At 37.8% G+C, this 288,358-nt stretch overlaps 10 protein-coding genes and 1 pseudogene across 18 annotated transcripts; 8 read left to right on the forward strand and 3 right to left on the reverse strand.

The window, feature by feature from the left end:
* Nucleotides 1–5,109: 5,109 nt before the first annotated feature.
* On the forward strand, nt 5,110–8,646 carry LOC306880591 (uncharacterized protein). 3 transcript variants are annotated; one of them, XR_013785091.1, is made up of 7 exons: nt 5,110–5,443; nt 5,862–5,978; nt 6,148–6,179; nt 6,346–6,393; nt 6,494–6,561; nt 7,821–7,953; nt 8,298–8,646. XR_013785091.1 is itself a non-coding variant. In XM_079434206.1 (6 exons), the coding sequence occupies exons 3-6, from the start codon at nt 6,280–6,282 to the stop codon at nt 8,319–8,321; spliced, it is 339 nt and encodes a 112-aa protein (XP_079290332.1). In that variant the 5' UTR covers nt 5,110–5,443; nt 5,862–5,978; nt 6,148–6,279; the 3' UTR covers nt 8,322–8,646. The 3 variants fall into 3 exon arrangements, 2 of the variants coding, with proteins under 2 accessions (XP_079290332.1, XP_079290331.1); XM_079434206.1 differs by having other exon boundaries at nt 6,148–6,393; XM_079434205.1 differs by lacking the exons at nt 5,110–5,443; nt 5,862–5,978 and having other exon boundaries at nt 6,134–6,393; nt 8,298–8,406.
* A 467-nt stretch (nt 8,647–9,113) lies between these two features.
* Nucleotides 9,114–14,597, reverse strand: LOC306880707 (inosine triphosphate pyrophosphatase-like). Its single transcript, XM_079434431.1, has 8 exons — nt 14,405–14,597; nt 12,580–12,637; nt 12,422–12,486; nt 12,271–12,344; nt 12,136–12,167; nt 11,671–11,783; nt 10,498–10,574; nt 9,114–10,149 (listed from the first exon to the last, which is right to left on the reverse strand). Exons 1-8 carry the CDS (start codon nt 14,468–14,470, stop codon nt 10,020–10,022), a joined length of 615 nt encoding a protein of 204 aa, XP_079290557.1. The 5' UTR covers nt 14,471–14,597; the 3' UTR covers nt 9,114–10,019.
* Nucleotides 14,598–14,678: 81 nt separating this feature from the next.
* LOC306880026 (eEF1A lysine and N-terminal methyltransferase-like) lies at nt 14,679–20,164 on the forward strand (annotated as a pseudogene). Its single transcript has 8 exons — nt 14,679–15,009; nt 15,318–15,573; nt 16,751–16,950; nt 17,049–17,238; nt 17,323–17,496; nt 18,007–18,217; nt 18,869–19,000; nt 19,114–20,164. The product of its transcript is annotated as an eEF1A lysine and N-terminal methyltransferase-like (transcript).
* Nucleotides 20,165–21,036: 872 nt separating this feature from the next.
* Nucleotides 21,037–73,153, forward strand: LOC306880701 (dynamin-2-like). Of its 3 annotated transcripts, none has more exons than XR_013785097.1 (22): nt 21,037–21,309; nt 21,442–21,648; nt 33,365–33,438; nt 34,287–34,436; nt 34,873–35,076; nt 35,202–35,300; nt 37,084–37,244; nt 37,375–37,517; nt 37,734–37,869; nt 37,976–38,043; nt 38,276–38,414; nt 39,511–39,597; nt 39,748–39,818; nt 39,914–39,965; nt 41,528–41,574; nt 42,874–42,987; nt 48,321–48,430; nt 57,799–57,910; nt 60,840–61,004; nt 62,091–62,326; nt 62,825–62,980; nt 72,157–72,480. XR_013785097.1 is itself a non-coding variant. In XM_079434421.1 (22 exons), the coding sequence occupies exons 2-22, from the start codon at nt 21,488–21,490 to the stop codon at nt 72,194–72,196; spliced, it is 2,508 nt and encodes an 835-aa protein (XP_079290547.1). In that variant the 5' UTR covers nt 21,037–21,309; nt 21,442–21,487; the 3' UTR covers nt 72,197–73,116. The 3 variants fall into 3 exon arrangements, 2 of the variants coding, with proteins under 2 accessions (XP_079290547.1, XP_079290548.1); XM_079434421.1 differs by having other exon boundaries at nt 41,528–41,557; nt 72,157–73,116; XM_079434422.1 differs by lacking the exon at nt 41,528–41,574 and having other exon boundaries at nt 72,157–73,153.
* A 159-nt stretch (nt 73,154–73,312) lies between these two features.
* Nucleotides 73,313–75,683, reverse strand: LOC306880309 (phosphatidylinositol N-acetylglucosaminyltransferase subunit C-like). The gene is made up of 2 exons (XM_079433766.1): nt 75,625–75,683; nt 73,313–74,907 (listed from the first exon to the last, which is right to left on the reverse strand). Exon 2 carries the CDS (start codon nt 74,893–74,895, stop codon nt 74,014–74,016), a length of 882 nt encoding a protein of 293 aa, XP_079289892.1. The 5' UTR covers nt 74,896–74,907; nt 75,625–75,683; the 3' UTR covers nt 73,313–74,013.
* Nucleotides 75,684–76,388: 705 nt separating this feature from the next.
* Nucleotides 76,389–81,608, reverse strand: LOC306880043 (transmembrane emp24 domain-containing protein 5-like). The gene is made up of 4 exons (XM_079433314.1): nt 81,132–81,608; nt 80,407–80,504; nt 80,131–80,311; nt 76,389–78,442 (listed from the first exon to the last, which is right to left on the reverse strand). Exons 1-4 carry the CDS (start codon nt 81,315–81,317, stop codon nt 78,224–78,226), a joined length of 684 nt encoding a protein of 227 aa, XP_079289440.1. The 5' UTR covers nt 81,318–81,608; the 3' UTR covers nt 76,389–78,223.
* A 746-nt stretch (nt 81,609–82,354) lies between these two features.
* On the forward strand, nt 82,355–151,395 carry LOC306879990 (SUN domain-containing ossification factor-like). 2 transcript variants are annotated; one of them, XM_079433237.1, is made up of 24 exons: nt 82,355–82,647; nt 115,123–115,231; nt 118,190–118,315; nt 119,574–119,947; nt 120,893–121,003; nt 121,363–121,531; nt 124,443–124,548; nt 125,284–125,411; nt 125,591–125,658; nt 127,973–128,080; nt 128,421–128,526; nt 132,303–132,323; nt 132,574–132,629; nt 136,783–136,874; nt 137,077–137,142; nt 138,414–138,497; nt 139,731–139,815; nt 141,116–142,357; nt 142,444–142,531; nt 144,509–144,613; nt 144,719–144,867; nt 145,599–145,690; nt 147,100–147,155; nt 148,825–151,395. In XM_079433237.1, exons 1-24 carry the CDS (start codon nt 82,595–82,597, stop codon nt 149,308–149,310), a joined length of 4,080 nt encoding a protein of 1,359 aa, XP_079289363.1. In that variant the 5' UTR covers nt 82,355–82,594; the 3' UTR covers nt 149,311–151,395. The 2 variants fall into 2 exon arrangements, with proteins under 2 accessions (XP_079289363.1, XP_079289364.1); XM_079433238.1 differs by lacking the exon at nt 132,303–132,323.
* Nucleotides 90,800–92,839, forward strand: LOC306879991 (uncharacterized protein). The gene is made up of 2 exons (XM_079433239.1): nt 90,800–91,005; nt 91,297–92,839. The coding sequence occupies exons 1-2, from the start codon at nt 90,828–90,830 to the stop codon at nt 92,592–92,594; spliced, it is 1,476 nt and encodes a 491-aa protein (XP_079289365.1). The 5' UTR covers nt 90,800–90,827; the 3' UTR covers nt 92,595–92,839.
* A 1,332-nt stretch (nt 151,396–152,727) lies between the features above and the next one.
* Nucleotides 152,728–164,467, forward strand: LOC306879992 (secernin-2-like). 2 transcript variants are annotated; one of them, XM_079433240.1, is made up of 9 exons: nt 152,728–153,041; nt 154,253–154,415; nt 154,588–154,769; nt 159,495–159,694; nt 160,734–160,949; nt 162,707–162,872; nt 162,947–163,115; nt 163,827–163,989; nt 164,078–164,467. In XM_079433240.1, exons 2-8 carry the CDS (start codon nt 154,254–154,256, stop codon nt 163,977–163,979), a joined length of 1,248 nt encoding a protein of 415 aa, XP_079289366.1. In that variant the 5' UTR covers nt 152,728–153,041; nt 154,253; the 3' UTR covers nt 163,980–163,989; nt 164,078–164,467. The 2 variants fall into 2 exon arrangements, with proteins under 2 accessions (XP_079289366.1, XP_079289367.1); XM_079433241.1 differs by having other exon boundaries at nt 152,986–153,309.
* Nucleotides 164,468–167,771: 3,304 nt separating this feature from the next.
* LOC306879752 (histone H2A deubiquitinase MYSM1-like) lies at nt 167,772–177,464 on the forward strand. 2 transcript variants are annotated; one of them, XM_079432927.1, is made up of 20 exons: nt 167,772–167,891; nt 168,436–168,508; nt 168,626–168,696; nt 168,827–168,892; nt 169,286–169,358; nt 169,442–169,540; nt 170,375–170,825; nt 170,915–171,128; nt 172,309–172,439; nt 172,532–172,635; nt 172,763–172,840; nt 173,117–173,202; nt 173,336–173,393; nt 174,661–174,711; nt 174,800–174,874; nt 174,988–175,176; nt 175,260–175,392; nt 175,483–175,588; nt 176,445–176,502; nt 176,877–177,464. In XM_079432927.1, the coding sequence occupies exons 1-20, from the start codon at nt 167,833–167,835 to the stop codon at nt 177,180–177,182; spliced, it is 2,481 nt and encodes an 826-aa protein (XP_079289053.1). In that variant the 5' UTR covers nt 167,772–167,832; the 3' UTR covers nt 177,183–177,464. The 2 variants fall into 2 exon arrangements, with proteins under 2 accessions (XP_079289053.1, XP_079289054.1); XM_079432928.1 differs by having other exon boundaries at nt 168,842–168,892.
* Nucleotides 177,465–177,748: 284 nt separating this feature from the next.
* Nucleotides 177,749–195,696, forward strand: LOC306879969 (metalloendopeptidase OMA1, mitochondrial-like). Its single transcript, XM_079433200.1, has 8 exons — nt 177,749–178,406; nt 180,654–180,882; nt 181,167–181,340; nt 183,972–184,079; nt 185,894–186,022; nt 187,354–187,428; nt 188,699–188,848; nt 194,797–195,696. The coding sequence occupies exons 1-8, from the start codon at nt 178,093–178,095 to the stop codon at nt 195,058–195,060; spliced, it is 1,443 nt and encodes a 480-aa protein (XP_079289326.1). The 5' UTR covers nt 177,749–178,092; the 3' UTR covers nt 195,061–195,696.
* Nucleotides 195,697–288,358: the final 92,662 nt, after the last annotated feature.

Below are 288,358 nucleotides of genomic sequence, written 5' to 3' on the forward strand. Positions count from 1 at the left end.
TAAGAAAAAACATAAAGAATTGTTAGAACTGAATTCTTTTACTGAGGCTTTTTTCTTCATTATGAACGTTGTTGCATATTATTAACAACAATATTTGATATAACAAATATTATAACAATATTGCAAATTATTAACAAGTATTTTATCTCCCTAATAATTGTCCAGGGTAATGGGATGTGATTAGGCCACACAGAACTTTAAATCTTTGTCCAAGATGGTTTTCATGACATGAAGCCCTGAGGATGAGAAGGTCAAAACATGCCCTGTTTTCACTCTCTCCCTCCACAGTTTCCTTTACTCCCGGTGCAGTTGATCAATCTCAAACTGACCTTGACTGCAGAACAGACCTCAATCAAGCATCCATGTCTCCGGATGCATTAGTCATTGCTGTGCTGTTGAATGCGATGGAGCAGGAAGCATCCATCTTTCCCAGTGAGGTGTTTACCTACTGTCATGAAGACTTTAAACACCATGACAGAGGTCACAACTGCCATGTGTCCTGAAGATTAGAGTTCACCAGAGGTCAAATTTACTTCCGAATGGTGTCCACAGAGGATGCTGCCATTTTACTTAGTATTACATGTGTTTTCAAGACCATAAGTGCAACAGGATGAGTTTTAGTTTAGTGTTCTGTACAATTAAAGGAGTAGTTCACCCAAAAATGAAAATGTACTCCCCCTCAGCCCATTCAAGATGTAATGAGTTTGTTTCTTCACCAGAACAGATTTGAAGAAATTTAGCATTAACATTTTAATTTAGCAAATGATACTAAATTATAAATTTAGCATCATTTGCTCACCAATGGATCCTCTGCAGTGAATGGGTGCCGTCAGAATGAGAGTCCAAACAGCTGATAAAAACATCACAATAATCCACAAGTAATCCACACCACTGCAGTCCATCAGTTCATGTCTTGTGAAGCAAAGATCTGTGTGTTTGCAAGAAACAAATGCATCATTAAAATATTTTTCAACTTTAAACAGTTGTTAAAATATGAGTCCTCTATTGCTTCCTCCAATGAAAAAGTCATCTTTTCTGAATCAGGAGAGAATTATGCACAGATCAAGCATTTACAAGTGTACAAGTGAAACAATCCAAAAAAGCTCTAAACAAATGTTTTTTATCAGCTGTTTGGACTCTCATTCTGACGGCACCCATTCACTGCAGAGGATACATTGGTGAGATAGTGATGTAATGCTAAATTTCTCCAAATCTGTTCTGATGAAAAATCAAACTCATCTACATGCTGGATGGCCTGAGCAAATTTTTTAGCAAATTTACATTTTGGGTAAACTATTCTCTTAACTTACACATATCTTATTCATCAGGGTGTGAAAACATATCTTCATTGTCCAAAAATCTGAGACCGTTGGTGAAATTGTTTCTACTTTGCATTTTGCAATTTAAATATATTTGATCAGAATAATAAATTTAGTACAAAGTTTAATTAAAAAATGAAATTTAATTTCAATATTTATTACATCATCCTTTTGCATTCATGACAGCAGAACTTGAACTGCATGAACTTTGATGTCTGTAAAAAAAGAAAAAAAGAAAAATTGACCTTTTCAGATTCCTAACTCTTAAAAAACATTGTGTTTCACTTTGGACTCCACTGAATATGGCAAAATTATATGAAAAACAGAGCTTTCTCATGTATCTTTGTTCTGTCATTTGTTAACTCTGGCACAAGCCTCTCTTTTCACTTCACCCTTTAAAGCGCCTTAAACAATGTTCGTGAAACATTGGATCACCTGCTGCTGTCTAGTCAACAAGGCAATAAACACGTTTTCCCTAAACAGGAACTGTCCAATCATTCCACCAGATCCGTAGGCGCTACGCCACAAAAATGTCCCGCTGAAGATGAGGAGGAGAATGCCAGGTGTTCGTGAAGGCCTCCTGATGGGTCACTGCAAAGATGCTGTGGTCGATTATGACCTTTTAAACTGGATTCCTGCACTTTATGGGACATCTTGCAGAGTAAGAGTGCAGTTTATGGCCTCATTCACCCGCATGATTAGTGATCACTTTCTCACGTGTGAAGTTAAAGGTCCATTAGAGCATGAGAGACTCTGTAGTCTTGATTGAATGGACAGTTATATTTATATCTATATATGCTATGTTCAAAGGTTTGTGGTCAGTAAGATTTGTTTTTGTGCAAGAAATTAATACTTTCCTACAAAGATGAATTAAATTGATCAAAAGTGAATAAAGACATTTATAAGGTTACAAAGATTTCTATTTCCAGTAAATGCTCTTTCTGTTCATCAGATAATCCTGAAAAAAGTGTCACAGTTTCCACAAAATATTAAGCAGCAAATCAGCATATTAGAATGATTTCTGAAGGATCATGTGACACTAAAGTCTGGAGTAATGATGCTAATAAATTCAGCTTTGCATCACAGGAATAAATTACATTTGAAAATAAATTAAAAAGGAAAACAGCTATTTTAAATTGTGATATAATTTCACAATATCACAGTTTTTACTGTATTTTTGATCAAATGAATTCAGCCTGGTGAGCAGAAGACACTGCTTTGAAAACATGAAAAAATCTTACCAACCCCAAACTTAATTATTTAATAATATTTTACTTTGGCAAAACAAAACTGTTAATGTGCATCAACCAAATTTGCACATATAATTTTTTGAAAAATACCCAAAGGCCATTTAGAAAATAGTTGTGAAGTTCTCCAGACAGCTCATGGTTTTGGTTGTATAACAGGATGTTTTGACCTTAAACCCTTGTTTTAACCACTAGACAGACATCCGACAACATGTTTACACATTGTGAACTCGAAAAGCGTTAGACAAAAGCATTTCCACACGATTAGGAGTTGAGGAATGTTGTTGTGTATAATTGAGGGTCATAAGGTGCCTATTTCTCACCGTCTCTCTTTGTTTTCCATAGATGCCACTCCTTGATCTTTATGGGCTCACTCCCATAAGCCCAGCAGGAGCTGAGACAGGGACGCGGCCCGTGTTTTGATGTGGTTTGGACATAGACAGTTTGCACAGGCTCCTGAATACTGGAGATATTTTCCCTAGCCATTTGCTCTCAGTTCTCTCAGCAGTTGTTTGCATCCCAATCATCCCGTGCAACCATGAGGAATTCAAACCTCAGGTGCTTTTAAAAATTCTTTCCCTCCACAGCGCTCCAAACAAAATTTGGGTGCATATCCATTGTAAAAGGCCTCTGAATGAGCAAAAAGCAACTATTTTTTGGTTTGAAATTTGAGCCTAGAAAATAGTCATGATCCAGGGTAATAAATTTAAAATATTTGCTTTATAGTCCTATAAATGGTTTGTAGCTTAGTGATTATATTCTTCTTTCTGATGAATTTAACATAAGGTACTTGATGTTGCACCCATTAAAAAAACTGAATGGATCAAGTCAGAGATCTTTAACTTGAGGTTATGCAGACCAAAAGCAGTTTATTGCTCCTATTCTTATACAAGCATTTATGGTACTACAGGTGCATCTCAGAAAATTAGAATATGGTGAAAAAGTTTTTTTTTTCTTGTAACTTATTTCAAAAAGTGAAACTTTCATATATTCTAGATTCATTACAGGTAAAGTAAAACACTTCAAAAGTTTTTTTATTTTTTTTATTTCGATGATTAGAGCTTAGAGCTAATGAAAGTCAAAAATCAGTATCTCAAAATATTAGAATATTTACATTTGAGCTTCCATAAATGACCAGCCATACAGTATAAATTCTGGGTATCTCTTGTTCTTTTAAAATCACAATAATGGGGAAGACTGCTGACTTGGCAATGCTCCAGAAGACGATCATTTACACCCTCCACAAAGAGGGTAAGTCACAGAGGGTCATTACTGAAAGCTGTGGCTGTTTACAGAGTGCTGTATCAAAGCATATTAAATGCAAAGTTGACTGGAAGGAAGAAATTGGGTAGGAAAAGGTGCACAAGCAACAGGGATGACCGCAAGCTTGAGAAAACTGTCAAGCAAAGCTGATTCAAACACTTGGGAGAGCTTCACAAGGAGTGGACTGAAGCTGTAGTCAGTGCATCAAGAGTCACCACGCTCAGACGTCTTCAGGAAAAGGGCTACCAAGCCACTTCTGAAACAGAGACAACGTCAGAAGCATCTTACCTGGGCTGTGGAGAAAAATAATGGATTGTTGCTCAGTGGTCCAAAGTCCTCTTTTCAGATAGAAGTAAATTTTGCTTTTCATTTGAAAATCAATGTCTGGAGTCTGGAGGAAGGCTGGAGAGGCACAGAATCCAAGCTGCTTGAAGTCAAGTGTGAAGTTTCTGAAGTCAGTGATGATTTGGGGTGATGTGACGTCTGCTGGTGTTGGTCCATTGTGTTTTATCAAGTCCAAAGTCAATACAGCCGTCTGCCAGGAGATTTTGGAGCACTTTATGCTTCCATCTGCTGACAAGCTTCATGGAGATACTGATTTCCTTTTCCAGCAGGACTTTAGCACCTGCCCACACTGCCAAAACCACTTCCAAGTGGTTTGCTGACCATGATATCACTGTGCTTGATTGGCCAGCCAACATGCCTGACCTGAACCCCATATCTTCTTCTTCTTCTTCTTCTTCTTCTTCTTCTTCTATTTTTACGGCGGTTGGCAACCAACTGAACCCCATATGGAATCTATGGGATATTTTCAAGAGAAAGATGAGAAACAGTCGATCCAACAATACAGACGAGCTGAAGGCTCAATAGTGCCTCAGCAGAGCCACGGGCTGATCGCTTCCATGCCATTCCTCACTGATGCTGGAGTTTGTTCTATACGAGCCCCGACCAAGTATTGAGTGCATAAATGAACATACTTTACATAACTTGAACTTTTCTGTTTTACAAATCCTTTTTTTGATTGATCTTAGGAAATATTCTAATATTTTGATAGTGATTTTTGACTTTCATGAGCTGTAAGCTCACTGTAAAACTTTACTGTAAATTTACAGGTATTTTCTAACAGTATTATACTGTATTTTTATAAAACAGTAGCATTCTGTATATTTTACAGAATGTCTGTAAATATACAGAAGTGTTCTGTTTTCAGCCCGCTAAATTTGTAATACAGTACCATACTGTAAACGCATTGCATTGTGGGATATATTTATTTCGCGCTCAATTCAAATGTGATGTGATCTCCAAAGAAGAAGAAATGTGAACAGTGTATTACAGGCAAACTAGATTCGTCAGCGGGAATTAATTGAACAAAATAATTATTCGCGTTATTAAGATAAGCCAGTGGTTTGTGAATCTGTGCGTAGATAAGCTTTGTGAGCTTCGTTTCGCGTTTCAAGCGTTAGTTAGTGCCTGTGACGCAGCAAACAATGGACGACGCTGCCTGAGCAGACGCGGAGATAATTTGTCATCTGAATCATCTAACCTGTGCCTGAGATGATGCTAATCGACTGGAGCATGAGAAGATGGATTAATGTTCGACTAAGTATCGATACGGTATGATTGTCTTTTTTTCATTCACATTTCTACATTGTTTCCACGCATGGTTTGATTTTGGGAACGTTAAACTTAACTTAAATCCCGAGTTAGCAATTCACTTGGGTAAAATTGGTTTTATATTCGCACATTCACAACATTCACATATTTCCGCGTTCAATAACTTTCTAATTATTTGTGCAATAAAGTTATTTTTGCGGACTAAGCCAGAGCGCGCACACACACGTCACACACCGGATGCGTGCGCGCACTCAGATCACTTGGACATGGTTGTGTACAAGAGGTAAAAAACTGTATAAATACTGTTCATTTTCTCACACAAACCGCTCGTTTCGTGTCTTAGGCCATCAATGTGTAGTTACGATGGGGAATTGTTTAATTTGGATTTCTCTGTGCATGTTCTTTTTCCCTCTTATAGAGACAGTGACCTATACCTGCCATTATATGACTGACAAGCTAGAACGATTTGACCTAAACATATCAAAATTGGATCTACTGAAGAAAAAAAGACACCTACATCTTGGATGCCCTTGGGGTAAGCTGATAGATACCAAATTTTAATTTCAAAGTGAACTATCCCTTTTAAGATGTTTATGCACACCTTCCTTTAATCCAACAATCAAAAACAACTTAAATAGCAAATAAGACACACATTCACATGACCTGCTTCTGATTATTATTTTTTTATTATTATTATTTTTCAGGCTGAACAATCTGATGAAGATCCGGTGCTAATGTAAGTGCTTCCCATTTGTAGTCCATGTTAAAAAATGTCAGTTCTATGATCGTGCTTTTTAATGTGTTATAATTTTGCCAGCACATGAAAATCCATAGTCATGTTCCTAATGCTTATTTCAAAAGTAGTATTCCTGATTGCTTCCATGTCTTCCATGGTCCTACAGCTGCTCCCACACTTGCAGAAATTAGATGGTCTTACCCTTCAAGCAGATGTAAGTAGAGATTACTTAAAGCATGTTGCAAATAAATGTGATTTGTTATGTCTTGGTTCTGTTAGTGATGGTTGTGCTGTCTTCTTAAAAATTGTTTCAGGTATTCACCACTCAATCTGATGTCCAGCAGTGTCTACATTTGCCAGAGAACACAACCTATAATTCTTGGTAAGTAAACAGTAAAGGTTTAGTACACCCTAAAATGAACATTAAGTCATCATTAACGCTATGGAAGCATATGGGTAGCAAAATTCAGTTTGAAATAATTTCAAATTCAGTTAGTAATATGCAAAATGGCAATGCATTTCTGTATTTTAATTGACATTTTACCCTAAATATGTGCAAAGTTTAGTGCAAAATGAAAATGGAAATTCAGTTATATAATTTACATATGATATTTTCTACAATTGTGCATCCTGTTGCCAAGCCCAGCCTTGATGTAGCCTAAAGATTGACAGGTCGGGGGTGTGTTGCATTTTCAAATACATTTCGAATGCATTTTCAAATCCACATTGACTTTATATTCATCATGGGGTATTAAATGAAAATGCAATTGAAACGTCTTTTAAGTGTCAATGCATTTAAGAAAAATAAAAGATATTTTAAATGACAATTTTTCTACCTTTTTACTGCACCTTTGGATCAGAATGCATTCTGAAATTACAATTATCATGTGGTATTATGATGTAAAAACAGTTTTTGCTTGGACATGTTAAACATCTAATCAATTTGGGTAATACATTTTAATTTCCATTTTGCAACTTATAAAGCATTAAAATATGTTTTTAATTTGTGTATTAAAACTAGTGTAGGAAATGGCAAATGTAAATTTTATAATTTAAATAAAATTTATGTGATATACAATAAAATACATATGTGCACTAAATATTGCACATATGTATAAGAAAATGTAAATTGAATTATATCACCATTTTACGTATTGCATTTCAATTGAATTTTGCTACCCATATGCTTCCATGCACCCTGGTGTTGTTCTAATGCCCTATGACCTTCTTTGTTTTTTGGACCACTAAAGGAGAATAATACAAATTAAAAAAAAAAAAGCCTGCTCACGCTTGTCCATATAATGGCAGTGATAGTGACCAGCATCAAGATACAATAGTATCACAGAATGTTCACATGCAACATGTCATGTATTCCAAGTGTTCCGAGGGAATGCAATATTGTTTAATGAAAATCCTGACACTGACATTGGTCTTTTGTGCTCGACTGTGCATTCATGAGATACTATTATTATGCAGTTCACAGCTATAGTTGTGAACCCTGTAAATGGGATTTCCCTGCACATATTTCAGATTTAGTTTAATAGTTATGTTGAGTTGAACTATGTATAGACAACTAAACAGAACTGCAATGGAACCCACAATAGTTTATTTGAAGTATTTTCTTTCTTTTTTTATTTTCAGGTCAATCTCTAAGCAACCAGCGGTAAATGTTGAGCAGCCCAACTTTGTCTCTGGCCTTGCAGTGCTGTTTGTATTATTGTATGATTTCAACCTCCAGTATCAGGAAGAGGTGGCATGCACCCTTGCGACTGAGGTTAGCATATTTGCCATTGATATATATATATATGATAGAGTGAATTGTCACTAACTTGTTTTGACAGTATTTGTAAAGTACTTAAGTATATTTTAACAAATATTTTATACAGTTGATTAAAGAGCTGAATGACATATTGCATATTTAACATTATCATGTAGTCATGTAATCACATCGTAAGTGTTGCAATTCTCTGTGCTGTCTCACAGAACTCACTTCTGTGAGATGCTGTGTGTGTATGTGTGTGTATATATATATATATATATATATATATATATATATATATATATATATATATATAGACATATACATAATGTTCACTTTTTTTCTTTTCTGTCTTTTAGATGCTTTCTCAACATCAACCCTGAATGTGCATCAAAAACCAAGAAAGGAAAAGTGACTTACAAGAAGACTGGACATGTTGTGTAAAAAAAGAACAGCACTGTAAACCCACAGGTTTCCTCTCTTCTGAAAGACTTTTAAAAAATATATTTCTGAAAAACCTTTCCATTCTTTAAAAGTAAATAAGATTACTGTATTTTGAATTTTTGCTAATTGTTAATTGCATTTTACATGTTTTATATTTAAAAGAAAAAGGAAAAAAAAAAACTACAGCTGGCATTTCAGCCAGTAAATTCATATAAGGCAATTGCCTGGTCTTTTCTTCAAAATAAATAAAATGTTTTAAAACTCAGAAAATATTATTTTCTCTATTTTTTTGTGAATACTGTTATGAAAAAGTAGATTTTTAATTTTGTAAATCCAAGAGTACTGAAATAAAAGCAGGATTTACAGTATTCCCTGTAAAGAGCACAGTGTAATACTGTAAAAAAAGTTATATAACAGTAATACTGTATTTCGTAAATACAGTACAGAACTGTAAATGTTGTGTACAGTAGTAGTACTGTAAAAATACAGTATGTGGCTGGCAACCCAGCTGCCAGTATTTTACTGTAAATTTACAACGAAAAGTTCATCGAAATTAAAACAAAAACGTTTGAAGTGTTTTACTTTACATGTAATGAATCTAAAATATATGAAAGTTTCACTTTTTGAAATGTTACAAGAAAAAATGAAAACTTTTTCACCTGTATGAGTGAGTCTGAGTTATGGCTGTCAGTAACAAGCATATCACATGCAAATATTATCACGAATACGCTACAGTTCAAAAGATTTTTTTAATGCTTTAAAAGAAGTTTCTTAAAGCTGCATTTAAAAACAGAAATACTGAGAAATATTATTACAATTTAAAATGAACTGTTTTCTATTTTAAATAATTTAAAAATGCAATTTTTCCCTGTAATGCAATGTTGAATTTTCAGTGATTTGAATAGACCTCCCTAACAAATATGAACAACAGCAAGGATAATACGTCTTTTTCCCCTACTAAAATATACTTTAGAACCTTCTTTGAGAGTATTGGGAGGCTGCTTTCTGGATCAGATGCAACCATATGCACGTGGTACCAATAAAGATTTCTTTGTCACGAGGGAAAGAGGGAGAGGAAGAGAAAGTGAGCGAGTGAGTGAATGAATGAGAGCGAGAATGCAAGAAACAGCAGTGCAAACACTGCCTGCGTGCCATTAATAATGAGAAACACAAACAGTAGATGATATAACTGTAATACAGAGTCACATCCCGCCTGCGCAGAGGGCAGATGAACAAACAGGAGGTGTCACAGGAACATTCTGAAGATTTATGACTCTGAATTCCCCACGTATCAATCCTCAAACCTGCTCTGTGTTCTCTCTCGCTCTCTCTCTCACACACACGTTTACGAAGAAAACCAAATGGGGACACACCATAAACTGTTTCTATATGAAACCAATTGTAATTACTATGGCTAATGATAACTTAGAGTCATTACTAATTTAAATTAATTGTGAAAATGAAAGATGCAGATGTACTGTGATTTTTATAAACAAAGCATTTATTTAAAAGACAATAAGGATGGAATAAATTTGAAACAGTTTAGGAGCAGCACATTAGCGCTTTGATTCAAGCCAAAGCCTAATGAGCAAAACTAAGCTCCGATTGGCTGAATCTGCTTGGAAAGAGAACAGTACTCAGTCTTGGTGTTTTGCGCGCTTGGTCTCTGGTGCGTCGTTAAGCTTGGAGAAGTGTTCCGACAAGGCTGCCAGGGCACGGTACCGATGGGAGATGCTGTTCTTCACTTCTTTAGGGAGCTCAGCATAACTGCCCACAGAAACACAGCACAGAGGAATGAGAAAAACAACATCACTATCAAAATAAAAAGTGCTTTAAGTGATCATTTTATCTGACAAATTTATTTTGTTGCCAGAAATTTGCTCAATGTTTTTGATTCCTTGTCAATGTTTCATTGTCTAAGGAGGAGTAAACTATTTATTTTTTATTAAGCATTTTACAGCATGTATTCCTTATCATTTGATCACATGGACTGTAGGAAAAGCCTTTCATAAATATTTGTAGATTTGGTCTTTTCAGAGGACTTACTTTGTCCAATACTGTCACCTACTGGTATACCTGAGAAACGAAACTGCAAAGTTATGAAAAGACACTCACGTTTTTTCATAGCCATCAGGCTGAAAACAAGGATCCCAGCCAAAATCCCTTGGGCCCCTGGGCTCAACAATACGGCCCTGAAAAAATGATTAGAAACGTTGGAGGTAGGAATCAAAACCTGCATGGTACAATGTAACACATTAATATACACATACACAATCTGTTTCAGGTCAGTTTGATTTTTTATTTTTTTTGAAAGAAATGAATGCTTTTATTTAGCAAGGATGCAATAAACTGATCAAAAGTGATGTTAAAGGCATTTATAATGTTAAAATAGATTTCTATTTCAAATAAACACTTTTCTATTAATCAAGCACAACTGTTTTCAACATTGATAATAAGAAATGTTTTTTAGCACCAAATCGACATATTAGAATGATTTCTGAAGCATCATGTGCCACTGAAGACTGGAGAAATGATACTGAAAATTCAGCTTTGCCACACAGGAATAAATTGCATTTTAAAATATATTCAAATAGAAGAAGTTACTTAAAACAGTAATACTGTTTTTACTATTTTGTTTTATCAAATAAATGCAGCCTTCTTGAGCATAAACTTTTTCAAAAACTTTTTCTCTGACCCTAAAGTTTTAAGCAGTAACGTACATTATAAATTTGTGGAGCTTATATATAGAACATCTGTCAATGGAGTTTTTTTTTTTTTTTTTTTTTTTAAGTCGTGACGTATTGTCAAGTATGGTGACCCATACTCGAAATTGGTGCTCTGCGTTTAACCCATCCAAGTGCACACACACAGCAGTGAGTAGTGAACAAATGCGCACACACACACACACCCGGAGCAGTGGGCAGCCATTTATGCTGCGGCGCCCGGGGAGCAGTTGTGGGTTCGGTGCCTTGCTCAAGGGCACCTCAGTCGTGGTATTGAGGGTGGAGAGAGCGCTGGACATTCACTCCCCCCACCTACAATTCCTGCCGGCCGGGGACTCGAACCCGCAACCTTTCGATTACGAGTCCGACTCTCTAACCATTAGGCCACGACTTCCCACTCACCAGTTTATTCATTGATGATGATGGTGGAAACAGAAAATGATGGGGAAAAGAGAGGTGAAACAAGATGAGAGTATCAATCTTGCATTGCCTGTATGAACACCAAAGATCAATGTAAAAACCACTTCACAATGGCCCTGATGAGACAGTAAATAAACATGCTCACCTCGGTTCTTCCTCTGAACAGCTGAACTGGCTCATCTTTTCCAGCACAGAAAGCAAATGTGCACAGAGCCCAGGCTGATTTATCCTCAAAACCTGCTAGCAATTTATACAATCCTACAAACATAAAGAAAACAGCTCAGTGTGCATATTACTAATTTTGCCGTTGCAATAAATATGACATCTTAAGAAATAAAGCTGAAATAAAAATGACATAAAATAATAATATTAAGTGTTAAACATACTGTAGACTAAATGAAAATCAGAAATGTTGATTTAGCAACTAACTGAATTTTTTTTTTTTATTTAGTTAAAATTTTGTTTAAGCACTATGATTACCAACACAGAAAGAATAACAACTAAAACTGAACTAAAGCTAAAAAAAAAAAAAACCTCTTACAAATGACTGATAATTAACCTAAAATAACAGTATTTATTAGTAACCTAAATCTTTATTAAAGTGTCTTACCCTCTGGCTTCAGTTTATCCAAGAACCATTTTCTGTGAAGAGTGAAAAATATTAAATAATTTAATGCACTGTGAAACATACTTCCACATCATATCACGGTTTTATATTTACAGAATTTAAAGGAGCCAGACTCGCATGTAAGGTCCTGGTAGTCCTCCTAGTGCCCTGAAGCACAGACAGGTGTCCTCTACTAGCACTGGCCCATCCACCTTCACACAAAACACATAACATCATGTTTGAGGCATCAACCAAGGAATCAGAGTAAAACGGTGTGCAATATACAAACCTGCCTTGCAGCTTCTTCACACTTCTGTATAGAAATATCATCTGGTTCCCCTTGATATTCAGGCACTGCAAGAGAAGACATAATCACATACAAATACAGCAACAGCATGCTTGATATTGTAAGTCAACAAAGCAGAAGAATAATAGCCAAGTACTTACAGTCAATCTTCTTAGAAATCAGTTTGTAGGGAAATTTGTCACCAAGGATCTGAACTACCTGTTTGAACAAGACATTATTTATTACGCATTTAGACAAGTCCCAAATTTGATTAGCAGGATTGCAAAAATTGCAAAGCTCATTGAAAATGATTTCTGAAAGTTAAGCACCACACTGAAGAAAAAAAAAATTTGAATATCGTGAAAAAGTTAATTTTTCATATATTTTAGATTCGATTAATTTAAAGTAAAACATTTAAAATTTTGATGATTAGAGCTTTCTGCTCATGAAAGTCAAAAATCCATTCTCTCAAAATATTAGAATATTTACATTTGAGTTTCATTAAATGACCATCTCTACAGTATAAATTAAATTCCGGGTATCTCTTGTTCCTTGAAACCACAATAATGGAGAAGACTGCTGGCTTGGCAATGATCCAGAAGACGAACATTGACGCCCTCCACAAAGAGGGTAAGTCACAGAGGGTCATTACTGAAAGGTGTGGCTGTTTACAGAGTGCTGTATCAAAGCATATTAAATGCAAAGTTGACTGAAAGGAAGAAATTGGGTAGGAAAAGGTGCACAAGCAACAGGGATGACCGCAAGCTTGAGAATACTGTCAAGCAAAGCTGATTCAAACACTTGGGAGAGCTTCACAAGGAGTGGACTGAAGCTGGAGTCAGTGCATCAAGAGTCACCACGCTGAGACGTCTTCAGGAAAAGGGCTACCAAGCCACTTCTGAAACAGAGACAACGTCAGAAGCATCTTACCCGGGCTGTGGAGAAAAAGAACTAGACTGTTGCTCAGTGGTCCAAAGTCCTCTTTTCAGATGAAAGTAAATTTAGCTTTTCATTTGGAAATCAAGGTCTGGAGTCTGGAGGAAGACTGGAGAGGCACAGAATCCAAGCTGCTTGAAGTCAAGTGTGAAGTTTCTGAAGTCAGTGATGATTTGGGGTGCCGTGACGTCTGCTGCTGTTGGTCCATTGTGTTTTATCAAGTCCAAAGTCAATGCAGCCGTCTACCAGGAGATTTTAAAGCACTTCATGCTTCCATCTGCTGACAAGCTTCATGGAGATACTGATTTCCTTTTCCAGCAGGACTTTAGCACCTGCCCACAGTGACAAAACCACTTCCAAGTGGTTTGCTGACCATGATATTACTGTGCTTGATTGGCCAGCCAACATGCCTGACCTGAACCCCATAAGGAATCTATGGGATATTTTCAAGAGAAAGATGAGAAACAGTCGATCCAACAATACAGACGAGCTGAAGGCTCAATAGTGCCTCAACAGAGCCACAGGCTGATCGCTTCCATGCCATTCCTCACTGATGCTGGAGTTTGTGCTAAAGGAGCCCCGACCAAGTATTGAGTGCATAAATTAACATACTTTACATAACTTGAACTTTTCTGTTTTACAAATCCTTTTTTTGATTGATCTTAGGAAATATTCTAATATTTTGAGATAGTGATTTTTGACTTTCATGAGCTGTAAGCTCTAATCATCAAAATTAAAACAAAAAAACTTTTGAAGTGTTTTACTTTACATATAATGAATCTAGAATATATGAAAGCTTTTGAAATAAGTTACTTTTGAAATAAGTTACTATTATTTTCTAATTTTTTGAGATGCACCTGTATATATACATACATGCAATTTTTAGGCCGTGTTTTGAATCCCATTTATGCAACTAGCTCAAACATGCATTATGTGAACTTGAATCAAGAAATGATCTTTAAGACTATATAAACCACTAACCAACTACATTGTGTTTAAATTGGATAGTTTGTGGCTGAATCGATATTTTTAAACACGCCGCACTCCCACCTCTTCCAGTTTTTTCGCGTTCCCGGTAACGAACACCACAGCTCTGCCGTCGGTCGGTACTGCCATGCTTCAGCCTGTTTCGGTCATTCAACAACTCACTGTCGGAACTGTAAAACACTCGGCTCGGTCACACAATAAACCAATCGTATTCATTCATCTTAAACTTCCACCAATCAGGAAACGTTTTCGCTACACTATAGACACGCCCCCCTCACACACTGACCAATCGCTGGATGCTCAATGCCGTCCTTCTGTCAAATCACTCCGGGTGGAAAGTGCAAAACACGTGGGAGAGCGTCATTACATGTCAACGACTGCAGAATAGAAATAATTTCACCGGTATTTGCCCATTAAAGTACTTAGTAAAGTAGTTTTATCATCATGGGGAAAAGGTTATAATTCATCTGAAAGATCTGAATTGAGATCATTTGAGACGGATCAGATCCATAAGCATGAGTTTACTGCCTCGCACCGCTGAGGAGTTCAGCTCTGTGGACTACTGGGAGCGCTTTTTCTGTAATAGAGGAGAGAAGGCTTTCGAGTGGTACGGAGACTACAACTCCCTCTGCGGTGTACTGCATAAATACATTAAACCTCGTGATAAGGTAACTAGTGTTTCTTCGGCATATTAGAATAATTTCTGAAGGATCATGTGACACTGACTGAAGTAATTCATTTAAAATCTGATTCTACAGAATGATTCTGTAATTCCTTCATGAGCATGTTAAGAAGAGCTTGGCTGTCAGGAATATTTTCAGTAAATAATGACTGACCTATTTTTTAATAGCCAATAAAGAAACCAAAATAAAAATGTATTTTTTTCCTGATACATACAAATAATAAACATCTTGTAGATTGTACAAGAGTTATGTAGACTTGTAATTAGAATTGTAACTCTTGTTCTCTGCTGCAGGTGTTGGTGGTGGGCCGTGGTAACTCCGAGCTCAGTGAACAGCTCCATGATGTTGGCTACCATCAGTTAACCAACATTGACATCAGTGAGACGGTGGTGTCGCACATGAACCAGCGGAACGCAGAGCGCCGTTCTGACCTGACCTTCCAGCAGCTGGATGCCACCCAGACAGGCTTTGAGAGCGGGAGCTTTCAGGCGCCTCTGGATAAGGGCACGCTCGATGCCATGGCTTCAGAAGAGGACGGTGCACTTGCAGGTAGGATGCTGGGGGAAGTTGGTAGAGTTTTGGCTGTGGGGGGCCGGTATGTCTGCGTAACTTTAGCCCAGGAGCACGTCATAAAGCTGGCTGTGGAACATTTCGCCCAGGGCTGGGCTGTACGAATTCATTGTCTTAGCGGACAGCAGAAGGAAGAGTCTGATTCCTCCTTTGCCCTCCCTGTATTCGTTCTGGTCTGCACCAAATTACGCCAAGCGCCTCCATTTTAGTCATTTGCAAGGCTTCATCAGATTGTAGCTTTCCCTGATTTAAGTAGCCAGTTTTGGCTTTGCCTTTTTGACCAGTTATCAAATACTTCTTTGCTTCACTTCAACTAATCAATTTGTAATATTGTGATTCACCTTTGTAGCTGGTTGGTTTGGTTCATGCTGTTGACTCTAAAATTAAGAATGGGGGCAGGCACTGTTACAAATTTGCATGGAATCTGAATTTGAATTCTTGAATCTGATTGGTTAAATGCAGAATTAAAGGGTTAGTTCACCCAAAAATGAAATGTTGTTCCCTCATGTTGTTCCAAACCCGTAAGACCTTCGTTCATCTTCAGAACACAAATTAAGATATTTTTGATGAAATCCAAGAGATTTCTGACCCTGCTTAGACAGAAACTTTTGTTTTCTAAAGTATTCATAAAGTATTCTCGTAGCTTCATAAAATTAAAGTTGAACCATTGATGACTATTTTTACAAAGTCCTTACTACCTTTCTGGGCCTTGAAAGTATCAGTTGTGTTTCTGTCTTCATTAAAATTATCCTATTTTGTGTTCCGAAGAAGAACGAAGGTCTTATGGGTTTGGAACAACATGAGGGAGAGTAATTAATGACAGAATTTTAGTTTTTGGGTGAACTACCCCTTTAAGCAATTATATATATATATATATATATATATATATATATATATATATAACCATGTGGTATAACCATAAAGTAAAAAGTAATAACATATTTTTGTTACACCTTGAATAGATATGCATGTACACATACTAATAACGCACTTTAAATGTATTTTTCAAGGTGAATTTATTTATTTATTTTGCTTGATTTTGTTGGTTGACTTTGATTTGGCTTAGTTTTTCAAGTATGGATTGCATATTAATATATATAAAGAAAATATATTTGTATACAAAATTTTACTTTCATTAATATATTTTTATTTTTAGTTCCTCAGGGCCGTGAGTCTGATTGGTTATATGGCTCGGCTGAAGGCTGGACTCAATTAGCGTCCAGTGCAAAATTTAGACACCTGGTCATTGTGGCGATGCATAGAGATCAGGAGTATGAGGACATGCAGGCTGTCCAATCAGAGCTCTCTCCAATGGTGATGGAACTGGCGCCTCCTGGGATGCCAGCCAATCAGCAGGTGCACAGGAACAACATGCATTGCTCTGTATTTGCTCTTGATCTTGTTCGCATTCCTCGCTCATGCATGCACTCTCTTTCACAATTCCTTTGGTATAGGTGCCGTTCCTGTCTGTGGGAGGAGATCTGGGGTGGAGGGAAGTCGTCGGGCGAGGGGTCAGTGCTTTGACTGGAGAGTATTCTGTGGAGGATGTGAGAGGAGAGGATGGTCATCTCTATCACAGGCTGATCTTCATGAACAATTCCCAGCTGGTGCAGTCAGAGAGCAGACTCAGGTCTGCCGCCACAGGTGTGGTACTGCTGTGCTTGAATTCTGAAATGTTTATAGAACAGCTGGAGATTTATTTCAGTGTTGTTCGGTCTCTTTTGCTAGCTTCTGCTCACAAAAAGAACAAGAAGAAAAAATCCAAACCATCTGTTACTGAAGCCCCTGCTTTAACGGGTGTTAAAGATCGCATTGTGGACAGAGGTTTTCTCTGCTGTACACACCATGAAGTTATGGTGGCGGGTTTAGCCATGTTAGGAATGGATCCAATCAATAATAAAGGTAAGTGTGCTAGCATTAATCAGCCTAGTGAAAGTTTAAAGCGTTTACATTCAAAAGGGATGTATCGTTTAACATTAAGATGGAGTGTGTACTTCGTATCCTGGCGAAATATGTATTCAACAAAATAAGTCTTGAAGGACACATTGCCATTCAAAAGTTTGAAGTCGATAAGATTTTTTTAAATGTTTCCTAAGGCTGCATTTATTTAACCAAAAATACATGAAAAAAAACAGAAATATTGTGTGCTGCTACGCCAATTAAAAATAACTGTTTTCTATTTTGAATATATTTTAAAATGGATTTTATTTATTGCCTGGAAGGGTAAAGTGCTGCTTAAAAATTTTTTGTGGAAGCCATGATACATCTTTGTTGTTTTGAAAATTAAAAAGCACAGCATTTATTTGAAATAGAGCTATTTTGTGACATTATGAATGTTCAGTCAAGGATTTGTTAAAAAAAATATTTTAATAATAATTCACAAAAAATCTAGTCTGTCACGTTTTCCAACAGATCACCGGGTGTCCGTGTTATTGGTGGGACTGGGTGGTGGTGGTTTACCCCAGTTTGTGCATGACTGTGCCATGTGCACGGGTGGAGGTGGTTGAACTGGACCCTGCTGTGCTGGAAGTGGCTCAGACCTGGTTTGGATTTCAGACCGATGAGAGACTAAATGTTACACTGGGAGATGGACTGGAGCACATCAAAACACTGGAGAGTGAGGGTGAGAGAACGTCTAGATTTAGTAATTCTAAACCTTTTTGACTCCAAGGCCCCCTATTATCCACAACAATAGTCGAAGGCCTCATGTTTTTCCAGTTTTCATGATTTACCGGATAAGGATAAAGTTTCTTAAAAATATTTTACTCTCAATTTTGACGATTAACTTATTAATTTACAGGTTTGAAAACTAATTTTAAAATTAGACTACCTCATATATCTAGATTGACCAAGACCGTGGAGAAAAGAAAAAAAAAGTTATTGAGGAAGGTAATTACATTAAGATTTTTGGGGTTGTTTTTAGGTCATTGTGTCTCAGTTTAAGTGGTTTTAAGTCATCTTGAGGCCCCCTTTAAAGTTTTGAAAAAAAAAGCTGACGAGTACTTTATTGTCTCAGAAATGTGTCAACCTCCTTTATCTGTGTATATACAGTATAATGTATAGATTTTGATCAAAATATAAATAATCTGCATTCATCTATCTGAACTCCTGTATTAATTATGTTTCTTAATGCGTGGGAGAATCATGATATCTATTGATCATCTGTTTTATGTGGAAGAGATAGAGGGATTTATGTGTTTGGCTGCATAACCTATTCTTTCGCTACCAAAGTATCTACTAAGTTACTGTATTATTTTTTTCTGCACTTATATAGGGGGACATTCTTTTGATGTCATCATGTTTGACGTTGATAGCAAAGACACCACCCTGGGCATGAGCTGCCCTCCACCTGCCTTTGTAGAAACATCACTTCTGAAGAAAGTTTACAGCTTATTAACCCCTCGAGGTAAGCACTTAAAGTTGTATGATCAGTTTTGATACTTTTATAGAGAGATTTTGTAATTTGTGCATTTGTCTTTTTTTCCCTAATGATCGTTCTTCTTTTGTTTCCCCCCACAGGACTGTTCATGTTGAACCTAGTATGTCGTGACTCGGCTCTCAGGAAGTCAGTTCTTGAACGTGTTCAAGCCGTGTTCCCGTGTGTGTTCTCTCGTGGAATCAAGGGTGAAGTCAATGAGGTGCTGCTGTGCTGCAGAAGTTCAGGAGAGGGGCACAAACCTCACACCATTCCACAAACATTACAGCAAACAGCAAGAGACCTACAGAAGACACTATGTTCCAACACCCAGACTGCACCATGCGTGCCTCAAATAGACATTACTGCAATGCTGAGTGACCTGAAAGTCATCTAAAGATTGAGAAAATTTGGCGCTAAAATCAAAAATGATAAAATAAACATCTGGTTTCACTTGAAAAAATGTGCATCATTTTCAAGGTTAAGAAATGAACTCTAGGCTGTAGTCTTATGACACAAAACCTTTGACAAAATGGCATACAGCCTGCACCATACCGCATCTTATTCCAGAAAAAAACAAAAACAAAATGTCTTGCGTTGAAAGGAAGAGACTGTCTTACTGATATTTAAAGCAACCATCACAGTTTGTTTAGACATTGTGTAGCATTTAGGACAAATTCCATCTGAAATAAATGAAACCCTTCTTTTCCTGCCCTTTGAAAGAACACCGCAAAATCATGTCAAGTGTTTAAGCATATATTGTATATATATGAAACTATAACAATCTTTAGCATTGATGATCTATATCTAAATGGAAAGAACCATCATCACCGTTGCACTGTTTGGGACAAATGATGGCCTTTTAGGGACTACGCTTTATGTTCATATAAAATTAAGCTTCCAGGGTCAGTACACTGAAAAGGATTTGGAGGTGAACATTTTCATTCAGAAATTGCTGATACATTTGACAAATAATTACAAATAAATAACTGCAAATAATTTGAGGTAGAAAGACTGAAATACTATTCTCTTGTAAAATAATATTAATGATTGTTTACAGTTTACATAATATCTTGCTGGACTGTTTTAAGTTTAAACAACCTTAAAAACTCAATTTAAAAGAAAATACTGTTGTCTTAAAGTCATTCTTTCATCAAACAATAAGAGGGAATCAGGGTAATGGTCCATAAATTCATTGACATTAAATATATATTTTTTTATTTGATCAGTTTTTTATTTCTGTTTTTTTTTCATATATACATTTGAGGAATTCTTCACTCACTGACACAATAAACGAAATGTAGTACTGCTGTAAAGTGAAATGCACTGTTGAATTCATACAGAAGCAAACTATCTGGCAACCCTGTAATATCTGCGCAGTGTTATTTTTACTGGATGAGCCTATTGCACTGAAATGAGGGTGGATGTACCTTACAGTGTCATGCATAAAAACAAATTAAATACTGAACATATAGTAGCTAGCTACTACCTAGATGTACATAACTATCCTAATATATATGCTTTAATTTAGCTTTGTTATACAACTTCTGGTGTTCCATGTCACTGTATTTATTCTTAACTTAAAAGCTCTATAGAAAACTAATTTCACTTATATTATATTGATGTAATTTCATAACAATAATATGTTTTTCGTTATTTTTTATCTCGTACACGCGCTTTGTTTACACTACAATAACAGCAGAGTGAGTAGGCTAAGTAATCACTTTTTTTAAAGTTTTGCCTTTTGCTGAATTGACGTTAGAGTAACCCGTTGCATTTGATCTTTGCGTTTGTACATATTTTTAATATACAGATCTGATCTACCTGCCGCTATGGTTGAAATCGTTCAGATTGTGGAAGGACGTGCCACTAGTAGACTAACCTACGTCACTTTTTACTTTTTCAAATGACTTGGGATATTTTTTTATTTTATTTTTGTACCTCATACATCTGCGTGCATTACATAATAGTCAAAAAAGTATTTTTTTAGAGAACCAAATCTGTAACGTTACTTCCAGATTCTGATCAGAGGAGTGGCGTCTGCGTGAGCACGCGCACGCACGCTCCACGAGCGGACAGTTGCTGTCAGGCTTCGACCATAAGTTGAGTTCAGGACAAACGAGCGGATAAAACAGACGACTTCCACTAGAGATAGTTCATTTGGTTTATTTATATGTCGCCTTATAGTTTCCTTGGGTTCGTCGTGTATAGAAAGTGTGTGTGCTTTTAAGTTCAGTCGCTGCTGCTCACGAGCGCCGTCTCGTCTCTCAGAACCAAACGCTCGGAAAAACTCATTTCAGGTAATTAATTATTTCTGTGCTTTACAATCGAAACTGGTTAGTATGTTCAATACGTTTACTTTGTAAAGCAAAAAAAAAAAAAAAATAATAATAAAAAAAAACTTTTATTTTTTTTTAAATATTTTAATATAGCGAAGGAGAATTGTCTGCTGAGCCGCATCCTCGCGGCTCCGTAACCATGGGCAACCGGGGGATGGAGGAGCTGATCCCGCTGGTGAACCGGCTGCAGGACGCCTTCAGTGCCATCGGACAGACCTGCGACCTGGACCTGCCGCAGATCGCGGTGGTCGGGGGTCAGAGCGCAGGCAAAAGCTCTGTCCTGGAAAATTTTGTGGGCAGGTAACGTTATGACACCATCATAACTGGGCACTGCAGTTGTTGATTATAATCAATAGTTCAGTTCAACATACCGGAGATATTATTAATGTCATGACTATGGGTCAAACCATGTGTTTTTTAATAACAAGACCATGTCAATAGCCCACCTAAATAAGATATCAGGGTGACTGAAGGTTGATTACAGACCTATCAAGATTCTATCAAAAGAGGAAAAAATATTACATGGCCATGTGGACAGAGTCATTGTCCGTTGGCGATAAACTCAAAATGGACTGATTAATCAGCTAGTGATGTTGAATTGAGTCACTTTTCTGCAGAGGCACTGAACTGTATCACTGAAGCAGGTGCAGATGGTCTCATCTGTAGTCGGGAGCAGTCACTACCTCTTCCTCCATCTGTCTAATGGTCAGCCAAGCCAATGTCTGTGAGCCATGCAGAATCTGAAGACTGACTTCATTTTCTCTCGACAATACGGATCATTAAAACAAGCTGGCAACTTATTTTTCTTTTTTTTTAAGAATATTTTTTCTTAATCTGGTTGGTCACTTAGTAGGTGTGACAGATTTCTCCATCATTTATATTTGTTAAGGGAAGCAATTTGAAAAATGTCCATTTTCTTCGATCTCTTGAGAGATTTTCGGAACTCAAAACATGTGGACAAATAAAAAAGTGACTTTTTGGCAAACAAACTTTATACTAATAGTAAACTTTATTCTAACTTTCTAACTAACAGTGTCTAAAGTGCTCAAAGTAAGTGTAAAATTAAAATACACACACACACACACACACACATATGTTCCCACTTTATATTAGGTGTTTTTAACTGCTGTGTAGATACGTTGAAAAATAATTATAAAATAAAAAATTAATTGTTAGGTATTTGTTTGGTGTTTTGCGTTAAGGTGTAGGGGTAGGGTCAATAGTGTAATTATATATAATATACACACACTCACCGGCCACTTTATTTGGTACACCTGTTCAATTGCTTGGTAACACAAATTGCTAATCAGCCAATCACATGGCAGCAACTCAATGCATTTCGGCATCTAGATGTGGTGAAGACGACCTGCTGAAGTTCAAACCGAGCATCAGAATGGGGAAGAAAGGGGATTTAAGTGACTTTGAACGTGGAATGGTTGTTGGTGCCAGACGGGCTGGTCTGAGTATTTCAAAAACTGCTGATCTACTGGGATTTTCACGCACAACCATCTCTAGGGTTTACAGAGAATGATCCGAAAAAGAGAAAATATCCAGTGAGCTGCAGTTGTGTGGAACGAAAATGCCTTGTTGATGTCAGAGATCAGGATCCATCCTGCCTTGTCTCAACGGTTCAGGCTGGTGGTGGTGGTGTAATGGTGTGGGGGATATTTTCTTGGCACACTTTGTGCCCCTTAGTACCAATTGAGCATCGTTTAACCGCCACAGCCTACCTGAGTATTGTTGCTGTCCATCCCTTTATGACTACAGTGTACCCATCTTCTGATGGCTACTTCCAGCAGGATAATGCACCATGACACAAAGCTCAAATCATCTCAGACTGGTTTCTTGAACATGACAATGAGTTCACTTTACTCAAATGGCCTCCACCAGATCTCAATCCAATAGAGCACCTTTGGGATGTGGTGGAACGGGAGATTCACATCATAGATGTGCAGCCGACAAATCTGCAGCAACTGCGTGATGCTATCATGTCAATATGGACCAAAATCTCTGAGGAATGTTTCTAACACCTTGTTGAATCTATGCCACAAAGAATTTAAGCAGTTCTGAAGGCAAAAGGGGGTCCAACCCGGTATTAGCAAGGTGTACCTAATAAAGTGGCCAGTGAGTGTATATATATATCCGATTGCATTTTTTCAGTTAAAAATTGGTTTAAATGCATAAAAAAGATGCCATATATAAGAAGTACCTCTCCCACATATGTACCAACTTTAATTATTTTTAAAAACATTAGTTATTTGTAATTTTTCTGTTATTCAAAGTGTCAAATCATCATGTCTGATGTCTGGCCATAACTGTTGTTTTGGAAACATCTTTGAAATTACCCTAAATTTATTGAGATTAATTTTCTGCACTATTTGGCACGTTTTCCAAAGTGTTTTGTAATCCTGTATAAAATTGCAAAGCATTTGTATTTATATTTCTATCACAATATTCAAACAAACTTTGTCCGATAATCTCCATTTTATGAAATATCATGTGGTGCGACCATCAAGAAACTACCATTTTGGTACTTTTATGTTGAAATCCATTCAAAGATAGGACATTGCATCATATAACAATAGGTTGTTTGCGAACACGTGATTCTGATGACGCGCAAAATGCAGCTGGAGGGCAGGAAGTAATTTTTTCTCCATAGGAATTAGTAGCACAAACTCAATTAACCATTTGCACACACAAGCATTATTCGATCAGCTCCTCCCGACCGCAGACGTAGGTTTACAAGCCACATTTTCCTGCATTTTTCAGTCAATTTCTTGACTTTTGCCTCCTTATGAACAACACATTTTCGTACACGATAAAGGCTCCTTGTGTTTTCTTGGTTTGACCGATTTGAGCATTCATAAACAACGCAAAACACAGGCATCTTGAGTTTCTGCTACTGATTCCTATGGAGAAAAAATTACTTCCTGCCCTCCAGCTGCATTTCGCGCCACAGCAATGACGTCATGTGCAAACAACCTATTTGCCAAGGATCCATAGAAGCATCAAGCAGGTTTGTAACTCTCTTCATGTGGTATGACCTCAAAAAAACAATGAATATTAAGTTATTTCTGCAAGCATTTATTTTTATTATAAATTTCATAGTGACCTTTCATGGGAAGCTAGCTTGTTTTGTTTAGGTGGCTAATTCTGTGCTTGTAAATTTTGACAGAATTTGAAAATTTCATGTGGTGTAACCAAATATCATGTGGTCATGTGTTTTCCATTATAGATATATGTCCTAGATTTGCATTTAATATTCAATTAATGGTTTATATACACAAAATACTTTATTTTAATATCATTTGGAATAGATTTTTATGCAGTTTGGGTCATTTCGAGCGGTTTATGTGTAATCTTTGTACAATATGAGAAAAAATGCAAAAAATAGGAATTTAGAGCATCTAATTTTAGTTTGGTAAATATGCATTTATTAGTCATTTATTATATATTTATTAATAGCTATTTTAATCTATTTTACCAGATTCCACTGCCAAGCAAAATAAAATAAACGCTCACCATAGGCAGCGTGTTAATTCTCACCCTGCTGTCAAGCACAAACTCCAGATGTAATTTTCTGCTGTAAGAAAGATGTTTTTGATTTCATCTCAGAACCTGAGCCAGCAACTCAAAATTGACCCTTAGCAAAGACCCGCCCTTAGGTACTGTTGCTACGTCAGACAAACCATCCGACAAACCATGGCAATTTTATGCCGCACATCATGTTCTCATTCAGTGAAAAATACATTACGGAGCAAAGAAGACACTGGCAACACGCTGACATACAAGAGAGAGCAGGTTACTTTGGGTATTAAACAAAGTCACAGAGTTCAAATTTGGTCATTTTTTAAAGAAATTCAAATACTGTTTTGTTGCACTTTAATGGGTCGTGACAGTTCGCTGTAGCACCTCAGTTCAAGCGGCATGTTCATGATCAACTCTTACTTAGTTATAGCACAAAATAAACCTGAATGAACATCGGAAGGTATCTTGTTTCAACTGTGAAAAGATGTCAATAAACACTTTATTTCAAGTTCAAGTCCACCAACGTTAATCTACTCTCCTGTCTGGTTTGTTTGCCAGACAAAATGGCAGATTTGGCATTATGATTGCTCAGATTGCCTGTTAATCAAACTCCTGGCAAAGGGTTAATTGAGCAGCCAAGTTTGGGCAAAGTTTAGAAATAACTGGGTTTAAAAAAATGACTGCAGTTAATGCCATATGATGAACTTTTCATACGTTTCTTTAAATAGATTTTTAAAGATGTAAGGTCTTTGTGTCATTTGGAGCGACCACTCGTCATGTGGTGCGACCAATAATAGCAATAACTGTATTAAATTAAAAATAAATTATACTAATTTCTGTGGCTGAAATATGAATCACTGCTATAGTATGCTTAAGTGAATGAGTGAAAAAATATTTTTCTCAGTTTTATGCAATTTACAGAAAAAATAAGTCTACTAACTACATTTAAGAAAGCAACTCTGAAAGTATAGAACAAAAATAGGAGATCATTATGTACAAAAACTCAAAAGAAATGCAAATTTCAAGTAATGCAAGTTTCTAAACACTTCAATTACTGAGAACATCTAAAAAAAAAATATTAAGCATGTTAAAGAAATTAATTAATTTTAATATAAATCATGGTCGCACCACATGACATTTAAAAAAAAATGAGGAGTGGGGGGATTTTTATTATTGTTGGGTGGTTGTGTTCACACACTGCCAACACACATTTATGTCCAAACACCATGTAAAAATGGATTTTGCATAATAGGTGCCCTTTAAAATAGAAAACAATTTAAATTGTAATAACAATTACAGTGTTACTATTTTACTGTATTTTTAATCAAATAAATGTAGCTTTAGTGAGCATAAGAGCTTTCAAAAACATGACAAAAATCTTCATGATGCCAAACTTTTAAAGTTTTTTTATTGTGTGACCCCTTTAAGAATTCCTGTAAGGCACACAGTTTCAAGTCTTTAATAATCTTTTATTTTCTTTGCACAAGAGGAGCCCACAGGATCTTCTCTTTACATGCTGAAAAATGACATTTTCTCTTCCGCATGGAAAGACTGGGCCTGTCCAACAGGAAGCTGTGTTTGTTAGTGAAAGCTATTGTTTGCTCAGTGCATATCAGTTTGGTGAGCTGAAGTGAAGTGGATATCGCCTGCTTAAGATAAGTGTGTCAGACTGAGAACAAGCTGCTTGATTATCTGAGAGGGAGGCACTCAAGCGCTCTGACCATCATCCTAAAATCTCGGTCAGTGCATTGAGGCAACATGCTCTCAGGCAGTTATTGAAGACCCAGTTTACTTTTTTTGATAGACAGGTTGTTATTTTTTAATGATTCTCTTAAATTCTTTATAGCTTATTATATAGAACATGTCATGTTGACCAAAGATTTTAAGTTCTCTTGGAGCAATTACACATACTGTATATCAAAATTCAGTCATCTCTGAAACATCTTAAGTCTTGCACATGCAGCAGTATTTATCTCTGAAACTGTACTAAATCATAATGATGATGATGACTACACACTTGATGACACATGATGACAGCTATAACCCGTGTGTCATTGCATTACAACTAATTACTGTCACGTTCCCTCTCGGGATACAAGGAGGTGCAGAGACGTGGAAGTTCCAAATAGGGTTCTTTATTGGAATCCAGACAGACAGGGAGCATGGGGAGAGACGAACATCTATGACGATTCTGACGATAGACCGGACACAGGGGCTAGGAAACACAGGGCTTATAAACACAGGGAAATAAGGAACAGGTGTGGACTAATCAAAACACAGGGCTAGGGACTAATTAAACTAATGAAGACAAACGAGGACAGGAACATGAAGGCCAAATATGGGCACGGGAGGAGGGGAAACACAAGACAAGGACTGACATTACGCCCCCCTCCGGAAGGCGTGTCCTCACGCCTAACACCATCCAATGGGGAGGGGGGGTGGGCGCTCTGGAGGCCTCCAGGGCGGTGCCCGTTCCAGGGGCCATGGCGGGTCAGGAGACTCGGGAGGCCATGGCGGGTCAGGAGACTCGGGAGGCCAGGGCGGGTCAGGAGACTCGGGAGGCCAGGGCGGGTCAGGAGACTCGGGAGGCCAGGGCGGATCTGGAGACTCGGGAAGCCACGGCCTATTTTTTTCGGGTCGTGTGGCCTTGGCCCTTGGCCCGGCCACACAGGCTGTGACCCTCTTACCCCCCCCCAAAATTTTCTTGGGGAAGCTCCCCCCTGGGAGCCACAGAGGAGCGGACTCTGTCGGGCGCTCTTGCAGCGCGGACTCTGTCGGGCGCTCTTGCAGCGCGGACTCTGTCGGGCGCTCTTGCAGCGCGGACTCTGTCGGGCGCTCTTGCAGCGCGGACTCTGTCGGGCGCTCTTGCAGCGCGGACTCTGTCGGGCGCTCTTGCAGCGCGGACTCTGTCGGGCGCTCTTGCAGCGCGGACTCTGTCGGGCGCTCTTGCAGCGCGGACTCTGTCGGGCGCTCTTGCAGCGCGGACTCTGTCGGGCGCTCTTGCAGCGCGGACTCTGTCGGGCGCTCTTGCAGCGCGGACTCTGTCGGGCGCTCTTGCAGCGCGGACTCTGTCGGGCGCTCTTGCAGCGCGGACTCTGTCGGGCGCTCTTGCAGCGCGGACTCTGTCGGGCGCTCTTGCAGCGCGGACTCTGTCGGGCGCTCTTGCAGCGCGGACTCTGTCGGGCGCTCTTGCAGCGCGGACTCTGTCGGGCGCTCTTGCAGCGCGGGGCTGGATGGAACCAGCGGAAACGCAGGAGGGCACGTGCGTGGAGCCGGCACGGGAGGGCACGTGCGAGGAGCCGGCACGGGAGGGCACGTGCGAGGAGCCGGCACTGGAGGGCACGTGCGAGGAGCCGGCACTGGGGGGCGCTCGGGAAGCGCGGACACTTGGGGGCGCTCTGGAAGCGCGGGGCTGGATGGAACCAGCGGAAACGCAGGAGGGCACGTGCGTGGAGCCGGCACGGGAGGGCACGTGCGAGGAGCCGGCACGGGAGGGCACGTGCGAGGAGCCGGCACTGGAGGGCACGTGCGTGGAGCCGGCACTGGGGGGCGCTCGGGAAGCGCGGACACTTGGGGGCGCTCTGGAAGCGCGGGGCTGGACGGAACCAGCGGGAACTCAGGAGGGCTGGACGGAACCAGCGGGAACTCAGGAGGGCTGGACGGAACCAGCGGGAACTCAGGAGGGCTGGACGGAACCAGCGGGAACTCAGGAGGGCTGGACGGAACCAGCGGGAACTCAGGAGGGCTGGACGGAACCAGCGGGAACTCAGGAGGGCGCTCTTGAAGCGCCGGGTTGCGCGGGTGCTCTGGGCTGAGGACAGCAGCAGTGCTGGGAAGAGTTGGGTGGCCGGAACATTTGGCAGGGCATGTGGAGGGTCCTGGCGAGCGGTGAGCTGGTGAGGCCGGGTTGTTCTCGGGTTGGGTTGGACGAAGATCAGTTTGACATTCTTCGACTTCGAAATCAATGCCATGTACATTGAGGACATAATTTATCAGCCCGATAAGAGAAAAACTGGACGTGGGGATATCGCAGCTGATGACATCCTTGTCCAACCCAAACCGAAAACACACACCGAGTGAGGCGTCAATCCAGCTCACCTCGTTGGAAAGCTCAAGGAACTCCTCAACATACTCTACCAACTCCCGACCATCCTGCCGCAGACACCAAAGCCTGTCTTCAGCCATAGTGTTGTTGTCGGTCCGGTCTTCTGTCACGTTCCCTCTCGGGATACAAGGAGGTGCAGAGACGTGGAAGTTCCAAATAGGGTTCTTTATTGGAATCCAGACAGACAGGGCGCATGGGGAGAGACGAACATCTATGACGATTCTGACAATAGACCAGACACAGGGGCTAGGAAACACAGGGCTTATAAACACAGGGAAATAAGGAACAGGTGTGGACTAATCAAAACACAGGGCTAGGGACTAATTAAACTAATGAAGACAAACGAGGACAGGAACAGGAAGGCCAAATATGGGCACGGGAGGAGGGGAAACACAAGACAAGGACTGACAATTACAGTTGGTAATGTAAATAGCCATAAATATGTGGAATTATACAAATGTCAAAACAGATTGAACCTATAGCACTTTGCAGGGAAAAGCAAGTTGTCAGCACAGATTTAGAGTGTGTTCACACTTAGATTCTCCTAGTTTGGTTCTCTTAGTTTTTTTTTTTTTTAGAATCTACCAAACATTTAAAACAATGCTGTGTACATAGCTAAATGTGCTCACTGTATGTTGTTTGTACATATGGTGGTATTTTTTACCAGTTGAGTACTCACAAAGAGCTTAAAAAATGCATAAAGGAGTTAAAACAGCACCAGGAATTCCTCAGTTGCACACACAAATGTTTCGATGCCTATAGTGCTGAACTGTAATGGGCAACATAGCTCCTATGAGGAGAATGTTTTTGGTTCATTTAGATGTCTTTGGTCTGAGTTGCATTCGTATTTTAGTCGAACTGCAGTAAAGGTAGACTCTCATAATTCAGTACGAGTAATTCAATTTAATACTAAATTTCCTTAATGAAGTGATATGCGGAGAACGAAAATTCTCAGCTTATCCTCATTTTACTCAAAATGTATGTTTTCTTCCATAAAACACAAAAGGAGTTAGCTAGCTGAATGTCTTGGTTGCTCCTTCCTGTTTTTATATGTTTATATATTATGATTAAAGTGACTTAAATTGCATTGAAGATATACATTTTTCAGGTCATGCATTGTCCAATGACCTTGGCATTTCTAGTTTTTGAGCTACAGAAATGCTATAAAATCACAATTGACATTTATGAATTTGGCAGACATTTAAAAAATATATATATTTCAATCAGTTCTTGCATTCCTTGGGAAGCAAACCCATGACCTTTGCTAGTGTCATGTGCTATATTTGAGCAATGCATGAACAGTGCTATTTTGTCTTCTCAAGCCATACAATAGGTTTGTTTCCTTTGAATGAAATAATGTTGGAATGAAGTGGAATCATTTATGTACCAGAATGAATTTCTTTGGTGCAGTCGTATGATGGCCTAATTAGAGCTCATGCCCAGGAAATAATGAGTACACATAGCAATGAGTTATATATGAATGGAGGAGAGCAGTGCACCCTCAGCCATCTGTTATCTCAGTATCACTGCCAGTCAGTGGAACACCAGAGATGCCCGGAGAAATGGGTTAGTGAAATTAGATCTCACTGATAGAGGGAGCATAGTGCTTGGGTTTAGTAGAGTAAGTAGTTGATTTTTTACATGACCAGTAGAAGACATCTTCTATAGAACTGAGCTAAGATAAAATTTAGCTGATGGGTTTGGAAACTTTCTTTTGAGGAACTTCCCAGATTCTCACATTTGCATTTATAAATTTAGCAGACACTTTTATTCAAAGTGACTTACAAATGAGGAACACTACAACACAAACGATTCACCCCAAGGAGAACATATACGAGTAATGTAAGAAGTGGAGCAATTGAAGTTTAGAATAGCTGTAGAAAATACCAAAAGTACTGAAGGGATAGTTCACCCCAAAATGAATATTCTGTCATTTCTTACTTGCCTTCATATCTTTCAGACACAAATTAAGACATTTTGAGTGAAACCTGAGTTTTTTGTCCCTCCGTTCAAAGTTCATTCCACCAAAACTTTGACACTTCAAAAAGGTTTTGAAAGAAATTGTAAAAGTAATCCACGAGTCAAGCAGTTTAATCCAAGTCTTCTGACGAGACATGATCACTTTATATGATGAACAGATTTCATTTAGGCCTTTATTCATATAAAGAGTGACCAATGCACATAGAACAAATCAAATATGGTAAATGACAGCTCAACCGTATTTGCCTGTTTTGCAAAAACAAACCTCGCTGATTTTTGCAGGAGCTTAAACGTGCTTATTATGTTGGTTCAAGCACGTTTCATCTTATGTTTTGAGCATCAAGTTTTGGTGAAATGGACTTTCAGTGGAGGCACAGAACTCTCTCAGTGTGATTAAAAATATTTGTGTTTGAAAGGTTTGGAATGACATGAGGGTGTATGGTAACAGAATTTAAATTTTTGATTTAATGTGTCACAGTATGCTTTCATATTATGGAAAAGAGCTGGGTAAGCTTTCTTCTAAACATCAACAAAATGATTTATGAGGGGGAGAAAATGATGACTGAATGTTATGTTTTGCTTAAACTATACTCCATTAATCTTGCAATTATTTCTTAAAATGTTTATTTTAATCTGAAAAAGCTCAGTTAAACACCCGCTGAAGTGTGTACACATTCATACTATGTTACACACAGGCATTGCACAATTCTGCATTATTGTACATATCTGTTTACTACAGTAATGCAAGCTGGGTACTGGGGAAGGGACAGGATGAAATAAGTGGATAGTGATGAAGAAAGTAAAGAGAAGGAGGAGAAGATGAGGCTGGATAATTTGAGGCAAGAGGGGCTTTGTTGAGGGGGTTAGAAAAGGGTAAGTATTGGGAATGACTGGGAATGTAAAGGACATTGTTGAAGAAGAGTGAGCCATGTGTCAAACACACAGATGGTTTCTTGGCTAATATACAGATGAGTTACCCACTCAAGTTCAATACTTAGTGATTTGTTCAAATCTGTAACCCTACTGTAACTATGAGGAATACTAATAGTCATACTTGATTTAGCAAACACCTCAAACAATTTGTAGTAGCCTATTAGCAATAGTGCTGACATATTTTTGGAGGCCAAAACCCAAAAATGAATTAGCATTTTAACACTTGTCCTGAAGTCACTGGGTTTTTTTTGAATGGGGTTTTGGTTAAATGTCTGAAATAAGGTCTGTGGTTTACAAAAGCTCAAGACATTTTCACATTTATTTTACAGCATAAAATACATCAGTAATGACCTCTTTGTGATTTTTTTAATTTTTTAAAGCTGTTACCAGTCTTCAAAAAGACTGGAAAAAGCTTTAGGTTTATAATTGCGCTCTTGCAAACTATTCTGACTCAGACTTTAAGGGAAGATGTTTTTAAAGGTTTTAATACAAATTTAATATTGTATTGGGTTTTGCTACTTCCGGTTTGGCCTACAAAGTACATCATCACTGCAGCACTTTATACCGCGGTTGGTTTTACCTGCATTTTGGCCCTGTCCCTGGATGCCTTTAACTAGGTCTAATCCAGTGGGACTTCCCCTCTATTTTGGGCAATAGTTCTGTTTTAGATCTGCGCACACCCTATTTCCACTATCATCTTCATCATCCATAGTGACTTCATCTCAAGCCTGGGATTTATCAGACCAAATAGAAACCACAATTTTCCATGGAAAAGGCTAACTTTTCCCATCATTGTATTGTTGCCTCTTTCAAAATATTTTGGATAAAGAAGAAAAATCACAGACAAATGGGTCCACACCTTGAATCAACCAGAAGCTAACAAATAGAGCTATAATGGTGTTTAAACTTTCTGGTGTAATCAAACTATGATTGGTTTATTTAGAGATATCTCTGAACTTTAAACAGGGGTAGGTTTTTTTTTAACATCGCCCATAAAGAATATCAGTGATCCAGCTGCAGTTCCTCTACTGGACGGTTTTATTTATAGACAGCACTCATATCCTCTGTACATAGATGGTGAAAATGAACTGGTTCTGGATTATCAATTCACTACTTTCTGATTATTTAAAGCTAGATTGTCTCACAACTAGGTACATGTAAATGTACAGGCCAGTACAAGTTGTGTGTAAACTTGCCATAAATATCAGAGTATGAGGGTCAAGGGTGGGACAAGGTTTATGGTTTCACTGTAAGACTGGACTAGTCCAAGTATGCGGTGACAGAGTCTCTGGCGCTGTGCCTCAGACAGGGACTATGTCAGTGTATTATGTGAAGGAAGTTTTATGTGTAGGGTTTTTTTTTTTTGGAAGGATAGTTTTACTTTGGTTTGTATGAGGATTTGTTTGCCTATTGTATGTGTTTTCTTATGTGTGAGCTTTTTTGACATAATGGTCAATACTACCTTTTCAGAGATTTCCTGCCTAGAGGCTCAGGAATTGTTACAAGAAGACCACTTTTCCTTCAGCTCATCAGTTCAACTTCAGGTACACATACTACTTTTTGGTTATACTTTTACTGCGACCCTAACTAACAACTAACAACCAATCCAAAATGTATAACACTCAAAACACACACACACACACACTTCCAACAAATAACCAATTATGTATACCCTATATAAAATGATCACAAAGCCAGTTAAAGCTGCATTATTGTTTTTCAGTTTCAGTCTTTTAAATTCTGTTGTTAAATCTTTCCATAACACCTTTCTCTGAAAATGATGACTGCTCTATAGCTGGTCTACATTTTAGTACATTTTTACACTCCCCTGACTATGATAATCAATACTTTTTTATTTTGGATAAATGTTTTTTACTATAATACCATGTCATTGACTTCTATCTGTTACACTCAAAACCTGTTTATATAAACACTATTGGTGTAGTAACAGATTGAGGTGTCTGACATACATAGACATCTTGTCTTTTTAATGCCTAAATAAAATCTAATCATATAAAAAGTTACAATTAGTTTGGTTAACAGTTATACACTACACAATTTTTTTTTAATTACACCTACCAATTTAAAATCTTTTGACCTTTTACCAATCAAGTACCTTTTTGTTAATAATATTCTATACAGGCTAGTTTTTATAAACATCCTAGTCAGAGTCTCTAGTTTCCATCTGTTAATAGCCAATGTCATGTGGCCTATATAGAATATGTCCACTGAACACTAGAGGGCAGTGTCTTCCGTGTTAAGATTAGAATCAGTCAGTGTTTGGAGAGTGGAGAATTGAATTAATGAATTACAAATTGTTGAGCTGTCACTTCTCTTAAGGCACTATCATCTTCTGCTTTCTCTAATTCATACTCTCCATTCTCCACCGCAGAGCATGGCGAGTTTCTGCACTGTAAAGGAAAGAAGTTTACAGACTTCGATGATGTCCGACAGGAGATCGAAGCAGAGACAGACAGAGTCACAGGAACAAATAAGGGCATATCCTCCATTCCCATCAACCTTCGTGTCTACTCTCCAAATGGTATTACTGTCAGAAAACAAGTGATTCATTGATGTACATTAATGCCCTCATGCTCTCAAAGACTGCATTTATTGTCATCATTTTACAATGTAATTTATTCCTGTGATGTCAAAGCTGAATTTTCAGCAGCTGATTTGATGCTCAAGAATCATGTCTTATTAATGATAATATTGTTTTTGCTAAATATTTTTGTTTAAACCATGATCTTTTTTTTTAGGATTCTTTGATAAAAAAGAAAGTTCTTTACTATAACTTTTGCTCAATTTAATGTGTTCTTACTGATTTTTTGTTGTTGTTGCAAAAAGCTAAAAACAAAACAAAATAAATGATACTGAAGGCTCTCCTTTTAATGGTGTTTATGCCTCTCATTTAGATTTTTTGTATCTCTGACCAAATATTTGTGTCTGTCTTTGTTTTTCTCTGTTTCTTTCTGTAGTTTTGAACCTCACTCTGATAGATCTTCCAGGCATAACTAAAGTACCAGTGGGAGATCAGCCCCCTGATATTGAATACCAGATTAGAGACATGATCATGCAGTTCATCTGCAGAGAGAATTGTCTCATCCTGGCTGTCACACCCGCTAACATGGATCTGGCTAACTCTGATGCTCTTAAACTGGCCAAAGACGTGGATCCACAGGGTGAGTGGGAAAGAGCGGTTAGAGCTCATGTCTGTCCTCAATTATATCCCCTCTTGGCAAACTCACATCTTCATAGTGTCGTTCCTTCTTGTTTTTCTTCCGGTTTTACTTAATCTTTCTTTCAGGCCATCGCACCATCGGTGTGATCACTAAGCTGGATCTGGTGGACAAGGGCACAGATGTCAGGGACGTGCTGGAGAACAGGTTACTGCCACTACGCAGAGGTACAGCGCACATGTAGAAATGTGCTGTCAGCAGAGGCCCAGTGTAGTTTGGTCTAAGATCTGGGCCACTGCCAAGCAAGTCTGCTGCAGGCTATAGTGGCTAAAACAGGGCCAGGTGCAGAGTCTTCATGCTTCCTGCTGCTGCCTTAATGCATTAGACACACAGAAGTCCAGCCATGGAAAAGGTTTAAGACACCCTGGAAATCCTATTCCTCAATCATTTATGCAGAACGCATACAGACTTGCTTCTAGCTGTAGAACATTGACTTTTTCTTTTTTTGTTGTGAAGGGGTCACAACACTGCTGAACTTTCAAGAAATCACATTTCCCCACCTAAAGTCTAAAGTTCTAGAGAAGTATTTTTTGCCATAAGTTGAGCTCATGCTTTGGCTAGGCCAGCGATTCTCAAGCTTTTTGACTCCTACAACAATATTTAAATAACTCCACAATTTTTAAAATTACGAATACAGATTAAATATTCAATACCACGATTGAGGTGCCCTTGAGCAAGGCACCGAACCCCCAACTGCTCCCCGGGCGCCGCAGCATAAATGGCTGCCCACTGCTCTGGGTGTGTGTTCACGGTGTGTGTGTGTGTGTGTTCACTGCTGTGTGTGTGTGCACTTAGGATGGGTTAAATGCAGAGCACAAATTCTGAGTATGGGTAACCATACTTGGCCACACGTCACGTCACTTTCTTTTTCACTTTCTTAAATTCAGAATTCATATAATTTAAATAAATTTCACAGTTTGCTGAATGTCCTTTAGGCATCTTATTCTTTTTAACCAATTAATTTACATGACTTTTCCAGTTGATTATGATTTACTGGAGAAGGTTATAAGGAACAATAAAGGAATTAAGGAAAAAATTAAGGGGTAATATCTCTTGTTTTGTCTAAATCTTCTTGTTAAATAATCTTGAGTCATCTTGAGGACAACTTTGAAGTTTGCTTAGGCTCCCGAGTAGACCCCAGCCCCCTGGTCGAGAACCACTGCATCTAGTTTAAATGAAATGCAATACTGATAAAAACTGTGACTTAAACAAACCATTAGGTTTAAAAGAAAAAAAATCACAATATAATAGGATTCAAAAAAACTGAAGGAAGTGAAGGGACAATTATTATTATTTTTTTAATCATTACAAGATGATAAATGCGTGATGTTTTAGTTACATTAAAGCAACAATGATTATTTTGTCATTAATTACTCTTCCTCTTGTCGTTCCAAACCCGTAAAACCTTCGTTCATCTTCAGAACACAAATTAAGATATCTATGATAAAATCCCAGAGCTTTCTTGACCCTTCATAGACAGCAATGTAAATGAAATGTTCCCAGGCCCAGAAACGTAGTAAGGACATCGATAAAATAGTCCATGTGATATCAGTAGTTCACATGCGTTGTGGTACTCTCATGAATGGTGCTGATAGGAGAAAAACTGTTGAAGGAGAAAAATCGTTGAATAAAATTTTTATTTTTGTTTTCTTTGCGCACAAAAATTATTCATATAGCTTCATAAAATTACACTTGAACCACAGATATCACATGGGCTATTTTAACAATGTCCTTACAACCTTTCTGTTGTAAGGACAACAGACAAAATATGTTCATTTGTGTTCTGCAGATGAACGAAGATCTTACGGGTTTTTTAGGTTTACTATCCCTTTAAATATTTTTTATTCTGTGCATACTAGTTAAATGTCACGGTACTGGTAGATTTACTTTTAAAGAAGATAACTTTTCCCCTCTACTTTATTTATTTCTGTCTCCCTGTTGTGACTACAGGTTATGTTGGTGTGGTCAACCGTAGTCAGAAAGACATTGAGGGAAAAAAGGACATCAGTGCAGCTCTGGCTGCAGAAAGACGGTTCTTCAAGTCACATCCTGCCTATAGACACATGGCAGACTGCATGGGCACTCCGTACTTACAGAGGCTCCTCAATCAGGTAACAAGAGAATGATGCTATCCAGAATATGTCTGAAATACATAGTAGTGCCCAGATTAAAAAGGTAAATTATACTTTGAATTGTATTTCTTCCCTTTTTTTACTCCGAAACCCTTCTCCATCTCTCCAGCAACTTACCAACCACATTCGTGACACATTACCAGCATTACGCAGTCGACTGCAGGGCCAGGTTCTGTCACTGGATAAAGAGGCAGAGGAGTACAAGTGCTTGAACCCAGATGACCCCTCGCGCAAGACCAAGGCCTTAATGCAGTGGGTTCACACACACACACATAAACTCGCACTAATTCAGAGAATAAATACACATGCGCAGATAAACACAAACAAACATGGACACATACACGCTAGTCTTTACCTAATGCAATAAACAAGACCTTTGTTTACAGCCTAAAGAACAAACAGATTGCAGATAAGATCAGAACTGAAGATGCCAAACACACAAACACATACTGTTTCTTTGTTGTCCAGGCTGATACAGCACTTTGGTCTGGATTTTGAGAAGCGGATCGAAGGATCTGGGGATCAGGTGGACACAGTAGAGCTTTCAGGAGGAGCCAAGATCAATCGCATCTTTCATGAGCGTTTTCCTTTTGAGCTGGTTAAGGTGATTTTTTTAAAGATTAATTGATTATTATTAATTACTTGAATGCCATTCAGAGCTCCGAAATCAGAGCAAATGCTGATTTCCTGTTCACATTCCACTACATCAGATGGAGTTTGATGAGAAAGAATTACGAAGGGAGATCAGTTACGCCATTAAAAACATCCATGGCATCAGGTACATGTCACGAACATTTATCAAATGATTTAAAAGGGCACGCAGTCATTTTCTGTTTTTATTATGCTTACCATTATGGCAGTCATCTTAAACTGTATGCCAAAATATTTTCATACATAGAGCCTTTCTGAAAGTTTTTCTCTACCTCTCCTTCTATTTTTGTTTTAATAACAAAATATATTCAGATGTTATCTCCCTATACTGCTTTTTTTCTCTTCTCTTGCTGGTTCAGGACAGGCCTGTTCACACCCGATATGGCCTTTGAAGCTATAGTGAAGAAGCAGATTGTGAAGCTTAAAGGGCCGTGTCTTAAGTGTGTAGACATGGTGATCCAGGAGCTCATCAACACAGTACAACAGTGTACCAACAAGGTACAACATCCTCTTATATATCCTTTTGTGAGAGAATGGATGTACAAAGACATGTGTAAGTCAAAGACAATTATATAATGCTACAGAAGTGTATGTTTCCAGTAAATTCAGCGTGATCTTATTTTACATTACAAGTTTGCTAAAAAAATCTTTAAATAGTGCTTTGCATGACCCAAGTGATCAGTGATCAGCAGAAAAGAAAAGTTATTACATGTTGATGAAAGATTAATAAGACAAACTAATTTTTTAATTGGAATAACATGGATAACATTAATGGTTCGTTCACCCCTTGTAAACATTTTTACACATGGACTTTTAAAAGAGTACATATTACATAAATCATATACTTAAGTACGATCTGAATGTAACATGTTTGGACACATAATTCCATGTTATTCCATGTTAAATGGAAATATATTATATTTTAAATTTATATTAAATGTAGTTAGCTCAACTGTAGAGTGATATTTTGACCAATTTAAGTTAGACTAAAATACATCTTATATTTAGTTTCATTATTCTGCTTTATTTGAAATATATTTGAAATATTGTGTATTGCTTATATTGTGTATTGCTGCATTTATGGCATGTACCGCATTTATGGTAAGCTAAAATATGCTTACACTTATTTCTATTGAAACTTACTTGTCATGTGTTTAAATGTAATGATGAAGTTGCAATTTAGTAAATTTCAAGTATATTAACTTTAAGTTTAGGTATATTAGTCAATGCATCTAAATAAGTGTACTTTATAGCACGACAAAAGATTATTCAAATGATTTAAAATGTACTTTAAAGTAAGTGTACTTAAGTGTGATAAAAAACAACTCTGTTATGTATATACAAGTGGCCTTTTATTTAATTAATTTTACATTATCTGCAAATACAGTTTTAAACATAAATACTCAAAGTACTTTAGATACATCAAGATTTGAAGTACACTTCAAGTGCACATTCAAAACAATTAGGCACACTGCTTTTTCGAGGTACAGAAGGGACAAAAATAGACAAGGAACTTAAGTTATGAATGTAAATGGTGGTGGTAATGTTTTTAGATTTTTTTTCTATTTTAACTTGTTTTTTTTTCTGTCCACAGTTAGAGTCCTTTCCAAAACTGCGAGAGGAGACGGAGAGGATAGTGACCACACATATTCGGGAACGAGAGAGTCAAGCCAAAGACCAGGTCAGACCGATACCTACACACAACCTTTCTAATTAATCTCTCTTTTTAGTGAGGGTGTAGTTGTGGTCTATTTAGCAGTTTACTAACAAATTACTGTTTTATGTATGTCATATCTTGTTTTGCATATTCATGCCTTTGTTCATTGAACAGGTTTTACTCTCACTAGAGATTCAACTCTCTTACATCAACACAAACCATGAAGATTTTATCGGGTTCGCAAAGTAAGTCTTTAAAAAATATGTATATATAAAAAAAAAAAACATGTTTAAGAACATGGCATGAAAGATTTTTGCTCCATTTACACATCTCCTTTCAGCGCTCAACAGAAAACCAATCAAACGAGTAAGAAGCCTTCAGCTGGGAACCAGGTGAGTCACAGTGTTTTATGAGCTGATAATATGAACTTGGTATAAATCAGAAAGCATCAGCTAGCAGGGTTTGGACAATCCTTTTCTGGAAGGAAGTCTCTTTTCTGCTCAAGCTCTGCTGCTCTTTTGGTCATCTGTCTCACATCAGATAATATGTGGCTTATGTGTATGTCTAACATTTTTTTCATATTAATCTTGCTCTCGATGGCTTGTGTTTCTATTTCAAGTGCTGTAAATTAATGATCATTTTTTCTCTTTCTCTCTGATGGCTGTTTTTTGCCCCCTATTCTATCAACTTTCAATGTTTAACATTGGAGTTTCATCATTGTAACTGAATTACAAATTATTTAAAGCCCTAAGCCTAGTAGAGCTCAAAAATGGCTGCCCACTTTTTAGTGGCCTGTATTTCTTATTCTTTATCTACATTTGATTGAGCAGTTTTTGAATGGCAAGCAAGAAGAGTGCTTGTAAGGAGAAGAAGTTATTGAAGGTGGTTATGTAGCATGCCCCTCTCTTCAGATCCACTCCATCTCACTCAGTGGCCCTTTCAGGGAAGTGTTGTGGAGCTGGCTGGAGCTAAACTCTGCAGGACAGTGGCCTTCCTGGAGCAGGATTGGACACACCTGGTTTATATTACAATGGGTCTGAGGACAAATATTACAGTCCATTCTGTGTGAGTTGCTCCTTCCCATCTTCAGTGTCCCATTTAAAGGAATTTTCCAGGTTCAATCATTTGAAGAATTAAAGCCTAATTTTAATAAATCTCTAGGTACACTACCATTGAAATGTTTGGGATGAGTAATTCTGAACGAAATTGATCATTTTATTTAGCAAGGATGCGTTAAATTGATCAAAAGTGATCTTTTTTAACATTGATAATAATAAATGTTTATTGAGCACCAAATCAGCATATTAGAATGATTTCTGAAGGACCATGTGACACTGAAGTAATAATTACTGGAGTAATGATGCTGAAAATTCAGCTTTGCTATCACAGGAAGACATTATTAAAAAATATATTATTATTATGAATGCTACTGTTTTCCCGAATTTTAAAAACATTCACTAACCAAAACTTTTGAACTGTAGTGTATGTCAAAAAATGTATGTACTGTATTAACTGCAGTCTATTAAGCAACTGGAATAAATGTTAAAAAACTGTTTCAGAAGTATAGCTACAAAGCATTAACTTTGTACAAATGTTTTCCCTATGTTTTTAAACATTCAGGGTGTGAAAATTATTTTTGTGGTAATAGAGTTGGACTAGTATTGAACCTGGAGCATTCCTATAATGTCATAAGGACACTGAATGCTGATCTATGTTCATATCTCCTCCACTGTCTACTGTGCTACATATATGCTGTTTGCTGCACATGTCTAATCTTTACTAATTTAATCCTTCCATTGCTTAGAAAATGATTTTGTATTTTTGGGTTGGTGATATAGTACCATTTCACAAAGTTGAAGGAATAAATGTGGAGTGGCAGCGTGCCAGGAGAGATGCCCATGCTCACTGGTGCGACCTTAATGCTTTTATTCTCTCCTCTCTGCTGATGTTTTAGGGTGCTGCCCCTCCTCCATCCAGTCAAATTGTACGAGTCCAGTGTCTGTAAGCCTTACCTACTGTCTACCAGCGTCACATAGTCTCATTTGTGTTTGTGGCTATGTATGTATGTCAGAAAGCCTGTGTGCCTCTGAACACGGCAAAATCACATCTTCCTCTTTATTTTCCACCCTTTGTCTGGTGCTGCTTTCACATAAATCAAAGACATTCTGAGACTCAGAAATTCAGATTTTTATGACTCCTGCTAAAACACTCCCCAAACGTTGTTGTACAGTGTTTTTCATGCACTACACTTCCCTAAAGACTCCTCAATCAGTGTATATACACAACAGTCCAAAACATGACTCATTTGACCTTTGAACTCTTATTCTGAATCCTGATTTGCCCGGCGGTGTATTTTAAATCCTAAACTACATTCTAAAACCTAATTCTACTAATAACCTGCTTTTTTATCCTCCTGTTCATCATTTTAATGTCTCTGAATCACTGTATTGTATAATGCACTGTCTGTGAATGAACCTCCATACAGTTTGCAGCCCTGTAACTCTGTAAGTACATTAGTAAACAGTACATGAGTTGTGTGTATGTGGGCGCTAATGTTAAAAACAGGTTGGAATCTCAAACTTCTCTTTGATCTCAGTTGGCCTGTGTGTGTGTATGTGTTTGCGTGTGTGTGTTGCAATTTCCCTCATGCAATATGGTGGTCTCCAGTTTCTTTTAGTGTATCTTTTTTTTTTACTTTTTCAAGGTGAAATCAGTATATTCTGCAATTTTGAGAAGAATAGTTCATACCAACTACTAAACAACAACTGTTCATAATGTTGTTAAACTGAATGAATGACGTACAAGATGTCTGTTTTTAAAGTCATTATCAGCTTAAATCAGCCAGAAAATGACTCATATTTCCTACGGTATGTTTTGGACCTTTCCCCCTCCTCTCTTTGCCACCCCGACCTTCTGTTTTCTTGTCTTTCTTCACCCCCACCCTTTCATCCCTCCATTTATCCAATGCCCACTAGCTTTTATTGTTATTGCTTTAGTTTCTATCTATCTATCTATCTATCTATCTATCTATCTATCTATCTATCTATCTATCTATCTATCTATCTATCTATCGTTCTATCTATCGTTCTATCTATCTATCGTTCTATCTATCTATCTATCGTTCTATCTATCGTTCTATCGTGGTAATATAAATGCCAAGTTAATTTTAGTACCTGGTTACAGATTTGACTACTTCTTTAATTTCACCTTCATCTTTTTATTTCTTAGGGGACCAGAGAATTTCATCCTCTGCCTGTGTTTTTGAACCCAGACCTTTCACCTCTGACTTTTGCCCCTCAGGTGATTCGCAAGGGCTGGTTAACCATCAACAACATCAGTCTGATCAAAGGAGGGGCCAAGGAGTACTGGTTCATGCTCACCGCAGAGAGTCTGTCCTGGTTTAAAGATGATGAGGTGAGTAACTGAATTACAAAGTTAAATTCATTCATTTAATGAAGATCATGGGAAAATAAATTTTTCAGTGGTCTGCTTAAAGTTCCCTGTCAGCTTGTGGTGGAACTCATTGGCCGGTCTCTGTGTCAGTCACACTGTGTGGCCTGTCAGGCGGGCTGCCATCTATCTGCCTGTCTGTGCCTGCTGTACAGGTGCAGGAAGTTCTGCACAGCAAGTGTAGACAGGCAGACAGACAACGCTCTCAGTCAATGGCAGCACAGCCTGCTTCTCCCGACCGGAAGCCAGAAGCAATGCGGCAAGTGAGAGGACAAAAATAATGTGTTACTAATGTACAAACACGCATGCCTCTAAATGTTTCTATTCACATAATTGCATTTAACATACATTTTCATGCTTGTCTTATTCCATTTATCATTTTTTAAAGATAAATCAATAATTGTCTGTTGAGATTTTAAAATGACAGAAAATTCACAGTACTCTTAACGAAGACAGTAATGTAAATGCAGCAGCTCATTGCTAGATTATAAAATGTTTTCACTTATATTTCACTCTTTCATTACTCATTTTGTTGAATCCCTCTTTTCCTCCTTTGCTTCTTATTTTACTTGCTCCCTTTTCCTGGTATACCCCCACCATCTCTCTGTCCACTGGGAATTAAGGCATTTGGTCTGGATCACCCTGACATAGCTGGAAGCCCCCCAAGTCAAACTAACACACACACTCAGACACACATGGATATTGATATACACAGAATCTTAAACACACACAGATGCAGACACACTTATGCTTACCAGTCGTCCTGACTGCCAAATGCATGTGACTATATAAGCAAACGCTAATTTTAATGAATTCTGAAACTCAAAACCCGCTCAGTACTTCAAACGGAGGAATTCGTATAAACACTGGTATATTTTTCTGAAACTCACACACTTTCAGGCTCAAAATATTCAAATGCAAACACATCTAAACTGTGAATGATAAACTCTGTTGGTATTTAGATTAAAATGATGGCTTCTTTTAAAATTAGCATTGAATTTAAGTGTTTAAGTATTAGAGGACTTCAGAAGTTGGCTGGCTTTACAGTTCCTGAATCCAGCTGAATCCATTATTTCTTTTGAATATGAGCATGTGCATGATTTTTCCAGGACTTTTCAAGAATTCAAGAATTACATTTAAATTTGAAATTCAATTAAAAATATGAATATTTGACACTCTTTTCAATATATCCATCTCTTTTCCTGTCTATCTTCTTTACTTTCTCTTCATTTCATTCTGTCTCTGTGGTGGACAGTCTCGCTGGGACCATACACATTCCTGGGTGGAAAATTGTAAGACTTTGTCCAAACACCATCCAGCCTCCTAGAGCCTGCCGAAAGAGAGAGAGAGAAGAGAGGAGAGAGGAAGAGATACAGCCCCTCACCCCTTTGCAGCAGATCACATTGCAATTCTCACACATTATATGTGCACATACACATTCTCACATTAAGTGAATCACTTCTTTACCCTTAAAAGCTTCAGTTGTACTTCGGTACAAACTGGCATCAGATGTTCCCTTCCTTTCTTTAAATCTGTCCCAGTTCTGATGGCGTTCATAGGCAGAGACTGCTGGTTTGGGTTAATCAGCACCCAACACTAAACAGACACGCATTCCTGCAGTCTTCCCTCTCTCTCTTTCTGAGCCGAGCTGCATGAGGGAAAACAGATGACTTGTGCACCACTCCACTTCTGTTAGCATTCGGCATAATCACTGTCTTTTCACCTCTTGTCTGTGTCATGCAAGTTAGCATGCATACATGCGACGATTATGCAGAGATCTGGAAAATCACTAATCGAAACCTACGAAGGGCCTTCTGCACATCTCAAGATAGTTCAACGGAGAACTAGCCAGACACCTGGAGCTTTGATATAAACAATATGTGTGCACGGCTAAGCCTAAATACATACGTGTTTACGGTAATGACTACTAGAACAGTTTTTGCCAGTTTTAACCAGGTTTAGCTACACATAATGTGGCTAATGTGATGTATATGCCGCCTATTCGGTGGAAGATCATCTAAATTCAAGCTGTCAATCATCAAGGAACCTCTTCTGTGTCATTACCGCCAACTTTGAGTCCACAGAGACATACAGTACCAACACTGGTGTAGATAACAAACCAAACTTAGCAGAGTCTGACTTTTCACCTGCAGTCGTTGAGTTTGTGTTTTTTTTGCTGGAGTTTGAGAGTTTGCGTCGGTTCTCCAGCGATGTGAGTCCATGCACAGTCTAACCAATGTGCAGACTACTGTACACCAGTATGATCCTGAACAGGTAGTCTGAACACTGGGATGACGGAGCAGGAGATAGTTCCAACCCTCTCTCTCACTCTCTTTCTCTCTCTCTCTCTCTCTCTCTCTCTCGCTCTCTTTTCACCTCTTTTTCTTTATCTACTTCAATCACTCAGTCCAACCCTGCTGGCCTTGACCTTCACAGGAGGCGGTAGAAGATGCAAAATAAACAGGACAGAAATAGACTCCATTGCTTCTATCTCATTCTCAGTTGGGATGACGCCGATGTAGAGGACGGAGAGAGACGCTCCAGATGTCCGTTTACCCATTTTCGACTTTGTTGGTTCCGTCTTGTCCCCGGCTGCCGTTTTCCCGCGTCGGTTTGCAGTATCCAGCCTTGACGTGGCACATTCGCTCCCACAGCCGCCTATCTGGCAGGACGTTCATGGAAGGCATAGCAAAAAAGAGGGAATGAGGAGTCAGAGAAGGAAGGAGAGAGAGAGAGAGAAGAGAGGGAGGGACCCCACTGGCCATATAAGGGTTGATGGGACCTTTGGGGAATAAACTTTTGGAGTGGTCCGTTGTTTCTCAATTCCTCTCTTCCTACCAAACTTTTGGTCCGACTCGCTCCTATCCACTCCTGTCTTTCTCCCTCCGTCCTCTCTCGGTACTCCCAGCCATCCTCCGGACTTCCCTGCCCCATCTCTCCCTCTAATTCTCACTTGCTCTCTCTCACTAAAGCGGTACCAGATGTTGTATTCTTAACGCCAGCCTGTCATTTCCAACTTTTTTTTCAGCCTCTAAAAACTCAGGCAGGAAGTGGGCCCCTCTGGAATGAAAAAAGAGAGAAAGTTTTTGAGGGGAGCAAAAAAGGAGGGGTGCAAGGAGTCAAGGAGGACAACGAGAGATAGTGTAGTAGTAGTTTAAAGGAATAGTTTCCCAAAAAGTTAAAATTCTGTCATATGCCCATATGCTGTTTTTCTTTTTTTTTGATGAATTATTGCACAACTCATTGATAATTCATAGTGATCAGGGCCTGTCAAGCGCCACAAAGGAAAGTAAAAGTGCTCCATAAAAGTGTGCAATATTCAAAGTCTTATAAAAACAGTTAATAGATTTTTGTGAGAAGACGTATACTGTAAAAAAGTAATAATGTTAATTAAATATATTAACATTTAAAATAACTGTTTTCTATTTTAATAGATTTTTTTTCTATTAAATACAAAGCTAAATTTTCAGCGTCATTACTCCAACCTTCAGATGATCAGAAATCATTCTGATATGCTGATTTAATGCTCAACTAACATTTCTTATCATACTTATGTAGGAAACAGCAATTATTTGAAATAGAAATATTTTGTAACATAATAAGCATCTTTCACTTTTGATCAGTTGCATTATTGCTAAATAAAAGTATGCATTTCTTAAAATAAATCTATCAATTGTGAATTGTACAGGGACTGTTGGCAATTGTACTGTATGGTTTCAGAAGACTTAAAATGTAGTGCACTAAATGTATGGACCTCTTTGAGTGTTTTTGTTGCTTTTGATGCTTGTTAACTTCTACATGACGATTTTTTTGGTTGTGCTGTTCTTTAAATTCAGAAAACAATCAGGTTTTTGAACATTGTTAGATGGCCTAGTTGATTTGCAGAAAATACTCCCCTCCAAGAAAATTCTTACGCAGGCGCTCCGTCAGACTTAATCACTGATAGCGGTATCATTCTGCTCTTTTCCCCCTTCTGTTTTTCATTTTTACTCTTTTTAGAGTGTTTCCCCTCACACTTTCTTCCCTTGTTCTTCTCTTTCTCTCCCACATCTCCGTTCCGTTATTTGCAATGTAATCCAAGCCGTTTCCTGAGACCCCAGCCCCTCCTGTACAGACAGAGGGAGGAGAGAGGGGGAGCTCTTTTTCTTTTCTTTTTTTTCAGACGAAATGTGTTTTAGAGCCTTGGTCCGAATAATGACTTCCACATGTGGGCTCTCAATTTCTATCTCTCAATTCCTCATTCTTTTTCCTTCTTTATTTCTCAATACTTTACTCAAAGAGTAAAAACTTGTGGCTTCTCTTATGTGCATGTTTTTTTTTTGTCCTGGGCCTGAAGCCACCGTGAGGATGATCACATGGATCTACAGTAGATTCTTTTTTTTGTTTCTACTCTCTTGGCTTTCTTCCTCATAGTCATCTTCCCTAATTCACACCATTTTAGAATTTCAGTTAAAGAGATAGTTCAGCCAAAAATGAAAATTAATGTCATTATTTAGTCACCCTTGATGTTGTTCCAAGCCTGTATAATTTTCTTTTTTCTGTGGAACACAAAGGAGGAATGTGCTTGTCACTGTTTTCCATGCAATTGCAATGATCAGGGGTTGAAGCTTTCAAGTTTCAAAAAGGATGCAAAACACTTTCATAATAGTGGTCCATACAACTTTTGTGCTATATTCCAAGTCTTCTGGAGCTACAGTGAAATCTTAAACATGCAAACTTGTTCTCCTTTCCTCTTAAAAATAAAGGTTCTAAAAGGGGTTTTTGCATTAATGCCACAGAAAAAAAATTTTGTGCAATGAAAATGTTCCATGGATGTTAAAGGTTCTTCATGGAACCATCAAAGCCATCGATGTGAAGAACATGTCATGTAATTTTAAGACCATCTGATGAATGAACCATCATTCATTGGTTTACAGATCACTAGATGGGAAGATTATCCGTAAATAATGACTGTGACAGTTTTAAAGATGGAGATCTCCAGTCCCCATTCATTGTAATTAGATGAAAAAGAGCAACCAGTACAGTCTAATAATTTCTTCTTTTGTGTCCCACGAAAGACAATGTCGCACAGGTTTAGACCAACAGGGTAAATTATAACAAAACTTTCCTACTTGGGACACCAATTTTTAAAAACTCCTAATACAGTTTGTTAACACTGTACTAAATCTTATTAGGATCTTTATAGGCTGTTTTTCAAAACTTTACCATGTTTGAATGCTAAAAAGGAGCCTAGGCATGCTGTCTAAGTAGGAAGCTCAGTAAGACTTAAGATGTCCATTTTCTGTCTCATTGTCTAGGAAAAAGAGAAGAAATACATGCTTCCTCTGGACAACCTGAAGGTGCGAGACATAGAAAAGGGCTTCATGTCCAGCAAGCATGTCTTTGCCATCTTTAACACAGAGCAGAGGTCAGTTATAGCACTTCAAAAGAGAAAATTTATTTTCAGAGAATGTTTTTTCAACTTTAAAATGATGTAAAGATCAAACACTCAGAGTACATTCCATATGAAGTAGATTTATATTGTAGACACAGTTAAAGAAGAATTCAACTCCTCTGAGTGACCGGTGTGTGTGTGTGCATGTGTGTGAGAGTGTGTGTTCAGTCATTAGCAGACAAGCAATAAACAATCCAGTAAACGGTCTGCACATATTACAGCCAAATTTCATGGCTTTATTGTCCCACTGGGTATTAAAAGGTTGGACAAATTGTAAAGAACCAAACATCACTATTAAAGGGTTAGTTCACCCAAAAATGAAAATGATCCCATGCTGTACTCACCCTCAAGGCATCCTAGGTGTATATGACTTTCTTCTTTCAGGCGAATTCAATCGGAGTAAAAAAAAAAAAATCGGAGTAAAATTGTCCTGGCTCTTCCAAACTTTATAATGGCATTGGGTGGGAGTTTCTGTTCAACAGTCTAAAAGAAGTGCAATGAAGCGCATCCATCCATAATAAAACTTGCCTCAAAAGGCTCCGGGGGGTGAATAAAGTACAATAATACAGTAATTTTAGCGGAAATGAGATGCTTTCTATTGAAAAATCTGAATCTGAAAAGTGTTTATAATATTTTAAATATGGATATTTTTATTACAAAAACGCATCAATTCACTACAGGAGTCCTTTATTCACCCCCCGGAGCCATGTGAGGCACATTTTATTATGGATGGATGCGCTTTATTTGACTACTTTCGGACTGTTGAAAAAAACACTGCCCACTGCCTTTATAAAGCTTGGAAGAGCCAGGATAATATAACTTCAATTGAATTTGTCTGAAAGAAGAAAGTCATATACACCTAGGTTGCCTTGAGGGTAAGTAAAGCATGGGCTAATTTTAATTTCTGGGTGAACTAACCCTTTAATATTGTTCATAGGATTAGTAATTGTTGGCGAAAAGTCATTGTCTAGTGCAGGGGTGCCCACACTTTTTTGTGTGGAGATCTACTTTTCAAATGAGAAACTCACAGAGATCTGCCAAGTGAAAAATATATAAATAAATAAACTACATATAAAATAAATAATAGTGCTGGGCAAGTTAACGCGTTTTTATCGCGTTAACGCATTAATTAATTAACGCCGACAATTAGTTTATCGCGCGTTAACTTACTGGGTCACAGCTGGGGTGGGATGTTTATCAGTATGCTACTGGCTGCTTGGAATGAGCGTCATCACGCGTCTCAACCAATGAAATCATTTGTTGTGTGCCTAAGAGAGCTACAGCGCGAAACAGAAAATATCAGGTGCGGACAGAAAAATGGAAAAAGGTACCGAAATCTTAAAGGGACATTTTTATTTTAAACCTCTAACACACGGTGGAGTTGATAGAACTAAAGCTATTTGTAACCACTGCAAAGCTGAATTTTCTTATCATCGGAGTACTTCGAGTCTGAAGTATCACTTAAATGTAATGCACACCGTTGATGCCAGCAAATCACCCACCCAAACAAACACTGAAGGAAGGCTTCGGCAGGCTACATTGGATGCAGCATGTGGGAGAACTATAGATTATTTTTTTACAAACTAAAAACTTTGTTTTAATGTTTTATTTATACGTTAATGTTATATTTAATTTGATTACATTAATGTTAAAGTTAAGATTTACAAGAAATGTTAACTGTTAACTTTTAACTGCTGTAAAAAAGCCCTTTATCTGTTTAAAGTTTTGACAAACCAAATGTTATTGCACTTTTGTTCATACAGCAGAACTTTGAAAGAATAAAGTTACACAATACTCTACTTTTGATTTCATTATTGAATTTGGCGCATGCTGCGATTAATCGTGATTAATCGCAGAAGATCATGCGATTAATCGCGATTAAAATATTTAATCGTTGCCCAGCACTAATAAATAAATAAATAAAAAGCTTTTGGGTATTGATCTTTATATTGCATTCATTTAACTATACAAGTTAATTTCTTAGTAGCCCCATAGAACGGGGTCTGCATTTACCTAAAGCAGTGCTTCTCAACCTTTTTTTACTCCAAGACCCCCTCCTCTCCAAATCAGTAATGCAAGCCCCCCCAACATTTTCTATTGACTAAAACCTTTGTATTCTAATACTTTTCAATTCCATGTAATTATTTTTAAATAAAAACAAATTCAAGAATGATTTAAACATTCCGTGTTCTTTTTTGCAAACATACTTTGCAAAAATGTCACTGCAGATATTCTATACAACTTAAAACTACATAAAGCTCAATTATACAGTAATTAAAAAATAAAATAAGCACAATTCAACCTGCCATACCAAACACGACCACAGGGAAATGCCAAAGGACTGCATATAAACTACTACGGATCCATTCAGAATCACTACACACTAGGGATGTGCATCTCCATAAGTGAGGCCGATGCGATACGCATCTCGATGCATAATACATATGAAGCAGCTAGCGATGCGATCCGATACGATTGACCCCTATTACGATACAGTGCGATTCGATTTCGATTCGATTCAACACAATGCGATTCGACGCAATACGATCCAATGGAAAAAATATGATCGCTTTTATTTCTTTGGTTCAGACAGACAGCAAAACATAAATTAACTTATGTGTCTCGAGGCCTGTTTCATAAAACAAGTTTACCAAATAGGCCAGGCTTATTTCAGTTAGTCTGACTCACTGTCAAATGATTTGGTTCCATAAAGCAAAATTTAACAAAGATCAACCTCAGTCACTGTGGCTTCTTAAGCTGGAAAGCTAACCTGGTTCAGGGCAGGCAAACTGTCAGGCTAAGCTGAGCTCACTGACCAATAGGAATGCAATGATATTAACACTGACTCTCTCACATACTATCATAGCCATGCAGCCTTTCTCTCTGGTTTTATAACAGCTGTACCTTTTATAGTTAGAACAGATAGCATTAGAACATTACAATCTAACATTGCTCTTTAAAGCATTAACAATCATTAAACTAAAGTTAAAATCACTAAATTAAAACTACATTTTAACTGCTATAAGAAACACACATTAACTCATCTGAGCTTAGTAATTAGGATTGTATTAGCTTACATTTTATTTACCAGTTACAATAGTCCCTTTACAGTTACTGCTATCATAAAATGCATATGACTCAGAATTATTGCGCTCCATCTGTTTAGCGCGCATGTGCTTAGCAGTGCTCGTCCACTCACGTAAGCCCACTCCTGATAGCAAAATGGATATATTTCATGACTTTCTAACATTTACCTATGTTACAGATGTAAAATATACTCGTGATATGTCATTATGCACTGCGGAAAATAAAACATCTCAAATGCATTAAACAGCACAAATATATTCGCTGTTTGCTATGGTGGATCGATTTAATCCATGATCGACATTAAGGGCTGCTGAAGAATAAGCGTGCACAAATTAGTTAGATTGTGTGAATTTACATTGACGTTTATAAGCGCTTTAGCCCGATTGATTTGTTAGGTTATTTCAAGTCAGGTTTTGGACTTTAATCCCCGCTTTTCCTCGGGTCTCCGTAGTGTTGTGATGCGTCATATTCACGTGCAGCGGTGATGAGAGAACATGCTTGAGAAACAGTTTCGAGAGGAGAAAACAATCTACAGATAAAATATTGGTCACAGATTATTGGTCACTTTCTAAATAAAGTGTAGCGCATCATCCACTAGTAATTATATATAAATAAATCATTTTTTACTGATGCAAATATGTTAGAAACGATGCATCGCGATAAAAATGCCAACTTGTATCCGATGCACACTTTTTAAACCGATGCATCGCATCGTTTTTTGCCAATGCACCGAGCGAATCGGGGAATCTTCCCATTCCTACTACACACCAAAATACTAATGAAAAATAAAAACATTTTTAATGTGTGGAAACTCGATCTGAAGGCGGCTTGATGACATCAGTGAATAGTTCTTCTGTTAGAACCATTGATCTATTATAGAACATGCAATTGTGTCTATCTTTGGAGTGTCTGGTGCCCATATGAACATAAACACCATGATCCTAACAAACTTCTCCAAAACACACAAGCATCTGTTATAAAAGATTTGCTGTATACGACTATGTGAATAAACTGAACAGTGTTTATGCAGAAATATGATGTTATAGTGATCAGTGTGTCTTGGTTCATTTTTTGTGCAACAATAATAACGGACACACGTGCCTAATGTACAACTCCTGTATGTCACTATAATCATCTTTATCTTGATTATAATCGTCAGCCAACAGAACTTTACTAACGTGATACTGGCTTGATTTATCCAGCCGGGAGCTGTAGTTTGCATATCACATGCTCATACAGCGGTTTTGAGCCACTGTTCAGTCTGTATTTCACACAGCGCGATGTGAAACTTGAGCTGCTCTGAAACACAGAATGTCACAGAATACATAGAGAGGTGGTGCTGTTATATATTTAATTTTAAAATATATACACTCACTGGCCACTTTATTAGGTACACCTTGCTAGTACCGGGTTGGACCCCCTTTTGCCTTCAGAACTGCCTTAATTCTTTGTGGCATACATTCAACAAGGTGTTGGAAACATTCCTCAGAGATTTTGGTCCATATTGACATGATAGCATCACGCAGTTGCTGCAGATTTGTCGGCTGCACATCCATGATGCAAATCTCCCGTTCCACCACATCCCAAAGGTGCTCTATTGGATTGAGATCTGGTGGAGGACATTTGAGTAAAGTGAACTCATTGTCATGTTCAAGAAACCAGTCTGAGATGATTTGAGCTTTGTGACATGGTGCATTATCCTGCTGGAAGTAGCCATCAGAAGATGGGTACACTGTAGTCATAAAGGGATGGACATGGTCAGCAACAATACTCAGGTATGCTGTGGCATTTAAACGATGCTCAATTGGTACTAAGGGGCACAAAGTGTGCCAAGAAAATATCCCCCACACCATCACCACCAGCCTGAACCGTTGAGACAAGGCAGAATGGATCCATGCTTTCATATTCTGTACGCCAAATTCTGACCCTACCATCTGAATTTCGCAGCAGAAATCGAGACTCATCAGACCAGGCAATGTTTTTCCAATCTTCTATTGTACAATTTTGGTGAGCCTGTGCAAATTGTAGCCTCCGTTTCCTGTTCTTAACTGACAGGAGCGGCTGAGTATTTTGAAATACTCAGACCAACCCGTCTGGTACCAACAAACATTACACGTTCAAAGTCACTTAAATCCCCTTTCTTCCCCATTCTGATGCTCGGTTTGAACTTCAGCAGGTCATCTTCACCACATCCTAAATACATTGAGTTGCTGCCATGTGATTGGCTGATTAGCAATTTGTGTTACCAAGCAATTGAACAGGTGTACCAAATAAAGTGGCCGGTGAGTGTATATTTATCATATTAATCATAAAATTAGTGAATGTATTATATTTTAGTTTTAAGTTATCTTGCGCCCACTAGTTGAAAACCACTGACCTAAAGCATATTTAAATGATGTGCCCCCCTGGTCTAGTGGATGATGAAATGAGTGAAAAATCCAATAGACTAGGAGAAACAACATCCCAGCATCATGGAAATAGGAAATGTAGAAAAGTTATTATTTTAGAGTTATTCTATTAAAGGTATTATAGAGTAGAATTTGATATTTACTATCTCTCTCTTTCACTCTCTCTCACACACACACACACATTCCATTCTACAACATCTGGACTATTAATCAGGTTGGATCTTTCTTCTCCTCTTTTAATATGTTTCTCTGTGCCACAACCAGACTTTCTTCCTCTGTGTATTTTTATTTTCTGGTGCAATTTGTTCTCTGAGCTACTTGCTAATGGAGGGTTTTTCAGAAATGCAGGAGTTTTGATAAATGTTTGATAAAAAGTCTTGATGTCTTCATAAGAAGACTTGATGCTCTATTCAGCTGCGATGAGTGATAGGCCATTTTGTCAGTAACTTGGATGCTATTTCTGGATAGCTCGGCCCATGGTGAAATCTAATTGGTCGCTGATTTGGTGCTCAAGAAACATTTCTTATTATCAATTTTTAAAAGAACAGTTGTGCTGCTTATTTATTTAAAGAAAGCAATACTTTTTAGGATTCTTTAAAAAAAACAGCATTTCTTTTTTTAAAGATAGTTCACACAAAAATGTAATTGTTTTCATCATGTACTCACCCTCATGTTGTCAAAAAAATCTATATGATTTTCTTTCTTGTGTTAAACATGAAAGAAGATATTTTGAAGAATGCTGGTAATCAAGCATTTAACAGTCCCCATTTTACTTCCGTAGTATTTTTTTCCCTACTATGGAAGTCAATGGGGACCAACAACCGTTTGGTTCTTCAAAATTCTTCAAAATATCTTTTTTGTGTTTAACATAAGAAAGAAACTCATACAAGTTCGGAACTAAATGACAAAATTTTCATTTTTGGGTGAACTATTCCTTTAATGTTATTATGATCACTTTTGATCAATTTAATGCATCCTCGCTGAATAAAGGTATTTGTTTATTATTAAATCTTTTTTTTTTACTGACTCCAAACTTTTAAACAGTAGTCAAGATCATTTTATTCTTTATGGTAATTGTGTTTGACACTGTCAGAAGGCTAAGATTCACTGCAAAGGCAATTAATGGGCCATCACAGTGAGCATGTCACACAATCAATCCAAGACTGTTGATTTTGTCTTGCAATGAAAGAAATCTTGTCTCAGAGGGCAAAATCATAGCCAAAATTGTCTCAAGGATAGTGCAGTGGAGTCACATCTGGTGGTCACAGCGCACACACACTTACTCACACATCCACATGCCCTTCTACAGGGACATATAACCCCATTTCACATGCACTCCTTTATATTTTCTAACATAAACACATTCTACCTTCACAGTAATACTTCACAGAGAGCGCGACAGGAACAGGGGGCGCAGTAGAACACACTTCTGGCACATTCCTGGCCAGTCTCTACTTCAGTGTCCCTCCCTGCTCTCTTTTTCTCTCTGTCTCTAACATTCTGTCTCTAGAAATGCAGCCTCACTCGTTTTCAAGTGCGGGTGTGTCTGGGATTGATTAGCTGCTTAATTGGAGAGATGTTGGTATGCTGAACACACACACACACACACACACAGCTTTGACAGTGAGAGAGGCATGGCAGACTATTGTAAACACACCCAAGGCTGCACCACAATCAATCAGATGCTCTCACACACTCCACACACACACATGCATCTATCATTTCTAGCACTCTGTATAAAGATATTCAAACTCTCATAAACTCCACACTCATTCCCACTCACCAACAGAAACATACCACCCAGCACTCTGAAAAATCCCCTTTTTTCTCTCTTGCTCTCTTACACACACACACACACATACACTTTAATGATCTAGTGATTCATACTTTGCCCTTCACACCCACCAACTCCCTCGTGTCAGAGCGACCGGTGATGTCAGGAGGTAGATGTCGTTTTGTCACAGCTGTGAAAAATGCTCATGAAAAAAGCAGAGAGCATTTTTATCCACTTTTTTTGTCTGTGTTTGCATCAGCGTGCATTACAACCAGGTTCATATATGATGGCGAGTAGTTATGTGCGGTTCTGAACTCACTCAGTCAAGACTGTGATTAAAGGAATGTTTTGGATTTAACATAAGCCATGACATCTGAAACGTTGTAACGATTACTGCAGACAATAATTACGACCCGCTCATCAGTTTGTAAAAACAAACAAAAGAAGTTTTTACAGTAATGCATTTATAAAGGAAACCTCTTCCCATATACACTTGTATTGCATTACAGTATTGCGATGATTGTTGTTTTCACAAACAGTATTTAACCCATAACATTCATTTGAAATTGCATTCAGTGTTGTGATAGCTAACTAAAATAGAATTTAAAAAATATTAAAAACAAAGATAAAAAATAAAACTTATACTAAAAAGCTAAAAATACTAAAAAAAAACTGACTTGGCAACTAGCTGAAGTAAAAGTTTGAAGTATTTAAATTACTACAACTAAAACTATATCAATATAAATAATGACTAAAATTAAATAGAAATATTAATATGAATAAAAATCCGAAAAGCACATGGCCAAATTCCTTAAACTAAAAAAAAAAAAAAAAAAAAAAAAGTAGACGTGACAAAAAGAGTCTAAATTACTAAAGCTTAAACTAAATTTAAAATGAAAACTAAAAATATAAAAATAAAAGCTAATTAAAAAAGACTATAATAGTAAATTATTAATACTGAGATTGCATGCATCTAAGATTTTGGTACAAGATCTAAGCTTCAGTTTGAAAAAAATTAATTAAAATCCATAATAAGCCAAATATTATTTTTGGATGCGCACAGATTGTTTTGTTGATTTTGGACATACTCCGTTTTTGAGTCTAAATCCTTTAAAAAGTCAGAGCCGTACTTTGTGGTTTTGGAATGCCAAATAAAGTTCATTACATTCACAAGCACCGCAGTTATCCTGTCATAAATATCATGAACTACCAATGAATTATGAGTCGTTTAACCGCAAAACAATATTCCACACATTACACCGTAATAGGAGGGTCTGCAAAGCAAATGATGTTTGGACGCTTGGATCAGTGTATCGCTTGACGTGCAGTCGTATACGTAAACTTTTGGACTAAGTCCTTACGCAAGCGACTACAAGAAATTATTTCTCAGTTATAGCAATTAGTAGCACTGAGTCATATCTGCACTTGTAAAAAGCTGAGTTTGTAGCTGAGTTTTATGAGATCGAAGCATGTGAGAATGTGGTTGCTTTGGTGTGTGGTTCGTTTCAGTGTGTGCGTGTGTCCGACTTGACCCCGGTCTCAGGTCTCGTTCCTGTAGCCGTGTTCTTATCAGCCGTAGACTAAATCAAAAACACGTTGTACATTATACTTTAAGCCTCTTACCCCACAGGCACAACAAAGAGAAACAATAGCCACAAAAAGAGAGAGAAATGAGAGGGAAACAAAAGGAGGAGAGGAACAACAGAATAATTAGGGGGAATGTGGAACAGATGGAGAGAGACGGGCTCCAGATTCCTGCCTCTCTCTGAGCGAAAAAAAAAAAAAGAGGGAGATAGAGACTGGGTTACAAGATATGAGACAATAGATGGGAATGGGAACGATGGATAAAAAAGGTGAGGTAGGACAAAATCTGGAAAAAAAAAGAATGAGATTAGAATCAGATCGGAGAGTGAATGGATATTCACGTCAGGCTGGGCTGAAAGGGTGGTCTGGGTTTTGTGGTTTTGGACAGATGATATGTACGAGCGAGAAAGGGTTTTGCCGTACTTGTTTGTGCGAGAGTGTATGTGCTGCCATGGGAACTGACTAACGACAGATTATTTTCGCTTTAGGAACGTGTATAAGGACTACAGACATCTGGAGTTGGCCTGCGACACTCATGACGAGGTGGACAGCTGGAAGGCCTCTCTGCTGCGAGCTGGGGTTTACCCAGAGAAAACCACAGTAAGCACAGGAACCCACTGACTTCTGTACCTGTACGCTAAACCCTGCGGCCTAAAATTTCAAAATAAAGGTTACAGTTTAAACCAAAAAGGGCTTTACAGCCGGATGCCATGAGGATCTTTATAAGCTCCACTCAGAACTCTTATTCCCTACTTCTTTACAAAACCAACAACATGTGCTGGTGCTGGAAAAGAATAGTTTAAAAATGCCCCATTTTTATCAACCCTTGAGTTCCTTTCTTTCGTGGAACACAAAAGGAGACATTCTGAAGAAAGTTCACGCTGCTCTTCTTCATACAATGAAGGCAGACCAGACCAAAAACAAAACATAAAATACAAAATACAAAAAAAGCACCATAGAAGTAGTCCATATGACATAATTTTCCAACTCTGAGTCCAAATATGCCTACTTCCCTACTATATAGATGAAAAAAAGTATGTGAAGTGAGTAATATGTACAAATTTGTGGTATTTATAACAGTAGGTGAATAGTACCTGGCTGGTCTACTGCTTTTGGTGAGTGTCAGACTTGTCCCTGTGTCCTGTGTTTTTCCTCATGCCCTTATTTGGTCTTCCTGTTCCTGTCCTTGTTTGGTGTCATCATTAGTTCATTAGTCTCCTTCTGTGTTTGATTACTCCTCACCTGTTTCAGTTTTTCCTCGTTTGATTTCCCAGTGTTCTTAAGCTTTGTGTTTCCCCGTGTCTTATGTCCGGTATTGTTTGTCTTAACCCCCGTGCTCTGTGTACTTCTGTGATCATGTCAATAAAGGGAAGGTTTTGATTGTGCTCCTCGCTCACCGAACACTGTGACCGTGAGATTCTGAATTACACATCTGATGGACACCTTACTATCAATGGTATATTCAATGAAATTCGTTCCAATTAGACAGTATCTGAAATTTCTGGTGCAGCTCTTGACTTTTTTTTTTTTGGCACCATAACTCTCAAACATAATTAGCATTTCCACATATTCAAATTTCAAAATGACTGTTTACAAGACATGAATATGAGATTCTAGCAAATGATAATGATTTTAGTTTGTTCCTCGCACAAGTCTTATGGTTTCTTAAACCTTGAACTATAGCACACAACTTATAATGCTTTTCTTGTTCTTTTTTGCACATGTTCTCATTCATTTTTATTGCATGTAAAAGAGCATCATGAACATTATGCCTAAAGTCTTCTTTTATGTTGTATAGAAGAAAGAAAACCACAGTGGTTTGGAACAACATGAGGATCTAAATGATGACAGAATGTTCATTTTTGAGTGAACTATTAAATCCAGAAAGCAAATACGCTGATCTGAAGAACCTATAAAAAAAGTATCAGCTTTTGCTCCAAAGAAACCAAATAACCAACTTTACTGAAACTTAAAGGGATAGTTCACCCAGAAAGGAAAATTCTGTCATCATTTACTCACCCTCATGTCATTCCAAACCAATGACATTTTCATTAATCTTCAAAACATAAAGATATTTTTAATGAAACCTGACAGATTTCTGTCCTTTCGTTGAAAATCTGTTCTACCAAAACTTTGCTGATTCAGAAAGTTCATTGCAAAAGGAATCCATATGAGTTTAGTGGTTTAATCCACATAAAATATGGTAAAGTAGCTGTACTTGCATGTCTGAGCTTTCATTGCTCATATTTGATGTCCTTTATTTATGTGTGTTGATGAAAGTTTGTGTGAAAAAAAATCTGTTCATCACACTGTATAAAGCGATCATGTCTATTGGATTAAAACGCTCGAATCATATGAATTACTTTCACGATGTCTTTATGAACTTTCTGAAGCATCAGTTGTGGTCAGGGCAGTCCTTAGGGCGGTGCAACTGGTGCGGTTGCACCGGGCCTCGTGCTTTCAGTGGGCCCTGCGGTGAACGGACAACACCCTCCCACCACCACACACACGGAACGCAATTGCGAATGGACCGAGGGGGGCCCCGGTCCCTAACTCGCACCGGGCCCCGCGTCTGCTAAGGACGGCCCTGATTGTGGTGGAATGAATTTTCAGGGTAGGAAAAAAAATATCTTCATTTGTGTTTCGAAGATGAACCCAAAAGTACGGGTTTTGAACGTGATGAGTAAATGATGACAGAATTTTCATTTTTGGGTGAACATTCTCTTTAAGCACTTCAAAGAACCATTGAAGAACCTTTATTTTTAATGTGCACCAGTCTTCACAAGCTGCAGTGTTCTAAGAAACATAAAGATATTATACATTCACATAATAACGTGGTCCACATGGAATCTATGCACAGGGCGCTTTGCAGAAACCTCCACTGATTCCTGCAGAACTGGAGAACCTCGTGCTCATAAATGTTTAACACATTTCATATTTTATTGCACATGATTCTACAGCTTTTTTGCCCCAAAATAAGTGCATAAAAAGTCCACCGATTCCATCTATACCTTCTAATAACTATGCACTGTAGTTTGGATAACTCTTGCTCCTGTAGCATTTCTATGTGTGTGTTTAACACTGCGGCTTCATGGTGGCTGTGCTCTGGGGTCAGGAGCTCTGCTGCATTCCTCAGCTCTTGTGTCACACCATGGAGGTTCAGGGAAGGAGGGGGCTTTGAGCTCTGTTTCTAATCAGTTCCCTTGCCTTTATTTCTTCACCGCCTTCCATCCCCTTCTTTCTGACTTTATGTATGCTTTGGAGCAACATGTTGAGTGATGTCACAGTTCTGTCAGGGTTCCCCATAATTCGCTCTGACAGAAGTCTACCACACCCCCTTCGACACTCACTGAAGTAAAACTCGTTTTTTCCTTGCCCCCCCCCCCCAAACATCTCTTTTCCAGCTTGGTTCTCTTTATGTAGGTGCACTCATTGCCCTCTGAAGCATCTTTGTCATCCCTCAATATTGACAGTACATTTCCTATCCAGTTTTGCCCACATCTTCCTCTGTCTTTTTTCTGATTGTCAGGTGGATGGAGAGGGTTCAGGCCAGGCGGAGAGCTTCTCCATGGACCCTCAGCTAGAGCGTCAGGTCGAAACCATCCGCAACCTGGTTGACTCGTACATGAGCATCGTCTACAAAAGCATCCGAGACCTGATGCCCAAGACCATCATGCACCTCGTCATCAACAATGTAATAAAAAATATAAAATCAAACCAGTAAAACTTTTTTATGTAAGATGCAGATATGTATTCATTCATCCATTTGTATTATATAAAAATAACCCATATCATGTTAACATTAGGTCTCCCCAGCAGGGACATTTGTTTTACATTAGAATTTTATTTACAGTATTTATTACATTATTATATCATTTATTAATCTTAGCAACCAATTTACTGTACAATTTTAAAGCTTTATAGTAAGTATACCTCAAGGTGTATTAAAAATATTATACTTCCATACACAATAAATTAAATTATTCAAATATCTAAGTATAGTAATCTATACATTTAAAGTATATACTTCTATAAAATATATAAATATTTGAGAACTGGCTTGTACACAAATTGTAAAAGAAATAGTATTTCAAATCTAGGTTGGGTTAGTATGAAAATGTGTAATTCCCAGACTTTTGCTCAGCAAGAAAATCATGTTTTAAGGCAGTATTGTGCAAATATATTGGCATATTTCAAAATATTTTTTGAACTTGACAGAGTTTTAACACCATGGAACACTACCTGGTCAGTTTTCAATGTAATTCATTTTGCCATCTTTTTGGCCTACTTCATTTATGTTTCAAAATCAATTCCAGAGTAGTTTCACTGTGGTTTTATACTGACTTAAGGACTTTATACATTATTTATACATTTTAATAACACAATGGAACAAGCTGCAACACAACAGAAACAAGCCACAACAGAACGAAATTAGCACGAAACAACGAAATTAGTCCTATGCGTTGTATTGTGGCGATTTCGTTGTGTTGTGGAGATTCCTTTGTATTTTGCACTACTGTCCCACCGTAGTTATTGGTATAGCTATCGATAAAGTTAACATTCTTGGTTTACACATATTTGTGTGGATGATGTGTGAGTAGTTCACTATTCGGCTAGTCATGTGATCTTAACATTGCGGCCACATTGAAAGAGGGACAGACCATCTAATGCAGAGTAAAATAGCATTTTAGGCCACGAATATGACTGTGCCATCATCTAACTGTATATAACTTTAAGTCCTGTTCCTTTTTTATGTGAAAACTATGTTCTCTACCCATAGGTTGAGGAGTTTATCCACTCTGAGTTGCTGGCTCAGTTGTACTCTTCAGGAGATCAGTACTCTCTGATGGATGAGTCTCGTGAACAGGCCCTGCGCAGAGAGGAGGTGCTGCGCACCCACGCCGCCCTGAAGGAGGCACTAAACATAATCACTGACATCTCCACCTCTACCATCTCCACCCCGTTGCCACCACCAGTAGATAACTCTTGGCTCCATGGTGGCTCGCTACACCGAAGGTACCTCACATATCCACTTTCTGTTCAAGGTGTCTCCATCATCACTCCACCTCATCCAGCAGTGCTGTTCTTTACTTGACCCTTAGAATTGAATCTGTACTCCAGCACATAATTTATGGTGGGCCGTTGGCACTCAGATGGACTGAATCACAAGGATTTCTGGAAATATAATGGAATTTTCATGGTGTTTTCCAGGCTTAGGAAAAACTGATTGAGATTAATAATAAATTAAAAGTCATGGAAAATTGCTTCATACTCTTGTGTAGAGTGTTATCAGATGCGAGCGAGTCATTTTTTGGGGGGCGGTTCTTTTCAATGAATCGTTGAACCAGTTCATATCAGTCTGAATAATTTCTTAGTGAATCATTCTGAATTAAAATGATTCTTTCAAATCCTTGTCCGGTAACTACAAGTGACTGCAAATAAAATTAACTGGTAATGGAAATGTTATGGCCCACCCAAACAGCTAATGCATCCCTCATTCTCGTTCTCTCTCAGGTCTTCTCCAGGTTATAGTGTGCCTAAGAAGCATCCTGCTCCGCCTGCTCCTTCGTTAACAGTTCGCTTGGACACTCCTGCCCCACCTTTCTCCAACAGCACGGACACCACCAACACTACCAGCCGCCCCAAACGTGTCCCTCCTAGTGTTCCCAGGTAAAAATTAACCCATTTGTCCTGAAGGCACACTAGCAGCATCAGACCATGGCTAGTTCAATTTCAACAAACATAATTTCTGCACAGCATGATTCATCAAACGATGTTTATCTACTGTAGGAAAGGGAATTCACGTGTGATCCTCCATCAACAACACAGCTGAATAAACTTTAGATTAATAAAGTACCCAGTGACTAGAGGGCTTGAATCAGGTGTGTCAGCACTGAAATAGGCTGAATATTTTAAACGAACCCAGTGACCTGTAACTTCACCGTATTTGAACAGTTTTCCTAGCTTGAAAGCTGTGGTGGACTTGTGGTTTCCCCTTTCCCAGGTTCCATCTTCCGTGAATCCATGGTGTTGCAAACTACTTATGAACCAAGGAGGTCTATAAAGGTGTGGTCACCTTAGTGTTATTGGTGACACTTTAGTTTATGGACCAATTTTCACTGTTAACTTGTTGCTTACTAGCATATTGGCTGTTTATTAGTACTTATGAAGCTTATATTAATGCCTTATTCTGCTTGACCATATTTTAGATCCCTTAATCCCTTAGATCCCTTTGGGGGAAGTTGTGGCCTAATGGTTAGAGAGTCAGACTCGTAATCCAAAGGTTGCGTGTTCGAGTCTCGGGCCGGCAGGGATTGTAGGTGGGGGGAGTGAATGTCCAGCGCTCTCTCTCCACCCTCAATACCACGACTGAGGTGCCCTTGAGCAAGGCACCGAACCCCCAACTGCTCCCCGGGCGCCGCAGCATAAATGGCTGCCCACTGCTCCGGGTGTGTGTTCACGGTGTGTGTGTGTTCACTGCTGTGTGTGCACTTTGGATGGGTTAAATGCAGAGCACGAATTCCGAGTATGGGTCACCATACTTGGCCGTATGTAACTTCACTTCACTTCACTTAATTCTAACGCATACCTAAACATAACAACTACTTTATTAACTATTAATAAGCAGGAAATTGAGGCAAAAATCATAGTTAATAATTACTTAATACTGAGAAATGGTCCCCAAACTATAGTGTGGGTGCAAAATTTTGTGTGCATAAAAGGTCCATTGTGTGGTGTACAGTATTGCTGCTTTTCCACTGCATGGTACGGCAAGGTACGGTTCGGTACGGTTCACTTTTGGGGGGTTTTCCACTGGGTACAGTACTGGTACCTGGTACTTTTTTCAGTACCACCTCGGTTGAGGTTCTAAGCGAACCGTACCATTACCAAAACGTGACGTGTAAACTCTGCTGATCACTGATTGGCCAGAGAAAATCGTCACTGTCTGCGTCATTGAACTTGCAACACGAGACACAACAGACCCGCTAGATTTAAATCAGTACAGCCAGCGAAGAATCGAACGCAACTGTTTTGAATGAGCGCAACTTTTTTTAACAACCAAAAAATGTATGTTTCGTTGTTTGTTGAGGAAGTACATACGTTCCTCTCGTTGATAGCCGAGGAGCGGATCCAGCGAGAGCTTGATGGAGCGACGCGGAATAAAAACGTTTTTCAGGAGTCACGGCAGTAGAGGTGCCGCAACTATAATGACGTGAATAATCCCGCCCACTCTAAAGCGGTAGTAAACTGCAGTGGAAACTAGGGGTGGCACGGTACATTTATTCGGTGCATGAGACCTTACAACGAATACAGGCAATTCACCCCCAATCCAGAAGGGGGCGCCCGCAGCAATGCAACGCTGTTTGATAACCGCCAGCAGAAGAACAGCGAATGCCGTGAGTTGCGCGCTTGAAAACAAAGCCCACTAAACAGTGGCCATGTGCTGATTCTGATTCTCTCATATAGACTGACAAAGGAGTATACTTTACAGGTGCCTTAGAATGCATTGATACAATATTTTAAATTGTTCTCTGATATCTACATAGAAGGTATGTGGCTTAGGTAAGGGCAAAAATTCTCCAGAAATAGTTTTACATGTTGATTTACAACCCTAAGCTTTCTCCCCAGAAACCGAGCATAGTAGATTTGTTGTTTTGTACCTGCTGTACTGAAATCGTATCGAACCGTGACCCCCGAACCGAGGTACGTACCGAACCGTGATATCTGTGTACCTTGCCACCCCTAGTGGAAAAGCAAACCGAGCCGTACTGAGCCGTGCCGAGTAGTGATGGGAAGTTCGGATCATTTTACTGACTCGGACCTTTGAGTCTCGTTCAGCAAAATTAACGAATCTTTTTTCGAGTCCTTTAGTTAATTTCGTTCATTTTAGCAAAATATAATTTAAATTTTACGTGCTACTTCCCTAACACATCTACTACTTATGCAAACGTTGATCACACTACAAACAATACAAAACTATAATGGTATATGAAACAGAAAAACATTTTTTTATTGTTTACCTGGGTCTTTAGTCTATGATTAGCTCACCTCACCTCTTCTCTTATCTGAAAAGTCTTCGGGTTTGAGTTGTTCGTTCATCACGTTACAACCCCATAAACTTAACCAATGCAGTCAGAGCCGGAAATAGAATTGATTAGTTCATCTCCCGAGTCTTCGGGTTTGAATCGTTCGTTCATCACGTGAAAGCCTCATAAACTAAACCTATGCAGTCAGAGCCGGAAAGAGAATTGATTAGTTGATCTTTCGAGTCGTTCGTTCGTCGTCCCACAAGGCTCAATTCTTGCACTGCTCTTCTTTAGCCTGTATATGCTCCCACTAATTCAGATAATGAGGAAGAACCAAATTGCCTATCACAGCTATGCTGATGATACCCAAATTTACCTAGCCTTATCTCCAAATGACTATAGCCCCATTGACTCCCTCTGCCAATGCATTGATGAAATTAACAGCTGGATGTGCCAGAACTTTCTTCAGTTAAACAAGGAGAAAACTGAAGTCATTGCATTTGGAAACAAAGATGAAGTTCTCAAGGTGAATGCATACCTTGATTCTAGGGGTCAAACAACTAAAAATCAAGTCAAAAATCTTGGGGTGATTCTGGAGACAGACCTTAGTTTTAGTAGTCATGTCAAAGCAGTAACTAAATCAGCATACTATCATCTCAAAAACATTGCAAGAATTAGATGTTTTGTTTCCAGTCAAGACTTGGAGAAACTTGTTCATGCCTTTATCACCAGCAGGGTGGATTACTGTAATGGTCTCCTCACCGGCCTTCCAAAGAAGACCATTAGACAACTGCAGCTCATCCAGAACGCTGCTGCCAGGATTCTGACTAGAACCAGAAAATCTGAGCATATCACACCAGTCCTCAGGTCCTTACACTGGCTTCCAGTTACATTTAGGATTGATTTTAAAGTACTTTTACTCGTTTATAAATCTCTCAATGGCCCAGGACCTAAATACATTGCTGATATGCTCACTGAATATAAACCGAATAGACCACTCAGATCATTAGGATCGAGTCAGTTAGAAATACCAAGGGTTCACACAAAACAAGGGGAGTCCGCTTTTAGCTATTATGCCTCCCGCAGTTGGAACCAGCTTCCAGAAGAGATCAGATGTGCTAAAACATTAGCCATATTTAAATCCTGACTCAAACTCATCTGTTTAACTGTGCATTTGTTGAATGAGCACTGTGCTATATGTCCGAACTGACTGCACGGAAATTTATGTATAATCATTTTCTATTCTTAACTGTTTTAAATTAATTTTAAATCAATTTCTATATCATTTTAAAATGACTTGTTTTTATTATTATTTTTAATTCCTTGTTTTTATTGCTGTGATTATTATTTTTAATGACTATTATTTCACTTTCTTTTATGTAAAGCACTTTGAATTACCACTGTGTATGAAATGTGCTATATAAATAAACTTGCCTTGCCTAATTACTCACCCTCATGTCGTTCCAAACCTGTAAGACCTTTGTTCAACTTTGGAACACAAATTAAGATATTTTTTGTTGAAATCCGAGACCTTTCTGACCCTGCATAGACAGCAATGCAACTACCACGTTCAAGGCCAAGAAAGGTAGTAAGGACTTTGTTAAAAATAGTCCATGTGACATCAGTGGTTCAACCGCAATTTTATGAAGCTACGAGAATACTTTTTGTATGCAAAGAAAACAAAAATAACGACTTTATTCAACAATTTAATCTCTTCCGTGTCAGTCTTCGCCATGCGTTCAGGAGAATACCACGACGCATGCACTACGCCTTGTTTGGCATCAGAGGAATGCATATGCATGCGTTGTGGAACTGTCATGAACGTGCGTCAAAGACTGATCATGGAAGAGAAGAAATTGTTGAATAATTTATTTATTTTTTCGCACAAATAGTGTTCTTGTAGCTTCATAAAAATACGTTGAACCACTGATGTCACAGTCTATTTTAACGATGTCTTTACTACCTTTCTGGGCCTTGAATGTTTCAGTTGCGTTGCTGTCTATGAAGGGTCAGAAAGCTCTCAGATTTCTTTTTTTGTTAACAACTGTTTATTGAAATTTTATTCTGTGGAACAGTAGTACAAAACAAAAAGCAGCTATACAAATTTTTAACCCATCCCACCCCTTGGTAGACTTATAATAAAAATATATATAATAAAAATATATTAATTAATATTAATAGATAAACAAATAACAATAAAATTAAAAATCTTAAAAAGATTTTAGAAAAGAAGTCACAACATTAAAAGCTGAACGAATTAACAGTTTACACGTTAGATCCATGTATACGAGAAGTAGAGAGTTCCATCGAGATAATGTCACAGACAAATACACAGTCCAGGTTCGTCTGTCCGTTGTGTGAGGAGGATTCCAACGGTTGACCTTGCTGTGAGAGCAGTTAACAGTAAAGATCTTTGTTGGACGGACAAGGTGAGGTCCCACAAGTCATTCGTGAAAAAAGGGTGCAGAGTCAAAAAGCTCTCAGATTTCATCAAAAATATCTTAATTTGTGTTCTGAAGATAAATGAAGGTTGTACGTGTTTGGAACAACATGAGGGTGAGTAAATAATGACAAAGTATTCATTTTTGGATGAACTATCCCTTTAATAGTATGAACAAACACAGGTGCTCGACACAAACACACTAAGACGTTTGATCCTTTGTAGAGAAGTTACTAGCAATTAAAAAGGTCTGTACTAGTTTAAACCAGAGTTGTGAGTATCTCTGAACTCCCTCCCCTCCCACAAGCACTCATCAACACGCCATATATTGTTCTTGCCATCTCCAGCAGTTCGTTGTAATTCTCTGTCACCTATATCTTTTTTGTCTGTTAAATCTGACTGTGTGCAAACAGTATGTGCATACTCTGCTGATGATGAAATTTACATCATGCATACACATAAAAACTGAAGTATACTTTGTGTTTAACTAATTTAGTTTGGTTGCACAAGCCTGTCATCTCATAATCGGACTGAATGTACAAAATATTTCCTGGCAAAGCTTTATTTCTGTTCATCAGAATGTATTTAAATTAAATTGTACATTTACAATTATAACTTATGATCAATATTACATTTTTATTCACACACCCCCAAATCAGAATGTCAGAAAGTGCACAGTTGCAAGAAACCCCTTAAGTTAAGAAAGCCCTTAGTTATGATTATAAGTTATTATCACTAAGGGTTTTTCTTGCAACCAGCTGCACGGTTTCCCACTGGTAATTATGGCATTGTGGTGGCGTTCATGTGCATTCGTCTCATAAATATGATCATTCCAGCATGACTTTATGACAGCATATGATTGTTAAAAAAATATTTAAGATCCGCTAGTTCTGCTATCCTTCCCAAATGTTGGGATTTATGCTCATAGTGAACACGACTAATAGGACTTTCCGTGTCCAGAGAGCAAGGCTTGTTCTTGGATCCATGTTTAGGATTAGTCTCAAAGCAGTGCACTCAGAGACCAGAACTCTTTGTGAAATATATGCATACCTACCTTCACATGCATGATAGATGAGACCACGTGCTCACTGGTCCCAAAACTACAGCACTAGATCACAGACACTGCTGTCTCCACGCTGTATGGTCTTGAGTGTAAAGGAAAAAGAAACTTTAACCTGAACAGATCTCATTGCTCATTGCATTTTTACATTTGAAGGCTTTTAAAAAGCATGCTAATTTTCAAGGAGCAGTGAAAGTATTCACTGCAGGCAAATCTCACACAAATGGTCAAGAAATGTCAAAATCATATATATTTCACACAGCAAGATTTAGTACATTTACACATCATGCTAGTGATTGTGTACTTTTTGTACTGCCTTTGATTTGATTTTTAATACACAAAAATCATGTTGTCTGGATGAGTTCAGTTGTATTACAGCTAAGAGATTTTGTTTCTTTTTTTCATTTGCATAATATTGTTTAAAAATGAAATACATAAATTAAATATTGATATTACATTTCTATTAGTAGAATATATATTTCTAATAAATTGTATTATAGTATATATTTTATTGCAATATTTTTCAATTAGAATTATATTTTTTATAATTGTTTATAAATGTATAATTTTGTTTGTGTATTATAAGATATGATTTCAATATTTTACATACTCTCTTTATAGTAATGATAATTAGTTGTAATAATTCATCCAAATCTTGATGCTAAAAATAGGGTTTTGCTTAGTCTAAAAGTCATTTTGGTGGGGAATATGATCTGGACGTTTATTAGCGAGTCTCACACATGACTTGAGTTGGGTGGAGGTCTTGTTGAAAATGTGTTTTTCATATTTGATTCCCCAGTTTGAGTGCAGACAGTCCCTATTCTCTTCCTCTCTTTCTGGCTCTTGTCTTGTTTGAATATCAAGAGTCCAATCACATGAAGGCTTCTCATATTTCTTACAGCTCTTTGATTATTGTGTTTTATGGATATCTGTGTTTCATATTTCATATGAACAAGAATAAACCAAACCAGAAGCATGTCTTCATTAAAGGAGCGCTGAGGGTTAGGATCAACTTCCTGTTCAAACCGTCTTATCAGTATTCACAAACTGACCGTATCTTTTTCTTTCTCACCATTCCAGTGGCGTTCGCTTCTTTCAACACTCTCTTCGGTTTTTCCCCCGTGACCGTTCCTTTTCTCGCTCTCTCATTCCTTACCTTCACTTTTTGGCCCATTTTCCCTTTCTTTTCTGCCTCATTTCCTTTGTGTTTAGAAACGGGGCTGTTTGGACCTCCACCCTTTTTCTCCTGCTTTTTCTGTCTCTCACTTTCTCCCCCCGTCGCCCCTTTCTCCCACTCACTTTTTCACATTTCCTCTCACCATCACTCATCCCGACTCTCCAACTTTCCCTCTCTTTCCTTCCACCCCCATTCCCCTTGTCTTTTTTCTCCTTCACTTTTTGCAGAACTCATTTGAACCTTTTCACAGTCCTGCAGTTGTCTTCAGCGTGACCCCGACCAGAGCGGGCCTGACTGAATCTGAAGACCTAGGCAGCATTTCTGGGCACTAAAATGGCAGTTCTGAGACACCGCCAGCATCTCATCAAGCAACGTTCCTCTCTCGCACCTCATCCACTCCTCCAATTACACATTCTTGTACTTTTAACTTTCTTTCTGTCTTCCAGTAAACCCCTGGCATTTCCAGGCTGCTAGATCTCGCATGTTTCCTCAAGCGTTGTTTTGCTTTTTTTCCGTCGTCTCCGTCCTTTCTTTTTCTTTCTGTGAAACCACAGTCCTGGACTCACCACAGCACAGGAAAAATAAAAGCCACTCTCTTCTCTTTCCCATCCCAGAGAGCTGCTCCCTCTGCCAGCTCCATTAGAGAGTGAGATTCCTGCGTCTCCACAGGGATCTTTCCAGGACCAACTCTGCAGGAATGCTGGACTCATATTCCCCTTACACACACTCACACACAAATTCAAGATGTTCCGACACCGTAGCTTGCGATTGTAACATGGTCAGAGCACAATAATGAGCTCTTTTGGGCCTAATTAAAGGTGATGTGTCACTTTTTCAATGTTACAATACTTCTATTCGAGCGTAAGATGTGGAGACGTAGATTTCCCTAAAACATTGTCACAGTGGCGCTGTCAAAATTTTGCTCTGTTCGTTTGAGCAACCTGACCAGAACAGCACAGAATCATTAGCTTAACCAATTACTTGTGTTTGTGGCGGGACTTTTCTGAAATCACAAACTTTAGTTTTAAGAACTGCTAGTAATTACTGCTATTAAAGTTTGGAAAATTCTTAAAAAAGACACTCTTACAGAAAAACTGTAAAACTTTACGGTAAGGTCAAAACTAGTTAATGCAGTAGGTATCACAACTAAACAAACAACAATTACTCTTCTAGGTTAATGTTAATTTATAAATATACTATCGTATATAATGTATACACCACATTTCAAACGTCTGGGGTCAGTAAGATTTTTTCAAATATTTTTTTAGTAAGCCTCTTATGCCCACCAAGGCTGCAGTTATTTGATTACGAATATTGTATAAACAGTAATATTGTGAAATTTTCTATTTTAATATATTTTAAAATGTAATTTATTCTTGTGATGCAAAGCTGAATTTTTAGCATCATTACTTTAGGCTTCAGTGTCACATGATCCTTCAGAAATCATTCTAATATGCTGATTTGCTTCTCAAAAAACGTTTATTGTTTATTATTATCAGTGTTGAAAACAGTTGCGCTGTTTAATGTATTTCTGGAAATGTAGATAACTATGTTTTAGATTCAAGAGAACAGTCAATCTTTTGTGACATTATAAATGTATTTTCTGTCACTTTCGTTCAACTTATTGCATCCTTGATGAATAATAGTAATAATTTCTTTCTGACCCCAAACTTTTAAATGGTAGCGAATGCAAAACTACCCTAAATTAATAAATGCTGTAAATGTATTGTGAATTCATGATTACTATACATTAAGAAATGTAAACAAATTGAACCTTAATGCAAAGAATCACTGAAAAACAAACTAGTAAGCACGTATGCAATAAAAAGTCTGGATATTTTCACAATTATGGGTTTACATTGTGTTCTTTTGTTTTTTGTTGTTCAGATTTTTGTGTATGACTCGCAGCAAATCAGCAGGGTTTAGTATTTATTTGTAGCCCATCTAAAGAAAAATAATTTTTGTGATGTTCTCAGTCCATTTGTGTTCATTTTGCTTTAATTTTCCCAAAACTCGCAGGCAATTGTAAACACATGCAGACATCTAAAGCAGAGCAGTTTATGGGAGATTGTTGTTATTTCCATTAGCAGTGACCTATGGCAGTCTGTTCTGACAGCTCAGTTTATGTGTAATGTGTTGCAGGAGACAGCCACCGGCGGTGCCCACTCAACAGCCACACTGAGACACGAATGCCCACCTGTGAGAGAATAAGCACCAACGACAAGAACTGCTTGAATTTTCATTAAGACTACTGCAAAGATTCTTACACACAGTGAAAAACTATCAAAACAGATTTTGGTGTAGCAAAGCTGATCTCCAGATGGTCTTTTTGCTCACAGATTCTGCTTTTGGTGGTGAGTTTGAGCCCTGTGCTGAGGTTTGTTACTGTTTTGTACATATGTTCATGTTTGCAATGCGAGTTCAGCTCTTTATCAGGCTTAAATAAAAAGCATTTTGGGATTTTGTAAATACTGTGTGCTTTAGTCCAACATTTTCCTGTAGTTAGTGGGGTTTACTACATCAAGCATCACTGTTATAATTGCTCACGGTTAGTGATTGCTATCTGAACCAACCCCTAATCCTGAGTTTAAAACTTAAGCGTGTAATTTCTCACACTGGTTGTGCTACAGGATTTATATCTCAAATCGTGCAGCTTGTAAAGGAACCACCCACAATAACCTTGCATTTCCAGCAATTTCAAGTGAGAATTTCCAGCAGCACTCTCGTTTTCTGAAAATGTGGGAAAAAAACATTGTTAATCTTATTTTGCCAAACATAACTTCATTAATTTATAAAAAGTTTACCATTTACAAGATGCTCTTTTTGCACAGAATGCTTTAATTTGGCAACTTTTTTGCAGTGTCACACAGACTGTTTATATAAGCTGTTATTCTGTTAGTTATAAATGATACTACAGAAACAAGCCAACAAAGGCTTATTATATTCTATCAATTGAACACTGGCAAAAATGTCCTGCTGCTATGCCGTTCCACATGAACAACAATTAAAGCTGCAGAAATACCTGGGACCGACTGACATCTTGTGGGCAACAGCTTGTCCAGAACAGTTTCGTCCCTTGCAAATTTTCTATCACCTCCATTGAAATAAAAAAAGGCAATTTATAGAAATTCAGCTACTGAAAAAAAAAAAAAAAATTACTATTTTATATATATATATATATATATGTGTACATATTTTTAACTGTGTGAGTATATATATATTTACATATATATAGAAATAAATACATATACAATGCAGTGAGCATGTTAAAATATTAGCATTAAAAACAATTAAAACCATTCAAACTTTTATTCAAGCAAGTCCAGAATATGTACATTTATATAGAAACACTGTTAAAAAGAATTCCCTACTTCCATATCAATTATTTTAAAATCACAAAACATGTATCGATCATACCCCAAAATCTAAATTATATTATTTGCCCAAAAAGTCTATTTTTAGGGGTTTGTTTTCTTTAAGCAAAAGAACAAAAATCTCACTTTATAATTTTTTAATTTAACACTTTATTACCTTTTTAATTTGTGTTAAATGTGGCCTAGACATCTTTTCTTGAGGCTCACCCATTTAATAATTTAGTTTTATTTTATACTGGCAAAATTAAATGAACTTTCGCAGTAACTGTTCCTATTCTTCCCTGAGCTTAAAGGCACAGCTTATCCAAAAATAAAAATCATTTCCTCACTTTTTCAACCTGTTTGACTTTCTTCAATGGAACACTAAAGAATGTGTCTGTGCAATGGAAGTCAAAGGTAAACAAAACTGTTACCAATATTCCCCAAAACATTTTCTTTCATGTTCCACAGAAAAAAGCAAACCGCACAAGGTTTGTAATGACATGAAGATAAGAAAATGACGACAGATGATTAATTTTTAGTTGAACTATCTCTTTAAGAAAAGTGCAAAAGACTCTCAAAATCATCCCTCCAAAGGGAGTATCAAAAAAAGCATAAATTAAAATCGTCTTAAAACCCTGCATTTTCAATTCAAGAAGTGGGACAGGTCCTCTCTAATCTCTGCCTCGTCCCAAGGACCGTGGATGTTGTCCTTGTGCCTCTGCAGGTGGACCAGTAACAGTGGACAGACTAAAGTTAATGTTAACAGAGCCAGTGAGAGGAGAAGAGCCCCCTCAGGCCACAGGCTCCCCAGACCCCCGACTCCAGCCAGACACACCAGCACCGCTGCGCATGGGAAGCTCCACTCTGCCTTCTCCCGCATGCGGTGCAGCAGGCAGGGCCACAGAGCGAACACCAGGAGGGCACAGCTCAGCATGGTGAAGGTATGCAGGGCGCCAGGCAGCCGGGACGCCAGGCACACCGACCCGAAAAGAGCCGCATTGAGGGAAAGACTCCCTGGCGGACTGGGCTGAGCATACGGGAAGGACACCAAGTGAGCCAAGAGCATCACGGCTGACATGGCGTACACAGTATCTGTACTAACCGACTCGGTTAGAGTCTTTAAAACAGGTGAAAACCCGAAGGTAAACGCCAGAAAGATGGTTACACTCTGCAGGTCTGCAAGGCGTGTTTGCTCCCGATCACAAGAGCCTCCCAGGGTCTCGTAGAGTCTGTATCCCAGCAGAGCACAGCCTAGACAGACCCAGAGCACCGCGGATGGCACCAGGTCTCCCTGCTCCATATAAGACCATAATGCGAGGAAGACGGCCACGCAGGACACCTGCTGTGCAATGAGCCCCGTCTCGCGCACCACCGCCCAGTAACGGTACTGACGCACTCGGATGTTGCGCCGCAGCTCCTCCAGAAAGCGTCGGTCCACATAATTGTCCGGGAAAGGCTGGCGTTCATATAGGACTTTACGCCACGGGATGGCTGCAGGAGCTCCCGGACCACTGTCTGCCCCCATCACCTGTCAAAACTGACAATACACAAACCAGCATCACTACATACATACATCTTTTTATAGGATGTAAAACTGTCTTCTGATCACCAATGAAACCATATGTAAATTCATTAATAAAAAAAACATCATACATAAAAAGAGAAATAAAATTCTTTTTTAAATGCCACAAATCTTTGAGCAACAAATCTACATTATTACCTATAATCAATATATTATTACGCAAATATTCAACCTTTTTGTTCAGCTTTACTTATTAACCTTTATTAAACACAAACAATAAATCCAAGCAGCATGAATATTTATGTAAGTGATTTTTAATAAATTAAATGGTGTAGAAACAATTTTCACACAGAATCTGTTAGTAAATTTCACAAGTAATTACAAAGAAACGGCAAGTAACACTGAATTAAACATGATGTTTTAAAAAGACTAATAACGTTAGGATTTTCTTGTAAAATGTACTTCAATAATCTGTTTGATTTTACGGTTTTAATTTTTACGGTGCATAAATAAACTGTTCAAATCATTTTTAAATGCCACAGAAATATTCATTTTGTGCAAGTTAACCTACTGATAATCAAAATATTATTGCATGAAAATTCAGCCTTTGTTGGGCTCTAGACTGAGCTTCTCGCGCAGGAGATTCGACCGATAAGTGTGTGTGGAGACAAACTATGTTCATTCATATTGAATACATTAAGGGTTTAACCCCATATAAATGTAATGTCTTACCGAAACAGCAGGGGCTTCTCTCTTTACCCACTGCTGTCATGCCATCACACGCCGGAAGTGACGAACCGATTGTAGCGTTTGGTGAAGAGCGCCACCTGCAGGCTTTCTCTCACAACCTCCTGTGAATGAAGAGTGGGGCAGTACCACAAGATTATTCTCTCATATAATCTCATGATTTTAAGTGGGTCTATCTGAAAATATGAACGTAAAAAATAATGTTAAACATTTCATAAAATGTAATTATTTTATTATGCTTTCTAAATACTGGTCAGAAATCATGCAATTATATATATATATATATTTATTTATATTTTGTTTTTAACAATCTTTGACTTGTTTGCCACACATAGCTATGGATTTTTAAAAACGTAATTACAATATAAAATTGTACTTAAACGTGTGACAGATGCATTTACTCCAGAACACACACAATGTGAACAATATCACTTAAACAGAACAGAGAACATTCAATTCATGAAGTTTTCCTTCAGATTGTAAAATAGCAAATGAAGGATCACTTCACATATTATAATTTTTATCGTCCAAAAAGTGTGTGGAGATACAACATTAAACAGTAAGTCTTAAAACACCCAGAGAGAGAGAGAACAGTATCACATTCCTTCACTGAAAGGAAAACTAGTTGAAAATAGGCAGTGCTAAAAGTCTCCAGAAGGTGGCGACATGAGATTAGAAATGCAATAAGAAAACCAATTCAAGATTTCTGTGGAACAATTCAAATCAAGCACATTTCAGAAAATCCACATGATTCATAATGAAGCTTTATTCAACTAAAACGTAACAAAAAATGTTAAACTGGCTCTTAGTAGATAAACTGAAAAGCAGTGCAACTATGATATACTGAAATTGAAATCTCAAGCACAAAAGAGAGTGATTTGATCAAAAAAGAGCAGTAAACTTCATTCATCAGCACTGAGAGAGCAGCTTCCCACAGGACCAGAGACTCTCAGTGGAAGATGGTTGTCGTAGTAACAACACAGAAATAGCTCAAGCGTCACTAGATAGAGAGAGCAACTGCACACGGCAAATGTTCCTGCACTGCAACAACACAACAGCCATTAAAATACTGCAGCACATTCACCAGGGAAGAGGAGTCCGGCCTCTGAATGAGTTCTCAAGCACACTGAAGCCCAGGCTGCTGTCAGTGACAGATGAAGGATTGAGCTACTGCTGTTATTACTAGTGCTGCTGAAGCCTCCAGAGATTTATAGAGCTCAGTCATATTCAGCTTGGCACTGTCCGGGCCTTCTAAGAAGACTGCTATTAAGTTGGCATACCTCATGTGTGAATACAAGGTTAGGATCATTTAAAAAAAAAAAAAAAAAAAAAAAATCTTTTGAAAGTCTAATTCAAAGCAAATGTCAATTTCTCTTTGTATTCATACCATTTAAAAAAAAAAAAATGTCATGTGGTCTAATCAAGAAAAAAAAAAAATTCTTAAAACCTTGAATACATGCGTGTAAGTTATGCTTTAAAATGTGGTTTTCAAGGTGAAAAAAAAGGTATTCTTTTTTAAACGAATATCATGAATTATTCATTAATATCATTACGTTTTTAAGGACTCATGACATTTTACAATCTGAACTAACCTTGTCTTGTAATAAAAAGGTCAAATGAACTCATGCTTGAAAAGACTTTAAAGATCATCTCCCTTTGATCATAGTTTTTTTCCCCAGCAAATTGGTGACATTACATAACTCTGATTTGGTGGATAATAGTTTTTGAATAATTATTAGTGAAATAAATGTTAAGTTAAAATGTTAAATCAGTTAAAATAAAAAATATAATTAAATAAAATTTTTATATTCATTATGATATCATGTCAACATTTTTTACTTCATGTCCAACCCCCCCCCACCCCCCACCAACCAAAAACATCTAAATAAATTTTAATTCAGAAATTAGAAGTGAATTCATGTCACAGTAGGTATGAATTGCATTTTTAATGTATGTTGTAATAAATTAATAGACCCAGACAAAAAAAATGAGCACCATGAACTCTTAAAAATTGTTAATACGAAAAGAGTCACAGCATCTGAGTATTGGGTGCGTCTCTTCGTAAAATTATCAGTAACAGACAAGTAAAGCAAACTGAAAATGGGCGTGGGTGTGGTTAATGTATGAAAAAGCATTCAATATTTTAGACATCATACAGTATGGCTCATAAACTTTAAACTGGAAAAATTTCAAAATACTTTTGCTTGTTACAAAAACAGGAAACTTGCTGCATATCAGTGTATTCTTATCGATTCCTGGAAGATATCAGTAACTGCACGTCACACAAAACTCTTCGTTCACTGATAGTCTATATAGATTTAAAACTAAAAACATCATGCTCCTGGTTAGATCTGTCACATAGCAGCAGCTTAGAGATCAACTTCAATCTCTCATTTTATCAGCTTAGTCAAGTAGAAAATGATTGTCTTGAGACATAAAAAAGTGTGGAGGAGGACAGACTCCAGCTGTTATCAGTCCAAGGACACTTGATGGGCGCAAACGGAGGATGGAGCTGAATATGTAAGGAAAGAGAGACGGACAGAGGTGTGTGTTTGTGTTTTTCAATCAGCAGCAGTAGAGGCAGCTATGTGCGCGTTTTCCTCTTGTCATCGAAGAGGCTGCGCAGCAAGTACACCTGGACCCCGGATACGATCACCATGACGACAAGGTTGGTACACGACCACAGGTTGACCCGCTCGTAGTTGCTCTCTTGCAGGTTGCGGTCGCGGGCTTCGAAGGCTCTCAGCAACGTCTGGATCTGAAGACTCTTTCCCAGTCGAGACTTCACGCTGTTGATGGTGTCCTGCAAAGAAACACGCACTCTGAATGTGAATATTACTTGCATACACTAACACTGAATATTATTTTGAAAGAAGTCTAATATGCTCATCAACGCTGCATTTATTTGATCGAAAAATACAGTAAAAATCTTGAAATATTATTACAATCTAAAACAACTGTTTTCTATTTGAATATATTTTAAAATATAATTTATTCCTGTGATGAAAACTGAATTTTCAGCATCATTACTTCATTAAATCACTCTATGCCGATTTGCTGCTCAAGAACATTATAAGTGTCTGTACAGTCACTTTTGATCAATTTAATGCATCCTTGCTGAATAGAAGTATCAAGTTGTTTAAAAAAAAGAATCAATATTTGACTCTCAGTTCCAGAGGATAAGAGAGGAAAATGTGTTTTTAATCAGTATTCTCAACAAATAAACCTGAAATAACTTTACGTCTTCAGGATTAAAGGAAAAATAACCAACTGCCGAGACATAAGCAGTCCCACACAAAGTCTAAGAAATCGATAATATCTCCACTCTGAAACAATGGCAGGTAAACAAAGTCAACATCAGAACTTTGACCCAACAGGAACACACAATTTCCTGCACAGATGTGATTTTAATTGGAAAACTTCCTTTTGCTTCCTGAAATAGCTTGTTAACGTAGAATCAGTTTATATACACTTCTTTTAAGAACAACAGTCAAGTATTTGGCTAGCGGTCCCCGGTCCTTTACTATCAGACTATTTCACAAGCACTCAGGGTCACACTGACACCACCTGTGCTGCACTGCATGCTGGTAGTTGGCATGCCTTGTCAGGTTATCTATACTGCTTCGGTTCAAACAAATGTCACCTTAACGGACAGAGCGGCCGACTGCTGCCATATGCTCAGTGAAACCTGAGTGTTTAAGCCCAAACACTGACATCTGTGAATAGGAAGTTAATTATTGCACTTACTTGGAATCAAAAAGTGGATTTAACCACAATGTAAGTGCATTTCAATAGTGTCAGTGACATATTCATTTACTGAACAATAGTCTTGCTTGTCCACATTCCATAACAATAGTTTGGGGCTACCACACCTTCTGACCAGTGAATTCCCAATATATACATTTCCTGATTACTGCTTACAAGTTCTTAAATATCATTTACTAAACAAAGAGCCATTTTAGCTAAATGTTGTAGCGCTGAGTATGACTAGTAAAATGTAGATTGAATATAGACTATTTTATTATATTATTTTTCATATGGAAAAACTCCTTGATGTCTCTTATGCTTACCAAATCTGCATTTATTTGATTAAAAATACAGTAAAAACAATAATATTTAAAAAAATAAAAAAGCTAACAGTTTTCTATTTTAATATTTAAAATGTAATTTAGCCTTGTGATGAATTTCAGAAGTCATTACTCCAGAATATTTCTTTCTATTATCAGTGTTGAAAACAGCTGTGCTGCCAAACATTTTTGTGGAAACTGATGAATATTTGTTTCAGTAGTTTTTGATGCATAGAACGTCTTTGTAAATGTCTTTACTCTCACTTTTGATCAATTTAATGCATCCTTACTGACTAAAAGTATTAATAATGTCTTTCTTTAATTCGTTCAAAAACAAACAAACTACCAACCCCAAACTGTTGAACGGTACTATACATCACGCGCTGACTGAGACACTCGTTTCTTTGGCACGTGTTTTCCATACCATGATATCCTCCAGCTTCATGTCCAGAAGGTCTGCTCCCTGCACGTACGCTTTCCAGTCCTCCGATTCCTCGCCTTCTCCCATATTGTCCAAAATCAACTCAAAGAAGATGACTTTCTCAGAAACCGCACTGAATGTATTATCAAAACAGAACATGTAGTCTCCATCTTCTGTTTCCACTCTGAAGTAAAAAAAAGTAACAAAAAATGAAGAAGGGTCAAGCACAGATAATCAGTAAGTAATTGGCTCAGTGTGTATGATTAAACTGATACGTACGTATGAACCCCATCAGACTTTCTGTAGTCAGTGGCTATAATGTGACTGCTGGGCGACTGCAAGTAGAAGTCCACATCTAGACTCGCTCCATCCAGAACCTGCACACAGACACAGATTTCCATTAATGAGGAGTCACCAGAAGGATCTGCTGATTCTGCCCTCACGCCCCCACTGCTGTGGGCAAGATACAGAATCACAGTCCTTTTGGTACTTTTCCTTCTCCGAAAATGACCTTTAGCTCCATTGTGTCACTTCTCCAACTTCAGTGTTGTGTCACAACTTCAAGTTTCCTTTTTATAATGCAGCATACTGTGTTGCATTAGATCATGTTTAAAAGAGAATTATTGTTTGTTTTGCAACCAGCTAATTGGCAAAAAACATGTTAAATGTTAATTAAGAAAAACTTTTTACAAGAATAAATACAAAAATATTAATATAATTAAATGTGATCTATTTTTTTTAAACCTATATTTTACTACATTGTTCTTGCTATACAGAAAAAAAGTATAGTCACTCACTTTCACTTAAAATGTTTACATAAACAAAAAAATTATTAATTTTTCATTCATGTCATATGTTTTAATCCATGTATATGTTGTAACTTTAATTAATACTACAACACGAATGTAGGCAGTATCCAATAAAATGATGAAGTTATAACGTCTTGCTGTATATCCAGTATCACCAACAAGCAGGCTGGATCAGAGTGAAACCTCCAGATGTACCTGGTACTCGATCTCCAGCGAAGCGTCTTTCTTCATCGTCTGGAAGAAGCACTCCTTGCGTCCGGCGGGTAGAGTGAAGGTAAAGTCACTGTCCAGAGACTGAGAGAAAGCGCTGATCACAGAAACACACAACGATAAACACGCCACACACACTCTCAACACCTTCATACTCCACCGCATCTTCATAGATTTCAAAAACTTTATCAACAACCGATGAAAGTTGTTCTTATGTAAACTTCAGCAGCTTCTCGGGACAGCTCACCAAACGAGTTGGGAGTGCTGTGACTTCAGGACCCCGCCTCACAAACGTAGAAATGTTATTAAGGTTTCTAAATCTGCCAGCACAGGTACTTCCTATTTTTATAAGAAATTAATAAAAAATTGTTTAAAATTAGCGAACACGTGTTTTACGAGAACGTATTAAATATTTATGTGCACGTATAACGTACACTGGCATATAACGCGACGTCCTTGACTGTTGCATTATGGGAAATGTAGTGTCTTCTGCAGAATGTAGTTCTGTACGAAAGTACAGCAGTGATGAGAAAGTCGGACTCATTTCAGCGAATTGAAAAGAACCGGTTCTTTTCTCATTTTTTATTTCGAAAATAATCATTTTCCTTATGCATAATAATACAATAATTGATATCCCCAGGGGAAATATAAAACATGCAGAAAAATTCAAAATTAGGCATATAATAGCTTCACCCAGTTCATTTAAACACACACACACACACACACATATATATATATATATATATATAATTCTGATAAAGGGCCAAAAGTATTGCGACTGAAACTTTCTATGGGTGGCACACAATCCAGTAAACGTTTTTCTCAAAACCTAAAATGAAGTTATTAAAAACAAAGCTTATATTTTTTAATAAAAAGGAGTTAGGCTAGTAATTTAACTGTTAAACCGATATTGAAGTGTTTATAATGTCGAAGAATTGATCTGCCTATGAGAGATCATTCTCATGTTTTAAACCCCACAAGAATTAAACACGAAAGGGGTTAAATATAACAAAGTATCTGAATTATGCTCCCATATGAATGTTCTAGCAATATTTCAAATCTCTTAAATTTTTTTAATCTTAAAAGCTTTGAGGTGACGCGTCTGATGACAAAACTTCCAACTCATCTAGACCTCGAGGAGTGGGCGGGGTTAAAGTAATACTCGATTCCTATTGGCCGAGGCTAGGGCAGCAGGAGCCGTAAGCGCCGGGCAGCCGAAGCAACAGCAGCAGAAGAGAAGCAGTCAGGCAGCCAGCGCTTCTCAACCGGGGGGGGGGCGGGGGTTAAAAGAGAAACTAGCCCAACTGTTTGTTTTGGACCGCCAAACACACCCCCTTACCTTAATACAGTTGTAAACAATTAGCATTATTAGCTAGTCTTGGCCACTGCCGTCAGTATTAGAGGTGAATAGATAAAAAAGCGAGGATGTTGGTCCCCGCGGGAAGATAATGAAGAAGCTGCACGTGTTGTTGCTGTGCGCCGTTTTAGCTCTCCTGTGCTGGTGAGTCAAAATATTTTGGATGTTGAAATGCTATTATAATGTCTCTACCTGTCAAGCTGCGCTATAAAAACACTGATATTTTGACAACGACATCATTTGTGTTTCTAATGATAGGTTCACGCTAGATGCTAACGTTAGTTCACTAGCCTCAGAGATGGGATGTATTTTTAAACTTCTTGACAGAAGACGTCCAATAATATGAGCCAAATACTTTTTTATATCATTTATTATTGTGGAATTGCTTGCATCTTGTAAAGAAATGTACTGACAGCCTGTTGAAGGTAGTAACGTTACTGGACCACCAGCTGTCCACTATGAATGTAAATTGTGGATAGAGGGTACACAATGTGCAGAAAACAGACAGCCCACCATGTGTTGTTAGGCTTCCCAAATCTGTATGTGAGCATTTAACGATTTTAGTAGTATTTTATGTGTGTTTTTCATTTTTTGAAGGCTTTGTTGAACTTTAGCATCAGCTTATATATATGTTAATTTTGTGACAGCACTTTTTATGGCCATTATCATGAACTATGGTCAGTTTTTGTTTTTCAAGTTTAGTGTATAGGTAAAGCCTCATAGAAACTCTTTCAGACCATGAATCGCTTAAAAGTAACAGGCTGAAATTTCGAGCCTAAATTTGCCCTGATCACTGTAGCAAACTCTGTTACTTTGAGAATGTTTAATGCAATCAAATATGTGCATGATGTCAATGATAAACTGAGCTTGCGCTCTGTGCCAGGCTGATGTGGCATCCACCGTGGACAGGTGGTGGATTAGGGTTGGTCATATGTTGACTAAGCACACCGGGTGCTGATGCTTGTACCTGTGTGAGACGAGAACACAATTACACCCCGTGTCTGCCGTCGGACATCCTATCAGACTGATGGTTTTAATAACGGGCTGATATGCGAACTCGCTACTATTTTTATAATGGCTGATTACAGAGCTTGTATTACTGTGCTTTTACACAATAATTGATATGCTAGAAATGTGAGACAGAAAGATGTCTGCATTTGGTTCTAGCAATGTAACCTTGTAAGTAAAGGTAAATGGAAAAAATTAGATTTTTAAAATTTTGAGGAGAAAAAAAAATGGTGAGTTGCATAAGAATCGCATCATATGTACAAACTCACAGCTCATAAATACCTGTTGTTATTTGGCATACTTTGCTAGCTTTTATTACGTAATTGTTGTTGTTTTTTTCCCATGTTTGCAAGACTTTCAGAAAAGAGCCACCAAAGAATCTAAAATCAACATAAAGCAACACGTAAACATTTTATTTTTAACGGGGAAGTCGTGGCCTAATGGTTAGAGAGTCGGACTCGTGATCCAAAGGTTGTGAGTTCGAGTCTCGGGCTGGCAGGGATTGTAGGTGGGGGGAGGGAATGTCCAGCGCTCTCTCCACCCTCAATACCACGACTGAGGTGCCCTTGAGCAAGGCACTGAACCCCCAACTGCTCCCCGGGCGCCGCAGCTTAAATGGCTGCCCACTGCTCCGGGTGTGTGTTCACGGTGTGTGTGTGTTCACTGCTGTGTGTGTGCACGTTGGATGGGTTAAATGCAGAGCACGAATTCCGAGTATGGGTCACCATACTTGGCAGTATGTCACTTCACTTAATCCCTTATTTCCATAATTTGCATTACATACCAGAACAGCAAGTGTTTCACAGCATCATCTAAAAAGTAAAGTCGCTTCAATTACATGAATGTAGTTTTCTTTGGAATAACATGCACAGATGGAGCGTGCATGGGACCAGAGACTTGTATTTAGAAGGTAAAATTAATGTTTTCTGTTTCAAATATAAAATAGGTGTGGAAGGCCATATATTTCTGAATTGAGTTGTCATGTTTTTTAGTCTTTAAAACTATCTCAGATTGCAAAAAAGTTTAAAAGGTCACACTAAAGAATAGATGTATTTCTTTTTCTTTGAGACAGTAAATATCCAGATAATTTGCAAGGTGTAGAGGGGGCAAGTAACAGAGAACCTGCATGTATTGTTACCATCTTCTTTCAGCATTTGGGGCTTTGCAGAATGGTCCTTTATTTAGTTGCAAAATTACAAAAATAGTCAGAATATTCAGTTTTTTAAATCTAGTTTTAAAAAAGCAGGATATTTGAGTTATGTGAGAAACGATTACTCTAAGTATATCAGATTTTTAAGGAAAGCTTGCAGTACTTATAGAAGACAGATGGGTTAAGTTTAATCAGATTTGCTGTGTTCAAACTGCATGTCATGTGATCTCTAATTTCTTTTAAAATGGAACAAAATGGTGCAGAACCGACTCTGCTAACAAATACTTGTAAGTTCACTCTGTTTTAGTGGTTGATCTTGATCTACAGTTTGACTTCAGAAAGGAGATTAGTAAGAGCACTCCTCACATGTGTCTCCTGTCCTGCTCTCTTTAGTCTGCTTCTATCTTTATGTTGCCACATGAGTGATTGTTTTCAATGAGCAGTGAGGGTAAAAAAAAAAAAAAAAAGAGTTTAGAGGGAATAAAGTTAAAATAGTGAGAGAAACACACAGCCTGCAGTTATGGGCAGGACATGGCGCTGCTTTGGCACACAATCAGACCCACAGCCAGAGGCTCTTCTCCTCTCTCTTTCTTATTCTTTCTTTTCCTCCTCCTGTCCATTTCCTTCTTCTGTACTTATAATAGCTAAGAATGTTACATATTTCTGTGACATCTTCCTCCACGCCTCCAGCAACAAAATGCACAGGCTCATATGCAAGCCTTGAATTCTTTGTGAGGCATAAACAACTGTCCCCTTTAACAGAATTATTATGAATGCTTATTAAATTAAGTTTAACTTTGTGACTTTAAATGCTCAACATTGTTCATGTCCATGTAAGCTGCAGTGATTTAAATGGGGATGAATTTAAAATCTCAGCTTCTCAGAGTTTTTTTTTGCTTAGAATGATTAGCTGTACTAATTGGCTTGTTCATGACTAGTCATGACCCATCATCCCTAGAGACGGTAAAAAAATTGACCTGCTAAGCATGTCCCACTCTAAACTCCCCATCACCCACTTTGGGTCTTGGAGTGGGCTTCAGGTTGCCTTGGAAACACCACCCCTTGGTCATTGAGTCCATTTTCTCACTTGGCATTGAAACCATACAAAGAATAACTGTTATGCTATCCGTCTGGATAAAACAAACCCTCCTTGGCCCCTTTTGTGGGCAACATAGCATGGCCATAAGGGGAGGGGCCCCATGTTCCCTATATGACTGAGTACACAGTCTGCAGTGATGTAAAAACTGGGGAAAAACCCTCCATTACAACCTCAGCTTTCTGAGTTTGCATTGTTTTCAGTTTCATTGATTAATGAACAGTGAACCGATCATTCAGCTGCTGTTTAAAACATGGGAATGTCCTCTGTTGGGAACCTTTGTGTTCACTCCTCTCAGCATGTAAGTGTGGGTTGACATTTCAACTCGCACTGTGTTGACTGTAATGGAGCGCTGCATTGATGACATGTTTTTGATGACATGTTTTGTTAGCATCAGCTTGCTTCCCTCGACAAAAAAAACAAAAACAGCAGAATTTTTCCATTGGCTTTTGGGATATTTGTAGAAAAAATAAGCTCTGTGACTATTAAGTTTATGCTTAAATACAATCAGCATAAGTAAAAAGCTAAATGTAGGCTATAAACAAACATAATCATGGTCGCATGATTTCAACGTCAGCATCATTTAGTTTCTGACAAATCTTTCAGTCTTTATTTAAAAAAAGAACAATTTCCCTGAAATTTCGAAATGGAATAATTTGCAAAAGTGTGATTACCCCAATGAGGCTTTCTCGGTTTGATGATGACAACCTCTAATCCTATTTAGGCAAACACCTTTGTCAAGACAAGTTTAAAATAATCACATGGTTTTTACTTATCTATTTAATGTTTTAGAATAAAACATTAAATTATCTTGAGGTTGTTTACAACAGACCTTATTTTAGGCATTTCCGTTTTAAAAGCCATTGACTTCAGGACAATGGAACCAAAAACTCTAAAACACTAACTCGATTCTTGGTTTTAGCCAACAAAAATACATCATCCATGCACCACACTATTTGTTTTAATCAAAATTGAATATTTATTTGCATCATGATCATTTCTTCTATTTTTACTTTTACATTGGCCATCATAATGTTCACTTAAAGGTAGTCTTTATTATAGTAATTATTAGCAGCCAGAAAAGTTTCATATTGTTGCATCCATAAGATATTGTCATAGTATTCTTATACTTCTAATAAAAATAATGCATTTGCTCACTAAAGTAAACCCACATAAGGTGATGTTTAGTGTTTTATGTTTAACATCTCCGCTCTGCATGTTGCAGGTAATGTAGAGAAAGGAAACGCACCAAGCATATGTAGGTGTTTGGTGTTAATCTTACTCCTCATATCACAGATTGTGTGATGATATCATTCTTATGCGCCATGTGCCATGCATGCCCTCCCTAATAACTTTGAAGCTTATGTGATTGTTTAGCTTATACCTTCAAAACGTTTCCCATTGTTGCAGCTGGATCTGTGTGGCACATATAGCAGGATGAGGCTGATAATGATTTAGCAGGATAATACTTTCAGTCTGAGCTCTGAGTAGTAAGCAATGACGTTATATAATCGAGTGTTGGATAAGAAGGATTGAATTAGGAAGGCAGCTGGTCTGCCAGCCTCTGTGCTTTGTTTGCTGGTTTGTCATGGTATCGTGTCTGCTGTTGTATGAAGCTGTACCTTTATTGATTAATGCTAGTAACATTGTATAATCATAGAGTATTGGTAGAATGTGAAATCACTGATCCATGCTTATCAGATGTTTGCTTTTATCACATATGGATTGATGTTTTTAAAGTAAAATGACTCTGGCTTGGTCCTCATCTGACCGGTTCTATGTAGCCTGCTCTCATAAGAACTGCAGCACTGCATGTTGTTACAATTGTTTAGTGATGAGTTGTTTTTAGTTTATATTTTCAGTTTTCAGTTCATGTGACTGTTTCATAATTTCACTATAAGTCAGAAACATAAAAATGATTGGTGTCCTGCTGCTGCATACATCACCAGAGAGAAGTCTGACATTTCATTGGAAGAACACGTTGACATTTTATCTAGTTGAAATAAGTGACTGCATAATTCATGAGTGAGCCTTAATTTTGGGCTAATGTGGTTTGTCTACAATATTCAGCATTTGGAGTGTCCTAAAAGAGTGACCGTGTGCTCCATCTCCATATAAGCGCTTTCTGCACAACCTTTCCTTTACATCCTTTCGTCACTCTCAGCAAACATATGAGGCTCTTTCGTCTGAGAGACTCGCAACAAGATCCACAAGCAATGGCAAGTTTGTCATCTTCAAAACCAGTTCAAACACAATAAACACCTTAAATACAGACCCAGATTACACTCATCTCTTTAGCCAGCCGTGCACACGCATATCTGCGTTGTTATTCAGAGAAAGCTCAAGCTATAAGGCAGCTTTTTTAAATCTTTCACTGTATACGATGTAAATTTAGAATGAAATATCCATGTAAAAATTCATCTTAAAGGGGTCATCGGTTGCAAACAAGTTGTTTGAACATAAATGTGTGTTGGAAGTGTGTGTACTGTACACATCCATCCTATAATGATAAAAATCCTCCCAGTGTAGGGATGGCTCGATACCATAATTTTGGCTTCGGTACGATACCAGAATGTAATACCTTAGTATCGATACTAAACCGATACCATAGGTGACAAATAACCAGCCTCAAAATATAAGTGAATTTAGAACAGTTTTATTAAATATAATAAGAATAATAATAATAAAAACAGATTCATATCTTAATAACTTTTATCAAACTAACAAAAAACCTACAGGGAACATTTACATAAGGTTACATTTTGATGTTGGAGGAAAAAAAAATAAAAAATAGGCTAACTGAAGTAATAAGATGAAAATGTATTCAAATCTTCTTATCTTTTCAGTGCAAACAAAATGCCCGGGAACATAGGTTACATTTTGACTGAGTTTGAAGAAAAAAAATGCAACTAAGGTTGCGCAATTAAGGCAATAAATATTGCTTTATTGTAAAGTGTTATTCTAACAGTCAAAGTAATATTCAAAATCATCTTCATATTAGCGTATTAGAAATATTGCCTTCATATCATTGATACTAAAATGAATATAGCAAAATTATTGCTCAATTCAAATCCAATTAATATTCGATTGTATGAAATGCAAGTGTATATTACGTGACCAAAACTTCACTGGTTCTAGCGTGTCTCACATGCACGTTTGATCTTACTGTATCACACCTGTATGTGCTTTGATCAGTTGTAAATAAAAGTTCAAATAAAATCTGAATTTATGAATGATGCACTCACCTGAAAAGATCAGGATGAACAAGCGACAAGTGCTTAAAAAGGTTTGATGTGTTGTCTCTGTGGAAGCACATGATTTATAGCAACGCTTGCATACAGGTGCAGTAAGGTCAGTTCGTTCACCTTTGTCATCTGTTTTGTATCCAAAGTAATGCCATATTTCACTTCTACTGTTCTCTTTGTTTATTAATTTCAGGTGCGTTGATAGAGTTTAATCTGTTTGATCCATCGCATTGTTCTGTTGTCGCATTTTACCGGTTGCGCAGCAATTTGGGAAGCACTTCGTAACTGCAGCGTATGAAATACCGAATTGAGCAAAATTATGATATCGTACCATTTGAAAAATAATATATACCGGTATTTTTCCAGGACCGGTATATCGCGCATCCCTAACCCAGTGTTTAAATCCCTATTTTAAAATCCCCTTTCTCAAATCAGGCTGTTCTGAGAGCCCTGTCAGTATGACGTAGTTTTGCACAGGCCACTCCCACGAGAGTTGATTGACAAGGTTGTCTTACCTTAGACCCGCCCTGAGTGAGCTGAGAGCTGTCCGCCAGTGTGTCGACTCTGGTGCAGGGGAAGACTAGATGTCTCTGATTAAGCGATTGAGGTGTTTTGTTGCTGGATGTAATAATGAACATAGCAGTCGTCATTTGCTCCCGTCATCTGAGCCGATGAAGACGCAGAGGATTAACTTTACTTTTGTTTTTGAAGGGAATGCGACGATCCCGATCTGCCTAATTGCATCTATGTTTGCGCAAATCATTTGTGATCCAGCTTCATCTACAGAAGTGAGCATAAGGGTTTTTCATGAATCTTTGCAAATCGCCTTTCCTAATAATGTGCGGTATAATAATGTAAGACGGTCTTGTCAATCAACTATTGTGGGAGCGACCTATACAGAACTACGTCATTCTGATAGGGCTCTCAGAACAGCCTGAGTTGAGAATGGGGATTTTAAAATAGGGATTTAAAAAAAACACTGGGTGGATTTTTATCCATTTTTATCATTATAGGATGGAAGTGTGTGTACACATCCAACACACATTTGTTCAAACTAGGGCTGTCGCGATAACCGCAATATCTCAATTGACATGCATAACCCACAGAGGAATGCAGCAACCGCGATATTTGCGCGTTTTCTTTTTTCGTAAGGTTATGCCCTTCTCGTTTTACACTTCGTGCATGTGTACTGAATATTAACCTGTTAACATTTACCAGAGCGACGGCGCACTAGTTTAATGTTTATGAATGAATTTAACGTGAAAGAATATCATTAATCTTGGCAAACTATATATCATTCTTAAGGTCTAAGCCTCAAGCATCGGCGACAGATCGCTGTTTTCTGATGAAAAGCTTATAAGGAATGTATTTGCTACATTTGTGTAAGCAGTACACATCAAAACAGGCAGAATAAAAAAGCCGTACGTACCTTTATCATTGTAATAACGAGCCACAAACGCGTCCACTGCTGAAATCCCAGTTTAGTTAGAGAGGTAAGGGTCCACAGAACAACATCCCAGCGAGCACTTTTAGTCCAGCGAAGCAATAACGTTGTAATAAGGATGAATATTCCTTTGTTTACGTTTCATTTCTTCGGGAGAGTTATTGTTCGCGTCCGTTATGGAATAAATTGCGCTCAAAAACAGCGTCTTGGTGGTAATAAAACAACACGGTGTTGTAGCATACAGTTTTACAAACAGAATGATACCGTCCACGGAAAAAAAAGTCTCAGAAAAGCGGAATATACATGGATATCTTGTGACGTCACACATTAAAGACGGCGCCATCTTTAGGACCGCCCAGGGACCGGAAGTAAACAGCAAATATGCCTTCTATCTGCTGTGCCGTGGGCTGTGATAACAGCAAGTCAAAAAAAACGGGACATACGTTTTATAATATTCCTAAAAACACTGACAGGAGACATAAATGGTTAGCTGCCATTAAAAGGGATCAGTGGACTCCCACAGAACACTCCAGACTGTGCAATGAACACTTTATTTCGGGTAAGTTAGCTAGCTAGCTATGTTAGCAACCCTACGATAAAATAAGATGTAAAGTTACAGGGAGGCTACACCAGGCACGTAACTGAAGTGTTCGTTCACGTTGCGTCTGCTGTAACCGTCTGCTATGATCAGTGAACTGACTACTACCGTAAGTAATAAAAAAACAACTAGTTTTCTAAAACTTTTTTTTGCGCGTCGCGAACGGAGCTTTTCACTTACCCGGTGTAGCCTTCCTGTTAGTGTCAGACACTGTTCATTAATGTATCACTATATCTCAATCTACCCCTGTAGGTCAGAAGAGCGAGAATCCATTAAACCCCGACTATGTGCCAAGTTTGTTTGCTTATCTCACACCTGAGCAACGCAAAAGAAAAATAAATAGTTACAGCAAATTTGAGCAAGTGCAAGCTGTCAAAAGAAAGAGAAGGACGCATGATGTTGGACCGGTGGCATCCTGTGACAACAGCAGCCATATGCAGATTGATGACTGTGGGTACACCTCAGCTCAGGAGGGTAACGTTAGAGGTCAGATAGCTGATCACAGCTACTGTAATTCTGCAGTCTATGCTGAGAGCAGTGTACCATGCTCCAATGAAGCCTGCCATGAAACTGTGAGGAGACTGACAGAGGAGTGTACTGCACTGAGGTCAGAGGTTTATCAGCTCAGGGAAAAGGTTAGCAAGTTATCCTTCAGCCAGGAAACCTTCAAGGACAATGATGACATGGTGCAGGACTTAACTGGCCTTCCATCCTTTGCCAAGCTGATGGTTGTCTTCACTTTTGTGTCAGAGTTCCTTAAGGTGGGACCTGGATTGAATCCCTTTCAAAGCTTTTTAATGACTCTAATGAGAATGAGACTGAATTTACCACTGCACTTCTTTTCATATATATTTCATGTGTCAAAGCCTACTGCAGGCCGAATTTTTAACAGTACGTTAAATGTCTTGCATGATAGGATGTCTGGATTCATAATGTGGCCCAGTAAGGAACAGATTCAAATTAGTTTACCCATGTGTTTCAAAAATAGTAGTTACAGAAATTGTACATCCATAATAGACTGCTTTGAAATTTTCATCGAGAGACCTAAAAACTTGAGAGCCCGAGCACAAACATACTCACAATATAAGCACCACAATACTGCCAAGTACTTGATATCAATAACTCCACAGGGAGTCATATCGTTTGTGTCTCGTGGCTGGGGAGGGCGAGCAAGTGACAGGCACATTACAGAGAACTGTGGCTACCTGGAAAATCTGTTACCTGGTGATTTGGTCCTAGCAGATCGAGGGTTCACAGTAGGAGATGCTGTGGGATTGTACAGTGCTCATCTCAAAATACCTGCCTTTACTAGAGGGAAAAAGCAACTGCATCCAAGTGAACTTGAGTATTCAAGGGGGCTAGCAGCTGTTCGAATTCATGTTGAACGAGTGATTGGTCTTGTGAGGAATAAGTACACAATTTTACAAAGCACAATACCCATTTCTCTCTGCCTGACTGCAACTCCAGGAGAGCTTACATCTCTTGACAAGATGGTCAGAGTGTGCTGTGCTCTGTGCAACATTTGCCAATCTGTTGTGCCCTCACAATAGCATGGGTGTCAGTAACATTGTTTTCCTTAGTGTCACAATGCTAAACAATTGTGTATAAATGTAATATATATTTGGATCTTTGTATTTTATACAAGTCTGTTACTTAGTTACTTAAGAGTTTCATGTAAAATTGTTTTGTGTTTGTCTTGTTTACTTGTTTCTAAAACAAGTAGACTATCACAAATGTGTATATATTGATATTGGCTGAAATTACTTTTGAAATAAATTGTTATTCATTCAGTTACAACACTTTAGTGATGTTTATTGTACATGGTCACATTGCAGTAACAATACATGTGCAATTTATACATTTTCCATCACATTCTATTAGGCAGTGTTGTAATGTAACAAAATACAAATACTCATATATATATATACACATACACACACACACACACAAACATAAATATATACATATACACATTACATATATATTATACATACACACACACACTTCTAATATTTAAGACTGGTAATACTAAACTTGTTTTCTGCACTCCACACATTTCCATGTCTTAGGCACCCTGGTCAGCTTAAGGCAGGTCTTGTGAAAGTGCTTTCGCCTACAATTTGCAGATGTGCAAATGACGACATCTGTGCCTGCAGGTTGACCACAGTAGCATCCCACTTCAGGCTGTTTTGTGGCTGTGATGTATATGGGAGTAAGGCGTGGTGCTGTATACCATTTCCCCAGCAGCTCAGGGAGCACTCCAGTCTTGATGAAATTCACCACTTTGCCATAAGCATCATGGAAGAAGACAGGATCATATAGAATTCGCTGGGTGAAAACTTCCTGTGGTGTCCACACCATGAAGTCACAGTAACACACCTCTGCAATGTGCATTTGTGCCTGCACTTGATACATGTACTTGTGGAAATGTCTCAGTGCCATGACCCCATCCTCTCCTATGCCAAGACAGAATGAGGAATCCTTGCAGCTTTCAGTGAGGGAGCAGTTCCTGGTTTTGAAGGGGCATTTTATCTCTAAAACGCCATCTCCATGGCAAGTGCAGGCTACCACACCATCAGGTGATGCTCCAATCCAGGGGAGTTCTGGGTTGATGATGAACCCTGATGCCCTCACCTGGAAGTCTTCATGGTGGTCTTGCATCATAGCAACATAGCTTTCCCTTCCTCTGTCCTCATTTTGTTGACCCCATCTAACAAAGATTGGAATGTAAGCATGCAGGTTAATACAGTATGGTGCAAAATGTAAGAGCTTGTAGAATACGATGTGAGAACTTGCAGAACAAAAAAATCTGTACTTGTAACTTGAAAATTTGCACTTGTAGAAATGTTTACACACCTGTCACAGGAAAAAAAATATTGACAAATGTGTAGATTGATATGTACATAAACATGACAGCTGCAAACATGTAATGCAAAAGCCGAGGCGCACAGATTTGCCACTTTGTGATGCAAGCTCTCTTGACAGTGTTTTTTTTTTCTTTGTGTGAATTCAAATTCAGATCACGTGTGTGAATATTTTTTACAAGTGCAAATTTTAACATACAAGTTCAGATTTTTGTTCTGCAAGTTCTCACATTGTATTCTACAAGCTCTCACATTCAAATGTGAACATGTCTATCATTTACCAGGTGTTGCATTATGACAATAAAAAAAAAAAAAAAAGCATTGATTTACTGGCTTATAAACAGCGGCTTCACAAACTTGCAAGCACTATTGTACACAAGCTGTAAGCCTTAGAACAAACTAGACCAATTAATCTTGCTTTATGCATGGTTGTCTTGCACAGTAGGTCTAAGAATAGCTCTCCTATGAAACTGTTCTGTTATCGATGTACCTTGTTGCCTCAGTGGAGAACCGAGAAGCACGGGGATAGCAAATTCTTTTGATCAAGGACGCAGGTGTGCCTGCTCTGGCTGCCTCACTGAAAACTGACGCTGTGACTCTTCCTGCCCTCTGATCAAACCATACTCTAGATTTACTTTGCTCCCTGGTCTCCTCCTCAACTATCAAACACTGGGCAAAAAGTTAGTGACACATGACTATTTAGAGATTAACTACCACTGAAGTGTATAGATTGACTAAAACTGATTACATTCAAGAAAATCATCCATAGGAATACTTTCAAAATGGAAAGGCTTATCATTTATTTCACCTGAACTGATACATTGAAATATTAAGAGTTGTACCAAAACAGCCTGATCATTATGGATATTACACTCCAATACAAATGAAGTAGGTCAAACTAAAAGGAGAATGTTTATAATGTTTACCTGTTGCTTCGTTAGATGTAGATCATCAAAGACCTTGGTACTCTCAATCAGCAGCAAGGAAAAGTCCATCTCCAGCCAGGTGCTTGAGTACAATGTGGAAAGAGGAGCTGGCAAGTCCAGTTGCATCACCTTTGGGATGTACCTGTGATAGAGAAACAGAAACAAGACATTTTAAGTGACAATATATAGTGTCCAGACTATTTAAAGTGACAAAAGATCAAATGTACAGTTAAATATTCTAGTCCTGTAGTAATTACTCATTATAATTAGCCCATGTTTTTGTTTTCCCCTGTCATAACTGAGATGAGTTGTAAAGTATTATGTGCAAGCCACAAAAGAGCTTTTCAGTCTCTCTGTGGAGCAGAGCATCTTACCTGTGGGAGTGGCCCTCAATGACAGAGAGGATGGCACTCTTCTTTGGTTTGGACTCCTGCAATTCACTATTATGAAGCGCCTCAAAGAATGCTTGGCAGTCTTTATCTGATGGTCTGATATCAGGACAACCAGGACCTTGATCTTCACGGCTTGAACATGGCTCTTGTTTATGAGAGAAACTGATGTTGCAGATCTCTTCATATGGGACCCCTCTGACAGAGTTCATACTTGTCTGAGCCCAAGCACAAGGCTTCTCGGTGCAAGCCTGCCCGTTTTTAATATCAGCAGCAGCCAACACCGAGTACAGAAGAGCTGCTGCATGAGAGCAGACCTCTCCTAGGCCTGCCTTACAGGTGCAATGAGCCATAAGCACTGTCCCGTCCTCTTGGACTGTGATCCAGGGATGTGTTGGGGTCACAGAAAGGTTTTGTGAATGCTTAACCTTAAGTATGAAACACAAATTGAGAATTAAAAAATTTGCAATATAGCCAGATTAACAATGAAGTTCAACATATAACATTATCTAAGACTCATAGCTATTTTCTACATTATGTTTTCGATTGGCAATTGTTAATTATTATCCTAGCATTGACCTAGCTTTGCCACCTAGCTAGCACCACATAGCAAGTTAGTAGAGTAGCTAGTAGGGGTGTAACAATATATTGTGTATCGTGAGTTTAGTATTCTGATATGTATCGAATCGTGAAATTAGGGTATTGTTACACCACTAGCTAGTTAAGTTAAGTAAACAAATATCTTACCTTTCCTGTAAATAAGAAAAGTTTCTTCATCTCCAGATGATAAACTCGAGGATCATTCACCCATCCTGATTTAAAATACATGTACGCTTCAGTGCTCTTGTATGCCTTGAGGGACTCCCCGCTGTATGGAGAAGGATTGTGGACGAGGTAGATGTAAATGTCGCCAAAAGACATGTTTGGCAAGTTAACAACAGATTTCAGCGGGGTCAGAAGTTGATTCGGAAGTAAATACGGATCAAAACCCAAAATATCAATTTTCTTGTAATAGCGTTGCTTTTCTTTATCAGAGAGATGAGCGATTTTAACGTTAGCACAGCCCGTTTCTGCCATTTCCCCTGGAATCATAGACGTTCGTGGCGCGGGCGCTACGGTCCTAAAGATGGCGGCCACAACAAAAAGGTGACGTCATTGATACCCGTGTATAGATTATTTGAATTTGGCGCTCCCTCCTGCCAGCGTGTGACGCGGGCTATGACGCTGTCATCTGAGCGGGGCGTAACTTAGCGATCTGCTTTTTACATAAAAAAAAACGTTTTTTTTTTTTTTCTTCTACATTTTTTTTATATGTGTGTGTATTGTGTGGGGAATGTGGCCGTGTCTGCATGATTATAATATGTATGTTATTATATAATATGGATTGCATAGCTTGTATGCAATCCATTTGGTGGTTATTTTTCCTCAAACAGGGGGGTGGGGGGGACAATAAATAGTTTCAGAAAAAATATTGCAGGAATCTCATTTTTCATGGTATCTTCTTCAAATTTGAAATGCGACTTACAAATGAGAAGAATAGAAACAATCAAAACCAACAAAAGAGCAATAATATGCAAGTGCTATATATTAGTATATTATTATACTATAGTGTTATTTCAATTTCACAAAGAAACATGCTGCATTTTGTCCAAGCAATAATAAAAGGACACATTTAATTTATAATTTGTCTTAAATCTCATTGTGTCATTGTTTTTTTTTAATTGAACCGTGAACTCAAAATCGTGAATAGAATCGTGAGTTGAGTGAATCGTTACATCCCTACCGAGCAGTCATGCTTTCAGTGATGCGTGTGTTTATATGCATGTGCAAGTTAAAAAGCCATTTGTGCTGCCTCTTACATAAGTCCATTACATGAGTGCTGTAAAAGTGGTCTTGTCTTTGGGCCCTAGTTGTCATATAAGCCTAACTGTTTTTAGCATGTGGATGGGTAAGAAATATCTGTGTGCTGACAGCCTGACTCAAGGGGAGAAAGGATGACTCTGAACATACCTCAGGCTGATAGGATGGGGGTTGGTGGGTACGTGAGATATGCAAGGACAAAGATCCCTTCCTGTGTCAGAAGTGTTTTTTCAGGAAAAAAAAGAAGGTTGTCCTTTTGGATTTGGATTTCTTATCTTCATTCAAGAAGGCACCTCTTTGTCTTGCTTGCCTGGTATTTTCACTGGAACGTTTTGTGGTTCCTCGGAATTTCTCAGTCCTAGAATTTCAAGAGAAATGTACCGTGTCACAGCATGTGTCAATCCCTAGTGTTCAACTGCTCTGAGGAACTAGCTTCCTTTTTGAATTGTGCCATAGGTTCTGCTTGCTTAATGATGAAGGAACCATTCATAATGAATTGCGACAGCATAAGCTGTATGTTGATTCAGCACATCGCTAATTTAAACAGTAGAATTTGTTGTTAAACCTAATTTGTTATTAATATGAATCAATGAACTGTGTGCCCAGTATTTTTGAATGATAATTCACCCTTTCTATTTCTATTCTATGCTCGCACAATTTCAAAATCCCTGGTAGCCCTTCGGGCAGCTATACTCTTCAGATTTTGGTAGCCCAAAAATTGAACTAGCCCAAATAAAAAATACCTTTTTTTAAAATTTTTTTTTTTATAAATATAGAAAACCAGATAAGTCTAAATGTCAATCAAAAACATTTTCAATACACAAATATCAACAAATATTAAATTTACATTACATTTATGCATTTAGCAGACGCTTTTATCCAAAGCGACTTACATTGCCTTCAAGTTACAGTTTTTACATTTTATCAGCTCTTGCTTTCCCTGGGAATCGAACCCATGACCTTGGCATTGCTAGCGCCATGCTCTACCATTTGAGCTACAGGAAAGCCTTCCTGTAAAGGCTTATATTTTACTATTTACAGGGTATCTGCAGAATTTTAAAAAATCAATTTAAGGCAATTTATGAACCTTTTTGAGAGCTGCACAAGTAAAATGAACGCTGTGTGAGTGGGGTTGGACTATGTCTATGGTAACATTTTAAGCCATAAAATGACATGATTTACAGTTTAGATACAAGTTTTCTCACACACAAAAAAAAATCTTATAAAAAGGCATTTCAGCTTTTAAACCATTTTTATGAAAAGGGACAAGTCAAACATAATATATTAATTGAAAACCTAAATATTACTGTCTTAATTGTTTAGATTTTTAGAATTCACACTCACTCATATATGCTGCTTTATCAGGCATTTTATAGGCAAGATGAAATGAAAATGAAATGACACATTTTTGAGGACACACGGTTCCCTTCAGACACACATTCACATATAGGCCTGTCGCAATAATCAATATATCGACTTATCTCGCAATATATGTACATGACCTCAATAATTTTTGGTGACTCAATATATCGTAAATGTCACCATGTTTTGTACATTCCACTTGCGCCTGTGTTTTTTGCAGCTTCTCGTACATTACGTGGTGTAGTCATGAGGTGCTAGTTCAAATTTAAAAAATGTTTCTACAAAAAAAGTTTCATCTGCAGATATGGTCTTGTTTAGGGTCTTGGTCTTGTCTTTGAGCATACTGCTAAGTAGGGATTGTGTTTTTCAGCAATAGTGTGCACCCTTAATTTACAGAGAAAAGGTCAGGGAAAATCTGTAGATGGAAAAATCTCCATACAAGTTCTTTGTGCATTTGTCTTTTTTTCACTTTTTGTTAGAAAATGTTTATTTACTATTTATTCAAATTTTTTAAGGTCTCTAATATTTTGATACTTAAATTCCATGATCTAAATATTCTTAATTTTAATTTGTTGTCATTTGGAAGTGTGTAGGCCTTCTTGCATTATTATGCTGTTACATTATGATTATATATTCAGTGGCATAAAATGGTCTTTAAAATGACTATCGCTTATCGCAATTATTTCTGGGGCAATATATCGCACAACAAAAAGTTGTTTTCGTGTCAGGCCTATTCACACAAAGACATCTGCGCTGTGTTTTGCCTTTGAAATGTTCAGCGCTCATATTTATTCAACGACATCATTGCCTTTTGAAGTTTAATCCAGCTGTATCGCGATTCTTGTCTTCCCGTCCCCAATTGTAAGACCTCTTGATATTAGAATTAAGGACTGGTTATAGAACTTTTCTTATACCATTTAACGTATTTAAAACTTTTTATGGCCTTAAATCTTATACAGCTAAATTGAGAGTTTTAAGGACCCGCGGGAGCCCTGTAGGCCTATTTAAGGTAGTCCGTCAGGCAGGGCAGTGATGCATTTTGGTAGCCCGACTGGAAAACGCAATAGCCCCAGGATGTCGGGCTAGCGATTTTGTGAGCCCTGATTATTATTATTATTATTATTACTGCACACTGGTTATTACACAGATTGCTAGGTTATATATGTTATATCAAGTTCAGCATTGAGCGACACATAATGTGACCGAACTTTCATTTACTTTGTTTCAGCAATGCTGGATGAGGTTTTGTGAATATGTTTACTTAATATTCCTAAGTTAAACAGCCCTGTTTGCTGTTGTAAACATGCCATTTTTCCTCATGGTGTCACGTACACTTATTTTCCATTTACAGATTCTCACTTCCTTGTCTTGTTGATGCCCACGCCATGGGTGATTGTTTTTTTTGTTTGTTTTGTTTTTTTAACTACGAGTTGTCTTTTCTTCAAAGTTCTTAATGTCTTATCCAGGGAATTAACACAATCTGTAATGTTTATATCTTTTGTACTAGCTAATTGTAAATAACACATTTTTGTATTGTAATACAGCTGGAAAAGAAGACACTGTGCATTGTGTGAAATGTGTGTAATTTAAAGGTGCCATAGAATGAAAAACTGTCTTTACTTTGGCATAGTTAAATAATAAGAGTTCTGTACATGGAAAGGACATACCGTGAGCCTCAAACACCATTGTTTCCTCCTTATGTAAATCTCGTTAAGTAAAAATAAGACCACTGAAAAACAGGCGAATCAGAACATAACACCGACTGTGACGCAACAGTTGGGATCACTACGCCCCCGACATTTGCATAAACCCGCCCTTGTTCTAGGCCAGCCTCCAGCCGAACCATCAGAAGTTCTGCAGGTATTGTAAATAAACGAGCAAGGACAACAGCGACAATGGCAGATCATGGAAATAAAGGTTATGTTCCAGGCTGTGCAGGGATGTGAAGTGCAGGGATGGGTTGGTGTCTTTATTCAGAAAGGCACGGAAAGCAAATAACGCGTTCTACTAAAATAACACGAGCCACTAAAGGGACATGGTTAGTTGCTAGCTTTAGCCTGTCACATTACAGTACATAAGATTTCACTTACCACATAAACAGAGTAAGGAGAGATGACTGAGGGTGATGCTGAATGATTTACAGATCCTGAGCACCACTGACAAGCATCTAATCTTGTAAAATGTTTGGTAAGTACTGCCGCTCCATAGTATAAACATAGTTTGTGCGATCGCGTATCTTGAATGTGAAACTATAACGTGATCGACCGATTGTTCAAAAGCAGTTTCAATGCCTAGCATATTAATAACGGCTCCCTGATGCCCGCATTTTATATACAGTATAATTACCCGACGATATAACTGCGAGAGAAAGTATTTAAATATATATATTTTCCTCCCTGTGTTTCCTTCTTGCTGCGAGTTACTGAAATGAGCCGCACTGTGAAACAGCGAATAAGAGCATAGAGCTCAACATTATTATTCATGACCCTGCCAGATAAGCCAATAACAGACCGTTTTATTCTAGGGAGAAAGCTTAGGGTTGTAAATGGACATGTAAAACTGTTTCTTGAGATTTTTTGCCCTTACCTAAGCCACATACCTTCTATGTAGATATCAGAGAACAATTAAAATACTGTATCAATGCATTCTAAGGCACCTTGGCTTTAATACAGATTTTAGGGATTCATTGGTGAAAAATGTGAGGACAAACACTTAATTAGAATGAAATAAACTAATCCTGTATCGAATGCATTAATTTGCTTTAAATCTTTGGCTCAAGAGGCGGGGAAGGAAAATTGGGTTATGTTTAATTAAACTGTGTTTTCATGGACGTGGACAAACACATTTTGCTGGCACTCAGACTGGCTCTCTTTTATTTTGCCTTCACTCATTTGGTTTTCTTTTCCAGAGCCAGACAGGTCCATTATTGTATCTTCTCTCGCAGTCTTTGTATCTCTCTTTCTGTCTCACTGCCTGTGTAAGCAGTTAGGTTAGATCCTGTCAAGCGTAGGAACACGTCTGAACTCGTCGCTTGGGAAACAAGCGGATGAGTGGACCGAGCCAGACAGAGGCTGTCCCTAAATCTTCCCTGGAGCCATGTCAACTTTAATACCAATGTTTCCTTCTCTTCTCTGAATTAAAACCCAGCACCTGCTCTGTAATCAAATGATAGGAAGAGAGAACAGAACAGGGTATTTTTGGTAAGCATAAGCAATGAAACAAAAGTTTCAGTTTAGTTTTCCATATTCGAGAGAGATTTGTGGGATACTTTAGTGTTTTGGTATTTTGAAGAGTGATATTTTGCAGACTTGCAGTCCACTGTGTGGGAAAAAACAGCAACATAGTTCTGGCAAACCAAACATTATATGTAATATAAAATGGCACATCGACCATAGTCGGTGGAACTGGACAATGGATTTATTTTTCCGTGGGGCTAAAATTTTGCACCTTTTTAATATACAGTCAGGTCCATAAATATTGGGACATCGACACAATTCTAACATTTTTGGCTCTATACACCACCACAATGGATTTCAAATGAAACAAACAAGATGTGCTTTAACTGCAGACTGTCAGCTTTAATTTGAGGGTATTTACATCCAAATCAGGTGAACGGTGTAGGAATTACAACAGTTTGCATATGTGCCTCCCACTTGTTAAGGGACCAAAAGTAATGGGACAATTGGCTTCTCTGCTGTTCCATGGCCAGGTGTGTGTTATTCCCTCATTATCCCAATTACAATGAGCAGATAAAAGGTCCAGAGTTCATTTCAAGTGTGCTATTTGCATTTGGAATCTGTTGCTGTCAACTGTCAAGATGAGATCCAAAGAGCTGTCACTATCAGTGAAGCAAGCCATCATTAGGCTGAAAAAACAAAACAAACCCATCAGAGAGATAGCAAAAACATTAGGCGTGGCCAAAACAACTGTTTGGAACATTCTTAAAAAGAAGGAACGCACCGGTGAGCTCAACAACACCAAAAGACCCGGAAGACCACGGAAAACAACTGTGGTGGATGACCGAAGAATTCTTTCCCTGCTGAAGAAAACACCTTTCACAACAGTTAGCCAGATCAAGAACACTCTCCAGGAGGTAGGTGTATGTGTGTCAAAGTCAACAATCAAGAGAAGACTTCACCAGAGTGAATACAGAGGGTTCACCACAAGATGTAGGAAGGCCAGATTAGAGTTTGCCAAACGACATCTAAAAAAGCCTTCACAGTTCTGGAACAACATCCTATGGACAGATGAGACCAAGATCAACTTGTACCAGAGTGATGGGAAGAGAAGAGTATGGAGAAGGAAAGGAACTGCTCATGATCCGAAGCATACCACCTCATCAGTGAAGCATGGTGGTGGTAGTGTCATGGCGTGGGCATGTATGGCTGCCAGTGGAACTGGTTCTCTTGTATTTATTGATGATGTGACTGCTGACAAAAGCAGCAGGATGAATTCTGAAGTGTTTCGGGCAATATTATCTGCTCATATTCAGCCAAATGCTTCAGAACTCACTGGACGGCGCTTCACAGTCCAGATGGACAATGACCCAAAGCATACTGCAAAAGCAACCAAAGAGTTTTTGAAGGGAAAGAAGTGGACTGTTATGCAATGGCCAAGTAAATCACCTGACCTGAATCCGATTGAGCATGCATTTCACTTGCTGAAGACAAAACTGAAGGGAAAATGCCCCAAGAACAAGCAGGAACTGAAGACGGTTGCAGTAGAGGCCTAGCAGAGCATCACCAGGGATGAAACCCAGCGTCTGGTGATGTCTATGCGTTCCAGACTTCAGGTTGTAATTAACTGCAAAGGATTTGCAACCAGGTATTAAAAAGTGAAAGTTTGATTTATGATTATTATTCTGTCCCATTACTTTTGGTCCCTTAACAAGTGGGAGGCACATATGCAAACTGTTGTAATTCCTACACCGTTCACCTGATTTGGATGTAAATACCCTCAAATTAAAGCTGACAGTCTGCAGTTAAAGCACATCTTGTTCGTTTCATTTGAAATCCATTGTGGTGGTGTATAGAGCCAAAAACGTTAGAATTGTGTCGATGTCCCAATATTTATGGACCTGACTGTATATACAACACAAGCTAGGTATAAAGCAGTATAATATTTTGGATGGACTCAATGGACTGACCTTCTATCTGTCATAGCCTTGTTGTTTTTTATCAGTCTAGCTACTTCTAGGTTTATGATAGTTGTGGTAGTCTTCGTCAAGCACATGGCACATTGTCTGTTTCTTTCTATCCTACACATACAGGCATTCTCCACCCTCTCCTCAGATTGTGTACTAGGACATTTTGCACTAATCGTAAAGAAAGCAGAATAACCAACCCATGATGATTTGCAGGCGTTAAACACACGTTTACATTTATACACCCGCTACAATTCAATAAGCAAATAGGCATCAAAAATATAAATTATAGAGACCTGCTGAAAGGTCATAAAAAGTTAAAGTGAGTGGCTAGCTTTATGAGTCCATTAAAGAATACATGCGCAGTGGACCAGTGGTAGTTCAGGCTTTAAGTGATCTAAATGTTTAATGCCTGTATATTGGTTTGCCAAGCTGTAAAGTTGTCTCATTAACTCACACACTTTTCCTCTGACTGATCGTCTTCCTGCAGATTAACTGCATTCCCAATTCCAACATTCCCTAAAGCCACTGATCCTGCTTTCAGCCTTCTGTTTTCTTTCCTAATATTTGTTCCTTAATCCTGCAGCTAATACTTATTGCTCTTTGGAGTCTTTCCAAGTCATTTATTTTAATGTTTTTAAATCAATTGCCTTGGAGAGTTGTAACATTCATACTTTGAATAAAATTGTTGGTCTGCTTAATTAAGTTTGTTTAATTGTATTTGTTTCCATTGTAAACGTTTAGACCTTATACTCTGCTCTCAGTAGGTTGCTTACAGTGTGCAGAATATGTTCAGTGAGCTTCTGTCAATACCTGGTGGCATTAAAACCAGGATATAGATTACAGTTTACAAGCAAATGACTAAGTGCATCCTCAGTGACCATCAATTTTACTTGCTCTTTGTGAAAGTGTATGAAAAAATTATACAATACTGTATTTCTGTACATGTTATAAACAATAGTAAGTGTAATGACTTTTTAAAATCAGTTCATTTTAAAATGCACTAAAATCTGCTTGTTTGTGGCATCATGTTAAATATTTTTTTGGCTTGTAAGTCCACTGCACTGCAAGTGTCCCATTTGGGACAGGGCCATATTGCCTGCTCACAAGGTCACATTTATGGTCTGTATGCCTATTGTAAGTCTTATGTCAACATGTTGAGCTGTGGTGTTGAGTTTCCTGTAGCTGAGTTATGAAACGCTGATCAGATCCTGTGTGCTGATCAAGGATGTGGCAGGACAAAAATAGATATTTGATATTTGAGAGAAAGAAGGACAATGGTTAAATGACATTGGTGATATATTGTCTTCTGTTTAATGTCAAAGTGCATTGTGAATATGGTTGATGGTTTCTTTTTTTTTTTTTTTAGTTTGTTTGTTTCTAACAATTTTTTTTTTTTAATAAGCAAAAAAGGGACAGAATAACTCTTCACCTAAACGCGGAAAGGCATATGATGATCAGGTTTATTTTTTATGGTCATGCCATTATTGTTGGGCTTATCCTGAATCTCATTTTGAGATGGGATTTAGATACTGTGCTCTTGTGTTGTCACACCATACTTCTTGCATCAACTAAGGGTTCATCTTATTGGAAACAAGGCTAGCATGAAAACCTATATGCTTTGCAACAAAGCACAGAAACCCTGCCCAATCTTGGATAAACATAGTTCACCAATTCTGCTGTGCTGACTCAGCTGCCGTCATGCGAGTGGAAGACGTGATGCTGCAGTGACTCTACATGCATGATGAGATCCAGTGCTAGTGTTTTTATTCGGGCCTGAATAAGCCTGTGCTCTGTGACGTGTCTGCTGCAACGGTCAGGTTGCATTAACTGCTTGAATGCCTAAAACTTATGATTCACTCTGGCTTCTTGAAACTTCAGCCTTTATTTCACTTAGTGTGCTTCTCAGTTTAATGAATGGCACCCCCTTAGGTTCCCACAATCCTTAGCACTCTCCCACAACAGTCCGCAGGTGGTCATTATTTGCGACTAACATGTCTCTTTCTTTATAGGGATGAGTATTTTCTGTTTCCAATGTGACTTCTCAAGGGACAGAAAATACATCATATGGGTTATTGTCAGATAATTACAGCCATTTTTCAGTGTATGGTAGATATATATTTAGTTCTCCATGTTCATAATATTGCACATTCACTTTTAGCATTTAAAGCAGTGGTTCTCGACCTTTTTGATCCCATTGTTCACAACAGTATTTAAGGTGGCCATGACTTTTGCAGTTGTTACTGAAAGAACTCATTTCTCATTTCTACCCAGTAAAATATTCTAGAGCAGCATAACTAGAAAAATCAATATGCATATTCAAATATAATAAAATGCCCATGAACTTTGTTTTTATTAACTTTTTTTTATATGAACTTTTCTAGGTCAGCCTTATTGGATTCTTAGTTGATTTAGCTTAATATATTTCATTAATAGTTTTAATAATATTATTATCTGAATATCGACCATTTATTTAGCGCCCATAACATAAAAATAATTGCCTTACCATATCAAGCAGAATTTATATATCTGTGCATCTCTAGTCCTCATCTGTTAAGCTGTTCAACTAGAATAGATGACACCTCTTACACTGATTCCCGCACATACATCAAACAGCACGTCAGTCATTTCAGTGAAGTTTATCATCACCTCCGAAGCCTCTGGGATTTTAATAGCAGCATATGTGTCAGCGCCTGTGGATTGATAGCCTGATTCATGACTTCATTACATTCAGATTCATTCTATTCTCGAGATGTTGGGTGAGAAGGGGAGAGATGCAGGGGTATAAATCCTCAGACTTTCAATGACTTCGTTTCCAGCCCTGTCAGCTCAAGAGGGCTCAGGTATCTTCTGCTCTGGCGTTTGCTCTGTGGCAGAATGCTTTATTCTAGCCACAGCATTGGCCTACTTTTTGGGAGAGCTCTGGCTGCGTGCTCTGCAAGCCTGTTCATCTGTTCCTCCCCCAGCCACGTCGCTCTGTGCACATCTGAAGCTGTTGAATCTCCGATTTCCCTCCCATCATTTAACTTATTATTTATAATTTCACCATTTACCATCATTCAGACCATCCCCCCTCGTTTATAAGAGACTGTTCATACTGTTTGAAGAAATCTCTGGCTGTGATCATCACATTCATGTTATTGTCCTGCTGGCTCATCCTGCCTGAGATTATTAGTCTCCTTGCATTCTGAGTTTAGGAGTATGTGCTTGTGTATTTTATGTGGCAGGGCACACTGCAAAAATTAGCATTTGTATTGACATTTAGTGTCCAGTCACCCTGTTTTCACTGTGAACCAGATGCTGTTTTTTTTTTTCCTTTTAATGTGCCAGATGCTCCGTTCCTGTGCCACATAGGCATGTCAAAGTCCACTCAACGAATGCAAAACAAACTGATATGGATTTCTCTTCGTCATCAAGCATTTGCCCATTCAGAATGCAGTCATTTGGTTGTGTATCATTTTAAATATAACGTTGCATGAAAAATAACCTTTGAAACTCACCTGGTGATGTGATTGGATGAGGTCACCGGTCATATATCGGTCAAATAGCTATGATATCATATATATATCTTAAATTTAATCTTTATACAAACACTTAAATGTAATTGTAAGCAAATCTCTAAAAATATTTTTTTCATATTGTACATTATAGTGATGTGGTTCCTTAATTGTAGCGTTTAAAGCTATTGAGTTTTGAATGCTTTATTTTTTATTTATTTAGAAAAAATGGTATAAGATGTCTAATGTTAGTCATCTATCGGGCATCAGCACATGAAAATAATAGTCTTATTGGTATCATCCCGAAATCTAATGTGTGTGTGTGTGTGTGCGCATCCCTAGTCAATTGTAGTGTCTTTGTGGAGGTATTCATATGGGTGCTAAATTGGTTTACTGGTGTGTGACACCAGAGGATGATTAAAAATTTTACTTTAAAACACTTTTGGATTCTACATCTCATTTATCAGCCAATATTCCCTTTTTCAACCAGACCAAGATCACAAGATGTGTCTTGAGACTTTCTCTTGTTGCCTAATTTTAGACCCATTCAAAAGAGTTTGGCCTGAAGGCACAATGTTATATAAAGAAAGCCCTGTTCACACGGTAGCCACAGTTTAGAGCAGCGACCATTCGCAGCCACTCCGGTGAGAACTGTGACAAATGCCCGACAGCACACAGGAGGTTTTTTCATTTAAAAACTCACTTAATGATTTCTGCCTTTGTTCATGTAGGATCATGTATATCCCTTTAACGATTTCTTCACTTGATGTGTCATTGGGATTTCAGGGTTTTGTACAGAGGCGACACACCTGAATAGCCAAAAAATATTTTTCACAATCGCTTATTTGCCTTATTTCACCACAGATTCTGCCAGCTCTCTGCTGTTTACTCTAGTGTGCACGAAGTGTGCTGCTGAAAATGATTGCTAATGCCTTTGCCAGGAGAAGGCATTGCACTGCATTGATGCTATTGATGAAACTGATATATTTATATCTTGATATTAAGGAAGTGTAAAGGAAGCAACAGTCTGGGTTCAAGCATCAATTTAGAGCAAATGCCAATTTTTTCCTCTTACCTAATTTACCTAATTAAAGTTTTATAACCATGTTAGACGGATATATGAACACTTTTATCTTTGGTAAATAGTGGCTGCATAAACAACGTGCCACTTCCATCAGCCATAAAAAGCAACCACAGTATTTGCATGAGCATTCATCAGTAATTATTTATGTACACTTTGCACAAGACCAGGTGCTCTCTGTTTCTCTTGTATTTGCCCTAGTCAGTTTTGACTATAGCATGAATTAAATGTTTGCTTTAGCTCATTTAATGACATTCCCTGGTAGATGATGTGAAGTTTAATGGCATTGTTGTTTAGGATTGTTGTACAGTTGTGGTTCCTGGTCTGTTCTGGTATGCAGAATAGGGCTAAATCTAACAGGAAATGTTTGGGGGATTTTGCTGGGCGCCTGGCTTTCCTAAATCTACTCATCCAGATAGGCTGAGAGAATAAGCACCTCCACAAAACGAAAAGATCTGTCCCGTCTGTCCTGCGTTGCTATTTCCCTCACTTGTTTGGACAAACCTTCATGTAGTGCTGAGATGGTCCACAATGACTGCTGGGTTGTGATTATTGATTGTTTGCATTGCATCTCAGATTGAGTGTTTCTTTTTATGTTTTGGCTTCTTATTTGGATAGTGAAGTGAGGTGATTGGGAGTCTACGGCCATGAACTGGTTCAGATAAACATGAATGGCACTGAAACCATCAACATAATAAGGCAAGGCAAGATTATTTATATAGCACATTTCAAACACAATGGTAATTCAAAGTGCTTTACATAAAAGGAAGTAAAATAATCATAAAGTAATCACAACAATAAAAACACAGAAGTTTGGCCACACCCTCCCTTGGCAAGACGGGCCGTCCCTGGGACAGGCCCGTGGGGGTGCGACTTTCCGAGTTTTAAGGCAGCTCGTCTTCCATACTAACACGCATATAGATGCTTGAGAGTCTCAAGCGCCTAAATGCTATGACTACAACTAAGTAGTATTTAGGTCCGATACCTTTTTCGCACTATAGCGCCATCGATAGTATATTGCGCATGATGAGTGGCCAGCGTGGTGGCATCATCTCTCCCTGTTGAGGTGCCATCTGGTGAGCGGCGGGAATTTAATCATTACAAGTTCCTGCACCATCCTTTCCTGCCATCCTTCAAGGACGCCGGCCCTGGGTTGTTCCTAAACCCACCACAGCAACCTGCCTGAACTTATCGTTGGGAACCGAGAACCGGGCGAGGCCAATCGGCTTCGGGGATCTTCGTATCTTCCAGGTCTTCTTTCTTGCACTTGGTTGTAGAAATTTCCGTCGTTAACTTCTTCCAATCAGACTGACTACAGCAGCCTTTCCATCGATATCTTGCTCCGATCACCACAATCCATCAAAGCACATCCCAATCCAAATTTAAAAATGTTTAAAATACTTATAAAAAAATAATTTAGAATAGTTAGAAATCAAAATGATTATACATAAAATACAGTTCAGTCAGTTCAGACGTAGCACAGTGCTCATTCAACAAATGCACAGCTAAACAGAAGCTAAATACGTTGATGGTACCCACTGAGACTGTTTATGTGAATCTGTAGCAGTTTCAGCTGATTTCTGAGAAGGGTATAAAACCGATCTTTTGGTTCAACAAAAGAAAAATGTGTTTGTACATGAACTAGTTTGGTATATTTTCCCATATCTTGTCCTAAGGGTGACAATGAAATGTTTGATGTACATGTGATATTTGTTTGATGTAATGGGAAATTAAGCAAGAAGTCAGCCACCAAAATGGCTGATTTGTCAATGATTCTTCTGTGAGGACAAAAACTAGCCTAACCTAGTATTAAAAACAGGCACAATTCTGTTCAGAAGTTTAAATGTGGTAAGATTATTTTATTTGTTAAAATGTTTTCTGAAGGCTGCATCAAGGCTGCATTTTTTTTTATCAACAATGTGAATTATTATTATTACAAAGTAAAAAATATTTTCTGTTTTAATGTATTTTAAAATGTCATTTATTCCTGTGATGCAAAGCTGAATTTTCAGCATCATTACTGCAGTCTTCAGTGTCACATGATCCTTCAGAAATCATTCTAACATGCTGATTTGTTGCTCAAGAAATGTTGTTTATTATTATTATTATTATTATCATTAATGTCGAAACCGTTACACATCTTCAGGATTTTTTGATGAATAGAACAGTGCCCTAGTCCTGCTGTTGTCATCAACATCAGCTCTTATGTCTGCTCGATCCCCGCTGCTGTGCTTCCCTGTAAGTGCTCTTATAAATAAGAGCTAAATGTGAGATGATATTCTCCCACTGAGTTCCCATAAGCTTCCTGTCCAATGGAAGAGCAACAGTAGCTCTGATGTGCTTGTGGGCCACACGGCCTCCTGTGTCATGCTGCTTCTCAACAACGGAAATATCTAAATATGCACATTTATTTCCCCCCATAGCCGCTCTGCTCTTTGTTTGTGGTTATTTAACGCACTCAGCATCACTTGAGACTCGGAAGGCTGTTATTAACATCAGAAAAGGACAATATTTTAAACTGGAGAGGGCCAAAAGCCAACATGCATGAGCTCAATGACCCTTTTTGGGAAGCTAATATAAACATCTTTTTCTCCCTCTCTTTTTACTGTAAGGGTTTGACCTGTTTTCTTGTCATGACATGTCTGATGTTTTTTGCTGTGGTGTGGTAAAACGATAATTGACTACTAGCACTTGATTCAAAATTGGCATCATATCGTATGTGTCTAAGTTTTAAATGTTAGTAGGTTTTGATCTCATTCATCTGTTTGTGATGTTATTTTTGACACAATTCCACCCTGATGAATCATTCCGTTTGACCTACATTCAAGTTTTTTTTACTACCAGTACATATGAGAAAAGTGGAAAGAATCAAGGCGAGACACAATAAGCACTGGACGTTGTGCTTTGGGCTTAACAGCAGCTGATGACATCTGATGCTTCTGCTCATGTCATCTACAGATGAGCTGGAATGGACATTTAATTCTTGCTGCGTCTAAGTTGTATTTTAAATACGGTTCAACTTTTCGATAAATATTTATTACATGACTCTCTGAATACCTTATTTTGGTAAATTTTAGTTTTTGTGCTCCCACACAGATGTAATATTAACATGCGATTTCTTTCCCAGCTGTTTACCTTCACAGACATAACCGTTTAAACTAATTCGGTTTAAAACTCTTGATTTCAGTGTGTTGGATAATCAAAACCAAACAGATGTTTTTAGCAGAGTATCTGAGGAACAAGCTGTAAAGGCACAGCCCTATTCTGGAAAAGGGGGCGGCGAGCAGCAGCTTATTTGCATTTAAAGAGACATACACGAAAACAGCCCGTTTCTGCTTCCACTCAAAATAGACATTTTAAAAATGGTATAATAAATGTACTGTGGGGTATTTTGAGCTGAAACTTCAGACGCATTCTGGGGACACTTGAGACTTATTACATACTGCAAAAAAGTATTTTGAAACGGATAATTCCAGTGTAAATGTGCATTTTTCTTTCTCTCTGTCTAGATTTCTTTTGCCATCCTCACTAAGCTGCTGCCCTAGGCAAATGTCTAGTTTATCAATATGTATGTGACGTCCCTGACATTATTGTTTTGAGGCATTTGACCCCCAGGCATATACATTGTTGCTCAATAACTCACCACTGACACCTATATGGATGCTATATCTTTGTGGGTTTGTGTGTGTTCAAGGTTTGACCCATTAATCATTAGCTCAGATCCATATGCATCAGTCATAACATATAGAATCCATTTCCTCTGTTGTCTTATAATTTTACAATAGGTAATTTATGGCTCTTTTTGCAATTTTTCTTTATTGTAAACTTGTTTTATTATGTCTTAAAGTGGGTGTGTCTTTACTGCTGTGATTTGCCCATTGCTTTCCTCAAGTAAACCCCTAATTACAAGGCCTGATAATAAGAAGCGTCCCATCAGAGGAATCACTTGACAGTGGTTAATGCCCAACGTTGAATGAGGTGCTGACAGTGTGCTAACATGAGCCTGCATGTGTACAGGTTCTCCTGACTCCTAAATCTAGTCAAGGTGACGCTCTCAATTTACTCTGTTACCATCTGAAACGAGAGTGAGACAGAGAGTGTGTATAATGACAAGCCCCAGCTGTTGTTCATTCTCCAAGTCATCTGACAGCTTTCTTTGGAGGGCAGATGCATAGGACATAGGATCTGCGCTGGTGGATAAAATTAAACTGGTAGGATTAGGAGGAGATGACTATTGAATATATGATTAATTGATCAGTTTGGTGCAGAGTGTCAGTTAATATTCATTTTAGATACTGCTGTCAGTGCAGTGTGCATTCATTTCCAAACATGGCATGTTTTCGGGACTGAACAGACTGTGTAAGTGTTGCAAGGTGGCATAAACTTCGCTAAATGCAGCTGAAAGCTAAACGCAGAATAGAAATGCTATGTAGGGCAATGTAAATTTAATTGATCAAATTCTGCTTTCAAATTTTTTTTCTTTATTTTTTTTAATGGTTACATTTTAATTCAAGTTCAATAGGCTACATAAACCAAAATCAATCTAATGTCTAATTAAATTTATACAACTTTAGCAGTGTAATAATTTATTAAAATTTTAACAATAATAGGGCCCTGTGCAATCTTTTATTTCATCCAAATAACTTTTTTGCCCCCAATTCCTGTATAATTTTTTCTGGTTTCTGTGTTTTATGATTTTAATACAAATTTGTATCATCAAACTATGGCAATCAAATTCATAAAACATCAATAATTTTAAAAATATAATCAAACTAAATAAAACAAGTTTTTGAGGATTACAGTATAAATTAAAACATGAAAAAATATTTTGATTGTGTGATATTCCTTTTTTTATTAAGTTGTACTACTGTTATTTTTATTACTCTGAGAATACATTTAACAATAGTAATATATTTCTGTCAATTTTTTGTTTGGAATTTAACAAAATTCTGTGACATTTCATGTTGTACAGGAAATGTTGTGTTTTCCACTTCACAGAATAGGCCTTCATAGGCCTTTTTTTATGTGTCTCTACAATTGTGTTTTGCCACATGAAATCTGTGTAATGATTAACTGGCCGTTTCATTCATGCAGTTAATTTCTCAACCTAGTGAAGAGTGAGGAAATAGTTAGCCAAGCACAAATGAATTAAATTCTTGAACACATGCTCTGATGCATTGAGCCTTAGTGCTTATGTAGGCCATGCAAGTTTGAATCCTGCTCAGTATTTTCCAGTCACAATTTCCTTATGGCCAAAAAATACATTGAATAAATTATGACTCATAATTGCTAGTACAATTAAGGATGATGTTTTTATAAAAGTATTGTACAAAGGCCTGAGTTGTTAGACTGTCAGCACACTACCTTATCATTGAAATCAACGTTATAGAATTACAATGGTCTGCAATCCTGACACTTCTTTAAAAAGTATTGTGTGGACCCTAAAGCAGTCAAATTCATCAGAGAACCCCCCCAAATAGTCTGAAAATCTGTGGTTTTGCACATCACTAATCCGAACATAAATTCCTCACCTCTGTTGTTGACCTGACTGACATGAAATCCTTGCCAATCAGACATTATTTCTCAACTAAGCTTGCACAGCATTAGACTGTAAAACCGTGAGTGATTGGAACATGCCAATATGTTTGGGTGAAACTATTTCCACGAGAGCTCTGATGTAGGGATGCACGATAATATCGGACTGATATCGGAATCGGCCGATAATGGCTTTAAATGTAAATATCGCATCGGCCTGATATGAAAAATTATGCCGATATGTCTTGCCGATAACAGGGAATGGGTTAACTCACATGTGCTCAGGGTGTGCTAGTGATTAGATCACGTCAACAGTGTGACTCATTTAAGCAAAGTTTTGTCTGAATGATGATTAGATTCACTGATTTAGATCAGTGAATCTAATCATCTAGATCAGTGAATCTAATCATCGCTGCATTTAATCTGTTAAAGCGCCTACAGAATGAAGCGTTCTGTGTGTGATAGAGTAAACAGTAATAGCACGTGCAGTGACAGTAGCGGCAGCCTCCCCCAGGTCCTAATGCCCTTTTGGTAAGGAGTTTTAATCTGTAGGGGGACGCTGTTGGCCTACTTCTATTTAAATGTAAAATAGCCTACACAGATAACATTTAGACTGTTACTGATTAAATAAAGCAGTAATTTAAAGGTCAGAAGCTATAGCTTACATAACAAAAAAAATCCCAAACATGACCCTTATAAATTAAATAATTTTATATATACTGATTTATTCATTAATGTGTAATATGTTTTATTTTTTAAACAAATCATGAGCTCTAAAAGATTTTCAGAATTTTTACAACTCTTTCGTTTTAGACCATCTACAAATGTTAAATCTTAAAATAAAATGTTAGGGTTAACTCTGCATCTTTCTGGGAGGGAAATGCAGCGATTGATTTATATAGTTTATTTATAGTTATTTTTAAAGCTTCAATGTACTTCAATGTAAAAAACCTTCATTATTTTTTATTTAATTCTAATAAATAAGTTCTTGTTAAAAACTAACCAAAATGAAAAATATTTTACTTATTTCTGCACAGGAGAGACTTGGTGTTGTTTCTAAACAAAAGGAAATATATCGGCATCGATATCGGCCAAAATGACTTGAAAAATATCATATTGGCAAAAATCCAATATTGTGCATCTCTACTCTGATGTAAATGGCTTTAGTCAGAATAAATTTCACCATGCTGGAGGATTTACTGTTAACAGAGTACACAACAGAAAAAGGCATAATCTTGCATCTCAGCCGTGCATATTTGCTATGGTGGAGCGTGTATGTGAGAGCAGTGTCATCATGAGCTCTTACCATTTCACAAGAGCGTTAAGAGTTTTTATATCACATGGTATATTTGGTACATTTCCAAATATACATGACTCATTTTCATGTTCGGGAATCTTATGTTTGTCTCTGTGTGTTGCAGGCTCTCTTGTCATCATGTTTATTGTTCAGAAGAGATCTCCTCTAGCCCAGGACTCCCTGCACAGGATGACAGCAGTTATACAACGCAGCAACCAGGGGCCGACGACAAGGTAAGGAAAAACAATAGCTGCTTTTCCACTGTCAGGCCAGTGCTTTAAACAGGCCGGAAGAGATCATCTGATAGCCTCTGACCTGTAGCACCGAGCCCAAAATCACGATGCGTTTCCACCGTCGGGCCAGAAGCTCCGCTGTGCTTTACTAAAACCCACCCTTTACATGCCTGTCTGGAACAACGTCACGCAACCCCATCATTTCACCAACAAAGAGAAGTTATCAGAAAACAAATAGGAAATAAGTCACTGGAACTAGAGTGATCACAAAACGAACATAATAAAAGCGGCTGTTTGTTCGCATGTTTTGTTAAAGATTTCATTCCAAAAGCATCGATGTTTTGCAATAATAATTGATACATTGATCATGATGAATTAATCAGGATTGAAAATTAGTCACACAGAAATAAAGCGGTATGAACCGTTATTTCACAAATACCTTTTTTTTCCCAACAAAAATACGACCCGAGTAGAAGAGGGAGCTCCCGAACAAAAAACATTATTATATTTTTTATGACATACGCAGAGCTAAAGTCTGGAGGCGACACTTATGACAGATAAAAATGTTACTAAATAAATAAATACACAATTGTGATAGCCTGATTGAGCTTTATTTCTTCAAGCGGTCGTTTTTACCATGTTTACTATGGTAATGGATAGCGTGCGTAGTCTTTTGCATTGCTTGTTTCTGCCTTGTACTGTGATCATAATCCACATCGGATCTCAAACAGAAGTTTTCAAGCACTCGCTGCTGTTTGAACGTGAGTTTTAAGCTAAAATTATTTTAAAAGTCTTTAATGCTGGTGTTATAGCTGTTAACTTTGACGCACTCCAGACGCGGAGAAACTCCGCCTTTGTTCATAACCACTCCTCTAGCCCCAGTTGGCCCGCTTTGGCCCAAGGTTTACGTCGGGCCAAAAAACCTGGCCGTTGGCCCCGAGGAAGCACCGACGAGGCGCGATCAAGTCCCGGAAGTGACAGTGTAAACGCGACGGCACGCACTAACACGCCCGCTTTTGGCCCAACAGTGGAAACAGTGGAAACGCATGGACTCCACGCAGTTACTAACTAAATGCATCACTGACTTGCTAGCAGTTGAACTCTTCTTCTTTTAGGTCAGTGAGCGTGAGTCCTTTACACCAGTGAGATTTAACTCTCAGGGTTCCTACTGGGTTTGGAAAAGTATGGAATTTGATTTAATTATTTTCCAGGAAAATTATGGAAAAATGAAAGAAGAGTATGGAAAAAATTTTGTGTTTCCAGACTTTAGACCCTATTTAGGGTTTTATAATAGAAAATTAAGAATTTAATGAAAATAAATTTATCGTACAAGAAGTGAGGTTTCATGGCAGCTCTTTAGTGATTGCCAAATATGACTGAATGAATTCAAGCTGCGCTTTTTTTATTATGCAAAATGCAGGTTATACGCATTTTGGGTTTCTTCACACTATATTCTTAGCACCGTATTACATAACTTCAAGGACCTTTGCAAAAATAAAAAATATACAGACTTTTATATAGGACAATGCACACTGAGCCACCTGTTGTGGCATCAGCCCTTTTCGCGATGTGGTTTCTTGGCCACCACAGAGTATGCGTTACCTAAGGTCTTGAAATATGGCATACTGCCCCAATGAAAGCCAAATCTTAAACACTTTTTTACAGTACCAGTCTTTTTATAGACCCTTGAACTTGGCAAATTTTATGCCATCAGCCCATTTTGTGTCATGGTTTCTCCGCCGCCACAGAGGATGTGTTAAATTAGACATCAGGCCTTGATATTAGAGGTACTACCATAAGAAAAGCAACATTTTGAGCAGGTAGATCTCTGTTAATTCATGTGCATCCATGCTCTCGTTTTATTCATAGTAAGATGGCAGTGATGCACAAAGGAAATAGGTTTTATAAAACTAGAAATTGTAATGTGTAAGCATGCAAAACATTACTATGCACATGTGAATAGTTTCTTGAGGGCTCAAAAAAGTTTCTTGTGTGCATGTAAAAGTCTGTATTTTTTTATTTATTTTATTTTTTTAGGGACTCTGTATGTTATTACTTTGAGAAAATCAATGAAAAAAACCCTGAGAAAATAAAATATTTACAGATGACTGTACTATATACCAAACATAAAGCTGAAAGTAATGCTCTAAGAACCATTTATGTTAAATATGGCCTGAAAATCTACTGAGAGGTTTGGAAATTTGAGTCTGGAAAAGTATGGAATTTTGTGAAATGAGAATTTGACTTTTAGAGAAGAGAGATTCTTTGGCTGTTGTGTAGGTTTGAGTAGCCCCTAAAGTTGTGCAATAGTTCCTCATTCAAAGTGCAGGCTGTTGTTGACACTGTCTTTCAGCAGGCTAAAGGGACTTGAAGACAGGGGCCCCAACAAAGACCCTCCTCCTCTTGTGTAACCTATAGATTTAAGGCTGTATGGGGTGTGGATTCTTCTGGTTGTCCAATATTTCTTAGTGGCTGACTGATTAATCCCAGTTTAGCTTGTGTTAACATGCTATCTTTAAAGTTACAGAAGCATTCGAATGTTCAGCTGAAGCGAGAGTCTGTAAACTTACACTTTTTGCACTTCAGCACATTTTTTCCCCCTCCGGCAGTCACAAAAGTGTTTTCTCTTTGCTCCTGCCAAAGTGGAACGATAGCTGTTTGCCCTTGAAAAACGTCTCTTCCACCCTCATAGAAACAAAGCCAGTTCTTTCAACTTATCTGTTGTTAAAAGAATCACTCCTCAATCATGTCATTCCAAACCCCTCTGAGGAGCACAAACGGATTTTCTGTACAATGATCACGTTGCTCTCAATGAAATGGCATATGTACATGTGACCAGGGGCTGTCAAGCTCCAAAAAGGACAAGACAAAAAATGATTTGAGAAACTGTCCTTGAAACCCTATCTTGCTCTTTATTTAGATGTTTTACTCATAGGTAACATTGTTTTTTTCTTTTAGGTTGAAGAGGAAAGGGCGACACGCACTCAGTCATCGTACGACGTGGGTCTGGAGACAGAAAGAGCTGCAATAAAGGATACATCATTGCACTCACAAGACGCCCTGCAAGAAGAGAAGCACAAACAGGTGCCACTGCAATCCAACAATCGTTTATCCGTTTTCTTTTATTACATATCTCAACCTTGGATGTGACGTACACATTTGACATCTTATGTTTATTTCAGTTGACTAGCTTTTCTTTGCCTTTAAAACTCTTTGCATAAAAGTAATAAACCTTTGGTTCATTATGAACAACATCATAGAGTATCCAGTGCCTGCCTGCTTTTGGTTCCAGAACTATTTTTCTGTAGAGATTTAGAAAATATGCATGTTATACAAATATTGAAGTAGATTGAAAACTTGGGGAGACCGACTCCTTCGCAGTGCTTCACGGGAGTAGGTGGGCACTGAAAAGCTCTTTTGATGCTATTTGCTTAATACAATTCACTGATTCAAGGAGATTTTTTTGCATAATCATGGGTTATGTAACTTTTCACCATGTACTCTGTTAAACATGATTATTTAAAAGGAAATTTCAATAAAAAAATGGAAATTCTGTCATTAATAGCTCACCTTCATATCGTTCAAAACCATAAGACCTTCGTTCATCTTCGGAACAAAAATTTAGATTTTTTTTACAAAATCCGAGAGCTTTCTGACCCTCCCTAGACAGCAACATAACTGAAACGTTGAAGGCCCAGAAACGTAGTAAGGACATTGTTAAAATAGTCCATGCGACATCAGTGATTCAAACTTAATTTTATAAAGCTACGAGAATACTTTTTGTGCACAAAGAAATCAAGAAAGACCTTATTCAACTATTTCTCTTCCGTGTCAGTCTTCGACACACGTTTACTATTTTAATGATGTTCTTACTATGTTTCTTTGGCCTTGAACATGGTAGTTGCGTTGCTGTCTATGCAGGGTCTGAAAGCTCTCAGATTTCGTCAAAAATATCTTAATTTTTGTTCCGAAGATGAACGAAGGTCTTACGGGTTTGGAACGACACGAGGGTGAGTAATTAATGACAGATTGTTAATTTTTGGGTGAACTATCCCTTTAAAAAATACGTTGAAATAATGCAGGCTGATGACTTCAACAAGAGCATGTACCGTCGATTAACAACCTCGTAGCTCACAGTGGGTCTGTCTTTAACTTTTTTTCAGTTTAAAATCAACTCCCTTATGGAGAAAATTAATAGGATTGACTGCCATAATTAGACTCTATTGCTGTGATCTTCCAGCTCAAGTCTGCAACCAAATCATAGTCAAGATTTTTTTAATAGCAAACCCTTCTTCTGTTGCTTAACTGTTAATTATCTTTATCTGTGTTTCTGTCATTGTAGACTGTGAATTTGGAAGAAGTGTTGGAGGAGCCACAGATTCCGCTTGAGTCGGCTCTCCCTGAGCTAGAACAACAACAACAGGAGCAGCAGCAACCAGAACCCCAAAGCTCCCAACAATCAGACCAACAACAGTCAGCTCAACCACCAACACTTACACAGCCCCAAATAGCACCGTCACTCTCCCAGCCCCAGCTAGACCCTGAAACTCCACAGACCACTGCCACAGAGGACCAGGCTGCCCACCCCTCCGCTGCTTTAACCCCCCCACAGACTGACCCACACGGAGAAGACCCATCTGCATCTCCAGCTGAACTCCAGAAGAGCCCAGAGTCAGCCTCACCTACCTCAGTCACCTCCTCTGAGAGCTCTTCCAGGTGAGTACAAGCGCAGCCGTTTGGGAGAGAAGAGGGTGGGAACTTTAAATGTTTGTCATATCATTCTTTTTGTTTGATTTGTTTTTTTTTTTTTTTTTTCATTTAATTTTATTTTCGGTCACACTTTATATTAGGTGGCCTTAACTACATGTACTTACATCAGAAAATAAGTACAATGTACTTATTGTGGTCATATTGTATTTTAAAACACTTTTGCTGCTGTTGAGGTGGGATACGGGTAAGGTTAAGGACAGGTTTGGTGGTATGGGTAGGTTTAAGGGTGGGTTAAGGTGTAAGGGATGGGTCAACAGAGTAATTAGAAATGTAATTACAGAAATTAATTACAGATGTAATTACAAATAGGTATTTTTAAAAATATAAGTACAATGTAAAAACATGTATGTACACAATAAGTGCATTGTATCAAATGATTAATTTAAATGTAAGTACACAGTAGTTAAGGCCACCTAATATAAAGTGGGACCTTATTTTCTTATTGAGTCATTTCTGTGATCCATTTCTGCATCCAAACTTTTAAACTGAATCATTAAAGCATACAGTCATCACTTCATGGACTTCAGAAGGCACCTACTTTGGACGTTTTTTTCAACTGCATCACAGTGGATCTCACGTTCTTTAGTAGTCCGCTATGACTTGTTTTCACCTGACTTGGAGCATTTACGAATCTTCCATTTCAACAAGGATCGAAAAAGACATTATCACTTTGCGATTTAAAATGTAATAAACCAGTACTTCAAGAACCTTCTATAGAACCCTGGACAAATGTTCAGTACGTGGAGCCAGATTACTTTCTTTCTTTCTCTCTTTCTCTCTCTTGCTCTCTTATCCTTTCTATCCCCCTCCCTCTCTCCATTAGTATTCCTCTCCCATTCCTCTCTATTTCCTTTCTCTTGGTGTAAACCCTATTTGATTTCTTTCCTTCAGTGGACTAGACGTTCCGCGTCCTGATTCCCCTGTAGAGAACTCTAGTGCCAGTCAGTGTGAGGTGGGCTCTGTGCCCCCCTTCAGCCAGTCCCTTGGCACCACACTCACCAGGTGAGTACCGAGCAACAGGTAAACGGCAGGTTACATGATTACGGTAAACTCCAGTACTTGCGTTGCATCAGGTGACTTGGTAACCAATGGTTAACCAAGTAACGGAGCTGCTTCAGGCACATCAAGCTACGTCTTCTCTTGCTCTTTTTTTTTTTTTTTTTTTTTTTTCATTTCTCATTTCATTTTTGGCAGTTTGGTTTGCCATTAAATTTTTTTCCCAAATGCTATGCATGATGCACCATTTTTAATGCTTGTTTTGCTTGTCACTTGCATTACTTTTGTTTTTTATGTGTAGCCAATATACTAAGGTCACTTTCTTTCCCCACCTTCTCTCTCCACTGTTTTCTTGCTCTTAATAGTGTTGTGGAGGAGCATGCGGAGAAGCAAGCAGAGAACCAGTCTGCCACATTGGGAGTACAGAGTACAGAGACCATTGCTGACCCGACTGCCACTCTGCTCCCGAGTGAGCTGGACCTCACAGAGCTGGGGCAGACAGCCAGTATCCCTCCATCTACAAAAAGCCAGCAGGTACACACACGCTATTTGTCAGACTAAGCTAACATGGCTAATTAATTCTAAGAGTGAGAGAGAAAGCAAATACCCACAAGAGGCTTTGCATTACTTAAACCCCATTAAACATGGTAATATCAAAGCAACCTGGGCTTCCATTACACCTGAGCAGTGCCACAGGCTGATTGCCTCCATGCCTCACCGCATTGATGCAGTAATTCATGCAAAAGGAGGCCCAACCAAGTATTGAGTACATAGAAATGAACATACTTTTCAGAAGCCTGACATTTCGGTTTAAAATATCCTTTTTTTTATTGATCTTATGTAATATTCTAATTTTCTGAGACACTGAATTTTGTGTTTTCATCTGTAAGCCATAATCATCAAAATTTCAAGAAATAAAGGCTTGAAATATTTCACTCTGTGTAATGAATCTATATAATATATGGGTTTCCCTTTCTGAAATGAATGACAAAAAATATTGACCTTTTTCACGATATTCAAATTGTTTTAAGATGTACCTGTATAGAACATTATATGTGCTGAAAAATACAATGAAGTGATCAAATATAAATAATTAAATAGTTTAAAAGGTAAATGATTAAATCACCTGACAAATACATAGATTAATATATAATATACAGTCTTAACATATTAGACATTAACTTCCAAAAAGCTTAGATTTTTTTATGCTCCCCAAGACTGCACAGTAATATTACAGTAATTATATTTTTATATATTTTAAAGTGTAGTTTATTCTTGTGATTGCATACTAATATGTATCAGTTCGATGCATCTTTGCTAAATAAAAAAATAAAAAAAAAATCTTGTAACGATTCCAAATTTTATAATAATGACATATAATCGGATAGACTTCAGGCAGGAAGCTAAAAGCTATAATGTCTGTATTTCTAACCCGTTTCAAGCCCTGAAACATTTTATAGTTTTTTTCCTTGGCGTACACCACCTAAAAGAGCATGATGACAATAATCGCTACATTTTGCACCTCATAGTGTTCCTTCCTTACCCTTTTCACCTATTATATAGAGAGTGAAAGGGTTTGTATTCGATTACCACTGAGCCTCTCCACACCCTGCTGTTAGAGATCTGCAGAGCTAAAACATCCCCTCCTCTCTCGTAAAGCTGCTGACACATACACCCTAAATGTAGATGAAAGTGGAAGAGAGAGCATAAGAGTGGAGGAGAGGAAGAAGAGAGAGTTAGGCTGAGAGAGTACATCAGCATGTTTGTTTTCCACAGGACTGCCTTGTAAATGTTTAATCAACCAAATGCTCACTCAGCGCTACTATTTAGGTACTGACAGACACAAAGAGAGGGATAGAGATAACGGAGACAGGAAAAATGGAAAGTGATGGGGAAAAGACCACCCTTTTGTCAAGTCAATATTATTTGTATAGTGCTTTTAACAATGCAAATTGTGTCAAAGCAGCTGTACATCGGCTTGATATAAAGCTGGGTGGCTTTATATCAGCTTTACAGTATTTAGATGGGGAAATAGTGTGTCGAAATAGTGTCATTCTCCTGTGGCCAGACAAAATCAGCAGTTTAAATCTAGGCTAAAGCAGAATCAGATTGTGCAAAGACTCATCTGGTTCCTGTGGTCTTGTCTTGGAGACAGGGTCTTCACTGGAGATCAGTCTCTGGGGCTCATCTAGGTGTCCTGGCTGTAGAGGTCATCTCTAGGTGCTGATCCACCATCTGATCTGGATACAGTCTGGATCTGGGTGGCTACGGTGACCTCGGAATAAGAAAGAAACAGACTAATATTAGCGTAGATGCCATTCTTCTAACAATGTAACAAGTACATCAGGTATTTTGGGAAGTGTTCCCGGTTCCGGTTGACCTAATTAATGCAGCCTAACAATCCTTTAACGGATTTGAATTATAAAAATGCGATAGTGTATTATGTGTAAGCCAGGTTAAAGAGATGGGTCTTTAATCTAGATTTAAACTGACAGAGTGTGTTTGCTTCCCGAACAGTGTTAGGTAGATTGTTCCAGAGTTTGGGCGCTAAATAGGAAAACGATCTCCTGCCCGCAGTTGATTTTGATATTCTAGGTATTATCAAATGGCCAGAGTTTTGAGATCGCAGCGGATGTGACGGACTATAATGCGATAAGAGCTCACTCAAGTACTGAGGTGCCAAACCATTCAGGGCCTTCTAGGTAATTAGCAAGATCTTAAAATGTATACAGTGTTTAATAGGGAGCCAGTTCAGTGTTGACAGAACCGGGCTAATGTGGTCATTCTTCCTGGTTCTAGTAAGAACTCTAGCTGCTGCATTTTGAACCGGCTGGAGTTTTTTTATTAAACGTGCTGAGCAACCACCCAATAAAGCATTACAATAATCACAAATTTTTACGTTTGTGTAAAATATATAATGCCAAAGTGCACAAGTCTCTTATGTTTACCAGAGCTGTATTTATTTGATCAAAAATACAGTTAAAAACAGTAATATTGTGAAATATTATTGCAAATTAAAGCTACTTTTTTTATTATTATATTTTAAAATGAAATGTATTCCTTTGATACAAAGCTGAATTTTCAGCATCGTTACTCCAGTCTTCAGTGTCACATGATCTTTCAGAAATCATTCTAATATGATGCTCAAGAAAAATTTCTTATCAAAATTTAAAAGTTGTGCTGTTTAATATTTTGTGGAAACAGTGATGGATTAAATTTTTTCAGCATTCAAACAGTTCAAAAGATTAAAACAGTCCATAATTGTATTATATTATTAGAATAATATAATATTTGATGTTTCAATTACAGTCATGTAGATTCTGAACCAATACCAATTCACGTTTACTGCTGAAATAGAAAACACAAAATTTCCAAAATGGCATTTCACAGTTTTAGGCCCAAGGAAGGTTTTGTTGAGTGTAATAAAAATGTTGCTTTTTTTCAGGTGGTGGACCATGAGGGAGCAACAGACCCTCCTGTACCCAGTAAAGAGGACATCCCCACTTTTGATGAGTGGAAGAAGAAAGTGATGGAAGTAGAGGAGAAGAAAAGTAAGAGATGGCTTTGAGTCACATGCACACTCACAGAGCTGCGTGTTCATCAGTGAATGATCGTATGCCAGGCTGCCCCCATGCTGCTTCTGCATCAGTACACTCTCACACGCACTTCCTTTAGGACACTTCTGCTAGATTTCACAGAGCTGTCCCTTTCTTTTTATCTCTTTCTATCATGAATTTCTGTTTCCCTCTCTTGCTTTTTCTTGCTTATAATAATAGTTGTTGTTTTTTTTTTGCTCACATTTGTCGGTTCAGTGGTGAGCACAGTGACTGTTACATAACCCAGTATCTACACGTGTAAGCTGCTCTAATGGATTGCTTCAGTATACTGCAACAAAAGTGACTAGACTCTTAGCTCATACTCCAGGCCAGCTAAACAATTAGACACTTGCTTTAGTGCATCGGGGTTTTTCACATCTCTGTGTGTGTTTGTGTGCACATTCAAATCAAAAAGTCAACTAATTAACAACCACTGGCTAACAGTATGTTAATTGACCCTTGTCGTTATTAATTAGCGGGTGCAGTACACACAATAAATCTAGAGAGCTCTCAAAGAGCAACTCTTCAAGTACATTTTTAGTTTTTAGTGCTGTAATTGACAGGTAAACATCCCAACCTGCACTTTGCATGACACACTCGTACTCGCATACTAGGCCAAACTTGATCCATCATCCGAGGTGTATAAGAGGTGACTGGTGATCTATATGTAACCTGTTTTGTTGGTTTCAGGTCAGTCTCTGCACACTTCATCAAATGGCAGCCCTCATCCAGTCAAAAAGGTCCAAAAGAATTTCAAGAATAACTACGCTTCTGTCGAATGTGGGGCCAAAATCCTCTCGGCCAACAACGAGGCCAAGGTACAGCGAAAACAGCATATGGGGCAGATAGATAGATTGGATGGATTTTCACCATGGGCATAAATAGGACAATCATTTAATTACTTGTTATTGTTCCTGCATCTGCAATGTTATTGATTAGTTTGAAATCAGCAATTGTCTAACATATGTGTGTTTTTCTGTGTGCTTTGTGTTTTCAGAGCACATCTGCCATCCTGATGGAGAACATGGATCTGTACATGCTGAACCCCTGCAGTACCAAGATCTGGTGAGTCACTGCAGATAAAGAGGAAAAAAAAGACTGCAGAAGCTGCTCCGAGACAATGAAGAAATGCATTTTACACTCTCTATTCTCCTATTTGTGTAAATGATAGTTGACAAAGTACTATTAGTATGTTGAGATGTCCTGTGGTGTGAGATGCTAAACCCATCTATTTTAAACAGTATTTTGTTAATTATTTTATATTTATTTAGCCTCTTATTAACTGGGGGAATTATAGTTGGGGCTGCATGATTAATTGTATTTTGATCATGATTTATGCTTCTCTCAATTAATTGTCTGTGATATTGGCCCACTGGTTATCTCTACTGAGATATTTTAAACAAATAAATGTCATACAGCCAGTCTGTGGTCATTCACAAGGACGTTTCAGTGACAAATTGTAATAAATCCAAACGTGAATCTCAATTATATTTATAGCAATTGTGGCTCCTGAATAAATGCCTAATAAAGAGTTTAATAAAATAGGTTACCTATGCAACCTCTGTGCTACAATAGTTTTTTGTTTTAATAGAAAATCATTAACATAATTTACTGTTTTAGCTCTTTTAGAGAAGATTCTTAGTTTTAACAGTTTTCATTATTTAGAGTGTATTCATATATATACACTCACCTAAAGGATTATTAGGAACACCTGTTCAATTTCTCATTAATGCAATTATCTAATCAACCAATCACATGGCAGTTGCTTCAATGCATTTAGGGGTGTGGTCCTGGTCAAGACAATCTCCTGAACTCCAAACTGAATGTCAGAATGGGAAAGAAAGGTGATTTAAGCAATTTTGAGCGTGGCATGGTTGTTGGTGCCAGACGGGCCGGTCTGCGTATTTCACAATCTGCTCAGTTACTGGGATTTTCACGCACAACCATTTCTAGGGTTTACAAAGAATGGTGTGAAAAGGGAAAAACATCCAGTATGCGGCAGTCCTGTGGGCGAAAATCCCTTGTTGATGCTAGAGGTCAGAGGAGAATGGGCCGACTGATTCAAGCTGATAGAAGAGCAACTTTGACTGAAATAACCACTCGTTACAACCGAGGTATGCAGCAAAGCATTTGTGAAGCCACAACACGCACAACCTTGAGGCGGATGGGCTACAACAGCAGAAGACCCCACCGGGTACCACTCATCTCCACTACAAATAGAAAAAAGAGGCTACAATTTGCACGAGCTCACCAAAATTGGACGGTTGAAGACTGGAAAAAATGTTGCCTGGTCTGATGAGTCTCGATTTCTGTTGAGACATTCAGATGGTAGAGTCAGAATTTGGCGTAAACAGAATGAGAACATGGATCCATTGTGCCTTGTTACCACTGTGCAGGCTGGTGGTGGTGGTGTAATGGTGTGGGGGATGTTTTCTTGGCACACTTTAGGCCCCTTAGTGCCAATTGGGCATCGTTTAAATGCCACGGCCTACCTGAGCATTGTTTCTGACCATGTCCATCCCTTTATGACCACCATGTACCCATCCTCTGATGGCTACTTCCAGCAGGATAATGCACCATGTCACAAAGCTCGAATCATTTCAAATTGGTTTCTTGAACATGACAATGAGTTCACTGTACTAAAATGGCCCCCACAGTCACCAGATCTCAACCCAATAGAGCATCTTTGGGATGTGGTGGAACGAGAGCTTCGTGCCCTGGATGTGCATCCCACAAATCTCCATCAACTGCAAGATGATATCCTATCAATATGGGCCAACATTTCTAAAGAATGCTTTCAGCACCTTGTTGAATCAATGCCACGTAGAATTAAGGCAGTTCTGAAGGCGAAAGGGGGTCAAACACAGTATTAGTATGGTGTTCCTAATAATCCTTTAAATCATAAATGAAACAAAACGGGGGAAACTAGATTAAGTAAAATCAACCCTGTGTATGAGTTGAGATTGTCTTAATTTGTGTTTATGTGAAAGCGCAATTCTTCTGATTTCTAAAAAGAAATTTCTCAAATAAGATCAATTGTGATAAATTTTTATTTTTGAGAAAATCTTGATTATAACTATAATTGTGCACCACTAATAACATGTAATATTAATATTATTGTACTGTAAGACCATCTAAAATGAACTAGCTTAGGCAAAAGAAGTGGTTTCAAAACCTTACAAGAGAAATGGTGATGAGTCATGACATCTAGAATATAAATAAAAACACAACATAAAATATAAAAATTTGCCTTGCATTCATATAAATTAATTAAATTGCCTTTTGTTTCAGTGTTATTAGTTTTTGTGTTAGCATGTTACTTAATGTTCCATTAATTTCCCATTTGTTTCCTCTATCTCTATCTAATCTTCAAATACAGGTTTGTTATTGAGCTCTGTGAGCCAATCCAGGTGAAACAGCTGGATATTGCAAATTTTGAGTTGTTCTCCTCTACACCAAAAGATTTCCTTGTGTCTATAATTGACAGGTAACATCACTCACATAGATGTACATAGTATTCCAACTCCTAACCAGGCACAATGAGATATGTTGACTGATCTCCAATGCAGATGTGAGTTTTTGTCCTGGCCAACCACAGTATATTTCACTGGTTGCAGTGAAATCTAATTCATCCAAAATCCTGCCTCACATTAAATATAGAATATGTTGTGGTTGGTTTTGATTGTCATTCCACATTTTCACAATATGTGTGAACAGACAAATTGCATGTTGTTGAAATCTTATCACTTCGTGCCTGGTTGGGAGACTGCGTTATATAAATACCAACTTAACCTTTTTTTTATTTTTTTATTGTCCTTCAAATTCAGGTATCCGACCAATAAATGGATCAAGCTGGGCACCTTTCACGCTCGTGATGAACGCACAGTACAGAGCTTCCCTCTGGATGAGCAACTCTATGCCAAATATGTCAAGGTAAAAGGGACGCCAGTCGCTATAGTTTGCTAAAATGAATTGTTCTTCCCAAAGCTACTTGATACTTGAAATTTCCTTGAGAGTGGAAATTTTAGAAGGGCGTGTTTCATTATTGTTTTTGCTCGCTTTGTTGCAAGGCTGTGCACAGTACAGTATGATGTTTTGTCATAGTGCCCCACTAAGAAAAGCTAGTTTTGTGATAGTAGCGGGGTAGACAAATTAAATATGTTAATTAATTAGCAAATTTAAGATGAAAATATATATTTTTTAAAAATGAAATTGTTTATTTACTACCCAAATTCTGGAAATGTTGGAACGTTTTTTAAATTTGAATAAAATGAAAACTAAAAGACTTTCAAATCATATGAGCCAGTATTTTATTCACAATAGAACATAGAGAACATAAATGTTTAAACAGAGAAATTTGACACTTTTATCCACTAAATGAGCTCATTTCAAATTTGATGACTGCTACAGGTCACAAAAAAGTTGGCACAGGGGCAACAAAGGGCTGAAAAAGCAAGAAATTTTGAAAAGATTCAGCTGGGAGAACATCTAGCAACTAATTAAGTTAATTGACATCAGGTCTGTAACATGATTAGCTATAAAAGGGATGTCTTAGAGAAGCAGAGTCTTTTAGAAGTAAAGATGGCCAGAGACTCTCCAATCTGTGAAAGAGCGTAAAAACAACGTTCCTCAACGTCAAATTGCAAAGGCTTTGCAAAGCTTATCATCTACAGTGCATAACATAAAGATTCATAGAAACTGGAGAAATCTCTGTGCATAAGGGACAAGGCCAAAGACCTTTGTTGGATGCCTGTGGTCTTCGGGCCCTCAGACGACACTGCATCACTCATCGGCATGATTCTGTCATTGACATTTCTAAATGGGCCCAGGAATACTTCCAGAAACCATTGTCTGTAAACACAATCTGCCGTGCCATCTGCAGATGCCAACTAAAGCTCTATCATGCAAAAAGGAAGCCATATGTGAACATGGTCCAGAAGTGCCGTCGTGTCCTGTAGGGGTGAGAGAAAAAATAGTTTCTCCGATGCATCGTAATTCTCTCTTCAACGATTCTGAGCTTTTTTTTTTTTTCTGCATATGGGACGTGTGCACGCTAGAGACGCGGCGGGCTTCATTGCACCGAATTTGCGCTGTGAGACCCGTGCAAATTGCTTGACAGTGTGTGCTTCCACCCGCCGTGTTTTACTTTAGATATGCTTTCATTTATACCGTTTGGAATGCAGTACTATTAGATGCACGGAACTCGCGCACTGACAGACTTTCACGTGTGCTTTGTGTTTGTTTGTTGAAGCTCTATTGCGGCTGCGGTTAAATGCACTTGCATTTTCGAATACTTTTATACGAAATTGATGAACACACAGTCATTTGTTATGTTTTTAGACAAAACATCTGATATATCGAAATAGATCTGTGCATTAGTCTGAATGCAGCCTGTTAAAGCTGCCACTGTCTACGATCTCATCAGTAATAATCAAACGGCAATAATGCTGAGGGAAAAAAGTAAAACCCATAACTACGGTCTCTTTAAGTAATTGTTTTAAAAAGTAGACTGCTTTACATGATAAAATAAAGTAAATTTTGCACAAAATAAATTTGATTTAAAATCTATTGAAAATGTAGCCATGTGCAGTAATATTAAAAACGTGACATCATATTCTAACTTTGAATGATCTGTAACTAGTCTATTTTTTTTAATGCTTCTGTCATATTTTGTATATCTGTTTGTATTGATATCATTTTCTGTCTTTCAATACTCTGTAGTCAGTCAATGGCATCTGTAAAAGTATTCGAAAATGCAAGTGCATTTAACTGCAGCCGCAATCGAACTTCAACAAACAAACACAAAGCACACGTGAAAGACTGTCATTACACTTGTAATGTAGTCAATACAATGGCATCGTGATATTGAGTTGAAAATGATAATCGTAATTGAATTGTGAAACCAAGATTCACACCCCTACATTTAAGATGGCAGTACTGCCACACAGAGATTCCAACTATAAACAAAAAGCATAGAAACTCAAATTTTGGTTAAAATGTAAGTTGTAAAGATGTATTTGCACAGCAGAAGAATTAATTGGGTAAAAAATGTAGATCAAGAATCGACAATGCAAAACCGCATACTGCAGCTATTACAACAGCATGGCTTCATAGTAGAAGAGTCTGGGTGCTGAATTGGCCTGCCTGCAGTCCAGATCTTTCACCTATAGAGAACATTTTGCGCATCATTCAACAAAAAATACATCAAAGACGACCACAAACTCTTCAGCAGCTGGAAACCTATATCAGCAAATTCCAACACCAAAACTCCAGAAACTCAAAATCTCGATGCCCAGATGTGTTCAAACTGTTTTTTTTAAAGAAGAGGAGGTGCTACACCATGGTAAACATGCCCCCGTCCCAACTATTTTGAGACCTGTAGCAGGCATCAAATTTGAAATGAGCTAATTTTGTGCATACAATTGAAAAATTTCTCAGTTTAAACATTTGTTATATTATCTATGTTCTGTTGTGAATAAAATATTGGTTCATGTGATTTGAAATTCTTTTAGTTTTCATTTTATTCAAATAAAAAAAAAAACGTCCCAACATTTCCGGAATTCGGGTTGTAATAAACTGAAAAAAAAAAGAATACTAGGGACAGAACGCACCACAGTATTAAGTATTAAATACTTAATAGTATCAAAGTATTAAACACAAGAGCATGATGTCACTGATCTGTGCTCTGACATTAGTGCATTTATCTATAAACTGTAACATCTGAAACATGAGCATCTTAAAAAGGGTCACACATACACGATTGTTCTGTCACCTATGATGTAAATAACATTGAATTGCATTAACAAAGTATTTTTTAGGTGACTAAATAAGAGGCAGAGAAAAGGGGGGACAGTTAAAACACATGAGGAAAGCCGTGCCTTTCCCTCAGGCCTGAGAGTCTCATGACTGTATTGTTCAGTTCAGATCTCACACTGTAGATTTGCATATAAAGTTGGTGTCTCTATATATGTCAGTGTATTAAGAGATAAGTGCTAGGGTAGAAACCCATGGAGTAGAATAGCTCCTCGGCTATCAACGAGAGGACAGTCTGTACTTCCTCAACAGACAACGGAAAAGCCATTTTTTGGTTGTTAAAAGAAAGATGCGCTCATTCAAAACAGTTGCGTTCCATCCTTCGCTGGCTGTGCTGATTTAAATCTAGCGGGTCTGTTGTGTCTCGTGCCGCAAGTTCAATGACGCAGACAGTGATGATTTTTTTCCGGCCAACCAGTGATCAGCAGAGTTTACACGTCACGTTTTGGTAACGGTACGGCTCGCTTGGAACCTCGGACGAGGTGGTACTAAAAAAGTACCAGATACCAGGTACTGTACCCAGTGGAAAACCCCCCAAAAGTGTGCCGTACTATGGAGTGGAAAAGCGCCATTAGATGATTATATAATTACCCATAACATATGTCAGGAGGCCATTGATCTAATTGAGGAGTCCCACAATACTTTGCCATTACTGAGCTGCCCTAAACCTTTGTTTGCTTGTTTTCCCCTGCTGTATTTCCCACTTTGTGCTCCTAATTACAGCCTTTGCTTCAGCTGGCTTTCTCCAGAATTGGTACTGCTGCTGAAGTCATGAAAGCAGAGCAAACAAGTTCGAAATGCTTGACTTGCTACAGCATGAATCGAGTCTTTTATACTGATCTTCCTCTCTGTTTTTCTTTGTTTCCGCTTTCTCCTGTCTTCTCCTCCTGCATCAGATGTTCATCAAATATATAAAGGTTAGCGCTCTTCTCTCTTAGACCTTGTCAGTGCTGCTTTGGGTGGCAGGCTCACATACTGTAAAACAGTGACACTTTCTTGAAAAACATAAAACAAATATGCATATTTTCTCACACTCACATGGGAAACATAATGCTTTGCAAATACTTCAGCACTTATTTTGTTAAATTTTGTAAGAAGGTAAAATAAGCATTGGTTTTGTTGTATGACCATGTTTGAGTGTGATCATTTTTGACATTTATTTTGTAGGTTGAGCTACTCTCCCACTTTGGCTCTGAACACTTCTGTCCACTCAGCCTGATCAGGTGTGTTTAAGTAATGTTACTTGAAACAATTCCAATACTGTATATAACATGACTAAAACCTACTTTGCACAAGTATGTGAATGCCCTTATGCACATAACCTTGATGTTATTGCATTCAAAGTGCAGTGCAGCAGGTATGTGTTGCATACTCAGTATGACACAAAGAGCTCTATAATGTATATTAGAACAAAAGGTCGTCTTCTGTTGTCAACATTTATATTGCTCACAAGTTGATGAACACTGTATGTGTAATAGCACAGATATTTAAAGGATACATTAATACTCAGTTGAGTTTTTACAGTATGTACAATACACTACTATTCCAAAAGTGTGGGGACAATACATTTATTTTGAGTTTTTTAATGATTTTGAAGTCTCTTACACTCACCGTTAGCTCTTATACTCTGCATTTATTTGATCAAAAATACAGTAAAAACAGTAATATTGTGAAACATTTTTTTGAATTTAAAGGGATATGATGCTATTTTAAAGATCATTATTTGGTGTAACAGAATATGTTGACATGCTTTAATGTTCAAAAAACAAATTTTTCAAATACTGTACATTATTGTAGTTCCTCTATGCTCCGCCTCTCTCAAACGCGTCATTTTCTACAAAGCCCCTTCTTCCAACAAATGCAGTCTGCTCTGATTGGCCAACTGGCACAGTGCATTGTGATTTGCCGAACACCACAAGCACGCGTCGGAAATGTAACGCCCCTTACCATAATCGTGAGCTTCAGTTTTCAATCAAGTTAGTTTTATCAGTTCAAGCCCAAAAGGGGAACAGAGTCGCGTGACCGACACTGGGATGATGCTCGTATGAATTTGCAGTACACAAGCCGCGGTTAAGACTATTTCTGACAGGCTGTACACTCCTCTGTGATGTGACCCTGTTCCCCTCACACTAGGGATGTAACGGTATGAAAATTTCTCATCACGATTATAGTGACCAAAATTATCACGGTTATCAGTATTATCACGGTATTGTTAAAATGTGCTGGAGATGTTCAAAAAGTACCGATACATAAATCACTTCACCAAATTTTATACTTAAAAATCAACAAACAGCAAATAAAATGACTTTTTGTTTGCATAATCACTAAAACAATAACATTACCAATGAGGTCTGGATTTTAAATGACAACTTGACTGACACCAGTTTAATAGCATGTTCAAATAAATAATGTAAATGTTCAAATAAAGCTTTGAAAAAGTTTCATATAAAGGTAAACTGAATTGTTTAAATGTGTAGAATCCACACAAGCTTGTTTTTCATCAACCGGTTAAAATTTACAGCAGGGCATGCAAATTTGGTCCGTTTTTTGGCCAGACAGAAACTGCACACAGGCTGGATGTAAATAAGTGTCTGTAAATCCAGTCTCTGACAGCAGGTGGCGCTTTATATGGAAAAGCTGAATTACAGCTGATTCACGTGAAGTCCGCGAACAAAGCAGTATTGTGTTTAAGAACACTTCCTTTAGGTCTTATATGGAGCTAAGATGAAAACAAAATGCCATCGAATCGTTTCAGAAGACAGTCAGATCCTTCAGAGGTACATTCATATAATTAATTCACTGATATATTCATTTGTATAATTCCCTCAGCACTCTTTTAAAACCTCCCATCTTTTCCGCCGTTTTCTCTCAGAATGAAACTCTGCTGCTGTGCGCTCGTGACACTGTTAACACTCTGCTTTATGCCGGACAGTATTTATTTATCGTGAGTTGTTCAAATCGTGGTAATCGAATACGGTTTTAATGATAATTAAAATATGAAACGGTAATACTAACCGTGGGGAATTTTATCATGATTTATCGTCAAACCGGTAATCGTTACATCCCTACCTCACACACACACACACACACACACACACACACAGACACACACACTCACACACACTCACACAGACACACACACACACACACACACTCACTCACACAGACACACACACTCACACACACTCACACACACACACACTCTCACACACACACACACACACACTCACACAGACACACACACTCACACACACTCACACACACACACACACACACACTCACACAGACACACACACTCACACACACTCACACACACTCTCACACACACACACACACACGACGCAAAACTCCGCAGTTGAACAGTCAATAGCAAATACTTGAACTAATAACAAAACATACTTACAGTCGCTGATTCAGAAGCACCAGATTGTCATAGCAAAGTCGGAATCGACGCTTATTTTTTTTAGAAATAGCCTTCGTACATACCCAGCCTTGTATTCTACTAGGTTCACGAAACTGTCGTCCATAAAATGCGTTGCACAAATTCGAACATTTGCGTTGTGCTGTAAGCAAAACTTAACCAATGATTCCTAATTGCATCTAATTTGGAAGGACAAATAAAGTGCTTTTGCTTTCGCATAGAAACACACAGTCTCCCTGACATGGCTGCATCAACACTACTGAGGTTACTGAAACCACGCCCACTTTCATTGCGTGAACATTTGGGTGGCAAATATTTCCACATCGTGACGTAGACATGTAGGGGCGTGTTTGAATGAGCCGTTTTAGGAGGGCGTGGACAAGTCTTAACTTAAGAATATCTCTTTGGTTTTGAGACTTTAGTCTTTGCAACTTTAGAGATCTCATCTATGCGCAAACAGCTTGTAACACTCCAAAGAGAAAGGAAAACTTGAAATCACATCATATGACCTCTTTAAAATAACTAAATTTCAATATATTTGAAAATATAATTTATTATTGTGATGGTAAAGCTGAATTGATCAGCAGTCATTACTCCACTCTTCAGTGTCACATGATCCTTCAGAAATCATTCTAATATGCTGATTTGCTGCTTAAGAAACATTTTAATATTATCAGTGTTGAAAATGGTTTGCTGCATATAATAGTTTTGTGTAAACCATGACACTTTTTTTTGATGCATTGAAAGTTTAACGAACATTTATTTACAGTTGAAATTTGTAATGTCATAAAGGTCTTTACTATCACTTTTCATCAATTTAATGCGCCTTTGCTGAATAAAAGTATTTCTTTCTTTCAAAAAAAAAAGTTGTAATGACCCCAAACATTTAAATGGTAGTATCATTTTTTGGTATGCGTCATGATATGAAGTATTATTTCCTTAATTTTGAGAGAAAAATATATTTAAAAACATGGTTATACAGAGATATGCAAAAAATGTTTTCATTACCTTTCAGAAAGTGACTGAAAAGCATTTTTTTAAAACCGAAGCATACTGTACAGCAGCATTATGCTATAATGAGAAACAGGTCGCTTCTGATTTTACTATCCTGTACTTGCATTGCCCCTTAAATTTCATTGATTGTGAGAAAGGACACATGGCTTTATTAAAGTTTCAAAAGGCAAAGTTCTTGAATTGATTTGATCTCTATCCTGCCTCAGGCCCGTTTGCATTGGCAGATTTAATATTGTTTGGAGGCCCATAAAGGGGCTAGTCTGGCTGCACTCTATGAGAGACATATTGTCCCACTGTAAGAATATTACTGTATATACTGTGAGAGGCAAGCAAAACACTGCAGCCATATATAGAGATGAAAAATACAAAATGTTTAGTACAAGTGTGGAAGGGATTTTTAAGTTCTTTTCAGTTCTGACATTGACAATCACAAGAAGCTACTTTCTGGTCATTGTGTTATTTATTTTACAAGCCACATGATACAAATTGTATAATAAGGCATCCTGTGGCAACCCTTGTGAATGCGTACAAATCTACAGAGTAGCAATTATTCCAAATTCCTACTTCCCTCTGATCTCTGAGACTGCTCATTTCACTGGATATCTCGTTATTTTTCTTCCACTGCTGTTACCTCCTCCGTACATGGCCCTTGAGGATTAAACAGGGGCTATAAAACAAGTTTTTTAAAGATCCCCACTAACCTGGGCAAAGGGCAGAGTGATTATAGTTGTTTTGTAGAAGGCAGAGTTAAGTTATGCTGATGATCAAAGTGGGCTTTGTTAATATTTCAGGGACTGTTTGTTCTTACGATAATTCTAATGAAAAACACTTTTTTTTTTTTTTTTTTTTTAATCCTTATCCTCTTTCTACATTTTTTCCTACTCTTATACTTGCTAGTACCTGATCTTTGTTTTGCTCATGTGTATCTTTGTGTATATCAGGGTGTTTGGCACCAGTATGGTGGAGGAGTATGATGAGATAGCTGACTCTCAGTACACGTCAGAGAGAGCCGAGTATCTGGATGAAGACTATGGTGAGATCATCTCTCTAAATGATTGCTCACAGAAAGCTTAAAAAGTACAGTATGAATAGATAGATATTTACAATACTATATGACATAATTTAATCATTTAATTTAGACACAAGATTGTATTTGTTTGTTTTCTGTTTGGCAGTTGTTGTGTGTGTCCATTTGGCTAATGCTGTTGTCTTAAATCCAGACGTCTTTTTTACAGATTACCCACCCGGCTACCTGCCCTCAGAGGACAAGACGTCAAAGAATCTGCTGGGCTCTGCTACAAGTATGTGCTGTTCTTCCATATTCTGTTTGTGCTTTTGATTTCATGAATATTTATCTGTAGATGTCTGCAGGTAACCATTTCAATCTACTGGTTAAACTAGCTAAACCATGAACTGAAGTGGTTAACAACATTGGCACTTAATGATTGGGGTGAAACTTTGATTCGCTTTGCTCACGGCAATCCCTGGTGAATATATTCCAGTTTGCTCAAAGCTACAGTGGCAAAAAATGTAATGACTGTAGAATTCAAGGAAGTGGTGTGCCCTCTGCCTCAGTTCCAAGTTTTCTTTTAAAACGTGTTTTGAATATCCATTATAAAGTTTGTGAACACACGTTCTGCCGAGCACACACACTCTTGATAAATCTGTTTCCTACTTGATTGGCCTAAGCTTGGAGCAGTATGTAAATGGAACATGTTTAAATGTAAATTTGATAGGACAATAACACGCCTGTGTTTTTATTGTTAACTAAAACAATTACAAATTGTTTGCGTTAAATGAAATAAAGCCATAATAAAATACAAATTTTAGATAAACTTTGTATTTCAGTTAGTTGACAATGCACCATTTATAATTTTCATATTTATTTAATTACAAAAACTAAAATAAAAATAAATTGTAGCTAAATAGAAATATTAAACTAATAAAAATGTCAAAAGCACATAACAAAATTGCAAAAAAAATAATAATAATTAAAACTAAGTATAAAATAAAAGCTATTCAAAAACTATAGTAATATATAAATAATACTAAAATAACTTTGTAACGAATGCAGTTAAATGTTTAACGCAGTTAATCATCACCAAAGCACACAAAATACGTGGAATATTACATGATAATGTACAGTATATGCAAGTTATTTAAATGATTGCAGATTTGCAATACATTAACTATGGAGAATTTATGAGGTTAATAATGAACAATCCTTGTACACATGTATTTCTGTTGCCAGTAGAATGCTAATTAATGCCAGTATACATAACAGGATTTCATTATGATAATAAGACAAAATTGGAAGAGCTAACCAAATGACATTTACCAAAGATTAAATTGTTCTACTAGTTCTACCACGCATATAGTATACTGGTGGATTGACTTCAGTAATTCATAATTCATGAAAAGTTCATAATCTTTGGCCAGTGATCATATTTGAATGAAATATGTGAAGTGCAGAAAACAATTCAGCCTGTGTGTTGTGGCACTGTGTGACATTTACCCCAGTTCCATGCATATAAATGTTAGATTTTTAAAATTTTCCTCTGGCTTCTTTTAGACGCCATCCTGAACATGGTAAACAACATTGCAGCAAACGTGCTAGGAGGGAAACCGGAACTAGAGGACGGAGCTGAAATGGAAGGTACGGACCTGATCTCTGCCTTGAGCTTGGATAATAAAATCACCCTGTCCTGAGTCAGTACTAAGAAATGACTTCACTTATTTGCTTGGCAGCTGTTTGTGACTAGTGAGGGCTGTCACCATGCCAACAGTGTTGGGACTATGAAGCCTGGCAGTGAAAGCACGTCTTTGATGGGTTCTGTAGCTGTGCTTGCCAGCATCAAACTCTCCCAGGGTGTGTTTGTGTGTGTGCGCAGGCCCAGAGAGAGCTGCTACAAAATGCTGTTCAAACACGCATGTGGCTTTCCCAAAAGCAGAAGTGAAGTTTAAAAACACCCTGCTTCTCTATCATGACCATAAACAGTCTGACTAGGAGGCTGTTAAGATATTTTTACTGTGGCCCTTGAGAGACGTGTCGAGTGGATGGCTGAAAGTTTAAGGTTGGAAAAGGAAAGCACGCTATGGACTATAATACCAATTAATACTACAGTTTATTGATATAAAATAACACAAAATTAAATCACCTGATCAAATTATACCAATAAAATTAATGAACGATTCTTCCCACTGTGAGTGAACACACTGGCAGTTTTAGTCTTTTCAGACTAACATCCTCCTGTACGCTTTGGCAATTTAAAAGTCACTTTTTTAGCCAGTAATCATTATATTTTAATAGCTTTTAAAAGGTTGTTCGGTTGTTCAATTGAAGAAATGCACAGTTGGTAATCATAATATGATACCTGCCTTTCAGAAAACTAGGTGGGTGAAAATGATGTCCCCTGTTTAACATTCACGAAACAGACTAATAAGGTTAAGAAGTGTCCCCCTAATCTTTTAGATGATTTCTACTCCACTCATGGCTTATAGTTTTACAAACTCTCATATTGGAGAGTAACTTCCCATTTTTGATGAACATTTTTCGAGATAATGTAATCTTCACTGTCGTAAAGACTGACTCAGTATGTGACAAGAATTCAGAAAATGTCATTGTGGCACAATGACTGATATTCCAAAGCGGTGTTTCTTCGATGTCCTTGTCTGGATAAATTTAAACCATTCCAAGCATTATATAATTTCAGGCTCTCGAGATCATCGCCTGTTGCTAGTTAAGAGCACATTTGTGTTTGTGTGTTTAATCTTGGGTGCTTCTCTCTGAACAATAGCCCTCTTTGTGTTGTGAAAGGGCAGTATGGAAACCGATGTTCATATTCTCCTTTTCCTTTTCTCGATGTCAAAATTTTCTCATCTTGCTCAGGAAACATTTCCTCTGGGACAGAAAACGTCACCCAGGCGTCAACAGAAACCACACTCACACCAGAACCTCCTGAACAGCCCTCTACGTGAGTCTCATTCGTATACACACACCCTACTCATCCAGCATATTAAAACCCCAAATGCTTGCTCAATACTGAGCCCCGAGCTAGCCAGCGTATTCCAGTGCAGACTGGTTTAAACTGTTTGCTTACATACCAAATCAACCACTGAATCCTTTTTCTAATACAGTACGAGCTTATAAAACTTGAATTAATTGTAGCTGCCACATAACCAGGCTCAGAGTCAGACTCATTCTGCTGAATTATGCAGAGCGCATTTAAACATGGTAAAAATACTCTTGTTGGTAGCTAAAATCTTGATCAAATTAGCCAAAAATATTTAGTTCAGAGAGGAGTATTTAGTTCTCTCATTTAATGAACCTTAAACCTTTTTAACAAATTCAACTTTTTTTGTTTGATTGAAAAGTTTAAATTAATATTCATTGCAAAATTTTGCCCTACTTGGCATTGTTTATGAGAGAAATAGCTTTGATTTATGAACAAATGGTTCTTTTGAGTAAAATCTTTTTAGTGAATTGGTTGGTCTGCTTTATAAAATTGGTTTTGACTGATCTGGTCACAGCAGCTAACAGCTCACTTAAATGAATATCAATTGTATATTAAGAGTACTTTATTATTATTTATAGTAATTCTGTTATCAGTTAATATTTCATTTTAATTAGCCTTATTGTTTAGTTTTATTTTTAGTTATGTTTCAATAATTTTATTTGCTCATTTTTATTTCTTTTGAAATATTTCTGTATAGCTTTAATTTATTTTTCCATTAGTTTTAGTTTTTGCAATTTTACTACTTCAACTTGAACTTATTCCAGTTAGTCGTCAAGGCAACATTTATAATACAGTGGTGGCCAAAATTATTAGAACATTAGTATTTACTAGTGCTCTAATAATTTTGGCCTGTTTTTTTTATCAGGTTTTATCTAGTTATCCATATTTTATTCCAGCTTTAATGAAAATGATTTTTAATAGTTTTTGTTTAAAATGTCTTTTGCATATTTAGTTTTTTGCACACATTCATTGATATTCCTTGTCATGGTTATAGAATTAATTATTTTCTTGTTCTTATAAGTCATATGGAATTGGAATTAAATAACCAAGCAAATTACAGAATTTTTCATCTTTGAATGAACTGTATCTTTAAAAAATTGATATGCAAGTAGTTAAGTTGTGATAGGCATTTCAGTTCTGCAGTAAACTCCCATTCTGTGTGGTCGTGCTCATGACTAAGTAGCAAACATTGTGCAATCTTGGTTGAAAATGAAATGTGAGATTTGAGAACTAATATTCTTGCTCTTCATATATCCAGGCTGGATGTTCTTGAGCTGGATCCCACTCTAGTGAAGGAGGACTTGGAGGTTCCTGTTCCTGAGGCTCCTTCAGAACCTCCCCCTGAGGATAGCCGTATCGTCATCCTCATCGAGGAAGACGAAGAGGCCACCCAGCCAACGGTGACCCTGCTAGAGGAGGAGCGAGAGGAGGAGAAAAGACTAGAGGAGATGTGGGAGCGGGAGAGCGCCACATACTGCGGCCACCTCTCCACTTTGTCCTGTTTGGCGTCTTTGCACGAACACTTCTACTGCTACTGTTCAGCAGCATTAGCACTACAGCGCCAGCGTAGAGACCGCCGCCACAAAGCACAGCACACACACACAGACACTCAAACCGCCCCTCAGCAGTCTCTGCCTGATACCACCCCAATCCAAGAGCCCCCTGCGCCCTCTGAGAAACTTCCAGAAACAGAGTGGCCCTCTCAGGCACAAGCCGAGAGGATTTCCCCTACTGAAACGGTGGCTTCTCCGCCTCCATCCTCCAGTGGGGAATCTGCAGTCACAGAGCAGGAACTCCCACCTGAGACCATTCTGTTAGAGCCCAGCCGTACCTCCACCCTTCCCCCACACAGCTTCTCCGACACCCCCACCCAAAACATCCCAGAGTCCCTACCCACGGGAGAGCCCGTGGACCAGAGTCCGCAGTACCTGGTGGACATCCCAGAAACCCGTACGCCTGTCAGCAGCTACAGCAGTACCAGCAGCCTCCTCTCTGCCAGTGCCGTCTCCTCTCCGCTCTCCTCCACCACCAACACTGAACCCCACAGCCCAGAGACGGACCCTCCCAAACTGGAGCTCCCTGTCGGCACCAAAGAGCAGGCGGTTCAGCCGTTGCCCACCCACACTCGCCCCGCTGATATCCCACCTCCTACTGAACTTCCCATCCCGCTTCCAGAGGCCTCGGATATCAGCAGGACTGCAGGGGTTGAAGATCCTCACCACAGTGCTGTGGCCTCTCAGCCAGAGTTTTCTGAAGCCCCTCTGTCTCAACAAGAGGAGACTGTTGACGACATTCTGCTACCACACCGCACCGCCGGAGAGTTTTACGCAGAACAGCAGCATTCGGCAGAAATGGGCCATGGGAATGGAAACGGCAACGGGAATCAGGTGCACGGATCCAACCAGAAGGAATCAGTGTTCATGAGATTGAATAACAGGATTAAAGCACTAGAAATGAACATGTCCCTCAGCAGCAGATACCTGGAGGAGCTCAGCCAGAGGTACAAACACACAGATACACACTACCAAGCCTAAAATGATCATAGTGGGCCACATTGTCTGATTGATCCGTTCTGCTGTCACTCAGGTATCGTAAACAGATGGAGGAGATGCAACGGGCTTTCAACAAGACCATCATCAAACTGCAGAACACCTCCAGAATCGCCGAAGAGCAGGTTATTATCAGTCACTCAGAACATTAGTAATTTGAGCTGGGCTTTTTTATAAACTTTGATACTGGCAAACTGCAACATGCATGGACCCCAAAATGTGTTTGGACACTTAAATACATTTGAGAAAGTGTGAATGGCACTGTATTACATAAAATATCATATTTCAATAGAAAAATACTCTACCATTCAATGTTTTGTTTTTGAAAGACGTCAAAAATAGTCACACACACTATATATATATATATATATATATATATATATATATATATATATATATATATATATATATATATATATATATATATATATATATATATATATATATATATATATTTCCCTCCTGTTTTTAACTGTATTTTGAGTAAAATGTATTCCTTTAATATTAAACCTTCATTTTCAGCATTCATTGGGTCAGTCGTCACTGTCACATGATCCTTGAGAATTCGTTGTAATAATGCTAATTTGCTAAAGGAACATTTATTATTATACATATTAGTGGTATAATTTACACATCCAAAATCTTACACATCCCAAACATTTGAATAGCAGTGTGTCATCATTGAAAAGAAAACTGTCAAGTAATTTTATGAATATACAAGGTTTATCATCAAAACGAAGACAAAATATGATTATTACCTTATTTATTGGATTATTGTTCTTTTCTGTTTTTTTTTTTTTATCCATCAAATATAGCAAAAATTCGCATTTTTCAAATATCTGCATCGGCCGATAATTTTTCCTGTTTGACCGATGCGCTCAAGGCGGGACATTTATTTTGACGGCACGCTGCTGAACATTCTCCCTCTTGTTCGCCTTCATCGTTAACAGTTCTGTCTAATATGGATATAAGTATGTCTAATAATCAGATAGATCTGAACAAAGGAGTTCAAATGTATACAAAAAGTATTATAACGATTGCTTTTATATTATTAGTAATTGAAAAGCAAACATTATAATACTTTCTCGTTCGCTGTCAGCATTCAGCAAATACACATTTATATCATTTAAACAAATCTTTGAATGACTAATGAACATTTAATTTCAGAAGCGTTGCAGACTTAACGTTTGTCGAATTCAGCTGTGAGATCTTTTGAAGTGTACATTTGTATCCTGCATGATCGCATGTGGTCTGCGTGATGGGCGATCCATGTGAATTGAATGCTTTAAACTTTAAACTCGTGATTTCAAATTATGCTGCGCTTTATGCATTTGCCCACTGTCAAATTCATGTCATTTTCACCGTGAGCTGTATGTAAAATGAGTGTCACCTTGGCTTTATTTGAAAAAATATGATTCCCAATGCACACAAACTTCCCAGAATACAGAGTGCCCTGTTGATTACAGCGTTTACTTCCTTTTTCATTATATTAAATATTTATTTATTTGTGAAAAATACTTTGTCATCTAAAGTGTAAGTATGTTTATTTTACAAATTAATTTTTTAATTAATTTTCAAATGATTTCAAATTTCTTAAATATTACTTAAAATAAATAAAATGATATCGTCTTTATATCGGCCATCGACCACCCTGCTTTCCAAGATATCAGCATCGGCTGTCAAAAAATCTAAATCGGTCAACCACTAGCATTCTATATTCTTTTTCTATTCCTTCAAATAGTTTTCTTTGTTTATTTAAATGACCCTATAACCGTTCTCTGTTCTATGTTATTATTTAAAAAACCCTTGCTACATTAGACTGAGCCTTGTCATAGCACTTACATATTTTTGCTCTTTTGTTGGTTTTGAATGTTTCTATTGTCCTCATTTGTAAGTCGCTTTGGATAAAAGCATCTGCTAAATGACTAAATGTAGATGACAATTAAAAGACTTATTGAAGACATACTGTTTAAAATCAAAATAAAATGTTCTTGGACACTTTCTGGCTAAGAAAACTGACAACTGTAGCATGGACAGTGTTTTTTTTGCACGCATAACTTGGATAACTGTTTGCATCTCTGTGTGTGTGTGTGTGTGTTTAGGACCAGAAACAGACAGAGTCTATACAGATGTTACAGAGCCAGTTGGAGAATGTCACCAGGATCATGCTGAATCTGTCTGCCACAGTTGCTGAGCTACAGCGAGAGGTCTACAAACATGCATTTCTCATCTCACTCCTAACCCATCTAATGTTTGGCCCACCTAGTAATGTGTATTCATATTTAAAGCCTGTTGTTTACTGTGTGTTGTAGGTGTCTGACAGACAGAGTTACCTGGTGCTGTCTCTGATCCTGTGTCTGACACTGGGTCTGCTGCTCTGTATGCAGTGCTGCAGGAGCTCGCCCAGTCACAACACCAGCTCAACCATTCCCATGAGCAACCACTACCCCAGCCCTAAGAGGTATAACGCACACACACACACGCCAAATGTGCAGAATTCATAACACAATACAAGAACACAATGCATTCTCAGGGTTGCAGCAAGGAGTTCTCTAGAGGCCCTGCAGTCAGTTTTCTGACTCAACTGAAAATACATGGGCTTTTTGATGAGCAGAGCAATCTTGTTGAGCAAGCTAGTTAAAGTTATGTAAACTGTTGACATGTTTATAGCTGGCAACACGTATCCGATTTAATAGCACAGAAGTTTGAAGTTAACCCTTTGTGACAAGAATGTAACAGCACACACTACCATTCAAAAATGTATCATTTTTTGTTACAAAAGAGTTTTATTTTAAATAATTACTGATATTTTGAGCTTTCTATTCATCAATCAGGAATTCTGAAAAAAGGTATCCACAAACGTTAAGCAGCACAACTATTCAACACTGATAATAAAATGTTTCTTCAGCAGCAAATCAGCATATTAGAATGGTTTCTGAAGAATCATGTGACACTGATGACTTGGAGTAACGATGCTGTAAAATTCACATCTTAAAGCATATTAAAATAGAAAACAGTTCTTTTGTATTGTATTAATATTTCACGATATCACTGTTTTACTTTTGAAGGTTAATGTACGTTATGTATAGAAGAACCCTGCATTCCTGCAGTGCATTTGTCAAAGTTCACATCTATATTTGGACACTTGCATTGAACACATTTAGAATGAATGTCTCTCTTTCTTATTCTCAGGTGTTTTTCCTCATATGATGATATGAGTCTGAAACGGAGAGTTTCTTGTCCTCTTGTTCGTTCAAAGTCATTTCAGCTGCCCACATCAGAAGGTAAGAGTCACCTTTGACACTGAGGAGAGCTTTGATGCCAGAGCTCTCTCTGTCTTTCTCTCTTTTTCTCTAACTCCTCCACTTCTCTCATGTAATTCACATTGTTTCACTCTGCTCTGGTTCTTAACATCCCGTGTCTTTTTCAGCCAGACTCAAATCCACCATATTCATTTCTCACGGCTTGAAAACCCAAGATAATGCCCACTAACGTCACACCTTTCCACTTAACATGTGGCTTACGTTGTGTGCTCTCATTTTGGCTGCTGCTTCCAAAGAATCACGCCTTTTTGTATTAAATACCACACAGATCACATTGCAGCTTGATCTAGTTTTGGGTCCAGCTGTCACTAGTTCCAGTGTCTGGCGATAATTCAATATCAGTGTGACCTATACTGGAGCACAGTATGATTTGTAATTGAATGTCAACGGAGTCTTAGCAAAAAACTCTTTCTTTTACAAGCCAAACACGAAATTAAAACCGTTAATTGAGTGTAATTTATATATTTTTAAAAAGTTAGATACTTGGAGAAATCAGTGTATTGATTCTCAAAGTAAATGAATGACTTTTCATATTGACAATGTCACCATATTTGGACATTATTTAAAACTATAATAAAGTTAATACGTAATAAATATTATATTTAAATTTAATGTGCAAAAACGTAGGTAAATGTAACAGTAAATACATTAAATCTTACACACACACTATACATTATTAGTATTGATTAATTTGACACATTTTTTTAAAGAATAAATTCATGTACTTTTCAATAATTTTATTTGTAAGTGATGTGTGCAGTAATGAATTTGATTAAAATCTGAAATCAAATGTCAACTCTAATATGAAATTCAGAATTCAGCTGGATAAACTGAACAGTCTTCAAAAACGCCAGATCCTTCCTGTTCTTCTTGTTCCATTTCTTCCTGCTATTTTTTTCCTCGCACATTTTGCTGCAGCATTGAGTGTGTGAGCTCATCACTGGTTTGTGTTCTTAAGGCAGAGGTTGGATATTTTTAGCACATGATGCTTTTGGCTGGCACATGTTGGTCATTTGCAAGTAGTAACAGTGGAAAAATGTGGTACATTTAATGGATTACCAAGCATTGCATATACAAATATGCAAATCAAACTGGACTTTTAAATGCGTTCAAATGACAGCATTATGTTAACAATTAATGCTGCCGCCATGGTTACCACATGCAGACTTTGTTGGCAATGAAACAAGAGTGAAATAGGACGCCACAAGGCGGATTACAATTGAATAACAGTTGCACCCATGAAGAACTGCAGAAGAAAAAAAACTTTGAAGTGTCTGTGTGTAACTTGTGCTACTACTTGCAAGTGCTTTCATGCTTGTTATTGTTTGCCATACCATTCCGTTAACCTGCCCCCTCTCTCCCCTCTTTAGTAGGTCCTGATGACTTGTACATTGTAGAACCTCTAAGGTTTTCTCCAGAGAAAAAGGTATGGAGTTTGTATCAGCCGCTGTGTGTTCATGACAGTAGTGGGTCTGAGGCAGGGTTTCGAAACCACTCACTGCTTGTGTTTTACAGTTAGAATATCAATCTGTAAGAACCGTATTAATTACATAAAAGCTTTATTAGAAATGCTTCAGTAAATGAGAAGAGCAGTGAGTGTTTTGGAACGCAGTCAGTCTGTCTGACAGGCCGTGAAGTTAACCGTTTCTCTGCTGACTGAGGATTCAGAAGTGATAACAAAAACTGTTCTTAACTCTATACTCAACAAAAACACCAAACAAAAGCTGTTTTTAATATCACATTCATATTATATTATCATAATTTAAACTACAATTTTAGTATTTATTTATTTTTACATCCAGTCAATAATAGCATCAATTAAATTTCCATCTCCCTTAAGTACAAAACAGTCCCAGTTCATTTCTAGTTTAATGTATGTTAATGATGAAAAGTTTCAGTCTGTAACTGTCCCATTTAATAAGTCATTAAACTTATTCAAACCCATAACACATGAATTTAAGACTGATTTGTGTCTTTTTGACCAATTTATTAAAAAGAACCGCTTCATAAGAGTCTTGACTTGGGTTTTAGTCAAGGTTTAGCTTGGTGCCCAAAGAATAACTTTGTTTTGAATATAACTTTATGCTCAGGTCTAATAGTAAAGGCCTGTTCAGACCAATACTGATGTTCAGCTAAAACATTTGCTATGATATTCACAATTCATACCAATGCAAAAACAGAAGACCGCTGAATATAAATGCTAATTCACTCCCTGACATCAAGTGATGCTCATAGAAAAAGCAGAAATACCCTGGTTCACAACTTTGCTAAAAAGTCAAATAGTATTTACATGTTTTCAAACAGCCGTTCAGATTTTTGTATTCTCTATAGTGTTAATCAAACAACACCAAACACAAGAGTACAGAGACAAACGCTGGTTTCAGATTCTTCCTCTGCTATTCAGTTGTCAGTGTTATTTTAATATCATCGATATATTACAATTTTTGTTGATATTTTGTAGAATTTTTATATTTTCTGTTTTCACCATATTTTAATTACTTAATTTAAAAAATTATTTTCATTGGTTTTTTTAATGTCTATATAGTATTAGTTTTATTTTTTAGTTATTTTATATTAATTTCCATAATAATTTATTTCATTTCAAGTAACAAATATATATATATTTTTTTATAGTTAACAATGACGTTGTTTGCTGTCACTTGGCCAAATAATCTCTGTGCATGCAACCAAAAGAGTGAATCTTAGTTGGCCAGTTTTTGTTGCAATAAAAAAAAAATGCCTTGCAATGACTGCATGCAGATTTTCATGTCTGTCTGAACAGATGCATAAACAGATGTTCATTCAAATGCTCCAAACATTTATGTTGGTGTGAACAGGCCTCAATTTCTCGACAAATGATCCCTTGTGTTCTCTGCCCTCATGTGCATCATCACGTGATCATAGTGATTGTATTGTTTTATCATTTCTTGATTTCTATTTCTCTATTCTTAGTATCTGATAAAGTGTTCGGCGCTATAGAGATTTGTTTAAACTCACTCAGCACAAAGACGGTTACCGTGGCTTTAAGTGTTTAATTACCTCTCTGAATGTATCATTTAGACATTAAATAATTTCTCTCTGATTGTGTCTTTCAGAAGAAACGCTGCAAGACAAAAGGAGGGGACAGAGTGGAGACACTACGGGCCTCCGTCCCCTCAGCGACGGGTGTTAACGGTGAGCCCAGATGCAACGGTGAAACATCATCATCTTCTCTTCAGTTCCTGCCGTCAACGTGCAACGGCTACACATCCACCTGCTCGTCCAGGGACTGTGTGTCAGAGGGCAGCTCCGAGAGCTTCGCTTCAACACTGTCTGAGGAGTCCTTCAGCAGCGCGCCCTCCATGAACGGACACGACCCCACCCTGTGCAACGACGAGCCCTCTCCGCCCAAGAGCAAGATGGAGAAGAGGTCTCTGAAACGACACAAGTCCAAGAACGCTGAGCAGCAGGAGGCCCGGCACGTGGAGGAGATGCTGCCACTTCCTGTGACTGCCATGCCCACGCTGGAGAAGCTCATGAAGGGAAAGGCGGATCTGGGCATGGCCACATTCGGAAGGACAGCTGTAACGGGACGAGTTTGAGTTTTCACGCCACCATCTTTCTTTTTCTTATTCCATCGTTTCGAGATTTTATTGTGAGCGCTGATCCTGATGCCGTCTTCACTACATCCTGGTTCTCTGAACTTTGGTTATGTGCCTTTTTACCCATTCAGGATCGTTTTCGTTACTCCCTTTACGTTTTTTTAATTCTTCTGGGGAATTTCTGACTGATAAACATTGGCAAGTATGAATGAGACTTAGTTTGATGTTGTAGACCAGGAGTTTAGGCTGATTCCAGATGGCAGACCCACAACATTCAACGCGTTTCTTTACATTTAACATGACCCTCAGGTCTCCATTTCCTCTTTCACTGTCCCTTTAACTCTCTCACTCGCTCTTTTTTTCCTTCCTAGTTGGATATGTAATTCTAGTACATGTGAGTGTGTGTGACTGCACGCCAGTCATTGTCTGTGGTTGGTTTGTGGGACTCGTGATGTCACATAGCACAGGGCTTCAATCCAGTGAACAGAGCTGAATGAAGAACAGATCCAGTCCATGTTAATTCTGTCATTTTCTCTTTTAGAGCCAAATTAAGAATTTTTTTTTTTTTTTTCCCCTCTACTATTCAAATCACAATCTGGATTGACCAATGAGTCTAGGCTGGGCCTGAACACTCTCTCTCTCTTTTTTTCTCTCTCTCTCTCTCTCTCTCTCTCTCTCTCTCTCTCTCTCTCTCTCTCTCTCTCTCTCTCTCTCTCTCTCTCTCTCTCTCTCTCTCTCTCTCTCTCTCACACTCACACACACACACACACACACACACACATTCACATATCAAAATGTTCATATTGTGATGTACCCAACAGTATCTCAAGCATGTTTACAGCTCATTTTCTTCCTTTAATGGGGCCATCATAAAAAAGACACATGCTTTATATGTACACGGGGAGTTTGTAGGAGACATTCTGTTATTTTAGTGGTAATTATTTATGTATTTATTTATTTAAGTGTGACCTGGGCTCTATGAGATCACGGTCATATGATATATGAGATACAGTGGCCCCTTCAACCTCCATGAAAGAGATTTATTATAGATACACACAAATGGTACGGACAACATCTTCCTCTGTGATTTGAGAAAGCTGGACTCTGCTTTTTGCATTCAAATCAAATGAATAAATCCTATAAATCCGTTCTAATGCTCATAACGTAATCATGGAGATATTGTACATCTGATTGGCTCAGCTTCTGGCTGTGATTTGCTCTTCCTCGCTGGATCTGTTCGGATGAGCTTTGGGTTACTGGATTCGAGATGAATCACTAAAACGGCCGAGCTCTCGTTGTTGTGCAAATATTATGCACGAGTCCAGCAAAGCAACCATCTTGTCTGTCCTATCTGTCATGTACATGTAAAGATGTGTGTCCAGCATCTTCTCTTCACACACTCCATGTCCCTCTTAACACACTTTCTATGTGTGTGTGTTCACTGCTTTCTTAGTTGTTTTTAATGCACCCAAGAGACCATTTGGCATCCCAGTGGAGTTTCTCTGTCAGATCTGTGTGTTGTGTAAGATTATAAGTGTTTTCTTTCACGCAGACGATCCCATCATTGACCTTTAATCAGACTGTGGGGTTTAGAGAATGTGAATTCACATCACAATTTTAATAAAAGGGAAAGATTGGGATGGCATGCGATGGACCATCTCTGGGATTTCCATGATACGTTTCACTTTAAAATGTTTCACTACCTTTCTCCTTTTTGAATGGTAACTGATATATGCTTGTGGAATTTGTGGATGTTTTCTCATCAGTGTGTGTGTTGATGACTCTTTCCAGTACTTTTCCTGCGTGTGTGGTCTCTCCTGTGCACTTTGGAGAACTCCACATGCCTTTGTTTTTCTACACCAAACCTTGTACAAGTGCTTTTTCGCCCCAGGCTTTCCTTAGTACGGCGCCCTCTAGTGGCGGAGATGCCTGGTTTATTTAAACGTCCGCTAGGTGGCGCCCAAATTAAATATTATAATCTGTGAGGACGAACTGCACAGTATTTGGTTTTTTGTTTTTTCCAATTGTAACTACAGCAGTGTAGTGCCATTAGAAACTGTGAATTTATAAATAAACACTTTGTTGTCTTTATTCAGTGTGTTTTATTACTTTCATTAAAACCCATGAAAGCAGCTTTACCATATACAGACATAAATAGTACAGTGACAGCTTGTATTGTATTAATGGTTTTCTGATTACGAAGTCATATATAAGCTATCACAAAGTCTTAAATTGCACAGATTTTTAACCAAATTTTCTTAGATGTATCCATAAAGCTGAATGCAGTCAGTTTGGCAAGTGTGTGTGGATTACACTATAAACAACATGAATTTTTGCATTTTAACATGCTTTAAAGACAAAGTCTAAAAACACTGTAATATACAGTTTAATGACTCACTGAGTGATAATTAAAATGTGTCCATTTCTGTGTAATTGTAACCATCTAACTAGTGGATGGCATGTGCAAAAAAAAAAAAAAAAACCCTGTCCAAATGTATATACAGTTGAAGTCAAAAGTTTACATAAACTTTGCAGAATCTGCAAAATGTTAATTATTTTACCAAAATAAGAGGGATCATACAAAATGCATGCTATTGTTTATTTAGTACTGACCTGAATAAGAAATTTCACATAAAAGATGTTTACAGTCCACAAGAGAAAATAATAGTTGTATTTATAAAAATGACCCCGTTCAAAAGTTTACATCCCCCTTGATTCTTAGTACTGTGTTGTTACCTGAATGATCCAAAGCTGTTTGCTGTTGTTTTTTTGTTTAGTGATAGTTGTTCATGAGTCCCTTGTTTGTCCTGAACAGTTAAACTGTCTGCTGTTCTTCAGAAAAATCCTTCAGGTCCCACAAATTCTTTGATTTTCCAGCATTTTTGTGTATTTGAACCCTTTCTAACAATGACTGTATGATTTTGAGATTCATCTTTCCACACTGAGGATGACTGAGGGACTCATATGCTGCTATTACAGAAAGTTCAAACTCACTGATGCTCCAGAAGGAAAAAACCATGCATTAAGAGCCGGGGCGTGAAAACTTTTAGAATTTGAAGATCGGGGTAAATTTAACTTATTTTGTCTTCTGGAAAACATGCAAGTATCTTCTGTAGCTTCTGAAGGGCAGATATTTAGGCAAAATAAGAAAAATCTTCATTCTGTTCAAAAGTTTTACACTACCAGAATACAAATCTATATTCTATTTTTTACATTAACATGTAATTATTCTATTTATTAAAACCAAGTATAAATCTCATCAGTTTAGTGTTTTTAAGCATTTTATATTTATTCCAAAATGATAACAAAAACATTCGTAGTTCTGTGGATTATTATTTGTCTTTATATTGTGGTCGTCAAAAGTAAATAATATCGGTTCAGCTGAGACTTTTATTTTGAAGTGTCTGCAGTAGACGGTTGATTATTCGCATCCTTGGTCTCTTCCCTGCCTCTCACAGATCAAGCTCACTTAAAGGAACACTCCACTTTTTTTTGGAAATAGGCTCATTTTACAACTCCCCAATTTTCATATTTAAAGCTTGACTTATGTAGTTACATCGTGCACTAAGACCGACGAAAAATGAAAAGTTGCGATTTTCTAGTGAAGTGTTCCGTTAAGACAGGAGTCGCTGTGTTAAGAGGACTTTTATTTTGAAGTGTGTGTCGCAGCAGGTTGATCAGTCTCAGCCCTGCCTCTCACAGGCTCGCTGACCGATCTGGAGCTAATTAAGGTAATAATAACTTCATCAAATACTCTCGACCGTGCGCTAGACTATTAGAGTGGCACTATTAAAAGCCAAATTAATCATGCACGTGGATGTCACGCGTTAATTTGGATGCATATTTATATTGATGATCCGTTATCAGACACACAGGCCATCAATAGACTATCAGATCTTAAAATCATCTCTTCTAAAACAATGCATTCAGATCTTAGGACTGTTTAAAAGCAGCTTTGATTCATCTGAAGATCGGAGCGGAAGAAGCGGTGAAATGGAGGTCAGGCGATAAGAGACTTAACACTAACACAGTAATCCTCAGCAGCCAGGAGCTTCAGTCGATCCTATAGGAGTTTTAGTAATATTTGGTTTGCATTTAAACAAATGCTTATTATTATTGTTGTTGCTGCTGTTGAATTTTTTTTTTTAACGCGCAGTCATCATTATTGGAGAAACCAATGAAAATGACCCTTGACCAGAAGTCTGCAGACTCGGACTCCTGGTTTTTGTTTTTTTCTTCAGTAAAATCCTTTCATTCTAAATAAAATGTAATGTCAAATTCTTTTAGTGCTCCTGCAACAATTCTGTATTATTTGGAATATTTATGTGTGCCATTTGGATTTTTGGCAGTATTTAAATTCCAAATTAAAAATGAATCGAGTATTTGAGTTATTGAACATTTATGACCCTGTGGACCACAAAACCAGTCATAAGGGTCAATTTTTCGAAATTGTATACACCATGTGAAAGCTGAATAAATAAGCTTTCCATTGATGTGTGGTTTGTTAGGATCGGACAATATTTTGCTGAGATACAACATTTTGAAAATCTGGATTCTGAGAGTGCAAAAAAATCAAAATATTGAGAAAATCGCCTTTAAAGTTGTCCAAATTAAGTATTTAGCAATGCATATTACTAATCAAAAATGAAGTTTTGATATTTACGTTTGGAAATTTACAAAATGTCTTCATGGAACATGATATTTAATTGATAATCCTAATGATTTTTGGCATAAAAGAAAAATCGATAATTTTGACTCCTATGTTGTATTTTTGGCTATTGCTACAAATATACCCGTGCTACTCCACATTTAAATAATCTGTTCCAGATTCATTTATTTGCTTTTTTTGACTAGGTATCAAAGCCTACGCATGTCATATTTTCAGTCCTTTTTCCTTGTTATTGTCATCTGAATATGATCCTTATGCATTGATTTGATATAGGATGGCTGAACCGCCTCGGTCATGTGACTGTTTTGTATCTCTGCCTCCGGGTTCAAAAGAAGATTATGTGATATTTGGTAAGAACTCTGACCGGCCGAGAGATGAGGTGCAGGAGGTGGTGTATTACCCTGCATCCTCACACGCTCCCGGATCTACAGTGGAGGTGAACTGACTTTTTCATTGTTTCATTGGTGTTTAAAATACCTACTTTTTATTTAAAATATATTTCAATATATGTTTCATATTTTTTCCTCTAAATATGTGATTGCTGAGCAAAAATCTGGAGTTGTGGCCAATCCATAGATGATTTACAGGTGATTCTCTTTTCTGTGTAGTGCACATACATTTCCATTCCTCAAGCAGAGCAGACTCATGCGGTTGTGCTGAGCAGACCTGCTTGGCTCTGGGGGGCTGAGATGGGGGCTAATGAACACGGGGTGTGTATTGGGAATGAGGCCATCTGGACCAAACAGGCTGTGGATCCAGAAGAAGCTCTGCTGGGAATGGACCTGGTTCGGTGAGCTCAAAACAAGCAAACGTCTTTATCTTCCTGTTATTTACATTTAGTCATTTAGCAGATGCTTTTATCCAAAGCGACTTACAAATGAGGACAATGGAAGCAATCAAAACTAACAAAAGAGCAACAACATGCAAGTGCTATGACAAGTCTCGGTTAGCCCAATGCAGTACACGTAGCAAGGTTTTGTTTTTCTTTAAGAAAACGAGTAGATGTAATATAGAAAGGGAATTAGGGATGCACCAAAATGAAAATTCTTGGCTGAAGCCGAACAAAATGAAACACTGGGCCGAATACCGAACATGGTTTATTGCAGTTTTTTCCCCATCAATTTTGCCTTTTTTGTTTTTACAATTGTATAAATTAAATAGCCAAAATGTGCTTTTTATTGTTGTTTTTTTCCTGCTCTTCAAATAAAAAATCAATTACAAAACAACAATTTAAAAATAATTATTTAACACTGAACATTTTTTAACATTCTAGCAGACATTATACCAACAAAGCACAATTTAACTTAAAATTAATAAGTTAGTAAATAATATTTTTGGGCCATTTTTGAGACCCCTTTCTTGAATCAGGCATTTATTTTTTTTACTGTAATAATAATAATTTCCCTACAACAGCTCTATTAATACATTTATTATATTCACACACAGTGGTCAAATTGGGATCTGTAATATATTCTAATGTCTTAATAGAGCTGTTGTAGGGAAATTATTATTTTCATTATTATTGGCTTTTTTATTTTATTCTACAGAACAACAGTAAAATTACAATACTAACATTTATCAATGTTTTTGGAGTTGTGGCTTTTTCTCAGCTTTTATTTTGGCAGAAACCCGCAGGAAGATCTCAGTGCTTCTTTTTGTTGACAACATCTCATTACGAATTTGGGAAGATGTTTGTAGCACGTATCGCATTGCCTTTAAAAAAATTAATAAAAATGTTACTGAGCAACTGATGAGTAACTGTTTCAGCGCAGATTTTCCTCTGCTTTGGACTTTGAACCCTGGTGCCGCAAGCTCACGCAGCGCTTTTTGAATACATGCAATCTGTGCGTGTATTAGAAAAAATTACATTCTACAGTTTATTTACAAATCTTTCAATCATCATACAAGAACCAGCTTCAACCACTAAGTTGAAGCAGCACTAAGCAGCCTCTCGCTGTCGGTGTTTCGTGCTTGTAATGATTTTTGGGTCTTTCTCGGACAGTTTTAAATACTTTCACACTGCAGACACGTTTGCTGCATTAATGCACGCCTCTATTTGATCGTGTCATGGCATTGTTCGGTACATATTATTCGGTCTTTTCGCTTTATTAACCTCTTACACCGAAAGAGCTTTTTTTTGCTATTTTCGGCCGAACAATTTTGGTTGCCAAACATTCAGTGCATCCCTAGTTTTTTTTTTTATATAAATAAAAAGACTGATAGATAAAATAGAATAATAGATCATAGGCTATAATAATTTATAAAAATAAAAAAAAACTAGGGATGCACTGAATGTTCGGCTACCAAAATAGTTTTTTTCCAAAAGTGTGGAGGTTGACTTGGCCAGTCTAAAACCTTCCACTTCTTGGCCCTGATAAACTCCTTTGTTGTTTTAGCACTATGTTTTGGGTCACTATCTTGCTGCATGATGAAGGATCTCCCAATCAGTTTGGTTGCATCTTTCTGTAAATTGTCAGGCAAAACATTTCTGTAGACTTCTGAGTTTATTTTGCTGCTGCCATCATGTGTTACATCATTAATGAAGATTAATGAGCCTGTCCCAGAAGAAGCGATGAAAGCCCAAGCCATTACATTACTTGTGTAATGTGTACTATAATGTACACCTGTGTACACTGTGTTTCAGATGAGCTTGTATGTTTGGGATCATGAGCAGATCCTTTCTTTCTCCTAACTTTAGCCTTTCCATCACTTTGGTCCATAAAATCAGTCCATAAAACCTTGTCCCAGAATTTTTGAGGCTCGTCTCCTATTCTTCTTGCTAATGAGTGGTTTGCATCTTCTGGTGTAGCCTCTGTACTTTTGTTCATGAAGTCTTCTGCGAACAGTAGATTGTGATACCTTCACTCCTGCCCTCTGGAGTTTGTTGCTGATGTCACTAACAGTTGTTTTAGGGTCTTTCTTTACAGCTGTCACAATGTTTCTGTCATCAACTGCAGATGTTTTCCTCGATCTACCCATTTGAGGTGTGTTACTTAGTACTTGGTTTCTTTCTTCCTCAGGAGATTCCAAATGGTTGTACTTACTATTGCCAGTGTTTCTGCAATGGTTTGATTGATTGATTTTTCATCTTCTCTCAGCTTCACAATTGCTCGTTTTTCACCCATAGACACCTCTCTGGTTTTCATGTTGGTTACATGTCTAACTAACTATAAATGCAGTCTGCACGGATCTGAAACTGAGTGCAGACATTCAGTGCTATTTATTGTTTGAATAATCAATTAATAGGACACACCAAGGCAACAAAACACACCTGTCAGTCACATGTTCCAATACTTTTGGTAACATGGAAAAATGGGTGGGTTCAAACAAAAGGTGCTATCTTCTAAGTTGTGTATCAGATCCAGATGAAAATACCTGTAAATAAAAGCTGAAATGTTAATCTCTCATCTCATATTCATCTTTTGATGTCAAACCCAAATGTTTACAGTCTACAGCAAAAAATAAAGGAATTGGCCTCACTGTTCCAATTAGGGATGGGCGATATGGCCTAAAAAATTTATCACGATAATTTCAGGTATTTATTGCGATAACGATACAAATGACGATAATATATATATATATATATATACATATACATATACACATATACTGGCACACGTTTACCACGTTGCTGATGACTGAAAGCCTGTGTATGGCTATACTGCTGTGATCTGTTTCAGGCTTTCCATATCATAACATTTTAGAAATTAATTAATTGTAATATCTCAGAAATGGCATATTTAACGAGAACATCACGTAGATTTAGACTGCTTTGCTGTTTGGGTCAGAAATGCACAGGCGGACTGAAGGAAAAATCGCCAAAACTATTTTAAATGTCATATAATGTTCATTGTTAATATTATTATCTTATCTAAACTTTTTATGTGTTTCAAACAAACTTATGTCGCCATCTGCGTTGCATTCATGCAGAGAGCAAGATTTTGCGTGTTCACGCGCATGCTGTGTGAGACGCTCAAGAGATGTGGGCTACATCATTCTTATTTGTCTACTTTTTTCTTCATTACAAATCTTGTTTGGTTTTATTTTGTATCATTGCATGTTAAAAATAATTCACTATGTTATGCAGATGCAAAACGCTAGACTGCGAATAAGATTAGCTACAGTTTCACATTTTATAAATATTTGAACAATATATTCAGCATATTTAACAACCTGTTTTGTATCTTTATTTAATGCATAAGCGATTTATTAAAACAAGTTTATGAGGCTATGCTCTAGAGTCTAGACTATTATTCATTATGCAAGTGTTTGTGTGGAAAAGAATGCGCATGCATGACAGTGAGGTGCTCGCGCGGATCACTTGCATTTTTTCCTGATAATGAAACAACTTAAAATAATAATAATTAAAAAAAGACAACTTAAAATTGGGGCTCGTCACATACATGAGAAATATTTCTCAGGGCTCTACGCTTACTTTTCTTTTTAGGAGCGCTTGTGAATCTAATTTAAAATATTTAGGAGCACGGTCAAAAATTTAGCAGCACCTTCAAATCAATAATCAACAATTCTGATCAAAAATTAACCTTCCCATTACGAGGTGATATTTGACTCCTTAAAGTGATTTAAAGGGAATTTTGTTTTTACCTTTGTAATGGCATTTTTCTAACTTTATTAAAAGTATGGCATCTTTTATGTCAAATTCAAATGGGACGTGTTTCCACTCTTTGTAACCACCATTTTTCTGTACACTTTGCATATTACGGTAGTTTGCTCCTCATCTGATTTTCTGTAACCAAACCAGTTGCAAATTGTGGAGGTAGCTCCTCGCGTAACAACAAGCTCCTCCTCATGGTGCGTTCACACCAGACGCGAATGAAGCGTTAAGCGCGAGTGATTTACATGTTAAGTCAATGCAAAGACGCGAATAGACATCCTGCCGCGCAATTCGTGCGAATGACGCAGCGCGAATTGAGCGTTTAGAGCGAAATTCTATACATATGCTCTCTGCGGCAGTCATACATGTGCGCCTGGCAGAAGCCCCGCTCATGACGCGAATTCGCGTCTGTTGTGCAGTGAATTTCACGCGCGAATGAAGCGAGTAAACCCAAAATGTTCACGCGTCCAACTACGCGCGAATAGCGCGATTTATTCGCGCAAGTCGCGTCCGGTGTGAACGCACTGTCAGCCTCACGTCCGCCTTCCGCCATGCTTGTTTTCACTCCGCACGTGAACAGTGAATCGGGCGCGCACAAAACTACGTCATCAACTAGACTTATCGTTATTATCGTGAGACAAATTTTTATCGTGAGGAGAATTTTCAACGGTATATCGCAAACGATAAGATATCGCCCATCCCTAGTTCCAATACTTTTGGAGGGCACTGTATATACACACACAGTATGTATGTGTGTGTGTGTGTGTGTGTGTGTGTGTGTGTATGTGTATATATATATATATATATATATATATATATATATATATATATATATATATAATTATTTTTCAACTTTCTAGTCTTGAAATTGATCAGCTGATGTATATTGTGTGTGTTGAGGCTGGGCCTGGAGCGCGGGGACAGCGCATGGGCCGCTCTGAATGTGATCACAGGTCTGCTGGAGCAGCATGGTCAGGGCGGAGCCTGCAGAGAGACAGCCGAACCCTTTAGCTACCATAATACCTTCTTACTAGTGGATCGACAGGAAGCCTGGGTCCTAGAGACTGCTGGGAAACTCTGGGCTGCACAGAAAGTCACAGGTGAGGAAAGATGATTCATGGTCAGTGGTGAATGCATTTTCACAGGTTAGTGTGTGTGTGTGTGTGTGTGTGTGTGTGTGTGTGTGTGTGTGTGCGCGCACTTGTACAGCTATTTTTGTGAGGGCCGGTTGGCATTTTAGATCGGAGTGAGAACAATCTTGTAGAGTGAGGAGATTTTGGCCGGTCCTCACTTTCTGAGACCCCTTTAAAGGGCTGTTTGAGGGTCAAGACTTGGTTTTAAGGGTCAGGTTATAATGGGGTAAAGGGTAGATTTAAGGGAAAGGTTTGGTTGAGGCACTTAGTTCTGATGGGTAGGTTTAGGGTAAGGAGCTAGAGATTGCATTGTGTCAATGATTGTCCTCACAAAGATAGCTATATCAAGGTGTGTGCGTTTCTCTCAGGATCTGTCTGAAAAGATTAAAAATGAAGGACATTCATTTTGTATCCTGGTAAACTATTAAGTTAATATTACACTAAAAGTTAATAAATGAATTTGGTCTCTTAAAGAAGACACTTGACAGATTATTGCTAAAGTAAAAAAAAAAAAGGAAAAAAATACAGAAGTTTAAGTTTATTATGAAAAATGCACAAAAATATTTAAAAATTTTATATAAATATATATTTTCCAAAACATGTTTTACTCTCACCATGAACTATTTCTTTCAAGAGCATTTAACCTTTTCAAACCATGTCCCTGATTTTTTTTTTTTTTATTTCACACAGCGAATTCTAAAACTTTACCAAATTTCATAGTTTAAAAAAAACATTTTACAGCACACCAGCACCAGAGGGTTAATAAAACTATATATTAACATTTATTAACCTTTTTATTATAATATTAACTTAATATATATTAATTTAAACTATATATATATATATATATATATATATATATATATATATATATATATATATATAAAAATAATCCCATATATTATATATCTATGTTGTATTATGGCTATATCAGGAAAAAACATCTAATGTATTGATATAATAGTCTTATATCTAAAAATAAAGCGGAGGTTATTTATTTTGTCAGAGGGAGTCAAGAACATCTCTAACCAGCTGACGATAGGCACCGAGATCTGTGCAGAGCATCCAGAGCTGCGTGCTGTGGCTCAGGCTCAGGGCTGGTGGAGCGGAGAGGGGGACTTCAGCTTCTCTGCTGTCTTCAGCCCTGACAACCCCCCCGCCAGGATGGAAATGGCCAAGCAGCGCTACATAGGCGGCACAGCCCTGCTCCAGCACCACAACGGTACGTTTGCTTTACTCTGCCATCATGACTGAGGAGTGGGCTTGTGTTTACAACAGAGAACTTCAGTGTTATATTTAGGTTTCTGAAATGTGTTTTTGAAGTGTTTTGGTTTCAGTAAGATGCCGAGTTATAACCTTACTCTTGCTATCCGGAGTTGTTTTGTTATTTTGAAGACTATATTTATTAAAATGTTGAAGTGAAGTGACATACGGCCAAGTATGGTGACCCATACTCAGAATTCGTGCTCTGCATTTATCCCATCCATCGTGCACACACACAGCAGTGAACACACACACACCGTGAACACACACCCGGAGCAGTGGGCAGCCATTTATGCTGCGGCGCCCGGGGAGTAGTTGGGGGTTCGGTGCCTTGCTCAAGGGCACATCAGTCGTGGTATTGAGGGTGGAGAGAGCGCTGGACATTCACTCCCCCCACCTACAATCCCTGCCGGCCCGAGACTCGAACCCGCAACCTTTGGATTACGAGTCCAACTCTCTAACCATTAGGCTACGACTTCCCATACTGAATTGAAGTACTGCCGTCTACTGTTTAGACACTGCACTTACATTTGTATTGTTTTTTTTTTAGCAATTATTAGTAAAACTATGGACAACTAAAACTTTTTTTATTATGATTTACTTAAAATATTTTGTCTCTTCAGTTTCTAGTTATTTACTGTAATAATACTGTGTATTATATATATTGAATAATGTGGTGGATGTAACTATGTAGTGCTTATATTGAATCATGTAACTTGAATTGCCATGCTACTTGTTCTATTTGAGATAATGATTTTTTTCCAGTAGCTCAAAATATCACTGCTTATTAAAATCTTGTGGTGTGCGGTGATTCATTTTTTTTCAGTAGATTTTTTTTTGATCCTGCTCCTGTATTTAACATTATAATTATTACAATACATTTATTTATACCTTATATATTTTTATAGAATACAAATGTTATTTATTTTTGTTTTATTATTAAAATTAATAGAATATGTTATTGTTCTTTTGGGGTATGCAATGCATGCCTTTTTTTGCATTATTTTTTATTAAATACATAATTGCACAATTACACGTTACTCTGACTCGCAGGTTTTACAGGTTCATTTGTCGTTATCTAATCTACACTACCGTTCAAAAGTTTGGGGTCAGTAAGATTTTTTTTTTAAGTACTTTTTTTTCATCAAGGATGCATTAAATTGATCACAAGTGACATTGAAGACATTTAAACTGTTAAAAATGATTTGTATTTCAAATAAATGGTGCTCTTTTGAACTTTCTGAATATCAGTGAATCGTGAAAGAAAATGTATCATGATTTCCACAGAAATATTAAGCAGCACAACAACTGTTTTCAGCATTTGTAATAAAAATAAGTGTTTCTTGAGCAGCAAATCAGCATATTAGAATGATTTGAAGGATCATGTGACACTGAAGACTGCAGTAATGATGCTGAAAATTCAGATTTTTCATCACAGGAATAAATTACATTTTAATATATTAGTGTGATCAAATAAATACAGCCTTGATTAGCATAAGGGACTTGTATCAAAAACATAAAATCTTCCTGAATCCAAACTTTTGAATGGTTATCTATGCTATTTGCAATATAACACACCTGACATGCCAGTTTATACCTGAAATATGACATTTGATCATATGTTGTTGCAATGTCTGAAGAAGGTCTTTAAAATTGTCTGTCATATGTACCTGCTACACAGTTTTTTTTTGTTTTGTTTTTTCCCCCTTCCCACAGGCTCAGTGACGGCTGAGGTGATGATGAGCATCCTGAGGGACAAGGCCAGCGGGATCTGTATGGATGGGGAGGGCTTCTGTACTACGGGCAGCATGGTGTCCATCCTCCCGCGCAGCCCAGACATGCCCTGCATTCACTTCTTCACTGCCACACCCGACCCCTCCAGGTGTGACCCTGAAAGATCAGCTCAATCCTACATTGCCAGGGCAAACTCTTCACACTTTGATCCTTCTCTTTCAGGTCTGTATTCAAGCCTTTTATCTTCTCGGAGAGTGTGAGGTCCGTCAGCATGGTGACGTCTCCTCAGTACGGCCCAGATGATCCTGTTAGGACACAGCCTCGATTCCAGCACCACGTGGACCGGAAACACGAGCTGTACAAAGCCCACCAGACGGCACTGAGCAGTCCTGTAAGTCTGAGAAAATGGAGAACAAAGACTTTTTATTGATTTAAAATGCTTTTTGGTTTGTTTTCTTACACTTTTGAACATTAACTATAAAGTCCATTGTATTACATTTGATACACAAATTTCTAAAGCCTCTAAATTATCAACATGATCAAAACTTTGCTGAAAAAAAAAGCTATTTTACACAATCTTCTAAAACTTTCCAGCTTCAGTGATTCATGTGTCTTTTTGCTTGAAATCTTCAGTGATTAAGTAAATGTAAGAATAACTTTTATATTGTTAGAAATATTTCAAGATTAACTTTTCTTGGAATTAAGCAACTTTATTCAATTCATTTATTCAATTATGCATGCATCCTTTTAGTTAAAAATGTTAAATGTGAGAATCAAATATGATGCATCAGACTTTTAAGCAACATTTATTTGTACATCTGTCAATTATCATTTTATTACATTGCATTGTTTTCAATGTTGTTTTCAATTCATAGTTTTCCCCCACAATAAAATTTAAATGTAAAAAGTAAATGTTATAATTGCTTATCTTAAGACATATTATTAGGGAGATACAGAGTGACAACTAATTTTATATAAAGTTTATATAATAATTCTGCTAAACTGTTATAAAGACAGATTTAATTTACAATCAGAATTGTTATACATTTGAACACATAAATATCAGCAACTAATTACTAATTCATTTTTAATTTTTTGTCAGGATGCTGGAGTCTCTCTACAGGAGACTATGAGATACCTGGAGTCTCAGTGTCTTGAGGAGATCGAAGCCATGTTAAGGGGTGAGATCCAGGGCCAGGAGCTCGGAGATCTGTTCTTCGACTGCGTTGACACCGAGATTAAATTCTACCAGTGAGACAGAGCAGGTAAACAGAGAAATGTCAGCGTATCTCACACATCTGACCTTTGACTTCCACTGTCTGATATTGCCTGTAACTTGTGGCTGTTTTGCAGTTGTCGTTGTGAATGTCGCTAGTGCTTGCTGATCTGCTTGGAGAGAGAGACAGTCCAGAGCGCACAGGGTCCTGCCTGCTCAAATCCTGTTCTCATAGTTCCCCTGATGCCATGCCAAACTAATTGTGATGTCCATGCCACACTAACTGTAACTTAACAAAACAAAAACCACGCTAGATGTTCATGTGATTGGATCACCATAATCATGTGTAATTGTCGCACAGGGCGGTCATATACGTATCACATTAACCGGTTTGTGATAGATTACTAAGGTGTAGATGTGTGAGAAGAGATGTTAGGGAAAAACACTTATCATTCCTGTAAGAGATGGGCTCAGCTACCAGACTGACCCTCTCAGGAGAAACATAATAAAATATCAATGATTCAAAATGTCTGGCATCTTTATTATTACTAAAACATAGGTAGTTCATGTCATCTTATGGACATTTGAAATGGAGGTGAAGGAAAGGCCACAAAACGGTCCAACTGCTGTGATCAGGTTTATGTGGGAATATAAAATGTAATTTGCCATTTGGTGTTTATTACAGTCTAGCTTTGTACTGCTATAGTTATGCTAGTTCTATGCAAGCTTATACATACTAAAACTCATTATCCATCCTACATCATTGTGCTTTTATAAAAGAAAAATTAGTATAACCGACCTGCAATTCATTGCAGTGTATTTTCAATGCTACCAAACAAAACCATCATCATATCAAGATTATATCAAGACACTTGCTGGTCAAAATGGCGTAGATGCAACATAAACAGTCAAATAGGTCAGTGGTTATAACACCTTTTATAAGTTTTGATTTGTGTGATCTCACCCATGGTGAGTAGGCCAATTAGAACAATAACTAGCATCTATCAGTTAAATTAAAATTGAAACTAAATTATAAAACTAACCCGCGATCAGTTACTACCTTTATCAGCCACCACTACATTAACATATTTGGATATGACAAGGCATTGACCAATCATTTTATCACATTGTCCCACCATAGGCCACGTCTACTTGTGTTTAGTCGCTTATAATGCCTGCATAGTATACATTTGTGTTTCTGTACAGACTTCGGAAGGACATGAGCATCGGGAAGGAGTGGATGGTTTATTTTTAATTGTGTAGGCCTCCCGGATTGCATCATATGTTTGTTCGAGGCATTTGACTGCAGACTGTGTTGTAAGCAAGGTACAGAATAAAATGGAGTTCACACAAAGAAACGTTAAAAGATGGAGCAACCAATTGTATTGAATCTGACAGAAGCTGCATTGCAAGCATAAACTATTTCATATGCTTGTTTGTAAGTGACAGTTTATATTTTAAACCCAATATTGTCTGTTTTTGTTCAGTTTACCAACGCAAATATTACTTATTAAAACCACATCACAAAAATGCGTCTCTAAGCACAAAAACACACAATTTCTGAATGAATCCGAGTTTTGAAAGACTGGGGATCAATTAAGTCCTGAATGAATCAGCCATTTGAACAAATGGAACTAATGAAGAAATGACTCACTGACTTATTAAGATGTTTTACTGGCAGTTTTAATTTCCTTTTAGAGTATAATTTAAGGATTGACAGCCATGATAGTCTTCGGTGACTTATTAATAATAGGATGTATAATAATACAATTTAAGCAGGACATCCTATCAGTAGCCAACATCTCAGAGAATTGGTAGTCTTTGCATCACAGCTTCTCTCATCACAGAGTTTGATGATCAGTGGATGACGGATGGGCCTCTGTGTTCAGTTTCCCGTGGGATTGGTGTCTTGGACGGTGATGTTGAGTGGTGTCCCTCCACACCATATCTGTGGGAAGGAATCACGGCGTCAGGTGGTGTGACGCTCTCACTCACCCTTGCTCAGCTGAGTCACTCTTACCATAATCCCCGCTTTATATCTCTCACTGATGTCACTATTGTGAAGATCAATAGTGATGCCTCACTCGGTGGGTGACAGTTGGGGTCCAGTTCAGCTTCTCACGGGAGGTTGACACCTGTTTGGGAGGTGTTGTGCTGAACTTGGTGGAGCTAGAAGGAGGCCAACACCTCCTGTGCTGTGGTGCATGATAAATAATAAACAACAATAATATATTTCAAATAAGCTGTGGTGCAGTGACTACCAATGGGAGAAAAGAAGGTGGTCCGCCACCTGATACAGCTGGATACGGAAGAAGACAAATAATAATAATAATAATAAAATTAATAATAGATAAAACTAAAATAATAATGAATAATTTAATCGTAGTAGTAGTAGTAAATAGCACGTGTCAGGGTTCTGGCCTGGCAGCTTTGTCTGTGTTGTCTTTGTCTTGTGTTTTAACACATTACTTTATCTTTGTGTCTGCCATGTGTTCCTTTGGTCCCACCTCCTTGCTTTCCTTGGTCACGCCCTCTTGTCTTGTTCTCGCTACATTAATTGTGCTCACCTGGCCCTCATGTACTTTCCTCCCTTTATATTGTGCTGTTTTTTCCTCTTGTGCCATAGATTCCAGTCTTGCCCTGTTATTTGCTGTGATTGTGTATCCTTGCTGTTGTTTTTGCTCTTGATTTCTCGCTTTTGTTTTTGATCTTCAATTATCTTGCTTATATTTACTTAATATTTTCTTTAGAGCTTCATCAATCTTGTTTCTAGTCTTGTATTCTTGTTATTGCTTGGATTTGCTACTTTTTTACTTTATTTTCTTATGTTATTTTTCCCTTTTATTACATTGTGTTGTTTCTCCTTGTGTTGTGCTCTCGAGTGGTGTCTTGTGTTTGTGCTGTGTGTTCCCTCCAGTCCTGCTCTACCAGCCTGAGTCTCCCTGACTGCTGGTTCTCTAAGGTGGCCTGCCAACCAAGCCTGGTGCTGAGAGCCTAATCTCTGATACTAGCCTGCGTTGAGTCCCTTCACTCTGATTGCATGCTCTGCTGTTCTCTGCTCTGGTCTTCTGCCCTGTTTGGCTAACAACGGAGACCCTGTTCTCTGGACTGTCTACCTCTTGGGGGATAGTTTTCTTCCTTCTGGTTGGAGCTGTCAAGATTGTCCACCTCTGTGCTGTGAGAAACTTGTGTTTTCAATAAATCTTTAATGCACTCACTCTGCATTTTGAGTCCCTCCCTGCTGACCCTGACAACATGTTGATAATAATAATAAATTGCATAATAAAATAAGTTATATAATTGTGTAATATGAAAAATAGAAAATTTACTTTTAAAAGATTATTAAATATATGCACAATTTTTTTTTTTTTATATGGAGTGTGTGGCTGTTTAGCATCTCGTATACTAAATATTCACCAGCGATAACAAGCTAAAGGCATTATTTATGGACATGGACACCTGGATATATGCAGATGTCTGAAATGGTACAATGGGAGGCACAGCAGGTGTGTACGATGGTGGGATGAAAAGGGAATTAAATAAACTCGGGCAGGTAAACCATGTGTGCAGTCCAGAGCAGGAGAGAGATAGAGATCACTGGAGACTCAGGGGTTAGTGAAGCCTCAGAAGGACTGAACTAGGAAGGACACATCCTCACTTGCTTCCTAATATAAATTGATGCTTATTTTTAAGTACAAATGCGCAGTGCTCCCTTTTTTGTGGATTAAATTAGAGATGAAAAAATTACATAATTTGTGTTGTTGTGATTTCACATAGCAGTGTGTTTTAGTCTAGAATTCAGTGAAGCGCAGCAGTAGCGTCCTCCTGCCAGTGAGGGGCGCTGTGACAAACACTCCTCCCGCTCTCTCTCGCTCTCACATCCGCCGCAAACATGGCAGACGAGGTGGATGTTGTTGACATCGAGGGAGATGAATGTGATGAAAGAGTCAGGTAGGAGATTATTCTCGCATTTTCCGCTGTCTGGGGAATATTATGCACTTTTGTTTTGATACATTTGAGTTCATGGATGAGCAGAAGTGAGACAGGAGCGATAGAAAAACGACTGACTGGATTAATATGAACTTCTCTAGTTATGAACACAGTTACACTATTTTAACATCAGCTAGGAAACGAGTTTGATATAACCGTGGAGCTTCAATTACTTGCTACCAAGAGTAAATAATGCATAGCTCCTTGCAACTAACTCTAAATCAAAGCCCTATTAAATACATGTTGTTAATTCATATTATTCAGTACTTAGTTACACTTGTAACAAGGACGCTGTAAAATAAACCGAAAAATCACTACGATATGTTACATTATCAGAAGTGCATCCAAGAACCGTAGTCCCTCATGTAGAATAACACACATTTAGTAAAGAATCAAACAAAATATGTGCTTTTAAATCCTCTGTAATCAAGTACTCCATAGTTGTCTTTTGTAAATTAATTTATATATAATTAATGCCTTTATTATTTGTCTGCTGTCTTAAAAGGGACCTGAACAGTGCTGAGATTCTCCAGGATCAATATTTACAGTCTGCTTGGAAGACAAACAGCAGTATACTGGTAAAGTAATGTGGATTTTAAGGGTTAGCTCACCCTAAAATGCTAACTGGTTTAATACTATATGTAAAGATACTCTAAAAATGGATATGATGTGTTATTGTTATTGTGTGTGTTCAGCCGTGGACGCTGGACAGCTCCATCAGCGATGAGAACCGACAGGCCATTGAGAGCATGCTGCTGGAGGAACAGTATCCTTCACTCTTCTCACGTCACACTGAGTAATTCTCATTTTGTTCATGTTTGGTTTTCACATCCCATAATGCATAATGGATGTGATCATTCATTAAAAGCATGTGGTTGTTTTTCTTAAAAGAAAAGGTATTATTTTGCCAGTAAAAAAGCACCAAAGGTGGCATGGACCAATGAGAAGACTAAAGTCAAAAAGTGAGCTTCCTTCTTTTATCCCTTTATGTTCATGAATATGTAAACACCTACACAACCGTTCAAAAGTTTGGTGTATGTAAGATTTTTTCAATGCAAGAACACACAAAAATGACTAAAAATGATAGTAAAGAGTAAAGACTTTAACATTGTTCAGCGTTGCTGTCACAGGAATAAATTACATATTAATATACATTAAAAAATAAAAATATTATTTTAAATTCTAATAATATTTCACCATATGTCTGTTTTGCTGTATTTTTGATCATATAGCCTTGGTAAACATAAGAGGCTTCTTAAAAAATAAAAACATAAAAAAAATCTTACCCCAAACTTTTCTGTGTGTGTGTATATATATATATATATATTAGTAATTCATTCAGAATATCTTTGTAGGACATTGGTGAAGAGTTCTGGAGCGCAAACTCGTTGGGTTGAAGAGGAGAAAGATCTCTTTGAGAAAGGACTGGTATGTTTTCTGAACACAGAAAACAGTGCTCTCTCTCTCTCACATAAGGAATTCAATTGTATTTTGTTTTTTATGGTTTCTAGGCTCAGTTTGGCCGCAGGTGGACAAAGATCGCCAAACTAATCGGCACTAGGACAGTTCTACAGGTGAAGAGCTATGCTAGGCAGTACTTCAAAAATAAGGTATGACTTGGCATGTTATGATATTTTTGATTGTAATGATAATATATATTTTAAGAGACTTATTGCGGGTCTACCATTATGGCGTTCCTGTTACATGACAATAAAATGACTTCCTGCATGTTGGTTATACCATTGTGACTTGACTGAATTTAACAAAAACTATCAATTCTTGTTTTAGTGATAAATAATAAATTACATGGCAATAAATAAAAAAATAATAGTAATAAAAAATTACAATACCATTCTAAAATTTGGGGTTGGTAAGTTTTCATTTAATGTTTTTTTTTTAAGTCTGTTCTGCTCACCAAGGCTGCATTTATTTAATAAAAAATACAGTAAAAAAAACAGCAATATTGTGAAATATTATTGCAATTGAAACTGTTTCCTACTTCAATACATTTCAAAATGTCTACGACGACTTTTTAGCATCTATTACGCCAGTCTGCAGTGTCACATGATCCTTCAGAAATCGCTCTATTATGCTGATTTGCTGCTCCAAAAAATAAATTCTGATTATTATCAATGTTTAAAATACTTGTGCTGCTTAATTTTTTTGATAACTACTTTCTTTAAAAAAGAACTGCCTGACCCTGTACTAGTGAGCAGTATAGCAGACTGTTTAATAAGATTTCCTGTTTTTCAACAAGCCTGATCAAAAATATCAATATGAATATTAATTCAGAAATATAAAACATGTTGATACCTCATTGTATGTACAAAATGTGTTCTTAATATTTTTTGAACATTGTATTAAAACTAAAATGAGCTTCTTTCAGTAAGCATCCCTTTATCAGTGGTACTAGTAGTCATTTTTTCCCTGTGTCTGAACTTTAGTCTAAAGCAGACACACCTGCCAAAGTGCCCTCTTCTAATGGGACTTCAGACACCACGCTGGTCCCCTCCATCCAGCCTCATGTCTCAGCCCTGACCAATGCTGTGCGCATAGAGCAACTTTCTGATGATGAACATGTTGACATCACTGATGACTTCAGTGATGATGGGCTTCAGTCAGAAAACCAGCCAGAGCCCCCAGGCTCCCCAGAGTGCAACCACAAAGAAGAACTCAGTCCACTGCCTCCTCCATCAGACGTACTTTTAAACCCTTTGTCAGAATCAGGAAGCACAGCTGAAGATGGCTCCACTGATCCAGACACAAATGGAAACACTGACATCACTCATATTGGAATTGATCCGGAACCTGAGGAGGAAAGTGGGACGCACTTCTCTAAATCAGGCAGCCCAGGCAAACACAGCCTGTCTGAGGAAGAGAGCATTGAAAGAGCAGGTATGTCACTAGCACTTAATTTACTCTCTGTAACTGTAGCAGACCATTTGCATTAGCAGAATTATGGGTAATGTATTCTTGTACTCCAGATAAGACTGAATCAGGTGAAAGTCCTGAGGAGGAGGTGGAGGAAGATCAGGAGGAGGAGGAGGAGGAGCTCAGAGCTCCGGGTCAGGAGGCTGTACTGGACCTAAACACCATCACAGAGGAGGAGAAGCAAGCCATCCCAGAATTCTTTGAGGGGCGACCATCGAAAACACCAGAGAGATATCTAAAAATCCGCAATTACATGCTGGACCAGTGGTGAGATGTTGTTCTATGCACTTCTGAGGAACATTTTCGAGTTCTTACATACATAGACTGTCATCGTTCACATACTAGATATTAGGGCTGTCAAATTTTTTTTAATTTTGAATATTCGTTGAATTTTAGGTGTGCATCAAGCAGCCTTATCAGTGGCGCATGAAAGGTATCATTGCATTTTAATGCTTTTGTTAACCTATCCAGTTAAACCCACTAGATGCGGCGCAGCTACATTGTTCAATCAAAATATTGCAGAAAAAGAGAACATCAGTGCGTCAAAACTGAAACCAAGCTGTTCACACAGAACGCATATTTATCGCATTTTATCTACGTTCGAGACGCACAAGAGAGCCGCATGTTTAGAAATCCATGCAAAATTAATGTAAGTTCAACTTTTAAAAAAACATGTCTCAAGACTTTATGGCGTTTTCCCCCCCCCATCCTGCTTCAACTCATGTTTTTAAATGAAGAAAGTACTCTTTGTGATTGGTTTTCGGTCCTTTGTATCAAACTATACATACATGCATGATGCTGTTTCGTTTCTAATTGTTTAAGCAACTTTATCAATTATATATGGTTTATAAACATTATTTTAAACATTATGCGCATTTTTTCAAAGATAGTCGTGTTATTGCTTTGAAGAACTGTAGATTAGTAATATTTTGCTCGATGCGCCCTCTTGTGGCCTCAGGTGAGAAGCCAAAGCTTTTTTCCCCTAACTGAAATTATGCCTTTTAAATTAAAATGTAATTCGAATATTGATAATATTTAAGGACAAAATTCGAATTTAGTTCTTCAGCCATTTTGACAGCCCACTACATATACTGAAAATAGTGTTTTTTTTTTTTTTATAAAAACAGCAATACCGTAAAAACGACATAATATGGTTTAAATATATTTGTTCTTTTTATACTGTACTTTTCTTTTGTTTTTATATCAGAACAGTTGTGCTTGCTGCTTAAAACATTTATGGAAACTAATATTTTTTTCAGGATACTTTGATGAATAGAATTTTTTAACAGTTTATAATACTGTCATTTTTCTTCAATTTAGACTAGAGCATCCTTGCTGAATGAACGTATTAATTTCTTTCAAAAGAAAAATCTTACTGACCATAAACTTGAACGGTTGTGTATACTTGATCTTTTCTTGAAAATGATCTTCTTTCATGTCTCTTCAGGGAAAGAAGTAAACCTAAGTACCTGAACAAGACATCAGTGCGTCCAGGCTTGAAGAATTGTGGGGATGTCAACTGCATCGGTCGGATACACACCTACCTGGAGCTCATTGGAGCTATTAATTTCAACTGTGGTAATGTTTATTGCGCAGTCAGTTTTTTTTTTCTCTGTTTTCATGAGTACAGTTTCCCTCCCTAAACTCTTTCTTTCTCCCGTCCTCTGCAGATCAGGCGATCTATAACCGTCCACGGCTGGTTGATCGCTCTCGGCTAAAGGAAAACAAAGACAGCCTGGAGGCGTATAAACTTGCCCAGAGACTGCAGTCTATGGTGAGAGAGTTACAGCTCACTGTTACCGTTCTCATCATCATCATTATCTGTGGATGTTTATCCATTACAACTGTTTTCATTTATCTACTCATTTAATGATTCTTCGTGTGTGTGTGTGTGTTTGCAGCGCACAAGGAAGCGGCGCATTCGGGACATGTGGGGGAATTGGTGTGATGCTAAAGATCTAGAGGGTCAGACATATGAGGTATTGAATCAAAATCTGCAGTTCTTCTTAGAACTGAAATATAATCTACAGAGAACCTCTCCAGGAGAGATTTTGTTTATGACCTGATACAATTAGAATCTCTTTTTAAGATTGACCAAAAAATATGTCATTGTTTTTTTTGTGTTTGTGTTTATCAAAGACAAAATTTAAATCTTTACACTTAATACATTTAAAAAAAAATGCTTTAATAATATATTTAATTAGTTTGTACTTTCTCATTATTGAGCCCTGATTTATGTGTTTTGTGTCATCCAGCATCTGAGCGCAGAGGAGCTGGCCATCAGAAGACAGGAAATGAAGAAGAAAGGACCAAAACCATCTAAACTCCCCAAACAGAGAGGGTAAACACACAAAACTGAAACCTTTAACATCTAGATCTTAATATAATCAATAGCTAATCGTTTGTTTAATGATCTTGTTTATGGGCTTTTGATTGACACATCTGGATTCATTCCTTGACTTTGTCCTCTGCAGCTCTCTGATTGATCCTTTCCAGCTTATTCCATGCAAAGCTTTTGGAGAGGAAACGGAGGTAATTATAATTTGTTTTAATAACTTCTCTGATTAGTCTTTTAATGTAGAAAAATTTGAAAAAAAAAGTACTATTAATTCTAAAAATATCATAAAATAAATAAACCACAATTAATCATGCCCCCTCACCTTAAGACTTGGAATACAGATTTTAAAACACTAGCCATCATACACACTTGTCAACTTTGTAAGTGGTTGCACTTGCAGATAAAAACTGGGAATCATCAGCTGGCTGGCTATGACTAAAGGCAACTAGTGTTGCCTTCTCTAGATTGTAAATCAGGGCAAAAATCTGGGCAAAATTCATGTAATGTGTTCCAGCTGTCATGTAAATTAGGAATTTTCATTTCATTGAAACAATTCAAGTGTGAAGTGCCACCTAAATGCTTGTGTTTGCCAGTTCTGCTGTAATTCCTCTTCATAATTTGTGTTCATAAGGGTTATTATAGTTAACTAAACTAAAATCATAAAAAAAAAACACTTATTATTTCCGGTTGTTGACAATTTATTTTATTTCAACTTATTTTAATTTCTCATTTTCATTTAGTTTAATTTGATGTACTAAAAAACTAAAACTGAAATGGAAAGTAAAGAATTATTTAAATAATTTCGTTTTGTTTTTTAACATAAAAAAAAAACTTTAATTAAACTTAAAATGAAAATAGAGAAATAGAAACTAATTAAAAATATTAATAATAAAATCTATAATACTATCTCAGTCATAACTAGGGTGACCATATGTGCCATTTTTACAGGACACGTCCTGGCCAAGATTTCTATATTGCCTAAAATATCCAGGTTATGTCTGTTTGCACTGTGTAGACCGATCGTTGTATGACATCCTCGAGAGCTATAGAGAGCAGACTGCTCCTAGTGCTTTCGTATCGCTCTTGCTGTACTTTAATGTCATACAACACTCGATCTGCACAGCGCCGCTTCAAGTCAAACGAACACAGCTAATATGTACTCGTATTTGCATCACTTTGACCGTTCTCTGTAGAACCCACCTTCGAACACACCACGATTGGTCGATCATGCACAATGCCTGCACGTTATTGGTCAAACTACTTTTCGATCATTACCTTCAGCAAGTATGAAAACAGGAAAACAAAGCCAAAACCTGGATATTTTAGGCAATATAGAAATCCTGGCCAGGACGTGTTCCATATAAATAGCACATATGGCCACCCTGGTGATAACACTAGTTTATTTTGTTGTGTAGAAATTAATTTCATCAGACTTATTTTGTCTGTTGTGTCTCGTCTCAGGCACCGTACAATGTGATAGTTTGTGCTGAGGCTCTTGTTGTCATGGATATAGTAAGTATGACAAAGTGCTGGTTTCCAGATTTGCATTTTCATTCATTCCTCAGTATTATGTTGTACTAATAATCAAATCCTTTCCCAGCATGCTCATGTATCAATGGGAGAGGTGATTGGCCTTTTAGGAGGAACATATGAAGAGGAAGAGAAGGTGTTAAAGGTCAGTTAATTCATGGATTCGTTCAACTGAGTCTGGTTATTTAAATCAGTTTAAGAACGCTGACACAATAAATGTCTGTTGATTTGATTGTAATTTTGCTGATGTTTGTGCAGATCTGTGCAGCAGAGCCATGTAACAGCCTGAGCACAGGTCTGCAGTGTGAAATGGACCCTGTCTCTCAGACTCAGGCATCGGAGCTGCTCGAGGTCAAAGGTCACAGTGTGGTGGGTTGGTACCACTCTCATCCAGCCTTCGATCCCAACCCCTCCCTCAGAGACATTGACACTCAGGCCAAATACCAGGTAACACATCACTGTATTGTATTGTAGTTGGAATAGTTGTCTTTGGTTACGTGTCACATCCTCTCTGTCTATTTCTGTGGCAGAGTTATTTCTCTCGAGGAGGTGCTCCATTCATCGGGATGATTGTCAGCCCGTATAACTCAAGTAACCTGTCTCCCCTGTCTCAGACCACCTGTCTGCTGGTCCAGGAGGAGACCGGACCCTCTGGACCTCAGAGTATGTCACAGCATCTAGTGTAAATAATAATATAGGCCCAGCAACAGCTACAGCTGAATTTGAATCAGTTTGTGGTTGTTTGTGTTTCAGGGTTTCCATACCGATTTAACATCCAGTATTCATCTGAGCTTCCTGATTGGTCAGAAGTGATGAGAAGAGCAGAATGGGTGGTGTTCAAGTACAGGCTTTCTTATGGGTGAGCTGTGTGTTTTTGACTGTAAGAGGGAAGCAAGAATACAAGAAAATATGACAAAGTTACAAAACACTGCACATTATTCATATTTTTATAAACAAGCTTCAAATGATATTATATTAATATAAAATAAACAATACTTATTATTCAGAATATTTGAATTTGGAGTATTTCTAACATTGTTTATTAGTATTTTTAGCAGTAGTATTCTACATTGTTTCCAGCATTAATAAAGCTTGCTATCGTTTATACCATTCAAAAGTTTGGGGTCAGTAAAGTTTTTTTGGAAAAACATTATTTTATTCTGCATGGATGCATTAATTTGATCAAAAGGGACAGTAAAGACATTTATAATGTAATATAAGATTTCTATTTCAAGTAAATGCTGTTCTTTTCAAATTTTTATTAATCAAATAATCCTAAAAAAAAGTATGACAGTTGCCACAAAAATATTATGCAGCACAACTGTCTTCAACATTGAAAATAGTAAGAAATCATCATCTTGAGCAGCAAATCCGCATATTAGAATGATTTCTGAAGGATCATGTGACACTGAAGACTGGAGTAATGATGCTGGAAATTCAGTTTTGCCATCACAGGAAGAATGGATTGCATTTAAAAAATATGTTCAAAATTTAAAGTGAAAATTTTAAATCATAATAATATTTCACTATGCTTTATGCTTTAAAATACATTATTAATTTTTTACAATGAAGAAAATTTGCCATGTTAAAAACATCATCCAACCATGCTGTGTACATTTCTCAGTGTGTAGTGAGACTTAATATGAATATTAGAAATTATGTACAGTTTTCTGTATTGGGCTGACAAATGGTAATAATATTTAATTCCTCTTCAGGAGTGTACCAATGGACAGGCTCTTCCGCAGAGACTCTTCTCTAACTTGCCTGGAAAAGGTAATACGTCTCATCTAGACTTCACATCACACCCATAGACCGCCCAGTGTATATTACACATGAAAATTGCTAAAGATTTTGGACAAGCTGGCTAATCTGATTGCATGACTACCTTAAAACAAGGTTCTCATACTGTCAAAAGCACTAGAGGATGGCATGACCTACATAAACTGAGCAAATCTTTGAAAGATATTCAGTGTTTTGTTTGAGGTACATGGTAGGACACAAGATATCCACAAAAAACTCATTGTAATGGTTCACAGTGAATCTATATGCATTTATTTGACATGTTAGTTGAATGAGTTCTGCTAAATAATTACGTTTATAAAATGATTATTTTTTTTCATTATTAAATATTCGTTTTGTCTGTCTAGATGCTTACATCAATCCGGAAGACTTTGGAGCAGGTCTCAGACATTGACATAGAGACTTTCCTGGTACAGATGGAAACCTTGTTTTATACACATTTTCTCCCTGAGACGGGCTCTTCCTCCTCTCATCTTCATGAAACATTAACACAGCCTCAGTTACTGTCATTCATCTCCTCTGAGCCAATCAACAGCAGCCATGCCACGGATGAGACGTGTGTTACTGAGTCTGACAGCCCAGATGAACTGTTGCATGTTAAAAGCTGTAATGATGCACCTGTTACACAGTCTATCAGTGCAGAAACTGTGTAATAATAACAATAAACCTAACAATCTGAATGTAAAAACATACCGTAAAGAAACAAATGTATTGTATAAAATTGTGTAACATTGCATTAATGTAGATTTTTATTATATACGTTTTATAAAGTTGAGTTTAACCTCCAAGCTCTATTTCAAATGAAAGTTTAAATGTAATACTCTTTTTTTTTTTTTTTTGTAGTTTGATGACATTTTGTAATTCAGTTTGATCTCAGTGTTCAAGAAAGTGTTTGTGTCCGTTTATAAATAAAAGTATTATGAAAAAGATTGAGTAAAAACTAAATGCTGTCCTTTTTACTGTTTAATTTAGATCACGTTAGCATTTCTTAATATCAGCTGCATATAAACAAACTTTTGGTTTTACACAGGAGGTTGTCAAGATCTGAACAGACACAATAAAGTGTTATTAAAAGGCGAAGCCACGTATAATTGCGTATTCTCGACTGAAATCGAGTAAAAAGACTGGAAGGTTTAATGAAAGTAATTGTAGTGTTAAAAATGGTGAATTATTGTGACTGAAGGCGGAACCACGGTGAAGAGTAGCTGTTGGCAGGGGAGTGTTTTAACTGTAGCAGAGAAGCACATGGAGGACATCTTTACAATGAACAACTTCTCAAAACAGACGGATAAACTTTTAAAATAATTAATGTCTATTAGGTGTTGTAGCAATGAAAGTCTAGCAACGCTGAAAGTTTTAGCGATCAGGTTAAAGTGTAATACCACTCGATAATCACGATAATATGTGTACTTTTATAGACTTCCTACTTTGCTTTAAGACGGTGACATTAATATGTGCCCTTATAACCTACAAACTATGACTTAGCTTATCATTATACGCAAACAAGGGTGAAGTTGAACGTTCGGTGTATTTTATAATAACAGGAGCAGGGTCAAACTCGACATGTTGTCCAGCATAAGGTCATTAAACCGGTTTGATTCAGTGGTCAGGTGGTTTCACTTCGCCTCTGCTCGGACTGAGCTCATGAGGACAAACTCATCTACCTCTCTGAAACATGTCATAGTTTCTCCTTCATCTCTCTGTCTGAGATCAAGATCCAGCTTCTGTATAGCAGCATTCAGACCTCCAGTTCATCCGTTCATCACTCAGTCCAAGTGTGAGTTTCACAGCTCGGGCAGACTGAGAGCTTTACCTGCACCCTTCATATGGATGTTGCTGAAGCCTCTGCAGAAGCTCGTGGCCATCATACTGGGCAGGTGAGTTTTAAACTAATACTTAATAACCTTTAGAATGACATGCCTCCCCATCTTCAGCCATCAGCCTTTGTCAAGAGCAGATGAAGCTGGTGAATCAGTGAACAGTGGTAGGTTTTAAAGCAATTGTGATGCACCAAGTATTATGGCTGATGCGGATGCTCATGAGATGATACATTGCCTGGGGAAAACAACAACAACAAAACATTTGGATTTAAAATAGCACAGTCAAGAGTCTAGGATTGGATCTTTATTGCAGTGATTAATATGTTTCTGGAATCCTGTAATTCCTGTACTCCTAATTGATTGTGTAGCTTTTAATTTCTTAACCAATAACCATGTTGGAAGACGTACCTATGTACATATTCCAGCATGACAATGTCAAGATTCATTGGACCCAAATTGTGCAATTCGGGCAATTGGCCACCACAGAGTCCTGAGTTTAACCCGATTAGATGTGCTGGAGTACACTTTACAGACTCTCCCATTGTCAGTACAAGATCTCAGCCAAAAATGAATGCCGCTCTTGATGGAAATAAATGTTATGATGTTGCATAACATTGTTGAAACAATGTAATCAAAGCTAAAGGTGGTCTGAAATATTGGAGTGCGCAACTTTTTTTGAGCTGGCAATGTAAAGTCGACTCCAGCACATCCCTAAGACATTTAGTGAGGCTAATGTCACGACTCTGTGCTGGCCAGTCTTTCATAATTTGAGCCTGATGAATCTTTGCATTGTCATCCTGGAATATGAACATGGGTACATTTTCTGATGTGTTTAAGAAATAAAATCTATGCACTGCATCAGTTAGAGCTAAAAGTGTTGTTGCTAAATTTTTGCTTTTTTTATAGGTCTATATATATATATAAAGATGGCCAATATTTTAAATCTATAAAAAAAAAAAAAAAAATATATATATATATAAAATTTGTCAGATAACTAAATCTAAATATATTCTTTGTAGATGCATTTATTTTTATTTTTTGATCAGTGATTGATATAGTAACAATATTTTAAATCCATTTTTTCCCAATCCCCAATTATTAGTTGATACTAATATGTTTACATAACTTACAAAATGTATCTATATCCTTTTTTCTAAATATATTTTAAACTGTATTTGCACTAAATCAACTAGAATTTTATGATGAAATCAGGGTTAAATTAGCGGTGGCAGAAAGGAACCTTTTCGAAGCTTCGATTCAATTGAACCAACATGATTCACTGTTTCGAAGCTTCGATTCACCACACGCTAGCGATGCCTGCTGGTCAAAACTGTGTATCTGCAACAAAAACTCAGTCCAAAAAATAATAATGCATAAAAACAGTTTTTACAAACCCATTGCAAATGTTTTATTGAAATAATATTAAATGCAGTTAGCAAATAAATATCCTTAAAATATGAAATATTTAGAAACAGCTGTGAAGTAACAAAGCCTCGTTTTCTGAAAACACGACTTTGACATCAAAGTCCCTTTAAGGTATTCTGTAGCCTTTGTTGATATGTGCTCCGAACCATTGGTTATACAATGGTACAAATGATTTGCAAAGTTTTCTAAGCTTAAGGAAGCTTTGCTTCAAAGCATTCATTCAAATAATTGCTTCAAAGCATCCATCAACTAGTTAAATACATGTTAAATATACATATAGCAGTAACATTGTAAAACTCATTGTCGTTTTTAATTCTTTTAATGCATTCTTGCTGAATAAAAGTTTTGCTTTTTTCCACACAAAAAAAAGTAGTGAACACAGTGGTGAACATGCACATTTAAGGAATTTATAATCCAGAACAGTTTACAAAAATGCTTCAGCTTCACATATCCTGCAGAAAATCCACCAAAGCAGAAATCTTGTCCTTGGCGTATACTGTCTCCATGTACTTATTAATACTTTGGTTACTAAATGGGGTGCATATGGCAGGTCATGACTCATGACACCAAAGTTTTTAGTGACAGTGACGTGACATACGGCCAAGTATGGTGACCCATACTCGGAATTTGTGCTCTGCAATTAACCCCAACGTGCGCACACACACCGTGAACACACACCCGGAGCAGTGGGCATGCCCGGGGAGCAGTTGGAGGTTCGGTGACTTGCTCAAGGACACCTCAGTCGTGGTATTGAGGGTGGAGAGAGCGCTGGACATTCACTCCCCCCACCTACAATTCCTGCCGGCCTGAGACTCGAGGGTGAGCTAAGGCTTTATGATACAAATTCTGATTTATTGTTTACCCTCTCTCTGTCTCTAGGAGCATTAGAAAATGGTGGTTGGCTCTGCCGCCCAATAAAAAGCAGCTGTTTCGTGAATGGACATGGCGCCGACGCTGGCACTTTGTGGGAGCTGGGGCAGGACTGCTGTTCTTCGTCTCCCTCTTTTTATTCACTCATCTGGATGAATCTCCAGTTACAGGCAGGACCCGACTGCTGGTGTTCAGCAGGGAGAACTTCATGGAACTGGCTCAGGTCACTGCAGAAGCGGTACGACTTCAGTGTCCACACAACTTGTTTAGTCTGTTTTCAGTTATTTATTTTTTTGTGGTTGCAACCAGTTCAGTTCATGTGAATTTATGATCAATAACAATATTTCAAGAACAGCATGCCTCAAGCTGGTCCAAAATTATTTGTGTGAATTAGATTTTTTTTTTTGTGCAATTGGATATTATGAAAATTAAATGTGGTGTTTCATTTCACAAATAATTTAATTTAATTCCATTTTATTTCATGGACTCTTGCTCCTCTTTCTCCTTCATTCTCTCTCTCAGTATATGGAGGAGTTTAAGGATTCTCTGATCGCTCCATCGGATCCCAGGCATCAGGCGGTGGAGCTAGTTGTTCGGATTCTGGCCGAGAGAAACCAGGACATTGTTGAGATTTCCTCTGTCCCCTGGACGGTCCATGTGGTGGAGGGCCCTACAATCAATGCGTTTGTTTTGCCTGTGAGTCATATCTGGTAACAACCAAAGGCTTTCTCTAATAAATCAACAAAATCTATTAATTATTTTCATTCTTTTTGGCCATTTTTAGAAGCAACTCTGACTGCAAAGAATTTGTCAGTATTTGCTTCAGTTTAGATGACTTGCTGCTTCAACCTATTTCACTTTCACTATTGTATGTTGAACATTATATACATACACAAAAAGATACACAATATGAAGCAATGATACAGATACAGTATTTTCAGGAAATGTAATACTACATATACTCAATATACACAACTGTTCAAACGTTTAGGGTCAGTAAACAATGACAAAATAAATTTAGCAATGAAAAAATACATTTAATTGACATTAAACTGATGTGACAGTAAATACATTTCTTATGTTACAACATATTTATATTCCAAATAAATGCTGACCATTTTTAATGAAAATATTAAGCAACACAACTGTTTATAACATTGGCAATAAGAAGAAATTATTTTTGAACGGCAAACACCAGAATTTTATGATTTCTGAAAGATCATGTGACACTAAAGACTTGTAATGAATGCTGAAAATTTAGCTTTGCCAACACAGAAATAAATTACATTTTAAAATATAATAAAATAGAACATAGCCATTTCTATTTACTAGTAATTAGTAATAATATTTTACAATATTTCTGTTTTTACGCTGTTTGATCAAATAAATGCAGCCTTTGCTAGCATAAGACTTGAACAGTAGTATGTTTATGTCCCTGTTTCACTGTAGTACGTATATATATATATATATATATATATATGTATGTCCCCATTTCATCAATCTTTTTAAAAGTCATATACAAAATATACATATACAGTGGGGCAAATAAGTATTTGTTACATTGCCAATTTTTCAAGTTTTCCCACTTCCAAAGAATGGAGAGATCTGTAATTTTCATCGTAGGTACACCTCAACTGTGAGAGACGGAATATAAAAAAAAATCCAGAAAGTCAAACTGTATGATTTTTGAATAATTAATTTCCATTTTATTGCATGAAATAAGTATGTGATACAATAGAAAAATAGAACTTAATATTTGGTACAGAAACCTTTGTTTACAATTACAGAGGTCAGACGTTTCCTGTAGTTCTTGACCAGGTTTGCACACACTACAGCAGGGATTTTGGCCCACTCCTCCATACAGGTCTTCTCCAGATCTTTCAGGTTTTGGGGCTGTCACTGGGCAACACGGAGTTTCAGCTCCCTCCATAGATTTTCTATTGGGTTCAGGTCTGGAGACTGGCTAGGCCACTCCAGGACCTTGAAATGCTTTTAAGGAGCCACTCCTTAGTTGCCCTTGCTGTGTGTTTGGGGTCATTGTCATGCTGGAAGACCCAGCCACGACCCATCTTCAATGTTCTTACTGAGGGAAGGAGGTTGTTGCCCAAAATCTCGTGATACATGGCCCCATCCATCCTCCCCTCAATACGGTGAAGTTGTCCTGTCTCCTTTGCAGTAAAGCACCCCCAAAGCATAATGTTTCCACCCCCATGCTTCACGGTTGGGATGGTGTTCTTGGGATTGTACTCATCCTTCTTCCTCCAAACACGGCGAGTGGAGTTTATACCAAAATGTTCTATTTTGGTCTCATCTGACCACATGACCTTCTCCCATGCCTCCTCTGGATCATCCAGATGGTCTTTGGCAAACTGCAGACGGGCCTGGACATGTGCTGGCTTGAGCAGGGGGACCTTGCGCGCGCTGCAGGATTTTAATCCATGACGGTATAGTGTGTTACTAATGGTAACCGTTGAGACTGTGGTCCCAGCTCTCTTCAAGTCATTGACTAGGTCCTCCCGTGTAGTTCTAGGCTGATCCATCACCTTTCTCAGGATCATTGATACTCCACAAGGCGAGATCTTGCATGGAGCCCCACACCGAGGGAGATTGACAGTCATCTTGTATTTACAATTATGTCCTTAGACAGCTCTTTGGTCTTGCCCATAGTGGAGAGGTTGGAGTCTGATTGATTGTGTGTGTGAATAGGTGTCTTTTATACAGGAGTTCAAACAGGTGCAATTAATACAGGTAATGAGTGGAGGATAGGAGGGCTTCTTAAAGACAAACTAACAGGTCTGTGAGAGCCAGAATTCTTGCTGGTTGGTAGGTGATCAAATACTTATTTCATGCAATATAATGGAAGTTAAGTATAAAAAAAATTATACAATGTGATTTTCTGGATTTTTTTTTTATATTCCGTCTCTCACAGTTGAGGTGTACCTTCGATGAAAATTACAGATCTCTCCATTCTTTGTAAGTGGGAAAACCTGAAAAATCAAATACTTATTTGCCCCACTGTGTGTGTGTATATATATATATATATATATATATATTATATACAGTATATAGATACTTTGTAATCTAATACTCATTCTTGAATTTCCAGTTTGTGATATTACTCATACAGTTTTGGACATTTTCTCTTATAAGCTATGTGTATGAACTTTTCTTCATACAGTTTAGTTCTCACGTAGAGAGATAAGTATGTTCTTAATTCACTGCAAATGATTAAAGAAAATCTTGAGACTGATTACTAGAGGAGAAAATGATTGTGATTTCACAGCTGGAATGATTGATTGTGTGTGTGTGTGTGTGTGTGTGTGTCAGAATGGAAAGGTCTTCATCTTCACAGGAATGCTGGAGGCTGTAGCAGACATCCATCAGCTGGTCTTTATACTGGGACATGAGATGGCTCACGCTCTGATTGGTCATGCAGTAAGTCCCGCCCACACTGTCAAACCTCTGCACAGAAACATTATTTTTGTCATTTGATCAGGATCTATTTTAATCCAATAATGAATTATGCTGAAAGTAAAGTATCCAAGAGCGTAGTGTTAAATTTCTGTAAGTAATCTCTCCCTCAGGGTCATTTTTATTTAAATTTAAATGTATATGAGTATTATATGGTTTGCTGCCCATTGTCAGATGGTTGTAGGGTCTTCACACTGCCTCTGGCCTTTATAGTTTGGATCAAACTAAATTTGTACTTCCTTTGCGGTGTCCCTCAGCTTTTTTCTGGAAGTAAAAGACCCTTCATTAGATTCAAGTGCTCGCTTTATCTCTCTTTTGCATGTGTCATGTTTTACTTTCATCTCATCTCTTGGTTTAAATGAAGAGAAGGAGGCATCCTGTCTCGGAGGCACTAAGCGCTGTGAAGGGTTCCGTTTAAAGAGATGCTTTAGTTTCAGAGCTGTTGCATCACTGCGTGCTTGTGGGTCTGGTTAGGGTGAAGGAGCTTAAGTTAACGTTGATATCAGGACTAATATGACATGGTTGTGAAAAACCAAATTGATTTAGTACATTTTTCTGCAACACTAAAAAGTCCCTTTAAAGCTAAACAACATGCTGTTAGACTCATGAGTGCTTCCTTTGTTATTTCAAACCGCAACAAGCTAGCAGATGCTAAACAGATTTCAAACCTGCATGCACGTCTCAAGGATCGTTTTATTCTGATAGCTACAAGCAAATGAAAAATTATCTTATAATTGACACGCTATTTATTTTATTTGTTTATTCATATTCAGCCTATTAGAATGATTTGTGAAGCATCATGTGACACTAAAGACTGGAGTAATGGTTGCTGAAATATCAGCTTTGTCATCACAGAACATTTGGTACATTTTAACAATTTAAAATAAAACATTTGTATTGTAATGATTCTTCTCAATGTTGCTGTTTTACTGTATTTTTGATCAAGTAAATGCAGCCTTGGTGAGCATAAGGGACATTCAAAAACATAAAATCTTATTAATTAATGGTAGTATATACAGTATGCGAAACACAAAATGTCCAAGCAGCTCTTTTCCACACTGAAGTAGGTGAAATATGGCTGTCGAAAAAACAATACTTCAAAGTGTCACATATATTTTGAATGTCTTTTGAATGCAATAGCTTTGTGTGAGGACCAAACCTGCAGGAATGAGAAATAAATAAATGTTATTATTTATCATTTATTGATTTATTTTTAATTTCTGCAGGTTTGGTCCTCTATACTATTATACTATGTTTAAAATGATTTAAAAAAAATAAAACAAGTTTTAAATGCAAATTTTAATGCAAATAAGCTCTTGTAATAGGTTAAATGATTATATAACAGTATGAGTCCCATTACTCTATACACTTATCACAAGCAATCCATAATCTCAGAATGTTCCTTCAACACCTTTTATTATCATATACAACTGTATGACCATGAAGTTGACATAATTAACCAACAAATCTGCTTTGCAGCATGTACCCGGCCACTCATGGACATGTGTTTTGGCATATCTTTTGCCCTTCTTTCAATACAATGTGTATAGCAATTACAATTCAGTGTGATTCATTATGTCTCTCTTTGCTAAATTGCTTGTTTCTTTTTGTTTGTTTTTCTACATTGTTTCTAATTGGGCATGCTGTCAAAGAATGGGCTGCTAAGCAAGATAAAAAAAAAAAAAGGTTCTTAACACCGAAATACAAATTAGCATAGTAGATGAATGACGAAATCAACAAAAACAGAAGCCCATAATGAATTTCTGTCTCTTTCTCAGGCAGAGCAGGCCAGTTTGTCTCACGTGGTGGAGCTGTTGTCTCTCATCCTGTTAATGGCGATCTGGGCAATCTGTCCCCGGGACAGTTTAGCCGTGCTGGGCCAGTGGATTCAGGGCAAACTAGTGCAGGTGACGGCTGACCTTACCATCTCTCTCTCTCTCTCTCTTTTTTTCAATTGATTCCTAATCTGCCTCCTTTCCAATGACCAATGACATGTTCCCACTCACAGTTAATCAAGCCATTTCATTTTCCCTGTCTGTTTGAAATAAAAATACACTTTTGTAAATATCACATCTAGTTTTGAAAAGCATTTTAAATATAGTTTATTTTAAAATATTTTATTATGCATATAATTCCATTTTTTTTTATATATATGTATTTTTTTCAAACAAGTCTCTTGCTCACCAAGGCTGCATTTATTTGATTAAAAATATTGTAAGATAGTATTACATTTAAAGCAACTGTTTTCTGTTTTAATATATTTTAAAATTATAAATGTTTATTTCTGTGATGGCAAAGCTGAATTTTCACTTATGTATTTTCCATATTTTTCAGTATTTTCTAATATCAAGGAACATTTCTTATTATTATCAATGTTGTGCTGCTTAATATTTTTGTGGATTTTTTTTTACAGGATTCTTTAATAGAAAGTTTAAAATAAGCAGCATTCATTTAAAATATATTTTTTATATTATAAATGTCTTTGTTGTCACTTTTGATCAATTTAATGTGTCCTTGCTAAATAAACGTATGAATTTATTTAAAAAAAAATCATACTAACTGATTATATGTAGACATATTATTAAATTCTGTTTGCTCAGAAGAATTAAGCATAAGACGTTGATGGGACTCTGTTTAGGTTGGGTTTGTCCATTAATGATGCAAACACTCCTTAAATATTGATTCTAAAATCGCTAAAAGACCCATTAAATGTGAATTATACTCCTCTACTCGAGCTCAAAGAAACCTTCTCAAGTACTCTCTTGCCACCATTGTAAAACAATACAAATATCTCAGAGATCTTATTTGGGTTTCTAAGGACTTCAATTTGTGGTTAGTTAGAATTCAGCTACATTTATTTGCCTTCTAAATGGTTATTGAATTTGCATTTTCTGAATCACTGTGCGGCGTGAAACAGAGGTCCACTTTAAATTTGATTGTACTTAGTTTTTTTTATGGTGTGTTTCTTCTAAGATACCGTGTACTCTCTTGCTCTACTTTTAATGTGGATATTTTCATGCCTTTTTTCCCCTGTTTTTCACCGTCTTTTCCCATTATTTTTAAAATAAATTACATTTTAATGGTTAAGCTTTTTATCTCCTAGTCATTTTGTTCTCCAAATATGGTTCACTTCATTCTGTCCATCTTCTTCTGTTTACTCAATATAGCTTCTGTGTGCTCTGTCAGAATAGCTCATTTAACTGCATATTCTCTCTCATTTTCTCTGTCTGTCTTGTAGTTCTTATTTGACCGGCCCTTCAGTCGTAAGCTGGAGGCAGAGGCGGACCAGGTTGGCCTGCAACTGGCTGCCAAGGTACTGCTGGAATTTTATTATCATCATCAGGGTTCCATTCCAAGGGAACGCATTGATATAATGTGTACATAAAATGCACTGTAAGTCCAGTTTGACAGTGTAAGCATGTTACATAATTTACATTTTATATATATATATATATATACTATATATATATATATATGTTCCATAATTTGCAGTGCATTAATAGTGCTGCGTAGCAGAAGCATCGCTGCAAAGACCTTTGGTGTAGAGCGTGTTTTTACACCCCATAACTTCATTATAAACCTGCTTAACCATTGTTTGTAAAACATTGTGTGTCGGGCTTGATGAAAATTCCATGAATTGTCACAATTAACACTTTCTGTTCAGAAAATCAGGCTAAATAAATATGATTTAAGCTGTTTATAGCTCAGTGTTGTTTTAGAATGTTTTTAGTCACTGTAAGTAGTCAATTAGTTTAACACTGTAAAAAATCAAATGTTGAAGACGTAAAAGTATAAGGCACTCAGCTTCAGGAGATTTCTGAGTTTTCTTAACTTGTTTTTGTTGGAGATTTTTAAGTTTTCTCAACTCTTTGTTGTATAAACTGTATGCAACACGTTTTTTACAAGACTAAAATTACAAATAAATTAACTTTTGAAGGCATGGCATATTTTAGAATAATGTCACTCTAAATAAAATCTGTATAGCTAATAATTAGTAACTACTGCTTACTAGAAATGTGGATAAATTAAAACCATGAAAAACAAAATACAATTCTGTGCTGTGGAACCGGTTTTTTATTAGCTATTTATAGTCACAGTAACCTACATGACCTCTAGATGGCACTGTTTCTTTACAAACTGCTTGACAGAAGCGTTTCTCTGTATGTGGCAGTGATCTGATTCACGGTGTAGTGCTCTTCCTGACAGCATGTCTCCTGATCTCATGCTTGGCATCATTATGGGGAAACAATTCCCTTCTATCTCTTATAGTAGTAATAACGGGCCGCCTACTGCTCGTAAACGGGCCCGGATCCGGCCTGCCACAGCTGGCTCGGTGAAGGACACTGGCACATTGCTGTGGTAACGATGCAAGGCTTGCTAGACTAGTCATGAGTCATGCTGTCCGTGAGCCAGCCAGCTCTCGGCTCCAGATAATGACGCTGTCCAGAGCTTCGAGCGCTCGTGGGGTTGTGTGTGTGTGTGTAATCTCTCTGTTTGCTTCCTTTGATGATGGCGGGGCTTCAACATGCCTGGAAACCATCTCTGTATGTGTGTTTATTGAGATTTGTATGTGTTTCTGTCAGGCGTGTGCTGACGTGAGGGCGGGCCCAGTTTTTTGGCAGCAGATGGAGATGTATGATCTGTTGAGAGGCGAACCCACCATCCCTGAGTGGCTGTCCACACACCCTTCCCACCAAAACCGTGTCAGACAGTTGGACCGCCTCGTCCCTGAGGTAAAGTGTACGAAAGCAAATACATGCATCATTAGATATCGTTAGACAAAGCTACATTAGTGAAATCTTTCCACACAAACGCAAACCGTAACATGTAGCAGCTGAGAAGTTAACAACCATTTCAAATGGTTAAGGAATTGATCTAAAAAAAAAAGAACCATCAAAGCCATGGGCTAGTGTACTTGTTTTTGACCATGCTAAGCTTTGGTGCCAATGCATCATTTCACACTTGCCAGTCCCATTTTCCTGTCTTTCCTCATAATTTTTCAAAAAGTGGCAAACATACAGTTGCGCTTCCGGCGTCCCAAATTCGAGTCCCAGCTCGTGGACTTTTCCCGATGTCATTGGGCAGTTCACACATGGATGTTCATTGGTTGCTCCCACATGTGAACTATCCAATGGCATTTTTACACAGCCAATCAACTGCTAAAGAAAAGCATTTGGCAAATGGGTTTAGAAAATTTTGCATTTAAAATGGATTCACTAATGTACTGTTATACACATAAATGCTCTTCTGCTGGAGGGGAAAACCAAACGCAAGAGCCATGAATCGCAGAGATGTCAGAAAACGCAACATGTATACGGTGGAATCCTTAGATCAGTACTAGCAACCACAGAAGAAAGCCTTCATAAGTGATTTAGGCTAAATAATTCACCACATGAGCCATTATGCAGCACATCACAATATATAGTGCACTGCATGAAATACATGGCAGTGATTTGTTGGAGTATGAATTGAACTCCATCAAAATCTCATGCTTGATTCTGAATAAACACGATTTCCACACTAAAATAATGACATACTTGATGGCAGTCTGGATTGAGATATTGTTTACGGTCCAGGTGTCGCCTGCACTGGTTTGCCCATGAATCCACTTCCCCAGCATAAATTATTTACAATTTGGATATAAATATGACCCACCTCTGATTTCATAATTATTTATATGCAATAATTCTCAATCATTTTACAATTTTAGGCCATGTCCTGAAGGAAATATTGACTCTTTTCTGTTTAGAGTCTCACTGTTGGTGTGATCATGATCCTTCTGTTGTTGCTGCGCTGCAGTTGTCAGTCTGAAGTTTTTCATCTTTGATTGCTTGGTGCAAATCTATGATAGATATCACTCCTTTGCCTTAAGTGTCTTTTTCATAATGTATTTTTTTGGCTTTGACACTGTAGCTGTAGCTAGGTAACTCAGGAGGTGAAGACTAGCTTAATTTGTTCCTTTGGTTTTACTGATAGAACTTAACATAGACAGATTGACACTTGTGTCTTGTGCCATGGATACATTGTAGAAAATGCAAAGAATGTGAACATATTTCCATTCTCATGTGAGCACAATTAACCCAGAGCAAAAAGGAAAATAAAGTCTTAAAATAATTATGATAATTATAATTGCAGTACCATTTGGGGCTGGTAAGATTTTGTTTTCCAAATAAATATATTTAATTTTGTTTTCCAAAATTAATTGTTTTCCAATGTGAAATATTATTAGAATTTAAAATAACAGTTTTCTGTTTGAATATATTTTAAAAAGTAATTTATTCCTGTGATGCAAAGCTGAATTTTCAGCATCAATCCTCCAGTCTTCAGTGTCGCACGATCCTTCAGAAATCATTCTAATATGCTGACTTGCTGCTTAGGAAACATTTATTGTTATTATCAATGCTGAAAATAGTTTTCAAAAATATTAAGCAGCACAACTGTGTTAATTTTTTTGTCAGGATTATTTGAGAAATAAAAAGTTCAAAAGAACAGCATTTATTTGAAATGGAAAAACTTAAACTTTAAAATTATAAAAGTCAATTTAATGTATTCTTGCTGGATGAAAAAAATCTTACTGACCCAAAACATTTGAACAGAAGTATATTATTATTGCTAAAATTAATATAATGCGTAATATATTTTTTATTGTTATAGTGTAATGATAATTTAGTTATAATAAATCGAAAAAAAATAGATCAACAATTACAAATCGTGTTTCGGATAATAATTTTATAAAAATATCCTGTATCTGTCATATACAATGATGTTGGTTGGTCTCAATCATATTTTTGTGGCCTGCGGAACATGTTCATGTGTTAATGTGTACTGGATGTGTGTGACTGTAGTGTTTATGTAAGTATCTTGTGATGTTAGGCAGCAGATGGAAAATTATAAATCGGTTTCACGCTCTTAAGAACCTTAAAAAAAATTAAAAGATCAGGCACTGGTAAAGCATCTACTATAAAATGATGAAATATTTGCAATTTGCTATAGTTACATGCAAAAAACAAAACAAATCCCCTCAGAATTCACAGCTACAGCCATCAGCAGAGAAACCCAGTTGGTGTAGTTACTGACTCTACCAGCAGGGGCTAACTGGATGATACTAACCAGACAAACTTTGACCACATTCTTTAAACAAAGAGCTCAGGTTAACATACTGTTTATAGAGTGAACTGTAGACTGTAGAGAATGTGGACAGCCATCTACAGGAACATGCTCTCTCCCCATCATGCACCAGTGGCTACACAAATGGCTGTCTAATATATGAAGCAAAGCTGCGGCGGAAGGATGCGTGAATGTATGAATTTTAGTGGCATGCAGGGGCCTTACTTAACCTTGAGCTTGAACTCTTAACAGTCCTGCTTGCGTACTCGCACACTTCAAACGCAGAAGGAGCAGATGGCCAGGGCTCTAATTGTCCATCAACTGTAATGCGTGTGTGTTTCTGTTGAGTGGAAGCTATTATTCCTTCGGGAAGTTACTTTAAAACGCCCTCCATCTCTCTCTGTTCTCACCCTCTTTAACCTGAGCCAATGGAGACTCGTCCTCCACGTGGCCATTAATGAGAATTACCATAGTGGAGTGTGTGTGCAGACTCCCCTCAGTCTCCTGATGCTTTATACATGAATACAAGTGGATTTTGTAGTCGTTGCCTTTATATAAGAGTGACTGTTTGAGAGTGACTTCCAGTGGCATGTTGAAATCTATGATAACGCAGTGTTTTATGGGTGAAGACCTTTGTATCAGTGTGAAAGGGGTGTAAAGACCACATGGAGTTTTGCTTCAAGGCCATTTAACTGTATATGCTACTTTATTCTAAAACAATCATCACATTATTTAAATTTTAAATCAGTTAAAAAAAATCTATTTAAAGTGGGAACTAATATTTATATATATTTTTAATTTGTCACCTACTGTATCATAAAACAAAATATTTAATTGTTTTAACTGTAACAACCTTGCTACCATATTTTTTTATGTATTAATTTTATATATAAAATATAATTGCTATATTTTTATGTTTATTTTTTTAAAGTCGTGACGTATTGTCAAGTATGGTGACCCAAACTCGAAATTTGTGCTCTGCGTTTAACCCATCCAAGTGCACACACACAGCAGTGAGTAGTGAACAAAATGCGCACACACACACACACACACACACACACACACACACACACACACACACACACACACACACCGTGAACACACACCTGGAGCAGTGGGCAGCCATGCTGCAGCGCCCGGGGAGCAGTTGGGGGTTCGGTGCCTTGCTCAAGGGCACCTCAGTCGTGGTATTGAGGGTGGAGAGAGCGCTGTACATTCACTCCCCCCACCTACAATCCCTGCCGGCCGGGGACTCGAACCCGCAACCTTTCGATTACGAGTCCGACTCTCTAACCATTAGGCCACGACTTCCCCTTAAGGTCGTTGTACAGGGCTCTAGACTGCGACCATTTTTTGAGAGTGTGCGAGTAAAAATTTGACGTGGTCGCACATGTGCGAGTGCCTGGTCTGCGCTGCTCCAAAGCGTCTGCTTCATACAGCTCACGCTGCCAGCCGCAGCACATTGTAGCAGGAGAAACTGAGAAAGTTAGTCGCCCAGTGTGACCAGTGGGAAGAATGAGTCTAGAGCCCTGTTATATATATTTAGAATTTAGCCTAGTTTCATGCTTTACTGGCATTGTTTTTGAAGCAAAATTAATAGATAATTTATGAACAAAAATGAAATAAATCAATAGAAATGTTACATGATCCTGTAGAAATCATCTGATATCAATGCTGAAAATAAATGTGCTGCTCATGTTTTTCAGGATTATTTGAGGAATAGAAAGTTGAAAAGAACAGCATTTATTTGAAATGGAAATCTTTTAATAACATTATAAAAGTCTTTACTGTCACTTTTGATCAATTTAATCTATTCTTGCTGAATAAAAGTAATAATTTTTAATTCTTAAAATCTTTGACAACATTTGAACAGATGTATTACTATTGCTAAAATTTTATAATGCGTAATGCGTATTATGTTTTTTATTGTTATAGTATAGATCCTTTAGTTATAAAGAAATAGATCAACATATTTTTTATTTATATAATATTTTATATATATAATTTTATATATAAAATGTAATTGCTAATTTTTTATCTATATTTATTATAAGCTTTTAATATTCACACATTTATATTTTCAACCAAGTTTCATGTTTTACTGGCATTGTTTTTGAAACAAAACGAAACCGAATAGAATAGAAATCCGTGATAATGAAAATATTCAGAAATTTGTAACTTAGCAGCACCAAGTAAACTAGATGTATATTAACAGAACTCTTTGACTCCTTTGACAGAACTGTTTTGTTTTTTTATTTTTAAAATCAATGCTTGCTTTTGAAGAATACATCTGCTTTTTAAAAGTATTATGTGTCACACTGGTCGTAAGTGTCCCTCTTGGGTAATTGTTCTCAATAAGCTTTGTTCCAGCCACTCTTTCATCAAGTGTAATTTGTTTTCTAGAGTTTCCCTAATGGCCTGATTCTCAAACATTGCAGTGTTGCTTAAAACTGCCCCTCTTCTTGGTTTGAGTGAGTATTTAGCAGCTCAGTCTGATATGTTCTCCCCAGGGCTGATGGTTCAGATAATAATAATAATAATTTAGCCAGAAAAATATTTTACGTTAACTGTCCTTTTGTGCTGGTGCTGGTTGTTCGTGTTTTACAGGGCATTATTGATCCAGTGTTATGAGGGCTGTTTCTCCATCATCCCTAATGGAGGTCAAAGGTCACAGTTCAGAGGTCACAGATGAGACCCAGTAGTGGCCGTGTTTTTGTCAAATCAGTCTTTGTAAAACAGTCTGGATGTCTTTAATGTAGAAGATATCCTGGTCTGTGTTCCAAACCATCCATTTCGATTTTTGATCACTTTCCATTATTCTATTAATCCATTTTTTGAATAACTGTTCCAGTTCATCAAAATTATATATCACTATTTCAGTGTATGCATCCATTTCGATTTTTTTTTGAGTAATTATTCCAATCCATCCAGGTTTCATATCACTATTTCCATCCCTCCATCCATCTAGATCTCATATCGCTATTTCCATGTAGATTTCATGTCACTGTTTTCCTCCATCCATCCATTCTTCCAGATTTCATACTATTTCCAGATTTCATATCACTATTTCTATCCATCCATCCATCCATTCAAATTTTAATCACTATTTCCATCCCTCCATCCATCTAGATCTCATATCGCTATTTCCATGTAGATTTCATGTCACTGTTTTCATCCATCCATCCAGATTTCATATCACTATTTCCATCCAGATTTCATATTACAATTTCCAGATTTTATATCACTATTTCCATCCATCCATCCAAATTTTATATCACTATTTCCATCCCTCCATCCATCTAGATTTCATATCACTATTTAGATTTCATATTGTTCTTTCCATCATCCATCCAGATTTCATATCACTATTTCTATTCACCCAAATTTCATGTCACTATATCAATCCATCCATCTATATCACTATTTCCATCCATATCACTATATCCATCTATCCATCCATCCATCAATTCTTAAAAAGCAGTGTCACCTGGGTAAAGATGAAGAGATGGAGGGTTCATAGGTCAAAGGTTAAATGCATCTGCATTAATCTGTGTCATTCTCTGTGTTGTTATAGGCTTTGGAGATCCGCGCACGCTGTGACTGTCCTGCCCTTCCCAAAGCTGACCCCCGTGTCATTTTCCACCAGGCTGTTAAATTGCTTCTGGACAATGCCAAAAAACAAGAAAAGATAGCACAAGAGGAAAAGAATGAGAAACAGAGAGCTGGAATCATGTTGCCGCTCCCTCAATCCCCTCCTGACCCGACTCCGGGGTCTCAGCCTCAGCTGGGAGGAGTGCTGGCCACATCCGCTCTGCCACAAACTCTGCTTAGTAAATGAGACTTGATGAAACATGACTGACAGGGACAAATTCAAGCTTTCCTTTTCACTTCTCTTTTTCCAGTCCAGTAGCTCTGAACAAGGACTGAGAGGATTGTCAGATAGAACCAGACAGTTTTTTTTTTTTTGATCCATTTGATTAGCTGTCACTTTGATACCTACGTCAGTTAGTCTGTGAGATGATTTGAGTGGGAGTATGTACATCATTTGTGTGTGATGCTTGAGTTTATGCTCCTCCTTCAAGCATCCAGTGCAGTCATGTTAATAATGGAGCAATTGTAAATGGGTTTTTGATTGGTTTTAATACTGTTATTAGCATAAGACCACTGTGAAGTTGAATGCATTATGGTGTACAGTACATTATTTATCAAAAATCTGCCTCTGCTTTAATATCCCCTGTAGGTTCCAGGCTGTAATGTAACTCTGCTGCATAGCAGCTAATGTTACTATGTTTGAAGCCGTGTGGAGCTTTGGACATACTACATTATTTAGAGGATTTATCAATGGACAGCTGACATGAAATGAGCCCAACGCTTGTGTTCTTGACAAGTGTTAAGTTTATTTTAAATGTATGATACTATGAATGTAAAGAATATGTGACTGTAATTACATACAAGATAAATTAATTTACCAGTCTTGGGTCTCCAGCTTTTTTTAAAGGCGTAGTCACATACAAAAAAAGTGATGCATGAAGCTCTGCTCAGAAGTCTCTCAAACCAACCAGCTATTAATAGGTCAAAGTGGCAAAAACACTTTTTGCATGAAGAATTATTTCATCCTTTTACAAAATTCCCAATCATACAGAAACTTGTTGAAATTACTTGATGTTACAGCACTTTACAGAGTGTTTCAAAGGGACTGATACTTGGTTTAATTATACATTTTTATATAATTGCTGGACAATAAGTTACATACCCATTGTATTTTCATAATGCAGGGATCTCCAACTCTGGAGAGCTCCTGTTCTGCAGACTTAATTTCCAACTCTGCTTCAACACACCTGCCTGTTATTAACAAGTAACCCTGAACACCTTGATTGGGTTTGGAGCTGAAATCTGTTGGACTATAGCTCTCCAGGAGCAGGGCTGAAGACCCCTGCCATTATGTGACTTATTTGATGTGCAAATTGAGTATATAACAAGAATAAATTAATTCAGGAACTGATTGGACCAAATCTTAATGAGAGTTTGTGGTGGATTATGGAAGGTTACACCTCACCTGAAACACCACTGGAATCTACTTTTTGAGGTTTTTTGACCTGGAACCTGAAGGTGAGTTCACCATCAGGAGCATCACAATGTATCTCGATTGCAATGCTTCATTTTCAGTTTTATACTATTTGCTGCTTTTACTGTATCTTTGTTAAATTAACAATCGACATGAAATTATTGTATTTACTACTGACAGGATTTTAGAAATACTGGGTCATTTACAACAGTAGCTTAAAACAGTTCTGTGCAAATGCTGATTTTGTGGATATATTGTACCATTATCTGATTTACATGATTTCTTTAGTGAATAGGCTGCAAAAAAAACCTAGACCATGCATGCAAATACATGCCATCATCTTCAGTCATCTTTATCTGATTTTACAGGTAGTATTCAAACTATTTCATTTGTACCTACTTTCAAATGCAGAGCATAATACATCCAAGCAAGCTGACATAAAGTCAGCCAATCTGCTGCTGGCGCTTCCTCCCCTAGAGGCCACTTTTTATAGAGTGATGTGCCCATAAAGTGCAACATGTTTCTGTCTGTCAGACAAATGTGACGCTGCACTCTGGGTTTCTAACGAGGGAAAATGGGGGGAGGAGAAAAGCACCACATCGGAAGAGAAGAGTGATACATTTGCTCTTACTGGGTGGATTTCTTACCAGCCATTTCCATACTGACTGATGAAGACCTATCTCTGAGAGATGCCACTTTGGTGTTGATGTTTACGGCTCTCTGTATAGGTCTACATTTTTATTGACTCTGGGCTGGTTATAGTTCATTTTCACAGCAGAAGAACCACTAAGGCCACACTAAGAGTTTGTGAGTTTGCCAGGAGAAACTGTTCTGGTCATGCACCATAGACCAAGTGTGGTGTAGGTGTTGATCAGGTATCCCAAAATGTTCTTTCTTTTTCACAGGTAGCACAGGTAAAATGTTAATCAGCAGTTGTTTTTGGAACACTGTTTTTGGTTTCTAGCCCATCAAAGGTGGTTAATAAGCTAGACTTCCAACTGGTGAGGACCTAGTTGAATTGGTAGACAATATTGGTCAATCTTGAGCTCTCTGAGTGACCACCAACAAACAAGCTTCTATTTTCTATAAAACAACTTGACCATGACCACCTTAAACTGGTGACCTGGTTCTTCCAACCTGGTGAGAGCTTTTACTGCAGACCAAAGCAAATATCACATTCTATGAAGAATCATGAATCCCTTAAGCTGGACACTGAACTAGCAAGTTGGTACGAAATCTCGATCAAACCTGTCACGGATCTGTCTGCTCTCCACCAGTCACGACGCACGCACGCACCTGGTTTCCCCTCCTAGCCTTTGATTGAGCACACCTGCACGTCATCCGTTCACTCTTCAACACGGCTACAAATACACACACCTCACAGCACTCCTGTGTCTGGTCTTGTTACTACCTTACTATGTTAATCGTTCATGCGAAGAGGACTACCATTGCTATCACAATCTCTATGCCTGATACTTACCGCCTTGTCTACTTACCTGCTGTGTTTCATCCTGAGTGTCTTCCAGCGATCCCTAGTCTGTCTGCCCTTGAGTTCCGTCCTCGTCTGCCATATTGGTGAGGTGTGTGTCCAGCTCCTGTTCCTTGTCTCCTGTCAAGAAGAGATATTCAAGTTAACGTTCCTCCAGATCTCTGAAGAATCCAAGAATCACCACTTACCTGTTCTACTCCCTATTGCTCAAAGTCAATAAATACCTGTTTTCTATACGTCACGCAGTCTGAGTCCTACATCTGTAACAAAACCATTATGAATTTCTTGACCGTGGTTTCATCTTGGACCAGCAATAAACTAGCTGCCACCTTCAGCTGGTCTGACCTGGATATCCAAGAAGTACCCTTGACCAAAGGGGCTTTCGCACCAGAAGAACCTTTTCATAATTCCTAGAACTATTGGCGGAAGTACCCGCTTTTTGGCGTGTTCGCACCGCAGGAACTAGGAACATATTTAGTTCTAGGAACTCAGTTTGAGGTAACTAAATTAACTCCTACACTGTAAAAAGTGATGCTGACTTAATTTAAAAGAATTGAGAACCTGTTGCCTTAAAATTAAGTAAATAATAAAAGTTAAGTGACAACTGACAATTCACTTAACTTATACTTTTTTATTATTAATTACTTAATAATTTTAAGGCAACAGGTTTTTTTAAGTTGTGAACTTACCGCTTTTTACAGTGATAAGAAGCCTATTTATGAAATATTGTGTGTCAGCAAGCAGACTCAACCAGAGTAAAACAAGCAAAGTTTCACAAAAGTAAAATATTTCATTGTGTTTGGGGCAAATATCTGCACTCCTTGAATGCCGAATTTGGGGGCTGTAGCTAACTGCTGTAATCACTAAAAAAATTAAATAAAATTGTTTCATCTTGAAATAATTTGTTACCCTGCTGATTTAAAAACTTTTTAGTCAACTGAAATATTCCAGTTGTCCCTTAAATTAACATGAGTATCTTAAAATTTCAAGTTTACTAAACTAAAAATTTGAAGTCAGCGGGGGTAACAAATTATTTTAACTACTGTACCTCAGCTAGTTGACAGACCATCATGGCCAAACAATTATGAGCTTCTTGACCAACATGGACAAGCAATTTACTAGCTGCCACATTAAACTAGTCTGACCTGGTATTTACAGAAGGACCATCAGTTTGGTTGACCTCCAACAAGAAGCTCCTAATGTACGTCACTATACCAAAAACAGCTTAAACATAAAACGTGTCTCCATCAGGACCTTTGACCCCACAAAGATACTTACTAGTATTCTGGATGGTTAACCATCTAAACCAGTCTGGACCAGCTAGAAACCTAGTATCTTCCAGCTTCCACCATTTTCTAAAATTTTGAGAAAACACTGCAGTACCACTCCCACACAACTGCTGTTAATCTGGAAGTTCAAGCCACCATCTGTGGAAATGAAAGCAGAAAACATGTTTTGATCAAAACGCAGTCCGAAACAGCAATCCACAACTCATACCGCATTTGGCTGACTTAATTATCTACAACTGTGCCTCCTTCCAGGCCCACTTCAGTTTTCTGAGTGTATGCTTAAGCATGCTACTTTCTGCTCATAAGTAGGACACATCTGTAGTTTTGCTGCTGTTTTGACAGTTATTATCTCTTGTTCTTAACGCTCTTTATCCTTTTTACATCTCTTTGACTTTCTTTGTCTTTGCTTTGCTTAATCTTACATTTTGAACAAATGTGTTAAAGTGTCCTTCAATGGTAAAACAACATGTAGAGTATCTGCTCAGCTAGTTTTGGTGCAGCAGCATCTGTTTGCGTTACCTGTATAAGCAAATGTTTCACCATGGCCTCTGGGGCAGAATTCTGACCCACTTAGTAAAAATACATCTTCTGAAAACTCTCCCTTGATAGCGGAGCCCTTTGAAGGTGTGGTTAGAAAGTGTGTCTGTTGCCATGGTTTTGCGACCTAAACCCGCAGCCTATGTTCAATTTAGATGCAAACTCAACGGGATATCAGATAAGTGTTTAAACACTCAAAACAAACATAGGAAGTGCAGGGAAATATGCTGCATTTACCTTCTTTTGTACTGCTCTGTCTGATATTTTGTTGACACTGACTATGATATACACTCTCTGAAGGTGTTCTCTTTTCTTGTGCAGGGTTGTGTGAGTGTCACTGGATTATGTCAAGAATTAACCACATCAAATACCAAACAGGTAAACCAGATTCACTGTGTGATATTGTCTGTATAACCACCAGGGGGCACCATTTTGACCTCCAGCTGTATATGCTGCTCTGACATACTCTCTGAGACAAGAATCTTCAAATCTGAATGTTCCATTTTTGCTACGTATTATAAATGTCCGTCTATAATATGTCTTATCAGACTCCAAAAACTGCACAGCTGACAGCCATTATCATTTTTTAAAGATATCTACTATCTCACATGAGCACATTCACATTCACATTTTCCCCATACTATTACAGATAAGGGCAAGAAATTTAAGTGCGTTTAGCCATTGTTCAGAGATTAATGATGCTATGCCAGCGTTAACCATTTTTTAAATAGAATATGTCTGAGGTTTTTCATGATGCAATATGGAAAATCTGTTTCTAGTATGTTGGTGGCTGTTCAGAAAGGTTTGCTTGTCTGTGGCTTTTCTTTGCATGGCCACAGGACGAGCCCTCAGTACGCACATTCCTTTACTGTAGGAAAGGACAGACTTGTGATTTAAATATTACATTAAGATATTACCGTGTATCATAAGCTTCAAAACAAGAAAAGAGGTCACAACACAATATTTTACACAAAATAATATTTATTTAATTTACATTAAAAGTAGAATTTATTCAAATTTGCCAGGTTTTGAATGTTATTAAATTCTGAAATTTACAGTTAAGACCTTTGAAAAAAGATGTTTAATGTTAAATGACTATGAAATGGTATCAGATCAAAAAGAAACAATGTCACCCATCCTTAAAATACAGTTATAAATATAAAACTCATTCCATAGACTATTCCTTTAAAACTAGAGCGACGTTGGTAAGCGAACGAGTAAGCCAGGAGAGGTCAGAGATGGAGTGGAACACCACCAGACAGTCTATTTTCTTTCTTATTCTGTTTGTGTGACTTTCCATCTGTGTTCAGCAGAGCGGTGATGCGGTGCAGCAAACTTCAGAGCGTACTGGTCCTACAGGGCAGTGTTATGAAGGGCATCTGAGAACACACACAAACACTGACCATCACAGACAGACACAGGTCACTGGTGCATGTTTACAGCCCAGAACACCTAATTTCTCCTGCAGCCATCACACTGAGAACAGGCAGCAGAGCCAGAGCACCGAAAGCTCCTGCTTTTTTATTATTTGTCTTATTTGGCATGTTAAAGACTCCCAAATCTAACTTTTACCCATGTCTATTAGCATGCTATTGTATTCTTAAAAGTTGGAAAAAATGCTTTATTTTGTCGTGTTGATCAACATGCCATTTCGTGTTGCATTTTTATTGGCTGTTCAGTAAACGTGGTTCGTAGCAGTAAACACAGTGTGCAATGATCATGCTGAATTTCTGACACTGTCAGAAAATAATTGCAAGCTTTCTTTGGTCGCAAGACCGTGACAACGGCCGTCTTTGAACCTCTCTCACTGTACGACATAGGACCACCGTTCATGAGCCACGATCACAGAAATCGCCACGATTGCTTCACGATGCCAATCTTTCATCTGGGACAGCCGAAAATCATGCAGGGTGTCTCAGGCTTTAGCTTTGAGGCCAAACGTTGGGAAAATGTGCATAATTTCCAGTCTTTCTATTCTAGATAAATGGACCAAAATGATGAAATCAACCTTTTGGTTCATTATTATTTAACCTCAAAATCTGTCCTTCAGTCCATGTCTGTTAGACTTGAGGCAATTGAAATGATAGTGTACTCCTATATAAGTTGACAAAATATGTACATACAGTCAGGTCCATAAATATTGGGACATCGACACTTGAAATGAACTCTGGACCTTTTATCTGCTCATTGTAATTGGGATAATGAGGGACTAACACACACCTGGCCATGGAACAGCAGAGAAGCCAATTGTCCCATTACTTTTGGTCCCTTAACAAGTGGGAGGCACATATGCAAACTGTTGTAATTCCTACACCGTTCACCTGATTTGGATGTAAATACCCTCAAATTAAAGCTGACAGTCTGCAGTTAAAGCCCATCTTGTTTGTTTCATTTGAAATCCATTGTGGTGGTGTATAGAGCCAAAAACGTTAGAATTGTGTCGATGTCCCAATATTTATGGACCTGACTGTATTTACAGTTTACTGAATTTTCTCTTCCAAGTAAATAGACCAATATATTTCTGTTTTTATTATTTCTCTTATATGACCATTTAAGACCAATTAATTTAAGACCATCTCTGTTAGCTTTGAGGCTATTAAAATAGCATGTAGGGTACAATGGGGCTAAAGGCCCACCTTAAGAAAAAATATGCTATTCACTGCGCCTAAAATGCATAACTGCAGAAAAAATATATACGTTGTATTGAACATTAATGGAGCAACAGATTTTGTTTGAAAATAAATCATTCAAGTTGTTTATTTTGTTTAAAAATCTTATAAATGTATGAGGTGGCAAGGGGGGCCTTTTACCCCACCCAAGGGTTAAAAGGCCCACGGTATGCAAATACTTCAGCTAAAATAATGTTTTTTAATGTACAAGTTAATACTTGTTCAAAACAATCACTTTAGCAAAGTTTATACTATTTTGAGCTTATTTTGAGAAATAAAATAATTAATAATTTAATATATTATACTGTAAATATACTGTCATTAAAATATGTTAATATAAAAAATATATTTTAAAATAATAAATAAAGATTCTGAAAGCATTAAAGGAGATCCAATAATAATTTAATATATATTTACAATGGTAACAACAAATTATATGATATGATTCATATCATGTTTTTATATATGATGGTGTCATTCTAAACGTGATTATCTCTAATATGGACACCCAACATAATATATGATATTTACCATCTGAATCTAACCATGTCATGTCAACAAACAGAAAAGTCAGCCATCTATGAATTATCATGTTAATAACTGTATGCCTACAGCCCCAACAGCAGGGGGGCTTTTTACCCCAAATACCATACTTTTACACATTATTTCGTTATTTAAAAACTGTTGCTTTAATTACTTTAAACAAAACTGAAAATCATAAAGAAGACCTTTGTCTCAAAATACATGCATTTATTTGAGCTATTCTCATTTGCTACTTAAGATTCAAGATTTTTATTCGTCACATACACAATTATACAGAGTATAACCAGCAGTGAAATGTAACTTAAATCTACAACATTTAAAAAAAACATAAAATATTAGATCAAGTTAGCACAGAATCAACTTTGCACTGCTGCCCGAGATCGCATCAAGGATCAGACAAATATACACGTGCATCTTGAAAAGCGAATGTTTTGGAAAGTGCTAAAGCCATGTTTTTGTGCTATCTAGTGGTTTAGATGAAAATAATATCAAAGGCACCTTTTACCCCGGGGGGCCTTTAGCCCCGTTGTACCCTACTCCTAAAAGTTGACAAAATATATACAAATGTACAATTTTCAGGCTTTCTCTTACAAGTAAATGGACCAAAATGTTGGCTTGATATTGTGATGTTCTTATTTATAACATGGGCCTATTTCAGACCCACTGGAATCAAAATCTGGTTTAGCCCATGTCTGTTAGCGCTGAGACTATTGAAATACTAATGTACTCTGCTGATGAAAATTGACAGAATATATACAAATTTACAATTCACAACATTTCTCTTCCAGGTAATGGACCAACATGATGACATCATCCTCTGCTAAGGTGTGTGTACACAAAACTGTGTCCAATAAAATAGCTACCTGTGAGAATTCCTCCCCTCTCTCAAGGTTTGACTGGTTAGCATGGTCTGGTTAACCCCTGCTTGTAGATGCCTGGAAGGTCCTGCACCAAATAAGGAACTGCTGTTGTGAAGAATGGGAATGACAACGGATATCTCCTCAGGTATTATAAACCTTGCTACCTGCTACTGGCAACCAATAGCTAGCTGCTAATCACAGTTTAAAAGTGTCTTGAGCGGTCACTTTTACCGATTTTCGTGCACAAAATCTAGTCATTTTAGGAAGCCACGTGGAGATTGGGAATGGGGAGCTGTACTTCGTGCATAGCTACACTACTGACAATAATCTGCATAATAGACATTGTTTTGTACTCTAAAATTAACTCATGTGACCTTTAAGCTAAAGGTCTGGCCTAATGTTATATCCCACCTCAACAGATAATACAACAGGAAATAAAAGTCCTCAGACCATTACATGGTGAAGCAAACCTCGTCCTGGATCTTTCTTTTTATCTTTTCAGATCACTTCACTCTCCCTCTCTACAGGGCAGTTTCTTTCTGAAACACGCTCTGCGTATGGATTTTATACCCACTCACTTCATCAAAGTGCTGTCTGCTCTCTCTGTATCGAATAATAATCATTCTCCAGTCATGCCTCCATTCAGGGCTCAGTAATCACCTCCTGCTTTCATTTGCTCACTTTGCTTATTTCTCCCTCCCTTCTTCTGTGTTCCACGCTTGAAAACGTCCCTGAACTGAAGAAATAAAGGCCGATAAAGTGTGACTGCATTCGGGGGGCTCGAGGGGCACCAAACTCCTTACCGTCAATGGCACCAGGACGAGGGATTTACATATGAATACATTTGAATAATTTCACATTAACCTTCCGAACGCTCATGCTTTTGTTGTTTCCGAACACATATTCTAATGGTGACATTACAATTCAAAGCCTTGTAGAACAACCACAGCGAGCAGTAATGTCAAATCCCGTCCTCACGCCGTTGTCGGGCTGTGCTGTACAGATGTCAGCGATGTCCCGTGTCGGTCTGATAAAATTCTGTTATTTTTCAAGGCGTTTCAGAGCAAAGCTATACGATGGTTCGGTCTATATATGTCTGTTATGTGATTTCTCCTTGGCTCTGACCACAGGAGAGGAAATGTACATCTCTGCATTCGTTTCATCTTTAATTGCAGCGTAAAGCTTTGCTCATTAATCCACAATGAGAGCAGGAGACTTTTCTCCCGCTGCTCGACTGCTTCAAAAATCCCCGCTCTGTGTCTAATTACCACACGCTACACACACACACATACACACACATACATACAGAGCACAAAGAACTGGGCCAGCCGTACACACACATACACTCCGCAGTGTGCCTGATTCCTTCCTGATCACCCTGGAGTTCAGAAAACAGCTCGTTTAACAAATTATTGATCTTTTTTTCAGATCAATCCAAAATCAGTTTATCGGTATCATTAGGCTCTAAAATAGCACCTAGCTAGCTAAGCTAGTGGATCAATTAGTTCCCAGAGTGATCAGAAATCTGTATGTGAGATGAGAGAGGAAACTGCTGTCTCAGGGCCTGTTAGTTGCTTATGGCAGTTTTAATGTGTTGATTGGTAGTTTCTCAAATGAAGGACACGCTTAACTGAGGTGAAGACATCTGCTTGGTTCTTGATCTTGTGGTCCACTTTGGTAATGACAATTAAAGGGATAGTTCACCCTATTCTGTAATCTTTTACTCTCCCTTTGTTGTTTCAAACCCACCTTTAAGCGGTTGCTTAGTGAAAATCTTTCTTGTTGCTAGGGTTCTCATTTGCACTTTTTTGTGAATATTCACTTCATGTTTTGTTTCGAAACAATGTCACCTGGCATCAAATCTGGCTAAACATGTCTTGACATGCCATATTTGAATATAAGCGGTACAGTAGGGTTGTGTGATGTTTAATGTAACATCATACAAGTTGATTTAATGATGTGAACATTGACGTATTTCACTCACTTTGCGAAAAGTGCATGTTTTCACTGCGTGATGTATTAGAACAGTTATAAATGATATAATTATGCAATATCACACAAGCAAGTGTTCTGTTATTCCTGAATATCATCATGATTGCAAATGTGATATTTATGTCAATTACTGTTGTTTTATTATTTTGCCCATTTAGGAGATTGACAGCCCATTCACTTTCTTTATATGAAAAAGAGAAAAGAGTAGGCAAAATATTCTTTTAAATTTCACCTTATCTGTTACACAAAATAAATAATGTTATATTGTTGCAAATTAAATAAAATGCAGTTATTTGAACTTAAGAGTGCTTTTTTTAAGCCAAGCAGAACTTACTGTAAGTACCTTCATATGTGTAACGGAGCCGACGAGACGAGAGACATGAGGATCCATTTGCAAGCTTTTATTAATATACAGTCAAATAACAGGCAGGGTCAAAACACCAGCAAACGGGTATGGCACGGACAAGACACAAGAGTAATCCTAGGGCATGCGTGGGTCCTCGATCGGCGAACAATATCCAGAGGGCTTGAGAAGAGGGGTAGTCTGATAACCTGAGCAATAATCCAAACGAGGTATACACAGAGTCCGAAATGGTGAGACAAGGGTAAATCCACAATACAAGGGCGGGAAACAGGAAACGAGGCTATAAATAAAACAAACTAAACTTAAGACTTAGAAAACACAGAAGGCTCGGTAAGGCAGCTAACACTAGGAGAGTATTATACGCAGAACCAGACTCAGAGCTAGACATACACAGAGAGGGCTCGGTAAGGCAGCTAATCAGCGTATGTAATCAGATTGGTGACAGCTGTGTGTCGTCAGTGCAATGGATGATGGGAATTGTAGTCCGTGGGTGAAGTGCAACAGTAGTGTGGTGCAAGAGTCATTATGATGGAAGGGCAACTTCTGATGGTAAGTTTGCGGAAGACCATGAACCGGATTCGTGACAATATGTAATTTGAAAAAATATGCATTTGAAATATGGAAAGTGTGCTGCCAAATGCATTAATGGTAAACTAAAATAAACTTATATTATTTCTATTGAAACTTAGAAATAATGTAAGTATTGAAGTATTGAAACTATATAATGTATTTAAATTTATTTGCAATTATTTGTAATGATGAAGTTGCAATTTAGATATATTGACTTTAAATGTTTATTATAGATGTAAATTATAATCAAATGTGTTCACGTGTTTTATTAAGTTACACCTCCAAATAAATATGTTTTAAAGCATGACAGTTTTATCAACAAGTTTTAACAAAATATGCTTTTAAGATTTGAAGTACACAAGTGCACATTCAAAATCAAGCGTATTTCCTTTTCATATGGGAATCCTTGTCATTCCTCATGCTAAACTATCAAGGAATCAACTGATTGCAACTGAGAAACACTGCCAGAAGCGGTTATGTTTGGGTTGCATTTGAATAAGAGTATAAGGGTGCCTTTACAGTACATTCTCTTATCATAGTTCTTTAGATTCTCGAAAGCACACATTTTGCCATTACCATTCAAAGATAGCATCAAGATGTGTTGGTACTGGAGTCAGATTTAGCTAGATTCCCTTTCATTCTTAATGTGATTCGCATTAGCTGACAGGACCATCTTACACCTTATCTGTGTCTGAAATACATTTTGCAGTGATGTGCGTGGACGCAGTCATATGCAGCAGATATGCGTGTTGTTCCCTGCCACCCTGTGTTGCAGTACCTGGTCCCGTTGCCATAGTTTCCATTATGCACAATGTGTTTGTGATGTGAAGGACAAAGCAATGATAAGTGCTGTTAGGGGCTCTTGCTTTCTCTCTCACTGTCCTCCACCCACTCCTCATCTCTGAAATGTCAGTAAAACCTCAGAAAGCAGCCAAGAATGAGACAGTCGTGAAGAAGAAAGGTCTTCTTTAAGAGTTATGACTGCAGATCCCCGTGCTGTTTGTGTATACTTGTTCATGTGTGCATGCTTCTGTAGGGAAAGTTTTAAAGGGGTAGTTTACAAAAAAATCTGTCATTTATTTTTCTCAAGTTTTTTCTCTTTCCAAACCGGTATGACAAGTATCACAAGATGAACATTTTTAAAGAATACCATGGACAGTTCCCATTTACTGAAAGTGAATGGGGACTGGTGCAGTTAAGCTAAAAATGTACAAAAAATCAGAAAAAAAATCACTATTTTTATATTGTAGTTTTAGTTACAATAGTAGCACTTGCTGCCAGGTGCCATGTTTGATTTAAAGTTAGTTTATCCAAAACATTATAATAAAAAATACAATAAAATAAAATAAAAATAAACCTTAAATTTACAAAGACTTAAAAATGAAGTATAATAAAGCTAGCTAAAATAAATAAGTTTGTAAGACTTGATAATAAGGCCCCATTAGTTAACTAACAATGAACAAATTCTTTTGTTACAGCATTTTTGTTTCTTAATTAACATTAGTTAATAAAATTACAACTGTTCATTGTTAGTTCATGTTAGCTCAGGTCCATTAAATAATATTAACAGATACAGCTTTTGATTTTAATAATGTTTTCGTTCATGTTGAAATGAAAATTAAGATGATTAAATGCTTTAGAAGTGTTTTTCATTGCTAGTTCATGTTAACTAATGTTAACAAATGGAATCTTATTGTGAAGTGTAACGAATAAGTTTAAGCTGAAATACTAAAATTATTAAAATAAATGAAATATATATATTTATAAATATTTAAAAAAAGAACAGGCTACTAAATAACACTAAAACCTAAGATATAATTCAAATGAAAACATGAAAATAAAAGCTAATTCAGATTATTAATATAAACTGTAATAAATACAATGATATATAAATGGTACTAAAATATCACCAAGTGACATCATAGATTGTATGAAGCAATTATTTGATACTTTTATGTTTTTTAAATTTTTATTTTTTATTTTTTTCATTTTAGAGTTTGGCGGTATGGAAGCCATTTCCTCCACAGAATAATAATAATAATAATAATAATAGTTGTGAATTTTTATTTTACTAGATTTTTTATAATTATCAGGTTACATCTTGTAATTCTAAAATGATATCTCAATTCTGAACTTTTCTTAAAATTCTGAGTGCATATCTCACAATTCTGTCTTTTTGTTTTTGCCATTAAAAAGGTATTTGTGACCTTTTATCTCACAATTCTGACTTTGTTTCTTGCAAATGCAAGTTAACAATTCTGTTTATGTTTTTAATTGCAAGAAAAAGGACTGAATTGTCAGATAAAAGTCGCATTGTGGTCTATTAGCATAGTGACAATAACATTACTTTTTTTCTAATCCTCAGAAGAAAAGAAAAGTCGTTAGTGGTTTAGAGAGTGACATTTTCATTTTAGGCTGAACTGTCCCTTTAAGAAAGAAGAGCCACAGTACATAAAAGCAGATTTTGTGGACGGTCAGACTTAAAATGGGCTGTAGAGATGCAGAGAGAAAACATAAAGCAGTGTGTGGTGTCAGAGAGAAGCTGACTCACATTGCTGGCCCTGTGGCGGTTCACAGTGGGGTGTGTGAGCTGAATGATGTCCTAGTCAGCACCCCGAGGTCATCAGATCAGACTGTCTCTCTCTCTCCCTTTCTCACACACACAATCTGATACTGTAGAATTCATCCCAAGTTTTTCTAGGTCACTTCCTGCAGTGCTGGCACACCTGCTTTATCAGTCTGCTAATATACACAGACACATACAATCTTTTTTATGTTTACTATCCGCAGTATGCCCAGATCCACACGTCATCCATATAAGACCTATCTATTTGACAGGCCACACATCTTGAGACTACCTTTTTCAATATCATTCCCAACCAGCTTTCCTCTCCTAACTTGTTTCCTCCAAATAACCTTGTTCTAGATGTCCCTGTCTCCAAATTGTTTGCCCCTGTCCTGTGAAAGTGCTGTGTCTGTGTGTTGGGAGTGAAGGGATGTAATGTGTATGCTCCTCGACACATTGATTCTGCCTGATTGTCTGCCCCAGGCTTATCCAGGGCCCATCATGGAGGGACAATTGTTTTTCATTACTGCGAGTCAGAGAGGAGCAGGGGTCAGAAACCTGGACTGACCTTAGAGTGTCTCCAGTGGGATATACTATTGTAGCTCTGCATGGGGGGGGGTCGCATGCCAATATATCAGGGGAGGTTGAGGTGGATGTCAACAGAATTTCAGATATTTAAGATATATTTTACTTAGCATATTTTATCTGGTCTCTTCAGGTTTTTAATTAGCTCTAACCAGAAAGACATCCTTGTTTTTATTAGAAAGATTGGTTAACAAGCACATAAAAAACTCACTATTAATGGAAAATGTAAACATAAATGGAAAATAGGTCTAAAAAATCCATTTGTCTTAGTGGAACCCCTTCTTAATGAGAAGATGGAGACTTCAACGCTGTCAATATTATTGAATTATAAGCAGCCATGTATGGATTCCTGTTTCATGTTGTTGTGAATGTGAGGCTGCTTATTGGATAAATACATTCACATTCTGTGACTTTTTCTCAAATCTGTAAAATTTTTGAAAACTTTGAAACTGAAAAAATAAATAAATCACAGGAAAAATCTTTGACTAAAAATCTAAACTGTTTTCTCCTCTTTCTTTTGCTGATCTTTACTTACGAATGCACTTCCAGAGTTTTCATTTACGCTTCTGAAATATCTGTGCCAGTTTTAATTTATATTTTCATAAGTTTCTTGAAATATTACATTATTTTTTATTTGCACAAAAGTAATTCCATAAAAAGCTTCCACTGCTGGGCAAATAAATTAATAAGAAATGCACTTGCTTTGTCACAGTTACATTTTGTGATTGCAACATTTTGACATAATTGCAACTTCATATTTTATAATGTGACTTCCTATCTTAAAATGTAATCTCACAATTATATTTTTTCAGTAACGCTTTACTTATAAAGCCTTTATGTATGGAAGCAGAATAATGACAATAGTGTTTGAAACTTAAAGCATGCTGAATTCCAGAAATCGAAAAAAAATGCATTGCATTTTAATGCCTTGTATTTCCAGGGCTCGCATTTTTAGATCCTGAAATTTAACATAGTTGTTTATTTAAGCTGTGAATATTTCAATTCAAAATATTTACGCAGTAATAATAGCAGTAGAGCACCGATGCATGATCTCGAGCTGCTGTCAGCCGCATGTTGCGCAGGTGGCACAAGCGGCTGTTGAGGAAGGCCATATGTGGATCAAGTCATTCATTTACAAAAACTGATTTGCAGAAATGGAACAAGTGCAAAGTAGAAGTTTTGATTATTTTTAATTCTTTATTTTGGTTGCTTAATTTCTGTAACTTTGTATCATGGCTTGTGTGACGCTGTGCTGTAATACTGGGGTTCCCCTCATACGTCACACTCCAGGATTCCCCAACACGCCTCAGTGATATAACTAATACAGTGATATAAGACCTCAGATCTCAGAACACACTTTACTGATGATTATGCAAACTATATACAAGCAAATGAGCTCAGAAGAATGCAACTCGCTGCATTTTTGTTGCTTTCCCTTACCACTGATCTATCGATTTTGGAAAGTTAAAAAAAAATGACCGAAATTTGCCTGTCGAATATTATACATCGCATTTTTAAACAGACTGAATATTTTGAAAGTGAATTCTGTAAGGTGAATATGAATTATTGAATTTTTAATTATGAAAATGTGTGTGAAATATTTTAAATTGAAATATTCACAGCTTAAATAAACAACTATGTTAAATTTCAGGATCTAAAAATGCGAGCCCTGGAAATACAAGGCATTAAAATGCAAGCACTGTTAATTGCAATGCATCTTTTTTTTTTCGATTTGTGGAATTCAGCATGCTTTATGTTTCAAAAACTATTGTCATTATTCTGCTTCCATATTTATGTATAATATTAATGCATTATAAAAGTAGTTTTAATGCATTAATTAGGCCTTGCAATACACCTTATATGTGATTTTTTTACTTGTAATTATGACTTCATATCTTGTAATTGAAACATTATTTTTCATAACTGGATTATGAAGTGACTTCATATCTCAAAATGTGAATTTGTATCTCGGTTGTAATTTTGTGTCTTGTAATTGCGACCTTGTATCTCACAATGTGACTGTATTTTTCAAATGCCACTTTATTTCTTATAATGAACTTTGTATGTAACAGTTGCGAGTTTTGTTTCTCACAGATCCTTACTGTATCTCACAGTGTGACTTATTTTATACTTTATTTCACAATAACTTTTTTTTTTAACTTTGAGGCTGCAGGCTTCTATACATTATGTGCCATTTTATTATTATTTGCCATTTTACTGGTGCAGATAAAAGCATGTACTCCACAAAATGGCTGCTTTTTAAGATCTCAACAAACATCTGAAAGAGGACTAGATTGCAGTCATGCAGCTCAGGATTCTTGTGCACTCTGTTTGGGGTTAGTTTAACCAAAGACGAGGAGAAAATTAGTTATCCTTCTCTCATTTTGTAGCCGTTGTTGCTGCTATTAAAGTGCTCTTGTTGTCTGTCTCATTTCTAGCTTTATTTACTCCTCTGCAGTGGTCCGCTGTTAGGTTAGTCAAAACCACGTTGGAGATGATCTACTGTAGTAGTCATTCTCCTCTGTGTGTCTGTGCTTTTATCTGATCAATAAACAGGCTTCAGCCTTCCCTCTCTTTCTCTCTGCAAATGTTCTGAGGGATTTCTTTTGTTAAGAGACCTTGTGTTTTAATATTCTCCCTCTCTGTTTGCTCTATTGGTTTATTAACTGTTTTTTTTCCAGATGAGGTAAGTGTTATTCAGTGCAGTGAATGTGTTGGGAGGGCGGCTCATGTGTTATTCTTTATTCTGGTCAGGTTAATTGAACAGGAGGATGCTGGGTAATTCTGCACTGCACTTTCCCTCATTTTCACCATTCACTATGGAGAAGAACAGATAAGAGGACACATTCAGCATTGAGAGGAATAATAATGTTAGTGAATCCAGACACCATGGTTTTATGTTACATTACCATTATATGGAAGCTCCATTAATACTGTTGCATTTTATTCAGACAGATAATACTGTTTTTATGCTAGAAATATAACCAGGTTCTGTGGCTAAAAGCTGACCTGACGAAATATTTAGCTTCTTATTGGTGTTATTAGATGCTCCAAGCTGGTCCAGATGGTTGGAGCCAAGTTAGGCTAGGTAGATCATCATGGTCAACATGGTTAGACAAATCATCTTGGTTAAGCTAGTGGGCGTCATGCTGAGCTGGTTGAACATGTTCAAAACCACAGCTTGAACTGGTTGACCATCTTAACCCTATGATGTTATTTGAAGATGCAGCATGCTTGTTAAAGGGTCAGATTGACCCTACGTGACAAATCATAGATCAAGAATCATCGTTTGATCATTGCCCCCCGTAACTGATCTCAATGCAATACCCAACTATTTTCCAGCTTTGAAATCCAGGGTTCTCACAAACATGTAAATCATGGAAATATCAGGATTGTTTAAAAAGGTTTTCAAACAAGACGTCTGGATGGGACATATTAAACATTAAGTTCCTTTTGTAACAAAACCAGACAATCGCTTCTATTGAAAACATTTTTACAGTCACTGATTGGTTCCTCTATATATTCCACTATTTCAGATGCAGCTTTAGCATCTTCTTATAGTATGGTGGGTGGGGGTGGGGGGCTTCAGATTCTAGAGAGCATTTGATTGGACAGAAAAACCAGATAGAAAGCTTAAGTGCTGAATGATGTCATCTAACCTGTTGATCTATATTGGTATTTTGAACATATCTTATAAATATGATTTTTTTGCTAAATTTGTCTTTTTTAGAACACACTAGCTTATTGATACGTTTAAGACTAACATTTTCATACTAAAAGCCACAAAACTTCAAAATGCATATGGGAACAATGACAATTCATTGTTCAAAAAACGTGGGAACTGTAAATGTAGGCCTATTATTGAACATATTAGTGTAACATTTATGAGTTAAATTTATCCTCAAATACACAGAAGGTGGTTAAACTGTTATGACCTGATTTTTCCAGGAGAGCAATCTTGTTTTGAGCAGTAAGAAGAAGTGTTTAGAGAAACTGCAAAACAGTCATGACCTTATTGGTTCCTGCAGGCAAACATCTCTGAATCTTTATGTTCCACCTTTGACCTTTCATTACACACAAACCAGAGCAGTGACCTCTCATCCTCTGACAGGTAAACCTTTCTCTTAACCCCAGGGTGAGAAAACAATTGCATTGTTGTTATTGTATGTATGTATCTATTATATGTTCACCTCACGCAGAGCTTTCTCACATGTGAGTGTGTGTACGAAGTTACAGTAACTTCACCATACCAGCCAGTGGCAGGAAAATTAAGTTAATTTACCAACTACAAATATTCATTATGCATTATTATATGCAATGTATTGTAATATCTAATCTATACATAATATAATCATGTAATTATATGTTACAAATATTTGTTTTATTCAGGGTGAGTGGCCATTTACACAACACTGTTTTCAGCTAAAATTGGAAATTTTAAAGCGTTTCGAATGTTAATTTAGATGGCAACAATGTTTTGGGGGCCTGAATTAGCAAACTTTTGAAAATGGGTTTCAAAGTGCATGGTTTTGAAAACGATAACATTGTTGTTTCCATGTAAACTACAAAAATTTGTGAAATCATTGACGTCATGAGCATGTGTATTATGAGTTCAGTTGATATTCTTTACAAAGTGACATCGCCCACTACTGGCCTGGCATGCATACTACAGCATTTTTAGTTGTTTTTACTGATCCGTATAAACGGGGATCATTTTGACAATGTTGTCGGCTATATGCAAAACTTTTCAAAAACGCAAAGGAAAACCTTTTCTGTTTTTAGTACATTGTTGTTGTGTAAACATACCCTAAAACTTCATTCTTAGAATTATGTTGCCTAACTTTATTTCCTAATAAAGTTCCCAGCCAACTAGCAAACTAGCCAAACTAGCTCTTTTATTTACCCACCAAAACCATTTTTACTTGCATTTGGTTCTTGGCATGTTAATTTTGGACCCTGTGTGTATAATATTTATATTCCATAATAAGACCACATCTAATTCCCTCAGCATATCTACTGTATATACATATAACTGCATTTAAATCTCAGCCACTCCAAAGTTGGGAATTACAGGAAGCAGTGATTAGAGGAATGGATGTCACGGCTCCTCGATAAGGCTGCTAGTTTGAATAGCGCAAATGGGATTTAGTGCATTCTCTATATTCAGCATTTATCTCATTGTATTGTCCCTGCTTCAGTGGCCTGCTGTTCACACTATTAGGAATTAGTGTGAAACCCTACAACTGGACTTATCTGACGTCCTCACAGAACCCACAGCTAGATGCATCAGTTCTGGGATTTATCCTCTTTCGTTTTTTTTTTCTCTTTCTCTTTCCTTCACTATCTCTGCCCTGCTTTCTCTTTCTGTCTCCCTATTCTGGCCTCTTTCTATCTCTCTCTCTTTTCCCTCCCAGTGTTAATCCATGACCACAGTGCAGTTGAGGCCCAATCCTTTATGTCATGTTGAGTCTCATTGTGAAGTTCTTACTGGGACTCCGTAACATTTAATAACAGTGGCTTAATAACTCCCGCAGATTGCTTTGGTTAGTGCTGCAGTTTCTACAGAACCCCATTTAATCTCAGCTCTGCTTTTTTCATCTTTTTCATGTTCTTACTCTCTGTTGCACAAACTCAGAAATGTCATGCCCATTCAGACCAAGGGTCCACAGATTTAGGCCAAATGGATTTTGAATGCACTTCCAAAAGGAAATTATTTGTATTTTGAAAATTAAATTGCATGTGGGAAATCACACATTCACGGGTCTGCATTTCGTCAGTCCAGTTAAGTGGAATGTTTTTAAACATTTTGATGCCACAGACCCCAAAACCCAATGAATGTCAGAACTGCTACTGTTACACCTTCAAAAAACAAAAAAACAAACCCTGTTTACAGTCCTAATTTCTTTCTTTTTTTATCGAATTGTCTGTTAAAAAAAACAGCCTTATTAGTTCTGACAGGTGGCTTCATCATGACACCATGTGTTTTCATAATGTCACAGAGTTGGCACGTGATGAGACAGCCTCATCACAAGGCTCTGAAGTCTTCTAGAAGATAATTTCACAAATGCTATAAAGCATGCCTCATATAAATGAACTTACTGTCTCTCATTTTATTTAGACTGCTATTCTAGCGTGCATCACTGACACTCAGGATGCACACAAAGGAAATTGTCTTGTAGACCGACTGTGATAAGGGACAATAGCTCAGTGGAAGTGTGTTTGTATCAAGCTAAGGCTTCAGGAGTGTTGTATACTTATCATCTATCCAGTTCTGTCAGGTTTCAGTTAGACTGTAGTATAGTGTTTAATTATTAATGCCGACAAGACTTTCCTTACTGAAAAGACCAATGTAGCAATTCACCAGCAAACTGTATGTTGAGATGCTTGTTTCTAAACAGACTGACTAACCAGCAAAACATCTTTGATCACCAACTAGTTTTACTAGTAGGCCTACTATACATTTTCTTGTTTAATTTGAAAATATTTTTTAAAATGAAAGTGACGTGACATACGGCCAAGTATGGTGACCCATACTCGGAATTCGTGCTCTGCATTTAACCCATCCAACGTGCACACACACAGCAGTGAACACACACACACCGTGAACACACACCCGGAGCAGTGGGCAACCATTTATGCTGCGACGCCCGGGGAGCAGTTGGAGGTTCGGTGCCTTGCTCAAGGGCACCTCAGTCGTGGTATTGAGGATGGAGAGAGCGCTGTACATTCACTCCCCCCACCTACAATTCCTGCCAGACCTGAGACTCGAACTCGCAACTTTTGGATTACGAGTCCGACTCGCTAACCATTAGGCCACGACATAAAAATGAAAAGATAAATATCTATTATAAATATGTACATCCTCACCAGCCACTTTATTAGGTACACCTGTTCAACAGGTGTACCTAATAAACAGGTTCAACACCTGTTTCTCCGCTTTTGTCAGCCAAATTTTTGCCAACAAGTCATATCCACCTTTTTCTTCAACGCGGAAATAAGCCTATGGGCGAGACTTCCGGTTCATTAGCCGCTATTGATAGTTTTCAGTCACGTGACCGGCTTGAAGACTTGGAGGGCAAAACATCCATAGAACTGCTGCACAAGCGTGTCAATTTTTCATCTGTTTCCCAGACGCAAATATTTAGATCACCTCTCAAAAGAATAAACAAAGATATTTCTGAACAAAATGCAGGTTTTGGCCATTTGCAATCCATATTAAGCACCCGCGGTAATATTTAAATCATAAACAGTACGACAAAACATTGTAAAAACACTTAAAAGTGCCTTAATATATTTAAAACAGTAATATTAAAATATCAAATTCAGTAATCACCACATTAATGATGCACAGTTTACAGAGGCAAACAGATGAGGCCGGGAACATGAACGCAATCCGCTTAACGGTTCAGTGTTTTCTTTCTTATGGTTTTCTACGGGAAGCCATTTAATGTGAAACTTTGCACACTGCGTTTATATTCTGGCTTCATCTTCTTGCCTGTACAAAATATACATAATCAATAAGGTGTCCACTGAATCTCACCTTTTAATATCTGCGTTTAACTACATTATTACTTGACGCAATCTGTGTAAAAATAGCTGGCGGTCAGTGGAGCAAAGCTTCGTTTTGCCCTCCAGGTGGGCGTTCCTATGAGGGTGTGACATCACGTGAAAACTATCAATAGGTGAATAACAACGTGCAGTAGGCTAAACGGTAAAACTGTTTGCACTACATACCAGTGTGTTCATAATTAAGATAATACATTAAAATAATATGACAAGACACACCAATTTTCAATATCAAGCAGTAAAACGAACTGTTTTGTACTGCTAAAAATAGCTGGACGCGGATGAGGCCGGAAGCTAGACCCATAGAATTTACAAATGCCGCACCCATTTTTACGGCAAGAAAAAGGTGGATAGAACTATAAGAAAGGGTCAAAGGTTATTACCCATGGTGCTTTGGATTAAACATCACACCTTGAATGGTTAAGATGGCTTTTAACTATCTGTCCAATGTAGTGGACACCTTCAGAAGGTTAAAAGACGGAGAAGTCCCATTGGTTACGTTAAGACACAAGGGTTTTAGGACGTGTCTACAGAGATGGATGGAGGTATACTGATGGATGAATGAATGGATGGAAATATCCCTTTATTCCAGTGTGACTATGACAGAGTGATGAAGTCCTGACCCTCGAGGAAGCAGTTAACACCCGTGTCTCCAGTCGCCGTGGTATCACAGCAGGAGTGGGTAGCCATGGCAATGCAGAGGAAACATGCCTTCAGATTCCGCATCGCATCAGCGGGCACCATTAATTACAGGGCCGGCGAGAGTCGTTATCAATATGTAAATACAGTAACCGTCGCTCTGTGCGGAATATTAATGCGCACGTAGGAGATGGAGTGAGAGAAAGACACCGGCCAGCTCGGGAAAGATGTAGATTTAATGTCCGTCCCCTCAAGAGCCTGTACCTGTGAGTATCTCGTCCTCCTAATAGCTACAGGGGTCCCTTCACCTTCTCTCTCACACACCTGCTCTGATGATCAATATATAATGATTAATAGTGGGGGTTGCTTTGACCTGCCTCTAATTCATCTCTGACAGACAGTCAGTGTAATGAGAGTCTGGATTTAGCATCCGCCGCGTGTCCGACCAGACGCTCCCCCCTTTCCCCATGGCTACCTTAACCAACTGCCCCACTTTCATCCGTGTGTGCGCATTAAAACGGAGGTGTGGAAGTACATGTACACATGGAAACAAAAGAAAGAGAATGACATCACGTACATACAAACAGAAATAGAAAGAAAAATACTGAGGCAGAGAGACTGACCTAATTTCAAAGTCTGAAGTACTTCCCCTGTTACGCTGCAACACACTAGAACCACAATGAATCGGGATGATGTTTCCTGATGGCTCCGTCTTTTTTTGTCATCTTTCGAGTAGCCTACGTTTTAAATTGATCTTTGGACTATATTTAGTTTTTAAAACCTATTGGAACTATGATTTTTAAAATGTTTTTGATGTCTCTGTCACCAAGGCCACATTTGTTTGATCAAAAATATAGTAATATTGCAAAATATTATTGCAATTTAAATAAATGTTTATATATTTTAAAACGTAATTTATGGCAAAGCTAAATTTTCAGCATCATTATTCCAGTCTTCAGTGTCACATCATCCTTCAGAAATCATTCTAATATGCTGATTTGATGGTCAAGAAACATTTCCACATTTGTGGAAAGCACATTATGGCAATGGCAATTTTATTTATATCGCACTATTTAGTACAACCAGAGTAGACCAATGTGCTTTACAATAGAATAACTAAAAACAGCAATAACACAATGAAAAATAAAAAGCAGTAAAACAAAAAAACAAAAAACAAAAAAAAAAAGAAAAAGAAAAAGGAAACACTCTTTATCCTTGTACTATGTTTTTTTTTTTTTTTTTTTTTTTCATTTTACACTATTGACACTATTTCCTTTTTTTTTGGATATTGTGCAGTTGCTTTGACACAATTTACATTGTTAAAAGCGCTATATAAATAAAGGTGACTTGACTTGACTTGCTTCAACCAGAATTAAAAGCCTTATCGTACAGATTTTTAATTTAGATTTAAAAATAGCTAATAATAGCATAAAAATAATTAAATAAGAATTCTTTGATGAATAGAAAATTCAAAAAACAGCATTTAACATTATAAATCTCTTTATTGTCATATTTTATCAGTTTAATAGTACTCATTTCTTTAAGAAAAAAAAATTACTGATCCCAAACTTTGTAACTGTACCGTATGTAACAGTAATTACTGCAATTTGTAATCTGAATTGTGTATATATATATATATATATATATATATATATATTATACTATATAAATAAAATTGACTAATTTATTATTAACCATACAGGATATATGATAAAACAGAATTACTGATTAAAAAATCTGTTTAATATTAAAATAATATGATTTGGTGAGTTGCTTTATACTTTCATGTAACCATGATAATATGATGATCATGAACTGTTGCTGTGCATTTTATAACTGCAAATAACCACATATACGTATCACACCTGATATTAATTATACTCAATTAAAACAAAATATTTTTTAGTCTCAACTCAAATATTAGCACATTTGGTGTCATTCATGAAATAAGTATTTTTTGTCCATACAATGAAAGTCAGTGGGGTCCAATGTTGTTTAGGAAAGGAAGATGGCGGCACGATCAGACGCAGCGGCTGCTCCAGGTCCCAAAGACGGTGCTTTTATGTCTTTTAATGTCGTCTGTTCATCTCCAAATAGTGTCAGTTTACCGCTAACTCATAAGGAAATCACTCCAAAACTCATCTATGATTGCCGGATATCGGCAACGCGTACAACAACAACTCTCACCGGCAGCTACTGAGAAGCTACGAGGCCTTTGTTTACTGCTGGAGCCGGACCTACCCGCTACCCGAACAAGACAAACTGGACTTAATTCAACTCAGTCGGTCTACACAGCATGAGGCAAGGGATTGTTGTGTGTTTGTTTTCACCGAAACATGGCTAAACGACAACATGCCGGAATCCGCCATTCAGCAGCACGGGCTAACCACCTCGGGTACTCGGACCACATCACTGTTATGCTAATCCCAGCATATAGACCACTTCTCAAACTCGCCAAACCGGTTCAAAAGCAGATCACAGTATGGCCAGACAATGCCACCTCAGCACTGCAGGACTGCTTCCAGGACACAGACTAGAACATGTTTAAATAGGCAGCCACCTACAACAACCACACAGAACTGCAGGAGTACACTGAAACTATGACTGCTTACATCAAAAAGTGCATAGATGATGTGACAGTCACCAAGACCATTACCACACGTGCCAACCAGAAGCCATGGATGACAGCAGAGGTTCGTGGGCTGCTAAAGACCAGAGATGAAGCATTCAGATCAGGAGACAAAGCAGCCAGAGCCAATCTGTCTCATGGCATCAAGAAGGCAAAACAGCAATATGCTAAAAAAATGAACAACAACTTCACAGACAGTAAAGACACTCGGTCCCTGTGGCAAGCCATTCAGACCATCACTGACTACAGGCCCCCACCACAGGCCAGTGATGATGACACATCCTTACCAGATGCACTCAACCACTTCTACTCACGATTTGAGATACAGAACGACACACCTACACAGAAACTACTCACATCTCCAAACGACCAGGTACTCTTTCTCTCTCCAGCCGACATAAGGAAGACCCTGTCCCGGATTAACCCACGAAAGGCTGCGGGCCCTATCAACATACCTGGACGTGTACTGAGAGACTGTGCTGCACAGCTGACAGATGTCCTAACAGACATCTTCAACACCTCGCTGAGCCAGGCAGTCGTCCCCACGTGTCTCAAATCCACCTCCATAATTCCAGTACCAAAGAAGTCACCCGTGTCCTGTCTGAATGACTATCGTCCCATAGCACTGACCCCAATCATGATGAAGTGCTTTGAGAGGTTAGTCATGCATCACATCAAGTCCAGTCTCCCAAACACACTGGACCCATTCCAGTTTGCATACCGTTCCATGGACGATGCAATATCCACCACTCTCCACCTAGCTCTTACTCACCTGAAACAGAAAGACTCTTATGTAAGAATGCTGTTCATCGACTTCAGCTCAGCATTCAACACTATAATCCCACAACAGCTCATCCACAAACTAAACTTGCTGGGCCTTAACACCCCCCTCTGTAATTGGATCCTGGACTTTTTAACTGCAAGACCTCAGTCAGTCCGTGTCGGCCGCAACTCCTCCAGCACTACCACACTGAGCACAGGTGCCCCACAAGGCTGTGTGCTCAGCCTGCTGCTCTTCATGCTGCTGACCCACGACTGCACTGCCAAGTCCAGCTCCAACCACATCATCAAGTTTGCTGATGACACAACTGTGGTAGGCCTCATCAGCAACAACGATAAAACGCTCTACAGAGAAGTCAAGTGACATACTGCCAAGTAGGGTGACCCATACTCGGAATTCGTGCTCTGCATTTAACCCATCCATAGTGCACACACACAGCAGTGAACACACACACACCGTGAACACACACCCGGAGCAGTGGGCAGCCATTTTTATGCTGCGGCGCCCGGGGAGCAGTTGGAGGTTCGGTGCCTTGCTCAAGGGCACCTCAGTCGTGGTATTGAGGGTGGAGAGAGCGCTGGACATTCACTCCCCCCACCTACAATCCCTGCCGGCCCGAGACTCGAACCCGCAACCTTTGGATTACGAGTCCGACTCTCTAACCATTAGGCCATGACTTCCCCGAAGAGAGGAAGTGGCACAGCTGGCGAAATGGTGTGGTGCTGACAACCTGCCCCTCAATGTGAGTAAGACAAAAGAGGTTGTGATGGACTTCAGGAGAAAGTCCTGAAGGTCATGACTCTGTTGACCACCCCCCACCGACCATCGACGGCTCAACCGTGGAGAGAGTCGGCAGCACTAAATTCCTGGGGGTGCACATCTCAGAGGATCTCACCTGGACCACCAACGTCACGTCACTCAACAAGAAGGGACAACAGCGCCTCCACTTTCTCCGCCGGCTGAAAAGGGCAAGTCTCCCTCCACCCATCCTCACCACTTTCTACAGGGGCACCATTGAGAGTGTGCTGACCACCTGCATCACTGTCTGGTATGGGAACTGCAGTGCTGCTGACCGCAAGACCCTACAACGGACAGTGAACACTGCCGCAAAGATCATCGGTGCCCCTCTCCCCTCCATCCTGGACATTTTCCTTGCACGATGCTCCAGCAAGGCCTCCAGCATCGTGAAAGACCCCACCCACCCCTCCCACAACCTCTTCCAGCTCCTACCATCAGGTAGAAGGTACCAGAGTATCAAAGCTCGCTCTGTCAGATTGCTCAACAGCTTTTTTCCCCAGGCTGTGAGAGCTCTTTACTCCAATCTCCCTGTCCCCCTCTGACCCCCCACTCACCCAACTCATTAATACAGTTGACAACTTTTCCTAAGTGCAATTCTGAGTGTGCTACACACAGGTGAGTGGGCTATACAAACCACCTGTAGTAACGCACTCATCCCACTATATGCACACTAGACACTTTCTATGAACACTCCCTGCTACAAAGACTCAATAAAAAATGTTTACTTGAGCAATGCACTACAAAATAATGTTTACTTGAGCATTGCACTACAAATCTTTTTGCACTATGCGCTGCTTCACACAAAATCTCTCTTTAATTTGCACAACAATTTAATGTACGAAATATATATACAATTTTTATTTTTATTTCTATCTTTTTGCACAATTTCATGTACAGTATATATGTAAAGTTCTTGTACAGTCTCAGTTTGTGTATGTCTAGGCAACTAGGTATAGTAGTTATAGTATTTATAGTATATGTATAGTCAGATACTTTTTTTTTTTTTTTCTCTTATACTTGCATTGTTGTATGTTTATCTTATGTTTAACTAGTATGTAGCACCGTGGTCCTGCGAGACACGACATTTCGTTCCACTATATGTCCACACATGTAGCAGAATGACAATAAAGCTCAACTTGAACTTGAACTTGATCTCACTGACTTTCAATATATCTTCTTTTATGTCCTAAAAAAGAATGAAAGTCTTACAGGTTTGGAACCACTTGAGGGTGAGTGAATGATCACACAATTTTAATACCACTCTTTTTTTCTGTCACAAATATTCTCAACAAACAACACAATTCCCCCAAACCTGCCAATTCACAAAGGAATTACAAACACAGAAAGAACAGAGCCTTGAAACCACAGGAGAGACTTTTATGTCCCATTAGCTTTCATCTCTCCCTCCTTCGGTTTCTTTCAATTCTTTGCTCTGTCTCAAAATTGCTCTGCTTGATAGGTTGACCTTTACGTGCCTCTTGAGTTTGAATAGATTTGACTTGAATTCTATGAGCTGCCATCACAGAAATGTTCAAACAGACACTGAGACAGATACGCAAGCAGAAAGCTGAACCGGGGATGCTGGGAACAAGTGTGTGAGGATCCATAAAACACGGACACAGAAAGAAGTGCGTGTATCGCACATAAATCTGTGCCTCGTCCCTCAGTGAATGAGCCCTTACTGCCGTCTCTTCACTGAGACCGACTTTAGCCGTTCTTTAGAACAATGAGACGGAGACACAGTCTGTTGTGACGGCTCACAGACTCATAACCGCGATGTTTCCAATCTGCTCTGTTTCTTAGGGAAGTAAATCTTCTTCAAAGGAAGCGGGTCTCTCTCTGAGCATTTATGCCTGTGTATAATGATCAACTCATCAGTAAAACTAGGGCAGGGTTCTGATTTTCTGCAAAAGCAATTGTTATGCTATTCAGCTACACAAACAAATGAACGAGGGAAGAGTGAGAGGAAAAGGTGCAGTGTGGGCTCCTGTTCTGGGAATTACATTGGTAAAATGCAGATTAATGTTGCAGTGGCTCTCAAGGTGCTTAAACCAAGTCCAAAGTAATTTTTTCTTTTATGTTTATAAGTATGATCACAAGTCAGAGGCTTTAAAAAAATGTGAAGTATTAAAATATTATCTGGAAAAAGTTTGTTTGTACTGAGTTGTCTTTTTTTCATAATAATTTTTAGATGTTAAACGTAAAAACTTGAGTAAAATAAATTAAATGTATTTGTATAGTATTTTTCAAAATATTCAATTATAATAAAAAAGCATATTCAGAATAACGTTGTCCAATAATAATAATAATAATAATAATAATAACAATAATAACAATAATAACTATTATTATAATTATTATTATTAATAATAAGTATATATTGTATTATTAATAATGAATAATAATTATAAAATAATAATAATAATAATTATTATTATTATATTATAATAAATATAATAAAAACTATAATAACAATTAAAAATGTAACTTTATTATTCTTTTATTCTACTAAATATTAGAGTACAGGTAAATAAATAAACCTAAAGAAAAACCTTTTTATATAAATATAAATGCATTTGAATAGTACTTTTAACAATAACACATTTTATTTAATACATTATATTAAATTTTGTTTCAAAGCATTTATACAGAAAATATAGCTCTATATTATTAATATCATTATTATATAAGACAATATTTTCTATTTTTCAATTTTGAATAAGTAAAAGGTAAGGCACCAGTGAAATAATAAACTCTCTAGAAAGATACTAAATAAATACTTATTTTTATTTATTACTATATATATAGCTGTATTTAACAGACAGACATCACACTTTGAATTTTGACCAGTATAATTCAACAAATATTATCATGCTGTCATGAATGGCACCTCAAGCTTCTCAGCTTGATGAGGAAAGATCTTAATAGAGAACTCATCTCATCATCTTAATAGAGAACACCTGAGCCATATCTAGGCACCAAAATCTAGCTGTTTACAGTGTTTTTCAAATTTAAAGTAATTTAGAATAAAGAAATAATTACAATAATATATCAACATGATTGCCAGGATTGAAAATCCTCATTCATTGCTACTGATCAACATTCACTGCATCTGTGTCTCTGCTTTCTGTACTCGCTCTTTCCTGAAATCCAGCAGAGAGTCTGCAGCCCTTGTGAGGCTTACTGTCACCCACACTACTCTCTCTCCCTCTCTCTCTCTCTCTCTCTCTCTCTCTCTTACACACACACACACACACACACACACACACCCCAGTACATAGCCGACTATAATAGGGATCTTTGTCAGACAAGTCCGATCTAGAGTCCCTGTGTAGGAAACGTGTCATGAACTGAGACTTCTGGTGGAGAGTCTGAGCAGATAGTCTCTGTGTTTTTATTTCCTCTCTTTCTCTCCTCTCTCTCACATTGTGGCGTGACCTGTCCCTGAGAGCAGGAATAATGAGTGTCATTACAAAGAGCAGACAGGCAAGATGTCCACAAGGATTTTACCAACCAGCCCGCACTCAGTCAATTATTCAACCCTGCTCTATTGAGAGCGGCAGAGAGAGCACTGTGCTACTTACACCGCATCTAAGTAGGCCAAAGAGATGGGGGAAAAGTACAACTGCTCATGCACGAAAGGCCAAAACACTTCTGACAGGATTATAGCTTACATATGAAACTTTTCTCCTACAATCCTCATGCTGCTCTGGGACAAAGATGAAATGACAGCACCGGACGGAAAGCTTCTTACATGCACATGCAGACCTGATTGGGAATCAATGCAATAGACTGCCAACGTTCATAAATGAACAAACCTCTCACAAAAAAAGCTGCTAAATTGTGCCGCCCAGTTTAAGAGTCTTCAACCTTTAAAGGAACACTCCACTTTTTTTGAAAATAGGCTCATTTTGCAACTCCCTTAGAGTTAAACAGTTGAGTTTTACCGTTTTTAAAGTAGTTCCCAGCTAGGTAACTAGTTGTGATATAGCTGGGGACTACTTTAAGGCACTGCGTAATATCATTGCGCCTGCTGCACCCATGGTACGGCAGCAAAGTTCCTTAATTATTACGCCAGAATGAGAGTATAGTTCCTTGCCATATCAGCCTAGAAAAACGCAACTTTTGATTTTCCGTCGGTCTTAGTATACTACAGAAGAGTCAAGCTTTAAATAGGAAAATTATCGAATCTCTTTGGTCATTTTTGAGCGAGATGTTAATAGTCTAATCTGATTCAATGATCTATGCTAAGCTAAGCTAAAAGTGCTACCACCAAACCCGGAGATCAGCTGAATGGATTCAAAAATGGTAAGACTCAACTGTTTAACTCTAGGGGAGTCTTTCATGGTGCCTTTTCATCTTGGTACTTGACAAACCCTGTCCACACTCAGTTTTAACTGGAGGCCAGGATATTCCTCACCTTCTGTGTTTCACAAAAGTAAATAAAAGACAGAATGTTTCTTTTTTTTGTGACTATCCCTTAAAAAACTAAATCTTTATGGTATAAAGGAAAAGAGAATATTAGTGAAGCCTGGAGTATTGGGTAGTGGGTTCTGGTCTCTGGGTAGATTGTTATCAGTGGATAGTACTACTGGGTTTGGTCTCATATTTGCCATGTCTTGGTGCTTCTCACACTGGACTACAACACTGAAGGGCCAGGAGCCGTAAAGTTATAATTAAACTGCCCTGAGGCTCTGTTCTTTAACACATTTTGTGCAGTGTTATGAACAAAAGCAATGACAACAGTGTCCCTGCACTAGCCCAAAATAACTCTTCATACCTGTCTGTCTTTTTTTTTTTTTGTAATATAAAATAAAAATTTGCCATGGATTGTAAACTTAAGATTTCAAAGCTATAGAAAGTGTATAAAAAAAATAAAAAAAATGTTTTGGGATCTTCTGGCATGAAAGATAATAGGCTTTACTAGTAGTAAATCAAGAAGATTTTGGTCTTAAAATTATTCTTATTCCTTGTATTTATATCCTATTTAATTAGGACTCACTGGTGTCCGATCTTTACCCTGATAGCCTCTGAAGAAGACTTAATTGCAGAAATGCATTAGTGAGAACATGACATAACATACTCTAATAAATTACGATCTCTCCCTGAGTTGAAAATATGACAGATTATGTTACAGAGTGCATTAGCCATAGGCTACATCACAGATAGCACACGTACGTCTGCAAGCTGTCTGTTAAAGATTTCTTGAATCTATAAAGCATCTGTTGTGTACAAACATCTGACAGACGTCTGTAAGATGTCCGTTTTACATACATTCTAAATCATAAACATTTTAAAGACATCTAATAGGCATCTATCTGACATCCGATGGGAAACGTCCCATAGACGTATTGCAGATGAGCAAACAGATGTAAAAGCAGACGTCAAATAGACATCTCCATGATGTGCATGTGCTATCAGGGATATTATACTCATGTACTGTATTCCTATTGCTACTTATTTCTACAAACTTGTTATAGTTTCATGAAAACATTTTCAATTTGTTTAGTAAAAGATATCATTAGCATAAAAAAGTTAAATGTACACATAACAATTAACATTTCTTCTGATCAAAACTTACTGGAGAAAAACAGCACAATTCGTATACAGGTGCATCTCAGAAAATTAGAATATGGTGGTGAAAAAGTTAATTTTTTCTTGTAATTTATTTCAAAAAGTGAAACTTTCATATATTTTAGATTCATTACATGTAAAGTAAAACACTTCAAAAGTTTTTTTGTTTTAATTTTAAATTAAATTGCTTACAGCTCATGAAAGTCAAAAATCGCTGTCTCAAAATATTAGAATATTTCCTAAAAATCAATCTAAAACAGGATTTGCAAAACAGAAAAGTTCAAGTTCTTTAAAGTATGTTCATTTATGCACTCAATACTTGGTCAGGGCTCCTTTAGCACAAACGTTAGTGAGGTGTGGCATGGAAACGATCAGCCTGTGGCACTGCTGAGGCACTATTGAGCCGTCAGCTTGTCTGTATTGTTGGATCGACTGTTTCTCATCTTTCTCTTGAAAATATCCCATAGATTCCATATGGGGTTCAGGTCAGGCATGTTGGCTGGCCAATCAAGCACAGTAATATCATATACTGTATATATATATATATATATATATATATATATATATATATATATATATACATATATACACACTCACTGGCCACTTTATTAGGTACACCTTGCTAGTACCGGGTTGGACCCTCTTTTGCTTTCAGAACTGCCTTAATTCTTCGTGGCATAGATTCAACAAGGTGTTGGAAACATTCCTCTGAGATTTTGGTCCATATTGACATGATAGCATCACGCAGTTGCTGCAGATTTGATGGCTGCACAACCATGATGCGACTCTCCCGTTCCACCACATCCCAAAGGTGCTCTATTGGATTGAGATCTGGTTACTGTTTCGTCCACACAACTGCCACTCACTGGATATTTTCTCTTTTTCAGACCATTCTCTGTAAACCCTAGAGATAGTTGTGCGTGAAAATCCCAGTAGATCAGCAGTTTTTGAAATACTCAGACCAGCCCGTCTGGTACCAACAACCATTCCACATTCAAAGTCACTTAAATCCCCTTTCTTCCCCATTCTGATGCTTGGTTTGAATTTCAGCAAGTCATCTTCACCACATGAAGATGCCTAAATGGGACCTTGATTTCCAAATGAAATGCTAAATTTACTTTCATCTAAAAAGAGGACTTTGGACCACTGAGCAACAGTGCAGTTCTTTTTCTCCACAGCCCAGGTAAGACGCTTCTGACGTTGGATACGCACAACTTGTCTGTGCTTTGCTTGGGAGTGAGGCATGCGGAGGCAGCCCTCGAGGGGGCTGACTGTCTGCACTGCGAGGGTTTTCCTCTGCGTGTGCTTCGCTCCCGAAAGGCCCTCTTCACTTGAGAGGGTTCTTCCATTGGCGTTCCCCATGGCGCGGGTCCCGCTTCCGCTGAGGCGGAGCGGAGATGGCGCTCGTGGGGTTTGCAACGGGATCTAGCAGAGGGATCGGAGACGAGCGAGTCACTATCTCCATCCTCACCTGCTGGATCACGCGACCGCTCCCCGAGTTCGGAAGCACGCCTGGCGGTTACTTCCGCTCAGGCAGTGGCCGCGGCGCTTCTCCTGTCTTCCTCTGAGTAGGTTGATATGGGAGGCGCCGAACATGTCGCACCCCTTCTCTCACCCCAGTATGAGGAGCTTGTGGAGGTGATCACTCATGCTGTAGCCAAGTTGAGACTCGACAGGCCGGCCAAGTGTTCGGTGGAACCGCGGAGAAGCAAACTGGATGAGCGTTTCCTGCGTTTTCAGACCTCACCTCCACATCGGAGCCTGCCGTTTTTCCCCGACGTGGGGAGGTCGTGGGGAGAACCCTTTTCAGCCCGCCTCTTCGCCCCCTCGTCTGGCTACTACAGCAATGTGACGGGGGTGAGGGAGCGCCGTTATGGGGCGATGCCGCGTGTGGAGCAGACGCTTGCGGGCTATTTGTCTCCTGACGCGGCGTTGTCCCTGCAGGCTCCGACCTTGCCCACCAAGCCGCTGCGCACATCGTCAGCGCTGGTGGGCAAGGGGTACGTGGCAGCAGGTCATGCTGGTTCATGTCTGCACACCATGGTGGTGTTGCAGGCATACCAAGCGGACCTGCTCAAAGAGTTGGATGAGGGCGAGGGAATTTCTGCGGAGGGCATTTGTGAGCTCCGCAGAACCACTGATTTGCATGCCATTGGGCGGTCTATGGCAGCCCTGGTTGCGGCGGAGAGGCACCTGTGGTTGACCCTGTCAGATATTAAAGAACGTGACAGGGTCTTCCTCCTGAACGCCCCGCTGTCGCCTTCTGGCCTTTTTGGTGACACTGTTGACTCGGTTGTCAGCAGGCACCGGGAGGCAGGCGGCGGCGTTCCAGCGGTTTCTCCCTCGCCGCTCTCCAGCTCTCAGGGCTGCTGGGCGAGAGCCCCTTCCGCGTGCTGGCTCCTCGCATAGGGAGGCGCAAAAGGAGAGTGTGGCCACCCGTGCGCCTCCCCGTAAGCGGGGTGGAAAGAAGGGTGCGCGGCCGAAGACCTCTCTTCCATCAGAGGTCCAGTCTCTTACATCAACCACCAAGGAGGTCTGGGCCCAGGGCAAACTCCTCTCATTGAGAGCTGTTTACCTCCCTGGGCATCTCAATATGGGAGCAGACATCCTGTCGAGGCAGGGGCTGTTATCCGGGGAATGGATGATTCACACCGAGGCGGTGAAGCAGATCTGGAGAGTGTTTGGCCAGGCTAAGGTGGACCTCTTTGCCACTCAAGAGTCAGCGCAATGTCCCCTCTCATACTCTCTATGTTATCCAGCTCCGCTGGGGCTGGATGCCATGGTACAGAAGTGGCCGAGTCTTCGTCTGTACGCCTTTCCCCCGATCGCTCTGCTCCCCGGAGTTCTGGAGAGAGTGCGCCGGGACGGACTCCGGCTGCTATTAGTAGCCCCGTTCTGGCCGGGCCGAGTATGGTTCTCGGACCTGATTTCCCTCCTTGATGGCTCTCCATGGGAGATTCCAGTCAGATGGGATCTCCTCTCACAGGCAGGAGGCACCATTGTGCACCCCCGCCCGGAGTTGTGGAAGTTGTGGGTGTGGCCCCTGAGGGGGCACAGCTCATAGCTTCCGGTCTCTCAACCGAGGTTGTTGAGACCATTCTCCAATCCAGACCTCCCTCTACGAGGAGACTGTACACCCTGAAGTGGAGACTCTTCACTTCATGGAGCGGAGATCGCCATCTCGACCCAGTTAACTGCCCGGTTTGTACAGTGCTGGAGTTCCTGCAGGCTCGACTCTCCGCAGGGTTAGCCCACTCCACCTTGAAGGTCTATGTGGCGGCAATCTCGGCTTACCACACCTCTCTTGGTGGACTGACAGTGGGCAGACAACCGCTAGTTACACGTTTCCTCCGTGGTGCACTGAGGCTAAGGCCTCCGTTACTGTCCCGGGTCCCCCCTTGGGACTTGGCTGTGGTGTTGAACGCTCTCTGTAGGCCTCCCTTCGAGCCTATTGAGGAGATCTCAGATTGCCATCTTACCCTGAAGACCGTGTTTCTTCTGGCGATGACATCCCTGAAGAGAGTTGGGGACCTGCAGGCCCTCTCTGTGGCCCCTACCCATTTGGACTTTGTGCCTGGTATGGCTAAAGCCTTTCTATACCCTCGTGCAGGGTATGTCCCCAAGGTTCCGTCAGTCACACCACAGCCTGTTGTACTGCAGGCCTTTAGTCCTCCTCCCTTTCGGGAGCCTGACCAGCTGAGGCTGAATCGTATGTGTCCAGTGCGTCCACAGAGCTGCCTTGTGGAGGAAGGCAGACCAACTGCTTGTTTGCTTTGGTCCCCCTAAGAGAGGTTCTCCTGCTTCCAAGCAGACCCTCAGTCGGTGGATTGTGGATACCATTCAGATGGCTTATGAGTCTTCTGATCTCCCCTTGCCCATGGGAGTCAGGGCTTATTCCACGAGGAGTGTGGCGGCCTCCAAGGCCTTTCTCGCAGGTGTCCCTATCCAGGACATCTGCAACGCTGCGGGATGGTCCACGGCCCTGACCTTTGTCAGATTTTATGGCCTGGACATGAGAGCCACTCCAGGCTCTTCCGTTCTCTTGCCCTAGCTGTGCTCCGTATGGATACACACAGGGAAGGGACTTGGAAGTCTGGAGCCGTGGGCATCTCATTCCTCAAAGTGTCTCCTGACGCAGCTCGAGTTCCTGAAGAGGAACATCTTAGGTTACGTATGTAACCCCAGTTCCTCGAAGGAACGAGACGCTGCGTCGCGAGGCCACACTTCCGGCATTCCCTGCCAGTGCTTGCTTCATTCTAGAAGCTGACGCCGGTTGCACCGCACATGCTTTTATACAGCTGGTCATTACATCACCTCGTCCGTGACGTCCCTCACATGTATTGGACAGATTTCATTGGTATTCAGAGCCGGTTAGGCTGTAGGCGCTCCCCAAAGCGTCTCCTGACGCAGCGTCTCGTTCCTTCGAGGAACTGGGGTTACATACGTAACCTAAGACGTTTTCCACTGCCCTGCTCCATCATATACTTTACTTTTTTACATTTTATGATTTAAAATTTATAAAATTAAAAAAAAAAAAAAATTCCAGTGACTGGTCAGCTATTCTTTAATATGTTATTCACTTTTGTTTTTTTTTATATCACAAACAATATTTACTTATGCACATAAATGTATATGGTAGTTTTAGCATGCATCTTTCAAGACGGAGATTCTTGAGGGCATTTGCCAACAGCTCTTAAAAATCATCATTATTTTTGAGAAGTTATTTTAGCGTCTAAATCGGAGTATTGCTTGCGGTAAGATTTTTCATGAGAGAACTTTACAGAGAACTGCTCAGGTCCCCAGGCTACATTTTTCCTCATCTGAGTGAACACTTGATTTTAGGCTTTGAGTACATTAGATTTGACTATAAATCCTAAAATTACATTTTCATTAGATTCAGAAATGCCTAAGAGCTGCAGTGTTCTCTGGATATGATGAGGTATTGCTGTATTAGAGACAAAAACCCTTAGGGCTCAAGAAAACATTTTTTTTTCTGATTGCTTGATAACATTTTTTCTGACCCCAAGAAAACCTTCTTTAAAAGAATAAATAAATAAATTAACACTATATTTATGTTTATACATTTACATTTGTAATTTTGCATTTAAAGGGATAGTTCATCCCAAAATGAAAATTTTGTCATCATGCACTCACCATCATGTTGTTCCGTTTGAGTAAATCTTAAGAAACAGATGAAAGAAAAAAAAAAACTGGTGAGGCGCGTGTCTGACTGGTGGTTCATCCAGATCTTCAGTGCCTCTCGTGTGCAAGTCTGCAGTGTGTGTGTGTCTGAAATGTTTTTCTTGCATTGTGGGCATTCATGGGTCTCATGTGAGATTTGTAACCCTTTGTGGGCGTGTGTAAACCCGTGTGAAATGTGTGTTTGTTGTTAAACACATGAATGTGTGTTTGCGTGTGTCTTGTTGCTTTAATTGAATCTGGCCCTTGGGAAGCAGGCTGTCTCAGCTGTGGGGTTGTGATCTCATCTCACTGTGTGACTGGGTGAGTACGCTGGCAGTCACTCACAGTCAAGTCAATATCACAGATAAATATTGCAAAGGCCTGTTCTCCAGGCTCTATGAATAATGAATGCAGCCATTTTGGCTCTAAACTTGCCTGCTGTCTCTCCAGGCATGCGTGAGCACATCTCTGTGTTTCCACCCGTCTTCCTCTCGCTCCCTCCGTGTCTCTCTCTCCGTTTGTGGAGGAGCACTCTCATAAACTTCTCATTATAAACTGACCTGTTGGAGAGGGATCAGAAAGATTCATAACTCTTCTGTGTGTGAGTGTGTGTGTGTGATTTATTGCTCGATCACAACAAAAAGTGACCTGGGATGGGTTCAGGAGTGTGGATCCTCTGCAGGGTTACAGACAAGACAAGTGAGTAATCAAAATCTCTTCTGTGTTCGTATATTTAGGGTTCCAAACAGCATACAGTGGGGATAAAATTCTTTTGATAATTTATTTATTATTAGTGCCCACTGACAAAGAAATTATCAGTCCATAATTTTAATGGTAGGTTTATTTGAACAGTGAGAGACAGAATAATAACAAAAAAATCCAGAAAAATGCATTTAAAAAAAATTATAAATTGATTTGCATTTTAATGAGTCAAATAAGTATTTGACCCCTTCGCAAAACACAACTTAGTACTTGGTGGCAAAACCCTTGTTGGCAATCACAGAGGTCAGACGAGATGGCGCCGCTGATGGCAGCTATTGTGCGTTGCTCTCCAGTGTTTGTACTGTTTTTGTTTGTTTATCCTGTTTTTTGTTTTTCAAATACGATCATTTTACCTGCTGAACATTTGGCAGAACACACCACAAAATCTTTTACCAAACACCCGGACTCTGTTTTAATCATTCTCGGGGAATTTAATAAAGCAAATCTCTCCCGTGAACTGTCAAAATACAGAGAGCACATCACATGTCCCACCAGAGACAGTAATATATTGGATCACTGTTACACAACAATAAAGGACGCATATCACTCAGTTCCACGAGCAGCTTTAGGACTCTCTGATCACTGTTTGGTTCACCTTATTCCGACCTACAGGCAGAAACCTAAATCTGCAAAGCCTGTATTAAGATCTGTTAAAAGATGGACTAATGAAACAGCGTGGGATCTACAAGCCTGTTTCTCTCTCACTGATTGGCCTGTTTTTGAAGCCGCTGCCATCGATCTGGACGAGCTCACAGAGACTGTAACATCTTATATCAGTTTCTGTGAGGATATGTGCATTCCTAACAGGACTCATCTAATCTACAACAATGACAAACCATGGTTCACTGCAAAACCCAGACAGCTCCGTCAGGCCAAAGAAGATGCTTACAGAAAGGGGAATAAAGTCTTGTACAAACAGGCCAAATACACACTGGAAAAGGAGATCAGAGTGGCAAAGAGGAATTATTCTGACAAGCTAAGGAAAAAAAAAACATTCCAGTGATCCTGCTTCAGTGTGGAAAGGAATGAAAGATATCACCAGTTACAAGTCACCATCCCCCAGAACTTCCCTGGAGAATCAACAACTGGCAGACGACTTGAACGAGTTCTATTGTCGTTTTGAAAAATCACCCCCCACCCACCCTGAACACCTCTCCACACAACCATTAACACCTCCAGCAACCCTCCTCTCCCCCACACCTACAATTCAAATCAGCGAAGAAGATGTGTGCCAGGTCTTCAGGAAGAACAAAAGATGGAAAGCACCAGGCCCAGACGGTGTGTCACCAGCCTGTCTGAAAATCTGTGCTGACCAGCTGGCCCCCTTCTTCACACAGATCTTCAACAGATCACTGGAGCTGTGTGAAGTCCCCTCATGTTTCAAATGCTCCACCATCATCCCTGTCCCAAAGAAACCCAAAATTACTGGATTTCATGACTACAGACCTGTGGCCTAACGTCTGTAGCCATGAAATCATTTGAAAGACTGGTTTTGGCTTATCTGAAGGACATCACTGGACCCTTACTGGACCCCCTGCAGTTTGCCTACAGAGCAAACAGGTCTGTGGATGATGCAGTCAACATGGGACTGCACTTCATCCTGCAGCATCTGGACAGACCAGGGACTTATGTGAGGATCCTATTTGTGGACTTCAGCTCCGCTTTTAACACCATCATCACGTAAACCCTTCAGAATAAACTAACCCAGCTCTCCGTCCCCACCTCTGTCTGTCAGTGGATCAACAGCTTCCTGACAGACAGACAGCAGTTAGTAAAGCTTGGTAAATTCCCATCCAGCACTCGTACCATCAGCACTGGAGCTCCTCAGGGCTGCGTTCTCTCCCCACTGCTCTTCTCCCTCTACACCAACGACTGCACATCTAAAGACCCCTCTGTCAAGCTCCTGAAGTTTGCAGACGACACCACACTGATCAGCCTCATCCAGGACGGTGACGAGTCTGCTTACAGACAGGAGGTTAAGGAGCTGTCTGTCTGGTGCAGTCTTAACAACCTGGAGCTTAACACGCTCAAAACTGTGGAGATGATAGTGGACTTCAGGAGAAACCCCCCTGCTCTCCCCCCACTCACCATCATGAACAGCACTGTGAATGCAGTGCAGTCATTCAGATTCTTGTGCACCACCATCTCCCAGGACCTGAAGTGGGATATTCACATAGGTCTGGTCGACGTTACAGAGCTCTGAGCACCAGAACGACCAGACACAGGAACAGTTTCTTCCCTCAGGCAATCCATCTCATGAACACTCAAAAATAAATGTGGAACACACAAATATAATACATTATCCATTCACCATACTCACTTATTTTATTTTTATTTTCTCATTTCTAATTTGCACATACTTGACCTGTACATACATAGTTGTCTATATTATATATTGTGTTTTTGCTGCTTTGTACATTGCTTATTTGGATATTTGTATATTAATCTTTTATTATCTGTGTCCTGTCCTGTTGCTGTCTTTCTGTTGCACTGTGGAGCTTCTGTCACTACAACAAATTCCTTGTATGTGTAAACATACTTGGCCAATAAAGCTCATTCTGATTCTGATTCTGATTCTTGTAATTGGCCACCAGGTTTGCACACATCTCAGGAGGGATTTTGTCCCACTCCTCTTTGCAGATCCTCTTCAAGTCATTAAGGTTTCGAGGCTGACGTTTGGCAACTCAAACCTTCAGCTCCCTCCACAGATTTTCTATGGGATTAAGGTCTGGAGACTGGCTTGGCCACTCCAGGACCTTAATGTGCTTCTTCTTGAGCCACTCCTTTGTTGCCTTGGCCGTGTGTTTTGGGTCATTGTCATGCTGGAATACCCATCCACAACCCATTTTCAATGCTCTGGCTGACTTCAATGCCCTGGCCCTGACGGTACATGGCCCCGTCCATCGTCCCTTTGATGTGGTGCAATTGTCCTGTACCCTTAGCAGGAAAACTCCCCCAAAGCATAATGTTTCCATCTCCATGTTTGACGGTGGGGAAAGTGTTCTTGGGGTCATAGGCAGCATTCCTCCTCCTCCAAGCATGGCGATTTGAGTTGATGCCAAAGAGCTGGATTTTGGTCTCATCTGACCACAACACTTTCACCCAGTTGTCCTCTGAATCATTGGCAAATTTCAGACGGGCCTGTACATGTGCTTTCTTGAGCAGGGGGACCTTGCGGGCGCTGCAGGATTTCAGTCCTTCATGGCGTAGTGTGTTACCAATTGTTTTCTCGGTGACTATGGTCCCAGTTGCCTTGAGATCGTTGACGAGATCCTCCCGTGTAGTTCTGGGCTGATTCCTCACAGTTCTTATGATCATTGAAACTCCTCGAGGTGAGATCTTGCATGGAGCCCCAGACCGAGGGAGATTTACAGTTATTTTGTGTTTCTTCCATTTGTGAAAAATCGCACCAACTGTTGTCACCTTCTCACCAAGCTGCTTGGTGATGGCCTTTTAGCCCATTCCAGCCTTGTGTAGGTCTACAATCTTGTCCCTGACATCCTTGGACAGCTCTTTGGTCTTGGCCATGGTGGAGAGTTTGGAATCTGATTGATTGATTGCTTCTGTGGACAGGTTGTCTTTTATACAGGTAACAAGAAGAGATTTGGAGCACTCCCTTTAAGAGAGTGCTCCTAATCTTAGCTCCTTACTTGTATAAAAGACACCTGGGAGCTAGAAATCTTGCTGATCGATAGGGGATCAAATACTTATTTGACTCATTAAAATGCAAATCAATTTATAACTTTTTTAAATGCATTTTTCTGGATTTTTTTGTTGTTATTCTGTCTCTCACTGTTCAAATAAACCCACCATTAAAATTATAGACTGATCTTTTCTTTGTCAGTGGGCAAACGTACAAAATCAGCAAGGGATCAAATTATTTTTTTCCCCCACTGTATGTGCATGATGCACATCCGTCTACAAGATGAAGGTCAGGTACATGTAATAAAGTTTTCATATTTTAGATCGTTCATATTCCACACTGGACTTTTTTCATTTTTCACACTGTTCATAGTTAAGTGTTAAGTGTAGTTAATCAAGGTTTCAAGCCTTCACTGTACACTTGAGAGAGTTAATACTCTCATTTGCACACTGTATTTATGATAAATAACATGTGTTGGTCGAGCACAGACACACAAACGCACACCCAAAATAAACTCATTGTCCAACGTTTTTATTTTATTTCTCTTATAGAAAATTAAATTTGCGAGTTTTTGTGTCTTTAGCAAGGATATTTAATGTATACTGAAATAAAAATCTCTTTCTTTTCAAGAAGTTTTTAACAGTTGTATGTAAACCTTTCAAAACAGATCTGTATACAATTCCATCAGCCAATGTAACTTTATTTTGCAAAAATCATATTTAATAGATGAATTTTAGGTGAAGAACTTCAGTACCCATGAATTCTAAAAAGTTATCCAAAGATGAGAGACTGAATTTTCAGCATCATTACTCCAGTCTCACTTTAATGCATCCTTGTGGAATTAAAGTATTCTGTTAAATGTTTCAAGACATAGTTGAGAATCATCTTTATACAAAGTTATACAAAATCTCTTATACAAAAAAAAAAATAAAAATAATAATAATCCTGAAACCTAAATTGGTTATTGGTATATTTTTTTGAATTGAGTATTGGGTCCTGTACAGAGGACATAGCATAACATGAATAAAAATATCAATTTTCAAAACTTTTATTTTTCAAATTTTTTCTTATGCTCTAAACGATGTAATGACATGAAAAAACACTAAATTCGCAAAATAAATATAAGATAAAAAAAAAAAAAAATTAAATAATATAGAATAACAATTTATTGGTCCCAGGATGATATTGTACCAGCATTTTTCAGTTTACATAATTTGTCACGATTCATGGAATTTTCGTTAATTAGTTAATAAAGATGTTTTGACACTTATTTTTACATTTTTTCTTAAAGTGACAGTACACAGGTTCTCTAGGCAAAACCTGTACACAAAGTGTGTGAAGTGAAGTGAAGTGTATGGTGACCCATACTCAGAATGTGTGCTCTGCATTTAACCCATCCAAGTGCATAAATACAGTAGTGAACACACACATGGAGCAGTTGCTGCTGTGCCCAGGGAGCAGTTGGGGGTTCGGTGCCTTGCTCAAGGGTCTCACCTCAGTTGTGGTATTGAGAGTGAGAGCGCTGGCCATTCACTCCCTTCACTGAGAATTCCTGCCAGACCTGAGAATAAAACCTGCAACCTTCAGTTTACAAGTCCAACTCTCCAACCATTAGGCCACAGGCTGCCATTAAGGATGCAAAGTAGCGAAATTTTCCAATCTTAATCTTAATTCCCATATATTCCCTTTAATTCCCCATGGAAGGTTTCTAGCCTTGAACATTCCTGGAATTTTGCAACCGTAGTTGCTATGGCCTGCTCCTTGCATCTTCTAAATGCAATAGGCAAATGTAATGAAGTAGTACACATCAGAATCAATACAACATACTTCAAAAATCCCAGCTTTTTTTACAAGTAAGACTTAAAACTGCATGTGGAAAATAACTGCATCCAGAGTATCCACAGCATGCTGTCATATTTTTCATCCCAATTATCATCTCTAAAGATTACAACAGCCCCTTTCTGAATGTTTTCAGAATGTGAAAAATTTTATGCCACCTGTTGTCGATTAGCGTTTGGAGAGATTGTTTTGTGCTCTCTCTCTGAAATGCAGAGGCATCAGTTGTAACAGCATCATCAGTCTTTCCTAATGAGTTTATTTCTTTTTTCCAGAATGAGCAAACACTTTCTGATCTAAGTGATGGCTATATGAAATCTTTTCAAACTGTATTTGATAAACTTTTAATTTAATTCATTTCTGTGTTTGCGTGCTGCTTGATTCATGCAGAAATGATTCTCATGACAAGTTATTAAGACATCACAAAAGACCAGGGAGAGTTGGGCTCTCTTACGCTGAAGCAGTTGCTGAGGTACTGTTGTTGTGGCAACCGGCTCCCTGTGCCCTTGAACGGAGGATAACTCTGGCCTAGCGGGGCAGGGTTAGTGTGCTTTGATTGACAGTGTGCTGCTAGAACTGTGCTGTGCGTGGGTTAGGAATAAGCCGCCCCACTGGGTGGCTTAAAGAGTCTTGCATGGGCTACAGAGCCCAAACTGCTTTACCTGGAAAATAGATTCTTGCTGCGGGGGGGACGAGGAATAACCGAGAGATGAGTTAGTGACATAGACATCTGCTTGAGATGTGACAGTAGACTCTGGATGTTGTTTCTCAGGGCACCGGGGTGATTTATCGGAGTAACAAACTGTTTTTATTTACAACTATGGGTTACATAAGGATTTTGGAGGTGGGAGACTATAACATCTGGTCTGATCTGGCCACCTCTGGCCATCAAGACATGACATGGCCACCCTTCCATCCACAAATAGCATAATCAAAGCACTTTCTGCACTAATTTTAGTAGAAAATACATTTCTACAAAGCTATATATAAAAAATGAATATATTATAAAATATAATACTTATAAAGTATATTTTATATTAGTTAAAATAAATGTATTTACATATTTAAAGGGCACCTATTATGCAAAATCCACTTTTACATGGTGTTTGGACATAAATGTGTGTTGGCAGTGTGTGAACACAACCACCCAACAATAATACAAATCCACTCACTCCTCATTTTTTAATCCCCTTTAAACAAACTCAGTCTCACTAGGCCTGCCGTTTTGACTCTCATCGCAGTGTGATGTCACATTTCGGAGGGCTGGGCCACGGCGGCTGATTGACAGCCCTGTGTTGCTATAGTTTCCGCCCTCAGCAGTTACGCTGTCCTTCATTTTCTCTGCGCTCGAGCAGCTGTAACATCAACAATGTCTCGCAAGCAATCCCCGTGCTCTGTGTTTGTATGTAAGACTGAACATAAGTCTTAATTTTCTCCCAACATCTGAGCTGCTGAGGACGCTGTGGATTACTTTCATTTTTCAAGGTAATGCGCCTCAAAATCTACCTAAATACGTGTGTCACACCAGACTCCTTTGTGAATGTCATGTCGTTATAGTGCTTAGTGTTCGAAATTCGTGCAGTAGTGCGGTCGCGCGGCTTGGTCCCTTGATCCGCATCGATGACAGGTCAGAGCGGTGCGAGCTCTGTAACATTGCGCTGTTTCGTCCCATTTTCAGTGGATTTTCATCTTTCCACTTTCCATGTGTACGGCCAAATACCAGTTCTCTCGCTCTCAGTTATGTTGCTTATACCGGCTGTTTATTGCTGTAGATATGTAATGCAGAGAGACGTATACGTGACACCCTCTTCTGGAGATGGGGTGGGAATATGCAGCTCATTTGCATTTAAAGCCATACACTCCAAATCAGCACTTTTTTAGACACACTTCAAAAATGACATTTTCCAGCTGTTATAATAAATGATCTGTGGGGTATTTTGGGCTGAAACTTCACAGACACATTCTGGGGACACCCAGGACCAATATTACATCTTGTAAAAAGGGGCATAATCGGTGCCCTTTAAAGTCCATGTGAACCACATAAAGTTGTGACCAACCTCAGTATGTATATTTGAGTGAAACAGACTAGAGAGTGAGCTTAGATTTTAGGGCTCTTCCTCACGATATAGTATGCAGTAGACTGAAATTTATTTATTTGTATTTTTATTTTCACTTATTTTTATTTATTTACATTGTTTATTTATTAATTATATTTATTTAAGAATTTTATTTAAGAATTCAATATTTATTTTATATTTATTTATTATAGGTTGCTACAATTGGAATTTTGAATAGAGGGTGGGTCTTGATTTTAGGGATCTTCTATTTATTTGTATTTTTATTTGCACTTTTATTTTTATGTATTTATTTTGTGTTTATTTATCGATTATATTTAATAATTTATATTTATTTATTATAGGTTGTGACATTTTTTTAAGGAATTGGAATTTTGAATAGAGGGTGGGGCTCAGAGCTCCTTATACTTATTTATTTATTTATTTGTTTGTTTGTTTATTTGCGTATCTATCGATCTACTTTTTTTTCAGAGAATATATACAAAACCAGACTTATGTTTAGATTTTTCTTCCAGTCATTTCCTATGTTATTTTCGTGTACTGTTCCTGCTAGTGTGGGCCTGTGAGTTTGTCAGGTATATTTTGTGTGCTTAGTGTGTACTTGTACACTGCACGTGTGAGAGCAGTTATGTCAGGCCACCTGTACCAAAGCACATGTCTCTTCTGTGTGATTTTTGCGTTCAAGGCCATTTGTATGATGTTGTCACAAGCATCTGCAGTTGCATAACTGCCAGACAACTGTCACAACTGCTGAGTGAATGTGAGAAAAGAAAATTGGAAGATGAGATGAAGAGACTGAGTGAATAGACATCTGGTGTCTACATGCAATTAAATATTTATTAAAAGACCATTTTATTACTGGCCTCCCATAAAAAACGTTTGTCTTGTTTATCAGCTTTACCGTGAATTTTGCACAGTAATCTGCATTTTTGTGAAATTTAAGTGCATTTTTGGGTATGAAAATTTTGAAGTATCCATTCACACACCCGTCCAGTATTAATCAATCAGATGAACTACATTTAAGTTCATCCCAGTGAAGCACATTCATCCCTCTCCACATGTGCAAAAACAAGCCGTGTCACATAGGAATATATAGCCGCCCACTTTCTTATTCTGCAAAACATTTAAATGCTCCAGCTTGTGATCTTTTAGAAACTGTTTTCATTTCAGGCCAAGAGGGAATATGAGATAAATAGCACAGCAGCAGGAGCTGGAGTTCAGGGACAGAGATGAGCCAAGAGGCGAAATGAACAGATAAAGGATGAAGTTTGCCGCTCAGGATCAGGCTGCATGTCTGTAGGCAGCGTCGCGATGGAAGTGAGAGTGACAGTTTGGTCAGAAACAGTTTAGCTATCCTTAAACATGGCTGCCCACAGGGAGAAAATCTCGCATTTCAGGTCAAGGTAACACAGTACGGAGATGTTTGGAATAAATGGGCTTATCAAGGCCTTTTAGGAAGCAGTTTTCTATCTTCAAGTCAGGGAGAGCACATTTGATTAAAAAAAACATGTGTGATGCTAGCCTTCTGCTCATGGCTACTATAGGTACCATTAGCCGAAGAGAAAAAATAAAAATGTTTACTACAATTCAGTGCTCATTAAACAGATGATTCATCCAGACCCAAGATGAGTTTAGATCAAACACTCCAGCATATGATTAACACTTTTGAATCATATTGTCCTTGAAGATGCATGTGACCCGAGGAATGGACATCAGGGTCTGAGCAGGCACTACATATCAAAACATTCATGTATTATAGTCATTAATAGTGCACATTATTGCAGAACTTTCTGCATAACTGTCATTCTTATTCATCCACGACTCTGTGTGTGTGTTTATTTTTGAACATTTTCTTTTCGGTCCTTTTATAGATCTAGTCTGTACATTTCACTAATAGATACTTTTTGTGTCCCATTATGTAATGATGTCTGTATGTGCACCAAATTTTACGTGCTCACATTAGTTGCATGAATTTCAGCAGTTGCTACATATTGTGACACCTAAGAAGTACAGTAATTTTCGTTCCTTTCTACAAAATAGTGGCAAGACTCATTTGATTTTATAAATTTTTACAAATTTTATTGTCACTGCAGTGTTCATTTTGGGGAACTGTTACTGAACTGTAAGTTATTCTTAGAAAAAAATCTAATGGATATTTTTTATTTAGCAAACGAAAGTTTATCAGTCGACTACAAACTCTTTTATCCCTAGTATGTGCTCACTAACAGCTTAATTTAGAATAAATGTACAACAAGTACACATTCTGTTAAAATATTAATTTTATTTGCAATTGAATTGTATTTTTATTTAATATAGATTTTTTGTTTATTGGTAGAAAATGGCAAAAACTAATATTTTTTAACTGTATTTATACCCCAAATTTTAGCAACAGTATTGCAAATTTAAAATGAAAAAAAAAAAATATTTAAAAAATATTTACTTTGACCTGAGGTTTCACATGTATTGAATGTAAGCTGGCTTGCTTTACTTAAAGCACACAAGTTTATTTATTTTATTTATATTTTTATTTATTTATAGAACACAAGTTTACTTTAATTAAATTTTTCTTTTATTATTTGTTTGGTATTTATTTGATTTTATATTATTTTATTTTATTTTATAATGTTTTCTATTTGTTGGGGTGTCTTTTTTTTTATTTTTATGACTAAAATCATTTTATGTATTTAGTTTATTTTGCTTTGTTGAATTCAAACTCACATTGCCCGCATGAGCACCTCAGCTCAATACTTTGGTGTTTATGTGCTAACCACCAGGCCACGGCTCCGACTGCTGTATTGTTTAGTATAAATATGTATAATGAAGTCTGTGCTTGCAATCATTTTGATAGCATGCGTACCTTACCGGGCGTGTTAATTTAATCTGCTGGTGCACTGTGGGAAATGGCCTGTTGTTAAGGGAGGTCTCTGTAGTGACGGCTGTGTTGCTATAGTGGCAGTGGTTTAATGGTGTGGAGTACATTAGCACTGACTGATCTGTAAATATGTCTGCTTTCTGCTGCCTCAGCAGCCCCTGACATCCACATGGATCAAACTGCTGCAATGCTTCCCTATGCACTCAATCACTCCTTCTCTCTCTGTCACTCGCTCTCCTCCTGCAATTCACAATCCCATTTTTTTCTTTCCCTTCGTGTGAAAAGATCCTTAGATCATTGTGTTACAAAATCTAAGGAGAAAACAGCTGTTGTGGTTCTCAGGGATGCATTACTGCGCCATTTACCTGGCTGAGAGAGTATTTAGCAGTGGCCTTGTGAATTTCTTTCTCTGTCATAATTCTTTTCAGATGATGAATGAGATGGGGTTGAATGCCCTCTGAGTGCGTTTGATTCAACCGTGACATTTCAGGAGCATGAATGTGCAGAAATATGGATAACTGTGAGACTTCTCTCTCCTCTAACGTCACTTTTAGTGGATTTGCTAACAAGAAAGAGATTCTAGCTTCTGTGTGTGAAATTTGGCCTTGCTCTGGGTATAAAGAATGAGAGAAAAACAAGTTGCTGTTATGTAACTGCTTTTCTTTGGAGTTTATGAACCTGATAAATGCTGTTTTTATTATACTGTCTAAAGTAGACATTAGTTTCATTTAAATAATAGCCTTCACAGTGTGCAATTCACTTCTTTGGATAATGTACAGCAGCAGGGGGAGCAGCCCTGGAGTTCTGCACATCTTGATTGTGGGTATTATTAAAAATAGCAGTTATTACCCCCCCGATAAAGCTCTTTATGGCTCTTAATTACATTATACCGTATTATACCTCATTATTCTGTTTGCTTTGATCACACATTGGGTTCTGATATTCTTGTGACCATCTTTTTTTTAATCATATCCAGATCTCTCTGGATATGATTAAAATGTGAAAACTACTGTATTTGGTTGCAAGGATGAGCCAAGCTCATGATTGGGTGGTCTATGCCTACCCAGGCCCCCTTGATGAGCCGAGCCTGATCCTGTACAGCTTAACAACTGGTGAAAAAAAATATAATGGCCATTTGATTTGAGTAAAAAAGTATGAATTTTTTTTTTTAGCTGATAATTTTATTAATTATTTTCAATACACTATATATTATTTTGAAAATACACTATATTTTTTATATTTATAAACTACCTTTCAGAAGTTTGTGGTCGCTCAGATTTTTCAATGTTTTTGAAAGAAGTCTCTTATTTTAAAATATCGGTTATGTCTAAAGCAAACTTGTTCTACAAATTTGTTTTAGATAATGGGAGCTGATCCTTGGAAGCTGATCTGAAACCAGTATCGTTAGCAAAGCTTATGTCATAGGTTTTGCTATGACCTGAAAACACTGATGTAAACACATCTTACAGACACTGTTTGATCTATTACTAGGTTTGAGATGCTCTCTTCAGGGGCCCGTATAGGGTGACCAGACGTCCCGAAAAATTCAGGACAGTCCCGAAATCTAAGCTGCTGTCCCGAATCCCGAATCCCGCTCTAATTGTCCCGAAAATTATACTGAAGCAAAATCTTAAATAGTTATTGTCTGATAAAACATAAAAAACTGTCCGTGGAGCGAGGTTGAGTCATCCTGCAGCCTGGCAACCAGCCCTCGCCGGCTGCTCATTGGCTGCAGCATCTTGTTTTTTTTTTTTTTTGGTTCATTAACTTCATTTGGAGGAAGTATAAAAAGTATTGACGTCTGTCAATGCGTAACTTTAATTCTTAATAACTGCCAATAACTTAATAAATTATAATATCAGAGGTGAAAACTGTAAATTATTTAATTGATATGAATTTTAATGGTATCCCATAGCCACAAAAAAAAAAAAAAGGAAAAAGACAGAAAAAAGAAACAAGAACGTGGCAGCAGCTAAAAGTATAAAAGTATAAAAACACAATTCAATCAAATAAAGCTTTAAACATGAAAGGTTCATGGGTGTGGGCTAAATGACTTTACAAACATTTGACAGTAAATATCATTAAATGTCTATTTCAATGCGCTGCAGCTTTTTCCACATAGTCTAACACTCTTTTCACATAATTAAATATTCTCTAATCCAACCGGTTACATTTCTTAATTAGAGTAATAAAATTAACTACTGACTTGTCGACAGCAAGCACCAGCACCACTGACAGATGAAGCGGAGATGGTCAAGTATTGGACGACTTCTAAAATCCAAAAGTAAGAAAAAAATTGCTTTTGTATTAGGGAACAGAGATGACCAAAAAATTGTGAATAACTTGTTTATTTAACAGCTGTGGTGGTGGTTACGGCTTGTACTACCCTTCGATTTGGCATCCTTCCATTTCATAAAGTAAGCAGTTTCATTTTCAGAAGGGGCGATGGTGGGGATATGCTTGGCATCAATGCATCCAAGCTTCCACAGTAGAAATCCTGAAGGAAATTCGGATTATTGGGTTACTTCCAGACATCACAGAAAGATGTTATCAAGTGAACGTCATTAATCAAATTAGCCTCATTTAAACCAATTTTTACACCACTGACTTACAGTCCTGTGAAACCCCTCTTTGACGGATTTGTGCCAAGGAAAAAATTCTCAGAATGAGTGCGAGAGGGATGCACACTTTCCTTAGAATCTGCTTACAGCGGACTTATAATGTGCTCTGCATCTCCGATGTTTTAAAGTGCATTTTTCTTATTTTGCAAATTATCTTCCAATGGGGTAAGAAATTAAAAATATTCTTGTTTCCGTTTGCATTAAGATTATTTTTCTTACCCTATGGCGGTCAATTTTACTTGTTTTATGTAAAATGCACTTAAAAGGAAAATCCCCGGGAAACAAGACTAAATATAGACAATTTTTCATATATAATGCATATTAAGAATTTTTTTATATTTGTACTTGAAATAAGACAAAAATACTCAGTAAGAAAATCTATTTTGCAGCGTGAATGAATGAATAAGGTATTTAAACTTTGCTAACACTATAAAAAGGGGGAGGAGACCGAAAGAAACTGGGTTTACCGAAGAAAACCTGCTCCTGACCAGGTTAGGTTCACAGAGTAAGTTACTACGGTAACTGACTCTGAGTATAAATTACCTCTCTTTCAGAAACGGGCTTGACTTACCCTGCTTTCTCGGGTTTGACAAACCTCCCATTTTAAAACGGAAAACCCAGAGTTTCCCTCATATCAGGGTTAACATACTCAGAATTTTCACTTAACCTCTTTTCTGAAACGGGCCCCAGCTCTCTGTCTTAATGATTTGAGCTGCCGAGAAGGGTCGAACTGTTTCTTCCCTGCCTGTATCTCTGAAATCTTTGGCCAAATTTTAAAGTCACTTCACCCAGACTAGAGGTGTTTATTTTATTATCGAAGAATTCCCAAGTGTGCAGGCCTTCCTAGAACTCCGAGATCATCTCAGTGGCTTACGGTGGACACACTCGCACTGGCATTTAAGCTGGAGCCATTCCCCTCGAGAGTGTGTGTCTAGTGTTTGTTGTGTGTGAGTGGGGTGAATGGGAGTAGAGAGTGGGAGTGCATTGAAAAGGTTAAGATTTGATGTGATAAGAATCCCCCCTCCCAGCCCCCGTCCTGCTCGCTGCACTGAGCTCTTATGGTAATTAACAGATAACCTTTAATGAGGTGTCGACCTCGTTAGGCCCTTAACGAGGCAAATGTCACCCTGCTGTGGCATTCTAACAAGGAGGGGGACATTGGAGGGACATGTGGACACAAGATGATGTCACAGGGGTGACAGCGGTGTTGACCGAACTGTTATTGTCTAAATGTCATCTGACCACTGTGTCTAGCGCTCTCCTCAATGATGGAAATGGGGGTTTGAATCAGCCCTGTGGCTCATAAATGCACGAGTGGCTTATGATTTCCAATCAGGGATGCATTTGCAAGGACTTTGCTCGGCATGTGTTTTCTAATCTTTGTAAGTTCTTACATTTCAGCTTATCTTTAGAGTATGTATTCTAATCAGAAGTATAAGCTTTCTATAAGACTCTTGGTGAGACTGAAACAAGTTATATTTTTGAATTGTGTAGCCCAATATAATAGGTATTATTATTATTTTTTTTAACTTTTGAATATTTCTCAGGGTAGCTAAGGGTAGACACCTGTGTCACACTATGAGGTAAAAAGTCACATGCATTAAATAGCCTATTATACATCATAATTTTTACCAAAAAATTCAAACTTCAAACTTATTAAAAATTCAAAAATAAATAATTATAATATATTATGCATTTTTATATAATGATTTTATTTATATACTACCATTCAAAGGTGTTTTAAAGGAGTCTCATGTTCACCAATGGGTGCATTTATTTAATCAAAAACAGTAATATTGTCAGTAATATTCAGTGTCACATGATCCTTCAAAAATCATTCTAACACCGTGTCCTAACCAGACACTGCGATACGCATTTAAAGGTATTTTAAGGTATCTTAAAAGGTAACTGATTTTATTTTAGAAACTAAAAAAAAAAAAAATATTTCTATCATGGCTGAAACAATAGCATATAAACAATGACAGTGGTAATCTCCGGAACTGATTATATGCTTTATTCAATGTTAAGTGTCTAATGTGAGTTTGAATATCAGTTGTCCGACCTTTATAGCCATAGTGAAAGCAACAATAGATAGTTTACCTCAGATCTTGAAAAAAAAAAAAGTGTATTCCAACAAAAATGGACTCAATCACTCAGTATGTACTTTTAATGTACTTATGTACTTGCAGATAGAGCCTGCCCACACAAGTTTCTGATTGGCTGTGTCTGATCTGGTTAGGACATGGTGTAACATGCTGATGTGCTGCTCAAGAGACAAATTTGTTACTATTAAAGGGGTCTAGTGCTGTCAAATGATTAATCACGATTAATCACATCCAAAATAAAAGTTTTTGTTTACTTAATATATGTATGTGTACTGTATATATTTATTATGTATATATAATAGGGCTGTCAGTCAATTATTATTTTTTTTAAATCTAATTAATTACATGAAGTTTCAATTAAGTAATCTAATTAATCGCAATTAATCACAAAATAAATTTGACTGTGAGAATACCCACAAAAGATTATTTAAAGATATTTTGTGTTAAATGAGTATCAAGTAGACATTACAAATTGTAGCTTTAGAAATATTTTATTTGATTCAAGAAAAAAATAAATTACGCATAAACATTTAGGCCACAACGGCCTAACATAAACTAGACAATAGCCATAAAAGAAGATAACTTGAGAAATCTCAGTTTTGTTTGTTCATACAATGAAAGTCATTGGTAACCAAAACAGCTTAGTTACCAACAGTCTTCAAAATACCTTCTTTTATGTTCCACAAAAGAAAGGTTTGAAACGTCATGAGAGACGTGAGAGTAAATTATGACAGAATTAAAAATTTTTGGGTGAACTGTCCCTTTAATATTTTTATTATTATTATTAATAATTTATTAAATTATACTCTAAATAAGAAACTAAATCTGCCAGCAGGTGGCGGTAAATATCTCCATTCGATTCGTTCAAACGGCTTATATATTCAGGAAAGAAGTAAATGGCTTTCTTTATGAATGAGTCTTTTGCTGTGTCTCATTTAGAAGGCTGCGCCCTCTGGAGGTCGAATCCTCTGGAGGTCGAATCCTCCGTAGGATGCGTATAGAAGTGTCCTCAACATAGAATTAAACGAGACGGCCTTCGTAGGATGGGCGGAAAAGGAAACAGGAAGTATCACGTTGCTATGCCAGCACATTTAGAGCATATTTGTGCTCTCACACTACTTAAATTAAGCAAAATAATTTCTATAATTGGTTAGTGTTTGAGTAGCTGCAGCGTATGTAAAACAGACATCTGTTAAACAAAGTTTATCTGTTTTTACCGGAGGCAATTTAAGGTTAGTTGTAAACATCACATCTGAGCTTGTGTGTAAATCTGCCGGCACCGGCATTTTTCAAATTAACAACGGTTGTTTATGGCGACGCAAAGAATTGTGGGTTATCTGTAGCAGCGAAGGATACACCTCATGTATAAATAACGAGAGAGGCGAACACTTGTGATGCGGAAACCAAACAATAAAGATGCTTCGAAGACAACAAGATGCTGTACAGTGGCAAGTTATGGAAAAAACTTTGCATTGCCTTCCTTTTGATCCCAATGTTAGGAACGAGTGGATGAACTTCAATTTAACACGGCCCTTTGTTCACCTTCATTTGTTTTTTTTTCATTTTTTTTTTACCAAGGATACGTTTACAAACAAGGCACAATTTGATGCGGGATTTTCAGAAAGATTGAAACTAAAAGACGATGCTGTGCTGACTATATTGGATACGATGTCGCAACACAAGTGTGAGTAACTGTTTTTATTACCCGGTCACTTTTGCTTTGTCTGTTGATTTGATATGTAGATTGCTTGATATGTATTGAGTTATGCATATTTTTGACCTAAATCACTGCAGCGTCCATCTGTGAAGGATGTATACTGTCAAACATACACAATTATTAGCCAATCATAGCAGTGGGCGTTTACTTCAGAGTCTACAATCCGCCACACCTATTCAGACAGAGCTTTCTGATGGGGGGGTGTCAAAAACAGGACAGAAGATAACCGATTACTTCTAAATTATGATGTTTTTTGATGTAAAAATCTTGATAACATTATAAGTGGACCTCAGAGAACAGTGCAAAATAAAAAAAAGTTCATGACCCCTTTAATGTTGTAAACAGTGCTGCCTAATGTTTCTGTGATTAAAATATGTTCTTCAGGATTCTTTGAATACAAACTTCAAAAGATCAACATTTATTTGAAATAGACATCTTTTGTACCATTATGTCTTTTCTGCCACTTTCAGTTAATTTAATGCATCCTTGCTGAATTAAAAAAAACAAAAATAAAGCAAACAAACAAACAAACTAATAATTAAACTACTCTCCCCAAAATTGTGACTGGTAGTGTATGTAGGTAGTGTAACTTGCTGGGCTTTTTGTAGAGTAAATGCATTAAATAATTATTTAAAATCTAAAAAGTAAATTAATAATAATAATATAATTAAAAATAATAATTATGCAATGTCTATTACTTGTAACACTTTACCCCCAAACTGATTGCCTATACTTTCTCACTCGCTGCCTTTTTCTTTCTTGTCTTCTGTCTGTTTATGTGCAGACACTGGACAGAACTGACAGTCTTAATTCGCTGTTGTCTAGAGCTGCAGTCCCAGTGCTGCTGTTGCTGTTATAGATGTGGGATAATTCAGAGCCTCTGGGCCTCTCTTCAGATGGTGGAGATAAAGTAGAGGCTGGTTGCTTGTTGATTTAAAAAAACAAACACTTATTCAGAGAGAGGACTCCTAAACACCATGCTAACATTAGCATTAGCCTACATCATCATGTGGTTTAATAAGAACTATGAGAAAGTCTCTATATTATAGATAAATGTGACTGAAGAGGCGGTAGAACTAGTTTTTTATTTTGTTTTTGTTTTGTTTGGTTTTCGTTTGTAGTAGTTCATCAATACAAATGGGAATAAAAACAAAATAAAAATTTATAATAACTAAGTCAACTACCAACTACTATTATTTAATAAATAATAAAAAATGACAGCACATTTAGATTATTTATAATAAATACAAACTGTGACATCATATTCCATTGCCATATGCATTTTGCAGCCTGAAATAATGTTGGATGCTTAAAATCTGTTGGGACCACTCTTGAATAAATATCAGCGTGTGTTTATGAGTTTATTAGCCTGCAGGATGTGAGCACAAACACAAGGCCCTGCTGAATCTCTTGTGACGTCTCTGGAGGGTTCACAGCGAGAGGCAGTCGAGCTCAGCCCCGGCTTTCGCCATTGTCCTTGCCCCTGGAGCTCAGCAACATAAAGGGCTGCATGAGGCTCAGTGTCTGCTTTCAAAGATGCCCCACAGAGGAGTCCATGCCAGACAGACAATAAACTACAGCCTCCAGCTCTCCCTCTCTGTCTTTTTCTCTCTCTGTCTGGAGCATGTCGACATTGCCACAGGGGTGCCTGTGTGGGTTCTTGATGTTGGGGTGATTGAGCCTCTCTCTCCCGCTGTGTGCTCGGCCCGCTCCGCAGCTCAGCAGACAAGTGCCAATTTGGATTGAGAGAGGGCACTCAGGTGAGCAGAGGAGTATGGGACTGCTGTAGGGCAGGACAGAGAAAGAGCAAGAAGAGCCAGACAAAGAGGGTTAAGAGAGAGAAAGGATTTAAAATGGAGTATATGTAAGAGTTGGAGACATGGCTGGATTGTGTGTCCATTGACTTTTTTTCTTATTGGACTTTTTCGTTGTTCTCAACAAATAAACAGCGTAAACAATTCAGCTGCACTGTAATATGATTGTCACTCTTCTTCTGAGTTCCTAATGTCCAGTTTTGTACGTACAGAGTTTGGTTATTTACAGTGGTGACAATCACAGCGCAGTGCAAATATGATTATCTACGCAATCATTTGTAATGTAGGCTCCAGTTCTCCACAGTCTCCACGCTCCACTTTTACCTCCGGATCCCCTGGAAAAGGAAAAAAGACATTCACACTCAGATAAGCCCCTAGAGTCATTCCCATTCCCCGCCTGCTTACCTGGACATTCTGCTCATCTCATTCCCCTCTGCTACTACTCAATAAACCTGTTGATTGCATTGCACTTACCTCTGAGTCCTGTGTCTATCTGCTGACACTGACTGATACTATCCTCACTTCGTACATTGACTGAAAGGTAGTTCAACCAACATTGAAAGATGGATAAAAAGGTGCTCAGGATACAAAAACCTTGAAAAATGATATACAACCCGACAAATTCTGGCCAAATCACAGAGATGTCGATTCGCACGGGACTAATATTATCACAGGACCTCGGTATACAGCGAAATATGGTAGGTCATTTGCGGGGGAATTTTTACTTTACAAATTACAGACATAGCCGATTCGCACTGGATTAAGATCACAGACAACCTCCGCAATTATTACAAATGACTGGAGGTCACCAGATAATACTAATCCCGTGCGAATAGGGTTTATGTCTGTCTTTCTATTGTTATTGTCATGAATCTGGTCTATGAACTTCTGTTAACTCACCACCAGAGGTCACTCGCTCACCACATGGACTCTTGTACCACACTAACTGTTGCACGCCACCTCAAACTACAATTCCCATCATCCATTGCACTGACGACACACAACTGATTGCACTGATCACACACCCTACATAAACCATGGACTTTCTCTTCCTCTCTGCCGAGTATTGTATTGCATTTATCACTCCCCTAGTTTTAGCTGCCTTACAGAGCCATTCTGTGTTTTTCTGTTTAGTTCCAGTATTGTTCTGCATTTATAACTCTCATAGTTTTAGCTGCGATACGGAACCCACTTTCTTGTCATAGTATTGCCTTGTGTGTTTTTCTAGTGTTTTGATTCTTGCCCGCGTTTCCCGGATTTACCCCTTTGCCTTGCCGTTTGCACCTCTCTTGGACTACTGCTCGTATACCTGGATTATCTCTCTGCCTTGCCCTGTTGGATATTGTTCGCCGATCGTCGACTCTCGCTAGCCCTAGGATTGCTCTGTGTCTTGCCCGTACCATATCTGTTTGCCGTTGTTTGACCCTGCCTGTTTATTGACTATGTTTATAAATAAAAGCTTGCACTTGGATCCGCACGTCTCACGTCTAGTTCGCCCTGTTACAGTTATGTTGTTTATGGCTGTCTGTTAATAATTTAATTTATCTATTCACCTGTCTGTCTGTCTATCCATCAATCAATCAGTCCATGGAGCTCTATCCATCCATCTCTCAACGGTCTATCTATCTGTCTAGCTACAGTATAATCCTATCTATATGTATGTCTATCCATCATTCTTTCTTTCTATCGATTGATCTGTCTGTCTATCTCCCAATCTGTCTGTCTATCCATCTGTCTTTCTGTCATTCTAGCTATCAATCCATCTGTATGTCTATCGTTCTATCTATTGATCCATCTACCTGTCTATCAATCAATCAATCCATCTGTCTGTCTATTCATCGTTCTATTGATCCATCTGTCTGTCTGTCCATCCACCCGTCTGTCTGTCTGTTTCCTTCTGTCTATCCATCTGTCTTTCTATCATTCTATCTATCAATCCGTCTGTCTATCCATTTATCTGTCTGTCTATCCATAGTTCTATTGATACATCTGTCTGTCTGTCTATCCACCCGTCTGACTGTCTATCCATCTGTTCATCTGTCTCTTTCTGTCTATCCATCTGTCTTTCCATCATTCCATCAATCCATCCTCCTGCCTGTGTATCTGTCTATCTGCCTGTCTGTCCAACGTTTTATCTGTCAATCTATCTATCCACCCATTTGTCTGTCATCCATCCATCCATCCGTCCATCCATCCCTCTGTCTATCCATTGTTCTGTCTAACTATCCATCTATCTGTCTGTCTGTCTATCTGTCTGTTCATCATTCTTTCTGTCTATCCTTAGTTCTATCCATTTGTCTGTCTAGCCATTCATTTAATATATATATATATATATATATATATATATATATATATACAGTGCCCTCCATAAGTATTGGAACAATAAAGACAAAATTACTATGTTGGCTGTGGAGTCAAGACATTTGCAAATATGATTAAAAGATGAATATGAGATAAAACTACAGAATGTCACATTTTATTATTAGCCGTTTCAACACATATATGTTTTACCAAATAAAAAGAACAGCACTTTTAGAGTTCATCCCACTCATTGGTGTGATCATAAGTATTGGGACAGTTGAACATAAGGCAGATATAAAAGATTAAAAGCTATTATTTAGTTGCAGATCCCTTGCGCACAATCACAGCAGTGAGTCTGTGACCCATAGACATCACCAGAGTCTTGGTCTCATCCTTTGAAATGCTTTTTCCAGCCTTTAATGCAGCCAATTCCAATTGTTGCTTGTTTTGGGGAGTTTCTGCCTTTACTCTCCTCTCCAGCTGGCCAAAATCATGTTTAGTTGGATTTAAATCTGGAGATTGACTTGGGCAATCTAAGGCTTTCCATTTCTTTGCCCTTCTAAATTCCTTGACTGAACTGGCAGGGTGTTTTGGGTCATTGTCCTGATGCAATATGAAGCACTTCCCAATGAATCTTGTGACATTTTCTTGAATATTGGTAGGCAAGATGGTTTTGTACCCTTCCAAATTCATTCTGCTACTGTCATCATACATTACGTCATCAGTAAAGTTGAGAGGGCCTGTTCCAGAGACAGCCATGCATGCCCATGCCACGATACCACCTCCACCATGCTTTACAGATGAGGCTGTATGCTTGGGATCATTGCAGTTCCCTTTTTTCTCCACATTTTTGCTTTCCCATCACTTAGATAAAGGTTCATCTTTGTCTCATCGGTCCATAAACACAGTTCCAAAACTCTTCTGACTCACCTTTGTCCCAAAGTCTCCTGAGGACAGTAGATTGTCAGAGCATCACCCCAGCTTTGGAAGTTGTTGGTGATTTTACAGACACATCTTTTAGGGTTCATTTTCACAGCGTTTCTGTTTTGTCTGTCATCAACTACTGTTGTTTTCTCAGCCGATCAGGTATATTCAGAATACAGAAGTAATGGATATAACTAATACGACACATTACCTGCTTTTAATATCTGAACAATTAATGCAACAGGACACAGCTGATCACTTAGAAAGACCTGTGAGGCAACTGTTCCAATACTTATACTCACATCAGATAGAGGGATGAAACTCTAAAAGAGCTGAACTTCTTAGCTGGTAAAACATCTATGTGTTGAATCACCCAATAATAAAATGTGACTTTCTGTAGTTTTGTCTCATATTCATCTTTTAATCATATTTGTAAATGTCTTGACTCCACAGCCAACATAGTAATTTTGTCTTTACTGTTCCAATACTTATGGAGGGCACTGTATATATATATTAGGGGTGGCACGGTACACAGATGTCACGGTTCGGAACGTACCTCGATTCTGAGGTCAAGGTTCGATACGATTTCGGTACAACAGGAAAAAAAAAAGAAATCTACTATGCTCAGTTTCTTTCCATTTATTTTGAACAGACAGTAGTGCAAATTAAAAAAAATTCCACCTAGATGTGAAAATACTAAATATTATTACATGTTATATATATATATATAAAATCTGTTTTATTTTCATTGTGAGTGTACACAAATAAAAGCAGACCTTTATACAGTGATTATTAATAAGACAATACATGTTTAAAGTTGCTTCTGCTGGTATAAGGAAACAGTTGAAGTGATCGCGCCGGAGAGCGCTCGCACACACACACGCACACAAACAAACAAACAAACAAAAAACACACACACATCAGTTCCAGCATTGCTAACTTGACAGCGCAGTTGGTACTTTATCAAAATAAAATACAGTGAGTCAAACATCAGCGTGTCCACCTCTGTGTCACCGTTGGAACGCGACTGAAGTACAAAGCCTATAATTTACATAAATAATAGTTTAGCATTCAGATACGTTACATCGCAAATATGGAAATATTATGGAATATTTGGATTTGTGCCGAATGAGAGAGGTAGGATACACGAGCACAAAGCCCCATTTCGCAAACAGTTGAGTGCGCAAGCCTTTAAAGTATACTTCTTTGTAAGTCTATATGAGAAACGTGTTCAGAATCAGCACGTTTACTGTTTAGTGGGCTTTATTTCCAAGAGCGCAATGCTAGAAGGGATATGGATGGCGTTACATGGCATTCGCTGTTCTTCTGCTGGCAGTTATCAAACAGCGTTGCAGTACTGCGGGTGCCCCCTTCTGGACTGGGGGTGAATTGCCTGTATTCATCATAAGGCCTCATGCACCGAACCGAGATGTCCATTCCGTGATGGTTCGGTACAAATACATGTACCATACCAGCCCTAATATATATATATATATATATATATATATATAGATATATATATTTTTTCACTGTATTATTGCGACTTTATAAACAGGCATTGTATGCATCGCCATTTTTCTATGTTCCTTTATGGACTTGGGGAAGTCGTGGCCTAATGGTTAGAGAGTCGGACTTGTAATCCGAAGGTTGCGGGTTCGAGTCTCTGGCCGGCAGGGATTGTAGGTGGGGGGAGTGAATGTCCAGCGCTCTCTCCACCCTCAATACCACGACTGGGGTGCCCTTGAGCAAGGCACCGAACCCCCAACTGCTCCCCGGGCGCTGCAGCATAAAATGGCTGCCCACTGCTCCGGGTGTGTGTTCACGGTGTGTGTGTGTTCACTGCTGTGTGTGTGTGCACGTTGGATGGGTTAAATGCAGAGCACGAATTCCGAGTATGGGTCACCATACTTGGCTGAATGTCACTTCACTTCACTTATTAGTTTAGAAGGCATACGTGAACGTACACGGCAAGCAATGTTACATTTTGAAAATCACTTTCAACATACCATAATTTGGGATGCACTGATCCTAATCTCTCAAGAAGGATAGCGTACCCTTTGTTTGCTACTTACTTCTGTGTAATTGTATGCATCGTAGAGCAGATTAATGATGAAATCAAAGGTGCCTTGTAGCCGTCTCATGCTGATGTCATTGCTGACATACACAGCGGTCCCCCTGCCAGCTCACAAATGCTTTATGACTAATAGATATGTAAACACAACAGACGAGCTACGCACCAACTCTCCTCTCCTTTCATCTCTCCTTCCGCTCAGGTCCTGAAGGGACGGATCAGGTTCATCTGTGTTCCTGTGGTAAAACAAGAGGGAGCTGAGATGCAAAAATCCCTCCTTTGATGTCGACGGCAAACCGAGGGGAGGAATAGATGTCTGCTTATTATACATATTGTCATATCAGCTGTACCGACCTAAGGATTTAAAATGAGCGTCTTCGTTTCTGCTCTTTGTAAGACCTATAAATGTGAGGCTGTGAAAAAGAATCACTTAAAGCGACAAGTCAAGTTTTAAAGCGATTCACGCACATTTTCACTCTTACTATCTCACCGCCATCAATCCAGCCTTATAAACACTGTTAGCGCAAAGACTTTGGACAGAGGTACTCCGTCTTCCTTACACAGCAACATACTCTCTCATAGACGCTGTAATTGAGTAAATCTAAATGGTAGAGCTCTTAGATGTATTGTTCAAGAGGTTAAGAGCTTCCCCGCAGCATGATGTTTTTTCCCACGGTGACCTTCAGCCGATGCTGAGACCACAGAGCGCTCAGAACGCGTATTAACACTGAATAAACACGGCAGCCACGTACACAAACACTTGTTACACATGCAGAGTGGTTAAAACACACAGTAAACAGCTACCTTGTTGTCTCTATAGATTACAAAGATATTAGCTGAGTTTAATTTCCCCTCTGAAAGGGTAATTAGTGCCTCACTTTTCTGCGAGAAGTGTGTATTCATGCCAGGCTCATGTAAACACACTCTCTTTGCTTATTTCTTGTGAAATGAATAAAGGGATTATTTTTTTCTTGTCAGACTCATGGCCTTCCTCCCCATCAAACGTTGCGAGTGACGGTAGACATGGTAACATGGTGCCATGGTTACAGTGTGGTCATTGGGATTGAAGCAGGAGGAAAATGTACCTTAGAAAACCTGATTTGAAATGATGCCTGTGGATGCGAGAGGGAAATTAGGATTTAACGCTGCTTTTGATTTGGCAAGCAAAATGTGCTGATGTTGAAGTCTGGGATCTTTGTAGTTTCAGTTTAGCTGGGTTACAGAGGAATGTAAAAATTTTTTAAAAAACGGACGTTTCTAGGTGTTAAACAGCACTGAAAGCGCAATATCTGTGTCTAATGAAATTAGATGAAATAATATATACAGGAGCATCTCAAAAAAAATTTAATATCGTGAAAAAGTTATTTTTTTGTAACTTATTTCAGAAAGTGAAACTTTCATATATTCTAGATTCATTACATGTAAAGAAAACATTTCAAAAGTTTTTTCTTGTTTTAATTTTGATGATTAGAGCTTACAGCTCATGAAGGTAAAAAATTCAGTATATCAAAATATTTGAATATTTATATTTGAGTTTCATTAAATGACCATCCCTACATTATAAATTCTGGGTATCTCTTGTTCTTTGAGATCACAATAATGGGGAAGATTGCTGACTTGGCAATGCTCCAGAAGACAATCACTGACACCCTCCACGAAGAGGATGAGGCCCGTTCACATCAAGCATGATAACTATAAAGATAACGATAAAGATAGTTCTAAAAATCATTCTCAATATTAAAGAATAGCAGAGTCCACACCACAACTATAATGATAAAGGCACAATATACGATATCGTTGGAATCACTTTCAGAGCGATTTTTTTCCAGCTGATGAACAATACAGACATTGACAGCCAATCAGAATCCATCCTGCTGTGACGAGCTCAAGAATTTAAAGCGGCAGACGAGCGTGCACTTAGAATAAACAGACGATATTGTCTGCTGGTGTGGACGCTAATATTGTTATCTTTATAGTTATCATCCTTGGTGTGAACGGGCCTTAAGTCACAGAACATCATTACTGAAAGGGGTGGCTGTTCACAGAGTGCTGTATCAAAGCATATTAAATGCAAAGTTGAATGGAAGGAAGAAATTGGGTAGGAAAAGGTGCACAAGCAACAGGGATGACCGCAAGCTTGAGAATAATGTCAAGCAAAGCCGATTTAAACACTTGGGAGAACTTCACAAGGAGTGGACTGAAGCTGGAGTCAGTGCATCAAGAGTCACCACGAGTGCTCCTCTGTATTGAACACAATAATAAAAACTTAAAATGAAAACTGAAAAATATTAAAAGACATTTACTGTACATTCAATATAAAATATTATTTACATTGAATGTAAATGTCTCGGGTTGGGAAAATGCTAGCAGGTATTTGTAACGAATAGTCCACTGGAGGCGAGTGTAGTGAGAACCCAAGTGCAGCTTTATTTACAAAAGTAATCCATAATCCAAACAAAGACTTGACTTGAACAGACTTGACTTGACATAAACAGACTAGGTTCACCGACAGCAGGTTACAACATCAATACGCGACAAGAGACAATGGCCACATAAGGGCTACATATACACCAACAATAAGGGTCACATGACAAGAACCAACCAATGAGAACCAAGACACATGACTAGGACAACCAATCAGAACATGATACAATGAACAAAGGAACCAATAGCAGGAATACAAGAGGGCAATGGAACCATATGACTAGACAGGAACCATGGCTAAACTCCAAAATAAAAGACATGAGAGCAAAGAACAAGAAACAAACAAAACCCAAACCCTACGTTACAGTATTAAAACATAATAATATAAATGCTAAAATAATAAAAATAATAATGCTACTAATCATATACAATAGTTGTGCATATTTAGGATAGCAAAATAAATAAGGATATACAAGAAAGGGGAAATTGTTTCCTGTATTTCTTGTTTTTGAAGTCAAAGGCTGTGCATCTCTTTAATCTCCACAGTGTTTTGGTGCAAATTCATGTGCCAAATTGCTAATTTGGCAAATACGAATAGAGTGCAACAGTGCCTGCCAATTGTTTCAGCAGCATTGGTTCCGTAAGTATTTTTCACAATCAATTTTCCCATAGGGATATTAGTTAGAGAGTTTTTAGCTATAAACCAAACCAACCAGCTGAATCACAACATTACAAACTTTGATTTCAAGCAAAAAAAGTATTTCTAAAAATCAGAAAACAAAAATATGTACTTAACAGCTTTAGTGAGGGAAAGAAGTGCAATCCCATGAAGCATTGCAAATGACAATCAAATGAAAATCCTTAGTGAAATACTATTAATTTAAAGTTGTTGATTATATATATAGAAGCGATATATTTTCTTTATTGTAAAATACACATTTACATACACAACTATTTAAAAGAGCTGTTTTGGTGCAATATATTTATTTCTATTATCTCATTGGTAGAATTTAAGAATCATGGGCCATTTTTTCAGGAATTATGTTTGAAAAAAAATTAAATTGAAATAATGCAAACTGAATGAATGAATGAATGAATGAATGATGCATTTATATAGCGCCTTATTGTGTATTGCTGTACACCCAAAGCGCTTTACAATCATGTGGGGGGTCTCTCCTCAACCACCACCAGTGTGCAGCATCCACTTGGATGATGCGACGGCAGCCACAGCACAACGGCGCCAGTGCGCTCACCACACACCAGCTACAGGTGGAGAGGAGAGAGTAATAGAGCCAATCAAGTGTATGGGGATTATTAGGAGGCCATGATAGACAAGGGCCAGTAGAGGGAATTTGGCCAGGACACCGGGGTAATACCCCTACTCTTTACGAGAAGTGCCATGGGATTTTTAATGACCACAGAGAGTCAGGACCTCGGTTTAACGTCTCATCCGAAAGACAGTGCTTTTTAACAGTATAGTGTCCCCGTCACTATACCGGGGCGTTAGGACCCACACAGACCACAGGGTGAGCACCCCCTGCTGGCCTCACTAACACCTCTTCCAACAGCAACCTAGTTTTCACCGGAGGTCTCCCATCCAGGTACTGACCAGGCTCAACCCTGCTTAGCTTCAGTGGGCAACCGGTCTTGGGCTGCAGGTTGATATGGCTGTAAGTGCAAACTGGTGGCTTCAAAAAAAGCATATACCATTGAATAACCTCATAGCTCACAGTAGGTCTATCTTTAAAGGTTTATAAAAATAATCTGTGAAAACTATTCTTTTTTTTTTAAATTTAGGAACTTGACTATTGCACTCTATGTAGTATTTAGTACTGTGCTTGTTCCTTGTGTTGTATATCACACTTTTGCTGTCTGTTTGCACTTGTTTTTAGTTTCATGGTTTGATTGGAATGACTTGCCAATGGGTACTGTATTTAGTCACCATTATAAAATTTGGGATGTCAAGCAAAACCAGATGAGAGCCAATGGTGTAGACCGATACAGCAAAATGAAATCACTCCCATTAAAATCAATGGCATTCTCTGCACAGAGTGTTGTTGTATGTGTGGTGCTGTCCGTGGTGCTGAACATCCTTCAGCTGAAGCTCTGAATCACTTACTCCGTTCATCTCCCCCGGCTTCTGCTAGACTACTGAGACGCTCATGTCGAGCATACATAGCCCTAAAACTGCTGATATATTTCTTTTAGACTGACTAAACGTCTTTCTTTGCTTCCGCCGGGCTTACGCCCTCCGTCGACCTGAAACACATGCAGGGAATTCTTAATCTCCCTCCTCTTCTGTCCTGGGGCCTGTAGCACCAAAGCAGAATGTACAATGTCACAAAAATTTTCAGAAACAGCCTTGCTCTCTGCCTTCCTGCCCCCCAGAGGTATTCAGTGCAGAAGAGCACAGAGAGAGTGTGTTCTTTGAATACAGAGTATCTGTTCTGCTTTCAGGCGGTCTCCGCAGGCACCCTGACATTTGTCTTGTGTTTATAGCGGCCCATGAGCGGCCAGTGCTGTCCAGTCATTTGCAGTGCACTTTTCCCACTCAATGACTTCCCCTACTAAATGTCATAATTGAAATTGGTGCTGATATTTATAGCGTGTGGAAGTGCATAGAGCATGATGACTGTGTGAACGAGCATGTGCCTCTTGAGTGTGTTTTCAGGTATCTCTAATAGAGATTGGTCGTTAAAATTAAGGATCTGGCAAGGGCTACAATAATGATGGTAAATGCTGGTGGAAGTCTGGCTTTGATCCTGAGCATAATCCTCTTTGTAATCAGTAGTGGGGATAATAATAATAATAATAATAATGATCAATTTGTGAGGTGATGATAAATTGTTTGCTTGTTTATAATTATTAACAACAACAACATTAATAATAATAATAATATAAAATTAAATATTAATAGAAATTAAATGGATAATTACAATAATACAAGTAGTATTACATTTCATTTTAGTTTAATATTTAAAATAAATTTTAAGAATTGATTTGTTTTATTAGGAATAATTTTTTTGTTCATTGGTATGTATCATTGAATTGTATTCAGTCATTGGAGTGGAAGCAGGGAGAACGCAAGAGGCACGAGTAAACTTAAATTATCTTTATTGACGAACACAGGGGAGAATCCAACATAGAAACAGGAACAAATGCATGAACACATGTAACCAAGTAACGAGTAGGCCAGACAAATGAGAACAAAACACAGCTGCAGGGGATTAATCAATGAAACTAAACAAGGACAGGAACGTGACCAAATAAGAAAACTCAGGGCAAAACAAGACCTAAAACGTGACATTACTCCCGCGCCGTAACAATACCATTGGGGAGGGGGGTGGGTGCCCTGGAGGCTGGTGCAGGACAGGGACACGGGAGAGGCCTCCAGGGTGGATCAGGGGACTCAGGAGGCCATGGCGGAGCAAGTAGCTCGGGGAGGCCATGGTGGCACAGGCAGTCCAGGGGGCCATGGCCTAAGAGTGAGCTTAGGGAGCCATGGGGGGATAGACCATCCTGGGAGTCATGGCGGAGCTGGGAGCTTGGGGAGCCATGGCAGATCAGGGAACCCAGGGGGCCATGGCGGATCCACCTCCGAGGCCGCGGCCCCAGCCCCGCCCCGCCCCGGCCGCTACGACCGAAGCTCTACTACCCCTCCCCATTCGGGGACTGGAGCTCTCTCTGGGCTTAACAGGGGATCAGGAGCCCTCCGTGGGCTAAACTGGGGATCAGGAGCCCTCCTTGGGCTTAACTGCGGATTAGGAGCCTTCCGTGGGCTAAACTTGGGATCAGGAGCCCTCCTTGGGCTAAACTCAGGAACAGGAGCCTGAGCTGAGCCTGAGCTGCTTCGGTAGAACCCCTATGAACAAAATAAGACCGACAAGACCGACTAGAATAGTTCCTGTGGACAATACTTCTGGGGACATGACTTGACTCTGGTCAGGGGCTGGAGCCTTCACTGGACTCTGATCAGGGGCTCAAGTTAATACTGGAGCGAACTCCGGGGCTGGAGCCGACACTGGAGCAAACTCCGGGGCTAGAGCCGACACTGGAGTGAACTCCGACACACAACGGGATTCTGGGCATTCAGCTGAGACGTGACGTGACTCTGGACAAACAGTTGAGACGTGACGTGACTCTGGACGATCAACTGCGACTTGACTTGATTTATGAAGATCAACTGTAACTTGACTTGATTCATGAAAATCAACTGTGACTTGACTTGACTCATGATGATCCGCAGTGACTTGACTTGACTCATGAATGGCCGGCAGACTTGAGTGAGCCGCAGCCGGTAGGCTTGACATCGGAGTGGCCGGCGGGATTGAGTGAGCCACAGCTGGTGCGCTTGAGTGATGAATGGCTGGCGGGCTTGAGCGAGCGGCGGGCCGCGAACTTGACTTTGGAGTGGGGGGGCGAACTTGAGCGAGCCGCGGCCGGTGAGCTTGACATTGCGGCGGCTGTTGGGTTTGACTGCGGAGCGGCACCTTCCATGCCGCGGTTGAAAATCCAGGAAACAAAAAACTTAAAAAAATGGAAAAACAAAAACTAGAAGAAAGGGCGCCGCTTACTGTTGTGGTCTGGTCTTCTGTCATGGAACGTGGAAGTAGAGAGAACGCAAGAGGCACGAGTAAACTTGAACCGTCTTTATTGACAAAAAACAGGGGAGAATCCAACATAGAAACAGGAGCAAACACACAAACACATGTAACCAAGTAACGAGTAGACCAGACAAATGAGAACTGAACAGGCAGGAACTAAATACACAGGATAATGACAAAACACAGGTGCAGGGGATTAATCAGTGAAACTAAACAAGGACAGGAAGGTGACCAAATAAGGAAACACAGGAAGAACTCAGGGCAAAACAAGACCATAAAAGTGACAATTATTGTGAATATCTTAAATAATAATATAAATATTTTTTACTAATATAAATATTGTTACCAGCAATTATTACTAGTAATTAATAATAATAATAAAGTGATACATTTGAATAATTATATATTTGAGATTTTATAATTGACCACTTCTGTTTATAATGAATACTACTACTAATAATAATATAACATTAAATACTAATAGAAATTAAACAGATAATTATAATAATTATAAGTAATATTTAATTACATTTTTAATGTTTACAATTAATATTAAAAATTTATTCTTTTTTTTTTAAATTAAATTAAAATAATTTTATAAATATTTTTGTTCATTGGAATGTATCATTGAATTTTATTCAATCTAATTGGATTATTGTATATATCTTAAAACAAATAATTTTATAAATTAATTATTACTAGTAATTAATAATAATAATATAATATTAAATAGATAATTATAATACAAGTAATATTCAAATTCATTTTATCTTTAATATTTAAAATTAATATTAATATTTTTGTTTTTAGGAATTAAAATATTTTTTTGTTCATTGGTATGTTGCATTGAATTGTGTTCAATCAATCTAATTTGATTATTGTATATGTCTTAAACTATAAATTATTTTATAAATGACTAATTACTACTAGTAATAATAATAATAATAATAGTATTGATTAATGCATATTAAAATACATTCATTAAACTCAATATATATATATATATATATATATATATATATATATATATATGTTTTATATTTTATTAGAAACAAACACATTTCTGTTAACCATTCTTTTATACTCTGTGCTTTAACTTTACTTGCCTCTTTTATTGCTTATGGTCCTGACTTCTTTCATTTGCCAGCATGCACAAACAAAAACACACATGCTTTATGCATTCTTTACATGTATGTTATGATTGAGGATTAATTATTCAACTTACTCTTCTACTACTGCTACTTTTTTTCTCTCTGTTTCAGACTGTGTCTGCTCATGAAAACAGCTATAATGGTGGATATTTGAGATTGAAAGCCACCCTAACATGAGCTGAAGTAGTTTTCTGGGAATAATAAAGCCCACCGAATAGAAGTATAAGCCTACAGTTATCTGGCTCCTCTGAGGCCAGTATGGGTGCCTGAGGTTGATTTATAGCCAGGCTGCACCTTAAACCTTCTGCGCTGTATTGAGTTATTGGTTTATCAAGGAAAGCAAGCAAGCATAAATAAGTGGCAGTGTGGAATTAAAAAGAGAAATATGAAGAATCTAATGGGACGAGTGTACTTTGCCACCTCTGTCATTAATGCAATACATGCTGTTGAACAGTTACCTCGAATCTAAAGAACTGCTTATATCTGAAATCACCCAGGCAGCATTCAGCACTGAACAATCAGTTTATTTCTCCCGCCTTAAACCTGTCATTTAGATTTTAACAGCTCAATATAAGGTGGCCTGGCCATGCAGTTGAACTCTAGAACAGTGTTTAAAGTGAAACTACAGCAAATAAGCCCTTTAGTGTTGTTTTCATGTTTTTCATTAAGTATACATGAATTTTGAGCCCAAACACAGCAGAGTTTGTTCTTTTAGCCTGAAGTTAGTTCTAAGTGAGTTATAGTTTTCCCCAGAGTAAATTCTCTTGTTCCTGACATTAGAACAAAGAGCGTGTCAGTTTAGCACAGCCTCGGCTGTATTTCAGTGCTTGAGTTTACAGGGCAGGCCCGTAGTCTGGCGTACACACAGCGCAAGCCCCATTTTTCACTGTCACATCGCAGCGCAACACATATTTTTAGAGGGGACAGATCTCAAGGTATCAAGTGAGTGCATTTCTCCTGATAATACACAGCAAAACACTGCGTGGAAGTGATGGGGTGAATGCTGACAGCAAAGCAAGAGCAAACTTACAAACTACAGCGTCATTGTAAAAGTTTTTGGTGATTATGAAATATATTTTCCTGTGAGTGATGAATATTTAAAGTTTAGAAGACACAGATGTGTTGATTTTAAATCAACATTTAGTCTATTCTTTTTGCCATGTGGTTGGGTTATGGTTTTAAATTGCAGTACATTGACTGGGTTAATTACTATATCGTCTGGGCTCAGTAAGGACGGTCTTCTGGCCCGGGGCCAGTGTGAGAGAGGTCACCTGATACGTGTCTTTTCAAACAAATATATATATGTATATGTACAACCACAAACACATACATACATACATACATACACATTTATAAATTCTATATATATATATATATATATATATATATATATATATATATATATATGTATATATATATATATATGTTTATATATATATATATATACTAAAACTTACTAAAAGACCTATACAGACACAATAAATTCAGACATTATTTAACTAAAATTAAAATAGATAACAAATACAAATCACGACAGTATAGTTTATAAGTAATCCTAAGAAATAACACTACCAAACACACATGCTAAAAACAACAACTTACACATAGTAAGAAATTGTTATAAAAACTGAAACAGAAGAGAAACAAGTAGTAAAAAAGAGGAGAAATAAAAAGTGATACTTATATCCTTTGCCGGTGTCCCAGCCCGGTGGAGTCGCACGGTAGAGTCGATGGTCTTTACAGTACAATTTTTAATTTTTTTAACGGGGGAATGTTCTTATTGTGAAGTATTTTTTAAAAGAATATCTTAGCTTTAAAAAGGAAAATAAAGATAGATCATTTAAAAACATACAATTAAAAATAAACATTTTAAATGGAAAAATAAAAAATAAAAATATATATATAAAAAATAATGTGTGTGTATATACTGTGCTCTTAGCTTTAAGAAGAAAAATGTAATTTAAAAACTTAAGGAACTTGTAGGAAGAAAAGATGTTTGAAAAAATGAATGAAAATATAAAAGAAAAATAGTTAAAATAATGAAAATATAGTGCTTTTTTTGGTAAGTGTTATTTTCCCAAACAATAAAGTATTTAAAGAATGACTTGGCTTAAAAAAAGAGAAACCCATAAGGACAGAAGAGATAGGAAATATGTATGAAAATCTACATAAAAAGTAATGAAAAATATTTAATTTTAATAAAAATTTAATGTGTAAATTTTCACAAAGTTTTCACAAATATATGTTTTTTGATTTGTCATTATGGAGTAAGAAATTTAGAAGGCTGCAACATAACACAAATATGGAAAATTATTAATACTCACTGAATCCACTGATAAGTTAATGAAAATGATCATCTTTTTAGATTTTAATATTTGACTATGTTGGCTTTCTACCCATTTTGCATTACATCTGTAGTCATGCTATATCCCAGCAATGTACAACAGATGTCATTCAAAAAGTACTGTAAATAAAAGTCACAACATATAGTTTCTGTCCCTGCTTCCATATCTGTCACTCAAACACATCATGATAACATCAGAAGACAGACAGGGCTTCACAGGTTCCTCTCAAACAATCTTGAAACGTTACCAGAGCAGTATTTTGGTGGTGCATGGATCACGGATGTAGCCAAATATCATCTTTTTTGAGTTGCCCAGTGATTGGAATTGTCCGCAGTACCATGTCTGATTTGTTTGATCAAGCTGTCTGTCAGCCTCTGCTCCCATGTGTCCGGATTCTTCTGGAATCAAAGCTCCAGGCTGCAGGATTCCTGCTGGGAGGAACTCTGTAACCTAAAGAGAAGTCTGGACTTCTGTTTAGCTTTGGGCAGATCAAGCGCCAAGCAATAAGACAGGGAGAAAAACAAATGAATCACGCCAACATGTTTCATCAGAGATGGTCTTATTGTTGAGAGATAAAAATTCCTCGTCTGGAAAGTGAAACCATGAACTTGAATCATCTGTGTCTTTAACCATTAACATTACAGCCGTGTTGTCATTGAGTTGTGCAGTTTCATTCATATTTAGTAGATATTCACAGGTAAAGTTTACATGTATGTTTTTAACTTTTGGATAGACCCTGAAACATTCAATATCAACATACTAACAGCATCTAAAACATAAACCCTTGTACATACAGCAACTTTAGACATGTACAATTCTTTATGAATCCTTTTGATGACTGTTTGAACCTAGAATTTCCAGAATTTGTGCAGTGGTACTGCTGCAGGTGCCCAAGTGCAATAGTCAGGCACATAGACCCTCATTTAGCAGTAAATAATAGACAAATTTTGGCCAAGACTTGCCTTTCTAATGGCAAATTTAGTAATACATAAAATTCATCTGATCTAATCTGTCTAATTCAAGCAGTCATTTGCACTCTTTCTGTGCCTGAATTTTATTTATTATTTACCTTAATGTGTGTGCAACTAGAAAAACATTACATGGTTACCATTAAATGGTTTTCTGTGTTTATTCTTTATTGATTTTTTAAATTGGTAATCTAATCACAGAAAGAATGAAACCATTATTCGAAATGAACTGTGTAACTGTCAAATGGATTTGATAGAGTTAAGCATTTAATCCCATTTGTTCTAAAAACAATAAAATCAACCTATTCATTGTGTAAATTTTATATTCTCTAATTTGCAAATAGTTTTGTCTGTACAGGTGCACATTCATAAAAATGATTTTTTTGTGAAATAGAAACTCCAAAGGAACAGCATTTAAAAAAAATAGAAATCTTATGTAACATCATAAATAACATATTTACTGTGGATCAATTTAATTAATCCTTGCTGAAAAATATTATTATTATCATTTAAAACTGCATTACAGTTTCCACAAAAATATGACGTCTTTAATTCTTTTCAACCTTGATGCTAGTATTAGCATATTACAATGATTTCTTGCAGTGAATACTGGAGTAACATCACTGAAAATGTAACTTTGCATCACAGAAATAAATTACATTTTAAAATATATTAGAAGACCGCTGCTTTAAATTGTTGTAATATTTCATAATATTAGTTTACTGTATTTTTGATCACATAAATTCAGCTTTGGTGTGCAGAAGAAATATCTTTAAAAAAATAATTAATAAAAATCTTAATTATTGTAAGCTATTGACTGGTGTTGTCACGAATCCGGCCTGAACTTCCGTCCACTCACCACCAGAGGTCACTCGCTCACCACATTGACTCTTGCACTACACTAACTGTTGCACGTCACCCCCGGACTACAATTCCCATCATCCATTGCACTGAAGACACACACACAGCTGATTGCACTGATCACACAGCTGATTCCCATCACATGCCTTACTTAAGCCATGGACTTCCTCGGTCAGATTGCAGAGTGTTGTCTGTGTTTATCGCTCTCCAAGTGATAGCCCATTATGGAGCCATTTCCAGTCATAATGTCTAGTCTAGTCTAGTCTAGTCTAGTCTAGTCTTCTCGCCTGTGTATCTTGGATTAACCCTTTGCCTTGACGTTCGGACTCTGTTTGTACCTCGTTTGGACTATTGCTCATGTTATTGGATTACCTCTCTTCTCAAGCCCTCTGGATATTGTTCGCTGCTCAAAGACCCACGCTTGCCGTTGGATATCTCTTTGTCTTGCCTGTGTTTTACCTGTTTGCTAATGTTCTGACCCTGCCTGTATTTTTGATCACGTCTTGGTATAAAGCTTGCAAGTGGATCCCGCATGTCTCACGTCTTGTTCGCCCCGGTAACAGGTGTTCATTATTTGTGTTTAATAGATATCTTTGCGTTTATTTATACATGTACATTATATTTAAAATATGTATACACTGGAAACAAAAATTATGAAGTACAAATATAAATTCTTGATCCTGATTTCCTGTAGATATTAGATTTATCTGTTGCTCTCTGTCTTCACAGCATGTCTATTACCTCTTGGCCACTGATATTGATTGCATGATGCATGATGAGCTACTGAACATTTCATAATTACCCCTCCGATACAGCTCCAAGGTAGAGTTATGTTAATTGGCAAATGATTTATCACAATAACCACCATTGTAGACACATTATTGGCTCATTGTAGAACAAGAGATAGATGTGATTGAGAATAAGGTTTAATAAGTGATTTGTTTTAGTACATTAGTTTCCCTGTTAAATTTGCAAAACCTACGATTTCTGTCGGAGACACTGATGCTAATGTGAACATTATGTTGGTACATTTTCTATTGTGATATAACACCCTCCCTCCCCTGTGGGGATCAGTACACACGCCGCCCACAGTCACCCTTCATACCCTGTCACTGCTGCAGTGTATTCATCAAAACAAAGACTGTCCAGGCTTAATAAACGATAGCCAATTAAGTTAGTGATCTGTAGCTCTCTACTTATCTAGTTTCTCTGCACTCTGCTCAAATGCCTTTGTGCCCCATTGAAAACAGTAATGGTCTCAATTAGCACATGCAAATATTTACCAAAGAATGGCATATGTGATTTATGACAAGCACGCTAAATACTCTCTCCCCCTGTTTTTCACGCGCACATGCAAATAATTGTGCATATGTATTTGTGTGGGTATTAACTGTGTGTGTGTGTGTGTGTGTGTGTGTATGCGTATTTGTGAATTAGAGTTTATTTTAAATAAAAAATATATCTAATTTAAACTTTTTAAATAGTTTTAATGGATATGTCTGTATGTATACAGTTAACATTAATAAGTACATACACTACCATTCAAAAGTTGGGGGTCGAAAATACAGTAAAAACAGCAAAATTGTGAAATATTATTACAATTTAAAATACCTGTTTTCTATTTTAATACATTTTAAAGATTTTAAATTATTTCTATGATGGCTGAATTTTCAGCATCATTACTCCAGTCTTCAGTGTCACATAACCCTTTAGAAATCATTCTAATATGCTTATTTTCTGCCTAAGAAACATTTATTATTAATGTTGAAAGTTGAGCAGCTATTTTTTTGTGAAAGCTGATGCATTTTAACCCCTAAAAAAACATTTAAAATAGATTTATTTTTTACTGCCACTTCTGTCTTTACCGTACCAGTATTCGTTTCTGAAAGATCTTGCTGACCCCAAACATTTGAACAGTGTTTTTCTCATATTTTATTATTGTTTTTAAAGTCTTAATGTGTTATATTCATAAATGTGTAGGGAGACCGTGAGTAGGCTTTGATGCTCTTCATTTTATAGGGCACAGAGCAAGACATCTTTTGACACTTGACCAAATAATTGGTTTTAAAGGGGTCATATGATGTTGCTGAAAAGAACATTATTTTGTGTATTTGGTGAAATGCAATGTGTTTACGTGGTTCGAGATTCAAAAAACACATTATTTTCCACATACTATACATTATTGTTGCTCCTCTATGCTCCGCCTTTCTGAAACGTGCCGATTTTTACAAAGCCCATCGTTCTGAGAAGCGAGGTGTGCTCTGATTGGCCGAATACCTCAAGCGTGTGATGCAAATGTTACGCCCCTTACCATGTTGTGTGTGATGCTGTGTCCCGGCGTGATGAGACTAAAACAATAAAACCCATTATGAATGAGGCATTTGTTGCATTCAGTGAGGACATAATTACTGATTATAATGACTCATATGGTCTTTTTATGCGTTGCGCCACACTGCGCCGTGTAAACATAACACCATGTCTGCATTTGTGATTGTAGAAACGCCAAACAACCATTACTCTACACTGCTCAAAACTCACCTTTGAATAGTCATTAGCAAATTCTTTAAATATCGGAATGTACTTACAGGCTGTGAGTCAGAAGCACCAGACTGTCCTTGTGACGTTGTAATTGCCCCACTTTATAGTGTTCACATCACAGCCATTCATAGTGTTCACATTGCAGGCTACTCTCTCCCAGGATCAGGAAACAGTCCTCTGTAAAATGCGCTGCACATACTTGAATATTTGCGTTGTAATGTTCTGGAACAGTGTTGTAAATATAACTTAACTACTGATTTCTAGTTGTGTACTCATTTGGAAGGCCAAACAAAGTACTTTCGCTTTCACAACGAAGCACACAGTGTCTCCACGGCAACAGGGTTCTTTGTATAGCATTTGTGTTCCAAAGCAGCCTTACAGAGAATAGAAAAATAAACAGGAACTAAGACCTTAAGGCATGTTGAAAAGCATCTCAAAGTTGACCCAGTGCCTCTCTTTTTGTAAAATACAGCATTTGGACAGCTTGAATCACAACTGCAATGTATTCGTAACTGTTTTGAGCTCAAAAATGTTGCGAAGACCCTTCAAACTGCACACCTAATCAAAATACACTTATCTTTAATGAACAGCACTCTCTTACTATTCAGTGTAATAAGGTCCATTGCCCCCCATCCCATCCGTCCTTCTCGTCTCCATCCTTTGATGTGTTGAGAATGAGGGTTGTCAAGTTTAATTCCATTGCAGTTGTCTGGCAGCAAACCCACTTTCGTTGACGTGTGTGTGTACCCTCTTCAATAGCGTCCTCTTAGACAGAGACTGGACCCCATTTTAAAACTCATTTCAGCCATTAGGAGCCCCTTTCCCTCCAACGAAATGACGAGAATTTTATTTATAGCTGCATAGAGAGAAATATATATATTTTTGCTACTTCCAAGGCTTCTATTTCATGATGCAACAAATCAAGGGCCGTTATATCAGTAAAGCAGGCCGGTGTGTGTGTTTAAGCCCTGCTGTTATGAACCTCAGGGGTACCTCAGGTGTTGTGTAAAACTACAGATCGATGCTAGCTTTAAGTAGTCCCAAAACCTCTCAGTGTGGTGTTAAAAAGACTCAGAGGGCTAGAGATAGACACTGATGTAACTGACCCCTCCGATCCCACTTGGCAAACTTCCAAGGAGGCCATGGGATACCTTAAAAAACTTTAAATCTAAAATCTAACACACAATCGAGATGTCATGCATTGTTTTTTTTCTTATTGTTTACTTTTATAAATGTGCTCAATAAGGAGACCTTGAGTTGGCTTTGATTCTCCACATTTATAGGGCACAGAGACACAAATCTTTGACATCACACCAAATAATTAATCTTAAAAACTTGTCTTGAAAGCTTTCAAAGGGGAAAGAAAGTATTTAAAATGATCTTATATGCTGTTTAAAACAAGTCTCATTCCTTTGCCTTTCACCATTTAATGCAAAATCAAGGTGTGATGTTTCTATTTTTCTTATTGTCCCCACTTTCGTGCCCCCTTAACAACTTTTGAACAGTATTACATTTTTGAACAGTATTACATAAAGTATTACATTTTTTAAATCTCTTAATTATTATATTCATAAATGTGCTTATTTTTTAGGGAGGCCTAAAGTGTATTTAACAATAATTAGTCTCAAAATGTTTAAGAATTTTGATTCTTCAACATATTTTAACAAAGAAATTTGAAGTATATATATTATGGTTGTCAGTTTAATGGGTTAACTTAATTAATTAGTTATGAAAAAATAACACAATTCAAATTTGTGCTTCTCCCTCTGTTCGCCTTTAAAACGGCTTTGAATAAGCATTTTTATTTTATGGTGTTTGAATCTGATTTAGGAGAGATGTAATGTATGTTTTCTTTTTTAAGATGTTGTGTTTGTCATTATATGTGTTTGGTTTTCTTGAATGCATTGTACAGCACTTTGGGCTGCTCTGAAGGCAGTAGAAATGTGTTATATAAGAAACTAAACTAAACTAAGCTTAAACTAAACTTTTTTTAACGTTAACGCACTGGCCCCACCCCCAGATCTGTATGTCATCTTACATTTGAGAGCAGATCTTTGTTGGACGGACAAGGTGAAGTCCCAAAAGTCATTCATGAAAAAATGGTGCATAGTCAAACATATCTCAGTACCCGACAAATATGATAGGTGCCTAAAACTCCTTGGGAACAGAGATTACACTTCATTTCTTTCTAACGTTACTATTTGTAATGTCTACTCAATACTTTCTCATTTAACACAAAAATAGCTATACATAATCTTTTGGGGCTATTTTCACAGCCACATTTAATTAATTTGATTATATATATATATATATATTGTAGATATAAAATTATATATATATAATTATTAGTGCTGTCAATCGATTAAAAAATGTCATGGACTGTGATTAATCACGATTAATCACAAATTTAAAATACTAGGATTTACTTTGTAAACGTGTTGAAAAAGAAATGCATGACAAACTAGTTTAAAGAAACAGAACCTTTCAGACCTCCGCCAGGTATGAGACATAATCCTTATTATTCTTTTGTTTTTATTCAGCCTTTATACTGGCAATAAAACATTTACCTAGCCACATCGCTTCAATCCCAATATACATTTACCCAACTATTATCAAAAGTAATTCTAAATAAATACAACAAAACATTTTTCTTGCGACCTCACGTGAAGTATTATGCCAAAATGCATTATGAAGAAGACCTGTTCTGCAGGTGCATTAGAGCTAATATTAGCATCAAGCTACATAAGACAATTTATGAGATTATAGTACACTTTTACTCAAAACTTACTTTAAACCACCATCGAGTGTTTATAATAACTTCCTTTTGCGATCACATGTGGAATATGTTCATTTACTGTATGCTTTTTATAGCCTTTTTTATCGTTGTACAAATTTGCATTTCAGATGTACACACACATTATTGTTATGAATATATCCAAACGTCAAGAAAATAAAACCATATCCTATCGTAATCGCGCGTTTATTATCTTATATAATCTATTGTGGCTGTTGTCATGTTTATTTCTGCTGTGATGTTACAACCACCTCTCGGTTCTTAAGTTACCAGGTATACCTTCCAAGTATAATACACATTAGTCAAATTATCTGTTTTCATTTTTATTTGTCTATATACACTTTGGGCAGCCGTGGTACATTATAAAAGTAGCCCCAAAAAACGCAACCCAAGGCTCTGTAATTTTTCCCGCGACTGCATTTAAAAAATAGACCAATTGTGTGGGAAAACCACGACCCTGCAACACTGGTTCGCTGATAACCTTTCTGTGCTACGATGATGGCAAGAAGTTGGGGTCAAACCTTATCAAATGATGAATTTGCGTTAAAAAAATATTAAAGTGTTAAAATGTTTTGATTAATCGCATGCGTTAACATTGACAGCCCTAATAATTATATATTACCTATTATATATGACCTCCAAAAGAGGCACAAAATCACTTTCACGTACTTTTAAATTAAATGTTCCCTCCTGATGGAATGACCTGTCCAACTCAACCCGAGCAGCTGAGCCCTTAGCCATCTTCAAGAATCGGCTTAAAACACTCTAGCAGCACTAGTACTATCTAATCAAATTCTATTGTAAAAAAAAAAAAATATATATATATATATATATATATATTTTTATATATATATAAAAAACTTGTCCCTTTTAGAGTTGCACTCTATTCATTTACTGCTTGCTTTCTTAAAATAAATAAATAAATAAAACTAACTAACACTAGCTTTTCTAATCTTTTTGTATTCTATCTGTTTTCTTTTTATTCATTATACAATTAACAAAAGCAAAAAAGGGCCTCTAACACAAGCTTGCTCTATTCTTTTTCTATTCTATCTGTTTTCTTTTTCTTTATTATATAATAATAATAATAAAAAAATCTTGCTACGTGTACTGCATTAAGCTACTTTTTGTTGATTTTGATAGCTTCCATTGTCCTCATTTGTAAGTCGCTTTGGATAAAAGCGTCAGCTAAATGACTAAATGTAAATGTATATGTTTAAAATGTGAAGTGACGTGTGGCCAAGTATGGTGACCCATACATGGAATTTGTGCTCTGCATTTAACCCATCCAAGTGCAATGAGAATTCAAACAGCTGATAAAAACATCACAATAATCCACAAGTAATCCATACGACTCCAGTCCATTAATTAACATCTTTAAATGGTTGCTTCTGGACAAAATATGAATCCATTATCCACAACAGAAAGCAAAACTGAAGAATTAATCTGAGACTGAATAGGATGGAAGAAAAGAATCTTGGCTACTACAAATTCTTGGTGCAGTATCTTAGTAAAACAACTGACCACATCCATAATCGTGAAATATATACAAACACAAGTGTATTGTGATGCACAGGAGCTCGTTATAGACCGCTGCATTAAGGTTTGTCATGACAGGCTGTGTATTATTGTGCTGATAATATTTTTTGGGGAAGGGTGATACCACACATTCGATGTCTTCTCTCTGACAGATATCACTGAAATGGCTGTCCCGAGAATCCCACCTGTCTCTATGACAGCCATAGGCTGTGTAAATAGCCAAAACAAGTCTGTTTGGGCTCACTGACATAGGTTTGGTTGACATGTTTTTGGAGGGTTTTGGATAGAGGATGTTTGGTTGAACATTAGCATGTTAACCTAGCAATCAGGTATTTTTGGAATTTGCATGATGCTTTTAAAGTTGCAATGAAACAGAAGTATTGAATAGTTTTGGTATTGAATGAATTATTGATGTTTCTGGTGTAATAAGTATGTTGTATGACAGACATCGTCTGTGTGCTGTATTGATATGCTGTATGAAAGACAAATGCTTTCTGCAGTAACATATGTTGTACAGCAGACAGACACGCTGTTAGGTCCAGTTGTAACATTTTGTACAGAGGACAGACTGTGTTGCTATAGTAACATATGTGTTGAACAGAAGACAAATCAGTTGTGTGCTGCTTTGTGTGTTTTACTAAAGACCAAGACTGATGTTGCACTAATGTGTCTTAGAGCATAAAGACAGGCTGTTTGCTGTTACACTATATACTCCATGCTCAGTATTTTGTAGCTTGACTATAGTTTAACTATTTTACATTATATGTTTATTTTAGCTCAGAAAACTAGTTTCAAAGTATGTGATCTAACACTGTTGTAATGCATAGCAGACAAACAGACTGTTGCAGTAGCTAAATATATGTGTTCCTGCAAATTTGGGCATCATTTTAATTAACTTTTTTGTTGTTGTTGTCTTTTTATTAAGTGAAGATCACATTAGAACTGCTTAGAAGATTTATTAATAGGTTTTATTTATGATTTATTTATTTGAAATGGCAAAATAATAATGCCAAAATAAATCAGAAATAAAATAAATGTGATGTCATTCATTCATAAATAAACAGTTTAATAGTTTGTCATTTTATTTATAATTTATTTACTTGGCTTAAATATAACAAAATATATCATAAAATGTCATTTATTTATGATATTTATTTATTTGACCCCTTTTAGACCTTTTTAACTATGAAAATTCTTCCAAAAATTATTTACATTTTGAAAACTATGTCAAATGAATAAAATAGTAAAATGCAAACTATTTCAATATCCATTGTGTTTTCAAAAAATATTACTGTCCCTCAGTTAATGTAATTTCTTTCCCACCCAACAGCTGTTCTGCTAATAAAGTTTTATTCGAAATCTGTGTAATTGTTTACAAAGGAGGCAACCGTTTCGAGCTTGAGATGAAAATGTCATAAAATTGTAGTAGCTATGAAATTAACTATTTAAATTTGAGAAATTAGCAAGACAAATAAAAAAATGTGATGAGAATGACACTCTGGTGGGAATTTTAGACAATAAAAAGACTGAAATGACAGAATTCTGCAGTAATATATTCATATACACTACTGAATATTAATTTAAAAAATAAAAAAAAATAGGAAGAGTATGAAAATGTGTTTAAAGAGTTTGTTCTAAAAGACCACAGGGCCAAAAGTGCCCTAGTTGAAGTTGCTGAAGTTGCCAGTTGCTGCTATATTATGTTGTATCGGGCTGTGTTACTGCTGTCACATGGTGTAAAAAAGACAAATATGCTACATAATGATTCAGTAATGTATATGTTATACAGTCAGTAAAGGCTCTTCTGCTGTTCAGATATGAGCACTATATGTTATTTGATACAGTTTGCTATTGTGATCTTCATGGTTATGGATGCAGGTGCTGTGTGTTTGTGTTTGGTTGAAATGAACACAGTCAGTCTCCTTCAGGCTGGTCTCTCTCTCCATCTCATTCTCTGATTAGCCGTTTCTCTCCCCCATCTCTCTGTTTTTCTGGCCCACAGTTTAATTTATGTGTCTTCTGCCTGAGAGAGGGGAACAGACCGGCATTACAGAGGAGTGTAATTTATATTGATTTACCTTTTGGATGGAGGGATGGCTGAGGAAAGAGGGGGAGATGGGAGGAAGAGAGGGATGAAGGATGGTAAGTCTCATCTTTGAAAAACCCATCCGTCTTTGCAAGGGGAGCCGTGGCAACCCTTTAACCTCCACAGATGAGAGATGTCTGTGCATACACGGGATGTGCATTTGTGTGTTTATTGTGTGCATTTGTGGTGTACCTTCACGCCTCAGGGGAATTGAAATTAATAGCATAAGGGTTGCTTACATGCGTGCAAGATTTTGCCTGACAAAAGACCCAACAAAAGCAAAAAGAACATTTGCCCCTTATCCATTCAAGCGAGTCAGTGTATTGTACAGGAGGAGCTGCAGTATAGGTCGCGTATTTAATGCACTTGTTTTTTTTTTTCTTGATTACACTTCTATCCCTAGGCAAAGTAAATAACGACTATATAGAAATAAACACTTTTTAAGAATTTATAACAACAAATATATATATATATATATATATACATACACACACATATGGAATACATAACACAGAGAAAATGAAAAACCTCATGAATTTAAAGGGATAGTTCACCCAAAAATTGAAATTATGTCATTAATTACTCACCCTCATGTCATTCCAAATCCGTAAGACCTTCGTTCATCTTAAAAACACGAATTAAGAAATTGTTGATGCAATCCGAGAGCTTTCTGATCCTGCATCGACAGCAATGCAACTACCAAGTTCAAGGCCCAGAAATGTAGTTATTAAATTTTTTAAATTTGACATCAGTGGTTCAACTGTTATTTTATGAAGCTACGAGAATATTTTTGTGAGCAAAGAAAACAAAAATAACTTTATTCAACAATTTATTTTCTTTTCTGTCAGTCTTCAACACGTTCACGAGAGTACCATGTGTGCATGTGGTATTATTTCTCTTTTCTTTGCATACAAAAAATATTTTCATAGCTTCGATAGTCTTACTACCTTTCTGGGCCTTGAATGTTTCAGTTGCGTTGCTGTCTATGCAGGGCCAGAAAGCTCTCAGATTTCATAAAAAACATTTTAATTTGTGTTCTGAAGATGAACGAAGGTCTTACGGGTTTGGAACGACATGAGGGTGAGTAATTAATGACAGAATTTTCATTTTTGGGTGAACTATCTTAAATTAATCTTGCATCTATCTATATATATATATATATATATATATATACATATACATATACATATACGTGTGTGTGTGTGTGTGTGTGTGTGTGTATATATATATATATATATATATATATATATATATATATATATATAATTTAGAATTTATATATAGTAATTTTTCAGACTAAATTAAATATATAATTAAATTCTAAAAAAAAACTAAATTACTTTTTTGTTTGAATGAGAAGGTGCATTTCAAATCTTCTTGGGTTATAACTATAAAAGGCACGTGTCACTTTGAATAGACATAGTTCCTGGTATAGATGCATCTGCTTGAAATGAAAATGAGTGAAACCACATTTGTGCGAAATATTGTCAGAACCACTGTTCCTAGAGCATAGTTTTTACTGAACGCACCAGCATAATTTAATTACATCTGCTGAGGAAAATATTGCCTGTAGCTCCTAGTAAAAAGAGTTATTTGTTTGTTATTCTCTTTTTCCCCTTTACACATGCTCTGTGTTTAAGGGAAGCTGCAGGCTTTCAGTTTGGCCCTCATCAGCAGAAATGGCTGACTCCATTTAACCTCCAAAAACCCTTAGCCGTTTTGCCATGACAGACCCATTCCTAAAAATGTGTGCTTCTGACCCACACACACATACACAACGACCCTGATGCATAGTTCACTTTTTTTTTTTTTTGTATAGATATGGTTTGTGCATATGTGAGTGACAACCATATGTATAAGGAAAGTCAACTTTTATCATAGTATTTCTGTGATCACTTGGATGTCTGACATATTTTTATTTTTGTGTGAATGACGGTTAGCCAGCGGCGGTGTGCCTCTCTGGGTCGTGTGAAAGATGATTCTAAGCATCAAATGTTTCCAAAACACAAATGTGTGACATTACAGTTATTGACCAGTGGCAGTACGTGTCCAGCAGTCAACCGCAGGTCAGTCTGGTTTGGCAATGCTACAGCTCTGCAGAGGAAACACCTGCACAGTATTGTGCACTAAGCCTTACAATCATTGGCTGTGATCTCACCTTCATCTCTGACAAAAGTCTGAAAATTCCCTGAGGCTCTGAACCAGCTGCATCCTGTCCATTCTCCAAAGGAAAAATTCAAAACAAAGACATGATCACAGATTTTCTCAACTGTTCAACTAATGAATTCCCTCTCAATTGAGTGCATCAGAATTTCATGCCATTTGACAATTCTCATTGACAGTAATCTTTCACCAATTCTCTACTTTGTCTTGATCTTGAGTTGATCATCTGCTTGGGTTTTGGTTAGTACTTTATACCCTTTCAATTTATAGTCAGATATTCTTCTAATTGTCATATTTAATGTCTAGGTTAACAGTTAGTTCTGGTTTTGGTTGCTGTCTGGTTGTATGATTGACCACGTAGTGCTAAATGGATGATTTCAGTCACTTTTTAATTACAAGTTAATTGCTAAAGAATAATAAATAATTAAAATAATAATAAATAAAAAGGTCATACTTTATAATAAGGTTTCATTAGGTAACATGCTAAAAATTAACAAAAAAGAACTTCTACAGCATTTTTTAAAGAGTTTTTTTTGCAACATGAAAAATAACAAATGGACTAATAATATTCTACCAAAACTAACATCAATGATTAATACAGTAAATGCTGTAAAAATTTGAAATGTAATGTTTAGTGTAAATAACTTTTTACGTTTTTTTTATTTTAATCAAAAATATTTTTGGAAAATGTCATTCTGAAAGTGAGGATATTATTCTTATAGAATTAGACTGATTATTAAAACTTAATAGTTGTTATAGTTATTGTCCTTGGTGTGAGTGGGCCTTTACTTCTAATTTTGAGAACACATTTCAATTTAGTATGCTACAAATGCAGATATTTGTATTAAATTAATAGATGCTATTTGAACGAAATGAATAATTTTTTAGTTATTTTAACTGAATTAAAATTATTTAATTTAATTAATGAATTAATAAAATGAAACTTTCAGTTTATATATTTATTTTATTTTATTGATTGATTGATTGACTTATTAGTTGCATTCAAAATCCACTTAGCAAGGGGGCACGTTTGGTGTCAAGAAAAAATGGGCATTCACACATGAGAAATGGAAAAGCCTAGAATGGAGTTGGAGTGCAGTGATTACACAACACTTTGAGCGCCGTGACACACAAGGCTTAACGTTTGAAGAATATTTGTTGGTGGAGGAGACAACATATACACAGAGAAATGTGAATATGTTACAGAGATGGAAGCACAGTTTTTATTGATGGGTTAAATGTAATACCCAACAGGACTGTTCACAAAAAAATCCATCAATCGCAGTTGGACTTTTGAGTAATATAAATCTACATGACATCAGCATAACGACGATAGCCGAGACAACGATTTGACCAAGGGGATGCGTGTTGATTTTGAAAAGGAGAGGCCTAATGCAGGGGGACACCTTGAGTGAGGGCTGCACTGAAGGATTTTTGTTTCTGGAGAGATGATAAATTGTCTGTCAGCGAGGCAGGAAGTAAACCAGGAGAGAGAGGAGCCAGTCATACAAATCGCTGAGAGATGTAATCCAAAGGTTGCGGGTTCGAGTCCCCGGCCGGCAGGGATTGTAGGTGGGGGGAGTGAATGTCCAGCGCTCTCTCCACCCTCAATACCACGACTGAGGTGCCCTTGAGCAAGGCACCGAACCCCCAACTGCTCCCCGGGCGCCGCAGCATAAATGGCTGCCCACTGCGCTCGGTGTGTGTTCACGGTGTGTGTGTGTTCACTGCTGTGTGTGTGCACGTTGGATCGGTTAAATGCAGAGCACGAATTCCGAGTATGGGTCACCATACTTGGCTGAATGTCACTTCACACTTTACTTAGATAAGAAAAGAGTATGTCATGACAGACTATGCCAAAACTTGTACTCAGATCAAGCTAAATAAGAATACTAAAGGCCTGAGAGTCTGCAGAGACAAGAGGATCATTAATGACTCTGAGGAAAGCTGTCTGATTATTGTGGAATTGACAAAAACTGAAAAGTCTTGTCGAGGTTATTAGAAAGTAGGTGTGACTGTAGCTGGCAGGCAGTAACTCTTTTTGTAAGGTTGGCTAAGAGAGGGAGAGATTGTAAATCATGAAAAAATAATATCATGATATCAGTATCACGAATCATATCATATCGCATCGTGAGTTGAGTGAATTGTTACATCCCTAAACGTTATAGTTATCATTCTTGGTGTGAATGGGTCTTTACTCCTAACCTTAAGAATACATTTAAGCATCCAATATTGTATGAGTTTGTTGCCCAAGTGAAATGATAACACTAGAGATGCAAGCAAGTTGACTGGAAAATGTGCTTAGCTAATCCTAATTGATCAGCTCTGGCTAGTTGTTCTAAGCATCAACATCCACAAGACAACAAAATTGACTTCCTTAGGGTACAGCTGACTACTCTGCCTGATACTTGAAACTGCAATGTTTTTGTTTTACAGAAACATGGCATCCTGACAACATCCCATACATCACTAGCCTTTGTTAAGTGCTAGTAGTGGTTCACATTGTGCTATCTGCTCATTCATCTGCCATAATTCAATACCACAGTGACTGTGTCTGTGTAAGCACTATTGGACATTTTTTATGGGGTTGCGTGAGCCACAAAGGCTAGAGGGTCATTCTGTGTCATTGCAACCAGAGGTCCCTGGCTCAAATTTTCTTAAGAAAGACAAACATATATGGCGATGAAAGCCAAAATATTAAATGTCATGGAAGTATAGAAGTATAGTATAGCAGGCTATTAATCATAAACATGTTCTAAACATACTTAGACTCGTAGCATTATCATGTTACAATGTACTCTCATATTACTTTTATTGTTTTATATGGAGCATGAAAACATACTCGCGCCGTAAGAAATTTAAATACAATGAATTGCCCATCATATTCAAAATATGAAGAATTTTTTTAATTCTTCATATTTCTGGAAGAAGACTGCGCGTCTTCTTCCAGAAACTAACAGTAGCTGCGATTAACTCTTCACTCCTGACTCTTTGTTTATGTTGTTGGGCGTCTCCAAGCGCACGCGGATCACGTGGTGATTTACATGTGAACACGAGGGGGCAGGATCACATTAAAAATAATGAGTTAGACTGGACAGACTGAACATCGTGTTGGTTACATATGGATTACTTCGTCACAGAATATTTGTTTTCGATATGACTTCAGGCTTTCTATAGATATAACTCTCATGTTTCTGTGTTGAGTATTTGCTGAGTTACACTTCATTTTAGTGACGCTTTTCTGAAAACAGTTCGCGGAGACGGAGAAGACAGAGAGCGTACCCTGTTTGTTTTCTTTATAGCACAAAGTTTAGTTGTTATTATGAGTGTATACAAATAAAAGTAGACCCCTTACAAATTCGAATGGTGTATTGCTCTTATCTGAACGATCAAAAATGGCAGAGTAATTCAAGCTCATTTCTGCCTTATCAGGAAAATCTGCCCAAAACGCATATACGCGTTTGTCGGCCCCAGAGGGTTAAACTGAGTACTCCGCTATTCTTTAGAGAAGGGGCTAAATTACAATTTTAGAGGGAAACAAACTTCATTTCTAGTTTCAACATTGTTTGTTCTTCAGACATAGTTTTTTTTTAAATACAATAAGTATCAGCTCTATACAAAATGTCTCTAAACATCTAGTTTTTGACCACTGAAAATGGGTATTATTCAACAATCTGGAACAGGGAGCTGCATTGAGGTCTCCATATCTCTGGGACTGAATGATATAGGGCCTTGAAAATGAAGACTCCAAAAATAAAAATTAAAAATCTGAATATAAAATCATATTGAGATCTCTTTACTATTTCTTGAGTTATGGGCACGCAAACATTGGAAAAATATTTATGGCAACATTATATGTTCTTCAGACATTAAACTTTAAAAGAAAAAAGTATAATTTTTATGTAAAGTGAACTACATTTTTTTATTTTTTTTACAATTTAACAATTTACTCTTGGGGCCATATTGAGTTTGCAAAATCTCTGGAACTGAACCATACAGGGCCTTAAAAATGAAGATGCCAAAAAAAGTTTGTTAAGACCCAACATATAAAAGGGCATTAAGATATCTTTAATTCTTCTTGAGTTACAGCCATGCAAATTTTGGAGAAAAACTTGGTGCTTTTTTTCCCATTTTTGAACTACTACCATTGTCATATAATGCAACAAAGATTGCTGAAGTTAACAGATTTTACTAACATACATATCAGTCTCTGTGTAAAAATCACATAATAATGCTGCCAACATTCTGACGTCATTACCCCCCTGTAATTTGGCTGTGAAACTGGTGAAAATGGTCATTTGACACTTCTCTACAAAATAGTGGATTGCTCAGTAAATGTAGATACGTGAGATTTAATATTTTGTCTTTCATCACCATACGTATTTATCTTTCTTCAGCAAAAATATTGACAAATCAAAAATTCGAGCTGGGGAAGTTTCTGAAATTTGGTTGATTTGACACTGTAAAACCTTAAAAGTTTTAGAGGGCTTGTTTTCTTTGGGTTCTGGTGCTCAGCATGAGATATTGGTGTGCTGATGTTCCTGTTCCTCTTGACTAACGTCAAAGACTTCCACCTAACAGGCAGATTTCTTTAACCAGACAGGTTTTTCTGGTGTAAAACATTGTCCACAAAGCTAGAACCATCAGAAACCAGCCTGACCTATATGGAAATTCATGTAATTTTCAGTAAAGTTAAGCCCCACACAGAGGTAAATCTTCACAGGTAAAACATCAAATCCTAAAGTTCCAACGGGCCTGGAAGACTAATTAGTACAGGAACACAAAGCTAATACCAGAGCCAATATGGTCTATAGCCACATCCAAATGCACAATCTCTCCAGGAGGATTGTGTGTGGTTTCTTAGACACCTTATGAAGCCTTTTTCAATTACCCCAGCTCTGTCGTTCTTCTTGCCTGCTGTAATTAATAGCTTTTATGAATCCCAATCTGCTCTCAGATCGGGTTTGGACATATTTGATAAGCAAAATGGAATCTGTGAAAGGCCACACTGAATGGAAATGTAATTACCTCTGAGTCCAGGCATACGTGAGCAGCCATTCTGCACCCCTCCTTCCGAACTCAGGTTAAACGTGCTCATCATCCTTCGCTAATGAAGCACCGGACGCTGCGGCGCTTGAGCGATTTGTTTTGGCAGGTTCCAGATGCGCACCTCTCTCTTATTTGCTTTGGTTAAGAGTCCCTAAAACAGCAATCGTTTAATCAGTCTAATGTTCCAGCTCTATAGGTTTAATGAACTTCAACTGGGTTGTGTCGTCTGAAACGTTTTTCCTTTGCTCACTTGCTTTAAGATGCAGATTTCACAGATTCTTTCACGTTTTGATTAACATGGCGTTAATATTGCACCATGTCGCCACCCCCTCTTGCTTTTTGGTTTGGATAAACAATTTAATCAAGTAAAATGACTTTATAGTCCAGTAATTACAATTTTGTAGTAGTGTTCACCTCAAAACACCCTTAGCCAGACGAGATGTTTTCCTGAGCCAGTATTTTTTACAGTATATTAATAAAAATCCATTCATTTTAGTAAATGTACTGGATTTCTTGATGCTAAACATACTGAGTCTGCTGGAGCACAAGATAATTTAGTTTAATGTAATGTGTATGTGTGTGTATTTATGTATTGATTTTTGTTGTGCATACGAGACAATATGACAGAAAACATCATGAACAAAAAATTGATAAATACTGTGAAATGTTATTTATTGAATGTCTACTTATTAGACAAAATATGTGTTTCAGCCTTATGCATTGATTCAGTTTTTCCAAAATGCTTTACATTCATTTTTTATGAATTTAAAAAAAAAAATATATATATGGCATACACACACAGACACACTCACTCACTCACTCACTCACTCACTCACTCACTCACTCACTCACTCACTCACTCACACACACACACACACACACACACACACACACACTTACTCACTCACACACTCACACTCTGCTCGCTTGCACGCACGCACGCACGCACGCACGCACACACACACACACACATCACATCATCCTGTAGCCCAAGACTGGTTACCCACTGAAGCTAAGCAGGGTTGAGCCTGGTTACTACCTGGAGACCCTATTTTATATATGTATATTTAAAAAAAGCACTGTATTTAAGATGAGACATTAAACCGAGGTCCTGACTCTCTGTGATCTTTAAAAATCCCAGGCTGTCCTTCGAAAAAGAGTAGGGGTGTAACCCCAGCATCCAAGTCAAATTCATCCATTGGCATCTGTCCATCATCATGGCCTCCTAATCATCCCCATATTATGATTGGCTTCATAAATTTGTCTCCTCTCCACCAGTAAGCTGGTGTGTGGTGAGCGTTCTGGCGCAATATGGCTGCCGTCGCATCATCCAGGCAGATGCTGAACACTGGTGGTGGTTGAGGAGATTCCCCCCTTCTTTTTTGTTAACAGCTGTTTATTGAATTTTATTCAAAGATTTTAGAAAAGAAGACATAACATTAAAAGCTGAATGCCACGAATTTACAGTTTTCACATTAGATCCATGTATATCTCCATGAGAGTTCCATTGAGATAATGTCCAACAAATACACAGTCCAGGTTTGTCTGTCCATTGTGTGAGGAGGATTCCAACGGTTGACAAGCATTTTTTTTGCTGCTGTGAGAGCAGCTAACAGTAAAGATCTTTGTTGGACGGACAAGGTGAAGTCCCAAAAGTCATTCATGAAAAAATGGCGTGGAGTCAAACATGTCTCAGTACCCGACAAATATGATAGGTCCAGTGAGAGCTGAGTCCAAAAAGGTGAGAGAGAGGGGCACTCACAAAAAAATGCAAAAACATGCCTAAAACTCCTTGGGAACAGAGATTACACTTAGGAGAAGATACAAAAACGTTTCATTGGAGTCAAGTAAACCCTATGAAGCAATTTCCAATTAATCATTTGGTGATTAGGGTTTTTAGAAGACAATTTAAACATACCCCATACCTGATTGTAAAATAAAACATGCACATCCTTAGCCCAAACTGTAGTAATAGATAAAGGTTTGTATGAATGCTCAAGAAGAAAGAGACAGATGACTGAAGCAGAGGAGGGAGATTCCTCAGAAGGAAGGATTAGTTTGCCCAAAGGGTGAACAGGCAGTTGAGAGTTCCAAGGTACCCCATATGCCCGTAGGGCCGATCTAAAACGCAAATACATAAAAAAGGAGGTGCCTGGCAGATTATATTGACTTTCTT

This window comes from Barbus barbus, assembly GCF_936440315.1.
Source record: "Barbus barbus genome assembly, chromosome: 14".
NCBI classification, from domain to species: Eukaryota; Metazoa; Chordata; class Actinopteri; order Cypriniformes; family Cyprinidae; genus Barbus; species Barbus barbus.

Coding starts and splice junctions, on each gene's coding strand:
- LOC306879969 (XM_079433200.1), top strand. CDS start 178,093: ATGTTGTCCAGCATAAGGTCATTAAACCGGTTTGATTCAGTGGTCAGG. Junction 186,023..187,353: donor TTCAGGGCAAACTAGTGCAG/GTGACGGCTGAC, acceptor TCTGTCTTGTAG/TTCTTATTTGACCGGCCCTT. Junction 187,429..188,698: donor GCCTGCAACTGGCTGCCAAG/GTACTGCTGGAA, acceptor TGTTTCTGTCAG/GCGTGTGCTGACGTGAGGGC.
- LOC306880707 (XM_079434431.1), bottom strand. CDS start 14,470: ATGGCAGTACCGACCGACGGCAGAGCTGTGGTGTTCGTTACCGGGAAC. Junction 12,345..12,421: donor GTGAAGAAGCTGCAAGGCAG/GTTTGTATATTG, acceptor TTTTGTGTGAAG/GTGGATGGGCCAGTGCTAGT. Junction 11,784..12,135: donor GGATAAACTGAAGCCAGAGG/GTAAGACACTTT, acceptor TTATGTTTGTAG/GATTGTATAAATTGCTAGCA.
- LOC306880309 (XM_079433766.1), bottom strand. CDS start 74,895: ATGGGGGCAGACAGTGGTCCGGGAGCTCCTGCAGCCATCCCGTGGCGT.
- LOC306880591 (XM_079434206.1), top strand. CDS start 6,280: ATGTTCCTAATGCTTATTTCAAAAGTAGTATTCCTGATTGCTTCCATG. Junction 6,394..6,493: donor GTCTTACCCTTCAAGCAGAT/GTAAGTAGAGAT, acceptor AAATTGTTTCAG/GTATTCACCACTCAATCTGA. Junction 7,954..8,297: donor CATGCACCCTTGCGACTGAG/GTTAGCATATTT, acceptor TCTGTCTTTTAG/ATGCTTTCTCAACATCAACC.
- LOC306879752 (XM_079432927.1), top strand. CDS start 167,833: ATGGCAGACGAGGTGGATGTTGTTGACATCGAGGGAGATGAATGTGAT. Junction 171,129..172,308: donor AATTACATGCTGGACCAGTG/GTGAGATGTTGT, acceptor ATGTCTCTTCAG/GGAAAGAAGTAAACCTAAGT. Junction 173,203..173,335: donor AAACTCCCCAAACAGAGAGG/GTAAACACACAA, acceptor TGTCCTCTGCAG/CTCTCTGATTGATCCTTTCC.
- LOC306879990 (XM_079433237.1), top strand. CDS start 82,595: ATGAAGAAGCTGCACGTGTTGTTGCTGTGCGCCGTTTTAGCTCTCCTG. Junction 138,498..139,730: donor GGACGGAGCTGAAATGGAAG/GTACGGACCTGA, acceptor CATCTTGCTCAG/GAAACATTTCCTCTGGGACA. Junction 142,358..142,443: donor CTGGAGGAGCTCAGCCAGAG/GTACAAACACAC, acceptor GCTGTCACTCAG/GTATCGTAAACAGATGGAGG.
- LOC306879991 (XM_079433239.1), top strand. CDS start 90,828: ATGCCTTCTATCTGCTGTGCCGTGGGCTGTGATAACAGCAAGTCAAAA. Junction 91,006..91,296: donor CAATGAACACTTTATTTCGG/GTAAGTTAGCTA, acceptor CTACCCCTGTAG/GTCAGAAGAGCGAGAATCCA.
- LOC306879992 (XM_079433240.1), top strand. CDS start 154,254: ATGGCTGAACCGCCTCGGTCATGTGACTGTTTTGTATCTCTGCCTCCG. Junction 154,770..159,494: donor CTGGGAATGGACCTGGTTCG/GTGAGCTCAAAA, acceptor GTGTGTGTTGAG/GCTGGGCCTGGAGCGCGGGG. Junction 159,695..160,733: donor GGCTGCACAGAAAGTCACAG/GTGAGGAAAGAT, acceptor TTATTTTGTCAG/AGGGAGTCAAGAACATCTCT.
- LOC306880701 (XM_079434421.1), top strand. CDS start 21,488: ATGGGCAACCGGGGGATGGAGGAGCTGATCCCGCTGGTGAACCGGCTG. Junction 35,077..35,201: donor CAAAGACGTGGATCCACAGG/GTGAGTGGGAAA, acceptor TCTTTCTTTCAG/GCCATCGCACCATCGGTGTG. Junction 38,044..38,275: donor AAAAACATCCATGGCATCAG/GTACATGTCACG, acceptor TTGCTGGTTCAG/GACAGGCCTGTTCACACCCG.
- LOC306880043 (XM_079433314.1), bottom strand. CDS start 81,317: ATGAAGATGCGGTGGAGTATGAAGGTGTTGAGAGTGTGTGTGGCGTGT. Junction 80,312..80,406: donor AAGTCTGATGGGGTTCATAC/GTACGTATCAGT, acceptor TTTTTACTTCAG/AGTGGAAACAGAAGATGGAG. Junction 78,443..80,130: donor TGAAGCTGGAGGATATCATG/GTATGGAAAACA, acceptor GTTTCTTTGCAG/GACACCATCAACAGCGTGAA.